The 217,276-nt window shown below is 53.0% G+C and overlaps 15 protein-coding genes across 37 annotated transcripts in view; 11 read left to right on the top strand and 4 right to left on the bottom strand.

The window, feature by feature from the left end:
• NOVA2 (NOVA alternative splicing regulator 2) overlaps positions 1-5,739 on the top strand; it is a gene marked incomplete at its 3' end in the record, with an annotated part of 31,822 nt that extends 26,083 nt beyond the window's left edge. The window contains exons 5-6 of the mRNA XM_082606693.1: positions 4,031-4,238; positions 5,726-5,739. Of these exons, the coding sequence (XP_082462819.1) occupies positions 4,031-4,238; positions 5,726-5,739 (222 nt within the window). The remainder of the gene's footprint in view (positions 1-4,030; positions 4,239-5,725) is intronic.
• A 27,979-nt stretch (positions 5,740-33,718) lies between these two features.
• On the top strand, positions 33,719-34,135 carry NANOS2 (nanos C2HC-type zinc finger 2; the record flags this gene model as incomplete). The annotated part of the gene is made up of 1 exon (XM_082607558.1): positions 33,719-34,135. One exon carries the CDS (start codon positions 33,719-33,721, stop codon positions 34,133-34,135), a length of 417 nt encoding a protein of 138 aa, XP_082463684.1.
• Positions 34,136-41,761: 7,626 nt separating this feature from the next.
• MYPOP (Myb related transcription factor, partner of profilin) lies at positions 41,762-49,499 on the top strand. 2 transcript variants are annotated; one of them, XM_082605703.1, is made up of 3 exons: positions 41,762-41,829; positions 42,588-43,138; positions 48,231-49,499. In XM_082605703.1, exons 2-3 carry the CDS (start codon positions 42,640-42,642, stop codon positions 48,920-48,922), a joined length of 1,191 nt encoding a protein of 396 aa, XP_082461829.1. In that variant the 5' UTR covers positions 41,762-41,829; positions 42,588-42,639; the 3' UTR covers positions 48,923-49,499. The 2 variants fall into 2 exon arrangements, with proteins under 2 accessions (XP_082461829.1, XP_082461828.1); XM_082605702.1 differs by having other exon boundaries at positions 41,768-41,829; positions 42,431-43,138.
• Positions 49,500-52,121: 2,622 nt separating this feature from the next.
• On the top strand, positions 52,122-54,609 carry IRF2BP1 (interferon regulatory factor 2 binding protein 1). The gene has a single exon (XM_082607096.1). It carries the CDS (start codon positions 52,428-52,430, stop codon positions 54,180-54,182), a length of 1,755 nt encoding a protein of 584 aa, XP_082463222.1. The 5' UTR covers positions 52,122-52,427; the 3' UTR covers positions 54,183-54,609.
• Positions 54,610-63,289: 8,680 nt separating this feature from the next.
• Positions 63,290-70,289, bottom strand: FOXA3 (forkhead box A3; the record flags this gene model as incomplete). Its single annotated transcript, XM_082606911.1, has 2 exons — positions 70,152-70,289; positions 63,290-64,273 (listed from the first exon to the last, which is right to left on the bottom strand). Exons 1-2 carry the CDS (start codon positions 70,218-70,220, stop codon positions 63,290-63,292), a joined length of 1,053 nt encoding a protein of 350 aa, XP_082463037.1. The 5' UTR covers positions 70,221-70,289.
• Positions 70,290-71,199: 910 nt separating this feature from the next.
• Positions 71,200-106,787, top strand: SYMPK (symplekin scaffold protein). 3 transcript variants are annotated; one of them, XM_082607794.1, is made up of 27 exons: positions 71,200-71,304; positions 75,582-75,705; positions 75,851-75,916; positions 77,215-77,268; positions 77,363-77,436; positions 79,110-79,236; positions 79,870-80,119; positions 81,816-81,986; positions 83,206-83,445; positions 86,904-87,058; positions 89,188-89,338; positions 90,764-90,968; positions 91,833-91,983; positions 92,940-93,112; positions 94,309-94,390; positions 94,590-94,703; positions 95,733-95,880; positions 96,885-97,045; positions 98,564-98,672; positions 99,004-99,104; positions 99,741-99,831; positions 100,955-101,056; positions 104,383-104,570; positions 105,317-105,493; positions 105,685-105,780; positions 106,038-106,373; positions 106,540-106,787. In XM_082607794.1, the coding sequence occupies exons 2-27, from the start codon at positions 75,601-75,603 to the stop codon at positions 106,675-106,677; spliced, it is 3,765 nt and encodes a 1,254-aa protein (XP_082463920.1). In that variant the 5' UTR covers positions 71,200-71,304; positions 75,582-75,600; the 3' UTR covers positions 106,678-106,787. The 3 variants fall into 3 exon arrangements, with proteins under 3 accessions (XP_082463920.1, XP_082463919.1, XP_082463921.1); XM_082607793.1 differs by having other exon boundaries at positions 92,940-93,175; XM_082607795.1 differs by having other exon boundaries at positions 92,940-93,175; positions 106,228-106,373; positions 106,540-106,778.
• Positions 106,788-107,064: 277 nt separating this feature from the next.
• Positions 107,065-122,092, top strand: RSPH6A (radial spoke head 6 homolog A; the record flags this gene model as incomplete). Its single annotated transcript, XM_082607213.1, has 6 exons — positions 107,065-107,738; positions 110,170-110,404; positions 115,650-116,411; positions 117,758-117,905; positions 118,667-118,784; positions 121,849-122,092. 6 exons carry the CDS (start codon positions 107,065-107,067, stop codon positions 122,090-122,092), a joined length of 2,181 nt encoding a protein of 726 aa, XP_082463339.1.
• Positions 122,093-124,323: 2,231 nt separating this feature from the next.
• On the top strand, positions 124,324-131,434 carry DMWD (DM1 locus, WD repeat containing). Of its 2 annotated transcripts, XM_082605925.1 has the most exons (5): positions 124,324-124,862; positions 126,113-126,295; positions 128,375-129,643; positions 130,433-130,507; positions 130,882-131,434. In XM_082605925.1, exons 1-5 carry the CDS (start codon positions 124,419-124,421, stop codon positions 130,927-130,929), a joined length of 2,019 nt encoding a protein of 672 aa, XP_082462051.1. In that variant the 5' UTR covers positions 124,324-124,418; the 3' UTR covers positions 130,930-131,434. The 2 variants fall into 2 exon arrangements, with proteins under 2 accessions (XP_082462051.1, XP_082462052.1); XM_082605926.1 differs by lacking the exon at positions 130,433-130,507 and having other exon boundaries at positions 124,325-124,862.
• Positions 131,435-131,490: 56 nt separating this feature from the next.
• DMPK (DM1 protein kinase) lies at positions 131,491-143,030 on the top strand. 14 transcript variants are annotated; one of them, XM_082605915.1, is made up of 16 exons: positions 131,491-132,955; positions 134,615-134,673; positions 135,125-135,216; positions 135,485-135,568; positions 135,660-135,755; positions 136,300-136,448; positions 136,604-136,697; positions 136,985-137,191; positions 137,273-137,536; positions 138,249-138,337; positions 139,638-139,746; positions 140,508-140,665; positions 140,756-140,853; positions 141,025-141,071; positions 141,385-141,470; positions 141,814-142,694. In XM_082605915.1, exons 1-16 carry the CDS (start codon positions 132,777-132,779, stop codon positions 141,971-141,973), a joined length of 1,971 nt encoding a protein of 656 aa, XP_082462041.1. In that variant the 5' UTR covers positions 131,491-132,776; the 3' UTR covers positions 141,974-142,694. The 14 variants fall into 14 exon arrangements, with proteins under 14 accessions (XP_082462041.1, XP_082462049.1, XP_082462048.1 ...); XM_082605923.1 differs by lacking the exon at positions 134,615-134,673 and having other exon boundaries at positions 142,569-143,030; XM_082605922.1 differs by lacking the exon at positions 134,615-134,673 and having other exon boundaries at positions 137,273-137,521.
• Positions 143,031-143,562: 532 nt separating this feature from the next.
• SIX5 (SIX homeobox 5) lies at positions 143,563-147,743 on the top strand. Its single transcript, XM_082605924.1, has 3 exons — positions 143,563-144,405; positions 145,391-146,193; positions 146,469-147,743. Exons 1-3 carry the CDS (start codon positions 143,606-143,608, stop codon positions 147,065-147,067), a joined length of 2,202 nt encoding a protein of 733 aa, XP_082462050.1. The 5' UTR covers positions 143,563-143,605; the 3' UTR covers positions 147,068-147,743.
• A 678-nt stretch (positions 147,744-148,421) lies between these two features.
• MEIOSIN (meiosis initiator) lies at positions 148,422-167,131 on the bottom strand (the record flags this gene model as incomplete). The annotated part of the gene is made up of 14 exons (XM_082606947.1): positions 148,422-148,590; positions 149,187-149,276; positions 150,117-150,364; positions 150,441-150,605; positions 151,568-151,641; positions 152,023-152,178; positions 152,666-152,766; positions 153,600-153,708; positions 153,886-153,921; positions 154,741-154,986; positions 155,867-156,001; positions 157,424-157,535; positions 161,749-161,839; positions 167,055-167,131. 14 exons carry the CDS (start codon positions 167,129-167,131, stop codon positions 148,422-148,424), a joined length of 1,809 nt encoding a protein of 602 aa, XP_082463073.1.
• A 3,354-nt stretch (positions 167,132-170,485) lies between these two features.
• FBXO46 (F-box protein 46) lies at positions 170,486-184,810 on the top strand. Of its 5 annotated transcripts, none has more exons than XM_082607487.1 (3): positions 170,486-170,555; positions 171,315-171,410; positions 181,851-184,810. In XM_082607487.1, the coding sequence occupies exon 3, from the start codon at positions 181,929-181,931 to the stop codon at positions 183,744-183,746; it is 1,818 nt and encodes a 605-aa protein (XP_082463613.1). In that variant the 5' UTR covers positions 170,486-170,555; positions 171,315-171,410; positions 181,851-181,928; the 3' UTR covers positions 183,747-184,810. The 5 variants fall into 5 exon arrangements, with proteins under 5 accessions (XP_082463613.1, XP_082463612.1, XP_082463611.1 ...); XM_082607485.1 differs by having other exon boundaries at positions 170,512-170,555; positions 171,271-171,410; XM_082607484.1 differs by having other exon boundaries at positions 170,512-170,555; positions 171,236-171,410.
• A 1,388-nt stretch (positions 184,811-186,198) lies between these two features.
• On the bottom strand, positions 186,199-195,149 carry QPCTL (glutaminyl-peptide cyclotransferase like). Of its 2 annotated transcripts, none has more exons than XM_082607490.1 (7): positions 194,901-195,149; positions 194,260-194,403; positions 193,215-193,496; positions 191,525-191,677; positions 191,325-191,424; positions 190,712-190,828; positions 186,199-188,406 (listed from the first exon to the last, which is right to left on the bottom strand). In XM_082607490.1, exons 1-7 carry the CDS (start codon positions 195,108-195,110, stop codon positions 188,186-188,188), a joined length of 1,227 nt encoding a protein of 408 aa, XP_082463616.1. In that variant the 5' UTR covers positions 195,111-195,149; the 3' UTR covers positions 186,199-188,185. The 2 variants fall into 2 exon arrangements, with proteins under 2 accessions (XP_082463616.1, XP_082463617.1); XM_082607491.1 differs by having other exon boundaries at positions 188,223-189,159.
• A 650-nt stretch (positions 195,150-195,799) lies between these two features.
• SNRPD2 (small nuclear ribonucleoprotein D2 polypeptide) lies at positions 195,800-201,497 on the top strand. The gene is made up of 3 exons (XM_082606933.1): positions 195,800-195,940; positions 197,619-197,798; positions 201,233-201,497. Coding segments are annotated over exons 1-3 (357 nt in total). The 5' UTR covers positions 195,800-195,938; the 3' UTR covers positions 201,408-201,497.
• Positions 201,498-204,949: 3,452 nt separating this feature from the next.
• GIPR (gastric inhibitory polypeptide receptor) lies at positions 204,950-212,067 on the bottom strand (the record flags this gene model as incomplete). Its single annotated transcript, XM_082607212.1, has 12 exons — positions 211,872-212,067; positions 211,435-211,534; positions 210,853-210,960; positions 210,246-210,349; positions 209,429-209,532; positions 209,113-209,257; positions 208,194-208,353; positions 207,926-207,986; positions 207,537-207,606; positions 207,325-207,413; positions 207,094-207,232; positions 204,950-205,291 (listed from the first exon to the last, which is right to left on the bottom strand). The coding sequence occupies exons 1-12, from the start codon at positions 211,941-211,943 to the stop codon at positions 204,950-204,952; spliced, it is 1,494 nt and encodes a 497-aa protein (XP_082463338.1). The 5' UTR covers positions 211,944-212,067.
• Between the last annotated feature and the right edge of the window lie 5,209 nt (positions 212,068-217,276).

Raw genomic sequence — 217,276 nt, 5'->3', positions numbered from 1 at the left:
TGTATATATTGCATTTTGTTGATTTTAATAGAAAACAAAGCGTTATTTTCTCTTTCTTTCCCTCCTTTTTTTCCCCTCCTTTGATAAGGATTCCCCCCCCTTTATAAGTTTTTGCTTCCATATGGGAGGAGGGGAGGGAGCCTCTGGGTCACCTAGAAAGAGGGGCTACCCCAGAACGACACCCCGCCTCTCCTGCTTTCAGCTCCGGATCTGAGGGACCTGATGGGAGCAGAGGTAGGAGTCTGAGTTGAAGTGGGGCATTTGGAGCAGGGACCCCAGAGTTCCCAGATTTTCTCAGCTACTCTCCCCTCACTGAAGTTGCCCCTCCTAGGTGGGACTTTTCACTTTTTTGTTGTCAGGTTGTATGGGGGGAGGGGTGCGGTGCTGCTGGGAATGAGGCCGGCTCTGGGATTGGGCCAGTCCGGTGGGCAAGACTCTGGCGCAAGGCTGGAACAACTTCCTGTGGCATCTCCTATGGTTTTTCCTTGAGTAATGGGCATGAAGGTCCCTGTTGTGCTGTCACTGAGTCAAGTACTTTCTGGGGTGCTTCTGGCACTCCCTAGGATGTCACAGGAAGTAGTTCCCTGGAGGTCACTTCCTGTGATGATAGGAGAGACAGGTACTTCCTGTGATGTCTCAATGAGCCTTCCTGGAAGGTTACTTCATGATATCATGGGGGCGTGTACTTCCTGTGGTGTCTCCAGGTTACTTCCTATGATGTCATCGGGGTGAAGCATGCACTTCCCGTATCAGGCCATGGCCAGTCACTGATCCTCCTTCTCTACCCACACCCCTCTTTGGTGGGTCTTGGCCTGGGGGTCTTCCTAGGAGGAAAATAAAGGGTGGGAGTTGGATCTAGTCCAGAGGACTCTAAGGAAGAAGACCCACTATTGTCAGGGTCATCTCCATGCAAACGCACCAAGTCTGAACTCACCTGGCAGGGAGGGGGTGGGAGATGGAGCTGGTGAAAACTGTTAAAAGACCCTCATTCCCACCCCTGCCTTTTGTGTGCATGCTTGTGTCTGCGTGGCTTTGTTTCATTAAGTCTGGTGAGCCAAATGTATGGTGGCTCTGTCAGGCCACGGTGGCCCAGGTGTATTCAGTGAGCCATGGTAGGGTCCCTTGAGCCGGAATGCTTTGTGTAGTCTAATGCATTAGATTGACTTGTGGTTTCCAGCAAGCTGGAGTACTTTGGTGGTATCTGATGGACCGGAATGTTTTGGTGCTCTCACCAGGCTCTGAGGATCTAGAATGTTCTAATGGAGTTTGCCAAGCCAGGCAGCCCTGAGAGTTGGTTTGAGAGTGGCTCCCTGGGCACTGCGGCTGTGATCAGCTCTAAGGCCTTGTTGGCAGGCTGAGATGTCGGGGCCTGACAACCCCATGGACTTAGGATAGCTGAGACCCACTTCTACCCCCATCCACCTCCACCTCCCCCATGGAGACCACCTCCACTTCCTCGAACCCAAGGCAGGGCCTCCCAGTGCCCTGGTTCCATCATCAGCATCTCTGGGGGAGGGGCACCCCATGCCCACCCTCTCCCCCAATTGTCCCCCTCCTAGGTCTTCCAGACCCTTCTCTTCTCCATGGCTTTGGGGGAATCCAGCCTCCTCATCTGTCTCCCAGCAAAGGAGGGGAGAAAAGCCAGAAACAATTCCCACCCCTAAAGCCTGGGAGACCCCTGCCCCTTGCGAGAGAGCCACCCCCAAATCAAAATGTGAAAATCCCTAGAAAGCAATAGCCTTCAAGGTACCTTGCACTGAATTTCCCACCCCAGCCCTTCCACCTGATGGGAGGCTGTAGCTTGGGCACTAGGGTGACTTTTTCCCTGCCTTCTTCATCTCCAGGGTGGGGCGCAGGCCCCATTTCCCCATCCCTCACCTCCCATCGCTGCTGCCCTCACCCCTAATCTCCAGACTGAACCCAGATGGAGATTTGAGTGCCAAAACAATTCTTGATGTAACTTTGTACATATCTTCTGCAGTTGGGGGCTCTTGGGGTCGGAGGTGGAGGTGGCCCTATGGGCCGCTGCTCCCCTCCACCTCTCAAAAGACCTTACAGTATTTCACAACATCTCCACCCACATGTGGGTATTGCAGTATCTAGCTAGACTATCCCCACCTACAACTCCCCGAGCCGCCATAAGGAGGGGAAGGAGCCAGGGAGAGGTGAAGTAAGGTCTGGGAGTGGGGAGGTGGGATTTGAAAGCACTCATTTGCATACCATTTGCATCCTCAGCTGCCCTCCGGCTTGTCAGATGCTTTCTGTAGACCTATTTCTGGGTCCCAATCAGCGGGGTCCAGTACTCCTCTCACACAGACACGTCTCTGGAGGCTGGGCCTCCTGAAAAGTGTTCCCTTGGGGTATCTGTATGACAGCCCCCTCCCTATTCACATTTTTCGGGGACCCCCTACCCCGCCAGCCAGGGCTATCTGAAAGGTAGTTTGCTAGCTCAGTGAGCTAGTTCACTCACTATGTTGGTGAGTGGAGAGCCACACACCTTTCCCCATTTTACCTTAGGAAACTCTATGGTCTTCCCCATCCCTTGAAAGTCCCTTCTGCAATCTGACCTCAATCTTTTGTGCTGCAGTTTGTCCAGAGGGGACGCAGATGTAGGGTCAGGGATGGGGATCATTGAAAAATCCATCACCTCCTTTTTTCCCCCCCTCTTCCCTGTTAGCCAGTCAGATCTCAGAGACTCTGAGTGGCCTCCCTGCACCCTACTCTTCAGCACCCAGTAGGTGCTTAATAAGTGTTTGCTGCATTGAATTGTCTCCTTGTTCTTTCCCATTTGCCCTCCAGCTCCCACCCACCCCCACCCCGCCCCCTACATTTTCCTCTCTCTCTGGCTCCCTTTGACTTTCACTTTCTCTCCCTGTGGCTTCCCCTGTTACCTGTCCTGTCTATCTTCGTCTATGTCTGTCTTTTCCCTTTCCTCAACTCTCAGTCCTCTCCCTTCTTCTATTGCCCCATTAATTTTTTAAAAAGTGCCAAACTTCCTTGGAACTGAGCCGCTCTGGGGGGAGGGAACCTCCGACAGAGGGGAGGAAATGGGACCATCTTCCTTTGAAGAGGCCCCTAAGAGGCATTGAAAAAGTCTGTGGACACTTAGCTCAATTGCGTCCCCCTTCCTCACCCCTCCCGCCCCCGAGGTTTTCTTAGAATCTTTGTAAGAAAAAAAAAAAGAGAAAAAAACTCTCCTTCAGCTAACCCCTAATCTTTTGGATTCCCCCCAATTTCCACCAGCCGGGGAGAACCCCACTTGCCTCCTTCAGGCAAATCTGTAGAAATTGGGGAGGGGGAGACAAGCTCAGCCCCTCCTCTGCTGTCCTGAGGGACAGTGCCAACTGGATTCGAGAGAAGGACCTCAAAGCACTTATGAGAAGAAGGGGTTCAATGTGCCAAATTCACCTCCTTCATCCCCTGTCCCAGAGGGCTCTGAGCCAACCTGCCCCAGCCACCACCTTCCGCCCTGTCCCAGCCATCTCTACTTGGGCAAGGAGGCTTCACTGCAATAATTATTAAGGGATCAGAAGGCAAAGATTGTGCCATCTTTATCTGCCCTAATGCCTGCCCTGGACTTGTAGGTGGGAAGTATGGGTATCCCAAATGGAGTTTGGTTAAGAGTCGACTTAATAGATGGTTGCGGACCTATACTTGGAAGAATACGGTACCACTCTTCTCTGAGTGGTATACCTTCTCCCCTTCTTAACCCGAAAATCACTCAACATCCCCTTGTTCTGTTTCTCCTGCCTATTCCTCCATCCCCCACCCTCTTTATTTTGTTTCTGATTGGTGGCCTACTGTTTGGAAAGTGAGAGGATTCCCCTGCGTTGAGTATTGCTCTGTCAAGACCAGGATTAGACGTTGTGATAGACGGAGAGGTGGAAAAAGTATTGAGTATAAGAGTGGCGATGATGAGGATGGCATTTGGGGCTTCCAGGCTGCTGATTGGGTGCACACCTATCACCACAGCCAGGCAGGCCTTCGCTGTTGGCCACGCACCTGCCCCCCTGCCGTCTGGAACCCCAAGGCCGGCTGTCGCGAAAGCCTGAACTGGATGTCACGATGGGGAGAACGGGATCGCGATGCCCACGTTGGGGCACTGAGGGCCGGGGGCGCTGGTTTTACGGCTCTCGTGGAGTCGCGACACCCAGCCCGGCTATCGCGATCCCTCTCCACTGCAGTCAGCCGCCTGGACGCCGTAGTGGAGGAGGTTTCTTTCCGTGGCTCCGCTGCAGGTGTGTGTATGGTCTCTGTGCCCTCCGCCCGTTGCGTGGGGGATTGCTGGGTGGCAGGGAGGGAGATGGGGAAAGTCTCGTTGGTGGCGATGGGGGTGGTGAAGGCTGCTGCTTTTTAAACCCTTCTCAGCCAGTCCAGGACGCTCTTGTCTCCCAGAGATAATTGGGGGGGGACCGCCTAATCCCCCTCCCCTCCCCCCTTCTCCTCTCCTCCCCCACCCCCAAAACCACCAACCTCTCATCTTCTAAGTGACTCCATCACCACCGGCCACCGGGACCTGCGGCTTCATTGCTCCAGCCCGCTCCACTCGACCGTCAGACTCGCTCATCGAACTCTTTCTGATTAACCCTTTCTGTGTTCATCCCACGGAAAACTGTGTGTCCGGCGTGGGGGAGGGGGGAGGCGAGGGGCAATAGCTACCTTTCCTCCATCGCCTCCCACCGCCCATGCCTCCCCACCCGCACCCCATCCCATGCCCCACTCCCATCCCTCACCCCGAGGGTCCTCCCCGGCCTGGGGATAGAGACCCTTTATAAATATCTGTGCTGTTTGGCTTTGTCCCTTTCAAAGGCAGGGTCAGGGGTATGGCCTCCTCCGAGTGGAGAGCTCACTCTGGCCCCACTCCTTTCTGTGCCCCCCCCACTCCCCACCCCTTCATTGTAAATAGTCACTTTTGTACTGGTTTGAGCCAGGGGACGTGGGGAGTCATTTTTTTTTTTTTAATTTGTGTTGACATCTCAGGCCACTGGAGGCATGGCCCACATCCCAGTTTGATTTGGGAGAATCCCAAGATGTGTCCCCTCACCTGCCCCCAATGCTGAGGTTTTCAAGATATCAGTATTACTCCTAAAGGGATGGGGTGCACAGATCCCCTGGCAGGGAGGTGGGAGAGGTGTGAAAAGGTGTAGCCTGAAAGGATGACTCAGTTTTTCCCATCTGTGAAATGGGTTCATCCTCCAAGTTCCCTCAGGAGCCTCAGTGAGATAATGGTGGAGTCAGAGGAGTTAGAATCTTTTTCCGCTTTCTCTGTTTGGGACAGATAGGGTAGGAGAAGAATGGGGGTGGGGGGTAGGACTGTCTTTGGAGAGCTGATTGCTAAATCCTTATTAGGACCTCAAGCTAGCTTCTCCCAGTCTTGTTCTCTCTCTTGGAAAATGGAGGGAACTGGAGGACCTCTAAGGCTCCTTGGGTACCCCCAGTCCTTAGATTCAAAGCCTGAAGCCCAGGGCTGGCCCCCTGCCTGCTGCCCCTCTCCCACATTCCACTTCTTGGCCCCAGACCATCTGCCATGTGGCCATGCCTCCAGTGCCTCCATTCAACCCCCTCTAACTGATTCCTTCCATCCTCTGCGACCAGAGACGCCGCCCACCCCCCCCCCACCACCTCCAGAAGCTCCTGGCTGGGGCCCACTGCCCTCTCCTCTCCCCTCCCCCCATTGCCATGCCTGGGCCATGCCCACCCCCCACCTCCCCACCCCACCCCCCAGTGTCCGTCGTGTGACCTAGTGCACCATGTATTAGCTTCCATGGCCCCCACCCCGGCCCCCACCACACCCCTTCCCCCACCCCTTCTCCCTCGGCGACTTCACCTTTTTTTGCCGCGATAAACGCCATCTCAGCATCTGTGTCTAATGTTGTCTTTTTTGCTTGACATCACACACTCCTTCTTAACCCATCCCCTTCCCTCTCCCTCCTCCCCCCACCTCCACCCTCATCCTGAATTCTTTCCCCCTTTCCCCCAGGGCTCTGGGCATCTAGGGGAGGAGGGTGGGGGGACCCCTGAGGATGGGCTGGGGAGGGGGAGGGGCGGATTGTTCTCTCTGGACTGGGTGAGCACCCAGAGCAAGTGTGTCTGAGGGGAGCCAGGGATCCAGGTTGAGCTCCCAGGGCCCTAGTGTCCAATCAGGAGGATTGACAGACACCACCACCGCCACACACACGCGACACCACAATCCCGTGACACACATCCCCACACAGCATTGCAAATGCACAACCCCAAGTAGAGTCAGGAGAGCCCAGGGTTAAGGTTTTGGAGTCAGGTGAGTTTAGATCCCAGTGCTGCTAGGTAACCGTGGGACTTTGCACCTCTGAGCCTCCATTTAACATTTTTTTTAATGTTATTTCTGCAGTTTATGCTAGGATTCAACATATCATTAGCTTTTAAAAAAATTATTGAGCACCTGCTACGAGTAAGGCGCTGTTCTAGGTGCTGGAGAGAAGGCAATTAGCAAAGCAGACTCAAAGGTCTGTGCTTTCATGGAGCAGAGATTCTACTGGAATCTGGAGATTCTTCTTCAGCACAGAACCTGGCACATGGGACTAAAAACAATTCAGAGGTTGCAAACCATTGGCCAGCAGACAGGTCTGCTGCACACATCACCTCGTTTGGCCTGAAGAGCGTTTCGTGTGAATTTGGTGCCAGCATTTAAACCTTGGGAGACTTTGCCTACACATGTGCCCCTTTGGAGAAATCAGATGTGGCCTCTCTGAGTGGCGATTGTCACCTGGCCATAATGGGCTGGAACAGAGCAGTCACCCCATTATCCAGGGAAGGCAGCCTCAATCCCTCCCTGACCTGCACTGCTCATTTGTGTCCCATGCCTGGCCCCTGGATGCATTTGTGTTTGCAACCGCTGTGGTAAATGTTTAATGCTAACATCCTTATATCTTGGAGGTGTCAGAGATGCAGCTGGGCAGGCGATGATGTGCCACGCAGGAGGAAGGATGAAGTTTGAGGTGGAGAGACAAAAAGAGACGGCTGTGTGTGGGGGGGCCAGAGGCTGTGGTTCCGGTGTGACCAGGGCACCTCGCTTCCTCTCTCTGGGTCTCAGTCTCCACATCTGGAAAACGCCCGACCAAGCTATACTTACCTTCTGAAATATTCCAGAAGGATTCCGAAAGCAAATCGCTCCATCAGTACCTGACACGGGGGAGATGCTCAGCAGATGGTGGCCACTGGAGCGTCCCCTCCAGCCGAAAAATAACAATAAAAATGATTCTAAAGAAGGACAGAAACCAAGAGAGGGGATGGGAGGAAAAAGGAGATTGAGGCTAGGACAAAGTAAGAGACAGCGATGGGGATGAAGAGAAGGGAAGACATGGAGAGGAGTCCTCAACTGCTTGGGGTGTGTTTTTTCATTCATTCACTCATTCATTCATTCAACAGACATCTGTTGAGCACCTACTACGTTCTCAGGCCTGGGGACATGGCAACGACCGTGACAAGTCACCGCTCTCAGGCATACAGCCTGAGCACCATAACCCCAACTCTTAGCACATAGTAGATGCTCAAAAGTCTCCCATACCTTATGCCACAGGTACCTCTGGTCCTGGCCTGTGACCTTCCGGGATTACCTGATATTCAGAAATATTACCAAGCCAGGCCCATTTTCAGGAAAAGTAAACGAATTTTCCATCAGGAACCTGGGAACTTTGCAGGGTTTGGGGGATCGGAGTCGAGGAGGTGGAGTTAGGTCTCAATTCAGCTGTGTGACTTGGAGAAACTCTCATGACCTCTCCGGTCCAGGAGATGGAAAGGAAAGGAGATGAAGTCAGGATGCAGGTGAGTAATGGGGCACTCCTAACTTCCCCAAGGCTTCAGATCTTCTCGTCTGGTAAGGGAAGGGGAGAAAGGAAGGAAGGGGGTGGGGGGCCTCGAGAAGAGAGATGAAGAAAGAAGACGGGGGAGTTGCCTGGAGGAGAGAGATGGCCCTAGAGACAGGGCTGGGGTGGGAGGATGGAGGGAGGAGGGGACCTGAGTGGGGATATGGGGGGATCTCAGGGGTGGCTCTGAGAGGCCATGGCGAGGTCATTAAGAGTGAACAGAGAAGGCAGAGGTGGACTGGCAGAGAAGGAAAACAAGCACAAACCGGAAACGGAAATGAGGCAGAAACAGGACAGAGATGGAGATAGGGTTGTCAGATTTAGCAAATAAAAATACGTGTATGTCCAGTGAGATTTAAATTTCAAATTTTAAAAGATTAGTTTTCTTAAGCATAAGTATACCTCATGCCATATTGGGGCCATCCTTCTAGTAAAACATTAGTCGTTGCAGGCTTCCCTGGTGGCGCAGTGGTTGAGAGTCCGCCTGCTGATGCAGGGGACACGGGTTCGTGCCCCGGTCCTGGAAGATCCCACATGCCGCGGAGCGGCTGGGCCCGTGAGCCATGGCCACTGAGCCTGCGCGTCCGGAGCCTGTGCTCCGCAACGGGAGAGGCCACAACAGTGAGAGGCCCGAGTACCGCAAAAAAAAAAAAAAAAAAAAATTGTTGCTTATCTAAAGTTCAAGTGTCACTGGGCATCCTGTATTTTATCTGGCAACCCTAGAGGGCGAAGAGCAAAGAGAGATCTGAGTGGCCACAACGAAGCCAGAGCTAGTCAGAGGAGCCAGGTCATCCAGGTCCACTATCTGGAATCCTAAATCCGGCATGCTTAGCTCACCGCCTCTCTCTGCCCCGGGGTCTCCCCGTCTCTCGGCCTCACTCTCCCCAGCTCTCGCCTCTAAGGCCCCCTCTCTGTGTCAGGAAGCCTCCCTCTCTTCAGACCCTCTCTGATCCCTCCACTCCTTAGTTCCTCAGCCTTCCACTCGCCTCAGGAATCTGCCTCAGACATCAAAAGTGGCTGAGTCACCGTCCTCACCACTTCCCAAGTCATCAAGGGGGCTGGTCTTTGGCGGTAAGGCCTGAGGGACAAGTGACAAGAGAGGTGGGGGCTGCATTCGGGGCCACTACTCCTTCCTCGGGCAGGGCTGTTGAAGTTGGGGCTGCGTCTAGGCTTTGGGAAAAGAGATATTCTGTCAGAAGAATGCTCCATCAGTGGGCGGGGCCTTGGAGATTCTGGCAAGTCAGGGACCTCCCTCTCCAGCATCCCTTCCATCCTCCTGCCTCCAACTGCCGTGCCTTCCGGAGAAGTTTAGTCGCTTAAGGGTCCTCTCTACCACCACTCCCACTCCAGCATTCTGGGGATGTCTCTGTGTCACTTTCTGGCCCCCTGTCCTTGCCTCTGCTTACGCTCCTCTCTGCCTCAGTTTACCTTCAGTATTTCTCTGGGTGTCTGTCTCACTCAGCATATCTTCCTCCTTTCCGTCGTTTTTTGTTTTGTTTTGTTTTTTAATCTCATTCCATCGTATCCCTGCAAGGCCTGTCTCTCTCCTAGTTTCTGCTGGAGGGTGAGGTCTCTGTGTGCCTCTCTGACTTTCCCTGTTTCTGCCCGCGTCTGAATCTCTTTCCCCGTCTCTGTACCCATTAGTATTGCTCAGCAGTAGCAAAAAGAATCCACTTTGGGGACTTCCCTGGCGGTCCAGTGGTTAGGAGTCTGTGCTTCCACTGCAGGAGGCACGGGTTCTAATGCTGGTCGGGGAGCTAAGATCCCGCGAGCTGCACAACGCGGCCAACAAAAACAACAACAAAAAGAATCCACTCGGGCCAGTGTAAGCAGAATGGGACTTTTTAAGGGACCCTGAGCCTGGTAGAAGAAACAGCTTCCAGGGCACTTCCAAATCCAGAAAGGGCCACGCAGGAGCTACTGCTCCCCTCCGCGATCAGGAAGCCGCCACTGGCCCCACAACCGTACCAGCTCGCTGAGATCTGCGCTGGCAGGGCCTCGGCCTCGCGGCTGCCTCTCTCCCCATTTACTTTGGTTGGAAATTCAAGCTTCCCGCGGAGGCATCTGATTGGTGGAACCTAAACCTCCGTCCAGAACCCCCACCACATGGCATTCTGGGAAATGTAGTTTTTAGCTTGCCAGCCTCTTCAGTCCCAGGAAAGTGCGGTAGGAGAGTGGAATAGAGAGACACTAAGTGGAAAAGATGTTGAGGGGACCCATTGACTCCCCATTATTGCACGCAGTCTGTCCATCTCTCTTCCTATGTGCATGTGTTTCTCCCATTCAGTCTTTCTGTTTGTCTCTGTTTGTTGTTTTTGCCTCTTTTTCACCGTCTGGTTTTATTTCAGCCCTTTCTCTGTCTCTTTCTTTCTTTCTTTCTTTTTTTTTTTTTTTTGCGGTACGCGGGCCTCTCACTGTTCGTGGCCTCTCCCGTTGCGGAGCACAGGCTCCGGATGCGCAGGCTCCGGATGCGCAGGCTCCGGATGTGCAGGCTCAGCGACCATGGCTCACGGGCCCAGACGCTCCGCGGCATCCGGGATCTTCCCGGACCGGGGCACGAACCCTCGTCCCCTGCATTGGCAGGCAGACTCTCAACCACTGCGCCACCAGGGAAGCCCCTCTCTGTCTCTTTCTTCATCGCTGGTTTCCCTGCCTCACCCTCACCTCCTTCCCCAGTTCCAGCTCCAGTATTTAAGGGAGTCTCTCTCTTGACCCACATTCCATTGTAAGCTGAAATGGAGGCCCAGAGCTATAGGGAGGGAAGATATGGGTGCCCCTCGGTTCAGCGGTTCAACGGACAAGCCCGGAAGACGACCCAAGCTATGGAATTTCTCAACTGCTCTCCCTGCAGGTGGGAACATCCAGCCCCCACAGGTGGCAGTGTGAACTGAAAAAGTTTGGTGAGTTCCCAGCCAGAGCTAGAGTGGCCACAGGGTTTTGGGAACAGAGCCCAGTCCTCATTCGGCCAGATGTAACTGACAACTCAACCTGCTCTCCCGGAAACTGTGGCGACCTCCACCCTCTCCCCTCTTCACTGTTCTTCTTCTTACCCAATGATCTTAGAACTGCGGGGAAATGGAGCTGCATCCTTCTCAGGAGGTACACAGTCACTTCAAAAACATTTATTAAGCACCTACTATGTTCCAGGCATTGTTCTAGACATTGGGCAACAAAAGACACAACAAATATCTCTATCCTGAGGGGCTTACACCCTACTGGGGGAAATTGACAATAAGCAGGATAAATAAATTATACAATACACTAGATGATAATACATGTCATGAAGAAAAAAGAGACAGAGACAGGAAATAGAAAGTGCTGGAATGGAGGGACACTGCAATTTTCAATACGGTGAATGTAAAGGCTTTATGGAAAACATGACATGTGAGTAAAGACCTGAAGGAGAGGTGGGAGTGGGCATGTAGATATCTGGGGAAAGAGCATTCCAGGCAGAGGGAACGGCAAGTGCAAAGGCCCTGGAGTGGGATGTATCAATACCTGGAATACGTGTGGGATAGCACAGAGGCAAGAGTGGCTGGGACAGAGTGAGCAAGGGGGGGGGGTGGGAGGAAATGACGTCAGAGGGGAGACAAAGGGGGCCATATTATTTAAGGTCTTGGGGGCCACTGTGAGACTTTGACTCCTAGTGAGAAGGAAGCCACAGGAAGGTTCTGACCAGAGGGATGTGAGCTGACTCAGGTTTTAACAGGATCCCTCTGGCCATCATGTGGGAAACAGTCTGTAGGGGATGGGGCTAGGAGAGTGAAATAAACAGGAGGAGCCCAGTGAGAAGGTGACTGCAGTAGTCCAAGTAGAAGATGATGGTGGCTGGACCAGATAGTGGCTCTGGAGATGGAGAGGAATAGTTGGATACTGACAGAATTTGAAAGTAGCACTGGCAACAGTTGCTGGTAGCCTGGATGTGAGAAGTGAGAGAAAAAGAAGTCAGGGATGACTCTAAGTCACATAAAGCTCTTAGGACTGGAGTTTGGTTCCAATTAGGATTAGAAATTAAGAATCAGGCTAAGATTAAGGATCAGTAGCAATCATTATGGGTGGAGTTTGGTTTGAGGTTGAAAACAGGGTTAAGATTCTGGCAAAGATGACAACCAGCCCTGGTGTATGGGTTATGACCATAGTTGGGGTTAGGATTAAGTATGTAGGATAAGGGTAAAGATGAAGTATAGAGTTAAGACACTGCTTATAGCAAGAATCACAGTCAAAGCTAGGATTATGGCTAAGATTAGGGCTTGGTTTGGATCTAGGACTGAACTGGGGTTAAAGAGAAACTCAGAGACAGAGAGAAGTGATCAGAGAGCAGAGAGAATGGGGGGGAGAACTCAGAGAGACTAGGAGACAGAGACCTAGAAAGAGTAGGGGACAAAGATCCAGGGAGAGGGAGGACAGAAACAAAGAAGGGGAAATGGAGATCTAGAGAGATGGGAGACAGAGACCAAGACGGAAGCCTAGAGACTAGAGAGGAGTGGACAGAGAACCAGAGAGAAAGGGACAGAGACCTTGAGAGGGAGTGAGTAGAGAACCAGAGACAGCAGGAGACTGAGATCCAGAGAAAGAAGAGAACAAAGATGGCGGAGGGGGGGCAGAGAATCAGAGGGAGGGGGAGATGGGGGAGAAAATAGATACCCAGAAGGGTAGAGGATAGAGACCCAGAGAGAAAGAACCAAAAACAGAGAAATTCAGGGAGGAGTGGTGAGAGGTGGAGCCCAGAAGTCCTCTCCTCACCCTCACCTAAGCCAGCTTCTCCTCCCTTTTTACTTACTGAGGTGTGACCCTCCCCCTCAACACACACACACACACACACACACACACACACACACACACACACACACTGGGTGGTTCTGAGTAATATCTATATGTAGTTCATTTGTTGATTTTAATAGATGAATTGTCATTTTCTCTTTATTTTCCTTTTTTTCTTTTTAAGTTTTGTATCTTAGAGGCAAGGAAAGGGAGCCTCTCCAATCCTGACCACTCCTTTTTAAAAACAAACAAAAAAACCTTAACCCTTTCCTCTCTTGCTATGGATCTCAGAGATTGGGTAGAATTTTGAGGATGAATGTAGCAGACAAGTGTCCTTTGGTGAGGGGTATCTGCACATCCCCAGATGCCTGCAGCTCTTTTCTCCCCACCGGAAGGTTGATCCCCAAGATGTTTTTGAAAGATCACTTACGGACAAGGAGGTGTGGGTGGGCAGATGTCTGTGAGTCTCATGACCTTCAAGGCCTCTGCCTACACCCCTCCAAGGCCCCGAGATTCATGTGGCTCTAGGAAAGGATGTACCTCGCCCACTCCCCACGGCAGCGCCTTTCCAGGGGCAAATAAAGTCTCCAGGACCGACACTCATCCAAAATAGTGATTACTCAAGGTCTAGGGCATTGAGGGGGCTGCGGGGGGCTTCGGGCACCTAGAACCTAGTGGACAGGGGACGGTGATAGACCGGGCGGGGAGGAGGCATGGTGTTCTGTGGGGCGATTTGGGCTGACCCAGACCTGGAATTGACAGGGAAGCGTGACTTAAGGACTTTATGTCTGGGATTGGAGGAGCGATTGGGGGCGTGGTCAAGGGGCTGTGGGCGTGGTTAGAGAACGCGGGGCTTCGGGACGAGGGAGGTAGCTGACTTTTTTTTTTTTTTTTTTTTTTTTGCGGTACGCGGGCCTCTCACCGCCGTGGCGTCTCCCGTTGCGGAACACAGGCTCCGGACGCACAGGCCCAGCGTCCATGGCTCACGGGCCCAGCCTCTCCGCGGCACGTGGGATCCTCCCGGACCGGGGCACGAACCCCGTGTCCCCTGCATCGGCAGGCGGACCCTCAACCACTGCGCCAGCAGGGAGGCCCGGTAGCTGACTTCTTTAGCCCTGGGATTGGAGGGTTGGGGAGGGGGCGTGATTCCGGACCAGTGCCCAGTTCGTACTAGGGTCGGAGAGTGGATGCGGAGAATTAATCCTGTAACTAGTCCTGGAGTGGAATATCCAGAAAGTATCAATGTGGCACTTCCGACCGCTCAGGAATACACAGGATGGCAAACATAGTAACATCCAATGGACAGGAAATGAAGCTTAGGGAGTATCACCCAGCACACACTGCAGAATGACACACTGAATCAAATAGGCTGCCCTTGATGAACCACAGGCTGGGCCCTATGCCTGACACCTGACAAGCACCATCTCCTTGAATAATCACGTGGCCATGTGAAGCAGAAATTGTGATTATCTCCATTTTACAGAAAAGGAGGCACAGAGACGCTAAGTAACTTGCCCAAAGTCGCCCAGCTAGTGAGACATGAGGTTGGAGTTGAAGCCATGCAACCTCCTTCCCAAGCCAATGCTTTGATATACTAAGACTCAGATACTCCCACGGACCCCAGGAGCAGAGTGAAGGTAACAAGCAACAGATGCACACGATGCACGCCCTGACTGCATGATCCTCCCTCGTGCCCACGTTGCCAACTGTGGGACCCCAACCAAGCCACCCTCGCCCCAAGCCTGGGGTCCTCACCTAACCCAACAGTGACAGCCTCTGCTTTGCCCAGCTTTCCTGGCAGAGCTGGAGTCAAATAACCGACCAGAATTTTTGACTGGGCTTGAGACCCCTGGGAAGACCCTGGTTGGATTTTAGGGCATCCTTGACCCCTGAGATTGAGTTAACTTGGAGGGAGTTCTGGCCCAATGGCTAAAACCAGAGACTCCAGGTTTGTCACCCTTCCTTTGTCACTGACTACCTATGTGGTCATGGGAAAGGCAGTTATCCTCTCTGGTTCTCATTTTCCCATCTGGATAATGAGGATCACCAAGCACCTTCCCAAGACCTTTCTCCCTGGGTTGCTGTGAACACTGAGTTACCTGCTTATAAAGCATTCAGAACAAAGTGTGGCACACACTAAATGCTCTGTAGATGCTAGTTATTGTAACTAGCTGTGAGTCTCCGTTTACCTGTGTGAGGGGGACGGCGTAGACCAAACCACACAGTCTGCACCTGAGTGTTCCGTGAACCCCCTGAAATCGCACACAGAATTGCACGTGTTTCCATACAGCTTTTCTCAGATTCCCCAATGGTGAGAGAAGCACAGAGAAAGACAGAGACAAAGACACGCCCCTTTCTAAGCATGTTGAAAGGGACCTCGGATCACATCACTCTCTGCTTACAACCCCCATCCCCACCCCAGTGGCTTCCCATGTGAAGTCCTTGCTACCCACGTGGTCTGCAAGGTCCCATCCCGCCCGCCAGCCCATCAGCCTGATCTAGAGGGGACCCAGCCTCAGCCTCACTTGCTCTCCTTGACCCCTCCCCCCGTCCCACCACCAGCCCTCTCTCTGCTCATCAAATACACCATATTTTGTGTAGTCTCAGGGACCTATTGTATCTGCTTTTCCCCTTTTTTCTGACTCAAAAGCACGGGCATATTGACACTCCTAACATCTTACCTAAAATAGCCACACACCGCACTTCACCCCACCCCAGAGTCTCTTTAACAAATACTCTGGGGCTTCCCTGGTGGCGCAGTGGTTGAGAGTCCGCCTGCCGATGCAGGGGACACGGGTTCGTGCCCCGGTCTGGGAGGATCCCACATGCCGCGGAGCGGCTGGGCCTGTGAGCCATGGCCGCTGAGCGGGCGCGTCCGGAGCCTGTGCTCCACAGCGGGAGAGGCCACAGCAGTGAGAAGCCCACGTACCACAAAAAAAAAAAAAAAAAAAAAAAAAAAAATACTCTGTTTTACAGTCTTTATAGCACTTAATGTTATTCATTCATTCATTCATTTCAACATGTTTTTATTGAGCGTATGTGCCAGGTGCTGTTCTAGGCACATATGCAGCAGTAAACAAGACAAATCCCCTGCCTTCACCCAGTTGACATTCGGAACCTCCTAACAATTGGTTTATTTGCTGGTCTGTTGTCTTCCTCCCTCCACCTCACCCCCAGCTAAAAGGTTGCTTGGTGAGAAGGAGGGGCATTTCTGTCTCGTCTCTAATGGTAGGCACTTTTTAAAATGTTAAAATGTATCCTAAGCAGGATCTTCACATAATCTTGAAGTGTTATCCCAGCAATCACTTGGTAATTACAAAGGGGAGAGGGAGCGTACACAGCGGTGAGGTCTGGTACACGCCACCTAAACCAAGGGACAGAACTCAGTATTGCCCATGACAGGCCATTCTGATGTCCTGTGCCCCCCATGTGACATCCATCCTAGCACAGAAGGATGGGACAGCACCTATGCACTATGATTGCCCCAGATGCTTGCATCTAATCATGAGGAAATATCAGACAAACCCAAATTGAAGGACATTCTACCAAACACCTGGCCTTCTTGAAAAAAAAAAATCAGTATCACGAAAGAAAAAAAGGTAGGGGATTGTTGTCGATTAAAAGAGACTGAAGAGGGGCTTCCCTGGTGGCGCAGTGGTTAAGAATCCACCTGTCAATGCAGGGGACACGGTTCAAACCCTGGTCCTGGGAGATCCCACATGCTGCAGAGCAACTAAGCCCGTGCGCCACAACTACTGAAGCCTCCGCGCCTAAAGCCCAGGCTCCGCAACAAGAGAAGCCACCGCAATGAGTAGCCCCCGCTTGCCGCAGCTAGAGAAAGCCCGCAAGAAGCAACGAAGACCCAATGCAGCCAAAAATAAATAAATAATTACATAATTAAAAAATTAAAAAAAGACTGAAGAGATATAACTAAATGCAGCACGGATCCTACACTAGATCCTGGATTTAAAGGGGGAAAAAAACACTGCTATATTATTGGAAGGTTGGAATGATTAGGCAATTTTGAACATGTATATTTGATGATAGTAGTCCGTCTATGTGAAGTTCCCTAAACTGGATCATTGTGCTGTGGTTGTTTAAGAGAATGCACCTCTTATTAGGGGGTGTGCACATGCTGAAGCATGTACAGGAGTGTCATGATGTCTGGAACTAACTCTCAAAAAAAAAATCAACCAAAATATATATATATATAATTACATTATATTATATATAATATTATATGTAAAACATATTACATATAAAATTTACACACACACACTTGTGAGAGAGAGGAAGCAATGCGGCAAGTGTTTAAAACTGATGCCTCGAGGAATTCCCTGGCGGTCCAGTGGTTAGGACTCTGCGCTCTCACTGCCGAGGGCCTGGGTTCAATCCCTGGTCCCGGAATTAAGATCCCACAAGCCGCACGGTGCGGCCAAAAAAAAAAAAGTTAAAAAAAAATTGATGCCTCAGTTCATACTGTATGGGGTTTCATTATACTAGGTTGCAACTCTTCTGTGAGTTTGAAAATTTTCAAATTAAAAAGTTGAGGGAGGGAGAATGAATCAAGGACGCTAACTCCGTAAAGGTAGGCTATGGTTGTGCTTCAGGGCATCTGTATGCAAAGTTGTAGGTGGGGGGGTGGATTTTCCTGGGAGGGTGGGGTGCCCATAGCTTTCAGCAGATTCTCGGTGAAGCCTAAGACCCAGGAAGGTACCACAGAAAGCAGACAGGAGACTCTCCATATATGGAGGGTATCTCACTGGGGAGCACAGACTTTTGACACGGTGGTCAAAAGGATCCCCTGAGGGTGTCCACAAATATCTTGGGTGTCCACGAATACTTCAGGGAAGCAGATCTACAGATTGCAAGAAAATTCTGCACTTTCAAATGCTATACCAACTCCTGGTCCATACAAGTACTGTCCCAAGTGTGGGCGTGCAAGATGGCCAAGCAGGAGGCCAGAAGGAAATATTAGAACCTGTTTCTACTGTTGATTTTTATCTGGTTCTTTTTCATTTTAATTGGATTTTTCAGGTGGTGTAGATTTATAATGTACATTAAAACATCAGTACAGGAAGAAATATATATATTATATACATATAAAGTTTGTAAATAAACCTACCTAGTGGTACATTCATGAAAAAAAATTCACTGAATAATTTCACTCTTTGCAGCCAAAAATTAACAAAATAAAAAATGAATAAAAGAATGGCCACGTGTCAACAAGAGTGGGAGCTGTGTGATGAGTAGATGAGGGTGGATGTATTAATCTGCTCAGGTGGCCATAACAAAATACCATAGACTGGGTGGCTTAAAAAACAGAAATAAATTTTCTCACAGTTCTGGAGACTAGAAGTCCAAGATCAGGGTTCCAGCTGATTTAGTTTCTTTCACGTGGCCTTTCCTCTGTGCTGGTGGAAAGAGAGGTCGGTTTAGTGTCTCTTCCTCTTACGTGGACATCGAATCCATCAGATGAGACCCCAATCCTATGAGGTCATTTAACCCTAATCATCTCTGCAAAGGCCCCATCTCCAAATACCACCCCATTGGCGGGCATAGGGGTGGGAGGGGTGGAGCTGGGGTAGACACAATTCAGTCCATAACAGTGTGTGTTTGAAATTTTCCGTAATAAAAAGTTCTTAAGGAGAACTCTCAATGTGCGTCAGAATCACCCAGAGTGCTGGTTAAAAATGCAGATTTTTTTTATAATTCATCTGATGGCCTTTTATTTTTCTATTATTAGAAAAGTGCCATGAGTTCACTGTACACATTTCAATCAAACCGAAATATAGAACGTGGAACATACACGTTCACTAAGAATTCTATTTCTAGACTACCACCATTTGCAGTTACATTAAAGATGGGAATATTTTAAGACTCATCCTCGGAAACATCTGCTTCTCTGGTGTGGGACACAGAAGGCTGTATTTTTAACAAGGTCCCAAGCTCCTTCTTACGGTCCGTGGACCACCATCATCGTACTCCACTCCCAGTCTTGGAGAAACAGTGCCAAGGATTGAGGTCCAGGAATTAGGATGCAACCCAGTCCTGCTGAGAGCAGGAGGTTGGCAGACTCTGGGGGAGGGGGTCCCAGGCTTGCTTCATGGAAACCTCCACTCTGTTATACCAAACACATCTCAGGCCTCCTAACATTTCATCCACAAATATTCCGGGATGTGTCTTTTAAAAATAAGAGTTTTTTTGTTTTTGGGGGTTTTTTTGGCTGCACCATGTGGGATGTGAGATCTTAGTTCCCCAACCAGGGATCAACCAGGGAGCCACCAGGGATCGAACTGGAGTCCCCTGCATTGGAAGCACTGAGTCTTAACCACTGGACTGCCAGGGAAGTCCCATAAAATAATGGCTTTTTAGGGCTTCCCTGGTGGCGTAGTGGTTGGGAGTCTGCCTGCCGATGCAGGGGACACGGGTTCGGGCCCTGGTCTGGGAGGATCCCGCGTGCCGCGGACCGACTGGGCCCATGAGCCACGGCTACTGAGCCTGCGCGTCTGGAGCCTGTGCTCTGCAGCGGGAGAGGCTGCGATTGTGAGAGGCCCACACACTGTGATGAAGAGTGGCCCCCGCCCGCCGTAACTAGAGAAAGCCCTCGCACAGAAATGAAGACCCAACACAGCCAAAAATAAATAAATAAATATTAAAAAGAAGAAAAAAAATGGCTTTTTAAAACAACAAGGTCCTCCTGTATAGCACAGGGAACTATATTCAATGTCCTGTGATAAACCTAATGGAAAAGAAGATGAGAAAGAATGTATAGGGCTTCCCTGGTGGTGCAGTGGTTGAGAGTCCGCCTGCCGATGCAGGTGACACGGGTTCGTGCCCCGGTCTGGGAAGATCCCACATGCCACGGAGTGGCTTGGCCCATGAGCCATGGCCATTGAGCCTGCGTGTCCGGAGCCTGTGCTCCGCAATGGGAGAGGCCACAACAGTGAGAGGCCCACATACCGCAAAAAAAAAAAAAAAAAAATGTATATATATATGTATAACTGAATCACTTTGCTGTACAGTAGAAATTAACACAACACTGTAAATCAACTATACTTCAATAAAATAAATTTTCTTAAAAATTTAAAAATAAAAACAAGGGCTTTTAAAAACATTGCTATAATACAATGATCACACCTGACTTTTTTTTAGAATAATTTCTACTCTCACTTGATAAAACTAATATGATACCTGGTGTGTTTGAACATAGGAGAGGTCTTTTTACTCTTATAGTGAAGAGTTTGGGGTTGACTCCATGGTGGAAAACTAAACCAATCACATAAATGGCAATTATTCAATCTCATGAAAATAAAATGTTATCTCAGAAAAGAAATATAATCATAGCATACGCTAAGGTTCAGCTGAGGACAGGATTTTACTTAGTCGTCATAATATAGACGTGAATATTGATCTCATGGTCAATTGGGAGGTGATTCTGCAGTGAGGAAGGGGAGAGGAAGTGCATTTGTGAAGTGGTGTGTATGAAGAAACCTCAATCTTTACCTTCCATAGTGGAAGTCAATTGATAATGTGAAATAGAAAAATAAGAAGTAGCAATTTATTTATTTATTTTTATTTCATATTGGAATATAGTTGATTTACAGTGTTGTGTTTGTTTCAGGTGTAAAGCAAAGTGATTTAGTTATACATATTCATATGTCTATTCCTTTTCAGATTCTTTTCCCATATAGGTTATTACAGAATATTGAGTATAGTTCCTTGTGCTATAGATTAGATCCTTGTTGATTATCTATTTTATATACAGTAGTGTGTATATGTTAATCCTAACCTCCTAATTTATCCCTGCCCCCGACCTTTTCCCTTTGGTAACCATAAATTTGTTTTCTTAGTCTGTGAGTCAGTTTCTGTTTTGTAAATAAGTTCATTTCTTTAGATTCCACATATAAGTGATATCATATGACATTTGTCTTTCTCTGTCTAATTTCACTTAGTATGATCATCTCTAGGTTCATCCATGTTGCTGCAAATGGCATTTCAGTTTTTTATGGCTGAGTAATATTCCATTGTATATATGTACCACATCTTCTTTTTCCACTCATCTGTTGATGGACGTTTAGGCTCCTTCCATGTCTTGACTATTGTAAATACTGCTGCAATGGACTTCAGGGTGCATGTATCTTTTCGAATTATGGTTTTCTCCAGATAGAGGCCCAGGAGTGGTATTGCTGAATCATAGGGTAGTTCTATTTTTAGTTTTTTAAGGAACCTCCATACTGTTCTCCATAGAAGTAGCAATTTAAACATGTTACCTAGAATCCTGAGGGTAAAATACCCAGAGAAACATGGCTGCTGAGCCTGCGCGTCCGGAGCCTGTGCTCCGCAACGGGAGAGGCCACAGCAGTGAAAGGCCGCGTCCCGCAAAAAAAAAAAAAAAAGTGGATCTGGAGGGACAAACAGGAGCTTCCTACAGCAGGGAACTGAGGGACAGAAACATCAGTATGTCAAATTTCCATACGTAATTAAAAGGGAGAACAGTGATAGCTAGGCTCTTGGTTCCTTGGAACCTCTTCCCAGCTGACCCCCCCATCTCCGCCCAGCCCCTCCTCAGGTGTTCCTCCCCACCATCCCTACTCCACCTTCTAAAATGCTTCCCTCAGGGATGCCTGGAAATAGCAAAGGACCAGAGAATACAAATGACTCATCAACAGAAAAAAAGATAGCTCAGAACACCAGTAGAATCTCTAGGAAAGCTTTTAACCTGGAGAAGTTATGGCCTGGCCATCTTTTTTTTAAATTGAAATATAGTTGACATACAGTATTGTGTTAGTTTCAGGTGTACTACATCATGATGTGACATTTGCATACGTTATGAAATGATCACCATCTAAGTCTAGTAACCATTGGTCCCCATATAAAGTTATTACAATATTATTGACCACGTTCCTTATGCTGTATATTACATCCCCGTGACTTATTTATTATACAACTGGAAGTTTGTACCTCTTAATCTCCTTCACCTGTTTTGCCGCCACTCACCCCCTGGGCTGGCCATCTTCTTAGAGGGAATATGTTCGGATAATTGGAAAGTTTAACGTAATGCATTGGGTAATGGCTGGCTGAACTATTCACAGCACCCGTCCCACTGAGCACAATGGAAATGTTGGAAATTTTTTTTAATCTCAAAAACACTATGGAGAAACAGTTTGACAGTTTCTTATAACACTAAACAGGCCATTACCACATGACCTGGCAACTGCACTATGGGAATTACCCAAAGAAATGAAAATAAATGTTCACACATAAAATTGGTACATGAATATTCACAAGAGCTTTATTCAAAGAGCCAAAAACTGAAAACAATTCAGATGTTTTTCAATAAGTGAATGGTTAAATCGACTATGGTACACCCACACTATGGACCGCAACTCAGCAATAAAAAGAATGAAGTGTTGGCATGTACAACAACTTGGGTGAATTTCCAGAGAATTCTGCTGCATGAAAAAAAGCCAATCCCAAAAGGTTAAGTGCAGTATTATTCTATTTCTGTAACATTCTTGAAATGACAAAAATCATAGAAATGGAGAATAGAATATGTTGCCAGGGTACAAGGAGAGCGTAGGAGCCAGGAAGGAAGTGAGTGTGTCTATAAAAGGGTAACACAAGTGATGCTTGGGGTGATGGAAATGTTCTGTGTCTTGACTGTGGTGGTACGTAAACAAACCTACATGTTACAAAATTGCATACAAGTAAACACATACACACACAAGTTCACAGGGCAAAAGCTAAACAAGATCAATGGATTGTATAAACGTCTACATCCTGGTTGTGGTATTGTATTATTATTTTGTAGGATATTATCATTTAGGGAAACTGCGTTAAGAGTACACAGGATTGGGGCTTCCTTGGTGGCGCAGTGGTTAAAAATCCGCCTGCCAATGCAGGGGACACAGGTTCAAGCCCTGGTCCAGGAAGATCCCACATACTGCAGAGCAACTAAGCCTGTGTGCCACAACTACTGAAGCCCGTGAGCCACAACTACTGAAGCCCACGCACCTAGAGCCCGTGTTCCACAACAAGAGAAGCCACCGCAATGAGAAGCCCGCGGGCACTCCAACAAACAGTAGCCCCTGCTCGCGGAAACTAGAGAAAGCCCGCGCACAACAATGAAGACCCAATGCAGCCAAAAATAAACAAATTTATTTTTTTAAAAAAAGAGTATACAGGATCTCTATTCTTTCTTATGACTGGATGTGACTCTACAGTGGTCTCAAAATGAAAAATTTAATTTTCCAAAAAACATTGATGAGATGAAAACACAGAGGGGATAAAAGCCTGCAGAGTTTCCAATATAAACAGAGAGGCAAGCATATGATGCAGCAATCCCACTCCTGCGCATATATCCAGAGAAAACCGTAATTCAAAAAGATACATGTAGGGCCTCCCTGGTGGCGCAGTGGTTGAGAGTCCGCCTGCCGATGCAGGGGATACGGGTTCGTGCCCCGGTCTGGGAGGATCCCATATGCCGCGGAGCGGCTGGGCCCGTGAGCCATGGCCGCTGGGCCTGCGCATCCGGAGCCTGTGCTCCGCAACGGGAGAGGCCACAACAGTGAGAGGCCCGCATACCGCAAAAAGAAAAAAAAAAAAAAAAAAAAAAAAAAAGATACATGTACCCCAATGTTCATAGCAGCACTATTTACAATAGCCAAGACATGGAAACAACCTAAATGTCCATCAACAGACATTTAGGTTGTTTCCATATCATGGGTATGCAATATCAATATAACATCATGGGACATGTTAACCTTGATCACCTGGTTAAGGTGATGTCTGCCAAGTCACTCCACTCTAAATTTACTATTTTGGGGGACTTCCCTAGTGGCACAGTGGTTAAGACTCCGTGCTCCCAATGCAGGGGGCCCAGGTTCGATCCCTGGTCAGGAAACTAGATCCCACCTGCATGCTGCAAATAAGAGTTCGCATGCCACAACTAAGAGTTCACATGCCACAGCTAAGGAGCCTGCCTGCTGCAACTAAGACCCAGTGCAACCAAATAAATAAATAAAATAAATATTTTAAAAATAATAATAAAAAATAAAGTTACTATTTTTCCTCTTTCCACACTCTATCCTTGTAAGTCTTAAAAAAAACTGAAATAATAATCTGACTTAACAAAAAAATATATATATTTTAATATAAACCTTTACCAAAAATCTAGAATGCTGAAAAGCTGTGTTGCAATCACCACTAGAGTTCCCATATACCTCCTCTCCTCCAGTTTCCCCCATTTCCATCCTGGTCTATTTAATTTTGCTCTGTCTGGAAGTTCTGGGTGGTTGCAGTGAATGAGAAAGCGGTTCAAGACAAGGCTGGAGAAAAACTGGGCAACTACTCCTCAGAGTAAGACAGGTAGTGTTGTATAAGAGAGAGAGCCCTTGGCTGGGACAGGCCCCCATCCCTGCCCTCCCCAATTCTGCTCTAGTTTTGGTCTCATTCATTTATCCCCCCAAATCTCCCTTTGTGCCCAGCCCCTGTATAGGACAGTGTTGGGGACACAGCTGTGATCAAGACACTCCTGGCCCTCCCCTCATGGGGCTTCCAGTCCTGTGGAGAAGACAGACCTGTCCCCAGACAGACACGCCTCAGAGTGGGCAGAGGTGGGATGGGGGAAGTACTGGGGGCTGCAGGAGCCCAGAGGGGTCATCTGACCCAGCGGGGGGTCTCGGAGGGCTTCTTGGGAGAGGGAATGTTGGAGCTGAGATTTGAAGGAGCAGTAGGTGTTACCGGGTAGAAATGTTTCAAGCAGAGAGAGTAGTATATGCAATAGCCCAGAATGGAGAGGAAGCCTAGAGTGTTTTCTAAATCTCACGGGACTTCCCTGGCGGTCCAGTGGTTGACTCCTTGCTTACACTGCAGAGGGTGCTCCTTCGATCCCTCGTCGGGGAACTAAGATCCTGCAGCGCAGCCAAAACAAAAAGAGTTCAGGGCTTCCCTGGTGGCGCAGTGGTTGAGAGTCCGCCTGCCGATTCAAGGGACATGGGTTCGTGCCCCGGTCCGGGAAGATCCCACATGCCGCGGAGCAGCTGGGCCAGTGAGCCATAGCCGCTGAGCCTGCGCGTCCAGAGACTGTGCTCCGCAAAGGGAGAGGCCGCAACAGTGAGAGGCCCGCGTACCGCAAAAAAAAAAAAAAAAAAAAAAGAGCTCAGATATAACCATGGCGAATGAACCTTCCTTGGCTCCCAGTGGCCTTATTAGCACAAAGTCCAAAGTCCTCTGGTTGGTGTTCATGCATTCATTCAACAAACATTTGCCTACTCTGTGCTCTCTGATGGTTGAGTGGGAGTTACCAGGCCTTATACTTGGGGACACATGGCTGACTCCTGAGAAAGCCCAGACCTTGGTACATCAGAATCACAGGTGTGTGTGTGTGTGTGTGTGTGTGTGTGCGCGCGCGCGCGCGCATCCTCCAGGAGGGGATATGTGGGACTGTTCCAGACCAGCGATGATAGACAGACAGACTTGGGCTCTCTTTGGACTCTGCCATCCTGGACACATTGATCTTCCATCTCTGAGCCTCAGTTTCTTCCGCTGCAAAATGGGCTTAATAGTAGAACCACTGCACAGAGTTTTATTCAAATGCACATGTAATCCTAGAGCCCAACCTTCCTCAGAAGCCACTGTTAGATCTTGAATCAAATCATGTCACTCCTGTGCTCAGAACCCTCCCATGGCTCCCACCTCATTCAGAGCACAAGCCCAAGTCCTTGCAGTAGCCCATGGGGTCCTGTATTACCTCTCACCTCCATTATCTCCCACTCTCCCTCTCAATCTACCCAAGCCACGATGTTCATTGAACACAGCAGTCACGCTCTGACCTCAGGGTCTTTGCACTGGCTGTTCCTTCAGTCTGAGACACTCTTCCCCCGTATATCTACAAGGGCTCCCTCTCTTACCACCTTTAAGACTCTTCTCAAATGTCACCTTCTCCAAGAGGGCTTCCCTGACCACTCTTTTTTTTTTTTTTTTAAATTTTTGGCTGCACCACGCAGCATGCAAGATCTTAGTTCCCCAGCCAAGGATGCAATCTGCACCCCCTGCAGTGGAAGCACAGAGTCTTAACCACCGGACTGCCAGGGAAATCCCCCTGATCACTTTTATCTCCCTACCCCCTTTATTTTTTCTCTATAGCACACAGCCTTACCTGAGATATATTTCACTTTTCTCTCTTATTTGTTATCTATATAAAATTTCAGCTCTGTAAAGGCAGGGATTTTTGTATTTTTTGGTCATTGCTGTATCTTTGGCACCTAGAACAGGGCCAGACACATGTTAGGTATTGCATAAATAGTTACTGAATGAATGAGCAAATATTCCTCTACTGGGGCCTGCACAGTCTCCTTCCCCCTGCCTAGCACTCGTCAATGAATCTTTAACGAGGCAATAAAACTAAAAATAATGGCTAAAGCTCACTGTGTACCTGTTCTAATGCCTTCACCTGTGTTCTCAGCTGCCATCTTCAAAACAGCCCCAGAGCAGGGGATCTTCAATGATCTCCCTTTTTGTGAAATGGAGGAAACAGAAGCCCAGAGAGGTGACATCACTTGCTAAAAGCCACATCTCTGTAAGTGGCAGTGCCAAGATTTGACCCAGGCCCTCTGGCCACAGCAGCCACACACTCAACCACGTTATTTTCATTTTCTGCCCCTTGCTTCCACCTTTCTCTGCTGGAACCTCTGTCCCTTTCCATCCCTGGGAGTGTGAGTGTGTCCCTCTTCTCTCTCTGCAGACCTGGATTTGAGTCTAGGCTAACGGGATAACATCGATAAGAGATGTCACCTCCCTGGGCCTCGGTTTCCTGCTCTGTAAAATGGGGATATTATAACACTACTTGACAGGGTTGTTGCAAGGGTTTCATGAGGTCTCACAGGCCAGCACCCAATACATAGAGACCATGAGGACGATGACCATGACCTCCTTGGTCTCCGGGTGTCTCACTTTCCCTTGGTCTTCACCTCCCCTGTCTTGGTCTCTGCACCAGTGTGTCCCTCGGTCCCTTTGGGAGTCTCTCCCCCTCTTTCTCAGGATTTCTCTCCTCCTGACTCCCCCTAGCTCCTCCCCAGCCCTCTCTGGACCCCGCATGAGCTGTTTCTGGCAGACATGAGGGTGAGAGGGAAATTCACAAGTAAACAGAGCAGCTGTGGAGTCTGGGCAGCAGGAAGTGGTGTGGCCTTGCCGTGGGGGTGGAGGTTATGATCAAGTAAACACCAGGCTGATGAATTTCTCATCAATATCATCTTTGACTTTCCTTCAGTACACAGCAGCAACCCTGCAGAAGAAGGCTTGCCTGAGGAGGGGTGCCCTTCAGTTATTGATCCAATAAAACACCACAGGGTTGGGGGTGAGCTTGGGGGTGGGGGGAGGGTAGTCATGGCCCCAGTAACAGAGTCCTAGAAGAAAACAATTGGGGAAAAAATAAATAATAAAGAAAAAATACTGGGAATTCCCTGGCAGTCCAGTGGTTAGGACTCGGTGCTTCCACTGCAGGGGGCACGGGTTCGATCCCTGGTTGGGGAGCTAAGATCCTGCATGCCCCTAGGTGCAGCCAAAAAAAAAAAAAAAAAAAATCACAAACAAGAGAATCTGAGAGTCTCCAAACAATAGGTGCGATTGTTGAGGGGATTCTCACACTTCCAGCAGATGCCACAGCTGCAGCGACCAGCACTGACTGGGTCCCCGGGTCCCACCCTGCTGCACACAGGGGACGCATGCATCTTGAGCTGGCGGTCTCGGCTGTGACTTTATGGAAAGCACTTAGTGCAGAGGCCTCCCACACCCGTGCTGTTTCCTCCCTCCGGGAGCCTCATTCTTCCACATGGGAGAGAGCCGGGTCTCTTCTGCCTTGGAGTATGTCCATCAGTGACCGACAGATCCTCCCTGTGAAAACTGTCACTCTAATCCCCCCCATCCTTCCTGGCTTCTCACCTCATTCTCTCCCTACGCCTAGGAAGTCCCTGGCTCCCTTGCTTTCCGAGCCCTGGGTTCGAGCTCCAGCCTACCACTCACTGTCTGTACAACCTCGGACAAGACCCTCGGCCTTTCTGAGCCTCCCGTTGCTCATCTGTAAAATGGGGCTATTGCTAAACCCTACTTCACAGGGTCTGGGGAGGAAGCAAGGAGAGCCCCTGAGCATGGTGCCGGCCCAAAGGAGATGCTCAGTAAATAAGTGCCCTTAAGATTATTGCCTTAATTGTGTCTCAATTTTCATGACTAACATTGAATAATCATACCCCACAGCCAAATTGTGCTATTTGCAAACACAACTGCAGTCCGTGCCCTGGGGCACGCACCAGTGTCATCCCCTCTTGACAGATGAAAAAGCTGGGGTTAGGAGAGGTTAAATAATAAGCCCACAGCCACTCAGTGAGCAGGTGGTAAAGCCTGGCTTGAACTCGGAGCTTATCACTGAACATTTACCCACAATGCTGCCCACCATCTAAACTGTGGGGGGGAGTTGTGCTCAAGTCAACCCACTGCCCGACCCGATGATCCCAACATAATAACACAAAGGTCTGATTTACCTCTTCAGGGAGATGAACAAGCTGAAAACCTCACAGCCTACCCTATGACCACTGGTGTGTTTTCATTAATAGGTTTCCAGAAGGTACTCAGTGTGCCTGTGAATCCGGGGATCTTGGCAAGGAACCATGACTTTAAGAGACTGAAACTTGGATTCTTCCAAGGATCCTTCCCTGGATCCTTCTTGAGGCCTCATTTCCACATCTGTAAAATAAGAAAGTGAGATGAGCTGGACCAGGTGATCTGGAAGATGCTGTGTATGCATTCATTTATTAGTTCATTCTCTTGATGAGTGTTTATTGAACAGTGTAGGGCAATGGTTAAAGGCAAAGACTGAACTCAGGTAGACCCAGTTTGGAATCCCAGTTCTGCTGCCTGCCAGCTGTGTGACCATTGACAAGTCACCTAACCTCTCTGAACATCAGGGGCTGCCTTTGCAAATCAGGAATAATATTGGTACTTAACTCGAGAAAGCAATGAGGGGAATTCCCTGGTGGTCCAATGGTTAGGACTCTGCACTTTCACTGCAGGGACCAGGGTTCGATCCTTTCTTGGGGAACTAAGATTCCCGCAAGCCGTGCAGCGCGGCCATTAATAAATAAATAAATAAAAGCAATGAGGGTTAAATGACAGGAGACACATAAACGTGGGAACAGCCTTAGACCTGCCCTTACAGCCCAGAGGGAGAAACAGACCCACCCCAAGTCAGTGATGACCCAGAGTGGGCAGGGCTGGGATGGGGTCTCTGAGAGAAGGCTGACCCAGCCTGAGGGTCGGGAGGGCTTCCTGGAGGAGGAGACATTAGAGCTGAGCAGTGAAGAACATTGTAAGCACTCAAGACACAGGAATCACCCATGTGAATGATGTATTAATAGTCTGTGGACATTCTTCCTGCTAACATCTCCTGTTCTGCTCGCCTGGCCCTGTGCTGGCTGATGCTGGGGACACATCAGTGACCGAGACAGCCCTGACCCTGACCTCCTTGGGCTCACAGATTACCAGTGAGGACAGATATCAAACAAGTCATTATCCAAATCATTACTTCAGAAGGAAATTACGGAAAGCTAGAAGATCACACCGCAAGAAGACCTTTCCTCTGACATTCACAAATTCCTCCCTTTGTCATCTCCCAACCTTGAGCCCATCCACAGAGAGAATACATTCACTCTACAAGCATGTATTAAGCTCTTTCTGAAGGCAAGACATAGTGTCCGCCAAAAGGGAGTCCTCAGCAGACTTTGTTCAGACTTTGCTCCCTGACTAGACGGAAACAATGTGAGCTGATGGGCACAGCCTCACTGCCTCTATTCAATCAACAGCAACCAGAGGAGCATCCTAAAACACACTTCTCATTTGTCCCTCCCTCGCTTATACCCTTCAGTGGCTTCCTATTGCTCTGAAGGCAAAGACCAATGGGCTGATCTTGGTCTATATCACGGGTTCTTAACAAGGTGAAACCTGACACCCACTTTATCTAACATCTTAAGATGTCCCTTTAGTATTCTGAAATTAAACTCAGAGGTAATAGAGCCCACCAACACACAAATTTTATTTTCTGAAATTAATATCATGTTCTAACTGAATTACAAAGGAAAAATAAAAAGGCAACAACTTATAATCAACTAATCATCTATTTTGGTGTAGAAATGCTCAGGCATGGCTGCTCTAAAAAGCATCTCATCAGGCAGATACTAGTATCTCTGTGTAGACTCACCAAGAATGAGATAGGAATAAACTGTGTGTTGTTTGGACAATCACCACAATCAGCATTGCCTGGGGTGACGTGGCTTCTAGAAAGAGTGAGCAACTCCAGATCAAGTTCCCAACAAAATCAAGAACAGGCAGGCTGTGATGGACACAGTCTTTGCATTTCAGGAAAGGTCAGTGTATCTTAAAATATTGCAAAAACACTTAGTGTTTATACGTAAAACATAGCTGAGCTCTAGACTCAGACCATCATAAGTGGGTTTTTCTACCCACATGGGTGTCCAGTGGGACACTGGAAAGTTAAGTGTGTCCGGGACAGATCTTGGTCATATGGATGGTTGAGACATCTGGCATCCCTGGTCCCTGTCCGTTACATCTCTTCACGTGTCATCACACCTCCAACCACTGTGGCAAACCCAAAACACCCCCATCATTTCCAAAACATCTCCTGAGGGAGATCACAGTCTGATGGCATACACCCCCTGCACACTGGGCTGGCCTCATCTTGGGACCCTCACTCCGTTCTGGCTACCCCTGTCCCCTAGCTGTCCCCAGACTTCAGGCTTCCATAGTTTGTGTACCTTTTCCTGGAAGATTGTCCTGTGTGGTCTCAGCTTCCAGGCCACCTCTCCCAGACCAGCCTATGTAATCGGGTCTTTATGATCTATTGTTTTCTCATTTGCTGACTGTTTCCCTACTGGACTGGTTGTTCATGAAACAGGTACAAGATAGCTGTGGTCACTCCTGAGTTTCCAGAGCCCAATGCAAGGGGCCTCAATGATTATGTTGAGTGGTCAAGGGGACCAACTGGGGACCACAGGCGGAGGAAGAAATCCTGGAGGTGGCATGGGCAGGAGGCAAGGCTTTTACTGGGTCTGGAAGGTCAGGAAGGATCTGGGACAATGTACCAGGCCAAGGGGGAAGGGTGGGCATTCCAAGGGATTCTGTGCCATGCCGAGGTCCTCTGCTGCTTCTCAGATCACTCCCCAGTGTCTCTGGGGCCAGACCCGGGTGCAAATCCCAATTCTGCCATTTCCCTGCTGTGTGACCTTGAGTACTTTCCTTAACCTCTCTGAGCATAATATCCTTCTTTATAAGATGAAAATGATGGTGCCCACCTCCTTGAATGATTATGGGGTTCAAAGAGATCATTTTTTTTTTTTTTTTTTTTTTGTTTGTTTTTTTTTTTTTTCTTTTTGCGGTATGCGGGCCTCTCACTGTTGTGGCTTCTCCCGTTGCGGAGCACAGGCTCCGGACGCGCAGGCCCAGCGGCCATGGCTCACGGGCCCGGCCGCTCCGCGGCATATGGGATCCTCCCAGACCGGGGCACGAACCCGTATCCCCTGCATCGGCAGGCGGACTCTCAACCAGTGCGCCACCAGGGAGGCCCGAGATCATTTTTTTTTTTAATTTTATTTTATTTTATTTTTTTGCTTTATAACAAATTTAATCAGTTATACATATACATATGTTTCCATATCCCCTCCCTTTTGCGTCTCCCTCCCACCCTCCCTATCCCACCCCTCCAGGCGGTCACAAAGTACCAAGCTGATCTCCCTGTGCTATGCGGCTGCTTCCCACTAGCTATTTACCTCACGTTTGGTAGTGTATATATGTCCATGCCGCTCTTTCACTTTGTCACAGCTTACCCTTCCCCCTCCCCATATCCTCAAGTCCATTCTCTAGTAGGTCTGTGTCTTTATTCCTGTCTTACCCCTATGTTCTTCATGACATTTTTTTTTCTTAAATTCCATATATATGTGTTAGCATACAGTATTTGTCTTTCTCTTTCTGACTTACTTCACTCTGTATGACAGACTCTAGGTCTATCCACCTCATTACAAATAGCTCAATTTCATTTCTTTTTATGGCTGAGTAATATTCCATTGTATATATGTGCCACATCTTCTTTATCCATTCATCCGATGATGGACACTTAGGTTGTTTCCATCTCCGGGCTATTGTAAATAGGGCTGCTATGAACATTTTGGTACATGTCTCTTTTTGAATTATGGTTTTCTCAGGGTATATGCCCAGTAGTGGGATTGCTGGGTCATATGGTAGTTCTATTTGTAGTTTTTTAAGGAACCTCCATACCATTCTCCATAGTGGCTGTACCAATTCACATTCCCACCAGCAGTGCAAGAGTGTTCCCTTTTTTCCACACCCTCTCCAGCATTTATTGTTTCTAGATTTTTTGATGATGGCCATTCTGACTGGTGTGAGATGATATCTCATTGTAGTTTTGATTTGCATTTCTCTAATGAGTAAAGATGTTGAGCATCCTTTCATGTGTTTGTTGGCAGTCTGTATATCTTCTGTGGAGAAATGTCTATTTAGGTCTTCTGCCCATTTTTGGATTGGGTTGTTTGTTTTTTTGTTATTGAGCTGCATGAGCTGCTTATAAATTTTGGAGATTAATCCTTTGTCAGTTGCTTCATTGGCAAATATTTTCTCCCATTCTGAGGGTTGTCTTTTGGTCTTGTTTATGATTTCCTTTGCTGTGCAAAAGCTTTTAAGTTTCATTAGGTCCCATGTGTTTATTTTTGTCTTTATTTCCATTTCTCTAGGAGGTGGGTCAAAAAGGATCTTGCTGTGATTTATGTCATAGAGTGTTCTGCCTATGTTTTCCTCTAAGAGTTTGATAGTGTCTGGCCTTACATTTAGGTCTTTAATCCATTTTGAGCTTATTTTTGTGTATGGTGTTAGGGAATGATCTAATCTCATAGTTTTACATGTCCCTATCCAGTTTTCCCAGCACCACTTATTGAAGAGACTGTCCTTTCTCCACTGTACATTCCTGCCTCCTTTATCAAAGATAAGGTGACCATATGTCCATGGGTTTAACTCTGGGCTTTCTATCCTGTTCCATTGACAAAGAGATCATTTTTAAAGCTCATTCTTTTTTTTTTTTTTTTTTTTTTTTTTTTTTTTGCAGTACGTGGGCCTCTCAACTGTTGTGGCCTCTCCCATTGCAGAGCCCAGGCTCCAGACGCGCAGGCTCAGTGGCCATGGCTCCGCGGCATGTGGGACCTTCCCGGACCGGGGCACGAACCTGTGTCCCCTGCATCGGCAGGCAGACTCTCAACCACTGCGCCACCAGGGAAGCCCCAAAGAGATCATTTTTATAAAACATTGAATACCGTAGTGTGCACTCAATAGATATTTGGTGAATAAGTGGTTCTTAGTCCCAGATGTGATGAAAAATGAGGTTTTAATCCAAAAGAGGTAGGAAAGCATTTGCTTTGGAGTCATATGGCCCTGGGTTAGAGCCTCAGCTCTGCCACTTGCGTGTTATATGACTCTGGGCCACTGAGTTTTCCTCTCTGAGCTTTAGTGACTTGTCTATAAAATGGGATCATAACTGTGTTACCCACATGGAATTGTTGTGAAAATTAGATCAGATCATGAAGGTAACTGTGCAGCACAACGTCTGGCTCATAGTAAGGGGCTGTTGTTCTGACTAGGAATGGCTCTAGAGTGTATGGAGGCAGCAAACTCCCAGCCTTGGAGTAAGGGAGGATGGGGGTTGGGGGAATTTTCAGATATGGAGCTTTATTGAGTGGATAGGGAAACTGAGGCCCAGGGAGAAGGGTCTTTCCAGAGGTCACAGAGCACCTCGCAGGCCCAGCAAGGACCAGCAACAAGGGAAATGACCCCCTTCCAGATCTCCATGGGGAATTAAAGTCAGAAGGGATCAAGGGTAAGGGGTGGGCCCTTTAAATCCTAAGCTCCACCTTTGCTTTGAAGGGTCTTTGGGGCGTATAAAAGGGGGTGCAATTCCTCTCTGCTCCGGAAAACCATCTGCTGCTCCTGTCCCCGGGCCCCCAGCCCACCTCTCTCCAGCTGCCCACCACCTCCACCTGGATGCCATGCAGCTGCCACCCTTCGACATGTGGAAGGACTACTTCAACCTGAGCCAGGTGGTGTTGGCACTGATCCAGAGTCGGGGGCAAGGGCCGGAGGCCCAAGGGACCGGGGAGCCGAGACCTGGGCCCCAGCTGGAGCAGGATCAGGGGCAGGGAGGGCAGGGGGCCAGCGGGGGCCTGGCCACCCTGTGCAACTTTTGCAAGCACAATGGGGAGTCTCGCAACGTGTACTCTTCACACCAGCTGAAGACACCAGAGGGCGTGGTGATGTGTCCCATCCTGCGGCACTATGTGTGTCCCCTGTGCGGGGCCACGGGGGACGAGGCCCACACGCTCAAGTACTGCCCGCTAAACGGAGGCCAGCAGTCTCTCTACCGCCGCAGCGGGCGCAACTCGGCCGGCCGCAAAGTCAAGCGCTGAGCAGCATCAGGTGCCCACCCCCTGCACCCCCCAGCCCTCCTGGTTCAATCCTCCCAAGTCCCTGGACTCCCCCACTTCCGCGGACTCACCCAGCCCTCTGGAATGTCTGACCCCCAGAACTCCATCCCTGCTGAATCCTGAAACAACGGAGGCTATGGGGAGCCAGGCCAGCCCTGCCCTTTGGAACTCTCAGCCCCTGGGGTTCTGTCCTGGCGGTGTCTGTGGATTCTTGGTGCAGCAGGACCCCTGCCCCTTGGACCACACAGCCCTGTGGCTCCTTCTGGGTCACGGTTCATGGATCTTTAGTTCTCCTGGGACACTAGCCCTGCCCCTTTGACTTCTCAGCCCTCAGGGTTCCGTTTTTTGCGGAATTCTTGGACTCTTGGACCTACAGGAGCCCGCTGTGCTCTCTCAGGCCAGCCCTCAGAATTTGGAGAGCTGTGAACAGGCTGGCTTGGACCTTCCAGCCCAAGAACTTCAAGATGGGATTCGGACTTAAACCAGCCTTCTCCGTCTGCTCCAGCCACCAGCAGACCCACCGTTTCATCGTGGACGGCGCCGGATGGGTCTCAGCAGCCCATCCATCAGGAGCTGGGGGAAGGACGGGGCACGCCTGAGGGGCACCATGTCTTCGCAGGCTTATCTGGGGCTGGAGAGCCTTGGGGTGAGTCGATACCCTTGAACTCTCCCTGGTTGTTCACTCCGTTTCACGGCACTGGTGCCCGCCACGGCAAATCACCGATGGCTCCTTTCCCCAGCGAGAGGGCGTCTCTCCGCCATCTCCCAACTGCCCCAAATCACCATAGTTTGTAAAGTTCCTTTTTTTTGTCCTCCTCCAACAGTTAAGTCAACGAAGCTGCCCCAGGAAAGGGGTGTGCATGCCCAGATGGGAATGGCAACCGTCTAGATTTTATTTTAGGGGCAAAGAGAAGCCCCAGTCAGATTTTAAGTTGTTCGGTTTTTGGCTCAGGGCTGGGCCCGGGTGTTGAGCTCTAGTAAATAAAAAGCTTTTCTGGTTGTCTTTGAAATCGCTATGTCTGTTTCCTGCGAGGCTGGGGGAGGGAGCGTGGGGGTATCCGAATTTGGCCTAAAACGTGGGAAGCAGGAGGCAGAGCAGGAAGGAGACCTGGGTCCCTCCCACGAATGTGACCCCCTTACATCCTCTGACACAGGACACCTATGGACTGGTCCCCAAGTCCCAGCCTCCACCTTGACCCCAGATTCCCTTTCCCTGTCCTTCCCAGGGCTCTGTCCAGGGTCCCCTCCCAGCCTGCTAGAGCCCAGGTCTTCCAGGACCGACTTTATGGTTGTCCTTAAACTTTAGGCGCCCAGGGGCTTCCCTGGTGGCGCCGTGGTTGGGAGTCCGCCTGCCGATGCAGGGGACGCGGGTTCGTGCCCCGGTTCGTGAAGATCCCACATGCCGCGGAGCGGCTGGCCCCGTGAGCCATGGCCGCTGAGCCTGCGCGTCCGGAGCCTGCGCTCCACAACGGGAGAGGCCACAACAGTGAGAGGCCCACATACCGTGAAAACAAAAAAAACAAAAAACTTTAGGCTCCCAAACTCCATTGGAGAGGTGACAGAAAGTATGGTCCCCACCTCGGGGAAACGCACATATGCACAGAATATTGCATATAAAATCAGGGCTTCTTTTATTCCATTGTTCCACACCTATTTACTGAGCTCCTACTTTGTGCCAGGCACTGTTTTGGGTTTTGGCAGGTACAGCGATGAGCAAAGCAGACAAGACTCCTGCCCTCGTGGAGCTGACATTCTAGTGGGGATGGGGGTGCGGTGACAATCAAGCGATAAATATATAATATGTCAGGTGGGTGATAAGTGCTGTGAAGGAAAAGGAGTCAGAGTAAAGGGATGGAGAGTGAAGGAGAGGCTGTTTTACGTGGGGGTGTGGTCAGGGGAGGTCTTTCTGTGGAGGTGACACTTGAGCAGAGTCCAAATAAGTTGAGGAAACCAGGAGAAGGGCATTCCAGGCAGAGATGACAGTGAGTTCAAAGGCCCTAAGGTGGGATAGAAGCTGGTGTGTTTGCAGAACAAGCAGGAAGCCGGCTGAGTAAGAGATAAGATCAGAGAGGCCAAAGGGTAGGCAGAGAGTTCAGAATCTTGCAGACCTTGGTGAGAATTTGACCTTCATTGTGCATTTTCAGACTCTGAAATCTGTGAGAGTGAGAGGGCTCCACTCTCATATACAGTAGTCACAGAGAAAAAAACAGAGACTCCCATTAAGGACCTCTGCTCACAGGTCCTTTTCCAAAAACACAGCTCTGCCCTTAACAGAGATCCCCAAGGCCCCCAAACAATAGCCAAAAGGGACGCCCTAAGCCCGGAGCTGTGGTGTGCGCATGCGGCAGGTTGAGCCCTGGAGAAAGTGGGGGCTGCACTGGGCAGGAAGCTGATGGCCTCTCACATGTGATGATGGAGGAGAGCTTAATAGTTTAATAAAGGGATGGACTCTGGTAAAGCGTGTGCAGCAGTTATGGAAAGCAACAAGGGTGGTATACTCAGGACTGGGGTGGGAGGGAGAATTACGACAGGTGACGGGGTGCATTTTACACTAGAGGAGTGAGGGGGAAGATGCTGAGGTCAGTCTGGGATAGGGGATATGAAGTGCCTAGGGACATCCAAGGTGAAAGCGTCCAGGAGGCTGCCGGACACCCGATCTGGGGCTCCGAGGAGAAGACAGAGAATTAGTGATCAAGTTTTGTTTTTTTTTTAAATTATTATTATTATTATTATTATTATTTTTGGCTGTGTTGGGTCTTCGTTTCTGTGCGAGGGCTTTCTCTAGTTGTGGCAAGTGGGGGCTACTCTTCATCGCGGTGCGCGGGCCTCTCACTATTGCAGCCTCTCTTGTTGCGGAGCACAGGCTCCAGACGCACAGGCTCAGTAGTTGTGGCTCACGGGCCTAGTTGCTCTGCGGCATGTGGGATCCCCCCGGACCAGGGCTCAAACCCGTGTCCCCTGCATTAGCAGGCAGACTCTCAACCACTGTGCCACCAGGGAAGCCCCTGTTCTTGTTTTTTAAGGAATTAATTTTTTAGTGAATTTTCATTTATTTAGCAGATAATTAAGTGGCAGCATAGCTCTGACAAGAGCTGAGGACACTAAAGGAGCTGCAGTAATAATGTACCCTGACCTTGATCTCCTCCACCACCTGCAGAGCTCCACACACCTCTGCCGATGGCTCCCTACTTGCAGGCTCCTGCCGAGCTCCAGGCCAGATTTAGACCCAACTCCCCCCTCAGCCCAGACTCATGGAGCCACAGCATCGTGGATGCCTCCCCTGGATGTCCAGTGTATTCATTTCCAAGGGCCACCATAACAAACGACCATAAACTGGGTGGCTTAAACACCAGAAATGCATTCTCTCACTGTTCTGGAGGCTAGAAATCTGAAATCAAGCTGTTGGCAGTGCCACACTCTCTCCAAAGGCTCTAGGGGAGGATCCTTGCCTCTTCCAGCTTCTGGTGGCCCCAGGTGGTCCTTGGCTTGTGGCAGCGTCACTCCCATCTCTGCCTCTGTCTTCACAGAGCTGTCCTCTTCCCTCTGTGTGTCTCTCTCCTCTTCTTATAAGGACACCAGTCCTGTCAGCTGAAGGACCTGCCCTACTCCAGTATGACCTCATCTTAAGTAATTACATCTGCAATGACCCTATTTCCAAATAAGGTCACGTTCTGAAGCAGTAGGGGTTAGGACTTCAATCAATATTATTTTGGGGGAGTTGGGGACACAGTTCAACCCATAACACCCATTGAGAACCTTACACTCACCATGTCCTAACTGACCCCATCTCCCCAACTGGGACCTGAGCAGAGAACTGGGTGTCACCTCCCTTTCCTCCCCAACCTGACTGCACTCTTTCCACTCTGTCACTGCACTCTGTACATTGTTTTTTTTTTTGTTTTTTTTTTTTGCGGTACGCGGGCCTCTCACTGTTGTGGCCTCTCCCATTGCGGAGCGCAGGCTCCGGACGTGCAGGATCAGCGGCCATGGCTCACGGGCCCAGCCGCTCCGCGGCATGTGGAATCTTCCCGGACCGGGGCACGAACCCACGTCCCCTGCATCGGCAGGCGGACTCTCAACCACTGCGCCACCAGGGAAGCCCTGCACTCTGTACATTCTGCCTCTCAAATGTCTTCCAATTCATTTTCACCCTTCCCACCGTCCCTGCCCTGGTCCAGTCTCTCCCACCCTGTCCTTGGTCCACCCCTGACTTCTCCCTTGACTCTGGCTCATAGTCTTGCCCCCTCCCATCCACTCTCCACACAACAGCAGGGGCTCTTTCTAAAGCACACATCACACCCTGCCCATCCTCACTCATTCAAGCTCCTTAACTTGCCCATAAGGCCCGGCATGGGCTGCCTCTGCTTCCTGGACCCTGACCCTTCACGGAGCACATGGTGGGAGGTCAGCTAAACCCAGCCCTGGTGGAAGCCAGCTTGCCACCCACTCTGCACCTGCTCCCACTCAGAAAACTATAAACAGAGAAAAACACACAATCAGGGGGACTCGTCACTCTTTTATATCCAATTACCTCAAGTGATTGGTTCGATTTGTCTACAGTTCCCTGGCCATTCATTCACTGTTTCATGCTTTCTCCTCTCTCTCCTCTATCCTCAGCACCTCCTTCTCACCGTGACCTTGCTTCCGACTCTACTGACACAACAGAAGGAACCAGGAGACAACATTCATGTGCTCCTGACATGCTCTGACACTATATCACCACCTGCCTGCCTCCATGCCCTCCCCGTTTACTGTGGCTGAACAGCCCATGCCCCTTAGACCACCCCCTACTTGTGCCTTGAGTCCCACCCACCGTGCCCACTCAAGGACATGGCTCCAGCAATTCTCCCCTCTCTCCTCTGCAGCATCAATCTCCCCCCTTCTGGATCATCCCTTTGGACACACAGACATACTGTGACATCTCCCATCTGAAATAAACCTCTGGAGATCACGTGGGGAGATACCACCCCATTTCTGTGCTAGAAAGGATCATCTACACTGGCAATCTCTAAAGCCTCTCCTGAACCCACCCAATCAAGCTACTGCCCCCACCGCACCACCAAAACTGCCCCTTCCAGGATCACTGATGAATTCCTTATCACTAGCCCCAGTGGTCAGTTCTCAGTCCTCATTGGACTTGACTTCTAGGCAGCGTTTGGCATTATTAACCCTTCCCTCCTCCTGGATTTGCACTTCTCACTTGGCCTCCAGCACAGCAGACAGCGCTGGTTCTCCTCTCACTCTCTGACTGCGCCTCATCAGTCTCCTTGGCTGATCCCAGCCCTCTACATCGGAGTGTCTAGCCTCAATGCCATGGACTTCTTTTTTTTTTTTTTTTAATGGAGACAATGTTTAAAGTCTTTATTGAATTTGTTACAATACTGCTTCTGTTTTTTCTGTTGTTTCTTTTGTTTGTTTGTTTGTTTTTGCTGCTTTGGGTCTTTGTTGCTGCACACAGGCTTTCTCTAGTTGTGGCGGGCGGGGGCTACTCTTCCTTGCAGTGCACTGGCTTCTCATTGCGGTGGCTTCTCTTGTTGCGGAGCACAGGCTCCAGACGCGCGGGCTTCAGCAGTTGTGGCTCGCGGGCTCTAGAGCGCAGGCTCAGTAGTTGTGGCGCACAGGCTTAGTTGCTCCGCGGCATGTGGGATCTTCCCGGACTGGGGCTCGAACCCTTGTCCTCTGTATTGGCAGGCGGATTCTTAACCACGGCACCACCAGGGAAATCCACTTCTTTTCTATCTACACTTGCTCCCCTGCCAACCTTTCCCAGTCTTAAATGTCATTATTCACTGACAATTACTAAATTCCTATCTTAAGACTGAAACCTCTCCCCTGAAGCCCAGACTCAAATATCCAACTGCCTACCTGATCTTTGTACTTGGGCAAACCTGAACTCCTGATCCTCTTACAGCCCTTTGCCCGTCTTTGCTTCTGGCAGCTCCATTCTTCTGTTACTCAGGCCAAAGTCACTGGAGTCATCTTCAACTCCTCTTTCTCTCACTTCCTCTACCCAATTCCACTTCACCTCACCTCAGCAGCTACCACCCTAGTTGAAGCCACCACCATGACCTCTCACCTGAGCCACTGTGGTCACCTCCTCACTGGGCCCCAGATTCCACTCTCGCTCCCTAAACTCAGTTTCTGCTACTGTTAACACCAGAGTCAGGGACTTCCCTGATGGTGCAGCAGTGAAGAATCCGTCTGCCAACGCAGGAGACATGGGTTTGAGCCCTGGTCCCGGGAAGATCCCACATGCTGTGGAGCAACTAAGCCCGTGTGCCACAACTACTGAGCCTGCGCTCTAGAGCCCACGCACCTAGAGGCCACGCTCCACAACGAGAAGCCACTGCAGTGAGAAGCTCGTGCACCTCAACAAAGAGTAGCCCCCGCTCACCACAACTAGAGAAAACCCGCATGCAGCAAGGAAGACCCAACGCAGCCAAAAATGAATAAATAAATTTACTTTAAAAAATAATAAAATAAAATCACACACACACACACCCCATATTCCCCAACCCTTTTGCCTACTTCCATTTATTTCACGGTACTTATCCCCTTTTCACTTATATATCTTATTAATTTTGCTAAATGTCTCACTCTCCCAACTACAGAGTGAGCTCCATGAGAGTACAGATTTTTGTCTTCTATATTCACTGCACCTAGAATTGCGTAGGCGCTCAATAAATATTTGTTTGAATGATGAATGAAGCACTGTTTGTGGAATGACCTTCAGAACTCCAGCAGGAGGCTAAGCTACAAATTTCTCAGTGTAGACTTAACTCCATCATCCTACCTTCCAGCTAGTACCCGTGTTCTAGATTCACTCCTGCCTCCATGCATTTGCTTAAAGTCATGCCTGTGCTAGGATCACCCCTTACCAGCCAAGAAGCTCTCCCTCTGATCTCCCTCCCCGCGTGCCAGCCGTGACGTGTGTGGACACGGGTCCCGCCAGGTAGGGTTGGAAGGTAGATGAGTTGCTATGGTTACTGCACCCGCCTGGGGCGGAATATCCCCAGGGTGCCTCGCCCCTACGGGTAGTGGTTAGCAGACCCCGAGCAGCCCCGCGCAGGGACGGGTATAAGGGGCTGCAAACCCAGTTTTGTTCCCACCCCACCCACGCAGTTGTCATGGAAACGAACCGCTTCCCTCCAGCACCGTCTCCCTCCCTTTCCTCTAAGAGAGACACAGGCATAGTTAGAGGGCTGGGTGGGCTGGAAGACGGTCCGAAAGGCTAGGAAGCCATTCGGTCCCATCACTCTCCAAGGTCTCTCCCTCATCCTCCAAGGATTGCTACGCCTGCGCAGAGACGGAGTCCGAGTACCAAAGCTAGCGGGGAGGGAAAGGCGCGCATGCGTGCGAGGGTTTTGAGCGTGCGTTCTTGGGGCATTAGGGAGCTAGGGGAAAGAGCGCTGCGCTAACCTTGCGCCTGCGCAACTGCGGCCCGCTTACGGAGGCCGGTAGAGGGCAATTCTGCGCTTGCGCTCTGGCGGGAGGAGTGAAACCCTAGAGGTTCGGGCGTTGGGGGACCGTCTGGCGCTAGGTGCGCCTGCGCTTTGGCTCGCGGGGCGGCCGGGGGCGGGGCCCAAAAGGGGAGGGAGAAAGCCGGCAGGGGGAGGGAAGAGGCCGCAGAAGCCCGAGTCTTGACCGACGGGCAGGCGGGGGCTGCGGCGGCGCCGGTGAGTGACCCGCGGCCCAACTCGGTCCCCACCCTCCGCGACCCTCACTCTTCCCGGAGTCTCCCGTAGCCCCCGTTGGCCCCTCCTAATCCCGGACCCTCATAACCCTCAGGGCTCCCCTTGATTCGTGGCAATCCCCAAAGCCCCCACAATCCCCGCAGACCCTAATGCCTAGTATTTTATTCTCCCAGTTTCTCCACTGTCCTAGGAGCCCCAAATTCACCATTATTTCTGGACTGCGCCTCTAAGGACCACTTCTCTTATTGGTCTTACAGACGTCCCATTGCTCCGGAACCCCCAGAGCGCCCCTCTGCTCCAGATCCCCCCCTTCCTGCTGTATCTCCTCTTCAACATCTCCTTATCCCCATCACCCTCGTGCTTCTTTGACCCCCGAGATACCCCCATTCTCCTTCCATTTCCCATCCTCCTATGCCCCCAATTCTCCTCTAACTCCCGCAGACACCCCCTCTTCCGCTTTTCCTCATTTCCCTCCACTCCTCCATACCCATACCCATACCCAATTAACATCAACTCCATGGCCTGGCACTTTGCGCCGCGCCAGGCACAAGATGAGCGCTCAGCCGGTGTCATCTATTATTAGGCACTCTGACGGACCCCCGCTGCCCGTCGCCTCCGTCCGCCCTTCGCCCCCACCCCTATCCCCGGGGACATAGGAGACGGTATCGAGGCGGCCGGGGTGGGGCGGGCGGCGCGGGGCCGCTGAACCCCTGCCAGCGCCGTGCGCCCTGTACCCGCAGCGCCGGCGCCCCCCATGCGCCAGGCGGCCGGACGGCGGCGTCGGGGGGCGCCATGGCCTCGGCGGCGGCGGGCGAAGCGGAAGAGACCACCCGGCTGCGCAAGCCGCGCTTCTCGTTCGAAGAGAACCAGATCCTGATCCGTGAGGTGCGCGCCCACTACCCGCAGCTCTACGGCGCTCAGAGCCGTCGGGTGAGCGTGGCCGAGCGGCGGCGTGTGTGGGACGGCATCGCCGCCAAGATCAACGGCATCACCAGCTGGAAGCGCACTGGCCAGGAGGTGCAGAAGCGCTGGAACGACTTCAAGCGCCGCACCAAGGAGAAGCTGGCGCGCGTGCCGCACTCCACACAGGGCACCGGGCCTGCCGCCGAGGACGCCTTCTCCGCCGAGGAGGAGACCATTTTTGCCATCCTGGGGCCGGGTGTGGCGGGGCCAGGAGCTGGTGCAGGGGCAGAGCAGCCCTCCGCGGCCGCCTCTTCACAGCCACCGGCCCCAAGCGCCTGCGCCCAGCGCTGTGTGTTGTCTGAGGACCGCAAGGAGGACCGACGGGCAGGTGAGTTCCTTCAGCATCACCTTAGCAAAAGCAAACAGAAATTTTACTTTGTGCCTGGCGCTGTTCCAAGCCCTTTATATGGTTCATCAGATCCTCACTATAGCTGTGGGAAGCGGGGGGGTGCTGTTGTAATCCCCATTTTACACCTGTGGAGACTGAGGCTCAGAAAAGTGTAGTAATGGTCAGAGTCGGGAATGGAACCCAGACCTAGGAGGCTTGGCTCCAGAGTCCACACATGGGATCATCAGCTCACCCATGATTTCATTAAACTGTAGTGTAGAGGGAGTGACTCTGAAGGCAGATAGTCTGGGCTCCAGTTACAACTTTGCCACTCAGCTGTGTCATTTGGGATAAACTACTGCACATCAGTTTCTGCTCTGTAAAATAGGGATAAAAAATTGTCCCCACCTCAAAGCGTTGCTGGGAAGATTAAATGAGTTAATATGTGTAATTTGCTTGGTACATTACCTCCTTGCTAGCTATTGATATAATTACCAGTGCTGTGAAGCACGAACTGTTTCACCATTTTATAAATCAAAGACTCGGGGAGGTTTGGAAATTTTCCCAAGGTCATGCCCTGAGTAGAGGAGGTGGGGAGAGTGGAGTACAAAACTTCCCACTCAGCCTTGACTCTGAATGATTATTTCTTCTACAGCTATTCCCCAGGCAACTGCCCGGAGCTGGACAGTGTTGGGGACAGAGATGTGACTGAGACATCCTCAGGCCTGCCCTTCTGGGGCTCATAGTCCACTGGGGGAGACAGACCCATGCATAGACAGTGATGACTCAGAGCAGGCAGGGCTGGACTGTGAGAGTCCCTAGGGGACATCTGATCCAGACTGGGAAGTCAAGGAGGGCTTCCTGGAGGAGGAACCATCAGAGCCGAGATGCAAAGAGTGAGGATGAAGAAGAGATGGGAAAGTGTTCCTGGAGAACAGCATGTACAGTGGCTTGGAGACCAGAAAGCTTGGCCAGTTTAGGAAACTGAGAGATGCTGCCCAGTTAGGGGAGGGGAGGAAGGGAGAGTGGAAAGATTAAAGAAAGGACATGTTTTGAGATGAGATCAGAGAGGTCAGCAAAGGCCAAACCTTGCAGGGCCTTTAGGCTGAGATAAGGAGTTCAATTTTATCCTAAGTACTATGGGGAGCCATACAAGGGTTTAGAGAAAGAGGGGGCACATGATCCAACAAGGCAGCTCAGGATCATGTAATTTCTGAGAGGTTCATTCACCCACCCAAGGTCACACAGCAAGTAAGTAAGTAGAATAGTTGGAACTTGAATATAGGTTGTGTCCAACTCACTGTCCATGCACTTAACCACTGTCTAGATGGCCTGATATATACCATATATATACATACATATATATGTAAATATGTAAGTAGTTTACATATATATAAACAATTAATATTGACTACGAGTTAATGGGTGTGCCAGAATTGGATCACACGTGGTTTAAAATGAAGGTCAGGACTTTGGATTTTATCTTGAGGGCATTTGGGAGGCATGAAAGTATCTTAAGCCAGAAAGAGACACAATCACTCGGGACCCTTGTAGTCAATATGAATCAAACCTCAGTGTTTCTACCTGTGAAATGGCCCCATTGAACCAGCACGGAGATGGCAAACTTATTACTTCAAAAGCTGTACAACCCCTTATTCATTCATTCAACAGATATTTATTGAGCGCCTATTCTGAGGCAGACACCATGGTAGGTGCTGGGAATACTCTGAAGAAAGACAATTTTCCTTCCCTTATGGAGCTGACATTCTAGTTATGGGAGACAGACGACAAACAAGTAACCCCCCAAAGCAGATTATACAAAGAGGTGATAAGAACTAAAAGAAGTAAAACAAAGCATGTTAAGAGGATAGTGAGTGATGGAAAGGGGGCCTCTGTAGAGAGGGGAAATTTGAGCAGAGGACCTGAATAGAGAGACTGAGCCAAGTAGATATCTGGGGGAAGAGTACTGCAGCTGGCGGAAACAGCAGGTGCAAAGGCCCTGAGGCAGGTATGTGCTTAGAGTGTCTGTGATTAGAATCTCACACAGAGATTACCCACTGTGTAAAACTCTTAAAAGAGGAACTGCTCTGATTGAAGGACAGGAACAGGGCCTGGGGCAGCCTGAGGCAACTTTGTTGACACTGGAAGGAGAGATAAGAACCATTTATCTTGTGACCTAATATTTGAATGAAAGAACAGTAACAACCACATTGAGACTTTATTATGTGCCAGGTACTGGCCTATGCCCTGGCCCATGGTAATTCAATTAATGCCTGTAACGGCCCTCAGGGAGATATTCCTTTACAGGGTTACTTGGTCCTATGTTCACACACATCCATTTACAGGTGGGGAAACCGAGGCCCAAAGGTTGCGAATAACTATGATTTTAACTCTCACAGTGGTCCTTACATGACACCTGTGAGCCCTGTGGGCATGAAGGCTGGGCCGCTTTTCTGTTCTTTTTACTCGGTAGACTAGAAAAGTCATATATTTTTCCAAGTGGCTGGAATTCTCATGCCCTTTATGAAGAAGGCTCACCACCCCACTGTCAAGCCCACAGCCCCAGCCCAAGGAATGGTTAAAAGCATAGGCTCCAGAACCTGCCTGGGTTCAAAGTCCTCTTCTCCCATTCACCAGCTCTGTGACACCTCTTTGGGCCTCAAGTCACCTCATCTGTAAAATGGGCTAATACTGATAGCACCTACCCCAAAGACTGGCTCAGAGGACTGGGTGAAATAACATAGGAGAACTTAGTCACTGCGACCAGGGTCGGCCAGGAAAGTGTCCAACCACCGTTAGCTCTGGTTATTGTCTCTCTGCCAGCCTCTCTTACTTGCCCAGGCCAGCTGGCCCAAAGAGTCTGGAGCCCCAGCCTTCGAGCCTGGGGGTGTGGGGGGGTAGTGATCCTGGTAGAGGGAACAACATGTGCACTGAGGCAAGGAAGAAGAATAGAAAGGGGAAAAAGCTGAGGCCTTGTAGCCCTAGAGAGAGGCCTGGACTGTCCCCCGTGGGTGCTGGGGAGCTGCGGGAGGGTTGTTGCCAGGACCTGGGGCCTGGTGCCCGATCAGTACTGACTCCCAGGAAGCCACAGTTCTTTTCTCATTAAAGACAAAATTTTGTGCTGGACATTGTTCTAGGCGCTGGGTAAACAGCAGTGAACAAAACAAAGCCCTGCCTGATGGAGCTGACATGAGGAGGAGACAGACCACAAACACAGAGCGATCCCATGCCAGGTGGAGATAAGTGCTATAAAAGAAATCAGGTAGGGCTAGGAGAGAGAAAAGGACAGAGCTGCTTCAGATGGAGGGTCAAGGAAGGTCTCTCCAAGGAGGCCATGTTTGAGCAGAAGCCTGAGGAGGTGAGGGAGGGAGCCAAGCAGGTGTCTGGGGAAAGATCTTTCCAGGCTGAAGGAACAGAAGGTGCAAAGGCCCTGATGCAGGAGCGGGCCTAAAGTGTATGAGGACCCAGGACTTCCCAGGTGGTCCAGTGGTTAAGCCTCTGTGCTTCCAACGCAGGGGGCTCGGGTTTGATCCCTGATCGGGGAACTAAGATCCCACATGTCCCCCAGCGTGGCCAAAATTATAAAAAAAAAAAAAAAGTGTATGAGGACCTGCACGGAGGCCAGTTTGGCTGGAGTCAAGTGAAGAAAGAGAGTGAGAGAAGGAGTGGGAGACGAGGTTAGGGAGGCAATGGAGGCACATCGTGGGGACCTTGAAAACTTTGCTCTTACTGTGGGTGAGATAGTAGCCACAGGAGGCTTTTAAGCAGGGAAAGACATCTCACTTGTATTTTTTTAACACCTTTATTAAGGTAGAATTCTCATACCATACAACCCACCCATTTAAAACATACAATTCAGTGGCTTTTAGTATATTCATAGAGCTGCGCAACCATCACTACAATCAATTTTAGAACATTTTCATCACTCCGAAAAGAAACCCTGTACCTCTTAGCCATCAACCCCCCGCCTCGTTCCCGCATCTCTGCCCAGCCCTAGGCAACCACTAATCTACTTTCTGTCTCTGTAAGATTTGCCTATTTTGGACATTTCATGTAAATGGATCATATGACATGTGGTCCTTTGTGAGTAGCTACTTTCCTGTAGCGTAACTGTGGTGTATTTGAGTTGGACCCCTGAGGCTGCTGGTGGAGAATAGACTCTTAAGGGGTGGGGCTGTGGGCTGGGAGCCCAGTGAATAGTCCAGGTTGGGAGATGGTGGTGGTTGGACCACGGTGGGGGCCATGGAGGAGGACAGATGTTGGCTTAGTTTGAAGGCAGAGCCCACGGTATTTGTACAGGAGTGGTGTCTTGGGAGAGAAGAAGAGTGCGTTTTTGTCCCGAGCAGCTAGAAGGATGGAGCTGCCATTATCGGAGATGGGGTGGCTGAGGGAGGAGCAGGTTGGGGGAGGGCCAGGAGCTCAGCTCCGGGCAAGGGGGTTGGAGGCATTATAGGATGGGATTATTGGAGGGGATATGCCAAGTACACAGCCGGAGGGAGAGCTTCAGGCTTGGCCTGGAAATCTGGGCGCCTCTGCACGCAGACTCTTCAAGTCCGTGAGCACGAATGAGATCCCAGGTGAGAAGAGGCGGAGGAAGAAGCCCTGCAGGCTTGGGGTTAAACTGGCACAGACCAGAGTTGAGACTGAAATCCTGACTGGAGAGAGCCCCCTACTCCCCGCCTCCAGAAGTTCCCCCCTCTCCTTCTCCAGCCACCCAACCTCTTTTCCAGGCCCTCCTCCCCTGGGGCCTCCCCAGGATCCAGCAGTGCTGCCTGAGGGGGGGCGGGGAGGGGCGGGTCTGGATGGTTCAGAGCCTTCTAGCATGTTGGCTTTTACACTGAATGAGATAAGAACTGCTTGGTTCGGCAGGGGACCTCCAGGACCCTGTTCCATTAAGGCTGGTATCGGCCACCAGATTATTGTTAAATATATTGTCTCTCTCCCCTGGGTCATGGGGCTTCTGCTCCAAGGCATGACCTGACTTAGGTTTGCAAAGGATGCCTTTGGGTCCAGGGTGGGTGGGAGGTGGGAAAGGGAAATCATGACAGCGTTAGGGGTCCCCCACATCTTACCTACATCTCTCTCTCCACAGATACACCAGCCCACAGCAAGGGGGGCTCTAGCAGCCCGGAGCCTTGGGCCAGACCCTCCTGCAATCCTCAGGAAGGGGGCTGCCAGGCACCCAAGGAGCGTGAGTCCCCGCCCCCTCCGGCCCTGCAGACCATCCAGCTGCCCCGCCTGGCCTTGTCTCCACCCCCCACAGCCCCTCCGCTGCCACCACCCCCCGAGCCACCGCAGCAGGTCCAAGTGGCACCCTCGCCCTCCAGCTCCCCCTCCCCTCCACTGCCTCCACCCTCGGCCCCGGACCCCTCCCTGGACTTCCTGCGGGCCCAGCAGGAGACTGCCAACGCCATCCGGGAGCTGGCCGGCACCCTTCGCCAGGGACTGGCCCAACTGAGCGAGGCCCTCAGCGCCTTGCTGCCCCTTCTGCCTGGAACCCCCGCTGACCCACTGCCCCCGCCCCCGCCTCCACCTCCACCGCCCAGGCCTGTCTTGTCCCCGCCGTCCCCCAAGGTGGAGGTCACCCCAGAGCCTGTGTCCGTGGTGGCTGCTGTCGTGGACGGGGCTGTGGTGGCAGCCAGGGGGGTGATCATTGCCCCTAGGAGCGAGGAGGGGGCCCCCCGGCTGCCCCCCGCCCCACTCCCTCCCCATGACTCGCCGCCACACAAAAGGAGGAAAAGTTTCCCTACACGGAAGAGGCGGGGGCGGTGGAAATCTCCGTGACATCTGCTGTGGGGTTCAGGCTTGTCTGCGCACCTTCTGCCTGCACCTCCTCCCCCCAGCTTAGCCCAGTGGAGGAGGGCAATGCACTTTCCCCATCCCAGCTGCACCCCCGCTCCCTGCTGCGGGGCACGAGCACCCCACTCCCTGTACTAGTTAGTGCCTGATTCTGGGGGGCCTCCTTGATGGGCCCCCCAGCCCTTTTCAGTACAGCGCTGTCTGCCTGGCTGCTTTCCTTAACCCTGACTTCTAAGCCATGGATTTTATGTTATTTATTATTGCCCTTTGTGGGCTGCGGAGGGAACTTGCACATCCCCCCTCCCCTAACAAAACTCCTGGCCTTGACTTGAAGACAACTGACCCACTTCCCCTACCCAGACTTTGGAGGGGGTGGGAGTTTCAAGACAAGTCAGAATATGGATGAAGAGGCTATTGCAGTCTGTACCCTAGGGGCGGGTGGAGTTCTCACTGGTGTAGGTTGAGCCTTCTGCCTCCCGTTGCAGTCTCTGACCTCCAGAGCTCAACCCCCTCCGTGCTCCCCAGTGGTGACAAGATATCAATAAACTTATTTTTAATATAATTACTTGGGGCTCTGTCTGAGACAGGCCTGAAGTTCCAACACCTACACCTGCCTCATCCCTCCATGGGCAGGTGACACCCCCTTGAAGTTTTAGAGGCTGGTGGTTTTCCAGACTTTTTTTTTTTTTTTCTTAAAGCCATCAAGTCCTGTGTTCAAATCTTATTCCTATTTTTTCATCCTTCAGATACTACCCTAAATGTCCTCTCTGGGAGGACATCCTGGATTCCTTCCCCCGGGCTAGGGTGGGTCTGCTTCTTAGATTCTCTCTCAGCATCCTGTGGTCACTAAATGAACACATGCCCTTATCTATTTAAAGCCTGCTTCCCGTATAGTTTCATGAAGGGAGGAGCTGGTTCTCTTTTTTACTCCCAAACTGGCTGCAGAGCCTGGTAGCAAACTAGCTAATAGCCATCACCCTGGACTCAGACCTGGCTCAGCCCTTGGTGCTGCCCTGGCCAGCTGTGTAACTACGGGCCCCACTGTCCTCATCTGTAATACGGGCATAAAGATTTAGATGTTTTTGCTGCCTACAACTACATTCTCTTCATCCTTCAGGTCACAGCTCAAATATCACCTCCTCAGGAAAGCCTTTCCTGATCCCCCCTTTCCCCCAGCAGTTGTGAAAGAAAGGCAGTTAAGTAATCATTTGAGTAAATTTAAATTGAATGTCCCTCCATCACCAGGATGAGCCTTGTCAGGGCAAGGCCTGAACCTATCTTGGTCACTGCTGTGTCCTCAGCATTGCCCAACACAGAAGAAAGGTTGAATCTTTTAAGTAATGGGAGCTTAAAAACAACTTTCATTTATGGTGCTCCTTTTCTGGGCCAGGTGCCATGCTAAGCATTTATTTGCATGTTTGCATTTTAACCTGAAGGTACCCAATGAAAAGCAGATTTTAGGGGGTCTCCATTTTTTCCTGAGAAGTTTAGGGACTTGCCCTAAATTTGTCAGGGGCCAATCCAGTCCACCTGAAGCCAGCCTCTGGCCAGAACTCCTGACTCCAACTAGTGTTTACTAAAGAATGGCCCAAAGACAATTTTAGGCGATATGTGGATGGCCTTTTTAACGGTTCTATGGTTATATGTGTATGTAGTTTTATTTTGTAAAAATGTACCTAGTACATAAAACCCATAATCATGCACATAATACTGCTTAGGATGAGGCGAAAGTAAATAAGTGTTTTATTCGCAGGAGTCAACTTCAAGAAAAATGTTAATAATACAGGTGGTAAACAAAATGGTGAAGCTGAGACTGAAATTTGGGTAACATAAAATCAGACCTGCTATGGTTGCAGCGGGATGAGGGAGAGTGGGGGCAGGCATTCCCTGATTAGTTTGCAAACTACTAATGAATGCAACCCTGGCAAGTCATTCAAATATTTTTGAGCGCTTAACACAGACCCAGGCCTAGAGAGAGGAAGAGGCTGATGTGGGTTAGAAGCTGGAGACCTGTCTCTCCTCCACATGCCCCCTCTCCAAGCCTGCCCTGTAGTGTTCCATCGCCAGGAAGAAGAAAACATGGGGGGTCCCCAAAGCCTGCTTGGGCCTATCAGGTAGTAAGCACCCAAGGTTGGAGAAAGGTGGTCTGGCTCTCGCTCTCCCCAGAAACTATGCTCCCCGAACTGTTGCCATCTCTGGCCTCCTTTCCGCCCCCCAAATTGGTGAGCCCTAGAGGGTGTGAGGGCCCTCTCACCCGGTGCTCGGAAAGATCCCCCAGAAATTGAGGCGGGGGTGGGGGGGGTGTACGGACAGCCAGCGGGAATCGGGAAGGCCTCCCCCAATCTCCTAGACAGCGGAAGTGCGTCAGTTTGTTCGCCCCGCAGAGCATTTTGGGAATTGTAGTGAAGTTGGGGTGGGGGGGCGGAGAAACTGACAGTGTAACCCCTTGGAGACCAGAGCGCGCCCGCAGAGCTGGAACAGAGGGGCGCTCGACCACTCCCTTTAGTAGATAAAGCAACTGAGGCTGAGACCGTCAGTCCTCTCCTTTCTCCGGCTTTTGTTGGCCCCAGTCAGAGGCTTCTATCCAAGATCTTGGCCAAGACGAAGTGCCAAGTGGACGGTCCTGCCCAACACTAAATTGCTAGCTTCCCTTCCCCCCCCCGCCCCGAAAACGTCCAATTAAGGTCCCTCTGCCCTGCCCCAGGAGCTGCTGCCTTCGTAACCGGTCACTGGCCCACCTTTGAAGGGCGGAGAACTGAGTCTCAGAGAAGGCAAGACTTGTCTAAAGCTGCAAAGCAAGTCGGAGCAGAAACTGGCCGCCCGGAAACCTGTCCACCCCCTACACTTTCTGAACCCTTGGTGGCTCTCACCATTCGTATCACATCCCCGCCCCCAACCCTTGTGCTCGAGCTGCTTGGAGCCAGTCAAACTCCCTGCCCTCCGGCGAGGAGAGGTTAAGGTTGCGCAGCGGAGAGGCGGTGAGCCCCTACCCTCCCCGGCAGCCGGCGGTCCCCTTTAAGAAACGGCCCCGGAGGGACTACGTTTCCCAGAAGGCTTTGCCGGCGCGTTATGTAACTTTCCCTGCGTAGCGGCCTCTGGGGCAGAAGGAGGTGGAGGCGGCGGCGGCGGTGGCGGCGGCGGCGGCGGCTGCGGCGGCAGTTGCAGCGGCGGTGGCGGGAGCGGCGGGAGCCCGAGGCGGCGGCGCCCGCGGCCTATCGCGGGGCCCGAGCTGTGCGCCGCGGTCCGGAGCTCGGACCCGGCGGGAGCGCCGACGTGCCTCTGCCTGCCTTTGAGGAGGCGGGAGTGAGGAAAAAGGCTTAGGGCCCAGGGGGCGGGGAAGGGGGGCCGGGCCTGGATCCGCGGGGAGGCCGAGCCAGAGGCCCGACCGTGGCTCGCGCGGTCCCGGGGACACGAATCGAACGTCGGCGGCGCGGATCGAACGTCGGCGGCGGGTGGAACGCGGGGGCCCGGAGGCGCGCGTGCGGGGGCTATGGCGTCCGTGCAGGCTTCCCGCCGCCAGTGGTGCTACCTGTGCGACCTGCCCAAGATGCCGTGGGCCATGGTGTGGGACTTCAGTGAGGCCGTGTGCCGCGGCTGCGTGAACTTCGAGGGCGCGGATCGCATCGAGCTGCTCATCGATGCCGCCCGGCAGCTCAAGCGAAGCCACGTGCTCCCCGAGGGCCGCTCGCCGGGGCCCCCGGCCCTAAAGCACCCGGCCACTAAGGACCTGGCAGCCGCCGCTGCACAAGGGCCTCAGTTGCCGCCTCCACAGGCCCAGCCCCAGCCGTCGGGGACAGGCGGCGCTGTCTCAGGCCAGGACCGCTATGACAGGGCCACATCGTCGGGCCGCCTCCCCTTGCCCTCGCCCGCCCTGGAGTACACCCTGGGGTCCCGCCTGGCCAATGGACTGGGCCGCGAGGAGGCTGTGGCGGAGGGGGCGCGAAGGGCCCTGCTTGGCTCCATGCCCGGCTTGGTGCCCCCTGGGCTGCTGGCAGCTGCGGTGTCTGGCCTGGGAAGCCGAGGTCTGACGCTGGCACCCGGCTTGAGTCCTGCCCGTCCAGCCTTCGGCTCCGATTTCGAGAAGGAGAAGCAGCAGAGGAATGCGGACTGTCTGGCAGAACTGAACGAGGCCATGAGGGGCCGGGCAGAGGAATGGCATGGGCGCCCCAAAGCTGTGCGGGAACAGCTGCTGGCGCTGTCTGCCTGCGCCCCTTTCAATGTCCGCTTCAAGAAGGATCACGGGCTGGTGGGACGGGTGTTCGCCTTCGATGCTACTGCCCGCCCGCCAGGCTACGAGTTCGAGCTGAAGCTCTTCACCGAATACCCCTGTGGTTCTGGCAACGTGTATGCTGGAGTCCTGGCCGTGGCTCGCCAGATGTTTCATGATGCTCTGCGAGAGCCGGGCAAGGCACTGGCCTCATCAGGCTTCAAGTACCTCGAATATGAACGCCGACACGGCTCAGGGGAATGGCGCCAGCTGGGGGAGCTGCTAACCGACGGTGTCCGCACCTTCCGCGAGCCAGCTCCCGCCGAGGCCCTGCCCCAGCAGTATCCAGAGCCAGCCCCTGCAGCTCTTTGTGGCCCACCCCCACGAGCCCCATCCCGGAATCTGGCCCCCACGCCGCGCCGTCGCAAGGCGTCCCCTGAGCCCGAGGGCGAGGCATCTGGGAAGATGACCACTGAGGAGCAGCAGCAGCGGCACTGGGTGGCACCCGGTGGCCCATTCTCCGCTGATACCCCTGGTGTGCCCTCACCCATCGCCGCCCTGAAGAACGTGGCCGAGGCCCTTGGCCACTCCCCCAAGGACCCTGCTGGGGGTGGGGGCCCTGTGCGTGCAGGGGGCGCCAGCCCCGCAGCCTCCTCCGCGGCCCAGCCTCCAGCCCAGCATCGTCTAGTGGCCCGAAACGGTGAGGCAGAAGTTAGCCCCACAGCAGGGGCGGAAGCTGTTAGCGGGGGTGGTAGCGGCACCGGGGCGACCCCTGGGGCCCCCCTGTGCTGTACCCTATGCCGGGAGCGGCTGGAAGACACCCACTTCGTCCAGTGCCCCTCAGTGCCCGGACACAAGTTTTGCTTTCCCTGCTCACGGGAGTTCATCAAGGCGCAGGGTCCTGCTGGGGAGGTGTACTGCCCCAGTGGAGACAAGTGCCCGCTAGTGGGCTCGTCTGTCCCCTGGGCCTTCATGCAAGGCGAGATCGCCACCATCCTTGCCGGAGACATCAAGGTTAAGAAAGAACGGGACCCCTAGGCCACCACTGCCACCAGTCTACTGCCCATCCGCCCCCCCCTTGCCACCCACCGCCGCTGCGGATAAATTATTCCCACCCAGCCCAGTGCCTCCCCCGCCTGTGTACATACCCCCTTCCTTAACCCAGATGGGTCCCCTCCTTATCCCAGATGGGTCCCCTGGGGTAGATGCATTGAGGGTGGGGGGAGAAAACTTGTGGCTTCTGTCCGAGGGGGTGTTTGGGGTCCCTTGACCCCTCCGGTTTCCCTCTCCCCTCCTTGGCTTGGCTTTGCTGCTGCTTGTAGTTGGAGGAGAGGTGTCCCCGCCCCTCCTTGAGAAGGGGCCTCCTGAAATCTCGCTCTTTATAAACGAAGCAAAAGCATTTTATTGCCCCCCTCCCCTACCCCCTCTCCCTCCTTCAATAAACCGAAAGATGGGTTTTTTCCTTCTTGGTCCCTTAGTTGCGTGAGATGCTGCGCCCCCTTTGGGACCGAACTGATCCTGCAGGGGAGAGGACGTTGCCTTGTAGCCTCCAGGTGGCGCCCTTCACTCAGGTGGGCCCCCCGGCTGTTTTTATAAATGCTGGCCAGCTAGTCAAGCGTTCTAGCCATCAGCCCGTTTTCCAGATGACAGAACCAAGGCTCAGAGAGGGGATGGCTCTTGCGGGGGAGCCACAGCCAAGCTCGGGAACTAGCCTTCCCTTCTGGCCCATCCCCTGTATCTCCCCCGAAGGTGGAGGACTCAGTGCCACCGAGGGGGAGGGTCAGGGGGCATCCGGAGGCTTCCCAGAAGGGACGGGCCGCGAGTTCTTGCTCGGCAGGGAGAGAATTAGGCCAGATTGCTAGAGGGGCTGCCTGAGGAAAGAGGAAATTTACCTCATGAGGTACACTAACAGGTTCCCTGGAAACAAGGTGACTGCTGCTCGCCTCTGGTGGTGCCCTGAACTGCGCGCCCATCTCTGGAGACCAGCCTCAACGGCGGCCGCCCTAAGACACCGAGACTGGCCGGGTAAAAGGCGCTCCCCCCGCGGTCGCCTCTGATGTGCGCGGCCTTGTCCCGCACCTGTCCCGGCGGGCTGATTATTAACCAGGACTTCCTGCTCGCTGGCGTCAGGGGGCGGGGCCTGAGCGGGCTGCGGCAAAGCAGGGGTTAAGGGGAGGGGGAGGCCCCAAGATCCAACCCCCACCCCAGCGGCCTCCCCCGCGACCCTGAGGTGGAGATTTCGTGAAGGGGGCAAAGCTGGGCGCAAAGGCCAGCGGATGGACAGAGAGATGGGGAATGACAGTGTGTCCTGCCACAGCACAGCCCTGTCACACGGCTGTGAGACCCTAGGTTGCCCCAGGTCTCAGGAACCCAGATGTTACATCACCTAAATCTGCAAGACCTTAACGTCCTGACCCATCTTGGTTATGCAGGTGTCCCTCCCACACATCTCGCAGACCCCCATGTCCCAACTCCCAAATATTAGGGACTCTGGGGCTTGGTCCTCCACATCTGGAGGACCCTCAGTTCTCAGACTGAGGAGTCCCCTCCCCCAGCCACCGGGTCTCAGGTGTTCTGTCACCCCTGGCACTGCCAGCCTGGGCTCTGGGCAGGGCTGGGAAAACCACCCCTGATTAAATATACCAGGCGATAAGCCAGGAGCAAGGGAGACGCTGGATGGAGCTCCATGCCTGGGCACCCCTCCTGGGCAATCTTGTGGCCTCTCCTGACCCAGCTCTGCGGACCCAAGTACTGGGTAGCTCCCCCTCCCCCATCCTCAGAGCTAGAGGCCTCCAGACACGGGGGCGCTGTGCCCCAGTGGGGGCTAAAGAGCTGTGGAGGACACCTGGTCCTTTAAGAACAGCTGGTGGGTGGGTAGGGGCCAGGGGAGTCACCCCCAGCCTGGCTGGTGTGTATTCTAGATAGAGGTTGGGTTAACTATTAACAGAGCAGGCAGCCTGAACTGTGTGGGTGTAGGGGCCTAGATCAGCCCCCCTCTTCATTCAGTGCCAGGCTGGGGCCAGAGTGGAGGGGTTCTGGATTGATCTGGGAGATCAGTGAGTAGGTGAAGAGGCTTCACAAAAGGAGAGACAGAGACACAGAGAGAGACCCAGGGAAAGATGGAGACGACGGAGGTGGGGAGGGAGATGCAAAGAGACCAGCTCACTGAGCGAGAGAAGACAGAGACCCAGAGAGAGAAAAGGAGCTCGCTCGGAGATGAGGGAGATGAGGTAGAAACAGAGACAAACGTTCAGAAAGGAAAATTAGAGAAATATCCAGATGGGTTAAGAGAGGCCAAGGTACACTGAGGAAATGCCAACAGAGACAGAAGGAGAGAAGAGAGACTGAGATGCGGAGAGAGGGAGGGAAGGAGAGAGGCTGTGAAATCAGGAAAAGGTACAGGTTTGAACTAGAGAGTTAAGACATCTTCAGACTCAAAAGTTCTATGAGACCGAGGGGGAGAACAGTGCTCTGTGAAGAAGGGCAGGGCTGGGTCTGTCTTTGTCACTTGGTCCCCATGACCAGACCTGGCTCACTGCTCACCCTCCAGTTCTCAGCTCAGCTGACCTCTCCTCCAGGAAGCCCTCCTTGACCCTCAGTCTGTGTCAGGTGCCATTTCTGGGCTCCCACTCGCCTATCCCAGCCCTGAACATTCTAAATCATTATTGTCTGGGGACTGGACTGTGAGCCTTATAAGGGCAGGGCCAAGGCTGTCTCAGTCACCACTGTGTCCCCAGCCTTGCCCCGCACTGGCAAGTTTAAAGGATGGATAAATTAATGGACTCCTTTCTTTCAACAAATGTTTATTCAGCATCCACTGTGTGACAAGCCCTGCGGTAGGTGCTGTGGATACAGCAGGGAACGGAATGCAGCCCCTGTTCTCATGGAGCTGACATTCAGATGGGAGATACAGACCCATAAAATGTGACAGCCATGGCGGTAAATCCTAAGAAAAAATAAACCAGGGAAAGGAGATAGAGAATGATGGAGACTGGGCCTCCCTGCTGGCGCAGTGGTTGAGAGTCCGCCTGCCGATGCAGGGGACGCGGGTTCGTGCCCCGGTCCGGGAGGATCCCGCATGCCGTGGAGCGGCTGGGCCCGTGAGCCGTGGCCGCTGCGCCTGTGCGTCTGGAGCCTGTGCTCCGCAAAGGGAGAGGCCACAACAGTGAGAGGCCTGCGTAACAAAAAAAAAAAAAAAAAAAAAAAAAGTATAGCAGGTACAGGAATAAGTGAAGGACATGTTGAGGACACAGTCAGTCAATATAGATGTTGGAAATTCTGGAGGAGATATATCCTGGTTTATCCAATGAAACAATTAACAACAACAAAAAAAGAATGATGGAGACTGGTATTTTAAAGAGGGAGGTACGGGGAATTCCCTGGCGGTCCAGAGGTCAGCACTCCATGCTCTCACTGCCGGGGGCGTGGGTTCGATCCCTGGTCGGGGAACTAAGATCCCATGAGCCACGTGGCCCGGAACAAAAAAAAAAAGAGGGAGGTAAAACTGAGATGAAACTAAAAACTAAGGGAGGTGAGTGAGCGAGCCACGGGCAATCTAGGGAGATAGCAGCACATGCAAAGGCCCTGAGGTGGGAGCCAGCTTGGTTCATTCCAGAAGCAAGGTGACCAGTGCAGCTGTGGCATGAGAGAGAGTCACGTAAGATTGAGGTCAGAAGGATAGTAGGGTAGGGAGCGTTGGGGGCCCTGTCTGCCGTGGTAAGGACTGTGGATTTAGTTTTAATGGGAACAAGTAGAGGGTTTCAAGCACTGAGGGAAGGGATGAAGCAAATGAGACAGAAAAAGCAAGGAATCAGCTGGGATGGACAGCATCCCGTTCATCTCTGTGTCCAGGGCTCAACAGAGGGCCTAGTACAGATGCCCAATGACAGTGTGTGCATGAGTGAATAAGACCCCAATCGACAGAGAAAGAGTCAGAATGACATTAGATGGATGGACAGACTCCCAGGGAGAAGCCAGGTAAGGACCCGGGGACGCCCAGGGACAGCAGACACAGACAGACAGCAGCCCAGCTGAGAAGTCCTATTCCTTCCAGAACCCTCCCCACCCGGAAACCTTCCCTGGAGCTGGAAAAATTCCCCAGGCCCCCCTGCCCGCCTTGCCCTGTGGCGTGCCCACTCACACCTCAGGCAGAGGAAGCTGGCAGGCCTCACAGGAACCTTTCTGTGAGGGGGGAGTAGAGGCGGGCAGGCGGGCGGCAGGGACGAAGGGAGAGGAGTGGCGGGCGGGCAGGCAGCGGGCAGCAGCTACACAAAGGCCCCAGTGTCTGCCCCTCCTGCCCCCGGGTACAGATATAAATAATATGTACATATACCTTTAAATACACACACACACACACACACACACACACGTGGGCTGGGGTAGGAGGCTGGGGGCCACACACTTCCCTAAGGACCCTGATATGGCAGAGGTCTGCTCCTGTGGGGCTTGGGGGCTCAGAGACCCACAGAGATAGTGACCAAGACTGAGAGGCTCGAGCTGAGAGGGACACAGGGACAGAAGGGCGAGAGAGAAACTTACAAAGTGTGAGAGACAAACAGAAAGAGACTGGCCGACTGCGACGCCGAGTTAGAAACCAAGACTGGCTCAAATGGAGACAGATCAGGAAAGCAGAGAAATCAAACTTTGCTGAGAAAAGACAGAAAAAGTCAGAGGTAGAGGGGCAGTGACAGAAGGAAGACAGACACGGGTCATTCCCGAGAAAGGCAGAGCCACAGAGAAACCCAGTTGAGAGGAAGTAGGGACAGAAAGAAGCAGAGAGGCCAGCAGATATCCAGAGAGAGAGAAGCCGGCAGGCAGGCAGGGCCAAGGCTGGGGGCTTGGGAAGGCTGGTGACCGTGGCGGGGGAGGGTCAGGGCACGTCTCCAGTTTAGGGGCACCGCCTGCGCAGCTCTGGTCCAGCCCAGTCCAGGGCAGGCTAAGGGGCAGGGAGTGGAGGTGAGGGAGGTGGCCCTTGGGTTCCGGATCTTGGTGTTTACCTGGGGCAGTCATTGCAAACAGGCGCCCAGCCTGGCCCATGGCAGAGCGAGGGTGGGATGGGATGGGCCCCAGCCCTGGGCACCAGTGGGCCCGACACGCCCACCTGTGGCCTGGGTGGTGAGTAACACACACGGTGACACCTGGGTAGATGGTGACACATGGGGGACAGACACGGTGACACACAGGGACAGATATAGGCAGACCCAGAGTGTCTGAGACATAAACAGACCCACAGAAGCCAGCGACAGAGACACACTGTAATAGACACAGTGACAGAGACGAGGACACAATGATGGGCAAACATAGTGTTAGGCTTAGAGACACAGCAACAGAACACAAGGACAGAGGACACAGTGACAGACACAGAGAAGACAATGATAGAACAGTGACATACATGTACACCCAGTGACACAGCATTGCAACACCTACAGAAACCCAGTGAGAAGACACTGACACAGAGACATACAGGCACACACAACACACTCTCACACACTGATCAGGCAAATCATGGAGTAACACAGAAGCCTGCAAACGCCTTGACACTGACACAGACTCATAAACCTCCCTGGCTGCTGGCTTCTGGGGTGCCCCCTCGGCCTCCAGGAGCAGGGTGTGAGTGGCGGGGACCGTGAAGGGGGGCTTGGGACCCCAGGGCCCTGCTGTGTAGCTGTTGCCCCTCCTATGCTCTAGAATAGTGTCCTGGTTAAGGGCACTGGCTCTGAGCCTGGGTTCAAGTCCTAGCTCCCCACTCACTACCTGTGTGACCTTGGGCAAGTCACTTCATTTCTTCATGCCTCAGTTTCCCCAATAATAAAATGGGTGGTGGGAAGGATTGGGTCTATCGATTCTGTAAGGTGCTTCCATAATGCCAGACACATGGTAAGCCCTAGTAGCTGTTATTATTATTATTATTATTAAATATTATTATTTTCATCATCATCATCTCATGTCTTCTGCCCACAGGGGAGACCCTGCCTTGGCCTCTGTTTCCCCACTCATGGCCCCTCCCTTGGACTACGTCACCTAAAGCCCACAAGCCGTGCCCAGGTCCATCTGTCCCAGCCCAGGCTTCTCTGTGTCCCCGTGGCTAACCCTCCATCCCTGATCCCTAGCGTCCTCATGTCTGTCCATGCGTCCCATGTCTGACTGCGGTACTTTTCCATTGCTGGCCACCAGCCGGCTGTCCCTGGGGTAGGGGTCACACCTGCCCACGCCAGCCGAGCTGGTGGCCACCAGACACCCTGACGGATGGCCCCACCCTCCCCCCAGGACCCTACAACAACACCCGCCCCTCCGGCCACCTGAGGTCCCCACTGGGGCGGCCTGAGGCCTGAGCCTGGGGACAGGAAGCCCCAGGCCTGGCTGCCCTGAAAGCCTCTTTCAGCCTGGGCCTCCTCCCCGCTGCCACCGACTCCTCCTGCGGAATAATATTTGGGCTGTTGGCCGGGGGGCGGGGGCCAGATCCGGAGGCCGCCTGGGAGAAGCCAGAAACCGCAGGGCTTCCTGCCTCGGGCCGGCATGACTCTGGGAGAGACCCCCAGGCCCGAGGGAGGGGGGTGGGCACCCAGGGAGACTGAGGGCCTTTCTCTCGACACCAGTTGTTTTTTCCAGGAACCAGGAGGAATTCCCCAGCCTGCCCAGGACAGCGAGGCTGGTGGGACGGCTGACGGAGCCAGCACGGCAGGGGGCGGGGGGGGGTGTGTGTGACACGCAGCCGGCAGGGCGGGCACGGTGACAGAAATAGAGGGCCTGGCCTGCGAGGTGGCAGGTAGAGGCGGAAACTCAGGGAGCTGGGAGAGAGACAGGAGGAGGAGGAGAGAGGCCAGAGAGCCAAAGGAGTGGGGGGAGGCGGACCCCAAGAGAGGAAGACCCAGAGCCCCCAAGGGAAGGAGGGAGCGATCCAGAGGCCCAGAGAGAGGGAGGACGGAGTCGAAGCAACGGAGAGGATGAAGAGAGAGAGCAAGGCAGAGAATACGAGAGACAGAGGCGCAGAGGCTGAGCGAGCGTTGTCCCATAAACCAAGGGACAGAGATAAAGGCACAGAGAGAGGTAGGGACATAGATGACACTAAGAAACAGAGAAAGATGGACACACAGGAACTGGGAGAAACATCTCTCCCCCTCCCCCGCTCCCTCTCTCTGTCTCTCACACAAACACACACACACACACACACGCGTGTGCGCACATAAAGAGACAGCCTTTGGTCTGTGAATGACTGACTGACTAAATGAATGAGTGGCTAGAGAGCCAACAACCAAGTAAGACACATGCAAACTAAGGAAAACACACCCGCTCCAGCGTGGCGGAATGACCTTGGCCCAGTCCCTTCCCATTCTGGGTCTCTGTTTCCACTCTGTGAAACGAAGGCCATGAGGAACACAGTTGTGTTTCACAGAACCATCCCTTGGAACATCTGAGCCACAGATATCAGACTCAGAGCCCAGGCAGAGACCTGGAGGAATAGAAACACCCAAACCCCAAACCCAGAGGCTCCCAGAAGCCCCCAGCACCCAAAGGAGGACCCAGCTCCTTTCCCACACACCAGCTCCTTTCCCACACACCATGAAAGAGACAGACACACCAGGGCCATTCAACATACGCTCACACACAGCCACAGCAGTCACAGGCACACAGCAAAGACAGGCATAATACACAAACACGGACATACTTAAAAAAAAAAAACAGACACATGCTGATTCCCAGACATACACATGAAACACAAAATGACCCACAACGCCAATGTAGTCACACGTAGACTCTTTAAGGCAGCAGGTAGGTAGACAAATGGACATACAGAAACACACATCCAACAGAGTGAGGCCCAGAGGGTCCCAGGGTGAGGCCCAGAGGGTCCCAGGGATAGGTGTATAAGAGAACCACACACACAAAACAATAAAGGAAACACACACACGAGTCTGATATCCCGAGACAGACAGTAAGCACATACCCAGGGGAGGAACAGACATACAAACTCAGACAGTTGAGGGGTACAAACAATAAAGAACACCCTGCAGTGGACCACAGGGACCTCAGTGGCCGCAGTGATGTCCTATGACCCACAGAGGCACAGGCGCATGCAAGCGCACACATACAAACTAACACACACCCTGTCTCCTTCAATTAGCACCGTTTGTCCCTTCTCCTCCTCCCTAGCTTAACCAAAAATCAAGCAGCCCCTGGGCTCCCTGAACCTCGGGGCTAGAAGCATGTGTCTGGAGAGTGGGGGTAGGGAGATGGCCTTGGTCACTGCACAGACACCTCCTCCTGCTGCCCTGGCCCCACTGCTGCAGGGGCTGCTATCTGTGAGCAAACTGTCCTTGGGGTCAGGGACAGCAAAGAGTCAAAGGTCAGGTCGATGCCTCCCCCAGCCCTTCCCCCAGAGGCAGCCAGCTCTTGGGGTCAGGACGGAGAGGGGACAGGGGACAGCAATTCAGGTGTTCAAGCCTCACAGGGCCCACTCGCCAAGGAAAAGAGACATTCAGTAAGAGGCAGAAATGGTGCCTTTAATGGTCATACACAGCCAGTATCCCGCTTCCCAGGCAAGAACCAGACTTCAGTAGAAATTCCCCACACCCTAACGAGTCCTTTCTGGTTTCTTCTGGACCGGAGGGGGGATGGGCTCCAGAAAAAAACCAAGGAGTATCCTCATCTCCATCCCTCACTCAACTCACACCAGAGACAGTGATGACATGGCCAACACAGGGGCTGCTGGTGGCCATCATGATGCACAGTGGTACACTGGTTATGTCAGCCAGTCAAGATGGTGGCCACCACAGCACCCAGTGGGCCAGCGTCACCATCACATCCAAAGGATCAGCCAAGGGGATGTGCATCACGGCGCCCAAAGGGCCAACCAAGATGTCATCCCAGATGGTGGCCATCAGAATACCCAATAGATCAACCAATAACATCAATCAACATGGCAGTCTTCACAGTACTCAACGGGCCCGCCAAGATGTCAATGGCAGTTATCACAGTAGCCAGTGGATCAACACGATGCCCACAGAGATGGCAGTCACCACAGTGAGTAACAGACCAGCCAAGATGTTAACTGACAGGACAAGCAAAGTGTCCCCAGGAGGATCAGGCCCCAAGAGCCTGATGGTGTGAGCTACAGCCATACCCCACCCACCACTCCCACCACCCTGCTAGGACGCGTTAAGCAGAGAGCGGGAATAGAGACCCTGGTAGTAGATCCCAGGCTCCCCACCCTCCGCCCCGTAGCCCCCAAATCCCACGTCCAGTTTGGGAGGTGCTGGTGTCTGTTCCGACATCAGGTTGTTAATGGAGAAAGGGTGGTTGAAGTTGTAGGGTGCATCCAGCTTCAGCTCCCCTGGGAGCTCCAGGCCAGTGAAATAGGGTGTGGAGGAAGGGGGTGAGCCACAGTCCAGAGTCCCCACATCTTCCCCACCCTGGGCCTCGGGTTCGGGGGCTGGAGGCTGGGCCTGCGGCGGAGAGGCGACTGTGGCAGCGGGGGTGGTGGTCGAGGAGGCTGACCCCGCACTGTTCCTGGAGGCAGAGGTCCCGCCGCCCCCTTTCTTCACCTTCTCCTCCAGCTTGAAGCGCTTCTGGCGGCGCAGGTAGCAGCCATTCTCAAACATGTTACCTGAGCTGGGGTGCAGGGCCCAGTAGGAACCCTTGCCCGGCTTGTCTGGAGAGCGCGCCACCTTGACGAAGCAGTCGTTGAAAGAGAGCGAGTGGCGGATGGAGTTCTGCCAGCGCTGCTGGTTCTCCCGGTAGTAGGGGAAGAGGTCCATGATCCACTGGTAGATCTCGCTCAGGGTCAGCATCTTGCCCGGCGCCTGCTGGATGGCCATGGTGATGAGCGAGATGTAGGAATACGGCGGCTTGGCGTGTGCCAAGGGCCGCCGGTACCCTTTCGGCATCTCCTTCCCAGGCACCAGCCCGGGTCCCGGGCCCCCATACCCCGAGCTGCTGCCATCACCACCGCTGGCACCCAGGCCTGGGAAGGTGGGCCCCAGGGGTGCTGTGGGCGCTGGGGGCGCCAGGGGTCCAGTGGGCAGTGGGGAGGCAGGGAGCCCCCCCGGGGGGTAGGGAGAGCTCAGAGGGTTCAGGGTCATGTAGGAGTTGAGGGGGGCCATGGTGGGTACTGGGGTCACCGGAGAGTAGACCTATCGGGAAAGAAAGAGAAACGGCGAGTGGTGAGTCTCTACTCTGTTGGTAAGCAAAGGGTCACTGGACCCATTGTGTGTCCATCTGTCGGTCTGTCTTGCCTCCTCTGAAGACAGCTGTCTGCTGAAGTCTCTCTCTTTCCCCCCTCCTCGTGCACCTCCCTCCCTGACCCCATCCCCCCACGCTCCCATATACTGAAGCTCACGCTTTAAGTGGTTCTCAAAGTGTGGTCCAGGACACCCTGGGAAGTCTCCAAGACTTTTTTAGGGTATCCATGAGGTCAAAACCATTTTCATATAATGAAAGATATAAGATATGACTAGCCTTTTTCACCCTCTTTCCCTCATGAGCATACAGTAGAGTTTTCCAGAGGCCACATGACAGGTGATATTGCAATAGACCAAATGTGGAAGCAGCTAGGAAAATGCAGCTGTCTTCTACTGAACCAGGCACTAAAGAGATCTGCAAAAATGTAACTGCCATTCCTCTCACTAAATGTCTTGAAATAGTTATTTTAATAAAAATACATTGCTTATACTAACACATTGTTGCTATTTTAAAATGAATTAGGGGCCTCCCTGGTGGCGCAGTGGTTGAGAGTCCGCCTGCCGATGCAGGGGATACGGGTTCGTGCCCCGGTCTGGGAGGATCCCATATGCCGCGGAGCGGCTGGGCCCGTGTGCCATGGCCGCCGAGCCTGCGCATCCGGAGCCTGTGCTCCGCAACGGGAGAGGCCACAACAGTGAGAGGCCCGCGTACGGAAAAAAATAAATAAATAAATAAATAAATAAATAAAACGAATTAATGCCTATTTTTAAAACGCCACAGTTCTAATTTTGAATGCTTTTAACAATCAATATAACCCTGATCAATAAAAACTGTTTGGGGTCCTCAATAATTTTAAGAGTGTGGACTTCCCTGGTGGTGCAGTGGTTAAGAATCTGCCTGCCAATGCAGGGCACATGGGTTCGAGCCCTGGTCTGGGAAGATCCCACGTGCCACAGAGCAGCTAAGCTCATGAGCCACAACTACTGAGCCTGCGCTCTAGAGGCCGCAAGCCACAACTACTGAGCCCATGCGCCGCAACTACTGAAGCCCGTGCGCAACTACTGAAGCCCGTGCTCCACAACAAAAGAAGCCACCGCAATGAGAAGCCCACGCGCCGCAACGAAGAGTAGCCCCTGCTCGCCGCAACTAGAGAAAACCCGCGTGCAGCAACGAAGACCCAACACAGGCAAAATAATAACTTTAAGAGTGTAAAGAGGTCCTGAGACAAAAAAAAAAAAAAAAAAAAAAAAATCAAGAACTGCTGATTTATCTAATAATGGAATATATGTGTACTTTTTTTTTTGATGTGGACCATTTTTAAAGTCTTTATTGAATTTCTTACAATATTGCTTCTGTTTTATGTTTTGGTTTTTTGGTTGCAAGGCATGTGGGATCTCAGCTTCCCCGCCAGGGATCAAACCCTCAACCTCTGCATTGGAAGGCGAACTGGACTGCCAGGGAAGTCCTTATATGTGTACTCTCTGTCCATCTAGCCACCATCTTTTAGGTTATACACTTACAGATTTTATAGGTCAAAAGCATTCGAAAATCAGAACTCACATATTTCTACCTAATATATGTCGTCTGTTTATTATATATCATCAAATCTAAGACATCACTTCATAAGCTGCAGTATTATTTTAAGTATCAATAAGAATGGAGGGCTTCCCTGGTGGCACAGTGGTTGAGAATCTGCATGCCAATGCAGGAGACATGGGTTCGAGCCCTGGTCTGGGAAGATCCCACATTCCGCGGAGCAACTGAGCCCGTGAGCCACAACTACTGAGCCTGCGCATCTGGAGCCTGTGCTCCTCAACAAGAGAGGCCGCGATAGTGAGAGGCCCACACACCGTGATGAAGAGTGGCCCCCGCTCGCCGCAACTAGAGAAAGCCCTCGCACAGAAACGAAGACCCAACGCAGCCAAAAATAAATAAATAAATAAATTAATTAAAAAAAAAAAAGAATGGAAAAAACACTGTCAATTATAATCCCTAGACACCATTGACTGTAAAACCCATTCCATTTTCAGATATGTTCAAATGGGGGGAAAATGTGCCTCTTAGCTCAGTGAAATGCAGTAGACATTGCTATGTCTTTGTAAGTAACTATATAGTCCCTCAATTATTCAAATTTCTTGGCCTACTCTGTGCCGGCACTGCTCCAGGCACTTCACAGCAAAGGTCTGCTTTCATCTTTACAATCACACTATGGGGGAGGCACTATCATGACACCCATTTTACAGCTGAGCAAGCTGAGCATCAGAGAGGTTGTCCAGGGGTCACACAACAAGGAAGGAAAAGAACGGGGATTCTGAATCCAGGCAGTCTGGCTCCAGATCGGTGTTCTGGATCAAGCTATAAAAGCAGTGACCAAGACAGACTGAAATGCCTGCCCTCAGGGAGCTGTCAGTCTAGCAGGAAGTGAACAAGATAAGCAAGGAAAATAGGAAGCATGGTGGATGGTGATTTCTCTTTCTGTGCGCATTTACCCCTTTCATCCCCTGTCTTCCATCCTTTCTCTGTCAATCTTCCATCTGCCTGTCTGCCCCGCTCCCTCCCCCTGAGGGAAGGTGGTCTCATGGCACTGCGGGGGGGGGTGCTGTAGCTCTGGTGGGAGCCACCTCTGCTATGAATCAGTGTGTCCCATCTCATTCCCTTGTCACTTAAATGTCTGCACATCCAAAGGTCCAGAGAGAAAAGGGAGTCAGGGGCAGGTGGCAACCAACCCAGGTCTGCCTTCTAGTAGAGAAACTCTCCCCTCTCTTTCACATGACTGTCCAGGTAGTTCTTTTCTCCTATGTCTCTGAATCTCCCTGTGGCTCTGTGTGTATCTGTGCATCTCCTTCCCTGTCTCAGTACCTCTATACTCCTTCCCTCACCCCCTCCCCACGTCTGTCTTTCTCCCCTCGCCACGTCTGTCTCTCTCCCCTCCCCACGCTCTCTCCCTTTATCTCTCCCTGTCTCTCTCTCCTCGTCTTTCTCTCCCTCATCTCCCCCCCCACCCTCTGCCTTTCTTTCCTTGTGACTCTCCCATACCCCATCTCTCTCTCCCTCTGTCCCCACCTCATCTCTCACATCTTTTTCTCCCTGCCTTGGCACTCTCTCTCTCTGTCTCTCTCTACCCCACTCCTCTCCCACCCTGTTCTTTCTTTCCCCTTCAGCACGTCTTTGCATCTCTCTGCCCCTTGCTTCAGCACCACCATCTCCCCAGAAGTCTCACATTGAAATTGGAGCCACAGCTACTCCCCTCCCCCACGCACTGGTCTCCCCCACCCCCCCACCCCACCCCCCGGGTTGGCTGGTTCTCGCCCCTCCCTAAGAGTAAGGGAAGAGGGTCCTTCAGAGAGAGGGGAGAAGGTGATGGACTCAGGGGGATCCACAGAGAGGTCCTGGATCCCTCTACAACCCCCTACATTTCTCCAACTCAGTCAGACTCTCCTGTATCACAGAGGAAGACAGAGTGGGACCCCAGAGCCCTCCTCTTCTGGCTCCCTATCCACCCGGAAGTCCTCCTTGAGGTCTGACCTCAAGCACTCCAGCTGCCCTAATCCACCCTAGGCTTTCACATGCCTGGGGCTGGGATGAACCCCCAGTGTCCGGGTCTGAACCGGATCTCCCCAGCGAGGGCGGGGCTGAGATTGGGGGGAAGCCATCAGGGGACCTGCACGCCCACCCCAGGAGGCTGGAATTTCTCCCCTTTCATTTCCTTATTGTCTCTGGAGGAGGATGTGACAGGGAGCAGGGGGCCGTGTGAAGCTACAAGCTCCTTTCTAACCCTGGTCCCAGCCTAGGACCTCAAGCGGCTCCCCCCGCACGCCAAGAGGCTTTAGGTTTTCCACCTCTAAAATTGGGGAGCAGTTGAACCAGCTGATCTGTGAGAACCAGAGGCCAGTGGGGATGCCTTAGGGCAATAACTTTCCAGTTTCCTTCCAGACAGGGAGCCAGCCTGGGGAGGTCAACATCACCCCAGCAGGAGGGTGTGGTGGGCAAGAAGCAGTTTGGGGGCCCCTTCAGTTCTCAGTTGCTGAGTGAGTGCAGATGTTTCTCCCCACATTGTTCTGACCCAGGGGGAGGAGGTGGTTTGCTTGATGGGAAAGCTGAGGAGACCCTCACACAGCATGTCCATTTCCAGCCCCCTATATGTCAACTCTTCCAAAATATGCCCCCAAGTGCTGACTATCTCTAGACTGTTCCTCAATTTCAGAGACAATTTCCACACAAATTGTCCCCTACTAAACGTCAGGTTTTGCCCCAAATAATGACTCCTTCAGCCTAGACCCCCGCAATTTACTTCTTAAGATATGCCTCCAAAACACTGATTTGTAGTTGGTACCCTTAAATCAGGTCCCCAGACTCTGAACTATGTCGGGCCTTCAGCCGGGATCCCCCAATACCTGGGAGTCTCCACCACCAACCTGGTCTCTGCCTTGCCCACCATATAACTGACATCTCCAGCTGCCCAGGCTCCACCTCTCAACACTCCCAATCCCTTCCCTGCACCACCCCACGTGCACCTCACACCTCCACAGCCCCAGGACTGGCCCCTCCTGGGCACCTTGCCAAGCCCCGCAGGCCTGGGTATTCAGGAGTCTCACCCTACAGCTTCAAACCCCAGACCCAGGACTCAGGCACTCTGGGGCCCCTGTAAACCCCAGATCTTGGTCTCTTTGGAGAACTCAACCATTCCAGTCCCATACCCCACCTCAAGCCCACAGTCCCCTTCCATCAGAAACCCAGGTATCCAGACCCCCATAACCCTCTGACTAGGACCCTTCCAATTCACAATGCTGACTAGGCAGAGAGCACGCTCAGGAGAAGGAGTCCTTGCAGCAAGAGGAATGGGAGTTAGACCTGGGGAGGGACTTCCCGGCGTCTAGGGTGAGCGAATTAAGATACATCCCTGCCCCCTACTCCAGGGAAATCTTGTCTGAGATGGGACTGGTGAGGACATTAGCAATTAGTGGAGATTGCTGGAAGGTGGAGTGGGGGCGGGGATGGGGGGTGCGAAATCTGAAACCCTCCAGACTCCACAAGGAGAATCCCTGCTGAGGGTCTCTGATAACAATTAAACCACTGAAGTTCAGCTGGGAGGGGTGAGGGTCATTAGTAGGGATGGGGGGCAGGGGTGGAGACCGACCCCTCCACTGCCAATCAGGATCCCGACTCTGACCCCTATCTATCCGAGCCCCAACTCTTAAATCACCTGTTTTTTCACACTCCCCAGACCAAGCTTCATCTCTGAGCACCTTCATCTCTTACACCCGAGCACCAACCCCCATTTCTGACTTAGACGTAGTCGCAGCCCCAATCCTTATCCCAGAACCCCAATTCTTATTTCTACCCCAGACCCCCATCTTTAACACTAATTTCTAACCCTGAGTTCCCAGCTCAGATTTCCCTTAATGGTGACCTCCCTCTCCCATCTCTTAGTCCCTTATATTTTCCCCAGTTTTAAACCCCATTTCCTAATCCCCCAGCTCTGTCCGTATCCCCTAGTTCTGAGTCTTATCTTTGGTCTGTTAATTTTAATTCCTTGTACTTTGGGTCCCTGACACCCAGCCCTCACATTTAAGCTACGACTTGACCCTTGCCTAAATCTTCCTGACTCCCGTTTAAGCCCTCACTCTGACTAGCCTGCCTAAACCGCGCTCCCATGCATTGTCCCCCGTCCCTGACTCCAACACCTGGTCTCCGTGGCTCTAGTTCCTCCGCTCCCCAGTTCTATTTGGGGCCCCCACTTGAGTCCACACCCCGGTCCTTGCCCCCATTTAGGCCCGCACCCTGATTCCTGCCCCCCCCCTTCCCGCTCCGCCATCCCCGAGGACACACCTCGCCCGCCTCCGGGTAGTAGCTCCACTCGGCCAGGTCATGGGCCTCCATCTTCACCGAGCCCAGCATCCCCCGGGCCTGCGCCCCCACCCGCCCCCGCTCCGGCCCGGGGGGGAACCAAGCGCTTCGGATCTCTCAGCCGGCACGGCCTGGGTTCCGACAGGCGCCCGTCCGTCCGACCGCCCAGGGTCCCAGCCTTCCCGGGCGCCGCGGGAGGCGGCCACGCTTTATAGCCGGGACACCCCCCCCGCCCCCCCGCCCTCGCCCTCGCCCTCGCCCGCCCTGGGCTCCCCTCCCGCCTCCCTCCCCGAGGGCGGTGCGCCCGGACTGGGGCGCCCCCTGCGGGATTGCGAGGAGACAGACCTCAGGCGCCGGGAGCCGCAGCCCGGGGCCGCGAGAGCTGGAGATGGCTGACGAGTGAGGAGCTACAGGTGGGAGGCATTGCTGATACTAAAAGCCTCGAGGTTAGAACTCTAGGGCCCTTCCATCCAGGGGTTTCATCATCTCGACAGGAGCAGGCGAACAGCCAGAGCCCAGCAAGACTGCCGCGGAGTAAAGGAGGCTCAGAGCCGAGTGGTCTCCATGGGTCCCGATGTGTTACTATAAGAACCTGTAGGAGCTCCTCGAAACCACATTTCCCATTGGACGGACTGGAAGACTGAAGCTTCTGATAGCTGGAAATGCTCCATACTGTGTAAATGGTCAGGACCAAGGGTTGAGGGGATCGAGGCCTCTGCTCAGACCCCGCTGAGGAAACAGACCACCTTCCAGACCTAAGAGCTTCGCCTCCCGGACTCTCCACTCTCTCTAACACCTGCCGTCCAGGGACCCAGAACTACTGTGAACTCCATTTCCCAGAAGCCTCTATCCCCCTTTCCTTCCGGACCCCGTCAAAGGACTACATTTCCCAGGAGGCATGGCTCCCGAAAGCCGGAAATGAAGGGCAGCCCCGGCGTCGTAGGGGGCGGAGAGCGGAAGGCCGGTCGCGCGGCAGAAGGTAGGGGCGGGGTACGCCACAGGGTGGACTCCGTTTCCCAGCGACGCTCAGTGCACGGCGCATGCGCAGTGTCACGGCGGCGAGCGGAAGATGGCGGTGGCGTCTGTGAAGAGGCGCTGCTGAGGGTGCGCGAGGGGGACGGAGGCCTGAGCCGCGGTGAGAGGGGGGGCGGCGTGGGGGCCCGGGGACGAAGGGAGGAAGGACCTTGAAAGGGCAGGGGCGCTGCCGGGGGGAGTGGAGACGCTGAGAGGGGAAGGGAGCAGTGACGCTCGGGACCCCAGTTTCTTCCCCATTTCTGGACCCTCCCGTGGCTCCCCAGTGCCCTCAGGGCAAAGTTCCATCGTGGCCCCCAAGGCGCGTCCGCCCAGCCGGCCTCGGCTCTGCCTCTTTGGTCGTTCCTCACGTCGCACAGCTGCACTGGCCTTTCGGTTCCTCAGACTCGCCATACGCCTTCCCGCCTCAGGCTTTTTGCACATGCCGTCCCCTCTGTCTGCAACATCCTTTTACTCATTCCGCCTGGCTGACTCCCATTCATTTTTCGGGTCTCGGCACCAACGTCACTTCCTCTGCGAAGCCCTCCTTTCCCGCTCTCCGTCCCGAAATCCGCCTGTTAAAACGCTCTTACAGGTTCCTGTGCCTTTCCTTCATGTCACTTGGCGGGGGGTCTCATTTGTTATTGGACCTTTATTTGTGTGGCTCTTTAGTTCTGTCTGTGACCATGAGCTCCATGGAGGCAGGGAGGTGTGTGTTGGTCACCGTCGTGTTTCCCAGCACAGCGCTGTCACGCCGAAAACTCCCAGTTAATGTTCGTTGAATGATGAAGGATTTTCGCGGGGCCACTCTGTGTATATGCGGGGAGTCGTCATATTCCCAGGTGGGAGTGGGGCGGTGGGACCGGGAGGGAAGGGGAACCAATGATTGTTGGTAATAGCAAAAGACTACAAACACCCCAAATGTTCTTTAGTAGGGAGACTGGCAGAGGAGAAAAACAGATAACAGCCACATAATAAAACATCATGCAGCTGTAAAAAGGAATGAGGGAAGGGGGGCCAAAAAAGAATGAAATATATAGAGAGTGGGCTCCAGCATATATTAAGTGAAAAGCGAAATGAAAGACAGTGTTTATCATACGCTCCCTTTTTTACAGAAGAAAAGGAAATATGTATATACGTTTAAAAAATAAAGAAAGAAACCAAAAAGTGGAAGAGGAAGAACATGGTAAAAAGTTTGGGTGGATCAATGTGAAAGGTTCATCATGAAAAAGTTCCCTGTGTTCTGATGGGAAACAGAAGTATACTGGATTGTTGGGAAGAGACCTAGCAGGGGGAAGCAGTTCCTTTAGAGAGGCAGACCAGCACAGCAGTGAGAAGGCTGGATTCTGCAGCCATACTGCTAGGTCTACATCTTACAGGTTGTGAGCCTTTGATCAAGTGACTTTACCTCCTTGGACTTCAAATTTCCTCATCTGTAAAATGGAAATTAAAAATAGGGCTTCCCTGGTGGCGCAGTGGTTGAGAGTCTGCCTGCCGATGCAGGGGACACGAGTTCGTGTCCCGGTCCGGGAAGATCCCACATGCCGCAGAGTGGCTGGGCTCGTGAGCCATGGCTGCTGAGCCTGTGCGTCCGGAAATAAAAATAGTACTTACCTTGGGGCTTCCCTGGTGGCGCAGTGGTTGAGAGTCCGCCTGCCGATGCAGGGGACACGGGTTCGTGCCCCGGTCCGGGAAGATCCCACATGCCGCGGAGCGGCTGGGCCCGTGAGCCGTGGCCACTGAGCCTGCGCATCCGGAGCCTGTGCTCCGCAAAGGGAGAGGCCACAACAGTGAGAGGCCCGCATAAAGCAAAGAAAAAAAAAAAAATAGTACTTACCTTGGAATCTAGAAAAATGGTACAGATGAACCTGTTTGCAAGGCAGAAATAGAGACACAGATGTAGAGAACAAACTTATGGGCACCAAAGGGGGGAAAGGGGTGGTGGGATGAATTGGGAGATTGGGACTGACATATACACACTAATATGTATAAAATAGATAACTAGTGAGAACCTGCTGTATAGCACAGGGAACTCCGCTTTGCTGTACAGTAGAAACTGATGCAACAATGTAAAGCAGCTATACCCCCATTAAAAACAGAAACAGTACTTACCTCAAAGACTTGGTGTTGTGAGGTTTAAATAAGTTACTGAGTTACTATGTGCGTTAGAGTTGTGCCCAGCACATATTAAATGTTCAGTAAACATTAGCTGTTATGTTTCAAGCCTTCTAGAGCCAAAGGGTAGGGATACTAAGCCCAGTGATTGTTGAAGCCCTTTGGCATTCACTCAGCAGGTTTTTATTGAACACTTAACTAGGTGCCAAGCTCTGTTCCGTGCTGGGGATAGAGAAAGTGAACACACAGACACACATCTCTGCCCTCATGGAGCTTATAAATATATAGTGTGTTGATGATAATAAATGCCCTGGAGAAAAATAAAGCAACACAGATGGGGACGGAGAGGAAATGGAAATTTGAAATGGGATGGATGGTCAGAGAAGACCTCACTGCTGGGATATTTGAGTTGAGACCTGAAGGAAATAAGGAGGGAGGGAGTTGTGCCAGTCTGTGAGGGGAGGGGTATCCCAGGCAGAAAGAAGAGAAGCCCTTGGAGGAGAAGGCTTGGAGGAAGGGGTATGATTGGCATGATGACAAGGAGGCCAGTGTCGCTGGAGCAGGGAGAGCTGAGGGAAGTGAGGGCAGAAGTAGAAGGGACCAGATCACATAAGGTCTTCTAGGCCTTGGTGAGGAGTTGGCTCAGACTGTAAGCAAGATGTGGGGATGACAGGCAGCAGGGAGACTAGGAAGGAGGTTGTTGGATAGTCATTCATTCAGCAGATACCTGTTGAATAAACTATTGTGTGCAGTATATCTCTTTTAAAAGATGCACCTTTTTCACCCTCCTCAAATTATTGTTAACAGTTTATGCAGTAGCCTTCTGAAACTAATCTACTCCTCAAAATAGTTCTGAGAGAGAAACACTGTTACCATCCCAGTTTTACAGAAGAGGCAGCGGAGACCCAGTGGTTTCTTACCTCGGGTCATTCTGTGTATACATACACAAACTTGACGAAAGTCAGTTTAATTCTTCTGTGATGCAACAGGCTGTCACTGTCATCTTTTCATTATGATAATACATTGAGAGCCATCTTTTTTTTTTTTTTTTAACTGTATTCTCCCTTTTCTACTTTTTGGTTTTTCCTTTCAGTTTTTTTTTTCTTTTTTTAACATATACACATATTTTCCTTTCTTTTGTAAAAAGGGAGCATACAGTAAACATTGTCTTCACTTTACTTGCTTTTACTTAAAATGTGCTAGAGCCCACTGTTTATCAATGTATATAGAGATTTTCCTCATTCCTTTTTTTTTTCCTTCCCTCATTCCTTTTTATAGTTACATAGTGTTTTATTATGTGGATGTATCAGTTTTTCGGCCAGTCTCCCTATTTGAGAATATTTGTGTTGATAATAGTCTTTTTTAAAAAAAAATAAATTTATTTATCTATTTTTGGCTGCATTGGGTCTCATTGCTGCACGCGGGCTTTCTCTAGTTGTGGCGAGCCAGGGGTACTCTTTATTGCGGTGCGTGGGCTTCTTATTGCGGTGGCTTTTGTTGTGGAGCAAGGCTCTAGGTGCACGGGCTTCAGTAGTTGTGGCTCACGGGCTCTAGAGCGCAGGCTTAGTAGTAGTTGTGGCGCTCGGGCTTAGTTGCTCCATGACATGTGGGATCTTCCCAGACCAGGGCTCGAACCCACGTCCCCTGCATTGACAGGCAGATTCTTAACCACTACACCATCAGGGAAGCCTGATAATAGTCTTCTGCTATTAGGAATAGTGCTGTAATTGATACCCTTCTTATTTGTTAATTTTGCCAGTGTGGCTTTGGGACAGATGCCCAATAGTCCCCCACCCCCGGCCTTTTAAAGCACAACTCCATAGTAATCCAGAAAATGGCAGAAATATAATTTAATTAGGCCTTCTCTGATGTATTGAGTACTTACGACGTACAGGACTCTGACTGGCGCTCCTCAGAGCTATGTTTTAGAAAGCTTGCTCTGGTGTCCAGTCCAGAGTACAGCCCTGATGGAGAGACAGGAGGCACTGAGACCAGTGCGTGGCTGCTCTGTGTTCATTTGTTCAGTCATTCAGCAGGTGTTTGTGGTCAGCCTGTCATGTGTAAAGTACTGAAGGTGAGGCTCGGTACTCCATGAGGTACTGCCTCTGAGCTGGGAGACATCGGTCTCCCCCAGGTTGCAGCCTCATGGACACGTACAGTCTGATCCAGACTCTGGAAGGGGGAGGGGCTTCAAAAGACCCAACAAAGACCCAACAGGCTAGAAAGGAGGGTTGAACCCTTTGCAGCTAGTGAGGTAAGGTGCAGAGCTTGATCTCTCTTCTCCAGGGAGTACCAGGCAGCAGCCATGGCAGGCAGCAGTGGGGACAGCGTCACTCGCCGGAGCGTGGCATCGCAGTTTTTCACACAAGAGGAGGGGCCAGGCATTGATGGCATGACCACATCAGAGAGAGTGAGTATGGAGAGAGGGGTTTGGAGTGGGAAGGCACAGGCCCTGTCTTTGGGCCATCCACCTCTAGGTGGCAGAACCCAGGGAGCGCCGTCAGGGCTGGGCTGGCAAGGTGAGTACTGTCACATGCCTTTCACCTTCCTTCCAGGTGGTGGATCTCCTCAACCAGGCAGCACTGATCACCAATGATTCAAAGATCACAGTGCTCAAACAGGTGAGGGGAAGTGGGTGATGCTGGGCTAAGCAGGACGAGGGGAGCCAGGATGGGAACCCCTGGAAAAGAAGACACTGGTAATAACACCAGTGTCCACAGTTAAGCACTTGGGATATGCCTGCCATGGTGCTCAGTGCTATTCGGCCACGCTGTCATTTAATTCTCACAAAAACTCTATGAGGCAGGGTTCTTCTCTGTTTTATAGAGAAAGAAACAGAGTCTCAGAGCTTAAATTAGCCCAAGGTCACTCTGCTAGCAGCTGGCTGAACTAGGACTTGAATGCTGGATTCAGACTCCAAATTCTATGCTCTTGATCCTCGTATTTGCTCTCTGCCAGGGTCATGTCCAGTGGGGAAGACATGCAGGTCACCAGACAGTGAGGACCCAGAGTGAGCCGGGATGGGATGGAGGAACCCAGAGGGGTGTGGAACCCAGAGGGAGCTTCTGACCCAGCCTAGTGGTGGGGAGTCAGGGAGAGCTTTTTAGAAGAGGGATGTCTGGGCTGAGACCTGGATGATAAGGAGAGAACCAGGCCAAGTGAGAGAGGGAGAGCGTCTTGACCAGAGGGCATAATAGCTTGTACAGAAGCAAAAGAGGGCATGGGGAATTGGGGAGGCAGGTGGAGTTCAGAGGTTGGGAGGTCAGGTTGCCTGGGTGAGGACCCCAGTTCTACTTGTTCGGCATGTGGCCTTGGGTAGTCGATTCCACCTCAGCAGTAGAGTGGGGTCCTGACGGGGCCTCCCTCGTGGAGTGGTTGGCAGGGCTGTTCAACAGTGCCTTGGGTCATAGGCAGTGAGCTTCTGTGAGAATGTTTTTGGGAAGGGCTTATTCCAAAGAGCCTGGCAGGTACAAGGGCCTCAGAAAATGTGTTCTCATTGTCATAAAATGCCTGATGAATTGTGACAGTTGAGTGGGGAGTAGAAACAGAAGGAGAGTGGAGAGAATTGCTGGGTGAGCCTCAGGAAGGTAGGAGTCCTGCAGCACTTCCCTCTTTTCTTTAGCCTCCATCTGTAACACGTACTCACTATCCACCAGGACCTGCGCCCTGTAGTATCTTCTTATTGAAGCCTCACAACAGCCCTATAAGTTGTTGTTTACGATTCCCATTTTACAGAAGAGCAAACTGAGACTCAGGGGAAGCCACTTGCCCAGGCTATGGTAGGAGTGGCAGAGCCAGGATCTGAACTGAGCTTATCTGCTGCCTACCCCCATGCTGTTTTCTCCTACATGTTCCTATCTGCACTGATTGGACCCTGGTTTATGTGTGTTTCTCCTTCCCATCCCCAATCTCCTTCCAGGTCCAGGAACTGATCATCAACAAAGATCCCACACTACTGGACAACTTCCTGGATGTGAGTGACCGACAGGAGAGAAAGGGTGTGGGTGTAGGGATAAGGGAGTGGATCCTGGTGCAACTCTGACCTACCTTCTTCCTGACTTTGGCAGGAGATCATCGCTTTCCAAGCAGACAAGTCCATTGAAGTGCGCAAGTTTGTCATCGGCTTCATCGAGGAGGCATGGTATGGGGCGGTGCAGGGAGCCCTGGGAGCACCCCTGCTGGAGCCAGCCTCTTTGGTGCCTGGCCCTGCCCTGAGAGTCTTGCCCTCTGCTTCTCAGACCCATTCTCCCTCCCATGCACAGTGATTCCCCAGCAAATATTTAATAAGGTCGAAATCTTGGACTCATCCACAATTCCTCTACTTCTCCCACACTTCACATCTGCATCATCAGTAAGGACTACCAGCTCTACCTTCAAATTGTAAACAGCATCTGACAGATTTTCAGCTACTTCCCTTGGTGTACTAAATACTTCATCTACTTTGTTATTCGATCCTTAAAATAACACTGGATTATTTGTTTGGCACATTTAACTGAAGACAGAACTGTGACTCAGAGAGGTGAAGTGCGTTTCCTAAGGTCACACAGCCAGTATGTGGCCATGCTGGGATTTTAACCCGTGTCCATAACACCACTGCCCAAATTCTCAGTCTCCACCTTTTACTGGGAGAATTTTTTTTTTCAGTTGAGGTATAGTTGATTTATAATATTAGTTTCAGGTATACAACATAGTGATTCAAATTTTTTATATATTATATTCTACTTAAAGTTATTTTAAAATATTGGCTATATTCGCTGTGGTGTACAATATATCCTTGTAGTTTATTTATTTTATGCATAGTAGTTTGTACCTCTTAATCCCCCTACCCCTATCGTGCCCCTCCTCCCTTCCCTCTCCCCATTGGTAACCACTAGTTTTGTCTTTTTTTTTTTTTTTAAGATATAGTTGATTTACAATATTATATTGACTTCAGGTATACAACATAGTGATTCAAAATTTTTATAGATTATTACTGGGACAATTTGTGGTAAGTTTTCTGATTTTGCCAAAAAACTTTTTGTTCGACAGATATGTATCACATAACTGCTATGTGCCAGGCATTTGTGTCAGACTGTAGCTATAACAGTGAATAAAAACAGGTATTGTTCCTGCATGTCATGTAGCTGACAGCTGAGTTTCATATTTTTGACTGATTAGCTTAATAATTAAATTCAGATTGTAACGTGTTATGAAAATACACATTCTGAGCTCTAGGTGTAGCCTTGAATTTATTCATTCACTGAATAAATATTTATTGAAGGCCTTTCATTTTTTCCTTCAACAAAAAATGAGACTCTGCTAGTACTCAGACTAGAAAGGGTCCCCCACTTTCAGAGCCCTCAGACTTAGGTAAACAAATTAGTAAACAAAACCAGTGATTACATAAAGCAGAGTGCTTTAAAGTAATAATGACTGATATCTATTGAATGCTTTCTGTGCTTTTCTAAGAACTTTACATGTGTTGTTGCAGTTTTCACAGCAAGCCTTGAGGTAGGAACTGTTCTAAAAGACACAGTTACTTATCCAGATTTACAGTTGTCTGGCTCTGCTGCCCCTTATGTGAACAGCAGGGCCCTAATAATACAGAACAGTGGGGGTTACAGGACCAACCTAGATAGCGTTTGGGGTCAGCTGTGTCTGAGGGTGCCAGGCATTGTTCTCAGCTTCCAGCTGTGCTGGCAAACAAGACAGGTGCCCACCTCCATTCCAATCTCCTGACACACTGACCCTGATTTCCCTTTCCTTGTGGACCCCAGGCTCCCATCACCTGCCCAAAGACCACCTTGACCTTGCCCTTTTTCCTCCATCCCCTAGCAAGCGAGACATTGAGTTACTGCTGAAACTGATCGCGAATCTCAACATGCTCTTGAGAGATGAGAATGTGAATGTGGTGAAGAAGGCCATCCTCACCATGACCCAGCTCTACAAGGTGGCCCTGCAGGTAAGAGCTCCCTCCCCACCTGGGGCTGTCCCAGCCTGACAGGTCTCATTTACAGACTCATCTGTTAGAGTTCAAAACCAGCATCAGATCAGATTCGTTATGAGCAAGACATGCTGTTGATCTTTAGGAAAAGACAACAAAGGGGTTCTAATGTCTAATGGTCAGGGAGTTGCCATTAACCCATCCTTCCATCCATCTGTCCATTCATTTGTGCATTCAACAAACATTCCCTGAGTACCTCCTTTGTGACCAGGATGGGCCAGCCAGGTCCACACTGTGGTGTGATGTACATTAACATTAATGAAAGGAATGAATCCATTTAATCTCTGCCATCACCTTGTGAGGTTGGCACTGTTGTTCCTCTGGCTTCCTTAAGATCTGAGTCTTCATCACTCTGGGTTGTCACTATCTGTGAACCTCGTGAGGGCAGGACCAGACCTGGCTTGGTCACCACTGGGTCCTGTCCCCAGCATCACCTAGCATGGGGCCAGAGACAGAGTTGTAACTCAGTGAACATTTCCCCAATGAATGTATTCATCATCATTTATGGATCTCTGGGAGTTGGTGGAGTTGGTGATTGATGTCTTTTTCCCCATCTGTCTGTCCGTCCATCCCTCCCTGGCCCACTCGCAGTGGATGGTGAAGACACGGGTGATCAGCGAGCTCCAGGAAGCCTGCTGGGATATGGTGTCTGCCATGGCTGGGGACATCATCCTGCTGTTGGACTCTGACAATGACGGCATCCGTACCCACGCCATCAAGTTTGTGGAGGGCCTCATTGTCACCCTGTCGCCCCGCATGGCTGACTCGGAGGTGCCCCGACGCCAGGAGCACGACATCAGCCTGGACCGCATCCCTCGTGACCATCCCTATATCCAATACAGTGAGTGCCACCTATCAGCTGGTGCCATTTGTCAGTCACTGCACTGTCTCCCTTCCTCCTCCCCCTCCCCCTCCCCCCCCTTTTTTCTTGGTTTTTCATTTCTGGAGTCAGTTTAAAACAGTGCTTAAGAGCCCTGATGCTAGGTTCAAATCTCCGTGTTACCACTTACTCATGTGAGCTTGGGCAAGTTACTCCTCTCTGAACTTTATCTTCTTTTTGTAAAATGGAGGTGGTAGTAGTACCCCTTTCACAGGTTTGTTGGGAGGTTCCGTGACGACGTGAGCACTTAGTAGTAAATACTAGCTAGTTTTACAGTTTTTCTAATTGCAAATTATAGAAGTAGTAGATGCACATTACTGAAATGTCAAGCAATAAATATAGAGGGGTATAAAGGGAAAATACCCCCTCCCCCAGTCCTGCTTACCAGAGATGAATACTGCTAAGAGTATTGTTTTCTTTCAGACCTTTTCTATGCAAAGATATTTATATGTATATATTCATAGTTTCTGTGTCTGTTGGCCCTGTTTTTACAGGAAATAGGGCCATGCTTTATACTTTCAACTGAGAGGCATTTGAGTAGTGGCTTGTGTTTGAATCTCTGCTCTACCATTGAGCAACTGACCTATTCTCTCTGATCCTGTTTCTTCATTGGTAAATTGGGGGTCATTATTATGGCATCTACTTTAGGATGTAGGTATGAGCATTTGGTGAGTTAACATGGCTGGCGTAGTAAGCATTCCACAAATATTAGCTCTTCTTATATGTTGTTTGACAACCTTTTTTTTTAAAATTAATTAATTTGTTATTTTTGGCTGCATTGGGTCTTCATTGCTGCATGCGGGCTTTCTCTAGTTGCGTCGAGTTGGGGCTACTCTTCGTTGCGGTGTGCGGGCTTCTCATTGTGGCAGCTTCCCTTGTTGCAGAGCACGGGCTCTAGGTGCACAGGCTTCAGTAGTTGTGGCACGCGGGCTCAGTAGTTGTGGCTCGCGGACTGTAGAGCACAGGCTCAGTAGTTGTGGTGCACGGGCTTACTTGCTCCGCGACATGTGGGGTCTTCCCAGACCAGGGCTCGAACCCGTGTCCCCTGCATTGGCAGGCGGATTCTTAACCACTGTGCCACCAGGGAAGTCCCTTGACAACCTTTTGAACTCAACAAAATTATCTTGTTACATCTTTTCCTAACAATATTATGTTCAGATGCTACAAAATATTCCACAGTATGGTTACATCACATTCTATTTTTTATTCACTATTTCAGATAATGTGGCATCCAGTATGTTTGTGTAAGAAATGTCAAGATATCTTTCACAGTTGTTAAGAGTTAACTTTTGGTGACTGGATCAAGGAGCGTGGTGATAAAAAGAACTTTGAGTTCTTTGTCTGTGTGTGTATAGACATATACATATTCAAAGTTTTACATCAATGTAGTTCAGTCAGTTTCCTTATAGTTGGATATTTTAAATTATTTCTACTTTTTCACTGTTGCAAGCGCATGCTTTGAGCATCAGCTCTAAATTCTTATACTCATTAATAGTCTTATAGTCAGACTCATCAGCCACTAAATTTTCTGTGTTTTTTCAGCCATTCACAGCCATCCATGTATGAGGATCTTTCTCCTTTTGGTCTCAAAGGCTGCTCTCTTTGGAGGCCAGGGAGAAAGGGCCCTACTAACTGGTTCTCTTCTCTCCCTCATTAGATGTGCTGTGGGAAGAAGGCAAGGCAGCCTTAGAGCAGTTGCTCAAGTTCATGGTGCACCCCGCTATCTCCTCCATCAACCTGACCACAGCCCTGGGCTCCCTCGCCAATATTGCCCGCCAGAGGCCCATGTTCATGTCTGAGGTGATTCAGGCCTATGAAACCCTGCATGGTAAGTTGGTCCCCTCCTTCTCCCCTTCCCCTGTCCACAGACCAGTCTCCTCTTTTCTGAGGAAATGTGAGCTAGGTAGTGGGCCCATAAGGGATTCATCATCAGTCTAGTAGGTTGTGGACACAGGGAAGGATTCTCTAGGTTAGACATGTATATTTTGGTGGTTGTATGTGACAGAAACTTGGTTCAAAGCTGATTTTCATATTGAGGTATGTGTGGGTGAAATGACCTGGTTGGTGTCTGTGAAGTACTTTAAAATACTCCAGCTCTTCCCTTCTCTCCCCCAAAAAGCAGGGAGGATCGATGTGCCAAGATCGGCAAAATATTGATGGGTACATGGTGATTCATTATACTGTTTTCTCTACTTTTGTGCATGTGTGAAAACTGAAAAGTCTGGGGTTGAGGCATGAGTGTGTGCAGATCATGAATCCCTCTCCGTCTCCTGGCTCTTGTGTGTCTCTTTCCTTGGGGTAGCAAAGATGGCCCCCAGTTGTTACAGGCTTTCATTCCATCTTCTTGGCAACCCCATGGGAGAGAGACTGTCTCTTCCCAATCATTCCAGCAAAGGTCCAAGGGCTCGTTGTTTCTGATTGGCCAAGAAGATATTGTGAGCCTATCTCTGAACCAGTCACAATGGCCAAGAGATTGCAGTGTTCTTACTGGCCCTGAGTATCTTGCCCACTTGGACTGAGAATGGAGCCCAGGTGTTTCCCTCAAAGGAAAATGGGAGTGTTGTTGGCTGAGGAAGTGGGAAGGGATGCTGGGCAGGAAAGATTGCAGGCATGCTCTTTCTCTCTGGAACAGGGGAGGCTTACTTGTCAAGGTGATTGTTAGGCATTAGAAAGTCATTCTGGTGTCAGGGACCAACGATGAACTGTTGTGGCAGTTCGGTTGGGACATTCTGGAGGTGATTATAGCCTTCCCCAGAGCAAGCATGTTGGAATTTCCAGACCAGAGATGGAGGGAGATGAGACTATGTTTAATGAAAGGGAGGGTGAGTTTTCTCATTGTTTTAAGGTTGACTAATACTGAAGGAGACCTCTCAAGGGTTTTGAGTATCAGCTTGTACAGGGGGAAAGCCATACATTAGATCTGAGAGCGAAGGAACTTTTCTAGGAGATGTCTGCCACCACTGCCCAAGCTGGGGCTTGGGAAGTGAGGGTGGCAGGGCCCCATGAGCTCTGTCCACAGCACGAAGTTCTTGCTACTTTCCTCACAGCCAACCTGCCCCCAACGCTGGCCAAATCTCAGGTGAGCAGCGTGCGTAAGAACCTCAAGTTGCACCTGTTGAGTGTGCTGAAGCACCCAGCCTCCTTGGAGTTCCAGGCTCAGATCACCACCCTGCTGGTAGACCTGGGCACACCTCAGGCTGAGATCGCCCGCAACATGCCCAGCAGCAAGGATGCCCGCAAGCGGCCCCGAGACGACTCAGATTCCACGCTCAAGAAGATGAAGCTTGGTGAGCTGAGGAGCTGAGTCAGGCCTGGCAGGAGGTGTTGGCAGGGACTGACCACGTTTGAAATGTCTAATTATTTACAGGAAACTGTAAGCTAAATTTACATTATAAATTATGTTGTATGAATATGGTGACATATAATAAGTGATATCAAAGTAAAATTACTGAAGAATATAATACACTTACAAGTAATTATGAGTTACTTAAGTTATACAAGAAGGAATAAAATGAAAGTAGTCTCTCTTTCATCCCTCACCCCAAAAGTAACCACTCCACAAGTATTAACACTCAGATTTTCTTTCAGAAATGCCTTGTATGTGTAGAGTTCTCCTTTCCTGTGTTTCATTTATAAATCGAGTCTCTTTTGGAAGTAATTTTTTTTTTTTTTTTTTTTTTTTTTGGCTGTGCCACAGGGCATGTAGGATCTTCGTTCCGAAACCAGGGATCGAACCCACACGCCCTGCAGTGGAATTGTGGAGTCTTAACCACTGGACCACCAGGGAAGTCCCTGAAGTAATTTTTTAATGGTTGTATTATTTATCAATAGTGTTGACCATGGCAACCTTCCTTACTGTAAAAAAAAAATTTTTTTTTAAGTGCTCGTTTGTTTCTAGAACATTTATGAAAGAATCGAGTTTTGGATTTCCCTGGCAGTCCAGTGGTTGAGACTCCGCGCTTCCACTGCAGGGGGTGTAGGTGTGATCCCTGGTCAGGGAATTGGGATCCCATGGCGCAGCCAAAAAACAAAAGAATCAAGTTTTGTTTTCGTTTTTTTTTTTTTCACTTTGAAAAATAACTTATTTTGATATAAGGAGTGAGGTAAGGATCTATTTTTCTCCCCCTAATTAAGCACACAAAGCAGAGCGTTCTGTACCTTACTTGTTTAGGAATTATCTTGGAGTTTTTTCTATATGTGCACATGGAGATTTGCTGCATCCTTGTAATGGTGGCATAATAGTCTATAGGGTACATGGACCACTTTAACCAGTCCTCCTGTTGGTGGACATTTCATTTGTGTCTATTTTTATAAAGTATGAAGATGGCTGTAGTGCACAGTCTTGCATGCGTGTCAAGTCATGAGACAAGTTCCCAGTAGTGGGATTGATGGGGCAGAGAGCTTATACATTTATTTTTGGCCAACCAATTTTATTTTTCTGTTACTTTAAACTTTTCATTTTTAAATAATTTCGAACTTGCAGATAAGTTACAGGAATAATACCAAACACTCCTGTGTACCCTTCACAAGATGGGGATCACACATTCCATTTAGTTGTCACATCCCTTGAGTCTCTCAAATCATTTCCTCAGCCTTCTTCTGTTTCATGACCTTGACCTTGTGAAGAGTCCAGGGCAGCTGTTTGGTAGAATGTCCCTCCTCTTGGGTTTGTCTGCTCTTGCCTCCTGATAGGATTCAGGTTCTGCACTTTTGGCAAGAACACTGCAGAAGTGATGCCCCGACCTCCTCTGTGTGTTGTGAGGAGGCACATGATGTCAGTTTGTCTCATCGTTGGTGATGGGAATTTGTTCTCTTGGTCAAAGTGATGACTGCCGGGTTTCTCTAGTGTAAAGTACCCTTTTTCCCTTTGTAAATAATAAGCTGAGAAGAGATACTTAAAACTATGTAAAATACTAGTTCTGCTTCAAACTTTGTGTGGTTTTGGCATCCATTAATGATTGTTGCCTGCATCTATTATTACTGTAATGGTTATAAAAAGGTTTCTTTCTACATTTATTACTTGGCATTTTGCTGTAAGGAAGAGCTTTCTTTTCTTCTCCCTACTTTATTATTAGTGTGGACTTCTGGATTCTTATTTATTCTCTGGGTTATAATCCATTATTGTTGTTATTCATTTTGTTACTCAAATTGCCTTATATTTAGTAGCAGGAGCCTTTGAGCTGGCTCCTATGTCCCTTTAATGTGTCCTGTAAGTTTTTTTGAGCATTTCTTATTTTCTGGCATAACAAGGTGTTCTAGACTCATCGTGTACTTTCCTTACCCCAGCCTTCAATCAGCCATTTCTCTAAGGAGCCCTGGTTTCTTTCCTTTTCTTTCTTTCTTTTTTTTTTTTTTTTTTCTGATTTCTTTTAAGTAGGGAATAGTTTCAGAAACCACTTTTTCTGATTTCTTTTGAGTAGGGAATAGTTTCAGAAACCAAGATCTGAGCCATGGATGTGTCCATTACTGCTGGGTGCATTTAAATTCTTTTTTTTTTTGGCCGTACTGTGAGGCATGCGGGATCCCAGTTGCCCGACCAGGGATCGAACCCATGTCCCCTGCAGTGGAAGCTCAGATTCCTAACCACTGGCCTGCCAGGGAAGTCCCTAAATTCTTGATAGCAGTTTTCAAAAAAATCACACCAGCGTATACAACCCCAGCAGTGTGCGAGTGCCAGTTACCCCATTCTTACCAGCCCTGGACATTTGTTAACTCTCTGGGTATAAATGGTATCCTAGGTCTCAGCTTGCTTTTTTGCATGTGTTGGAGTCAGGCTGCATGTTGTTTTACATTTATTAGCTACTTGGATTTCTGTGAAGTGCCTGTTCTATTGTGTTGGTCAGCCTTTTTTAACTGAATTGTATGTGCCCTTGGTTAATGCAGGGTATCAACTCTTTGTTACATGAGTTACAAACTTGAAGAGACTGCATAACATTTCATCATATTTTGCCTTAATCTACTTAAATCATTACTCTATTGAACATTCCAGCTTTTCCACTCTTATAAATACAGCTTCAAGGCACGTGTTTGCACACAAAGCCTTCTTTTCTCTAAGGTTCATGTTAGTTTTTTCCCTTGAGCTAGAACCACTGTGCTTGTAGTCACCCAGCCTGTTATTGATAGAAGTTGTGTGCCATCTCTGTACAGTCAGTGTTGCAGTGAATTCTCTGTACATCTTACCTTATCTATATCTGTAAGTTTTTAGGGTAGATATTTAAAAGTGGAATTGCTGTGTTGAAGAGGTGTGCACATTTAAAATATTGACCTACTATCAAACTGCCCTTCCAAAAGGCGATACCAGTTTACATTTCCACAGTTCACACCCCTATTAACAACTGTCACTACTAACCCTTTTTGTTTTTTGTCAATCATATAGGCAAATTCGCTGTCTTATTAGGATGTTTTTACATTTTTCTGATTCCTGGTGAGGTTGAGCACTGTTTCAAACGTAGGTGTTTTTAAACAGTAAAGCTCTGTGAACTTATTACTTAACCTTTTTGTCTTTTGGAGCTTACTGTGATCAGCCAGGCTGGTATGGCTTATTCCCATTTCTCAGATGAAGAGAACTGAGGCCTAGGGAGAGGCAGGTAGTTCCCCAGGGTCATATGGCACAAAGGTCTTCATCTGCTGCACTGTTCCTATTTGCTGAGGCTGCCTGGGGGCAGGGACCACTGGGGGTGCCTGGGAGGAGGGGAGGGCTGCTGCCCTCTCTAGAGCCATCATCTTGTCTCCTTCTCTATCCCAGAGCCCAACCTGGGGGAAGACGACGAGGACAAGGACTTGGAGCCAGGCCCCTCAGCGACCTCGAAGGCCTCAGCCCAGATCTCAGGCCAGTCAGACACAGATATCACAGCCGAGTTCCTACAGCCTCTGCTGACACCTGACAATGTGGCCAATCTGGTGAGGATGGGTGGGGGCCATTTCCCACCAGGCAGGGAGGAAGGGTGTCTAGTCTTTTCTCTGCCCCTCCGCTCCACACTGCCCTCCTTTTCCAGATGACATCAGACCTGAAACACTTTTCTGTTTTCAGTATTGGGAGGGTGCGGTCCAGTGGGCCTTCCTCACTTTGGATGGACCTCTTCTTGCATGATCTTTACTCCTTCAGGAGGTTACTTGTCACTGCCCCCCCATCCCCCTTTGGGTTTTCTGAGTCTCCATCTAGACCCACGTACTCGCACTCTCTCTCCTCTCCTTTGCAGGGAGGGTCTGTTAACTGGAGAGTGAACCCCATGACTTGTTTGCTAAGTGGTGTAGGATTGGCATCGGTGAGGTGGGATGACCAGTGTTTTCTTTGGATTTTCAAAGATGACCTGCTCCACAGTGAAAGAACCAGTGGTTTGAGTTGATGAGGGGAGCTGGAGTGGTGGGGTGTCTCACATCAGTCCTCCGGCTGTAGCAGCACCGAGACCTTTCTGTTGGGTGCTCATGGAGAATAAATACCTCTTCCCATGCTCAACAGCAGTCACCATCAGCTTTCCCTTCTCTCTGCCTAGAGCCTCCAAGCGGCTTAGTTGTTGGGTGATTGGGGTGGCGAGAAGTTTTCTTTCCAGCTCAGATCTCTTTGGTGAGCTCCGGGCCTGGATATGCGGCCACCTCCTGCATCTTTCTCTCCTTGGGTGTTTCCCAGGCACCTCAGACTTAACATTTCAAAACTAAACTTGTGAAATTTCTCCCGACTCTTCTACAGGCCCGTGGCCCCTCCTGTGTTCTTGGCACACATGCCTCTCGTCCCCACGCCAGAAACTTGGGAGTTAAACTCTTTGCCTCCCCCTCAGCCCGAGTCTTTCCCCTCTTCTCCATTCCCCATGGCCCATGCCCTGTCCAGGCCCTGCCCTTTTCACACAGAGAACTACCTGCTTGTTCCCTGGCTCTGCCTTCCACTCTCCCTGTGGCAGGCAGAGGCATCTTTGTAAAGTACAAGTCATGATGCTCCCCTGCTCAGATCCCTGCCAGGGCTCTTTGTTTCCTTCCAGATAAAACTTAAATTCCACTTGCCTTAGACCCTGTCTGATTTGGCTTCCATTAACTTGTTGTACCTTATCTATCCCTGTCACACTCCGGGAAATTGTCTTTTTCAAATTATCAGCATGAAGTTCATAAGATTCTTTTATTTTTATAATACCTGCTGTCTCTGTAGTAATGTGTCACCTTTTTGTCCCTAATACTGTGTCCTTCCTCTTTTTTTGTTTATTCTTGCTGTAGATTTGGTTGGTTTCAGTCATTTCAAAGGACTGGCTGTTAAGTTTTGTTGATAATCTTTTGTAACCTTTTCTGTTTTATTTCTGCTGTCTTTATTTCTTTCATGTTACTTTCTGTGAATGTTCTTCCCCAAGGTTAAATGCTTGGCTTATTAATTTTCAGTTTTCTTTTCCAGTGTAAGCATTTAAGGATCTGATTTTCCATCTAAGTACCATTGTAGCTGCATCTTACACATTTTGATGTGTAGTTATTTCATTATCTTTCTGTTCTTTTATTATTTAAGAGCATGCATTTAAACTTCCAAGCCTGTAGGGAGTTTGAGATTATCTTTTGTTACCAATTCCTGACAGACATGGATGTGCTCTAGTAGGATACTGATTTTTTTTTTTTAAGTCAATTTCTGGTTCATATTATACTGTGTCACTGAACCTCCTTCCACTCACTGGGCAGGGTACCAGCTCTGCTGCCTCTTAGCCTTCCTATACTTGGAATATATTACCCCACAACCCCTCGCTTGCAAGACTTCACTCTGTGTCAGTCTGATTCTGGCCCTTCTCTCAGTTCTCAGCCTATGTGCCACCGCCCCGGGGAGCCAAAGCCATCCCTGGCACCCTTTACTGTGTCCCGTGGCACCCTTTACTACTTTTCTCTTGCACCACACTGCACCAGTACTCGTTTTCTCTCTGACTTGTACAAGAATCTGCGCTCCATGAGAGCAGGCCCAGGTCTGTCCTAGTCACTGCCATTTCGCCAGCATTGGCCTGGGTGTGGAACGAATGTTTGTTGAGTCAATAAGTAAGGGAAGGTTCCTTTTCCTGGGCATCTCGCAGGTCCTCATCAGCATGGTGTACCTGCCCGAGGCCATGCCCGCCTCCTTCCAAGCCATCTACACCCCAGTGGAGTCAGCAGGTACTGAAGCCCAGATCAAGCACCTGGCTCGGCTCATGGCCACACAGATGACGGCCGCAGGACTGGGGCCAGGTGAGTGTCATATGGAGCTGACTAGGGCCAGGAGTTGGCACTGTGGCCACTGGGTTCTCCTAAGTGGAAGAGCACCTCTTTGTAGTGCTGCAAATGGAAAATCATGCGATCTTAGGTGTAAATAGTTACAGGTCCCATAGATACAGTGACCACTCAATAGTTTTAGGCCCTGGGCTTTGAAATCCAGCAGACCTGGGTTTCAGGTCTGAGTTGAACTAGACTACCTCAGCCACTTAATAGCTGTGTGTCTTTGGTCAAGTTACTTAACCTCTCTGAGCCCCAGGTGGTTTCCCATTCTAACAGTACTATTGAGGTATAAATTATGTACAGTGAAACACACAGCTCTTAAGTATACACTTTAGTGAATTTTCACAAAGTGAACACACCAGTGTAGCCACCACCCAGATGGAGAAGGACTGTTACCAGCACTCGGGAAAATTCTTTCTTGCTCCTTTCCAGTCAACACTCAAAGCATCCCCTGTCCAGAGGCAACCACTGTTCTGACTTCTGTCTCCACAGATTAGTTTTTTCTAGTTTTGAACTTCTTATAAATGGAATCATAGAGTCTGGCTTATTTTGCTCAGCATAAGGTGTTGTTTTGTTTATAAATTTATTTATTTATTTATGGCTGTGTTGGGTCTTTGTTGCTGTGCGGTGGCTTCTCTTTGTTACAGAGCACGGGCTCTAGGCGCACGGGCTTCAGTAGTTGTGGCATGCAGGCTTCAGTAGTTGTGGCTTGTGGACTCTAGAGCGCAGGCTCAATAGTTGTAGTGCACGGACTTAGTTGCTCCGCGGCATGTAGGATCTTCCCGGATGAGGGATCGAACCCGTGTCCCCTGCATTGTCAGGCGGATTCTTAACCACTGCGCCACCAGGGAAGTCCCATCAGCATAAGTTTTTGAGGTTCATCCATGTTGCTGTGTGAACCAAGAGTTTATTTTTTATTGCTCAGTAGTCTTCATTATGTGAATAGGCCACCGTTTGTTTATCCACACTCCTCTGTTGATGGACCTGTGGATCGTTTATAGTTTTTGGCCACTGTGAATAAAGCTGCTGCGAACATTTGTGTACAGGTGTTTTGATGTGCGTGTGCCCGCATTTATCTTGAGTTTATACCAAGGAGTGGAATTGTTGAGTCGTGAGTTTGGGTACGTTCAGTATTATTCGAAACTGCTCATCAGCTTTCCAAAGTGGCAATACCATTTACTACTCCCACCGGCAGTGAGTGGACATTTCTAGTTCGAGTCTCCGTTGTTGTATGGCAAAATGGGGATGAAAAAGTTACCTGCTCCAGAAAGGCATTTTGCAGATTTAAATGAGTTTTGTGTGTACAAGGCTTAGAGTAGAGCCTGTCTCACCGGAGGTCCTTGGGTGGGAGCGGGTGGGTCTGACATGCCAAGAGCCCGTTTGCTGCCTCCCCCTCAGGCGTGGAGCAGACCAAACAGTGCAAGGAGGAGCCCAAGGAGGAGAAGGTGGCGAAGCCGGAGAGTGTCCTTATCAAGCGGCGCCTGTCAGCTCAGGGTCAGGCCATCTCGGTAGTGGGCTCCCTGAGCTCCATGTCCACCCTGGAGGAGGAAGTGCCCCAGGCCAAGAGGAGGCCAGAGCCCATCATCCCCGTCACGCAACCCCGGTGAGTCCCCTTGCAGGTGCTGGTGCAGGACTAGAGGCCTGGTTCTTGGTGTGTGTGTGACAGACAAAGACAGATAAACAGAGATCGATCTGGATGAGGGTCTGTCTGATTCCAGAGTCAATGCCCTAACCACTAAGGCTTAGCTGTTGTTTTCTTTTAGAAAAAACACCCCTTACTTATATCTAAAATTGGGATGGGATGATAGTATCTCTCTCTAAGGATGAGGGAGAATTAAACGAGTTCACAATGATGGTTGGATGATTAAATCAGATAAGTCTTGGGGTGGACAGTGATCATGATGTAAAAAGCACTTAGCATGATTCCTAGCACGTAGGAAGTGCTACTGGTTGTTGCCATCATCGTCCTCATCATTACCTACCTTAAAGACCACAGAATCCAGCCAGTCCCTGCCCTGTCCCCAACCGAGGCTTGCTAACAAGGCCCTGCCTGATCTGCTGCCCCTCCAAGCTCTCCATTCCCCTTCCTCCCTCCTCCAGTCACACCAGCCTCTTGGTATTTCTTGAACAGCCAAGCACGTTCCCACTTGAAGGCCTTTGCACCTCCTGTTCCCTCTGCCTGGAAAGCTCATCCTCCACATATTTGTGGATCTTATTCCCTCGTTTCATTCAGATCTCCAATCACAGGTTGCTTGCTCCTTATAGAGGCCTTCCCTGAGATGCTGTTTACAAAACCAAAATAGCATCCTCTCCTTCCCATTACCCTGCACGCTGCCGTGCCTCAGAGTCACAGGGGAGTTGGAGAGACAGTGAGGGGGGTGTCTCTGTGTGTATGGCCTGGGGTGGGCCTGGGCTCCAGAAAGGATGTTCCGAGTCACTATGTCCCTGTCCCTACTCTCCCATGTAGGCTGGCAGGCGCCGGCGGGCGCAAGAAAATCTTCCGTCTGAGTGATGTGCTGAAGCCCCTGACCGATGCCCAGGTTGAGGCCATGAAGCTGGGCGCTGTGAAGCGGATCCTGCGGGCTGAGAAGGCCGTGGCCTGCAGCGGGGCAGCCCAGGTGTGCCTCTGTACCCCCCAGCCCATCCTTCCAGTCCCTCTCGCCAGGAGTCTACCTCACATCCCAGCAGAGAGACAGGCCCTGGGGTCAACCTCCATGGCTCCAGATGCCAGCTCTGCCGTTCACTGGCCACTTCTCCAAGCCTTACTCTGTTGTCCCATAAAACGAAGAGATTAGCAGCTCCACACAGGTGACAAGGAGGAAGAAATGTGTGGACACGCGTGCACTCTCACTCAGCACAGGGCGGCTGCAAGGAGGAGCCCTGTGAGTGCGGGCTGCCATGATGCTCTTTCTTCCTTGTGGTTGACAGTATTCTTGTTCGTTAGCTTCAGAAACACTTACACACCTGCTTTAAATCCTGATTCTGCCACTTCCTGGGATTGTAACCTCAGTCAAGTGACTTTTTCCCTATTTTTTTGACGTTTATTTTTAATTAACCAAATAGTATATGAACATATTCTCTCTGTTAAAAAAATATTTCCAGGCCACAGAGGGCCTGTAAGTCTCCTTTGACCCGCACTGCATGCCATCCCCTCCACAGAGGCGACCAATGTACAAATGAAGGGAGTCCTTCAAGATCTTTTTCTGTGTACCTAAGTATGTAGATATTACTCCTAGAGATTTAGATATTTATATTTTAGATACATTTTACATATTTAGATATACGTTAGATATTTGTAATTTCATATATTTACAATTTAGACATTACTCCTAGAAATTTTAGCAATTACTTCTAGTTTTATTCCGTGATGATTAATTTTTTTCTCCCTTTTCATTTTTTTTCTTCCATACAAATGAGACCTACCGAGAATAAGGTTCTTCAGCTTTCCTTCCTCACTTAACACTGGGTCTGCGCTGGGGGTCCCTGAGGCTGGGTGGGAGTAGTTGCAGGGCACCATCGTGGGGTGCCTGGGATTGCCCACCCCCGCGCCAACACAGACCCTTGCTCGCGTCAGGTGCGCATAAAGATCCTGGCCAGCCTGGTGACTCAGTTCGACTCGGGCCTGAAGGCCGAGGTCCTGTCCTTCATCCTGGAAGACGTGCGGGCCCGCCTGGACCTGGCCTTTGCCTGGCTCTACCAGGAGTACAACGCCTACCTAGCAGCTGGTGCCACGGGCACCCTGGACAAGTACGAGGACTGCCTCATCCGCCTGCTCTCCGGCCTTCAGGAGAAGCCAGACCAGAAGGATGGGTGAGGGGGATGGCCCTGCACCTTCCTGTCCCCAAGAGTCCCCCCACCTGTGTCCTGCCTTTTCTTTCTAGTTTCTGACCACCTCTGTCTTCATCGGCACCCGAGTCAGTCCTCCACGCGCCCATCCCAAGTCCCCCTTCTCTTCCCACTCTCCCCACGCGCAGACAATGTCACCTCACTGTAGGCTCTGGGTCACGTGCCCTGGGCTTGTTTCCCAGCTCTGCTGCTTGCTCTCTGACCTGTGTCACTCACTTCTGGGCCTCCGTTTTCTCATATAATATAGAATAAATAACAGTGCCTGCTTCAGAGTCTTGTTCTGGAGGTTGACTTCTCGCCATCCCCATCTCTTGCCTGAATCAGTTCTGTGGCTTCCTCCTTGTCCTTGACCTCCAGGTTATCCATTCTCCACACAGCAGCGCAGGTGACATTTTATAATGTAAATAACCATCTTGTTATTCCCCACTAAAAACCTTCAGTTGCGCAGGTGACATTTTATAATGTAAATAACCGTCTTGTTATTCCCCACTAAAAACCTTCAGTTGTCCTCGAGATAAAATGCAACTTTCTTACTATGTTTTATGAGACCTTGTGTAATCCGATCCCTACCAACTTCTTTAGCCTCCTTTCTTACCTCTCTGCTTTTCCCTGCCCCCAAACTTTAACCGCACTGGCCTTCAGTCTTCTGTTCCTCAAACATGATGAGTTCAGGGCTTGGCACTTACTGTTCTCTCTACCTGGAATGCTGTCCCCCTACTCCTTGCATGGCTGGCTCTTTCTCATCTGCCAGCATTGACTAAAGTATCATCTCAAAGCAGCCTTTCGTGGTCACCACGTCTAAAATAGCAATACCCTTTCCCAGCCCCCATCATTCCGTCCCATTGCTGTATTAAACAAGCTAGAAATCCCCATTTGACAAAGGGGAGAAACTGAGTTTCAGAGAGGCAGTCTCTGCCCAAGACACCCACCTGGCAGCGTTTGAACCCTGCTCTGTTGCCTCCAAAGCTTGTACCCAGGGGGTTGAGCGAGCTCTCTGTGAGGAGGGGGCCCTGCCAGCTATGAGCTGCGGTCAGCAGGATGGGGAAACCAGGGGGCCCCTTCTCTGCAGCCGTTCACTGTCCCTCCCTCTCTGGAAGGATCTTCACCAAGGTTGTACTGGAGGCGCCGCTGATCACTGAGAGTGCCTTGGAGGTGATTCGCAAGTACTGTGAGGATGAGGTGAGGACGGGTGGCACATCTCCCTGCGTCCCCAACACTGTGGTGCGGGCAGGAGCCCTGCTTGTTGCAGCCTGTGGCGGGGGGTTCTGTGAGGGACCAGTAGCTTTTGTCTAGGACCAGATCCGACTGGAGCAAGGGAGACACCCCAAAGGCACACTGCGGGTGCCTTCAGCTCTGGTTCCCTTCCTTTCTGCTGCAGAGTCGCACCTACCTGGGCATGTCCACTCTTCGAGACCTGATCTTCAAGCGCCCGTCCCGCCAGTTCCAGTACCTGCATGTTCTGCTAGACCTCAGCTCCCATGAGAAGGACAAGGTGATCCCCCGTTGCCCTTTGCTGGGTTACACTCAGTCCTTCCTCTGTCCCAAGTAACCAGCCCAGTCTTTTCCACATTCCCCTGAAAGTTTCTGGGCCTAATGTCCTTCTTGCAACAATTTTTTGTGGTGGTGGTGGTTTTTCCATTTACGATGGCACGAGGCTGCTTAGAACATACACACATACACACTCACCACCTCCCAGGAAAGGCAGTCCCGTTTTCGCTCTTATTCCACCCGTGTTGGTGCGCCCCTCTTAAGGCCTGGTGGTGTGCTGGGACCTGGGGGAGCGCTGACCAGGGGGGGAGCCATTGTAGCCCACAGTGTGTTCAGTGCCAGGAGTGGAGTAAGGTGTGTGGTGGCGGAACCCTGGAGGCTGAGGAAGGGAGGTGGTCTAAGGAAGGCTTCTGGAGGAGGGGTCGTGTGAGCCAAGACCTGAAATGAGTAGACGGGTGTGCCCTGGACGGAGGGAACAGCGTGTGTGCATGTGTGTGATTGAGAGGGCCCTCGGTCCACCCTGCTCCAGCCTCCTGCCAGCTCCTTTCTGATGTCTTGTGTCCATTCATTCAGCAGACCCTCACTGCACACCCTGGCTCAGCGCTGTGGTGCTTTTGGGGACAAATCACTGCCCCAGACCAGGCCCTGTCCTCATGTCTCCCAGCAGGGAGTGTCTGAGTGAAACAGGATACAGCCAGTGACAGGCATGCCAGGCAGTGGGAACCTTTTGTGCCAGGTCTCAAAGCCAGGGAGAACACTGTTACTTTGAGGAACTGAGGAAAACTCCTTCTGGTTGGAGTATAGCAAGCAAGGCGAGAACGATAAGAGATGGGGCTGGGCAGGTAGATGGTGAGGTGGTGCAGGGCCCTGAGGTGGGCCAGGAAACCTCTCTCCCAAGCCGGTGACGAGCCTTGGGCACAGGTAACTCAGCCCAGCTGGGCCTCTCTCAGACTTCGGCTTGTTTTCACACTGGTGCTGCCAAGCTCAGAACAACTGTCTTCCCCTCCACCATCTTCCCCCACTCTCTCCTCAGGTGCGTTCCCAGGCCTTGCTATTCATCAAGCGCATGTATGAGAAGGAACAGCTACGAGAGTATGTGGAGAAGTTTGCCCTCAACTACCTACAGCTCTTGGTCCACCCCAACCCGCCATCTGTGCTCTTTGGAGCCGACAAGGACACAGGTTTGGTGCAGGCTCTTCAGGGGTGTATTGAGCACCCGCTGTGTCTCGGGCTTTGGGCTGGGTCTTGGGGACAGAGCTGGATCTAAGCTGAGCCCTGCCCAGCCTGCTAGAGAGGACAGCCAGACAGTAATAACCAGAACGAGCAGGCCTCAGGTGGCGAAACTAGGAGTCTGTGGAAGCCCAGAGGGAGCGCCTGACCCAGCGTGAGGGGTCGGGGAAAGCATCCTGAAGGAGGAGACAGGTGGGCTGAAAGCCGAGGACAGGGAGAGCTAGACACTGATGGGGCTCCAGGAAAGGCCAGGCAGGATCATCGCAGGCCAGTTTCCTCAGCAAAGCTCTGGGTCCTCCAGAATTGCAGACAGGGAGACCCGGGCCCCAGGGGAAGGGACCATTAAATTGGAAGGTTCAGGCTGTGGCAGGAAGCACAGGGCCTTCGAGGAGCACAGGAGCCCTGGTGCAGCCTGGGTGCCAGGAAGGCTTCCCAGGAGACGTACTGGCTATGTGAGACCCGGAGGAGGAGGTACAGAAAGAAGAGTTGGCCAGCAGTGTTCTAGGCATCAGAGCAGCACGTGCAAAGGCTCCACAGTGGGGGCCCTGGGGGACTGTCAAAAGTAGGGTGTAACCAGAGCACACAACCCCAGAGGCAAGGCCACCCTGAACAGGATCTGGCAGGTAGAGCAAGGTGAGGAGCTGGGGGTTTATCCTGAGGGCATAGGACAGTGTGGGAGCACTGAGCAGGGGAGGGACAGGGTCAGAACTTGGAAAGATCTCTCTCACCGCCTTGTGGAGTGGTGGTCAGAGGAGGCCAGATGTGAATTGAGTGCAGAGACTTCTGAAAGGGGAGCAGTCCTGGTTCCACCCCATTTCCCAGATGATTGGCTTCCTGCCCAAACAGTTTGCTTCCCAGACCCAGCTCCCTTATGTGCCTGTCCCCCAAGAAGAGCCAGATGCTGGGGGTGGGAGGGGAGTGGGGCCGCCCTGATCTTCACCCCCTGCCCTATTAGAGGTGGCAGCGCCCTGGACTGAGGAGACAGTAAAGCAGTGTTTGTACCTCTACCTGGCCCTCCTGCCTCAGAACCACAAGCTGATCCACGAGCTGGCAGCCGTGTATACTGAGGCCATCGCTGACATCAAGAGGACAGTGCTGAGGGTCATCGAACAGCCGGTGAGGCCCCTGAGCCCACCAGGCTCTGCCCACCCATGGGTGGGGCTCAATCCCCAGCTCCAGCCCTTCCCCTGGTATATTCTCCTTGTGTGTGCTAAGCACTAAGGGTTGTCACCCCAGGCTGAGCAGCTGTGTCACTTGCGGGTGGTCCACACTTCCATCTGCTCCTGAGAAGACAGCAGGGTAGCCCCGCAGTTAAGAGCCTAGAGTTGGATGGACCTAGGCTCACATTCCGCCTCTCACTTTCTCACTGCATAAACTTGCACCCTTCAGTTAAAATGGGAAAGATAATTCAGTCCCCGAAGCTTGTTGGAGGGATTCCGTGACCTCATGCATGTAAACATCTGTGTCACTGTTATCATTTATGAGCTGTCCTTCCCCTGCCTTGCTGATGGGAATCTTTAGTTGTCACTGCCTAAGTCCCTCCTGCTCCTCTCTGGAACCCCAGGGTCACCCACAAGAGAAGCATCTCAGTTACAGACTGGCCCCTAAAATTCAGAATGTCTACCGTTGCGATTTGTAGCTGGGTTTGAAACTACTTTTTCATATCTCTGTCCCTGACGTTTTATTACTGAGAATTTCCAACATAAACAAAATGAGAAAGTGTGGTACATTAATTCCCACATACCCACCCCCCAGATTCAACAGTGTCTTTACCTGTAATGGGGTAATAGGCTCGGTGTGAGGAAGAAGCAGATTCTTCTCCCCATTCTCAATGTGAGCCCACCAGACTCTGAGCTCTTCGAGGGCAAAGACTGGCAGTTCCACTTGGGATTGTAAAGATTTATGGGGCAAAGGAAGGCATGAACCCTTGAAGCCTGGCCCTCCGCTCCCTGTGTTTGGCGTTTGTGGTGGGTTGGGGGAAGCCTGCAGAAGCAGCAGCAGGTCGAGCCCTGATGTGAGCACGCAGCCAAGCCAGGGCCCTGGCAGTCACAGAGGTGGGTGGGCAGGGGTGCCTACAGAAGCCAGAGAAGTCTTCACCGAGGAATTGAAGGACAGGTTGGGCACTAAAGCTCAGGTTGAGTCAGAGATGGCAGAGAGAAGGCACAGTCTGCCTAGAAGGGCAGCATGGGTGAAGGCTCAGGAGCTGCAGGAAGCCTGTGCCTGTGCGAGATTGGGTGGAAGAAACGGAGATGCTTCTGCCCAGCCCTGCCCCCCCTTCCCCCCACTTCTGTGAACTCTGTCACCAATACTTTTTTCCCGTTTTATTGAGATATAATTGACATATAACATCTTAGTTTAAGGTATACAACAGTGATTTTGATATATGTATATATGGTGAAATGATTATTACAATAAGTTTGATTTACATCCATCACCTCACAGAATTAACGATTTTTTTCTAATGAGAACTTTTAAGATATACTCTCTCTCACCACGTCTTACTCCCGAGTCCCAGCCTCCACCCTGCCCCCGACACCTGGGCCTCCCCGAGCTCTCACCCTGGGCCCCTCATCGTCCTCACATCGCCTAGCCCCTTCCCCGGGCCTTCCCTGTCATCCCTCTCTCTACATCTAGATCCGAGGAATGGGCATGAACTCGCCTGAGCTGCTCCTGCTGGTGGAAAACTGTCCCAAGGGGGCAGAGACACTGGTCACACGTTGTCTGCACAGCCTCACGGACAAAGGTGCCCCCTGGGACCCTACCTTTCATCCTTTTCTCCCATTGCCCAGGTCTTCCCCACTTCCCCTTCCCCGGACCTGGGGATCAGAGCTGCTGGGTCCCCAGATGCTTGGCCCTCTTGTGAGTCTCCCCATCCTTGGGCCTCAGTTTCTCCATGTGGAAGAGTGTATTGCTAAATGCACTTGAGGAAGCATGGGGCCAAGGACCTCTGCTCTGAAATGGAGTTGCCCCTCCCTGCCCCTCCCACACACCCACCACCATTTCTCCTCCTCCTCGGAGCTCACCTTCACCCCACCGCCCCCAACACCTGTGCCTCCTGCTGCTTCTACCTGCAGTCCCACCCTCCCCAGAGCTGGTGAAGCGGGTCCGGGATCTCTACCACAAGCGACTGCCCGACGTCCGCTTCCTCATCCCTGTGCTCAATGGGCTGGAAAAGGTATGGAGCTGGATACCTCGATGCCCCCACTGACGAGGACATGGCAGGGCAGGGGCGGGGAGGAGGTAGGCACCCAGGTGCCCATGTCACATGCTTGTAAACACATTCTGGGGCTTGTCTGGGTCAATCTCAACTTTGCAAGCCGCTCCCCTCTCTGAGCCTCAGTTTCTTCCTCTGTCAAGTGAGTGTCACAGTGATCCACCCTCCCCACCCTCCTCGCCCCCCGCCCCATACACAAGATTGTCCTGAGGCCTAAATGTAGCCACAGAAGCAGCACTCTTCCTAGCATAGGAAGCACCTGCCCTTGAGGATGTGCATCCCCTGCCCATGCTCAGTCTTGTTCCTAACAGGCTGTGGGACCTTGGGTGAGCCTCCATCTCCTCCACTTGCAGGAGGAATCACTGAGCTGGCCCAGGGGGCTCAGATGGGGGTTGATGAGGCTGGGGCTGAGTCGGGCCCAGTGAGTTGGGAAAGCTCAGCCTTAAGGGACCAGAGGAGGTGAGAGGAGGAAAGCACTGAAGGGGCTTGGTGAGGCCAGAGCTTGCCCCCCACCTCTCCAGGGTGAGCAGTGGGGAGGCTTGTTTGGAGGGGGTGGGCGGGTGTATCTGACCTGCCTCCCCTGCCTTGCCCTTGTAGAAGGAAGTGATCCAGGCCCTGCCAAAGCTCATCAAACTCAACCCCATAGTGGTGAAGGAGGTCTTCAACCGCCTGCTGGGCACCCAGCACGGTACGTGATGTGCTCTCCTCCCCACCAGCGGCCAGCTCAGCCCTGGCCCTCATATCCCTCCCCCGTGGCACCCTGTGCCCCAGCACCCCCAGGAGACCCCACCTCAGGCGGCAGGAGGAAGGGGTCCCGGAGGTGAGATGTGGAATGCTGGGGGAGGGATGCCATCTTTAGAGAGGAAGGGGTGGGGGCTCATCTTGCTCTCTGGGGCTACCGTCCAGACTTGGGACATCTCAACGTCTATCCCAAAGCTCCCAGGTCACCCTCCTGTGATACATGGATGATGGTTTCAATCCACAGTGGGGACAAAATTGTGGAATTGAGGTCTGACTCTCTATAAGCGTCTTCCCTTCTAGGACCCAACTACTCTTCCTCAAACATGGGCTCCACTCCTGCCCTTCCTTAGCTCTTGCCTGAACCCCTCCAGCTGTGGGTGAGGGGTCTTTGTTTGACCTGGTCAAAAAGAAAGAAAACTTCCAACCTAGAAAGACCACCAAGTGGCATAGGGTAGATTCCTCACCCCTCACCCCAGTGGCTGGAGCTAAGGAGGGTGGAGGCTGTCTGTTCCACATGTAATCTGCTGATTTAAAACATACACACAAGAGTGACTGGGACCCTCAAAACCCCACCAGAAGACTGCCATCTCCCCCAGCCTCCTCCACTGTGGCATTCAGTTCAAGAACTGTTTGCAAGTCTGTTGCCTGCCCCAGCCTTTCCTGTCCAGCGAATTCCCCTCAGTATCTGTGCTGTGCTGGGCACCTGGGATGAGCTCGTCCTAGCTCTGCCCTCATGGGTGCCCAGCCTGGGGCAAGTGTGGGGGAGAGCAGCCGAATCACACTAGACGTTGCCCTAACGAGGGTAGGAGCCCAGTGCTGGGGAGGAGGAGAGCACAGCGAAGGCCTCTGGTGATGCCTCCGGTTGTGAAGGACGGCTTTCCAGCTGCTATCTCCTTCAGGCCCCTCTTGCGTTCTCAGTCTCCTCCTTCCGCTACTTCAGCCCTTTGTACCCCTAATCCCAGAGGGTGCCTGTCTTCATTCGCCGCTCCCCCCAATTTGGGGGACTTGGACCTGTTTCTTAGGCCTCCATACTGTCTCCTCCACCTCCCCGCCACTCCCACCTGCTGCAGGTGAAGGGAACTCAGCCTTGTCCCCCCTGAACCCTGGAGAACTTCTCATCGCATTACACAACATCGACTCCTCGAAGTGTGACATGAAGTCCATCATCAAAGGTGAGGCGTTCCCCCCAAACCCCCTTGAGTGGTCTGGCCACTTCGGACCTGGGGAAGAACCCAGTCGCCCACGTGCCCCTGCTGGAATCTGCCAAGTCGGAGATTATGCCACCTGCAGCCCCATCTCAGAGCTCCGGACACCCACCCTCGTTGCTTTCCCTCCCTCCCCCCTTCTGTCCTTCCTTTCTCCCTCCCCCCACCTAAGGAACTGATGCACCCACTGTGCACTGACACACAGTAGTCCTCAGGATGGGTGGGGAGCCCCCCCCCCCCCAGCACCAGCCTGAGAAACTAACTAAGCAGAGCCCTTGGCCAAGCTGGGCAGATGCACAGCCGGCAGAGCAGACAGAGTGCACCAGGACAGTTGTTGGACCAGGAGTCTAGTCTGGCCTCCAGTTGAGACCGGAGAGTGTGCCTCCAGGGCAGAGGAGTTGGTGGCAACCTGGTGGGCTCACCACAGTTAGCAGTTTCATAATAGCTGCTGTCACTGTTTACCTAGCACTTACTCTGAGCCAGGCTTTCCTCAGCACCTTACAGGCCTGCCTGCCAATCCACACCACTCTTTACCTGGTAAGTACGCTGACTTCAGTTTTGTAGACGAAACGGAAGTTCCAGAGAGGTTAAGTAACTTGCTCAGGGTCACATAGAAGCTAAGTGGTATAGTGCAAAAAAACAGAATCTGAAGTTGGGTGGATCTGAGTTGGAAACCCGGTCCTGCTGGTTCCTCCTGCAGATGGCAACCTGGGTCCCAGGGCTGCCTCCTGTGGGACAATCTCTCTCCCTCAGCTCTCCCCAGTGCTCCCTTCCACTTCCTCCCTGAAAGAGGTTCCTGGTCCAGAAGCCATGCTTTCGCCCAGAGGTGGAAGCGCTTACTGTCCCCTGCTCTTCTCGGAAGACAACTGTCCTTTGCTTCCTCCTCTCTCCTTTAAAAGCGGGGAGGGGTTTTTCCCTTCTTGCCACTTAGTTTCATGTCTAGCCTGAAGTAGCTTCTTCAGTGACTTATTTCCTAGTCTTCCTCAGCAAATTCTCTCCAACTTTTGGGTCAAGAGAGGAGCTTATGAAAATTTTAAACACGCTACAACGGAGAAGGAACTAAGGCCTCTAGTGGAAGCAGTAAAGTGAAAAGTGTCTCAAAGCTGAGACTCCAGGAGTAGTCTTTTTACATGCCCTGGCCCCTTAGATGGTCTCTGGAAAGTTACGAGCCCGTTCCCCAGGACGGTGCCCTCACGTGATTTCGTGTACAATGTGAGGGGTTCGGATTATGCTAGTATGACCTGATTCTGGAACTGCAGAGCTGACCCTGGCTGGGTCTGGGGGCCTGGTCAAGAGATGCGGTCAGGTGGTAACCGTGTAGGCCCCGCCCACCCCTGCCACCTCACTAAAGCCCATTCATGGACCCAGATTTAGTCTCTGATCTTATACATGGGAACCAAGGCCCAGAGAGAAAAGGGGCTTTAGCCCAGGTCACACACGAAGCCAGCGACCAGGCCCTGGAGATGTCAGCAAGTCCTGGCCTTTAGAACCCCACGTGTTTCTTCCTACAAACCCAGGCCCGCACGGAGCCTCTATATTGGTGAGCTCTTGGCAACCCTTCATCTGGTCACCCTGCCGGCTGTTCATCCCCAGCATGCAGTCCAGTCAGTTCCCGAGCACGCTTCTCCGCCCAGGCACCAGTGCTTTTCTCAGTTGCACTAGTAACCCTACTTGACTGCAAGCTCCAGATCCGAAGTCCAGTACAGAGTCTAGTTACGGGGGGCTTCCTGGAGGAGGGGACACCTGAGCTGAGGCCACAGAAGGATGAATAGGGGTGAGGTAACAGGAGAGAAGATGATCCCAGAGAAAGGAAGAACGTTTGCAGAGGCCAAGAGAGATGCTAGCGTGGCCTGGTTCTGGAAGTGCAGAGCGCACCCTGGCTGGATCTGGCGGTTTGGGGGAGGGGGCTTGGTCAAGAGATGAGGTCAGGCTATAACCGTGTAGGCCCTGCCCACACAGGGTCTCTCATAGGCCACAATTCAAGTTTGGACTTGCTCACTTAAGGGCCTGTGGCAGGTACAGGGTCAGGTTGAGCTTTTGAAAGACCCCTCAGGCTGCTGTATGGAGGGTGGATTAGAGGGTGGGTGAGAGGCCCAGGAGGAGGCTGGGGTGTAGCTGAGGGGGAGGAGAAGGAAGAGGGTTGATTTTGGAGGCTTTTAGGCAGAGCAGGCAGAAGCCAGCAGCTACCTAGAAGGGAGGAGGAGGAACAGCCTCGGGTTCTGACAGGTCCTCTTGCATTTTGTTCACCTTCTACTGTCCCTTCTGCTCTTTCAGCCTAGATATCCTCACTACCCTGCCTCCAACCTCCTCCCTACCTGTAATGCCTCCATCCTCCCCCTTTTCCTTATAGGAGCCCCCCACCCCCCATTCTTTATAGGCACCCACCCCTGTTCTCCATTAGCCTCTCAAGTGTTGGGGGTCTCTTCTAGCTCAATAAAAACTTCCTGGTTGACAGACTCACATGGCAAGTGGTGTTTGGGGAAGAAGGGTTTCAGAGGCAGTTCCTGGAGTCTCCCCATTAACACAATGGATCTGAGCACCACTGACTTTGGGGTACCACAACCCACTCCTGGGGGAACAGACCCCAGGGCCTGCCCTGGTCTGCCTGCCTTCGTGGGTGCTTGTGTTGTACCAGCCCTCCTTGGGCCCTTCCTGGCACTGGGTGCTGAGCTGGGGAGCTCATCGTATGCCCAGACATCCTCCTCTCACCCCTCTCTCATTACTCTGTGGACCGTGCCCTCCGCGTAATCCTACACCTGGTAACACCTGAGCACCAGCACAAGCCCTCACGCACTGGGTTGAGAGTGGGCAGTCTCTTGACCAGCCTGCTGGTGGAGACCATCTCTTCTGTCTCCTATGGGATTACTTATGGAAGTTAAAGCTGTTTCCCTCTCCAGTAGGGGTGGAGGTGCCATGCCACACCAATCAAGCCAGAATAGGTCCCCAGGGGTTGGCAATATATCTTTCTCACCTCACCCTTTCTGGGGGTTGTCCCCAAAGAGAGAGGGCCAAAGTCTTCCCACTCTGCCCAGTGGGGCTTCTAGGAGATGGAAGTGTCTTTTCCCTTAGACCCAGCTCCCAGGCTTTCCAAGGACCAGGCCACAGTGTCCCCTTAGAAGAAGACCTTCTGCTGGGTGGGGGAAGTCTGTCTTGCCTGGAGCTTCAGGAAGTCAGGGCTGGGTCTCCCCTCACACGGGCAGATAATGGGGCTGAGGTTCTCTAAGGGGTGGGGCTCCCACTTCCCAGGGGGCAGCTGGGCAAAGGGGACAGGCCCCCTCTCCGCCTCCTCACAGCCACCAACCTGTGCTTTGCGGAGCGGAACGTGTACACGTCGGAGGTGCTGGCCGTGGTGATGCAGCAGCTGATGGAGCAGAGCCCCCTGCCCATGCTGCTCATGAGGACCGTCATCCAGTCCCTGACCATGTACCCCCGCCTGGGGGGCTTCGTCATGAACATCCTTTCCCGCCTCATCATGAAGCAGGTAACCCACCCCTGACTACCCCAGTCTCCCAAGCAGGGGACTGCATCAGGACACACTACAGACAGACGTGAGGCAAAACCCCGGGCTTTTCCAGCCTGCTTGGCCCCTACCCCAAGGGAGCCATGATGCAGAGAGTAAGCTCTACCAAGACAGCCAGCTTCTTTGCCCTGCCCTCTGCTGAGACAATACAACCTTTTAGGGGTCACTGAGTCAAACAGGTATAGGGTGGCAACGTGACGAGTGAGGGCTGTTGGGTGGTAGGAGCAAGCAGAAGGCTTCAGGGGGTGCACGTCCCAGGAGAGGTATGGCCGCCCCTTGTCCCCCACCATTGTGCACCCAGCCAGGATGCGTACCAGGGCTGAAAGATGGTCCCGTTTTTCAGGAGGAGCTAGAAATTGTTTTTAGAAATACCATGATGAAACAAAAAAACAAACCCCATACACAAGCCTTCAGACTGGATTTAGGCCACAGGTTGCTACTTTGCAACATCTGGCTTAGAGGTTAAGTGCAGATTCAGACAGACCTGGGTTCAGATGTTGGTTCTGCCCCTTGGCGCCGTACCTGTGTGACCCTGGACAAGTCCCCGCACCTGGGCCTCGTAGGTTTTGCAGGGCTAATGTCGCCCTCTAGAGGCTGCTGTGAATGAAATGAGGCGGTGCCATCTTGGCAAGGTCTTTCTCCCAGTTTCTGGGGTGGCTGGCTGCCTGCAGGCCCCCTGATGACTGCTCCCTCCCTGCCTGGTCCAGGTGTGGAAGTATCCCAAGGTGTGGGAGGGCTTCATCAAGTGCTGTCAACGCACCAAGCCCCAGAGCTTCCAGGTCATCCTGCAGCTCCCACCCCAGCAGCTGGGTGCCGTCTTTGACAAGTGCCCGGAGCTCAGGGAGCCCCTGCTGGCCCACGTCCGTTCCTTCACCCCCCACCAGGTACCTCAGGGTGTGGGGTGGGTGGCCCCATGGGTCCAGCCCTGGGGGACTGGGTGGGATGGGCAGAGGGGAGCCCTGTACTGCCCTGAAGGTCTGGGCCTCTGGGGGTCAAGGACACCAAGGATCTGGGTGAGGTGGGGTGTCTCTGGGTCAGAGCTGTCCGCAGCACCCCCATCCTGCTCTTCCCCTAGCAAGCACACATCCCCAACTCCATCATGACCATCCTGGAGGCCAGCGGCAAGCAAGAGCCAGAGACTAAGGAAGCACCTGCCGGGCCCCTGGAAGAGGTGAGGGCCTGCAGCCCCCTCCCCAAGCCAGACAGGCCCCGTCCCCTCCTCCTACCCACTCCAGCCATCTCTCTGCCGAGGCTTCTGAAAGGAACTGGGGGTGGAGAGACAGCTGCCCCTTACTCCCTATGCCCAGTCTGCTGTCTTCTTAGGATGGTTTCTGCCTTCTTTCCCACCAACCTCATGAGAGCAGCCTAGGTCCTAGGTCCTAGGTCCCACCTGTCCCTGAGCTTTTGTGTATCCCTCCGCACCCCCAGGATGACTTAGAGCCCCTGGCCCTGGCACCGCCCCCGGCCCCCCGCCCCCCTCAAGACCTCATCGGCCTGCGGCTGGCCCAGGAGAAGGCCTTAAAGCGGCAGCTGGAGGAGGAACAGAAGCTGAAGCCTGGGGGAGTGGGAGCCCCCTCCTCATCCTCCTCGTCGTTGTCCTCTTCCTCGGCCCGGCCAGGCCCTCCCCAGCCGGAGGAAGCCATTGATTTCCGGGAGGAGGGGCCTGAGTGTGAGACCCCGGCCATCTTCATCAGCATGGATGATGACTCGGGGCTGACTGAAGCTGCACTGCTGGACTCTAGTCTTGAGGGACCCCTACCTAAGGTAGGGCTGACAACCTCAGAGCAACAGAGGACGAGAAAGATCAGGGGCCTGGGGTTACGTGTGCCGAGTGCCCAAGGCGGGGAGGGTGCAGAAAGGGTACGGCCTGAAGAAATAGTGGAGGTGGGACCAGGCTGTCTTTGACCGCTCCCCATTTTCCTGTCACCAGGAAGCTGCAGCGGGCGGATTGATTTCAAAGGAAGAGCGGAGCCCCCAGACCCTCACCCCTGCCGGAGAAGACACCGTGAAGACTCCCAGCCCCACTGCTGAGGAAGCCGGGGAACCCGAGACCAAGGGGAACAGCTGACGGGGCTTGGTGGGGAAGGGGAGTGGGACTGGGAGCTCAGGGAGGCCTGGGAGGGGCTTGCCGGCGGTGCTTTGCCTTTAAAAATTAAAAAGATCGCTGGTCTGGGGCAAGGGTGCAGTCTCTTCTCTGCCTCCGTGTCAGCTGTGGAACTGTGCAGAAGCTAGTGGGCGTGCCCGGGAGCTCCCTGGAAAACTGGAAGCCCTTCTGGCGTGCCGTTGCGCCTGCGCGGAAACCGGCTGCTTGGCCCCAGCGTCTCCGCGTGCGCCCTCCCTCGTTAGAAACCGGCACCGCTGGCCTAGCGGCTGCCGAACACACACAAGCCGGGCGACTGGTCTGGCCTGCCTATCTGCAAGCCTTCCTCCTAGGAATCTGCGATCCCTTTGAACTATGGGAGACCTACCCCCCGACCCTGAGCCCCCTCCTCAGCCGACCACCAGCCGTAGGAATTCCCAGGTCTCCGAGCGGCGGCGCAGTCGGGAACACACTAGGCCCCAGCCCACTGTCCCTGAAGAGGTGCAGCAGATACCGCTCGACGCTCAGATCCTGCACGGCAGTCGGGAGACGGTGTCGAGCCAGATCAACCGGGGCTGGTCACAAGGGGCCAGTCTGACCCCAAGTGAGAACTTTATTTTTCAGGCCGAGGAGGCCCAGCGGGGGAGCATTGAATACCCTTCCCTGAATACGGGCTTTCCCTCAGAGGTACAGCCCCAAACTTACCCGAGTGAAGGCAGGCTCCAGGCCAGCCACAACGCCGGCCTAATGCTGCAGCAGCTACAGGAGGGTGAAGGCAACCTATTCCAGCAAGTGGAGTCTGCCTACCAGGAGCCCCGGGCTGACCTCTTGGGCCAGCACACCAGGTACCAGAGAGAAGACCTGCAGTTCAGCCAGGACACCCAGCATGGGCCCTACCTACGGGACGACCCTGCGCTCCAGTTCCCGCCCTCTGAGCTGGGCTTCATGCCCTTCAATATGGAGGTGCCTGAGCCAGAACCTCGAGAGCTGGCCGTGCAGAATGCCAAGGCCTACCTGCTGCAGACCAGCGTCAATGGCGACCTCAGCCTGTGAGAAGGGGGCCCCGGAGTGGGGAGAGGGAGGGGCCCAGGCAAGGAGAAGCCCCAGGCAAGGCCCTGCCTCAGGCCTGGGGTCTCAGACGAGATTGCTCCTCACTGAGAACCAGCGACCACTCTGGGGGCCTCTAACTCAGCTTAGGAGTCGGGGAATAAATACTAACGATAGCTAGCATTTACTTACCAGACTGTGCCAGCGCTTCACACAGAAACATCTGGTTCTCATGGCTGAGATTAGTACATCTTTTGTTCCTATTTTACAAGAGAGGAGACAGACACAGAGGAATTAGGTCCCATATCCAAAGTAACACAGCTAAGATGTGGCAGAGCCAGGATTTCAACACAAGTGATTTGGCTCCACTAAAGTTTCCTGCCTGAGGAAGGCACTTGCCAAGGCCACTTAGCTGCAGTCATAACACACCTCTCAGCCCCCTATCACATCCTCATGAAGCTGACACTCTAGTGGGAGAGTAGACAATAAATATAATAAGGTATAAGGTGGTGATAAGAGCTAAGGAGAGCAATAAGGCAGAGTAAGGGGGATAGGGAGGGGATATTAAATAGTGTGAGGTCAGGGAAGGCCTCTCTGAGGAAGTGGCACTTGATCAGGGACCTGAAGGAGGTAAGGGAGAGCATCTTGCAGGTAATTGGAGGAAGAGTTGTCCAGATACAGAACACAGTGAGCTTCAAGGCTTTGAAGGTTGCCGTGTTTGAGGAACAGCAAGGAGGCTGGCGTGACTGGAACCAAGGGAGGAAGAGAGGAAGTGAGAGAAGAAGAGTTTGAAGTAACAGGTCTTGCTAAAGCACAAAGCTGACTCCCATTCCTCCTCCTCTCCGAGCCTGCTGTGGCTCACCGGTGCCCTCAGGAGAAGGTTCAGGCTCCTCGTAACAGCCTTCAAGGCCCTATATGATTCAGCCCCTTCTCCCTCTCCAAACTTCATCTTTAGTCAGCTCCTACCTCAGATCCTAAAATCTAGTCAAAATTAACCTCCATGTCTTCCCTGACAGTACCCAGCCCTCAGGAGCTTCAAGGTCCCTTATTGTAAAGCCCTGGCCAAAGTCTCACTCCTCTTTACCCTTCCCAATTCAGTGATGGCCCTCCACCACACCCAGGACTGCTGCCAAAGGGTTTGCACACTGAAGAGGGCTAGACATACATGTTTTGAAATCAGGCCAACCTGGTTTTTAATCCTGGCTGTGTTACCACTGTGTGACCTCATGACCTCAACTTTTCTTAAGCCTCAGTTTCCTCATCTGGAGAGTGGGGATCGTAATTGTTCCTCAGATGTATGATTGTGGCGAGAATTCAACGTTGCTCTCAGGTGCCCAGCACAGTGCCTGACTCGGGTGATTGGAAGCCATGATGATACTGTTATCACTCTGGCCTCCTTTCCCGCCACAACCCCTCTTCCTCGCCCTACTCCAGACCTCCTCAGTGTTCCTCCAACATGCCAGGCACACCCTCAGCTCAAGGCCTTTGCACTCCATTCTCAACCATATCATCTGCAAACCATGACAGTTTTGCTTCCTTTCTAATTCTTTTACCTTTTTCATGTCGGATTGCATTGGCTGGGACCTCCAGTGCATTATTATATAGAAGTGGTGAAAGAAGGCATCTTCATTTCCAATCTCATAGGAGAAATATTCAGTCTTTTACCATTACGTTTGGTGTGTGCTGCAGGTTACTTGTGGCTCCCCTTTATAAGATTATAAAATATTACATTCTATTCCTAGTTTGCTAGGTTTTTAAAAATCATGAATGGGTGTTGAATGTTATCAGTTTCTCTGCACCTATTGAGGTGATCTTACGTATCTCCTTTAACATGTTAGTGTGCTGAATTATATTTTTTTCCTGTTTTTCTAATACCAGTTCAGTCTTGCATTCCTGTTATTAGCCAAATTTAATCATGGTGTGTCATCCTTTTGTGGATGTTGGATGCCACTTGCTAATATTTTGCTTAGAATTTCAGCATCTATATTTCTAAATGAGAATGACATGGAATTTCCCTTTCTCCTAGTTTCCTTGAGTTTTGGTATCAAGGTTATGTTAGACTCATAAAATGTCTCAGGGCCTATGCATATGCTGTTCCCTCTGACTGAAATACTCTTCCTTCCAATATTCGCATGGTATGCCCCCTCCCTGGCCTCCCTATTTAAAATTGTAAACCATCTCCTATCCCTGGCATTCCCAGTCCCCATTCCCTGCTTTATTTGTCTCCGTATAAATTACCACCCCCAACACACTATATATTTTGCACATTTGGTTAATATGTCTCCATCACCAGACCATCAGCTCCACCAGGGCAGGGACCTTTTCTCTTCCCTGTGTCCCCAGAGCCAGGCACAGGGCCAGAAACACAGCAGCAAGCTCAGTATGCTGAGTGAGCGATGTCCCCCACGTCCCATTCCCCTCTCCCGGAGGCAGGTATGAGCACCTGGTGAACCTGCTGACCAAGATCCTGAACCAGCGGCCCGAGGACCCCTTGTTCCTCCTGGAGTCGCTGAACCGCACCACTCAGTGGGAGTGGTTCCACCCCAAGTTGGACACGCTTCGGGATGACCCAGAGATGCAGACCACCTACGAGATGGCCGAGAGGCAGAAGGCGCTGTTCGGCCGGAGCGGCGGCGGCGAGGGCGAACAGGAGATGGAGGAGGAGGCGGTGAGTGAACCGGTGGGTGGGGAGGGGCGTGCGGCGGAAGAGCGGTGGTGGCCCGGGTTTAGGCACAGCTCCTGCTAATGCCTGGAGGGGAGGGAGCGCACAGCACCCCCCAGAAACACACACGATTTCAGTCCAGAGTGTGGGGCGGGGACCAGGTCACAGAGGTCCTTGAACGCCAGGCTAAGGGGCTTGGGCTTTCTCCTGAGACCACTGGGGCGCCGTGGGAGGGTTTGAAGCAGAGGAAAGATTGGACAGCTCTGCTTTGTAGAAAGCTGACTCCAGCCACATGGAGGTGGAGGCTGATTTCTCCTACCATCCCTTACTCCTTTCTGCAAATAACTGCTCTGTGGACGTTTTCTGTGAAACCCACTGACTCCTGGAGTCTCTCAACACTGAATTTGCCTCCTATCCCCGGGACTCAGTTTCCCCTTTTGCAAGTTGAGACCCGCTGAGAACTCTTCCACCCATGACTGATGAACATTCTACTATCCTCAGAATATTTAATTCCACGATTCTGTTTCCAGCATTGGACGATGGCTTAAAATTTGGCTGAAATGTTCTTTCACTCGTTTAAGAAACATTTGTTGAGAACTCTGTTTATCATAATTCTGACACCTCCTAGGCACCCCCCACCCCCGGCTAAGAGTTTTAGGAGCATGGGCTCGTTTCCTCCCAGAAACAACCTTGTAAGGCAAGTGCCATTTATTATTCCTATTTGTGGAGGAAGGACTTAGAGGGCTCGAAACTAGAAAAGACAGGACTAGGAAGGCAGGACCATGTCCTCCAAAGCCCGGGCTATCACCTCTGCCATCTCTGCTGATGCTGTTGGTCTGTGCTCACGTTTTATGCTTCTGAAATTCTAGGATTCTGGCGACAGTGGGGTGGGATAGTGAGAGAACTGGAAACGACAATCTGGCCAAGGAATGAGCCCTTCCTTGGGTGAGCAGAGCGCAGGTCGGAATCCAAGTCTTAGACATGAGGAACAGTCTTACCTAAATTTCAGATCAGCAGTCTCTCCTTGGGAGGCCGCACCCCCTTAGAACTGCACCCTTCCTCCCCCACACCTCCAGGTCGCACCCCTATCTAACGCAAGTCCCTGTCGGCCCCGCCTCCTCTAGAGGCTCCACCCGCTTAGAATTCCACAGCCCGTGAGGCTCCGCCCCCTTAAAATTCAATCCTGAGGGAGGCTCCGCCCTCTTCGAACGCTTGGTCCCTAGAGTCCCACCCCCTTAGAACTTGGAGCTGGAGGTTTTTTGGTTTTGGTTTTGGTTTTGGTTTTGGTTTTTTTAGTTTTTTTTTTTTTTGAGCTGGAGTTTTTAATAGGAGGAGGTCTGTAGAAGGGCAAAATTGTGGGCGTTTGTGGCCTGTGCATGCTTCTAGGAAGAGACTCAAATCCATGATTCAGCATTTTGTATTTGTTTTTCTGTCTGACGGGAGGAAGGGCTCTCATTTCTCTCATTTTCTATTTCTTCCAAATGCAAAGAATTTCTGTTTCTTCCATGATCCCCAACAGCATTTATGGAAAAATCCATCCTTTCTCCTGCTTTGAAAATGCCACTTCTACCATTTATTTACACCGATACGGACTCCAGTCTGTTTCTGGAGTCTCTGTTTTCTGCCTTGCTCTGTAGATGGCTTTCTGCTCTGGGACTCTCCTGCTTGTTGTGTACAACCGCTGCATAGCACGTTTGGCTGTTTGGTAGCATAAGACTCCCCATCACTGCACCTCTGTTTTGAAAAGTTCCTGACTATACTCACATTCATAGTTTTAAACTAACTTTAGTATTATTCTTGTACTTGTTTGGCAACACAGATCACTTTAAGACAGGAAATAGTTGTCTCAGAAATGAAGACAAGTGGCTTAGACGAGATAGTTTTTCTCACACCTAATAGGTGCAAGCAGTCTAGGGCTGGTAAGTTGGCTCCCCAGTGAAGGGGCACTGAGGGCTTTCTTCCCTCATCCCTCCCCTCCACTCCACCCAAACCAAGAAAGCCGTTTTCAGCATCATAGAAGCCTGGTTATAAATCCTATTTCTGAGGAATTTCCTGGCAGTTCAGTGGTTAAGACTCCGTTTCCACTGCAGGGGGCTCGGGTTAGATCCCTGGTCAGGGAACTAAGATCCCACATGCCGCGCAGCATGACCAAAACATAAGAAAAATAAATAAATTAAATCCTATCTCTGGCCAAGGCAGTCAGTAAGGCTTACTTTGGGCTACAAGTGCTTGATTAAAATGGCACAAGCAGTTCAGCAAAACATTTCATTACTTCACTTTGCCAAGAGTGAGTAGAGTTGGGGCAGCGTCTCTGTGAGATCCTGAAGACTCCCAGCTCTTTCCTCCCCTCTGTTCTGCCTTCATCACGTTGTTGATGTTTGGTCCTTGAGTTTGTCATTTCATGTTTGAAAAATGACTGCTACAGCCTCGGACATCATATCCACACCAGCGCCCCCAAAAGAGAGGGGAAGCTCTTCACCGTATGTCTCCCCCTTTTTTCCCTTTCCTTCCTTCCTTCTTTCTTTCTCTCTCTCTCTCTCTCTCTCCCTCCCTCCCTTCCTTCCTTCCTTTCTTTCTTTTCTTTCCTTCTTTTTTTGGCTGAGCCATGTGGCTTGCGGGATTGTGGGATATTAGTTCCCCAATCAGGGATTGAACCCAGGCCACAGCAGTGGAAGCCCTGAGTCCTAACCACTGGACTACCAGGGAATTCCCTCCCCCTTTATTTTTTTAAACAAGGGGAGCAAGGGAATTCCCTGGCGGTCCAGTGGTTAGGACTCTGCCCTTTCACTGCTGAAGGTACAGGTTCAATCCCTGCTTGGGGAACTAAGATCCTGCAAGCCATACAGTGTGGCCCCCCCAAATAAGTAAATAAATAAATACATCAATCAGTCAATCAGGGGAGCAAAAGTTTCCCAGGAGCCCCTCAGAAAACCTCTGCTTGTGTCTTATTGGCCAGATTGGGTCACATTATCCCTTGACTGCAAGGGGCGCTGGGAAAGTTACTGTGGAGAAGGCAAGCAGTGGAGAAGGGGGTTGAGGATGGTGCCATCTGCCGTTGAACCCAAGGGCAGGAATGTAGCTGGGCCCCAGGCCAAGCTGGTATTCAGGGATCTCAGTGCCCATATCTCCCCTCTACTCTCTCTCCCCTCCCTCCTCACACGGCAGCATACAGCTGCCCCACACTTCCTGAATTTTTTTTTTTAATTCATCTAGTTGCCACTAGGAAATCTTTTCTCCCAGATCATAGATAGGATCTTCCTGGAAACTGGGAGAAAGAAAGAGGAAGGAAGATTCTGACCACAGTTAATAGAGGAATTAAGGAGTAGGGACTAAGAATATGACCTCTGGAGCCAGACCAACCCGGGTTTAAACCCAGCCATCCCAAAGAAGTAATTTCTAGGCAGGGAGACGCCAGATGTACTTTCTCTCCACCCAGTTACAAATTGCAGAGGCAGAGAAGAAGAGCCTGATGTGCCATTTTGGAGCAGTTGTCCTCACTTGCTCCAATCACCAGTGGCCAGAAGGCAGGGTGATATCATTTAATCACGGTTGGTGTGGCCGCTCCATTGCCAAGTGGGTGGAAGACATTACCAGAAAGAGGGTGATGGCCATTGGCTCATGGGCCAGGCACACACCCCAAAGAGAGTTTTCTATGCTCATTCCCTTATCTTCCCTACTGGCAGCACAGTGAGTCTTGGGATTAAGTTTTGACCCTGTCCCCGAGTTGCTGGTGTCAATATCAATTAGGCAGACAAGGTTTATTTATTTATTTGGTTGCATGGGGTCTTAGTTGTGGCAGGCAGGCTCCTTAACTGCAGCTCCAGGAATCCTTAGTTGCGGCTCGCCGGCTCCTTTAATTGTGGCATGTGGGCTCCTTAGTTGTGGCACGTGAACCCTTGGTCGTGGCGTGCATGTGGGATCTAGTTCCCTGACCAGGGATCAAACTCGGGCCCCCTGCATTGGGAGCGCAGAGTCTTAACCACTGTGCCATCAAGGAAGTCCCCTAGGCAGACAAGTTTTGCACTGCGTTTAAGATTGAGGGCAGGGAATTCCCTGGTGGTCCAGTGGTTAGGACTTCACACTTCCACTGCACGGGGCGTGGGTTCAATCCCTGGTCAGGAACCTAAGATCCCACAAGCTGGACTGCCTGGCAAAAAGAAAAAAAAAAAAAGATTGAGGGCAACTGCCAGAATCCCTTTCAATATAACAATTCTCCTCCTATAGAGTATTAGTCAGGGTGTGCCATTTCAAGCTGAGATAACAAACAGCGTGGGCTTCCCTGGTGGTGCAGTTGTTAAGAATCTGCCTGCCAATGCAGGGGACAAAGGTTTGGATCCTGGTCTGGGAAGATCCCACATCCCGCGAAGCAACTAAGCCCGTGTGCCACAGCTACTGAGCCTGTGCTCTAGAGCCCGCAAGCCACAACTACTGAAGCCCATGATCCGCAACAAGAGAAGCCACCGCAATGAGAAGACCACGCACTACAAGGAAAAGTAGCCCCCGCTCGCTGCAACCAGAGAAAAGCCCGCATGCATCAACGAAGACCCAATGCAGCCAAAAAATAAAATAAACATTTAAAAAAAACCAAACAAACAGCCAAACAATCTCAGTGACTTAACACCACACAGTTTATTTCTCACTCACACTACCTGCCCATCCAGGCTTGGCAAGGGGGCTTGGCTTATCAGACACTTGAGCTGGAGGATGATGGAAGTGCCACTGTAACACAGGCTTCCACAGTTGCAGAGCAGGAAAAAGAAGGCAGAGCAAAACCCACATTGTTTCTTACAGCTCCTGCCTGGGTATGACCCGTGTCCCTTTCACTGCCATTTCAAGTGGTCAGAACAAGTGACATGGCCACTCCTGAATGCAGTGGGGTGGGGGTGGGAACGTATCCTCCTCCTGTGGACAAGAACTTCAGGCATTTGTGAACAACGAAGCAGTCTGGCAGGCAAAGGAAGAGGATACAATAATTGTTCCTTTTAACACTGTGTTGTTCACAAATGGAGCTTGTAAGAAAATGGGAATGCAGTATATACCTTTGGGAAAAACCTCAGGATGCTTGTCCTCAAATCTTTTACATCAACTGTACAATTTAGGCATCATCGTTCCTTGGCACACTTAGCCCTACATCTCAGTGGCATGAGCAACTGGGTTACAGAGTCGTTTCACTCTGTAGACTCTAGAAAAGTCAGGCTGGGGAGCAGGGCTTCAGCCTGGTTCCCTCTGCCTTCCGCCCCGCCCTCTGCAGGCCAGGATGGCCGTGCCCAACATCATGGAGAAGGCTTTCTACTTCGAACAGGCCGGCGTGGGCCTGAGCTCAGACGAGAGCTTCCGCATCTTCATGGCCCTGAAGCAGCTGGTGGAGCAGCAGCCCATCCACACCTGCCGCTTCTGGGGCAAGATCCTGGGGCTCAGTCGCAGCTACCTGGTGGCTGAGGTGGAATTCCTGGAGGGCGAGGAGGAGGTGGAGGAGGAGGTGGAGGAGATGATGGAGGGCGGTGAGGTCATGGAGGCGCACAGCGAGGAGGAGGGCGACGAGGGCGAGGAGAAGGTCACCGACGTCATCCCCAAGCCCACGTGGAAGCCGCCGCCCGTCGTCCCCAAGGAAGCGAGCCGAAACGGCGCCAACAAGTACGTGTATTTCGTGTGCAACGAGCCGGGCCGGCCGTGGGTGAGGCTGCCCCACGTCACGCCGATCCAGATCGTGCAGGCCCGCAAGATCAAGAAGTTCTTCACTGGCTTCCTGGATGCGCCGGTCATCAGCTACCCACCCTTCCCGGGCAACGAGGCCAACTACCTGCGGGCCCAGATCGCCCGCATCTCAGCTGCCACACACATCAGCCCCCTCGGCTTCTACCAGTTCGGCGAGGAGGAGGGCGACGAGGAGGAGGAGGGCGGTGCCCGGCGTGACTCTTACGAGGAGAACCCCGACTTTGAGGGCATCCCGGTCCTCGAGTTGGTGGACTCCATGGCCAACTGGGTGCATCATACGCAGCACATCCTGCCACAGGTGAGGGCCGGACTCCAGCCTCCCCGCGAGTCGTAGCACCAGGTGTGACTCCAAAATAGGACAGCAAGCACCTGCTCGGCAGCTAGGCATCATGCTCAGTAGTATTCATTCATCCATTCCTTCATTCATTCAACAGATATTGGTTGACAGTCCCCTGTCAGAAACCTTTGGGGCCAGATGCACCTTGGAATTCTGAATTTTTCAGATTTTAAAAAGGTGACAGGAATTCCCTGGTGGTCCAGTGGTTAGGACTCAGTGCTTTCACTTCTGGAGGGGGGTGCCCGGGTTTGATCCCTGGTCGGGGAACTGAGATCCCACAAGACTCCTGGTGCGGCCAAAAAAACAGTAGTTACAAAAATAAGAGTACTTTAAAAACATAAATAAAAATAAAGGTGACACACACACTAAAAAAGTGACACAATGCACATACTACATATTATGCAACATCTCAAGCAGGGGCTGGGGCTGCAGCCTGTATTCAAAGGCATCATTATTTCTGCAGCAGAACTGAAGAGCTTCTGATCACTCAGGTCAGGGTTTCTGCCAAATGACTTATGAAAAAACTTTTGGTTTTCAAAAAAGCTTTTCAGATTTTGGAATTGTGGATAAGAGATGGTGGACCTGCATTTATTGAATGCCTAGTGTGTCTGAACTTTACATACATTTATTTATTCTCTCAAGGCAGCACCTGCTGTGTGCTAGGAACTTTTTATTCATTCATTTATTCAATAAACATTGACTCCACAATGTTTTATTGAATCCAAATAACTGCTTCTGAGATCGGTACAATGGTCATTCGCATTTCATAGTTGCTGAAACTGAAGTCTGCTACATGCTCTGCACTTAGGTTCACTCACTCATTCAACAAACATTTATTGCTCTTCAGTACCTCCTGCAACCCAGCAACAATCCAATGAGAGAGGCACCCATGACACCCCCATTTCGCAGATGAGCAAACAGAGGATCATATGGGCTGCCAAATGTCAACTCCACAAGGGCAGACATGGGGGGGTTTCTTTTCTCAAGGACACATATGCAGCGCTGAGAGCAGTGCCTGTATCTGGTAGGTGCTCCTTAAATATACAGTAAATGAATGGATGAATGGATGCACAAATGGAGGCCACAGAACCTGAGAGAGGCAGGAGTCCCCATCTCACTGCTGCAGCTCTCAGCCCATTCTCCCCTCACCTCCTACCTGTGCAACTAACCTTGTCCTTCTACCCACTTCTGGGTCCCTGAGAACAGGACCCGTCCCCAGTGTCCTTGCCTGGTCCTTCACCTCCTCCCAGAGTACAGGCCGGGCTCTGTGCCCTGGGGGTACCACCTGACCTCCTCCCCACCTCCAGGGCCGCTGCACTTGGGTGAACCCTTTGCAGAAGACAGAGGAGGAGGAGGAGGAGCTGGGGGAGGAGGAAGAGAAGGCAGATGAGTGGATAGAGGAGGCGGAGCAGGAGGTCGGGCCCCCGCTGCTGATGCCACTCTCAGAAGATGCAGGTAAAAGCCCTCACTTCACACACAGCTCTGGTGGAGACTGGGAGAAAAGGAGGGGCAGCGAGACTGGTGGTGGGGGGCACCTCTGTGAGCTTTGGTTGTGTTCTCATCTATAAAATGGGCATCCCATGGAGTTGTAGGAATGTGTCCATCTTGTGAACCTTGTCTGGCACATGGCAATGGTCCAGATGGTAAGATACGGTCTTTCGAGTCCCATATGGGTTTGGGGAGGGGGAGAGATAGCTAGGGAGTCCTTCCCAGAAGAGGCAGGACTTGAGCTGGATTTTGGAAGACTAGACAAGAATTTCCTGAGGTGGGGATCTCAGGCATCTGAAGGAAGAAAGGAGAGGCTGAGAGTGGGCGAGCGAACAGAGTCTGTATGTGGACCCCGATTTCCATGATCCTGGAGCCTGTGCCCTGTCCTCTGATCCCTGGTCCAAACTGATGGCCAGCCTCGAAGGAGAATCACAGTAGCTCCCCTGTCGGGGCCTCAGGGCTCACTGCCACCCTACAAAGGAGGTGAGATAAGTGCCTCCTTTCCCGGGTGCGGTCACTGAGGCTCAGACAGGTGTAGTGGCTTCCTAGGGCCACACAGTGAGAGAGTGGTCAGAGCCAGGGTTCAAACACTGAAGCCAATGCTGTTAGCCCCACAGGCCCTTCCTTGTCCTCCCTCTTTGCTCCCCGTCTTCCTCCTCTCTACCTTCCCTCCAGGGGGCTGTGCAGCCTAGCCTCTGACCTCCCTGGTGCGCTCTGCTCCCCCACAGAAATCATGCACATGTCACCGTGGACCGCCCGCCCGTCCTGCAGCTTCAGCCCCCAGTACTCCGTGGCTGTCATGCGCTCCAATCTCTGGCCAGGGGCCTATGCCTACGCCAGTGGCAAGTAGGTCTTCTCCTAGTGCCTCCCAGCAGAGGGCGCCGCTACAACTTCATCAGAGCCAGGCCGGGTGGGGCAACTCACCAGGGTGGGCAGAGATTGGGACAGCTCCCTTCAGGAAGCCCCCAGGGGCTAACCTCCTCACTCAGCTCCCAGGGGTCCCACTAGGGCTAAAACGAGAAATCCCATACCGAGTGTGTGAGCCCCTGGGATGAAACAATGGAAGGTCAGGAAGGGGAAGGAATTAACTCAGGGATCACACTGCCTGTGCAGTATTCAAACGTGGATACCTTGGCCCCTTGGCCCAGGCTTCCCTGCTGTCTGAGGCATGGAGCCAGACAGGACTCAGATGTCCCCTTTGGGGTGGCCTCGATGGGCAGAGTCTCATCTCTGGGGAAGCTAACTCCTTCCCTGGGCCTCCTCCACAGTTCTTCCAATCTGAAGGATCTTCTCTCTAAGGGCACAAATCTTCCCCACCAGGATCCCCCACCAGCTGTTCCCAAAAGATTGGCAGGTGGAAGTCACTCCCACATCCTCCCACCTCGGCTACACACTCGAGACAAGTCCCTCAGCTTCTCACCAGGCACCATCCCAGCTTTTCCGCTCAGCCACTAGAGAGCGCAGCCTGCAGCCACGGGGCGTGCACTTACCGGCTCTGTCCAGCAGATGGCATGACGGTTTTTCACAGCTTTTCCTTTTCCATACCAGTGAACAGCCTGCACTGTGTTCGATACTATGCTTCACAGTCAAGGTGGGATTTTACATATTCTTGATAATTTAACCACATTCTTGACCATTTCTTTTTCGCCTCCAGAAGCATGGAAGAGGTATGCTTGCTTTGGCCAGCGCCCTTCTTCTGGCCACACCCTAACTTGCCAGCATCCCTCTGAAAGCAAAGGATCCAAACTTGGAGCTGCACTCACCCACCCATCCTCCAACCCCCACTTACCCAACCACCCATCCACCCTCCCATCCACCACCCAACCATGCATCCATCTCGCCACTTTTTTTCTTTATAAAAGATTCTTGAATGTCACCGTTTACCAGCTGTACGCTGGGCCCCAAGTACTTTGTTGAAAAAGCAGATATGCATCCTACTCTGGGAGCAGGCAGAGGAAGCATAGGTGTTAGATGTACATCGAGCTTCACCCTCCCTCACCCCCTTACCCCCATGAAATATCCTGTTACAAACTAAGAGAAGTACCACTAGGGAGATTGGAGGGACCAATGACAGCTCATACCTGTCATGTCTTGAGGGGATCAAGGAAGGATTCAAGGCTGAGAAAAACAGCCTTGATCGGAAATCTTTGGGGGAAAAAAAGAAGTAACTAGGGGCAAAGCAGGCAGAAGGACATTCTAGACCAGAGCTTCCCAAACTGTGAGTGGGTAGGACTCACCAGGGGCTCTGGTTAAAGCTCAGGTTCTGGTCGCCTGGGTCTGGATTGGAGCACAAGACTCTGCCTTCCTAGAAAGCACAGCCTCCTGGGTGAGGCTGCTGGTTCCTGGACCCCAGGAACCAGGGCTGGCAGAGGTCAGGGTCTTCCAAGGAAGGCAGTGTATTTGAAGGCTCCGAGGAAGACCCGGAGGAAAATGATTCTCGAGGGAACAGCAAGGCTATGAAAATAAGGTCAAATCCAAACTGCTCCCCGTGGCAAACTCTCCGCCTCTCTCCCTGTCTCTTAGTCCGCTCCCTTTCCTCCCATCTACTCCTCTTTCCTTCTCCCATTAAAATTCTGGGGAGAGGTGAATTGGTGGGCCTGGGATGCAACCAATTATGCTCTGGTTTATTGTCAGTCTCCTGTCTCTAGAATGTAGGCACCACAGCAGGGATTCTTGTCTAATTTGTTCACTGCTAGGTTCCCATATCTAGACCAGTGCTGGTCAATATAAACAAAATATGAGCCACATATGTCATTTTAAATTTTCTTGTAACCACATTCAAGAAATAAAAATAAACAGACGGGCTTCCCTGGTAGCACAGTGGTTGAGAGTCTGCCTGCCAATGCAGGGGACGCAGGTTCGTGCCCTGGTCCGGGAAGATCCCACATGCCGCGGAGCGGCTGGGCCCGTGAGCCATGGCCACTGGGCCTGCGCGTCCGGAGCCTGTGCTCCGCAACGGGTGAGGTCACAACAGTGAGAGGCCCGCGTACCACAAAATAAATAAATAAATAAAAAATAAACAGGCAAAATTCATTTTAATAATGTATTTAACCCCAAATATCCTAAACATTCTCATTACAACATGAAATCAATAATGTAAAAATTATTAATGAGCTAGTTTACACTCTTTTTTTCATACTAAGTCTTCAGAATCTGGGGTGAAGTTTACACTCACAATACATCTCAATTCGGGTACTAAATTTTCATCAGAAATACTTGACCTGTATTCAGATTTCACAGCACTTAGAGTTGAAAAAGTAGATTCGTGTACCCAGGTTGTCCCAGACATACTTAGATGTCTTCCAATAAATGAAGTATCAGTTTTATTGTTTAAGTTAATTAAAATTAATTAAAATTAAATAAAATCCACTCCAACAACAGTAGGACACACATTCTTTTCAAGTGTGTACGGAACATTCTCCAGGATAGACCAAATGCTAGCCATAAAACAAGTCTCAATAAATTTAAAAGGATTGATCATATAAAATTTCTTCTCTTACCACACTGGAATGAAATTAGAAATCAGTAAAAGAAGGAAATGTGGGGAATTCACAGGTATGTAGAAATTAAACCACAGAGTCCTAAATAATCAATGGGTCAAAGAAGAGTCCACACGTGAAATTTGAAAATCAGATAAAATTAGAAATTCAGTTCTTCAGTCTCACCACATTTCAGGTGCTCAACAGCTACATGTGCTGTTAGACAGTGCGGCTCTAGACAAGACCTGACACTTAGTAGGTGCTAAGTGAACACTGAAAGAACAAATGAACAGAGAAACCTGGTGGGCACATTCCACTCTACCACACATAACTTTGCAGGCATGCCATGCCTAGGCTGGGTCCCACCTTTAACAAAAGTCCAGGCTGGGGTCTTTGAGGGAGGATTTCCCAGCATCTCTCTGCCCCTCCAGGAAGTTTGAGAACATCTACATCGGCTGGGGCCACAAGTACAGTCCTGAGAATTTCAGCCCGTCCCTGCCAGCCCCAGTTCAGCAGGAGTACCCCAGCGGCCCGGAGATCATGGAGATGAGCGACCCCACAGTGGAGGAGGAGCAGGCCCTCAAGGCTGCCCAGGAGCAGGCCCTGGCGGCCTCGGAGGAAGAGGAAGAGGAAGAGGAGGAGGAGGAAGAGGAGGAGGAGGACCAGGATGACTGAGGCCCCATAGCCCCCTTCCCCAAGCAGGTAGATAGCAAGTTTTCCCTCATACATGATTTTAGCTTGGTTTTTTTTCACTGTTGGTTTGCTTTCTGCCCCTAGAGGGCAGGGGTAGAAGAGGTAGGCAGCTGCTCTAAATAAAATTTACTCAGGGCATTCCAGCCGAGTCACTCATTCATTTGTTCACCGCATTTGTTGACATGGCCTCCAAGTCAGGACTGTGGCACTTTGCTAGGAACACAGACATTGCCCGGCATAGTCTCTCCCATCTGTTCATTTATTCATTCATCTGGCCATCAAACAACTTTTTTTTTTTAATTTTATTTATTTATGTATTTATTTACTTATTTTTGGCTGCGTTGGGTCTTCGTTGCTGCGCGTGGGCTTTCTCTAGTTTCAGTGAGCGGGGGCTACTCTTTGTTGCGCTGCATGGGCTTCTCACTGCGGTGGCTTCTCTTGTGGAGCACGGGCTCTAGGCACGCGGGCTCAGTAGTTGTGGCTCACGGGCTCAGTAGTTGTGGTGAACAGGCTTAGCTGCTCCGCAGCATGTGGGATCTTCCTGGACCAGGGCTCAAACCCATGTCCCCTGCATTGGCAGGCGGATTCCTAACCATTGTGCCACTGGGGAAGCCCCAAACAACTATTGAAGTGCCCCGGGTCAACCCAACCCTGTGCTGGGAACACAGCGTCGACCCAGTGGCCCCAGATCTGCTTTCCAGGGGCTCACACTCTACAGGAGAGACAGACACATTCCCTAGGCAATGACAACCCAGATAGGGGAGCCCAGAGGACTGACAGAGCTCCTGAGCTGGCTCACAAATGGTCAAAAACAGAGTGGTAGGGCATTCCAAGCAGAGGAAACAGGGCATTCAAAGACCCAAGGGCAAGAGAGAGTGTGTTGTGTTGGGGTAGATTCTCAAACCTCATTTTTGGGACATGGTGTGAGGAGTCAGTGGTGAGAAATGAGGCTGGAAAGAGAGGTTGGCAGGAACAGATTACCCAGGGCTGAACTTTGTCCTGAGAGCCCTAGGGAGGCCACAGATGGGCTTTGAACAGGGCAGGGTCCTGATCATTATCATGCTTTAGAAAGACCTCTCTAGATGCCAAGTGGAGGGCAGATAGAGCGGTGAGACAGGAGTCTGGGAGAGCAGAGACAAGGCTGATACAGGGAGGGCCCAAGCAGGAGAGGAGGAGTTTAGAGCAGGGCTGCGCAGAGGAATGGATTGGAACGGAGGAATTCAGGTGACAGAATGCAAAAGACTTGGAGACTGGAATCAGGGAGTGAAGGGAAATGGCAGAAGTCTAGGGAGACACTGAGTTCTGCAGCCTGGTGACTGGAGGGGATGTCAGTGCCAGCCCTAAAATGGGGACACAGGAGAGGAGCAGGATTTGGAGTAAGATGTCAGTTTCATTGCAGGACTTGTTGAGTGTGAGATGCTTCTGGGACATTCCGGTGAGAAATCTGGGAGGCGATTGAATAAGTGGGTCTAGGAAGATCTGTGATGGGGGCAGGGTGGTGTCAGAAGAAGTGAGGGGCACTGGCTATCAGAGGGCTGATGGGATCAGGAAGAGATTTTGGGTTACTAGTGGATTATTGGGACACTGGGGACATTGCAGGGATCAATAAAATTTTGGTGGGTGTCGGAGGACCAAGTGAGATTATTGAAGATTGTGGAGTTATGGAGATACATAGGAGGTTGGTGGGAAATGTGGAGATGTTTGGTGTTAGTGTTAATCAGTAGTGGGTTAGATGAAGTCCTTGGAGTTTTATGGAGGCAATGGAGATCAGTGGGATTTGCGGGATCATCAAAGGTGGGGAGGAATGGTTGGAGATGCTGTGGCCAGTCAGGGACTTTAAGATGTAAGTGGGAAACACCGGAGGGTGTATGTTGGGAGTCTTCGGGAGACTCCAGGGTCACCTGGAGTCATCTGTGACATCATGGGAAGGACAAGGTTCGGATGAGGCCTTCTCTTGAGGGTACTCCCGTTGCTAGGCAAACGGTTCCCAGAGCGCCGTTGCTAGGGACCTGCGCTCTTTTGGTGGCCGCGCCCCTTTCCTTACGGGCCCCGCCCCCACAGCCAACCACGTCGGCCACAGGCACGAAGGCCGCTCCCACCTTGTAGCCCCGCCTTCAGTCCAGAACCGTTACCGGAGCGACGGCTGGAGCTCGTCCCGCCTCCCTACCCTGTTGCCAATCGAAGAGGCGTTGCCCGGGCGACGACACCACCTCTTCCGGTGCGGATCCCCGGCTTCCGGCAGGGGGCCTGGCGGCAGGCGGCTGTCCGGCACTAGCGGGGCCCTGGGCTGGGGTGGGGGTCGCCCAAGATGGCGGCGGGCGGCGCGGAGGGCGGCTCGGGCCCCGGCGCTGCCATGGGAGATTGTGCGGAGATCAAGTCGCAGTTCCGCACCCGCGAGGGCTTCTACAAGCTGCTCCCCGGCGACGGCGCCGCTCGCAGGTCGGGTCCGGCTTCCTCCCAGACCCCGGCGCCGCCCCAGCCGCCGCAGCAGCCCCTGCCCGGCCCTGCCTCCACCTCCGGCCCCGGTGCTGCGGGCGCCGCGCCGTCCCCTCCGCCCGCAGGCCCAGGGCCCGGGCCCGCGCTGCCTGCGGTGCGCCTCAGCCTCGTGCGCCTCGGGGAGCCCGACGGCGCCGGTGCCGGGGAGCCTCCCGCCACGCCCGCAGGGCTGGGCGCTGGGGGAGACCGCGTCTGCTTCAACTTGGGCCGCGAGCTCTATTTCTACCCGGGCTGCTGTCGCCGCGGGAGCCAACGGGTGAGCGGCCCGCATCGTGGGGCCCTGGGTGCTGGCTGAGAGGATGGGGATCCTTGAGGTGATTCACAAGTGACAGGAGAGTCCCTGAATGCTAGGGGGCCCTGAGATAGGCATCCTACATGTGACGGACATCTTAAGGGGAAAGGATTCTTGGAGGTAATACGGGATTCTAAAAGGTGATGGGAGGCTCCCTGGGTGCTGGCCATCCTGGAGGTGATGGGAAACCTCGAGATCACGTGAGATCCCGAGGTTATGCGAGGGGGTCCTAGGTTGGTGACTATTCTGGAGGTGATGGGGAATCCGAGATGGTATGGGGTGCCCCAAGGTGCTGGCTGGCAGGCATTTTGCAGGTGATGGGAAATGCAGGCTCCGAAGTGATGGAGAGCCCAGGGGTATTGCTGTCTGGGGGTGTTGGGGGGACTTGGGGAGCCCAGAGGTGAGGAGGATTCTGGAAGTGATGGGGGCTTAGAGGTAATAGGGATCCTGAAGGTGAATGGGATCCTAGAGATACTTGGGGTTCTGGAGGTAATGAGGGTGCTGGAGGAAATGAGAATCTCGGAGCTGATGGGAGATCTGGAGATAATGAGATCCCAGAGGGAACATCCTCAGGTGTGATGGGTGTCTCTAAAGTGATGTCAGTCCCAGAGGACATGAGACCCTTGGAGTTTATGGTGGTCCCCAGAAGTGATGGGGATCCTGAGAGCCCAGCGATGATGAAGGCACCTAAAATTTGGGGGCCCATGAGGTTTAATGGGTCCCTGAACTGTGATGGGGATGCTGAGATTTAAGGACTCCAAAGTGAGGAGAATCCTGGGACATTGGACTTTAGAATTCTGGGGATTGGGTGATCCTGAGTTTTGAGGGTCTTGGAATATAGTGGTGCTAAGACCCAGGGGAGTTGCTGAAATTATAGAAAGGAATTGGAGCTCAGGGATTACAGGGGCCCTGAAACTGACACTGTGGCCAAGGGTGTCCCAGAAGTTGGGGGTGTCCAACTTTGGGGAGAACGCACTGTGGTCTCATGTGGTGGCAGGGGGCGAAGCTTCCTGCCTGGTTTTTTCCTCTGTTTGTGATTTGGGTCCTCCTTCCTGTCTGTGGTTGCCCCTTCCCTCCCCTCTCACCCCTCCACCTACCCACTCCCCTCAGGGATTTAACCCTGCTTCCTCTTTGTGGTTTTCCCCCAACCTCAACACCCTCTTCCTTCCTCTCAGTGGTAGAAGCCATTAACTCGTTTTCTCCCACCACCCAAGTCCATTGACCTCAACAAGCCAATTGACAAGCGGATCTATAAGGGCACCCAGCCCACTTGCCACGACTTCAACCAGTTCACTGCTGCCACAGAGACCATCTCCCTGCTGGTGGGATTCTCAGCCGGTCAAGTGCAGTACCTAGATCTCATCAAGAAGGACACCAGCAAGCTATTCAATGAGGAGGTGATTGTGGGCCCCCAGGGCCCAGAACTGCTCCTGTTCCCACCCACCCATACACTGTTTGCCATGAGACTGCAGCTGCCTGGGAAGCAGTGTAGGCCTGAGGGGGCAGGATGAGGGAGAGATGGGGGATGGACTGACAGACGTGGAGGATGGGGTGCCAGCAGCTGCTGTGATGATAGCTAATAATGATGGTTGCACCTCCTGTGCCCAGGCCCTATGCTGTGTTAGCCCTGTGCTGAACACACTACTCCTGGAGTTTTCATCAACCAATGGGTTAGGATTGTGATACCCATTTCGCAGATTAGAGAACTGAAGCTACTTACTGGTCGGGATTTGTTGGAAGCCACAGCCCTTGCTTTTCAAATTCTGGGCCCTGTGGGCTTTGGATTCAAATCTTTGCTGCACCATCTGCTCACTGTGTGGCTTTGGGAAGGTGACTATTCCTCCCTTAGCCTCAGTTTTTCTCCTCTGCAAAATGGGATTCCCATCCCTACCTCATGGGACTGTTGTAAAATCCGACATGGAGGTTGCTCAGTCCTGGGTGGACCTGGCAGAAGGGGAAATGCCAGTGAAAGACCTTATCTGTGTCCAGAACTACTCTTGTCCTCTATCTCTTTCTCTCTGTTCTGAGAAGGTATTTCAAATGTACAGAGTGCATGAATGGCAGAGGGGAGTGAGTGGAACACGGAATGGATTAAAGTGGACTAGGTCATCCATTCACAAAATATTCGTTGAGCATTCGTTCTTTGCCAGGCATTGTTCTAAGCACTGGGAATACTACATCTCGGTGAACAAAACAGAGGGCCCTGCCTTTGTGGAGCTTATATCTAGCTGGAGGAGACAGATAGTTATCAAATCACTAAGTAGGCTGTGTGTCAGAGTATCGTGGAGAAAAATCCAGCAGGGAAGACGAATGGGGAGTGCTCGGTGAGGTTAGGATAGGTCTCACTGGAAGGTGACACGGAAATAAAGTCCTAAAGGAGGCAAGACAAATTATTGGAGAAAAGGACATTCTGAGTAGAGGGAACAGCTAGGACAAATGCCGGAAGCAGGACAGCAAAAAGGCTGTGTGGCCAGAGCAGTGTTGGGGTGAGGGTAGTAGATGAGCTCCGAGAAACAACTCGGAGGGGCCAGGAGATGTAGGGTCTGGCAGGTCATGGAAAAGACCTTGGCTTTTAGAACCTCTCGCCACTGGGGTTCATCCGAGCCACAGAACACAGAAACAATTTAATTTAATTTCTAAATTCTCCAGAGAATGGAGGATGGGAAGCAACTTGGGTACCTGGGAAAGAAGTTAATTTGTTACACAGTGGATGCCAAAGGGCTTTAGAGCTTGGCTCTCCCCGGAGTCCTGCTTGAGAAAGGCTGCCGTGGTGTTCAGAATGGGAGAGACAGTGCCGGGTGCTGACTTAGGTTTTAACAGCATCTCTTTGGCAACTGTGCAGAGAAGAGACCCAGGTGGTGGAGGCCAGTCAGTTAGGCCGTTGCAGGCCTGACGGCAGCTGAGACCAGGATGGTTGGAGTTGGGGGTGGTGAGAAGGGATCAGGTTCTGGGCACATTTTGCAGATCAAGCCCACAGGATTTCTTGCAGGTTTGGAGGTGAGTTGTGAGGACAAAAAGGAGCAAAGATGCACGGCTGACAGGATGGGGTTGTCATTCAGGTGTCCAGGAACTACTTTCCAGGTGCCTCCTGCGGGCACAGCTCCGTGCTCTGGGGCTAGAACAATGAACTAAATAAACAAAGATACCTTCCTTGGGGGAGCTGATACTCCGTGACTCAGTATCTTGCCTTAAGCATGACATGGTAAAGATGGCGGAGGGGGTTAGACAGGAGAGTTCTCTGGAAGGCAGCACTGCCCTCCTGCTGAACAAGGGACATCGAGGCTCCACGGAGCTCCCCTCACGCAGCCCTTCTCCCCCTGCTTTCTCCTAACCTGGTGTCTGTCCGTTTCCCTCAGTCCCTCCTCTCCGAGGAGGCCCGGGCCACTTATGATGACCTTCTCCGGGGAACCAGGCTGGGGAGGAGGTGGGCCACTGGAGGATGGCCTTCTCCCAACCCCCGCTCTCTCCCCTGGCAGCGGCTTATCGACAAGACCAAGGTGACATATCTGAAGTGGCTGCCTGAGTCAGAGAGCCTGTTCCTGGCATCACACGCCAGTGGCCACCTGTACCTGTACAACGTCAGCCACCCGTGCGCCTCGGCCCCGCCGCAGTACAGCCTGCTGAAGCAGGGCGAGGGCTTCGCCGTCTACGCCGCCAAGAGCAAGGCGCCCCGCAACCCGCTGGCCAAGTGGGCGGTGGGCGAGGGGCCCCTCAACGAGTTCGCCTTCTCGCCCGACGGCCGGCACCTGGCCTGCGTCAGCCAGGACGGCTGCCTGCGCGTCTTCCACTTCGACTCCATGCTGCTGCGGGGGCTCATGAAGAGCTACTTTGGGGGCCTGCTCTGTGTGTGCTGGAGCCCCGACGGGCGCTACGTCGTGACGGGTGGTGAAGATGACCTGGTCACTGTGTGGTCCTTCACCGAGGGCCGCGTGGTGGCCCGAGGCCACGGCCACAAGTCCTGGGTCAACGCCGTGGCCTTCGACCCCTACACCACGAGGGCCGAGGAGGCGGCGGCTGCCGGTGGCGACGGGGAGCGGAGTGGCGAGGAGGAGGAGGAGCCGGAGGCCGCGGGCACGGGCTCGGGCGGGGGCGCTCCCCTCTCCCCGCTGCCCAAGGCCGGCTCCATCACCTACCGCTTCGGCTCGGCCGGCCAGGACACGCAGTTCTGCCTGTGGGACCTCACCGAAGACGTGCTCTACCCTCACCCTCCCCTGGCCCGCACCCGCACCCTCCCCGGCACGCCTGGCACCACGCCGCCTGCCACCGGCAGCTCGCGAGGTGGTGAGCCAGGCCCCGGGCCCCTGCCCCGCTCGCTGTCCCGGTCCAACAGCCTCCCACACCCAGCGGGCAGCGGCAAAGCGGGCGGCCCGGGTGCGGCAGCGGAGCCGGGGACGCCCTTCAGCATCGGCCGCTTTGCCACGCTCACGCTGCAGGAGCGGCGGGACCGGGGGGCCGAGAAAGAGCACAAGCGCTACCACAGCCTGGGCAACATCAGCCGGGGTGGCAGTGGGGGCGGGGGCGGCGGGGACAAGCCCAGCGGCCCCGCCCCCCGAAGCCGGCTGGACCCCGCCAAGGTGCTGGGCACCGCGCTGTGCCCGCGCATCCACGAGGTGCCGCTGCTCGAGCCGCTTGTGTGCAAGAAGATCGCCCAGGAGCGGCTCACGGTCCTCCTCTTCCTGGAGGACTGCATCATCACCGCCTGCCAGGAGGGCCTCATCTGCACCTGGGCCCGGCCGGGCAAGGTGGTGAGTCACCCCACACCAGCCCACCTGGGACCCAGGCAGAGGCGGGCATTGGCAGAGAGGTTTGGTAGCATCACAGCCTCGAGCTGTGTGGGATGAGGGGAAGCCATGGAAATCTGTGTCCCAGAACAAGCCTTCTCAGATCTTGGAGTGACTTCTAGAACGCTTGACAAGCAACGGTAAGCAGAGAGAGGGTCAGGCATAAGAGACATCTGGGTGTGGTGGAGAACATGGCCAGTTATCAGAGGGGCAGCCGGTGGGCCCAGCATGGCTAGGTCTTACAGAATGGTGAAATTTTATTAATACTGCAGCTCGAGCTCTATGGGCAAGGTTGAGCCTGTGCACCCAGCTTCCAGCCTGAGTGTCAGACTCTTGGGATCCGAGCCCACTGCTGGAGGCGTGGGCTGTGGAATCCCAGGCTCAGGGTCCAGTCCAGCACTTCTGCTCCCTGTGTGACCTCGAGCAAGTCACTGCCTCTTTATGACCTTTCTCACCTCTTAGGACAGGGAAGCTTGAAGATGGGTAGGCCATGGGGTTCAGAAAGGTGCTAGTAAGGTGAAGTGTGGGCCTGGTGCCTTATAACTTGGGACCTGTGTTCTCAGATGTCTCCTAAGGGTTTGGGCTCTGGGTCCCAGGATGCCAGATCTGAGGGCTGTGCCTGGTTCCCTGGAAGAGCAGTTTTGGAATTGTAGGGTCCTGAATCCCTAGAACTTAAAGTACAGTCTCAGAGGCAGGGGCATTGGGATTTGGGGAATCTGGTAAGTCCTGAAAGAGATCCCTCTATCTCCCTAGTTCACAGACGAGGAGACCGAGACCCAGACAGGGGAAGGAAGTTGGCCCAGGTCACCCAGCAAGTCAGTGGTAGAGGTAGGACTGTCCCTAAGTTCGTTCTTCCCTCCCAGAATCTTAGAACCCCCTCCGCAGTCAGAAGGGGACCCCAGTTTCCCCCTCTTCTCCCTACCTCCACCCCTACCCCATCCTCTTTGCTCAGGATCACCTGAGGACTTTAATTATTGTATAAAAGTGCCACCTGCTGGGACAGGGAAGCTAGCCGAGATGTAAGTTCCTGAGCCTAGAGCAGCGGCCTCTGGGTGGTCTGGGGTGGGTTGAAGGGCAAGGCCAGGGTGGCAGCAGCCTGGGGGACTCCAGGCTGGCTCCCCCCCCACCCCCCACCCCGTGGGACTGGTGAGAGCCCCAGGCGGTCTCTAACCCCCTCCTGTCTCCGCTCTCATCTTCCCCAGGGCATCTCCTCCCAACCAGGCAACTCCCCGAGCGGCACAGTGGTGTGAAGCCATGGATGTCGGGGTCCCCCACCCCATGCCCCCAGCTCCTAGCATAACCATCCCCGCTGACCTCATGGATCAACGTATTAACAAGACTAACCATGACGGAAGGACTGCTCCGGTCCCTCTCCCTGCACAAATTTGGGGCAGAGGGTCCCTCAGACTGGCCCAGACACTGGGGGGATGTAGTGGCCCGTGTGGCCTCAGCCTTGTCCCCACCCACTGCCAAGTACAATGACCCCTTCCTCTGAAACATCAGTGTTAGCCTCATCCCTGTCCCCAGCATGTGACTGGTCACTCCTGGGGGAGAAACTCCCCACCCACAAGAGCCCCAGCTCTGCAGTGCGCCTCTTGGTCCTGTGTGCAGGGCAGGGGGTGGCCCACCCCTCCCCTGGCCCCCGCCCTGCCCTTGCTGTTACTTGTGCTTTTGAAGAATGTTAAATTATGGAAGCCCCTGGGGTCCTCGCTGTCCCCCAGGACCTCTTATTTATACTAAAGTTCCCTGTTTTCACAGCGTCTCTGTTCCCTTCCGCGGAGGTATGGAGGAAGTGTGTGGGTGCTTTCGATGCAGCCCTAGAATGAGTCCACTTTATCCAGAGGAAGAGCTAGGCCCTGCCTCCCCCTGACCCCCTTCTGAGGGCAGGAAGAACTGAAAACCAGAGGAGGGATGTGCCCGAGGCACACAGCTGGTGGATCTGCCGCTGGCCAGCCCCGGGCAGGGCCCTTCAGACAGAGGAGAGTATCCCTCGCCCCACTCCAAACTCTCGGAGGGAAGAGAGCCACCAGGACCCCCTCTTCAGAGTCTTCAGTGGGAGTTTTAAAAGTTGTTTCAAAGTGTCCAGATATTACAGGTCCCCCCCAGGCAGCTCCCGAGATGCCCAGAGTGAGCTGCCACAGCACAGGCCCTGGCCTTCTGCTGCCGCAGGCCTGGCTTGGCCGGGCCCAGGCATCCAGGGCCAATGAGAGACCATGGTTTCCTCTGGGAGAACTGTCCACCCTGGAAAGAACACTGAAAATCCCTCCTGGCTGGCTGGCTGGAGCCACAGGGAGTGATGTCTTCCCACTCCACCCTCCACCCCCCGAAATGTTTCTGTTTCTAATCCTAGCCTGGGCAGGAATGTGGCTGCACTGCCAGGGTCCAAGGAGCTATTTTGGGGGCTCCTTTGCCTCCCCCAGGCTTTGGCCAGTGGGTCACCCCTGATCCTGGCTCCTGAGGGCCTCCCTTCCCAATTCTCTCACCACCCCTTCCCCATCTCCTGCCAAAAAAAAGTCAGTGTAAAGCAGAGGGCCTGAGGGCTAAATTTAAACCATCCCAAAGTCTGAATCCTTGGCTGAGTCACCCGCAAAGCTGCCCTGGCCTCCCACCCCCCTTCCCAGGCCTCACCCCTTCCCCCCCCAACCCCGCTCCCAACTCGAGAGCTTGGGAGGGGTGTTACCAAATCACTCTGAACCTCAATTGGTCCCCTCTGGGGAATGGGAGGGCTCATCTTTGGCATCTGTCATACCTGTAGCGTTCCTCTGTGCCTTGCCTTTTCAGTGGGGGGGGGGGTAGTTTGAGGGTAGAGATTCTCCACCACCCCTCATCTCACACTGAAGCGTTCCGAGGGGCCCTGGAAGGAGCAAGTTGGGGGGGCCTGGCTTGTGAGGGGTTAAGGCTGGGAGGCTGGAGGGGGCCGGACCGAGGGGTGGGGAGAAGGGGAGGAGGCCTTAGCAGCCAGCAGAGAGAAGTGGCCAGAGAGGCCCAGGGGACAGCCAGGGACAGGCAGACATGCAGCCAGGGCCCCAGGGCCTGGACAGGGCCCTCCAGGCCCCGTGACGGGAGGACTCCGAGCCCCTGGCCCGGGGAGGGGGCCATGGTGCTGCCTGCCCGACATGTCAGCCGAGGTGCGGCTGAGGCGGCTTCAGCAGCTGGTGCTGGACCCCAGCTTCCTGGGGCTGGAGCCCCTGCTCGACCTTCTCCTGGGCGTCCACCAGGAGCTGGGCGCCTCCGACCTGGCCCAGGACAAGTATGTGGCCGACTTCTTGGAGTGGGGTGAGTGCCTACCTACCTGCATGGCACCCCACAGATTTGGGGGTGGGGTCAGGGCAGAGGGAGGAGGTGGGTCTGGGCTGGGTGTTGGGGGCAGGACGGACATGGGGAAAACCTCCCATTCAGGGGCCCAGAACTTGGGGCTGGGTCTTGGGGCGACATATTCCTACCCCTGTGCCACCCTGGCAGGGCAGAGTGAGATGAGCAGAGGCCAGGGCAGCCATGACTCAGAATCATGACTTGGGAGCCATGGTAAGCCGGGTTGGGCACAGCCTCTCAGGGTCCCCCTGCACCCATTTCCCGAGTCTAGGCCTAGGGACATGCTGGGGAGCCCTGTCTCCTAGGACCCCTCCCCACCAAAATGGGCCCTGTGGCCCTCCACCCTGGTTCCCCAGAGCGCAGGGGCAAGCGGAAGGGACAGTACAGGGCAGCTGCCAGGGGTGCGGCCGACAGGCAGGTGTTCGGCGCCAGCCTCTCCAGCTGCTCCAACAGGTGCCCAGGCGCTGGGAGGGCACGGTGACTCAGGCAGGCCCAGGGAGAACCAGCTCTGCACACAGGCCCCACCGAGCACCCCGTCCACCGCCTGGTTGGAGGAGGAAGAATTAGGATTCTTCTGAGTGGGCCCACTTTCTCTGTAGGTTCCTTCTCCACCTAAAGTCCCTTTTGGCCAAGTCTTCCCCTGGAGACAGGTCCAGAGGGAAGATGCTTCGTCTTCAGCCTCAGCCTCCTGCCTTGCCTGCGCCACTCCCTCCTGGCCCAGGCTCAGGCTCACTTGGGTTTCTGTCTCTCTAACATCTGCCATCTGTCCCTCCACTGGTCTGTCCCTCAGTGGCTTGCTCTTGGTCCTTAGGCTCTGTGTGTCCCTGTCCCCCTCCCTGTTTCCTGTCTCTCTGCCTTCTCCCGCTCCCTCTTTTCTTGTGTCCATCTCTTTCTGACCCAGGCCCTGCTTCTCTCTCCCCATTTTGCAGATGCGAAGGTGGAGGCCAAGGGCTAGACCACTTGGCCTCTGGGAGAACCTTCTCCCCACATCCCCCCGGCCCTCAGTAACTCTCTCAGCTCCTCTTTTGCAGAGGATGAACTGAGACCTGAGGTGGGGGCAGCTCTCCTGTAAGGAGCACTCCTTTTGTGGCCCGAGCAGCATCCTGCGGCCCCTCCCCTGCCAGGCCGCTGGGGCGGGGGAGGGGGCCTGGGTTCCCGCTGCCTTAAAAGGGCTCAGTGTCTTGGCTCTCTCCTCCCTCCCCCATCCTGGGCCCTGGCTGCTACTTCCCTGCTGGCCCACTCTTCCTGAACCCCGAACCCTCTCCATAACCCACTGGATCTTCCCTCATTCCTAGTTGCACCCATTGCTCTCTCCCTCCTGCCTCAGAAGCTCCCAGCTTCTTCCACCTCCGGGAGTCCAGGCTTCCCTCTCCCCCTGCCTCCACTCTCTGCCTTCCCCCTCCCAAACTGCTCTCTGTAACATTGCCAGCTGTAGGACCTTGGGCAGAGGACTTCACCTGTCTGAGCCTTGGTTCTTCATCTGTAGATAAGGGCTAATAGTAAAACCTCCTCCTGGAGTTGAGAGCTAGAGATAACACACTTGACTGTGCCTGCAGCCCTGGAGCCGGAATGCGGATCCACGCTGGCTTTGTCTCCCTCTCCCGTTCCTTCTCCTGGCCCCAGCCCTAAACTCAGGGTTTCCCAGAGTGTGGCACAAGAACCACCAGTATCTGAGCCTAGGATTAAACTGCAGGCTCTGGGGCATGACCCAAAACAGGCTGAACGAGAGCCCTGGGGGTGGGCGGGGTCACCGGGAGTAGGGGCCCGGAAGCCCAGGGAGCTCCAAGAACTGGGCCTATTTCTTCTTCCTCTGTTCTTCAGGGCCTCCCTTCGGCAGAACTTGTTACCTCACCCTGTCCATCCTGCGCCCCCTAGAGCCCTCTGGCCCAGTGTCCTGTCCCAGAAGGGGGTTCCCAGGCATCCCACTTTTCCCTGTACAAGAGCAGTTTTGGGTCCCCAAAGCCTCACATAATGTTTATGTGAAGTCTTTAAGGAGGCAGACTAAGTGCTAAGGGAGGGGCAGGGGCAGGGGACACTCAGCGACAGAGGGTGGGACTGTCTCTCCTCGTCTCCAGTGTCAGTCCCTGTGATTCTGGGTTCTCATTCCCCCCCGCTTCGCCCCCTCCCCCCCAGTGGAGCCCATCGCGGAGAGGCTTAAGGAGGCCCAACTGCAGAGGGATGACTTCGAGATTCTGAAGGTGATCGGACGCGGGGCGTTCAGCGAGGTGAGCCTGGAGCAGCGGAGGCAGCGCAGCGGGGTTAGAGACCTGACTTTTCCTGCAGCGGGCGCAATGTTGGAGTTCCGGAAGCGGGGCCTTAGAAATTGATGAATGACTGAGTTTAGAACCTAAGGCGGGGCTTGAGGCCTGTGGGCGTGGCTTTGCCGAGTGGGGGCGGGGCCAAGTCTGGCCCGGGTTAAGAGTGGAATCCAATCTGGGGGAGCCCTGGTGTTTCCCCGCCACCTCCGCTCCATTACCCTGTTTGGGCTTTCAGGTGGCGGTGGTGAAGATGAAGCAGACGGGCCAGGTGTACGCCATGAAGATCATGAATAAGTGGGACATGCTGAAGAGAGGCGAGGTGACGGCCGGGCTGGGTGTGCAGGGTGTTGAGGATACCCCCTTCCGTCCTCCCACCCCCGTCCGCTTCAGCTCCTCCGGGTGCCCCGCAGGTGTCGTGCTTCCGCGAAGAGAGGGATGTGTTGGTGAACGGGGACCAGCGCTGGATCACACGGCTGCACTTCGCCTTCCAGGACGAGAACTACCTGGTGAGCCCCAGGCCAGGCGACTAGAGGGGCGGACCCCCACCCCTGAGGCTGTCAATTATCGAGGTGTGGGCAGGCAGACGAAGTTCTAGGGTCGGGGAGTTGCCTCGAAATGTATGCAGCAGTCCCTGGGTGTGGTAGGAGCTGGCCTTCCTTTCCCGGGATGGGAGATGTCCCTTACCGCCTTTTTCCCCAGGTTGATTCCAGGGGGCACTACCTGGAATGAGATAGTCTCTAGAGTCTTATGTGGGAGCCACTGGGCAGGGGGTATCTGGGCTCCATACCCTGGACAATCGGGAGGTCTCTGGGTTCTCTTTTTCCTGACTCTCTTGGTCGGGGGTGGGGGAAGTGAATCTCTGTCCAGTGACATCGTGGGGGAACGAGGATTGGGGGTGGGCGTGTCTCTCATTTGGCCTGGGAGATCTCTTGGGGCTGGGGCTGCGGAGTCTCTGCCCAGGGATGGGGTGTCTCTGGGAGTCTTTGTCCCGGGCTATCGGCCGTGGGCGCCCAGGCAGGGTACCGACCCCCGTGACACGCCCCCTCCCAGTACCTGGTCATGGAGTACTACGTGGGCGGGGACCTGCTAACGCTGCTGAGCAAGTTTGGGGAGCGGATCCCGGCCGAGATGGCGCGCTTCTACCTGGCCGAGATTGTCATGGCCATAGACTCGGTGCACCGGCTGGGCTACGTGCACAGGTGGGCGCTGCAGGGGCTGAGAGCCGCGGGAATTGGAGAGCGTGGTCCTTAAGAGGGTGGGGCCCAGGCGGTGCTGCCTAGTGGGGTGGAGACTGGTGAGATGGCAGGAGAGAGGCTCACTTATCCCTCTCCCTTCCCTTCTTCCCTCCGCGCAGGGACATCAAACCGGACAACATCCTGCTGGACCGCTGCGGCCACATCCGCTTGGCAGACTTTGGCTCCTGCCTCAAGTTGCGGGCGGATGGAACGGTAAGCGGTGCGCCGCCCTTGGGCAACTCGGACTACCAGTGACGGGTCGGGAGCAGGAACCGGAGGTGCAGCGTGGGGGCGGGGCTGAGGCGTGCGGGCAGAGTCAGGGTGAGGGCAGGACTAGATTTGGAGGGGAAAGAAGGAGGCGACCCAGGCCCTAGCCTGCCTGTGGCTCAGGCTTAGAACAGGCAAAAGGAGGAACTAAGCTCTAGGGTAGTGGTTAAGAGGGGGCGGAGCCAGAGCTAGAAGGGGCGGGGTCAAGCCTAGCTCGGATCCTGTTGGCTCAGGTGCGGTCACTGGTGGCTGTGGGCACTCCGGACTACTTGTCTCCTGAGATCCTGCAGGCCGTGGGCAGTGGGCCTGGGACTGGCAGCTATGGGCCCGAGTGTGACTGGTGGGCGCTGGGCGTGCTCGCCTATGAAATGTTCTACGGGCAGACGCCCTTCTACGCCGACTCCACAGCTGAGACCTACGGCAAGATCGTGCACTACAAGGTGAGCACAGCTCGGGGAGCCCCTGACCTCTCCGCACATGCTCCCAGGTAACATCCCCTCTTTTCCCCTCCTTCCGAGCAGGAGCACCTGTCTCTACCGCTGGCAGACGCAGGAGTCCCTGATGAGGCTCGCGATCTCATCCAGCAGCTGCTGTGTCCCCCTGAGACGCGCCTGGGCCGGAATGGAGCAGGCGATTTCCGGAAGCATCCTTTCTTCTTTGGCCTTGACTGGGACAGCCTCCGAGACAGCGTGCCCCCCTTTACGCCGGATTTTGAGGGTGCCACGGACACGTGCAACTTCGATGTGGTGGAAGACGGGCTCACTGCCATGGTGAGCGGGGGCGGGGTAGGTACCTGCGATCGATCCCTGGTCTGCAGAGGGTACCCCCGCATCCGACTGCCGTAACACTGAGGTTAGGAGAGTACCCTCCTCCTGGGGTCCTGAAATCATTCCTTCCCCAGAAACACCTGCTCTGTGTGGCCCCAGGGCTGGGAACCCAGCAGTGACCTAGACTCACAGTCCAGTGGAGGACACGGACTTGTCCCCAGACAATGATGCCCCAGAGAAATCAGGGCTGAGATGGGGGCGGGGGGTGCAGGGGGGCGGGCCTCCTGACCCAGCATGAAAGGTCCTGGAGGGCTTCCTGGAGGAGGGGGCTATCTGAGCTGAGACCTGGAAGGATGAGAGGTGAGAAAGCACCATAGAGGAATCTCCCTTGCTTAGGCCATCTCTCAGCTGTTGTATGAGCTAACCCGTGCTTGTTCAGCCTGACTGCCTTTGTGCTGGGCACAGCGGGGGACACACATGGACCAAGTCAGCCCTGGTCCTTGCTCTCATCTACTTACAGTCTGGAGAAGTGTATAATTATACTGTGGCAAGTGCCTGAGGGAAGCAGCAGGATGTAATAAAAGAAAATGACGCAGGGTCCACTTTAGATAGACCCCAGGCTGGGGTGGGGGGGGTGGGAGGGCACTTAAGCCAAGACTGGGAAGGGGTGAGTGAGGGGGCCATCCCTGACAGCCGCTGGTCACCTCACATCTGTGTTTCTCTCCTATAGGAGACGCTGTCGGATATGCAGGAAGGCACGCCACTGGGGGTCCACCTGCCTTTCGTGGGCTACTCCTCCTATTCCTGTATGGCCCCTGGGTAAGTGCTGCCCCTGTGCAGCTTGAGAGGAGTGGACGGGGGTGGGGTGGGGGTGGGGGGGTCCTGCCTCCAGAGGCCTCAGGAGGCTGCTTGGGGTTATCACATCCTGGCCCGTTGGTGCCCAGGAGAATTGCAGGGTCAGTCTCAGAACCTTATTGTCTTGGGACTAAGGGCTTTTAGGAGCCCAGAATTGTAGGACGTTAAATTCTCAGACCATAAGTACTTTGAAATTTAGATTCAAATGTAAAACCTCAGAGTCACAGGCTCGGCCTTCTGGAATCTTCTGACCTTCCACTTTTAGATTTCTAGTATACAGCCATGGGACCTCAAAATCTTAGAGAATAAGAAGTTTAGAATTGTTAAGTCAATCTTAAAAGAACACGGACTCACTGAATTACATAACCACAAAGCCTTCTTAAAACATTGATTCTGAAAACAATACATTGCTTATCACAAGTATATTAGAAAATAGGGATGAGAAAAAGGAAGGGCGCCAGCAGCAACGGTCCCTGGCTCACAGCACACGTACTTAACAGCTGTAGGAACATGCTGTATTCTAATCTGTTTTGTTATTGGACAATGTACCGCAAGTGCCATTTCTTGAACAAACTATAACACAATCCTGACCCACTGGGGAGTGTTCTCCTTACTGGGCGGGTCAGGACTCAGCTAACCCGCCTCTCTGTCATGACCCAGGCTGGAGGAACAGCGCAGGTTGGTCTTGGCGCTTGTTGAGCATCTTTGGGTCCTTGAGACATATTTCTACAAGAGGGACTGCTGGGTTGGAGGGGACATCACTTTTACTGCCATTTCATATTCCTTGGGAGGGTCTGTCTTCCTCCCAGCACCTGGGTCTGAGGGTGGGTGGTGGGTGGCTGCTGTCTAGAGTCAGTCTTGGGGTCCAACACCCAGTCTGAAGACCACCTCTTTGGAGGTGGCCAGAGCTGGGAGTGTCTCCCTCACTTCCTGAGGCCCTTAGGAGAGGGGTCTGTAAAGCGCACATGGAGACGGAGATGGGCAGATCCTAGAACATGGGTTTCCTGACCCCAGGTTCCCGAGGAAGGTGCAGAGAGGCCAGCTTCCAGGGGCCTGAGGCCATGCCAGGGGCAGGCCTTTTCCTAACAAGAGGAGGACCTGTGCCACCAGCCTGGCAATTTGTTCCCTTCACTCTGCCCCTCCCCCTCCTCAAGCCTGGAGCCTTCAGGTCTGGCTGCCCCAGGGCACAGGCTAGGGAGTCCTGGCTGTAAACGCAGGGGATCGAGGCCGGCTCTTCCTCCCCTCGCCCTCTTCCTCTCCCCAGGGATGATGAGATCCCGGGCTCCACGCCCATGGAACTGGAGGCCGAGGCGTTGCCTGAGCCATTGCAAGAGCCCAGCCTGGAACCCACGGTGCCCCCACCAGAGGAAACGGTGAGTCTTTAGGAGTCTTTAGAGGAGAGGGTCAGTGAGGGACGAATCGAGAGAAAAGGGGAGGCCTTCGGGGATAGTGTGCGCCCTGGAGTGCTAGGCCCTCTGGGAGCTTCCTCGACAGAAAAGAGATGGAAAACAAAGTAGAGACAAGGTTACTTCAGTCAGAAATGATCCCCACAGAGAAATTAAAACAGGTCAGTGAGTGTGCATGGAGGGGAACTCTCTGGGGAGGGGAAGCCCTGGAGAAGGAGGAGGACCACCCATTGGTCAGCAAAGAGAAGGGTAAGGGCTCTGAGGTGAGAACCAGCTGGTTTGCTCTGAAACATGAAAGGAGGGTAGTAAGGCTGCGTTGTTCCAGGAGGAAGGAGGGTGAGGAGTGAGGAGAGGGGAGGCTGAAGAGGCCAGCAGACGCACACCAGACAGGGCCTTTAGTTTTCGTGTGGTGGGCCTCCTCCTGAGGGCACTGAGGGGCCGGAGAGATTCTCCAGGGGAGGGACATGGTCAAGCTGCGTAGTGTTATAGGAACAGCCCTTTGGTGTGGAAGGTGGATGGGAGGAGACCAGATTAAAGGCTGGAGACGAGGGCTGGGCTGGGTTAGGGAAGGAGGGGGCTTGGATCACTGCAGGAGCTGTGGGGATTCCAGAAAGATCTCGGGGGTGCAGGAATAGAGGTCAAAGGAGGATCCCAGGCCTGGAACCTATGCCTAAGTCTCGAATGCTCCAGGAGCCACAGGCAGCCCTAAGCCCGGTTCCCATACCCAGGCTGAAGCAGCAGTTCCGGAGGCCATTCCGGAGGCGGTGGCAGAGGCCGAGGTGACGCTGCGGGAACTCCAGGAGGCCCTGGAGGAGGAGGTGCTCACCCGACAGAGCCTGAGCCAGGAGCTGGAGGCCATCCGAACGGCCAACCAGAACTTCGCCAGGTCGGGGTCGGGAGTCGGGGACAGTCACTACCTTTAGCAGCCTCTCCAGCCGAAATCCCGAAGGGCTCATGGTCCTTACCTCCCCTGCAGCCAACTCCGCGAGGCCCAGGCCCGTAACCGAGACCTGGAGGCGCACGTCCGGCAGCTGCAGGAGCGGATGGAGTTGCTTCAGGCCGGGGGAGCCGCAGGCGAGTCACTCCTCCACCACCTTTCCTGAGGCGCCGGCGGGGGGGCGGGGAGGTGGGCCCGCGGCGTGTGTATACACCTGGGGGAGGGTGAGGGGCCCAGGCTGGGGCACGCCGCGCCACCGCCCTTCTCCGTCCCTCCACGCGCCCTACGCCTCTCTCTTCTCCTTCCAGCTGTCACGGGGGTCCCCAGTCCCCGGGCCACGGATCCACCTTCCCATGTAAGACCCCTCTTTTTCCCCTGCGTCAAGCCTGCTGCCCCCTTTGCAGACTCTGTCCGCATCTCCCCGTACCCCTGTCCAGACTTAGAGGCTCACCCCTACCTCTTTGAGGTTCCAGTCAGCAGACACCCTCCATTCATGCCCAAATCTACCAGATCTCCCTCGGTTCAGGCCTCTCACCAAATCCCATCCAGGATCTCCCTAGGTGACCTCCCCGACCTCGACTCCCCTCGCTGTCTCTTGCACCCCGCCGAGGGCGGCCGTGCCGAGCTGGGCTCGGATTGGGTCACCTGTCCCTTCTCTCTCCAGCTAGATGGCCCCCCGGCCGTGGCTCTGGGCCAGTGCCCGCTGGTGGGGCCAGGCCCCATGCACCGCCGCCACCTGCTGCTCCCTGCCAGGGTACGTCCGGCTGCTCACGCCCGCCCGCCGCGCGCCCCCGCCCAGCTCCACGTACCCCAAGCCGCCTCTGCTTAGCTGCGCCTCTGCGGGGTGGGGCCCGCGGCGGGGAGGGAGGATACGCGGGCAGCCAATCAACACAGGCCTCTAAGAGGCAGCCAGTGAGGAGTTGGGACAAGACTTAGGCTTGCGAGCCGACCAATCACAGCTACCCGCGCTGTCCTCACAGCGGGGCGGGGCGGGTGCAGGGAGTGTGTGGACCCTCTTATGGGCGTAGGCGGGGCTGGTCCCAGGAGCCAATCAGAGGCCCGCGTCGCCAGTGCTGACCCCCGCCCTCTCCCCGCAGGTCCCTAGGCCTGGCCTATCGGAGGCGCGTTCCTTGCTCCTGTTCACCTCTGCTCTGGCTGGGGCCGCCGCCCTGGGCTGCATTGGGTTGGTGGCCTGCGCCGGCTATCTTGCCGCAGTCTGACCCCGCCCGGGAGCCGCCTTCGCCGCCTGAACCCTAGAACCCGAGCCTGTCCTCCACTCGGGCTCCGCTGGAGGGTTTGGTGACCCAGGCACGGCCCAGAAGCCACTCCCACCGCCCCCCAGTTCACAGCACTCCGAGCGTGGGTTTCCGCCCCAGCTCCAGCCCTGTGATCCGGGCCCGCCCCCTGGCGGCCGGGGAGGGAGGAGCCGGGGCCGCGGCTCCAGGGAGGCTTGTAGCCGGGAATGCTGCTGCTGCTGCTGCTGCTGCTGGGGGGATCGCGGACCTCTTCCTTTCTCCGGCCTAGCTGAGGCTCCCGACGTGGATGAGCAAGCTGCGACCTAGAGAAGGCAGCAGGGCCAGGGCTCGGCATCTGTTTTCCACCCTCCAGGCACCCCCACCCACATCGGCTTGCAAACCACAAATCCTCCTTGTGCATGACGCCCTGCCCTCCCGGGAAGACCCTCTTTCCGCGTTGAACGTCTAGCGCGAGCTCCGCCTTTGCCTTTTGACAGCCCCACTGTTTTCGGGGACTGTCGCGCCCTCCTCACGTGCGCTGCTCTCGGAGCCACAGCCGGCTCCGCCCGCCTCGGCAGTATGGGTATTTATTGACCTTTCCTCCGACCCGCTGACAGGCTCCAGGACCCCAGCACCCTAATCCACGTTTTGGATGCACTGAGACCCCGACATTCCTCGGTATTTATTGTCTTTCCCCACCTAGGACCCCACCCCCGATCCTCGCGAATAAAAGGCCCTCTCGTCTGCCCAAAATTCTGAAATTCCTTCGTGTCCGCTGTTTGCTTTGAGGGCAGGAGGCTTTTCAGTGGGCCAATAGGAAGGCGAGTGGAGGTGGCCAATAGCCTGGCAGCAAGCTCGCGGGAGGCGAAGCAGACGTATCAGGGGTGGGGGTGGGCTGCGGGGGCGTGGCCTCGACATCCGGCCAATAGGAGAAGAAGAGCGGGCCACCAGGAGGCACCGCCTCTTGTCCAGCTGTGGCCCAGCTGTGCCATCAGACCGCGGTGAAGGGGGGTGCTGGGCTGGCAGCTAGCGCAGCCATCCTCCTACCACTGCGCCTGCGCGGGCCACGCGCATCCGTTCCAGGGACTGACTTACGCTCAAGAAAAGTTGCTGCAAACTTTCTAGCCCGTTTCCCCCGCCCCTTCTCCCAGCCAGACCCGCCCCCCTGCGGAGCCGGGAATTCCGAGGGGCGGAGCGCGGGCCGAGATGGGGAGTAAGGGGGGCCTTCGGAGGACCCTGGAGACGGAGGCGTGCAGAAGCTCAGTCTCGGGGCGGAGGCGGCTTCGCGCCCTTAGCCCTCCCGGACGGCCTGTTGCCTTCTCCGTTGTCCCGATGGGGAAACTGAGGCCCTGAACCAGAGGCACACGCGGGGGGGAGGCAAAAAGCGCGGCCTGAGGCGAAGGGAAAACAAAGGGAGAATCACGGACAGACGGGGAGGGGGACAGGCACACACACAGACACTGGGACAGAGACCCTAATAGAGAACTGGGCCTGGCATCGGCGGTGAGGGGGGAGACGCGGGGTCGGCGGGAGAAGATCGGGAAGCGCGAAGTTGCGGGGGGGGGTGTGGGGAGGGGAGCCGGGCGGGGGAGGGGGCTGGGGAAAGCCCGAGGGAGGAGGAGAAGGAGGGAGGAACTTCCCAAAGTTGCAAAACATGGCTACCTTGCCTGCGGAGCCGAGCGCGGGGCCGGCGGCTGGGGGGGAGGCGGTGGCGGCGGCGGCGACCGAAGAGGAGGAGGAGGAAGCGCGCCAGCTTCTGCAGACTTTGCAGGCGGCCGAGGGTGAGGCAGCGGCGGCGGCCGGGGCCGGGGCGGGCGAAGCGGCGGTGAAAGTGGAGGGCCCGGGATCCCCGGGCGTCCCCGGGTCGCCCCCCGAGGCCGCTGCCGAACCGCCCACGGGCCTCCGCTTCTCGCCGGAACAGGTGGCGTGCGTGTGCGAGGCGCTGCTACAGGCGGGCCACGCCGGCCGCTTGAGCCGTTTCCTGGGCGCACTGCCCCCGGCCGAGCGCCTACGTGGCAGCGATCCGGTGCTGCGCGCTCGGGCCCTGGTGGCCTTCCAGCGGGGCGAGTACGCCGAGCTCTACCGGCTGCTCGAGAGCCGCCCCTTCCCCGCCGCCCACCACGCGTTTCTGCAGGACCTCTACCTGCGCGCGCGCTACCACGAGGCCGAACGGGCCCGCGGCCGCGCGCTGGGCGCGGTGGACAAGTACCGTCTGCGCAAGAAGTTCCCGCTGCCCAAGACCATCTGGGACGGCGAAGAGACCGTCTACTGCTTCAAGGAGCGGTCCCGTGCCGCGCTCAAGGCCTGCTATCGCGGCAACCGCTACCCCACGCCGGACGAGAAGCGCCGCCTGGCCACGCTCACCGGCCTCTCGCTCACGCAGGTTAGCAACTGGTTCAAGAACCGACGACAGCGCGACCGGACCGGGGGCGGCGGCGGCGCGCCCTGCAAGAGGTGAGGGGACCCGGGCGGCGCCAGTCCCGCTTTCCCGGAGACGTGCCATCCACCAGCCCCCCCCCCCCAATGCCTGTTGTCCTCGGACACCCCTCGCTCACACCCTCAGGCGCCAGCCGAGCGCGGGGAATCCGTGTGCATGGAACGGGCACGCGCCCCGGCCCTCTCCCAGACACCCGGACACCAATGCTCCTCTCGCGGAGGCCGGGAGACCGCCTCTCTCTGCTCCACTCAAGGCTCCGTCCCAGATCCCATCCGTGTCCGCGGCTAGACTCGGGGCGGCAGTGAGAAAATGAGGGTTTGCGGGAAAGGAGGAGGGGCCTTTGTCCTCCCCACCGGGCGTAGGGGCTTGTTCAGTCCCCCTTCGCGGCCAGGCCCTCCCTGGCCGTTGCTCGGTCTCACCTCCCCCCTTCCCGCCCCCCCTCAGGGCCCAAACAGCGTGGTCCGTCTTCTGTCTTTGTTGTGAAACGTGAACCTTCCCCAGCTCCGGTTTCCCTGTAACCCAAGCCCTTCTCCTCCCACCCTGCGCGTCGGCCTCCAACTCCTCCGACGCCCGGGGAGGAGGGGGGTCGGGGGAGGGCACCGGGAACTGAGCGGGCGACTACCTCCTTACTCTCTCCAAAGCCACTCGGCTGCTTTCAGGCCGACTCCGGAGACTTCAGGCAGCCTGGTTGCTCAGCCTCCGGGGCCCTGAGGCCGAGGAGTTGGGAGAGGAGGGCCTCCTCCCCTCCAAAGCGGCCAGCTTGAGCCTTTAGTCAGTGGTATTGCAGAGGCTCCTCCCTGGGGCCCTTGGGTGGTCTCAGAGAGGAGGTTTCCTAACCCCTTGAAATGGTGCACAGGAACTTGGGCTGGGGAAAGGTGGGGAGGCAGTGGGCGGCTTGTGCTTCCTCCGAGCACTTTGCAGCCGGCTCCGTGCAGGAATCGGGCTGGCCAGCGGGGAAACACAGCATTCGGGACGTCAACTCACAATCCTTTCTCCGGCCAGCGAATCTGATGGGAACCCCACTACGGAGGACGAGTCCAGCCGCAGCCCTGAGGACCTGGAGAGGGGGGCGGCTCCAGTGGCGGCCGAGGCCCCAGCCCAGGGCTCCATATTCCTGGCCGGGGCCGCCCCTCCCGCGCCGTGCCCCGCCTCCTCCTCCATCCTGGTGAACGGGAGCTTCCTGGCCGCCGGCAGCTCTCCAGCGGTTCTCCTCAATGGGAGCCCCGTCATCATCAACAGCCTGGCCCTGGGCGAGGCCTCCAGCCTGGGCCCCCTGCTGCTCGGCGGGGGCGGGGGCGCCCCTGCACCGCAGCCCAGCCCCCAGGGGGCCAGCGAGGGCAAGACCTCCCTGGTCCTGGACCCTCAGACTGGGGAGGTTCGCCTGGAGGAGGCTCAGCCTGAAGCCCCTGAGACCAAGGGGGCCCAGGTGGCTGCTTCAGGGCCGCCTGGAGAGGAGGTCCCGGGGCCTCTGCCCCAAGTGGTGCCTGGCCCCCCACCGGCTGCCACCTTTCCTCTGCCCCCAGGACCAGTGACTTCCGTGGCTGCTCCACAAGTGGTGCCACTTTCCCCACCCCCTGGCTACCCTGCCGGCCTGGGCCCCACCTCCCCACTGTTGAACCTGCCCCAGGTGGTGCCCACCTCCCAGGTGGTGACCTTGCCTCAGGCTGTGGGGCCACTGCAGCTGTTGGCAGCTGGGCCAGGCAGCCCCGTGAAGGTGGCAGCTGCCCCGGGCCCTGCCAACGTGCACCTGATAAACTCTGGGGTGGGCGTGACTGCCCTGCAGCTGCCTTCGGCCACTGCCCCAGGTACCCCTTTCTGGTGGCTGGGCGGGGGGTACAGTTACCTCGGGGAGGGATGGCGCTGTCAGTGGGCTTCCTGGGGCAGCGGTGGGGAGTGGGGAGCTCATCCCCGGCGGGTCCCAGACCCTCCAGTGCCAGGCAGTACCCTGAGGCTCGAGCCACGCAGACTTGGCCTCACCCTGACCCGGAAGGGGCTCCTTTTGCCTCCGGCTGATCTCCCTGCCTGCCCTCCAGCGGCGTACTCTTCACCTCTGCGCCTGGCCCCTCTCCTCTCCCCACAGGAAACTTCCTGCTGGCCAACCCCGTGTCTGGCAGCCCCATCGTGACAGGTGTGGCCGTGCAGCAGGGCAAGATCATCCTCACCGCCACCTTCCCCACCAGCATGCTGGTCTCCCAGGTCCTGTCGCCGGCCCCCAGCCTGGCCCTGCCCCTGAAGCCAGACGCGGCCATCTCAGTCCCCGAAGGAGCCCTCCCGGTGGCCCCCAGCCCCGCTCTGCCGGAAGCCCACGCCTTAGGCGCACTGTCTGCGCAGCCGCCCCCCGCCCCGGCCGCCGCCAGCCTGCCCTTCTCCCCAGACTCCTCCGGCCTCATGCCCGGCTTCCAGGCGCCCCCGCCCGAGGGGCTCCTGCTGTCGCCCGCGGCGGTGCCCATCTGGCCAGCCGGGCTGGAACTGAGCGCCGGCACTGAGGGGCTGCTAGAGGCAGAGAAGGGGCTGGGGACGCAGGCCCCCCACACGGTGCTGAGGCTGCCGGACCCCGACCCAGAGGGGCTGCTCCTGGGGGCCACGGCGGGGGGCGAGGTTGACGAGGGGCTGGAAGTGGAGACCAAGGTCCTGACCCAGTTACAGTCGGTGCCTGTGGAAGAGCCCTTGGAACTGTGACCCGCCGGGCCCCGTGGCCTCCCCTGACAATGGTGCTCGAGGACGGCAGGGAGGAGGGAGCCTCTCAAACACGAAGACGGCTGCCATCCACACACACTACACCCTCCCCGCGGCTGCTCAACCCCTCCACGCCCTGGAGGCCCACTCCTGTCCGGGCACCGTCCTCTGCCGGGACGCCTCCTCTGTTACAGCCCTCTCCTTGCTCTGCCTACATGGGGAGGTTTGGGGCTCCTGACTCAGGGGCTCTGCCCCCCTCGACCTGGTACTAGCTGTGAGCTGAAAGCCCTGCCGAATGGCTGGATTTCCAACCCCCTTGAGCCCTCTCCCTATCACTCCCTGAAACACTATTAATAGCTCCACTGACATCCAGTGTTCCCAGAACTGCTTGGAATCCGAGGGTGGAGGACGGGCAGTCCTGTGCCCAGAGACTGACAGGCCCTCCCCGCCGGGCCCTTCCTGCCCACGAGGGACGCGGGTGTGCGGTCTGTGGGCCAGGGTCCTCCGTTAGCTCCTCCTGGACTAGAGCCCTCAGTAGCACGTCCAGCCCCAGACCAAAGATCCCTTGACCCTCGGGCCAACCCTGACCCCTGTGTCTAGTTTGTATCCTAAATCTTTATTTTTCTAGGACATGTTATGCCTTCATTTCAATTAAAATAAAGTTAACAGACAACTAGAACCTCGGGGGGTGTGGGTTATCTTCCAACGACTTGCCCAAGGAAAAGCTGAACCACAAAAAGCTCACCTTGAGAGTCTGGCTTTCTGACCAGATGTTCTCTGAGGGGAAACAGGGCTGGAGATCAGATTTGTGGTGTTGCTTGGGAAGACGCCTGCCGGGAGCAGGGCTGAGAAAGCAGGAGACCAGGGGCCCGGCCCTGTCTCTTGCTGGTAACAGTGTCCACTTTATTTAGTTGAAAACAATAAATAATTTATAAATAGAACAGGGCCGGAGGCATAGAGTGAGGTACAACTGGGTGAAAGCATTTGATTCTGGGCTGGGCAAACGACAGGCAGAGGGCAACTTCACCTCCTCGCATTTCATTGTGGGGGGGGCGGGGCGGGGGGGTGCTTCCTCCCCACCTGCGGCTCCTCTGATAGGCCAGGCCAGGCTTGAAAGGGGCTGTGAGACGCCTGCAGACCCCGGGCAGGAGAAGTTCAGGCTGCCCCGTACAAGGCAAACGCACAAAGCACCGGGGTCAATAAATAGCCGCCTCCCAACCTGGGGGTACCCGACCGAGGGGATCTGCACTAGCGGCGGTGACGCCCAGGACGAGACAACCTCTTCACCACCGGCGCCTGGTTTCAGACCACGGTTGCAGGAGCTGCGAGGCAGGTGGCGGAGGGGGCCAGGCTGTCCTCACGCGCGGTGAGGGGGGGGCGGGAAGGCACGGTTTGCGGAGCGGCGGGCCTTCTCAGCCAGCAGCTGGTAGAAGGGCTTGGGGGTCTCCCAGTCCTCGTCCTCGCTGCTGGAGCTGTTCTTCTTCACCTTCCGGTTGTGCCGGCGGCTGAACCTGCGCGCTTTGGTGCTGAGGGAGAGATGGCAGGATGGGCGGGGTTCCTCGGTCACCTCCCGGCCATCTCTGTCCCACCCCTAGTGCTCTGGCCCCAGCAGTGACCAGGGCCTGGGCTGAGGGGGCGGCCAGGGCTTTATTTGGCCCCAGCGGGGGAGCCACTGGCTCCCGTGAGGACCTGTCACCATCTGCACACGTGCACGTGTGTTTCCGGGGCTAGTTGCAAGCTGGGCAGGTGGAGAGGAGAGGGTTTCAGGAGGGAGGGGGCATCAAGAGGGGAAGAGAAGGAGAAGACCAAGCGACAGGGAAGTTAAGACCCAGTTTTCTGCTCTGAGAAGCTCCCTGTGGCAGAGAGGGCAAAGGAAATTTAGGGCAGTGGGGTCCAAATCCAGAATTCAGCTGTTTGCCCTTCGAAGCTACAGGCAGGGGTAGAGAGCCGCTCTGCTTCTGTCACCCCAACTCTAAGAGCTCGTGACACCCAGATCTCCTGCCCGAGGAAACTCCCAACCTGTTTCCAACATCACAGAGCTCAAGGCTCTGAAAATCAGAGCAGGATGAGGAGCAGGGGCCTCGCCTCCACCACGCACACCTTCTGGGCAGGGGCTTCTCACCAATATGGTCTCCGCTCCTTCAGGGTCATCATCCGCCAGAGTTGGGCCAGCTGCTTGGTGGCAGACGTGGACGCGGTCCCAGGGTAGGCTCTGGGGCGGAGGGAGGAGGAGGTGAGGAGAGGTCTGCAACCTCGCCTGGCTTGGGCGCAGGCCAATGGTGTGACCATACAAGGGTCCCTGGCCCTCTCAGAGCCGCAGCTTTCCAAATCTGAGAACTCGGATCTTTCCGTGTTGCCCTGAAAGATGCCCCCTTTCGCGCCCCCTGGAGCAGAGGTGGCAAGGAAGGGAGCTGGACTAAATGGTGGTTGGAAAGGGGCCACCCCGTGTCCTGGGGCCTGCATCCGCCGCTCCAATACCGGCACCACCTCTTCTCCACGGAGCTGCAGGCTGGCAAGATCGGTTCAGGGCTAGGCGCCTGATAGATCGTATCAAGTCGGCCCCAAGAACTTTTGCTTGAAATCTTAGAAACGAGGAGCTCTCTTCCCACAGGGTTGCTGGGGCGGGAGACAGGACACGAGCCTGAAGCTCCTCCGGGAGAGCCTGCCCCAGCCCAGCCCAGCGTGATGGAGCACAAAGCCAGCCCAGAGCGCCGAGTGGAGGGGGACAAGGATCCCGGGCAGCGTCCTTTGAGCCCAAGGACCAACCGCGTTCGAAGGTGGCTCCTCTTTTTTCAGGTTATATAAATTTAATTAATTATATTAATTAGTTCATTATATTAATTAATTCAAGCCAGTTAGTTTCCTTTTTTTCCTAAGTCTGAGCTGAGTTTCACTGCTTACAGTGCACAGGCCCTGACCAGTGCCACGGGGCCAGGGGGAGGCCGGGAGAGCGTGGCTGAGGAATGGGTCGGCAGCAGTGGGTGGCGTGCTCTGCGGATGGATGGATAGTGAGGTAGGGCCCCAATCAGGGCCGAAGAGGACGCCCTCCCACCTGATGTACTGCTTCCGGTTCATCCTGCAGAACATGATGAAGCCGTTGATACACTTCTTCTTCACCTGGGTGGGGCAGGGGGCTTGCTTGCTCTCCTTGGGCTTCACAAGGCCCCTGCCCGCCCTGGTCTTCCTCCCGGCTGCAGGCAGGGCTGCGGGCAGGGCTGCGGCCCGCTGGGTGGGGGTCCACGTATAGTTCTCATCCTCATCGCTGGAGGACTGCAGGCCCTCGAGCTTGGCCTGAGCATCCTGGGTGGGAGACAGAGAGGTGAGGGCGGGCAGGAGACGCGGACTGACCAGGCGGATGGCTTTCTGTCTCCCTCACCTCCTGCTGCCTCCACGCCGAGTCTGTGTCCGTGTCCTCCGAGCTGGAGCTGCACGGCACCTTGCTGTTCTCACTCAGCGACAGGTAGCAGTGGTCCAGCGAGACCAAGGACTGGCACCGGCTGTGGGAGTCGGGAAGGTCTTCGGGGGCCTCAGGGGGTGTGTCCTGGGGGGTGAAGGAGAAAGATGGGAGGAGACGGAGGGGGACAGTGCTGTCCCTTCATGGCCCCCACTCACTGCTTTCCTAGGAGGTCACACGAGCATCATCACAAACAGCTCAGGCTCAAAAGAGCCTCGTCCAGACACCTCCTCAGAAATTCAAGCAAAGTTTCCCCAGTTCCCACAGCGGGTCAGAGAGGAGGTGGATGGGGGTCTTCTGCCTCCTATTCTGGGGCACTCTCTCTCAGTCCCATCAGTTTACCACCTTGCGAAGTAGCCATGACGCCCCGGGTAGGTCTTAACTCCTCTGAGCCTCAGTTTCATGCACAGTCGGTGTCACTACACATCCTCTGCGAGGCCGAGAGGCGCTTGGTGCAGTGGCTGCCTTCCAAGAGCTCCGCTAAAGGCGCCTAGTTTTGTTTCTACAGCAGATTTAGCTGTTCATTGTGGCAGGGGGCCACCTTCCCACACACTGGGGACCGGAGCTGGGGCTGCCCCTCTGGCAGTCAGACGTTGAACTGCTGGAGCAGACGGTGCCACGGAAATCAGCCCAGGGGCCTGGGAAAGAGGCTCTTTCCAACTGAGGATCCTGGGGGTCACCTGCTGTTTTCAATGTTCTCATCTGTCAAATGGGGTCACAAGAGGGCCTGACTCATAGAGCAGTCGTAAAATTATGTGCGGTCTTTTCTGGGCACCTGGCAGCTTTTAGCTTTTATCCTTTGTGTCTGGTTCATTCTAAGGGCCCAGTACAGAGCAGGGCGCCTGGTGGCCCGCAGGAAGTGTTCAAAGGACGGGCAGGCAGGTGAGGGCACAGATGGTGGATGAGTCTCTGGAAGGATGAGGAGAAGCATGATGGATGGACAGGTGAGTGGGGGAGGAGCTGAAAGGTCGAGGGGACGGATGAGTGGATCAAGCAGGTGGAGAGAAGGATGGACGTGTGTGTGGACATGTGCGTGGGCAGACGCCTACCTTCTTCTGTGGTCCCTCAAGCGTGCAGGCAGAAGGTGAAGACGCAGGATCTAAGAATACTTCTTCAAAGAGAGCTGTCGGGGGCGGGGAGGGAGACCGGAGGGGAGGCTGGCACAGAAACACCTCTCTCAGGGCACCGTGCCTCCGTCCCGCCATCCCTGCTAGCCGGAGTGCCCTTCTCTGGCTTTGGCTTTGGGATCTTCTGCCCCAAGTCCAAGTCCAGCTCACAGGCCAGCCCCCGTGGGGAACCACCAACCTGGGCAGAGCGAGTGGGTCCCTATTCCAGGCTCCTGGAGCCCTCCACGCGCCACGCTGGCCTGGGGCTGCTCCCCACCAGGCTGTGGGCTCCTCGAGGGCTGGGATGGGATTCATCCTCGGTGGGATTCATCCCTGCTTGTCCAGCACAGGGCTGCACACCTATGAACCAAGCATCAGGTCCAGCCCTGGGTGCTCACCTGGGGTCAGGTACTCGGTGTCATCCTCCGGGATCTGTTCTGGCAGCAGTTTCCCCGGGGAGCTGAAGAGGGAGGGGCTGAGCCCTAGGATCTTGCTCGGGTGGCCTGTCTCCTTCCAGTTTTCAATCTGGGGAGGCCCCAAGGCGAGTGGGCTCCCTGAAAAGGAAATATCAGGCTCGAGGGTGTGTCAGAGGTTGCCCTCTCCCCCAGCACAGCAGCTGGCTTTGAGCAGCTGGTGCCAGACACTGGGGAAAGGTGACTGTGTCAATTCCTTGTTGTGAGTGCTTGGAAGAGGAAATCAAGAGGCACGATGCCTGGCATCTTGTTAGGGATGGCCAGGAAAAAATATCAGTATCATGATGTGCCAGATCCAATAGACTGACTTTAGCTATCTGGAGCTCTGTGTTAAGAAAGGTTCTGAGACAGTGTCTGGGATCAACAGAAAGAGTAGTGATTGATCAGCAACATCTGCCATGGCAACCGATGGCTCAGGGACAGTGGGCGGGCTGTGTGTTGCCATCCCTGTGCTTAGCGGACATCCATCCCTTTCCCGCTCTCCCCCCTTCCACAGACATCCTCAGAAGGAAGGTACCAAGAAGACCCCACACCAGGCTACAAGGAGGAAAGACAGAGCTTCAGTCACCATGGACGCTGCCCTTTGGGGTCCAGGCAGGAAGCCAAGGGTCAGCATCTGGTGACTCCTTGTCCACCTCCTCGCTGTAATCGTACAACACCAGCTTCTGCCTGCAAGAGGAGGAATTGAAGAGGCAGACCTGGAGCCCCGGGCTGGAAACACCGTGGGCCCAGGGGCGAGCCCTTTCCCCTTTCGGTGTCTCAGTGTCGCCCACTGTGGACTAAGACAGGGATCTCTCCGTGCCGGCCGCTGGGGGGTGCCCGCCCTCAAGGAGCTTCAGGGCTTATAAGGAGAGGCCAGCTGTAATCAGAGCTGACTAAACGGGGGCAGAGCTGTGATGGGGCTTTGAGGAGGACACAGACGGCGGGCAGGGCAGGAGGGAGGACCGAGCTGAGCTAAGCTTGAAAGACGGGTAGTTTTCCAGGTGGATGAAGGGATCAACTTCCAGGAAGAGGGAACAGAGGGTGAGAAGCCCGGAGGGGACACGGGCACGGCTCCCGCAGGGAGTGGCGGATACTTGGTGGTGTTAAGCGTAAGGTTCGCAGTTGAGGAGCAGGAAAGGGGGCTGGCAAGGTGAGCTGGGACCAGAGAGGGTCTCAAATGCTAATTAAGATATCTGGGCTCTATCCAACAGGAGGGAATAGCTTAAAGCCGAAAACTGACACGATCAAGGTCTTGTGTGTTAGAAAAGCCATGCGGGTGACTAGTGGGGACAGGTTAGAGGGCGGGACGGGAGGCAGGGAGGGGCTGCGGCCCTGGTCAACGCCTAGGAAGCAAGGCTCTCCCTCGAGCTCACGATGCCTGACGCAAAGCTAGGCCCTCAGAGGTGCTCACTCCACAGACACCAGTCGAGGGTGGTGATTGACCCCATTTCTCACCAAGCCTTAGCCAACCCCACCAAACGCCTCAGCCTCCTCCACTCACATCCCTGGGCTTCCCTTACCTGGGACAGGGCCGTGTCCTGTTGAGAAAATGGATCCTCTCAACCCCTTGCTGGGCCTCGAAGGCAGGGTAAGGCCCCGCATCCTGGGCACTGTTTTTGCAACAGCAGCCTACGGGGGGTGGGGCAAGTCAGGATGGTCACTCCTGTGACTGGCCCAAATCCTGGGACTCACAGAGGCAGGGATGGAGAGGTGCTGGGGTATGCCACAGCCTCTCCCTCCCCCCATCCCAGCCAAAACCTCAGGCTCTGGGGCCTCTGTGTGAGGTTTGGGGGCTCCCTGAATCACCCGCAGGTTTCTGGAATCCCACATCCCTATCAGAAGCTCTAAGGAAGATAAAATCCTTAAGCAGAATGATGATGATGATGAAGATGACGAGAGCAAACAAGTATATAGTGCTTACCAAGGCAGCACGGTTTTAATCTTAAGTTTTACATACTACTCGGTAGCCCTTTACCAAAGGGTATGGTTTTTATAATGCCCATTTACAGTTAAGTAAACTGAGGCATTGAGATATCAAGTAACTGGCCCAAGGTCACAAGATTAGCTCAAGATCTGGGACACCCTCCCTCCCCAGGTGGGTCAGGCGCCTCCTTGGGGCTCCCACAGCCTCCTGGGCGACCCCAGGAAGTGAGAGGGTGGGATTTCTTCACTGGACTGTCACCGGCACCGCGCACGTGGCCTGGCCCAGAGGAGATGCTCTGGGAGGAAAGGCTGAAGGAACAGACAGAGGAATAGGATGACCTGAGGCCTCGCCTTCCAGTCGCGCCCGTATCTCCTCGGGGTGTCACACCTTTGCAAGCTGGCAAAGGGATGGGGACTCACAAGAGCGTTTGTCTGGATGCTTCAAGTGAAGGAAGGCTCACGAGGTGGCCCTGCTCTTGCCCCCAGTTCTGTGACCCTGTCCCCTGCTTACACCCCCCAACAGAGCCTGAAGGGAAAAGGAAACTTGGAAAGAGGCTGCGAGACAGCAGCGTCTCTCGTGTCCATTGTAGACTCCCTGGCGACTAGGACAGCGCCTGGACTAGGACAGTGCCTGGGCTAGGACAGTGCCTGGGCTAGGACAGTGCCTGGGGTGTCGAGGGTGCCTGACAGGTGGTATATAAACGAGTGGCTAAGTTAGTGGAGAGGAAAGACACCAACTTGAGATGTCACAGTGGACGCTGTTCTCAGCTATATGCAGCAGTGTCAGCCAGGATCGTCCTCCCTTTCTGTCACCTTGAGATGGGGATGACGCAGCCTTGGGGTGGCTGCAGGAGTCGAGGCATCTTGGAGGGGTGATGGTTCCCACCATGTTTCCTCCTCTCTGGTCTGGGGATGGGGTCACCTGCTTCTCAGGCTTGTCCAGGGCCAGACAGCGACGAGGGTTCTGGGCCTGGGTCTGGCATTCTGGGAGAGCAGAGAGATGGCGTCAGACAGGGCTGGGGGCCTGACTGTCACCAGATGGTGGCTGAGGTGGGGGTCTTTGCTCTGGGCCCAATAACCTGCTTCAAGGCTTTGCCTGGCCTGGTCACTCGGTCCTTCCCGGAGAGGCCCAGATCCTCAGTTAAAGATCACCTAGTCAGATACCCCCTTCCCCAGCCCACACGTTAGAATCACCTTGTGAGTTCTGAAAATACTGAAGCTCAGGTTCCACCCAGATCACTGAAGCCCGACTTTCTGGGTGTGAGGCACAGGCAATAGGCATTTTTAAAAGCACCCCAGTGATTCAGATGTGCAGCCAGAGCTGGAAATCATTGATTAGGTCCAACTCCCTTTTTAAGGACATGGAAACGGAGGTTCGAAAAGGGGAAGGGACAGGTAGTGTTAGTAACAAGGCTGAGGTGGGACCTGGGACACTTGCCTCCCGCACTGGGGTCCTTCTGTCACCCCACACTCCCTGCTGCCCTGGCCCGGGGATGGATGACTGGGCAGAGGGATGATAAACGCTGACAGCAGCTTCCATTCCTGGGCGCTGGCCATGTGCCCCGTCACTTAAGCACTGCTTGAGCGGGGTGCGCCTGGCTCCTAATCTGAGGACCACCCTGTGGGAGGCCCTCCTATTTCCAGACCAGGAAGCTGAGGCTCAGGAGAAGAGTGACCCACCCCCAGGCCTCAGAACTAGGAAGAGGAGGCACCACAGCTGAACCCAGGCACATCTGAATCCAGAGCCTTGCCAAGGGCTCAGGATTGCCGACTGGGCCTCCCAGGAGTGGGGACGGTCCTGGAGAAGGAGTCCCGCTGCCATCTGACCCCTGCACCCTCTTCTGTCTCCACTGACGGCTTGTACCTGATGCTCGGGCCGGCTTCTTCTTCCGAGGTTTCCGGCAGCCTCCCCAAAGATGGGACTCATGAGAGTGTGGGTTGCTGGACGGGGTGGAGTGTCTCCAATTTGCTGGGCCTGCGGCCAGCTTCCAACCCAGCCCTGCACAGGATGGAGAATGAGGCAGGTCAGATGCCCTCACCCTCATCCATCCTGAATGCTGCCTCTGGACAGCACTTCATGATGGACAGGGAGCTGGGAGGCTGCCACGGTCCCCAGGCTGACTTTACAAATGGGGAAACTGAGGTCCTGGGAGGAGATGGGACCTGGCTGAGGTTGCGCAGCCAGGCAGCAGAAGTACAGGCGAGAACTCAGGTGTCCTCAGGGCCATTCCGGGCCTCAGCTGAGAGGGAAGACAGACCCAACGCTTCCCAGATGCTTCCCGGTCTTCCGCCTCCTAAATCAGTTCTTCCTCCAGCCTCCTCAAGATGGTAGGGGCTCCAGCACCCACCCTGGGTGGCCCAGGGCCTCTCCCCCAGGCCTCTCAACTCGTCCTCATTAACGTCTCCCAAGGACTTCCCTGGCGGTCCAGTGGTTAAGTTTAAGACTCTGCGCTCCCAAGGCAGGAGGTATGGGTTCGACCCCTGGTCGGGGAACTAAGATCCCGCATGCCGTGTGGCATGGCAGCCAAAAAAGAAAACTCCCAAATTTACCTGCTTCTGTCTACACCCTCAGCTACGGTGCTACATTGGCCTCATCGTCTCCCGTCCAGATCACCCCTAAAAGTATCTTCACTCATCTCCCCCACTCCGGCTTCTTACTTAATAGCAAGTCCCACACTAGATGTCAGGCACCTCTTCTTCAAAGAAACTCTGACCATGGCTTTCCTCTGGCTTAAAGGCCTTCAGTCATTCTCATCTTCTTCATCTCCCTCCTCCTCCAGGTGCTCGAGGCCCTTCAGAATCTCGTCCCTGCCTCATCTTCTACCCTTCTTGCCCGTGTATTCCTCACACCAGTAACCATAGCAGCCGGCACACACAGCATGGGATGACTGGCTTGTTCCAGGTGCCGTGTTACAGCACGCTTTACATGTATTAACTCGTTCAATCCTCACAACAAACACAGAAAGGGGGTATGGGTCCATTTTGCAGATGAGGAAACTGAGGCACAGAGCAGTGTAGGTCACAGGACTGTGCCTGAGTTGGGACCTGGCTCAGGAGTCTGCGCACATCATCTGGGTGCTACACGGCCCCTCCAGTCATACCCAACTGCTTGCCTGTCCCCAGACATCCCACATGTGTCTTCTCGTGCCTTCAGACTCTTGTTCACCTTGTTTCTTCTGCCTGGCCTGGTTCCCCCTTCCCTGTCCTCGAAGGCCCAGCTCCGAGGCCCCTCCCACCACAGTCTTCCCCGACACCCTCCTCTGGGGTCACAGCACTTTGGACATCCCTCTGACTTGTCCCGTGAGATAGGCTGTGAGATCCAGGAAGGACTGGACCCGTCTAAGTCATTCAGCGTCCCTGACGTCCAGGACAATGTTTGGCACGTAGCAGGCGCTGGGAAACGTCGGCTGAACTTACTTACCCCCCAGTCCAGCGTTCCCATCGGTGGTGTGGAATTCGAGCAAGGCCTTGGCCGCATCGATGCTTCTCTGGAGATAGTGAATGTAGTGCAGGACGTGCAGCAGAATCTCCTTCTGCCCCCGAAAGAAAGACAGGGTTGAGCGGGGGCCTGAGATGATGTGAAGATGCTGGGGACCGGGGACCCTGCCCCAACCATCCCCCCACTGGCAGAGAGACTCCTCTTCTGCTCTTTAGTCCTCACTGTGGCCCAGTGAGCAGCGGTTACAGCTAAGGAAACAGAGGCCCAGAGCGCTAAAGGGACTTGCTGGGTTACAGAGAGGAAGTGGCAGAGCTGGGATCTGAACCCAGGCCTGCCTGCCCCCTGGTCCAGTTTTGGGGGCACACACTGCTCAGCTTCCCACCCCTGGCCCTTGGCACATGCAAAGCCCTCCTCTTCTCCCCACAGACTCCCTCCCTGGCTTCTCCTCCTTTGAGCCTCAGCACAGTGTTCTCCCCTTCTGGAAGCTTTCCTGCCCTCCTGATCCCTCACCCAGGCTGGGTCAGATGTCCCTCCTCCGCATTCTTGTAAAACCCTGGGCCTGTGTCCACCAAGGCACTTGCCACAGTGTTTTATAATTATCTGTTTATGTATCATTCTCTCCCATTGACCTTGAACTAGCTGAGGGTAGAGACTGTAGCTAATTGATTTCTGTATCCCAAGAACACAAAATCGAGAGGTGACTTAGTCAGTTATCACTGAAGGAATGACTCTTCCCCACAGCATCAGCGGGCATCCCCCAACCAGCCACCAAATACCGGCTGAGCCGGTATTAGAGACACTAGGCTAAAAAAGATACTACCCCCTAAGAGCCATGTGGAGGGGTGAACTAGACATACTTTTGTTTGCCTTCATGGAACTTACAATCCAGAGAGGGCAGCAGACCTTAATAAACTCATAATTCATACAAAATTATCAAGTGTGTGATAAGCATTATGAGTAAAAGAGCATAACAGGTGACTCTGAAATTAGACTTGGGTGTCCAGAAAGGCCTCTCTGAAGTGGCAGCATTTAAACTGAAGACTGAAAGGAGTTAGCCTGGTGAAGGAAGAACACCCATAAATATTTTTTGGATTGAACTGGATCCCCAGAATAACAACAAAACCGTTAGCAGGAATCTTCCAACCCCAAATCAGCAAACATGGTGTGGGGGGTGGGGGATACATTGGGAGACTGACTGACATATCCACACTACTATATATAAAGTAGATAACTAATAAGGACCAACTGTATAGCACAGGGGACTCTACTCAATACTCTGTAATGGCCTTTATGGGAAAAGAATCTAAAAAAGAGTGGATATATGTATAGGTATAACTGATTCACTTTGCTGTACAGCAGAAACTAACGCAACATTGTAAATCAACTATACGCCAATAAAAATTAATTTTAAAAAAGGCTGGTATCATGAGGTGACTTATGTGAAATTGTTCCATAAAATATAATACAGTCACTGAACTTATTTAACCTGATCCAGGGAAGGAAGCTATAATGTAACTAAGGAATAATGTGACACAGCCAAGAGATTATTGGTTTGGGGCCTGGCTCCAACCTGCCACTTACTGGCTGTGCACTGGGAGCGGGTCATTTTACTTCTCTGGGCCTCGGTTTTCTCATCTGTGCAATGGTAATGAGGATATTCATTCAGCCTCAGAGGATTATCATTAGGACAAAATAAATTAGCGTGTATGAAATCGCCCAGCACAGAGCCTGATAAATCAGTGGTCCAATAAATGCTTAGTTGATATCTGGATGAGAACGAACACCTTCATCGGCCTCTCAAGGGATTAAATAGAAACCTTTGGGGGCCTCCCTAGTAGCACAGTGGTTGAGAATCCGCCTGCCAATGCAGGGGACACGGGTTCAATCCCTGGTCCGGGAAGATCCCACATGCCGCGGAGCAACTAAGCCCGTGAGCCACAGCTACTGAGCCTGCGCTCTAGAGCCCGCGCACCGCAACGAGAGTAGCCCCCTCTCGCCGCAACTAGAGAAAGCCCACGTGCAGCAACAAAGGCCCAATGCAGCCAAAAATAAAATTTTAAAAAATGAAATAAGATAAAGGGAATCAGAGAAATGGAAACAATCACAGTAATGTGCAGAGGGCTGTGATGGTCAGAGGGATAGGAAGCCACGGACCACATGGGGCAGGGGCACTTAATCAGCCAGGATGGTGAGGAAGGATACCACGGACCTAAGCTGCAGCCTAAATCTCAAACATGGGCGAAACAACGCATAATAGCTCCCACAGTTTATTCAGCAGTGGACTGAGCACGTCACACAGCCCTTGGACGAGCTGTGATGATGCATGTCAGGCAGACTGGTCTGGTGGGAGGCTGGGGACTGACTCGGACACTGGTTGTACATGGAGCAGGGGGCCCAGGACTGAATTTAAGGGAGGATGAAGATGGGGAAGACGTGGGATTATTTAGACAGCAGAGAATCAATGGTAAAGAACGTGGGCTGAGGCCTGGGGAGGATTCCACGAAGAGATGTGGTCATCTAGTCAAAGATGAAATGCTGCCCGTGCCCTGCCTCAACTGTCATTCCTCCAGGGCAGGGGCTGTGTCCCAGTCATCTCTGCCTCGCCCGACAAGAACTTATAGTGCCTACGCACACCAGGTACTCAAATGTTGGAGGACAGAGGGCAAAATCCCTCAGATATTGTTTGAGCACTGTGGTGCTCCGCGTAATGCCTCCCCCAAAGGCGTCCATGTCCTAGTCCCCGGGACCTGTGAATATGTTGCCATGTATGACAAAGGGGTCTTGGCAGATGTGATGAAGTTAAGGACCTTGAGATGGGGAGATTATTCTGGATTATCTGAGTGGGCCCCGTGTAATCACAAGCATCCTTATGAGCAGGAGGTGGGAGGGTCCAAGGCAGAGAAGGTGAAATGATGACGAAAGCAGAGGTAGAGGAGAGACTAGAAGATGCTACGCTGCTGGCTTGGAAGGGGCTGTGAGCCAAGGACCACAGGCGGCCTCTAGAAGTTGGCAAAGGGAGAGGAAATGGAGGCTTCCCTGGAGCCTCCTGCTGACACCATGACTTTAGTCCAGTGGGACTGATTTTGGATTTCTGACCTCCAGCACTCTGAGAGAACAAAGTTGTGTTGTTTTAAGCCACTAAGTTTGTGGTAATCTATTAGAGCAGCCACAGGAAACTGATACAAGCACCTACAATTGAGAGGGATTTAGGAGAGACAAGCAGCGTGACCTGGTGATGGATGGGCTGTGGCTGGCAGGGAGGAGGACAGGGTCAGGGTCAGGCAAATCTCTCCCCAAACACCCGCTGCCCTGAACCTCTCTGAAGGCAAGTATAACATTCTAGATCGGATCAGTTATTGTGTGTTCAAACCTTCCTCTTTTTTTTCTTCCTGGCCGTGCCACACAGCTTGCAGGGTCCCAGTTCCCTGAACCAGGGATCGAACCTGGGCCCCAGCAGTGGAAGCACCGAGTCCTAACCACTGGACTACCAGGGAAGTCCCTAAATCTTTGTCTTATTGACCAGATTCTAAGTTCTCAGAGGAGGAGGGCTGGGTTTCAAATTTCTTTGCTTCCCCTTGTTGCCGGCAGAACAGCTTCTGACATCTGACAATCTTTCCACAAATGGCTGATGAATGAATGAATGAGGGACTGAATGAGAGAAACTATAGCAAGGAAACATCACACCAAACCTTTCAGATCTCTGAGTCTCATATTAAGTTGTTCGTCCTGGGAGCAAGTGTTAGCTCAGCACTGTAAACATTTATTGAGTAGCCACTGGGGAGGCACCGAGAAGCTTTATCCCTACCTCATGGAGATGATCCCCACAAAGTCACAGAAGAAGGCACCCAGAAAGGGAACCGGCATTTATTCAGGCCCTGTCACGGCTATCATGTCACTTTGGTCTCACAATATCACTGAGTAGGAGGAGTTATTTTTTTCTTGTTTTATAGCTGGGAAACCTGAGGCTTGAGAGGCTGATAACCTGAGCGAGCTGCCCAGAGTTCTGCAGGTGTGGGGCTGGAGGGCTCAAATGCAGGCTGTGTGACCCCCAGAGGGATGACCTTGACCCAGCACCTTGCCTATTTTCCCCCTCCCAATTCCCCCTGCCTCCTTTGCAGGAAAGAATCCCCCAGGCTTCTAGTCATGGGATCACAGACTCCCAGAAATTCCCAGTCAGGACCATTGCCATGTCAGTGCTGTCACTGGGTGGGTCTGTCTAGGTTTCCTAGGACAAGGGAGGTCAATTCGATTGCTGATATGTTCAGACCTGCCTCCCAGATCCACCTCATCTCCTTCAGCCCCCTTACCTTGGTGAGCTTCTTGGTACCGGTCCTCAGGGCCACAGGCAGCATCAATGCCAGCTCTTGCAGTTTGTTGGTGTGGTTTTTCTTCTGCCTCCTGTTTTGGGGCAAGAGATGGTTTGGGTTAGGACATCCGAAATGGAATTTGGCATCTGACCCCCCAGACCACTTGTCTCAGTGTTCCCCATCTCAGAAAAGCTCCCTGCCCCAGGCACCCAAGACAGAATCCTGGGCATTGTCTGGACCGCTCACTCTCCCCCATCCCCTGGTCCAATCAGTCACCAAATCTTGCCCATTCCTCCTCTAATGCCTTCTCTCCGTCCCCTCGCTCCTGCCCTAGTCCATGTGCTGACATAGTTCTCCCAGCCTTCCATCTGGCTTCCTCCAAGCCATACTCTCTATGAGAGTATGGTTTCTGAAACACAAACCTGCCTATGGTTTTCTCATCTGTGCAGAAGGAATGAGGATATTCTTTCAGAGGCAGAGGGCTACCAATAGGACTGAACACATTAGTTACTTAATAAGCACTTCAAAACTCTCAATGCCATCCCATTCTTAAGGATCAAGTTTAAACCCTTACTTAACATGGCTTATAATGCCCCCCATGGCCTGGCCCGCCTGACCCTTCTGGTCTCATCTCTTACTTCCTTTCGTTCTCTCTCATCAATGGACCCCAACTCCACAGGACAGGTGAGGTATCTCTGCTCAGGTCCCCCTGCCCCTGTGCTCGTGCATTTCTCTGGTCCCTGCAGTTGGGTGAGAGCTGAGTGGGGGGCACCGCTGTATCTCCAGCACCTAGAACAGGGTTTGGCACACTGCGGGAAGTCATCGCCTATTTGCTAAATGATTGAATAAATAAGGGCATGAAAGAAGTTGACTCCTGAGCAGATGCAGAACTTCTAGGATCTAATCCCTGAATTCATAAGTCATAATATATCCATGTACACACACCTGTACCCCTCTCTCCTGACGGATGGAGACACAAAGACGTTGGAGTCTCTCTCCCAGATTACACACCGCTGCCACTCCTCCTGCTACTTCTCTGGGAAGGCCCAAACACCTCGTCTCCACCAATCCTTATCTCACCTTCCTTCAGGGCCTGATTCAATTGCCACCCGAGGACTCTGAATGTCCACAACACTTTGTGTCACCTGCAGCGCCACCCAGCCCAAAACACTTCCTTGATTACAGATGTATCTTTGGTTCCTACTCAGACCCACGAACTGACACCCACTCTTTGCCAGGCCCTGTGCTGGACACTGTGGAAAGGGAGAGGAATCACTGTCCTGCCCCCGAGGACATGGGGGAGCAGTGTGGGAGACACTTATCTCCCTAACCAAACTCTGAAGTCCTGAAAGAATCGTTCTCACTCATTCATTCAGCAGTTACCTATTAAGCCCCTACTGTGTGCCAGGAAGTGTGATCAGTGACAGGGACAAAAGACTATAAAACAACTACAGCCCCTTCTAGAGCCTACAGTGCAGTCGGGGATAAAGTCATTCATCAAATTGTCATACAAATAAACATAAAATGGCAACTAGGACCAGAACCAGCTGTATAATTTGCTGGGGGTGGGGGCATTGCAAATGAAACTGTGGGTCCCCTTGTTCAGAAATTAAGAATTCTGAAAAAAAAAAAAGAATTCTGGGAATTCCCTGGTGGTCCAGTGGTTAGGACGCTGCACTTTCACTGCTGAGGACCCAGCTTCAATCCCTGGCCCGGGAACTAAAATCCCGCAAGCTGCACGGCCTGGCCAAAAAAAAAAAGTTAAGAATTTCAAGATGGTGAGAGCAGAGCATTAAACCAAGCACTGGGCTCTTCTAAGCTCAGGGCTCTGTGACTGCATGAATCACATGTCCCTCCTGGGGACAAAGGAGAGGTGCTGCTCAGTGTTATGGAAACTTGTGAAAGGTGGTTTTGATCTAAGCTATGAGGTTTTTCCAGAGGAAGTAAACCTGGCCAGAAGCTGCTCTGAAGGCTGAGTGGAGCTGCATCAGTGGAGGGGGAGAGGGAACGTTTCAGATAGAGGGAGCATGGAGAAGTCAGAGGAAATAAAGCTGAAGTGTCTGGAGCACAGAAAGCAAGGAGTCCTGTGGGGTGAGATGAGGCTGGAGGACGAGGTAGGGGCTAGATGACGCAGGGTCTTATGGGTCTCGCAGGCTCACAGTATGAAGTTTTGCCTTTATCTGAAGCCCAACGAGAAGCATTAACGTGTTTCCTGCAGGGGATGGCATTTCTAGTGCACCCTCCCAGAACCACCACGAGTACAGGAGACTAAACGTATTAGTCAGCTGAACGAAGGAATGAAAGAAAAACAAAACCACCAATTGGTCTCTAGTTCTTTCCTGATAGAAACCATAATTTCGAGGGGCAAGGGTGGGTGCTGGGTTTCTATCCGTGGAGAAACAGTGGGTAGGCTGACCTCTAACGTCTTGCCTGGCGCTTATATTTATTTTCTGCATGCGACTTGCCTGCTGTTCTAGAGGACTCCCTAGAAGCTCCAAAGAGAAGCAGCACAGAAAGCCAGGAAGAAAAAGTATCCAGGTCTATTTAAGTTCAAGGTGCTATTTGACCATGTCTGAGAAAAAGGGTTTCATATCAACTAGTCCCTGGGTGTTTCCTCTGGGTTTTGCAAAGCACTGAGAGAGCCTTCTGCACAAACACAGGAGTTCCAGGAAAAAAAAAATTGGAGGGAGAAAAAGGGTGACTAGGAAATGCAAAATCTTGGCCGCTCTTGGGCAGCGGTCCTGAAGAGGTGTGACCTGGGGCTCTGCTCACAGGGGCCTCCGGGAACGGGGCACTCGCTCTCAAGGCTGCTCCTTTCCTGGCTGGATGGTTTTGGTTTCAGCCAAGTTCTTTCCTCAGTCTGTTTAATTTTCACCCACTAATCCCAGCTCTGCCCTTTGATTCTGTGGGGAACAGGTCAGCTCCAGCCACATGGGTCTTTTTCTGCTTCTCTCAACTGCCAAGTTTATTTCTGCCTTAGGGCCTTTACCATTGCCTCCACCTGGAATGTTCTTTGCCCCGATTTTTACATGGCTGATTTCTTGCCATTCGGCGCTTAGCTTAAATGTAATCTCCCTAGAGGCCTTTCCTGACTACCTGATCTAAATAAGCACATTCTTTGTCACATCCCCATATCCTTTATCAGCATCTGAAATCTTTCTCTTTCTTTCTTCCTTCCCTTCCTTCTTTCCTTCCTTCCTCTCCTTCTCTCTCTCTCTCTTTCTTTCTTATAAATATAAACATAAAGAGAGGGATTTTTGTCTCTTTTATTTATTGCTATATCCCGGACTGACTTATCCATCAGGTAGCGTAAGCACAGTGCCTAGGGCTGGTGCTACTTTTAGGGGTTTATGAGAATGTTTTAATTTCTTTTAAAACCAGGAGAGAAATAAATGAATATAATTCAACTTGGATTATATTCATATTTATACCAGTGCTGTCATAAACTATAATTTTTAATGTGTTTTTAAAAATATTTTATTTATTTATTTATTTGGTTGCTCTGGGTCTTTTGCGGCACGTGGGCTCCTTAGTTGCAGCTTGCCAGCTCCTTAGTTGTGGCATGCAAACTCTTAGTTGCGGCCTGTGGGATCTAGTTCCCTGACCAGGGATTGAACCCAGGCCCTGGTGCATTGGGAGCACGGAGTCTTAACCACTGTGCCACCAGGGAAGTCCCTTAATGTGTTATTAATGCAGGAGCTGGAAGGAGCCTTAATCAAGAGCCAGTCCAAATTTCTCACATTAACTATGGGAAAACCAAGGCCCAGACCATAATTTGCTTTAACATGTGCAGGAACTTAAGAGTAAGAGCTGTCCCAAAGTGGGACCAAGCAGGGGGCAGTCCCAAGAAGCAGCATAATAGTTGGTTACAAGGTTCAGCTTTTGAAGCAAACAGATTTGGTTGAAATCCCAGCTCTGCCACTTGCTGTGTGACTTTGGGCAAGTGCTTTCATCTCTCTGAGCCTGTTTATAATTCATTTACAAAATGGAGGTGGCTGGAAAGTGTGATCTTGTCCAGAAGGTGTTTAGCACTAGGGAGTGCTCACGAAATGTTAGTTCAAGACCGAAGGTAGACAGTCATTTGTTGGAACGATTTAGGGATAAGGGATGTTGGAGAATGGGGTGGGGGTATTGTACTGGATGACTACTGTTGATAAAACTGTTGTTTTTGGTTGACCGACATCCAGTTCCTCCCTTTTCTGGTAATAGCTTCTTTTGGGGAATGATCCCTCCCCCACTCTCAGCCCATATGGTTCAGAGAAGCTGACCCCAACCTCCCCTTCCACTAGGGAGCACTGAAGCAAGGTCTAGCCAAGAAGTCAAGTGATTGGTTCAGGATTGCGGTTGTAACCCAGGCTTGGCCAATCAGAGTCAACGGATCCTGGAAAGAGACTCTCTGCTAGGCTTGTCTAGTTGGCAGGATATGGACCTGGAGTGGCTGGGAGCCGTCTTGCCCTCACAAATGGAGAGCCAACACAGACAAGAGCAGAACAAAGAGAGGCAGATTCCTGGCCATATCATTTAACTCCTCAACTAGAACCAGCCAAGCCTGATGCCCCGGAATTTTTTGTTTAAAGGATCCAATAAATCCCCTTTTATGCATAAGCCAGTTTTAGCTAGGTTTCTGTTAACTGCAACTAAGAGTCTTTATTAATACAAAGACCCTACATCTAGAAAGGGGGGAAAGAGAATGCATTGTTGGTGACCTCTGGAATTCCAGGAGGAAAAGGCAAGCGCGAGAGGCATTCTTCATTGTCTTCATTTGCCCCTTCTGAGCACAGTACCTAAGTAGAGAACCTGAACAAAGCAGACACTTATTTTTGGAGTTAATAAATGAAGACATAGGTGGGCGGAAAGTCACTGGGGAAGACAGTGGGGAATAAGATGAACTCTGGCTCTCTTCTTTATCCAGACTTTGGAGGAAGGGAGAAATCTGATCCAACCCTCAATCTGCTAGGAAAATCCCCTCTATAAGATTCCTGACACTTGGTAGGTGCTTGATGGCAAAATGAATATGTGAATAAAAGAAAGGAAGGAACGGCATTTAAGAAAATCAGAATGTCAAAACCTGCAAGGGCTTAGAGATGATCTTTGCCAACTGCCTCAGAGTTCTCTCATCTTGAAATGGCGGTAATATTCGCACCTACTTCCTCGTGGAGTTGTTGTAAGGATTAAAGGATTTTATACAAACAAAAGGCTTAGCAAAAAGTCTGGCAAACTAGTAAATGCTCAGTAAACACTACTGTTACTATTATTCAACCAGAGTGGCTGGAGCTGTAAGGGAGGTGGGCCAGGGGAACACTTACCTGTCCCTGTCCCTGAGACCCAGGGAGTTGGTCCTGGGCTGTTCAGGGGAACACAAGTGCTTGCTGGAATCCCACATCTGCAAAGAGGGGAAAAGAAAGAATTATTAGTGACCTCTGGGATTCCAGGAGGAATGCACAGCTTGACAGGCAGCCTCATTTCCCCCATGATACTCCTTTGAGCACTCAGAGATCCCAAAATAAGTCCCCAGTCCCCATAAACACAGGTCAAGAGACCAAATTAAAATGCCCAAACTCTAAACTGAAGTCCATGAATCTCAAATTGCAAATTGGGGCCCGTAAATCATGATCCAGACCTAAAACTAAAAGATGCAGATTCCCAAACTTTGACTTCAGCACTTCAGTCTTAACAGTGAAATGTCAGACCCTGCAATGGGAACCACATCTGAAAACTGTGGCTTGAGATCTCTAAACTGTGATATTAAGATACTAAAACTATGTCTTTAAGCTCCCAAAGTGAGGACCTAGACCTTCCCAAACCTAAACGTCCTAAACTCTAATACTGAGATGCTCTAGACCCCCAGACTGTTAATTTCTGATCTCCAAATATGAACCCAATCCTAGTATTAAGAACACAGACCAGAGCTTCCCTGGTGGCTCAGTGGTTAAGAATCCGCCTGCCAATGCAGGGGACACGGGTTCGAGCCCTGGTCCGGGAAGATCCCACATGCCATGGAGCAACTAAGCCCCGTGCACCACAACTACTGAGCCTGCGCTCTGGAGCCCGTGAGCCACAACTACTGAGCCCGAGTGCCACAGCTACTGAAGCCCGCACGCCTAGAGCCCGTGCTCCGCAACAAGAGAAGCCACCGCAATGAGAAGCCCGCGCACCGCGACGAAGAGTAGCCCCCACTCGCCACAACTAGAGAAAGCCCGCACGCACAGCAACAAAGACCCAACGCAGCCAAAAATAAAAATAAATTAATTAATTAAAAAAAGAAAAAAACACAGACCACAAACTTTAATATTGAGAACCCAAACCCTAAAGTAAGAAATCCAATCTCCCCAAAGCAAACCTCAGCCCCCAAAATTGACCTCAGATCCTAAAATAAAGATGTCTAGATCCCCAAACTGTCACTTCAGACCCTCAAATTGTGACCCCCAACCCTAAACTGAGATCTCACCTGTGAGTTCCACTCTGAAACCCAAACTCTAAAATTGAAGCCTCATACTCAGTGTGGGGGACTGCAGGCCCTAACAATTCTCAAAGTTCCAAACTGTGACTCCAGACCCTAAATCTCATACCTCATGCTCTACATTGAGATTCTAGACCCTAAATCTACACTGAAGCTTCAATCCTCCCAAATTAGACCCTGGACCCCCAAAATGCTATTCTAGACTTCCAGACCCCCAGACTAGGATCTCTGATTCCAACAGGAAAGCTTCCAGCCACAAAACCCAAGACCTTCAGATTTCCAAAACGAGTTCTCTCCAGACACAAATCCCGAGACCCCAGATCCTAACTTGTGACCCCCAAATCCCCAACACTATTCAGAGACTTCGTATCTCAAACTTGAGCGTGGATCCCCAAACCTAGGCCCAGCCTCAAACCCAAACTCCGGCTCTGCTGCTCGGGTCCAGCCTCCCCCAGGGCCCAGGCACCCAAGGCACAACCGCCCTCCCATCTGCCTGAAACTCCCAGAGGGAGGCCACGACCACGAAGTGGACCCCAGGCTCCCCTCTCGCCGGCTAGTCACCCGACCGGTTCCCCTTGGCCTCCAGCACCCGCCTCAGGACGTGCACAATGGCGTGAGCCGCCCCCTTCTGGTTTTGCGCCAGCCCCACACTTGGGAGCCCGATCAGACAGCGTCTCGTGCCGGTCCCGGTAGGCTGGCCGCGTGCGCCAACCTCAGGCCGGCCTCAGCCACCACGTTCCCAGCCCAGGCGTGAGGTGGATGCGAATCCCCTTTGGCGCGAGGCTCCTGCGCGAGGCCTGAGGAGGAGAGCAAGAGCGAACTCTCGAGGCCAGGCCACGCCCTCACCAGTTCCCGCCAAGATGTGCTGGGTGCGAGACTAGAGAGGGGAAACGGCAGGGTTCGAGTGGCCGTGCGCACGCGCGCCTGGGGAAGGCCCTGTCTTCCAGCACAGAGCTAGCCTGGCCTCGCGCCTCCTGACACAGTCTTTGCCGGCGCGCCAAAAGTGCCGACCAATCAGCGCTCGCTCAGCTGCCCGCCTTTTCGGCGGGTGCCGCCCCTCAGGCCACCGCCCCTCAGGCCCCGCCCCCAGACCACTTCTGAGGTCCTGAGCCAGTGGAGCCTAATGAGGAGGCGGGGTCTCCCTAACTGCCAGCTCTCCGGAAGCGAGGGAGATGTGACCAGTCTCCCTTCCCAACCTCTGGTGTCCCGTTGCCAACTTTTCCCTTTAGCGCATGTCTAATGAGGGCCTATGCCAAGCGCTATGCTAGAAGTTGGGAATTTAGCCAAAGTCTTCCCAGTGCAGTTGGGAAGGCTCACAGACCGTGAGAATCTAGTGAGGCAGAGGGCTGCATTAAAGAGAGATAAATTGAGAAAAGATTCAGAGGAGGGCCATTGGAATCGAGCCTTAATAGCAGTTCCCCTCATGAAGTTGTTACGTTCCTTAATATAGCAAACTTTCCATTTTAGAAAGTTCACTCTCATGGACCGTGGAGGATGGACAGGAAAATATAGCTTAAGGGGAGACGATCTAGCAACCTAGTGGAGAGCAGAGGTCCTGGGGTCCAACACATTTCAGTTCAAATCACTTTCTTGCTGTGTTGCCCTGGAGAAGAATCTCAATCTCTTTCTGCCTTAGTTTTTATAAATTTGGGATAATTCTTGGGTTCTGTGCAGAGTGTCTGGCATATAATTAACATACAATAGATATTTACTCAACATTTATTTACACTCTTCTGTGTGCTTGAACAAGATACAAAAAGGTACCTGTCTTCGTGAATCTTCTATGATATGTACACATTTCTAGTGCATGGAGCTATCCTCCCTCCTAAAGCTTAAGGCTAATTTCCTTATTTGTAAATTAGGAGGTGGTGGTAAGAAAACCAGGGGGAAGAATGGATGGGAAAGTGTTTGAGAAAGTACAAGGCACTGTTAATTATTATGTTAATCAGTTTAAGTAAATCGGTAAACTTGCTCTTCCCACCTCTCCACCCCTCACAAAAACTACCCCTTTGCAGTTTTCTCAATCCCTTTTCCAAGGACCCCGGGCCAAAATGGAGGAGGTTGCACTCCAACTCCCAGTGCGCCTGACGGGGGCGCTCTGTGCGCCTGCGCTGTCAGGCCCCCTCTCTACCTCCTGGGAGTTAGAGTCGCTCTTTTCCTCAGCCCGCCCAGTTTGCTTCCTTCCCCACCTCCAAGCTTGACCGTGCTGCCTTCTGGGAGTTGTAGTCCGTGGCCGCCCGGACTCCAATTCCCAGCGGGCTTCGGGGCGGGAACCCGGAAGGGGAGGCTGGAGAGGAGCGAGTGGGGGAAACCCGCGTAGCCGAGGGAGCTGCAGCGCGGGGAGATGGTGAGAACCCCGAGAGGGGGCCGGGGGCGCTTGAGAACCCGGGCGGGGGTTCGGGACCCTGTGGCGAGAGGGAAGAGGCAGGGGCTAAGAAGGGGCTGGGTGAGGGGAGATCGCTTGGGGGAGGGGATTGGGAGAAATGGGAGCCGGAGGGAATAGTAGAAGAATGGGGGCTGGGGATGGGTCTTGAAGGTGGGGAGAGAGTCGAGCTTTGGGATTGATTGTGAGGGAGCTCAGAGCTGGGGAAATGAGTCCCGAGTTGGAGAAGGGGCTGGGCGTCCTGGCAGAGGCCCTGAAGGGGGCAATTTCGAGGGGTTTAGCGTAGGGGATGTGGAAAGGCATGGGAGTCAGTGCTAGATGAATGAAGGGGTCTGGAGGCTCCGAGGGAAAGGCCAGCTGTGGATGCGGTGGGTTGGAGCCTCTGGATCGGATTGGGGACAGGAGGGCAAGCTGAGATGGTGGAAGAGAGAAATCAGTGATAGAGTGGTGTGTAGGTTAGGATACAGAACTGTGGGTGGAGTGCGGAGCATGAGATGAGGGGCCTGCCTGTAGCGATAGTTTGCTTAGTCCAGCCAGAGACTCCCGATAAACTGGACAGTCACAGAACTGTAGGATAATATGAATATGGCCAGCAGGGGCCATAAAGACGACCTTTTGCACTCTCGTTTCTCCAATGGGATTAGAAAAGTGTAGCGGATTATGTGTCTGGACATTCCAGCATTCAGATCTTTTCTTCTGCTACTCCTTTGTGACCTGGGCAAGTGTCCCCTCTCTGAAACTCAGTGCCCTTATCTATTGTGGGAACAACATGCCCCTGAGAAGAGAGGAGGCTTCCTAAGATCGTCATCCCGGCTCGGGGTAAGTCCTTAGTCTGAGAGCTGTTGGTGGGAAGTTCCCCACCCCAGGAATGTGACTGGGTCACAGGTGCTAATGGATTCCCTCCTTTTTAGTCCAGCCCCAGGGGCGTTTTCTCAAAACCTGGCACTGAGCTGGGCACACCCCAGCTCAGAAACATGCGGGGGCGGGGGGGGGGGCGTTCTCCACAGTCAATTCCAGCTAATAGTTATTGTTTAGGAAGTGCCTGGCCCTGTTCTTAGCTACTTGTATGTATTAAGTCCTTTAATTCTGACAACACCCCTAAGTTGTAGGTTCTGTTATTTTCTCCATTCTACAGAAAGGAAGCAGAGGCACAGAGAGGTTCAGCAACTTTCCCAAGGTCATCCAGCATTAAACGACAGACTCAGGATTCCAACCTAGACATCCTGGCTCAGAATCTGTGCTCTCCCCACTGTAATTTAGTCCCCTCTCCTTGTACTGAAGTACAATGTCATGAGCAGGGCAGAGACTTGAGAACTGAAGCAGTCCTCAGTTTGAATTTTAGTTCTGCCATTTACTTGCTGTGTGACCTTGGGCAAGTCTTTTGGCCTCTCCTCAATTATAAAATGGGATCAGAACCCCTAGGAAGGTTAGAGGGTTCGGGCAGGTAAGCACGTGAAGTGCTTGGAGTAACTGCTTTATACACCTGAGTTGTCGGGTTTTTTTGAATGGGAATGGGAAACGCAGACCTGAGAGAGGGCAGTAGAGAAGGACCAGTGAGGGAGACATCATCAGCCAGGCTGCCTTTCCTTTCTCTCCCAGGTTCCTCCCATATCCTGACTCTTGTAGTTACCCACCCTCTACCCCTGGGCACCCAAGCCCAAGGGTGACTCCCCGAGGGGGTGCTCAGAAACTCAATATGTCCCCATTTCCATTCCTAGCCCCGGCCAAATATAAATATTTCACTTGCCAATGCCCAGCCTGGCCCAACTCCAGGTATTTCTGTGAATATGAAATATTTCTAACAACTGTGTGCTTTTTTCTCCCAACTTTTTCGTCATTAGGACCTCACTGGGCAGTTTGGCAACTTTGTCAGTCATTTTGAAACAGTTTGGTTCATTTGTCTTGAGGCTTCCAGAGTTTATCCCATAAATTGTCTGACCCTGATAGGAAAGCTTATGGTTAATAGCATCAGCATCAGATGGGACCACGTTCCTGGCCCCCACCTCTGCTGCTGTGTGTCCTTGGCCAAGTTGCTTTCCCCCTCTGGGCCTGTTTTCTCATATGTAAAATGGGGCCACATTCCAGCCATGAGGCTCTTGTAAGCAGTTGATGAGGTCACATGTATAAAATGCCTAGTGCATATTAAGCTCTTAATAAGTGTGAAGTATTTTGATTAATTTTATTCTTTCAAGAAAAATTTATTGAACATGTGCTCCAGAACCAGCACACCCAGATTTGAATCCTGGCTCCATCACCCCCCAGCTGTGTGACTTTGGACAAGTCACTTAACCCCTCTGGACCTCAGTTTCCTCTTCTGGAAAATGGGGGTTCATCCTTTGAGTAGTCCACCATGTTGATAGAGCACATACTATGTGCCAGGGCCTGTACCAGGTACATTTTTGTCTCCAGGTCTCCTGTTAGTTTGGGGAAAAGTTGCCAACCTCTTACTCTTCCCTGTACCAGTTTGTCACATCTGGGTGCCCCGGGGTGATGTGACACCGTTTTCCCCCTTTATTTGTTTCTCTTAGAAAATGTGTCTCCTTTCCAAGTTATTTTGCCTTTTCTTCAAATCTTAAGTGTGTTTTCAGCCTGTGCTTATCTGAAGCTTACTCATACAAAATGATATTTTTTTTATCATTGCGAATGGTATATATCTAGCGGCTCTGGTAAAGCTGCGTTACTCTTAAAAGCACAGGTTTTCTCAAAGACTTGGCTTGTCACCTGCTCCTGACCCCTCAATTAAGATCATAACCCCCGCTTTACACTCCTCATCCCTCTCACTTGGTATGTTTGTTTCCCTGTAGCACCTTGAAAATTACTGTTTATTCCTTGTCCCCTCTCTCCAATCCATGAGGACAAGGATTTCTGTCTCCTGCGCCCTGCATGTCCCCGATGCCTGGAACAGTGTCTGGCACCCAGTAGCTGCTCTGTAAATTCTGTTTAATTACTAGGTGAGACCCAATACCCAACAGTAAGAAAGGCATGGCCATATTTTGATTATTGTGGGGGACTAGGATCGGTTTCATTTCAGAATGTGAAATAAAGAGAGATGTCTCTGGCTCCATCAGTGATAACTCTTCAGCAGTCTCACTTTTTTTTTTTTTGGCTGCACTGCACAGCTTGTGGGATCTTAGTTCCCTGACCAGGGATTGAACCTGTGCCCCGTGCAGTGGAAGTGGGGAGTCCTAACCACTGGACTGCCAGGGAATTCTCTGTCTCACCTTTTCTTAATAATCCTGGTGCCTTCGTATTGAACCTCTCCTTGGTGCCTCGCTGGCAGTGAGCGCTCTACTGGGTTGATCTTAGTGAATCAGCAGCCAACCCATGGGTGGGTACTGTGATTATCTGTATTTTTCAGTGGGGGAAACCAAGGCACAGAGGGATAAAAACCCTGCCTACGGTCACACCCCTAGAAGTGGGAAAGCTGGGGTGCTCGGAGGCCCTGTCTGGATTCTGTCTGCACCCTGGATCTCTAGATCCTGAGGATTTGGATGATTCCTACCATCAGCTGTTAGTCAGAAAGGGAAACTTGAGAGGGGGAGAGAGACCAGCAGACCTTGAGTCCAAAAAGCCAATAAAGGGACATGGATGGATCAGGATTGTGGACAAAGTAGTGGTGGGGGTGACGGGATAGAGACAGTGGAGGATAGAAAGAGCAGGACCAGGAGCAGAGCCCCGGGGTCCTGCCACTGATGCCTGTTTGGCAGTGGGCAAGTGCATTCCCTGGGCACCACTCTGTGCCCAGTCCTGTGCTGGCACGACCCTGACCTCCCGGACCATGGGATGGAGGTACCCCAAGGTGGGGGGAGGTGGGTATCCCCTGACTCAGCGTGGGGGAGTCAGGCGTCTACTTTTATCCTTTCCTTCCTTCTTTGGCTTATTCTGTGGTTGCTACCGTTTCTAGCTTCTCAAGTTGCAGGCTCAGCTTGTTAATTGTCAGCCTTTCTCCTTTCTCTGTGCGTTGACAGAAGCAGGTTCTCCCTCCACCTGCTGCACAGCTGTCCTCCTTGGAGCTCCCTTTACCTTCATCTGGGGATTCCTTCCTTTTGCCTTTTTCTGGGCTAGATCTTATTTCTTTGATCTGATAGCTTCCTTTTTCTTGGTTTATTCCTTCCTGTGGTGAAGCAAATCCTCCAGTAGCTTTCTGAGAAACGGTTCCTGGGCATGTTTTGTTTGTTTGTTTGTTCATTTTGTTTTGCCAACTTGCACCTCTCATGGAAGAATTTTAAACAGGGGAGTGCTGTGGTCTGATTTGTGTGTGGAAAGCTCTCTCTGGCTACCATGGAAAGGATGGAGCCGGAAATGTTAAACCAGGCCAGGGAGCCACGTGCGGAGGCTGGAGCAGCTGTACCTTTGAGGAGAGGTCCCAGCCTTCCAGAAATCCAGAGGATGAAGGGGAGAGAGGCCTTCACCCAGGTCATTGTCATTCAGCAAGGGCAGGTGACAGGTGCTGCCAGAGGAGGCCTGAGGAGGAAGAGATCCTGTGTAGCTTAGGATGGCACCAGCACAGCTCCTGGAGGAGGTGGGATCCTACCTTGGTCCTGGGAGCAGGATTTCCACCGGTGGACTCGGCTGGACCAGCTAGTTTTTCACAAGAGGTCCCCAGTAGCAACTGTGCAGAAGGCAGACAGTATGGCAGTGTTAGGGGTTTGTTCAAACAAATGTGCACTGCACACCTGTGATGTGCTTGGGCGTTGCTTCTCACACTTAATTGTGCTTGCAGTCCCCCAGAGAGCTTGTTGAAGTGCACATTCTGATTCAGTGGGTGTAGAGCAGAGCCCAAGATTGCATTTCTAACACACTCCCAGCGGCTGCCGCTCTGGGGACCACGCTAATAGTAGCCAACCGCTCGGCGCTGTTCTAAAAGCTGGCGACACAGCAGTGGAAAAAAAAACTAGGCAAAAATATCAGCCTTGGGGGAGCTTTCATTTTAGTGAGAGGAGCGGACAATAAACTTTATAAAGTTTATAGTGTATTAGATAGTAACACATGCTAAGGAGAAAAGTAAATCAGGGAAGGAGAGTGTGTATGTCTGTCTCTGGGAGCGGACAGTAAACTTTATAAAGTTTATAGTGTATTAGATAGTAACACATGCTAAGGAGAAAAGTAAATCAGGGAAGGAGAGTGTGTATGTCTGTCTCTGGGAGCGGACAATAAACTTTATAAAGTTTATAGTGTATTAGATAGTAACACATGCTAAGGAGAAAAGTAAATCAGGGAAGGAGAGTGTATGTCTGTCTCTGGCAGGGGCTGCAGTTTTCAATCAAGGAGGGTCTCGTGAACAATAAGGTCCTACTGTATAGCACAGGGAACTCTATTCAATATCCTGTGATCAACCATAATGGAAAAAGACTATGAAAAAAGAATATGTATATATGTATAACTGGATCACTTTGCTGTACAGTAGGAATTAACACAACATTGTAAATCAACTATACTTCAATAAAATAAGTTAAAAAAAAAAAAAAAAAGGAAGGTCCCCTGAAGGTGATCTGAGGAGGGGGTGAGCCCTGTGAATACCTGGGGAAGAGTATTCTAGGCATAGGGAACAGAGAGTGCAAAGGCCTTGTGGACTGAACAAGATGATCCAGGAAAAGTGCTCCGTATACTCAGTGAATGACCTGCTTTTGCACTGTGGAGTCAGCCAGACTCTTGGAGTCAAAGCTCAGCCACAGAGCTGCGTCCGACAGCAATTACTTAGCCCTTCTATGCCTCCACTGGCTAATCCCTGAAACGAGATGAAAAATAGTAAGATGATGTGAGAATTAAACGAGTTAATATTTGTAAAGTACTCACAGCAAAGCCTGGCTCACGGTGAGTGCTCCAGTGTTAACTGCTGTTGTGATCATCATTTGCTCTGTAATATATTCATGTTGGCCATGAATTGTTTATTTGGATGTCTGCCCCCTTTCCCATGAGCTCTTTCTGGTGAACTCAGTGTCATCTCTGTATCCCCAGCATCCAACCCAGGGCCAGCACACAGGAGGACCTCTGAATGTCAGATGAGGGATATAAAACTGGATTCTCTAATTGTCGGGGGCATTCCAGCAAGGGTGTTGGTTGTGTGGTTCAGGTCCTTACTGACTTTATCTTTTCAACCAATGTCTTATGGAGAGATATATTAAGGTGTCCCATTACATTTGTGGATTTGCCAAACTGTTTGTCATTCTGCTGTTTTTTGCTTTGTATATTTTGAAGCCATAGTATTAGGAGCACGTATGTTGAGAACTTTTGTGTATAATGGGTCAGTTTGTTTTGTCACCATCTTTGTCCCTAATAATACCTTTTGCTCTTGTCAGTTGTTACTATTTTTTTTAAACAGCAATGTCACTCCTCTCCTTGACTCTTGGTTCATATTTGCCTGGTCAGTCTTTTCCCATCTTTTTATTTTCAGTCTTTCTGGCTTCTGATGTTTTACAATAAATGGATCTTCACAGAGCATTCTCTAAAAGCTGTCTTAGCTTAGGGCTTTGTGCTGGGCTCAGTGTGTGGAAGTTAGAAAATTCTGCCCCAGTGACCTCGGACACAGATAGAATACTTGGGTGTGAAACAGAATTTACACTGTCAGGCTTCATGGAGTTTACGACATGGAGCCTCTGGAAAAGGAGCTTTGATCCATTCAGTCCCATGCTGGGCAGTGTTGCTGGGGTCACCATGATGAGCATGATACCTCTGACTCTTCCTCCCTCCTCTCCTCCCGGGGGTTCACTCTCCAGTGGAGGAGACAGATCCATCTCTAGACAGTGATGACTCAAGAGTGGGCAGGGCCGGGACTTGGGAACCCGGAGGTCTCCCTCTGGGCAGTTGGGAGGTTTCCAGGAAGGGAGCTCAGGGAAGGCCTCTCTGTTAAAGATACAGGCCCATTAAAGTTACATTTGAGCAAAGACCCAAATGATAGAAGGGATTGAACCATGTGGAGATCTGGGAGCAAAGAGTTCCAGTCAGAGGAGACAGCAGATGCAAAGACCATGGAAGGAAAGAGCTTGGTGACTCTGAGAAATAGACAGCAAGGAGGCCAGTGTGGGAGCCCAGAGGTGGAGCCTGACCCAGCCTGGGAGGTTAGCTTCCTGCAGCAGGGGATGGCTGAGCTGAGACCCCAGAGAATATATAATTAAACAATAGAGCGCAGCAATCTAGAATCAGATTCCCTGGGTTCATATCCCTACTCGCAGTCACACCAGTTATGTGTGACCTTGGGCTAGTCAGGCAACCTGTCCTGCCTCAATTTCTTCATCTATACAATGGAGATAACAACTCCTATCGAGGATCAGACAGGGCCCCAGTATCCTAACTACTCTGTGTGCCAGATCAGGTGCTTACCCGGGTCCACTGGGGGTGTGGAAGAGTGGGGAAGGACGAGGCTGGACCAGTGGGGTATCTGGGCTTTTTCCCAAGGGCACTGGGGAGTTATGGTAGGTTCTGAGAAGGGTAGGTACAAGGTCAGGTTTATACTTTTAGAAGACCCTTCTGGCTCTGATGTGTGGGATGGTTAGTAGCAGGCAGGGTGGTGGGGATGGACAGATGCCTGCAGTGGGGCCACCTTTGAGTGTCTCTTGAGTCCGCCTGGCACTGAAAGGTTCTAGGCCAGTGCTGTTCAAGAGAAATATAAAGTGAGCCTTACGTGCAATTTAAAATCTTCTAGTAGCCACATTTAAAAAGTCAAAAGAAGGAGGTGAAGTTAATTTTAACTATTTTAACTCAATTATATCCTAAATAGTATCATTTTAACAGGTAATCAATATTAAAAAACCATTATTGAGGTGTTTCATAGTCTTTTATTGTACTAACTCAGAGTCAGATTTGCGGCGCCTGGTTGGAAGGGCTGGCCGGAGAGGTCCTTTTGGCCACACGGCCTGAGCCTTGAATGCCAGGCCCAGAGGCTTAGACTCAGTGCCGCGGGAGCCATCGCAGGGTTCTGCCCATTTGTTTTTCAGGGTTAGGTGATCCCGCTGCCCAGTTTCCCCCTCAGGAAATCTCGCCCCCCAGGGCTCCCTACCAAAGCTAGGCACTTTTCGATCTTTCTGCCCCCTTCCTTCCGCCCTGGAGTCTCAATCCCTAAACTGCTTGGCCCTTTAAATCTCAACTGTCAATCAAGGCTCCTGTTGAGAGGAAACGTCGTAATAAACCTCTCCTTGAATGCCGTGGCCTCGTTCCTGGCCTTGTCCCTCCGTTTAGCAGGAAGTTGGGAGTTGTTCCACGCTCTCTTGCACTCCGCTGTTTCCACACCCCCCTTCGTCACCTCTCGCCTACTCCTCCCTCTTCGAAGTTGGGCCCCTTCGCCAAGGCCTTCCTTATATGGGCATGGCCCCGAACGGCCGCCGCTCATTGGCTGGGGGCCTCACGCGCGCGTCTGTCAACAAAGGGGCGGAGGGAAACTAGTCGGGCGCCCGCCCGCGCGACAGCCGGAGGGAAGGAGCGAGGGGGCGGGCCCTCTTCCCACTCGTGCGCACGCGTGTGTGCAGCCACTTTCTCCCGCCGTAGGGGGCGGGGCTCGCCGGTGGGGGCGCTTTGGGGGCGGGGCTCGGTTTCGAGGGTAGCCCCAGGGGTTGGCGGATTCCGGGGAGGCTATATTTGGGGGCTTGGGGACATTCTTGCGTGCGTGTGGGGATACTTTGGGGTTCCCTTGAGTTTAGGGGGCACCTTGGGGTTTTGGTTTCCGTTCTGTTGTATTGTGGAAGGTTCGGTTGTGTTGTAGGGGATCTCCCGTGTGGATTGGGGTGTTTGGTGGGTATAGGATTTGGGGAGCCACGGAGAGACCGAGAAGCAAAGAAAAGAGTCCAAGAGTACCAATTCTGGACCCAGAATGCGTGGGCTTTCGGCTCTCCCGACTTTCTAGCTGATTGTCTGCGGACACGGGATTTAACCTTTCTGTGCCTCATCTGGAAACAGGGACTGATAACAGCTACCTGCTTCCTAGGAACGGGGGAGGATTAGCAGGAGTTGTTAGAACAGTACCCAGTAAGCTACCAGCGAGCATGCCATGAGCTCATGTCTGCTTATTAACATTTTGTAAGGTTTCTTTGGGAGTATTTTGGAGGTTCTTTTGGCTTTTGAGAAATATCTGGTTTGGGATTGGTTTTATGTGTTACGGAGCTTTTATGCTTTAGTGAGTTGTTTTGCGGTTGGGGGGCTTCTGTGGAATTAGGGAATACATGTGGAGGTTTAGAAAGAGTTTGAGGTGAGTATAGGATTTCAAGAAACTGGTCTTTTGGGTCACCTGTGAGGTTGGGAAATTGCTGTGTGTGTTTGAGTTCTTGGTTAGGCATGGGATCTGTGAGGGGTTCGTTGAGATTGAGGCTTTCTGTGCTGGAGGGGATATTTTTAGGTTTGGAAGTTTAAAGCAGGATTTGAGAGGGTCTGGATATTTTGTCAGGATACATTTGCATCTATAGAGAATGAATGGCCTTTGATGTGGTAGCTTCTATTCCTGGACATTTTAGATGTGTTGGTGGTTGGTAAACTTAGCCTTCTGTAGGTTTTAGGGGCTGTGTGGCATTTTTTTTAGTTGTTTTTTTAAGCAAGAAACTGGCATTTCAGCAGGGGCTGTAAGTATTGGGGTAGGTTGGATTGGGGATTATGGGGGGCAAGGATTTTTAGGATTAGGACTTTCTGGGGTCTGTGGATGTTTGGAGGCTGTCTAGATCTTGAATGGTGTGTACAGGGCTATGAAGTAAATGGTGATTTAGTGGTGTCTGTGGTATTGCCTGAATTTAGAGGGACCATATATACTGCAGAGGTCAGCAAACTTTTTCCATAAAGGGCCAGATAATGAGTATTTTAGGCTTTGCAGGCCATATGTTCTCTGTTGCTACTACTCAACTCTGCCATGATAGCACGAAAGCAGTCATAAACAAATGAACATGCTTCAATAAAACTTTATTTGCAGAGGCAGGCAGTGGGCCAGATTTGGCCTGTGGCTCAAAATAGTCTGACCAGGAGTCAGCAAACTACTTTTACCAGTCTGTAAGCATGTGGAAGTTTTGATGTTTGAAGGGTATTTTGTTGTTTTTTGTTTGTTTGTTTTGTTTTTTTAATTTATTTTTATTTTTGGCTGTGTTGGGTCTTCGTTGCTGCACGCAGGCTTTCTCTAGTTGCGGCGAGCGGGGGCTACTCTTCGTTGCAGTGCGCAGGCTTCTCATTGTGGTGGCTTCTCTTGTTGCGGAGCACAGGCTCTAGGCGCGCGGGGTCAGTAGTTGTGGCATGCAGGCTCAGTAGTTGTGGTGCACGGGCTTAGCTGTTCCACGGCATGTGGGATCTTCCCAGACCAGGGATCGAACCTGTGTCCCCTGCATTGGCAGGCAGATTCTTAACCACTGGGCCACCAGGGAGGCCCTGAAGGGTATTTTGGTTTCAAGATGTCTGGAGGGAAATGGGCCAGGGAAGGATTGAGACTGAGGGATTGAGACTGTTGGTCCTGCAGTGGAACGTGGTCGTGTCAGAGTCATTAGCAAAATTGCTTCCAGATTAGGTCACACACACAAAGTCATTGCAAAATAAAACGGTCACTATTACAAGCCCTAAGTCTGGAAAACAAGTTTGAGGGCCTGGTGTTAACGCTATGTAAGCCTTCCCCACTCTGAGCCTCAAACTCAGCAAGTTGTGAGCAACTTGAGGAAACTTGACTAGAAAGGCCTTCTCATCCCAGGGGTCTGCGTTTGTGCTTAAGGGGATTACCTGCACAGTCTTGGTGCAAGTGTGTGCATTTTTCTGGGTGAGGATACACAGCTTTAAGGGATCCTTCAAGAGCCTCACGACCCGAGCAAAGCGAGGAGCTGAATTCTTAAGGACCTCTCTGTCTCCGACCTCTGATTTTCTCCCCCTGCCCAGCCTACCTTGTTGCTTCCTCTGGGCTCAAGCTGCAGTAGCTGTGGGCAGGGCTGGGAATTCTTGTCTTTTCAGGAACCTGTTACTAGGTGAGCAAATAGAAAAAGGAGGAGCTGTCTGTCAGTTGGTACTTTCATTTCTGTTTAAGAAGTTATGGCAGCAGGAGGCCTCTGGATCGTGAGTGAAACCAGTCAGGCTGTGAGACAGCGGAGGGTTGGAGCAAACTGCCAGCTCCGGTCACACTCTGAGTTTTACAGGAGCAGGTCCTAACCCCTCTGCAGCCTTCCATTTGCTCACCTGTGCCAGGGGGGCGGGAACAGGATCTCAGTGGTCTAGTTTGGTCTGTCCCCTCAGGTCAGGAGATGTTGAGGTCAGTGGGGTACTGGGAGGGCAGGCCGTTCCCCAGCTCCCCAGCCTCCTCTTCCCTGTCTCCAGGTGGCCTGTGGAGCCCCCCACCGCCATTCAGGTCCTGAGATGTGGTGAACCCCCGCCTGTCTGCCACCATTCCCCAGAATGGACCGAGGGGGCCTCCTTCCCTTCCAGCTGTGGTGCCCCCGGCCCTTTGGCACCTACTCCCAGAACCAGCCGCGCCCACCTTCCGCAGCCCTCAAGCCGTCAGCCTGCCCTGAGCCAGGTGGGGGGGCGGAGCCAGACCATGGCCCTGCCCACTCAGAAAACACACCCCCAGCCTTGGCCACGGAGGCTCCTGCCTCCCAGCCTGCCCCGCTCCTTTCAGCAGCCGCTGCCGGCGACGAGGGTCGAGTCCTGCTGGACACGTGGTATGTTATCAAGCCCGGGAATACAAAGGAGAAGGTGGCCTTCTTTGTGGCCCACCAGTGCGGTGGAGGCAACCGGGCCAGCTCCATGAAGGTCAAGGGGCACTGGGGCAGTGACAGCTCCAAGGCCAAGCGGAGGAGGCGCTGTCTTGAGCCTACGAAGGCTCCTCCGGACCCAGGGGGACAAGACGGGCCCCCTGCTGCTGAGGGGGTCCCAGCCTCAGCCGGTGAGGATGTGGACCTGCTCTCTGTGGCCGAGATGGTGGCCCTGGTGGAACAGCGGGCCGCCCTGGCCCTGCAGAGCTACCCGCGCCCGAGCACCCCAGCGCCTGTGGTCTACGTGTCGGCCGAGCAGGGTGGGCCTGCCAAGGGGCTGGGGTCCGAACGGCGGTCCGGTGGCGGGGACTGCAGCCGTGTGGCGGAGGCCGTGGCCCACTTCGAGGCTCAGCGGGACAACCCTCCAGCCAAAGGCCTCCGCAAGGAGGAGCGGCCCGGGCCAGGCCCCGGGGAGGTGCGCATCGCTTTCCGGATCTCCAATGGCCGAGAGCCCCGTGCACCGGATGGCAGCTTGCCCAACGGGAGCGGGGGCCGGCCGGGTTGTGCCTACCCTGGCAGCCCGGGTCCTGGGGCCCGCGCCAAGGACAAGATCACCTGCGACCTGTACCAGCTCATCAGCCCCTCTCGGGATGCCCTCCCCAGCAATGTGGAGTTTCTGCTGGCTAGGGCGGATGAAGCCAGCGAGGGTGAGACCCCAGCCCCTGCCAGGCCCGAGGACACTCCCCCGGCCCCCCCTCCACCCCCTGCCCGGGACTGTGGCGCGTCAGGCTTCCATGTGGATGTGGTGGTGACGGGGGTGGTGGATGAGTGCATCTTCTTCGGCAAGGATGGCACCAAAAACGTGAAGGAGGAGACGGTGTGCCTGACCGTCAGCCCCGAGGAGCCACCCCCGCCTGGCCAGCTCTTCTTCCTCCAGCCCCGGGGACCGGATGGGCCCCCCGAGCCACCGCCAACTGACTCGCCTGCCACTGCACCCGGCCCGGACGATGCTGAGGGGACGGTGGACACCTCCCTGTGCCGCCTGTACCGGCACGTGTCGCATGACTTCCTGGAAATCCGCTTCAAGATCCAGCGGTTGCTGGAGCCGCGACAATACATGCTGCTGCTGCCTGAGCACGTGCTGGTCAAGATCTTCAGCTTCCTGCCCACGCGCGCCCTGGCGGCCCTCAAGTGCACCTGCCACCACTTCAAGGGCATCATTGAGGCGTTCGGCGTGCGGGCCACAGACTCGCGCTGGAGCCGCGACCCGCTCTACCGCGATGACCCTTGCAAGCAGTGCCGCAAGCGATACGAGAAGGGCGATGTGTCGCTCTGCCGCTGGCACCCCAAGCCCTACCACCACGACCTGCCTTATGGACGTTCCTACTGGATGTGCTGCCGCCGAGCCGATCGCGAGACGCCCGGCTGCCGCCTGGGTCTGCACGATAACAACTGGGTGTTGCCCTGCAATGGGCCAGGCGGTGGGGGCGGCCGGGCTGGCCGGGAGGAGGGGAGGTGAAGCCGGGGGAGGGGGGGGGAAGAGCCCACCATGCCCACCCCCACCCCCTCCCCCTGGGAGCCGAGGGTCAGGACTGGGTCACCAGCCCATACCCTCAGCCCAGGTAGCGTTGATCCCCCTCCAGGACTGCGATGGTGTTCCGGGGGATGACCCAAGAAAGCACTCTGATTGACCCCTACTGGTTTTCTACTCTTCAGACCCTCAAGTAGGGTGTTTTTTTTATCAGCATCTCAATTTCTTCTCCATTCAGCCCCAGCGCCCTCCCTGCCACTCTTCATACCCCAGGGACCTACAAGCAGGGAGCAGACGGCAGCTAATTTTGGTACTACTTAAGGGTTCCCCCATCCTGGCCCCCTTCCGTTCCTTCCCCTCAGTTCTTTCTCTCTGGAGCTGTTTTTTTTTTTTTTTTTCCCCAAGCGGCTGCAGCACCCAGGGTTGGTACCCTTCCTAACCTACTACACCAGGGCTCACCTCCTCTTTAGGAATTGGGGCCATCAGATCAAAGATCACATTTGGCAGTTTTCATGGCAGCCTGCCATTTCTAGACGTTTTCCCCATTAAAACAATAAAAATCAGTCTTCTCCTTAACCTCAAGCTACCAGTTTCTCTACTTCCCCTAAAGGGGAAGAGGAGAAAAAAGTTGAAGTGTAAAAATTCTCCTCCTCCCAATATTTAAGCTATTGCCATGACTCTCCCCCCCTCCCCCCTGCAAAAAAGCTGTGAAGCCCTTTGCCTCGCTCTGGACAGCGTGGGGGGCCGGTGGGCAGGGACTGTGGGTTTGAATTTCTGGGTTGTTTTTCCTTCCACTCTGGGTACTTGTTCAGGTGTTGGGGTCTCTTCACCCCCCATCCACATGTGTTTCTTTAGAAGCCTTTGGTCAACCAAGACCTTGACCTTCAGGCAGTTTGATCTGGGGTATTTTTGTTTGTTCTGTTTGAGATGTGTTTCTGTTGTTCTGTTTTGTTTTGGTTTTGGTTTTTCATCCTTGTGGTTCTGGAAAGCTTCTAATGTGTGGCATCTGACCAATTTTGAATTGGTCCTTTCTATAAAATCAGTATTTATAAGGCTGGGCCCAGACTGGTTTGTGTGTTGTTCAGGGAAGGGGTTTGGGAGAGAAGGGAGTCATGGGCCAGTGCATGGTGAAATGGAAAAAGTTGAGAGAAGAATCCTTAGCCGAGTCCCTTAGCCTGAGATTATTTTTGACTCTTCAGCTGTGTCATTTTGGATTCGAAAACCTCAAAATAGTAGACGCTCAAACAAGATAGTTTTTATTTCTTTGGAAACCCAGCGTTTGGCAGATATGGTGGACCTGAAGTCATCGGGAACCCAGGCTCCTTCTAGCCCACTATTCCATTATTCTTTGGCTGTGGCCCTCATCCTCATGGTCCAAGATGGCTGCTGGAACTCCACCCATCACCATTTTGCAGGAAAGGAAGTCCCTTGCCTCCCAGAAGTACCACAGTGTACTTCTGTGCACATCTTACTGGTCAGAACTTTAGCCACGTGGAAGGGCTGCAGAGGAGACTGGGAAATGCAATCCTTTAGGTTGGATGCATTATGCCCAACAAAAAACTCTTGCTAAAGATCCCTGTGATTAAAGCTTTAAAATATTCAGATAATTATTTACTAAAAGAAGAAGGAAAAATGGATATTGAGCGGTGGCTAACAGTCTCTGACATTCTTATCAAGGAATCAAAGTTTCCAGAGACTACGCTATATCATAGCAGTTATTTAATACTTAGATTTTAGAATCAAAGAAACCTGGGTTTGAATCTTGGCTTGGTTTTGTGGGATTTTTGGTTTCCTATAGCGGGAAGGCCAGATTATTTGGACTCTCCTGCTGAAAACCAGAAGTAAAAAAAATCTGAAAAGCATCAAATATCCAATAAAATACAGTTAAGGATATACGAAGCCAAAAATTTAAGGGAAAGGCCCATGGGGCCCTGAAGCCACTTTTGCTCTGAGGGTATTTGCTGATGTGAACAAACTTGGATTTCCTATTTGTAGCCTTATTGGGACAAGCAGGCAGAAATCAAGGTCAAAGCCTGTCCAAGGTGAATCTAATAGGAGGTGGGATCCCACCGAACTACAAGCTCAGGTAAGGCTGACCCAGAACACTGCAGAGAAGATGTTTTAAATGCTGAGGCAGGGACTTTCCTGGTGGTGCAGTGGTTAAGAATCCTTTGCCTGCCAATGCAGGGGACATGGGTTCAAGCCCTGATCTGGGAAGATCCCACATGCCACGGGGCAACTAAGCCTGTGCCAGCTACTGAGCCTGCGCTCTAGAGCCCGCGTGCCACAACTACTGAAGCCTGCGTGCCTAGAGCCCATGCTCTGCGATGAGAGAAGCCACCGCAGTGAGAAGCCCGCGCACCGCAATGAAGAGTAGCCCTCGCTTGCTGCAACTAGAGAAAGCCCGCACGCAGTAACAAAGACCCAACGCAGCCAAAAATAAAATAAATCAAATAAATAAATTAAAAAAAAATTTATTGAACTAAAGCTAGGTCTGAAGTAGCAGAGACCAAAAAAAGAAAGAAAACAGGAAGGAAGGTTATGGATGATAGAGTGAGGAAGTCTTAACACATTTAACTGGTGTTCTAGAATCAGAAGAGAGAGTGGTGCAATGATAATATTTAAGGACACGATAATTGCAAATTCCAGACTGGTAAAAAGACTGGTATGCCCAGTGAGTCATAGGCAGGATAAATAAAAAGAAATGAATACCTAGACACATGCAGTGAAAGTGTCCAGCTGTGATCTTCAGCAATTGATTTCTCTGAAGCTCAGTTTCTTAATCTGAAGAATAAGAATACTGACAGTTCCTCAAAAGACTGACATGTGAGCTGTTGCATCTGGAATGTTCAACAGTTGTGCTCACCAAAGACACCTCATGGCCTCTTCATAGGGTGAAGCTGGGGGAGCCTAAGTTTGGGAGACAGATGGGAGCTGGGGGAAACATCACCTTGCCAAGCATCAGCAGCCTCATCTGTAAAATGGGGCTCACGATCCTTACCCTGGATTCAAGTGGAAAATGTGCCCAGGCCCCTTGCCCAGAACCTGGCGTGTAGTACACTCAGCAAGATGACCTGCAGGGAGGCAAGGGGCCAAGGACGTCACTGAACACACTGCTTCCCCTAACATGGAGGTGATGGTTTCACCTACTTCTGGGATGGCTGTGAGGCTAAGGGGACCTGCTGCACTTTTAAGTGCTTGGCACCATGCCTGCCACACAAGAAATGAACAAACAGGAACTAACTTTGTGATTTGAGACCCTCCTGCCACCCTAGCTGTTGATATCTGTCAATTTCCTTTCTGAACGCAACTTCTGCCAATTCCACCTCTAAGAGGCTGTTAGTCCCCACCCCACAAACCTCACTCAGGCTTGCAGCGAGTTAAAAGCCTCAGGAGGAGCTACTTTTGACCAACAATCTGTTGGTCCAGCACAGGTGATTTTTGGAAGGGAGGTAGGACATGGGGATAGGAGCACAGCTGTGGGTGAGAATCTGGGCTCTGTCAATAACTGGTTCGTAATTCTCAGCTCTGGCCACCTCATTTGCAAAATGAGAACCGAAATTGTCCCTCAGCCCGTGAGTTCTCTCGAGTCCTTGCTAACCTTGAGTTGGCTTGCGAGGCTGACGTTCACCTTCACTCTTTAACCCTGCATCCTGGCCTGGCATCCCTGTGTCCTACCAGGTCTCCATCGAAGTCAAGAAATCAGCAGGTACAGAGCCCAACACGGGACTTCCTGTCTAGGTGCCCTTTAGGTTTGCTAAGGAGCTGTGAATGAACCAAACTTGTATCCTTAAGGACAGCATGTCCCAAAGTTTGCTGATCATGAGACTTCCTCAGGTGCTTGTTACAGAGTCCCAGCCCCTCCCTGAAGTTGATTCAGTAGGTGGGACCTGGGAGTCTGCATTTTATTTGTTTATTTATTTATTTATTTATTTGCCTCACTGCGCAGCTTGCGGGGTCTTAGTTCCCTGACCAGGGGTTGAACCCGGGCTCCGGCAGTGAGAGTGCCGAGGCCTAACCACTGGACCGCCAGGGAATTCCCCGCATTTTTAAATAAGCACCCCAGTTAAGTCTGAAAATTAGGGCTGGGAAATAATTTCTTGGGTCATCACTAGAGTTTGCAGTTACACACACCATCTCCCACTCCTGTACCCACAGCCAAAAGGGAAAGGATGGTTTGGTGTAACTAGTTTACAGTGAGTCTAGATCTGTCTGACCCATTTCTACCATAAGTATACTCAAACTATCAAAACCCAGTGTTTCCCGAAGTACCTTCTGAGGTACCATGGTTCTGTGAGGTGCTTCCCAATAAAGGGGTTCCGTGGTGAAATACTTTGGGGAACATTGCATTCTCTTTCTTGAAAATTCACATTGCGCAAACGAAGAAACTCATTTAATGTTGTCTCACCCCACTTCGGTCCCCCTTTTCATGCAACACCTATGTATGCTAGTTCTACAGGATATATTTTGCAGAAACACTGGTTTATTGGCCATTGGATCTGGCAGAATCTGGAGTTCCCAAGTATTGGCTTCCACCTCCTCTGTTCCCTGCTTACGAGCACATCTTCTGTGGGCTCCCCACGGCACATCCACGTGGGAGTTGGGTTTGGACTGATGCGGTAGCAAGGCTGCCATTCTGGAGAAGGAACTGCCACAAAAACATAAGCCACAGAGAATTCATTTGGTCAGGGGTATTGCTGGTCCACATGCCATTTGCTGACTAAAATGGAGGACGGCATTTGGCCCCTGCAGACCTGCAGCCCAAGTGTTTCCCTCAGGGCAGCGGCCAAGCTCTTATTCCTTTGGCTCTCACACCACAGTGGTCTGTCTCTTCCATGTCTTTGAAGAGTGGCAGCTTGAGATAAAGAAAGAGGGTCTTGGGCCTCCCTGGTGGCGCAGTGGTTGAGAGTCCGCCTGCCGATGCAGGGGATACGGGTTCGTGCCCCGGTCTGGGAGGATCCCATATGCCGCGGAGCGGCTGGGCCCGTGAGCCATGGCCGCTGGGCCTGCGCATCCGGAGCCTGTGCTCCGCAACGGGAGAGGCCACAGCAGTGAGAGGCCCGCATACCGCAAAAAGAAAAAAAAAAAAAAAAAAAAAGAAAGAGGGTCTTCCGGTCAGAGCACAAGCAGAACCAAAGGTGTTAAAAAAGGACAAGCCCGCACACCACAGGCAGGCCTGGCCTGAGCTCCTCGGCTCCAGGTGCCCTCGTCACAGCTGCTGCTGGGTGCTTCTCCCTCAGAGTCTGCCGGGCAGGCTAGAGCCCCAGGTATTCAGCCAGGAACACGGCCAGGATGCGGCTCAGGTTGTGTACCGTGGGTGGGTGCAGGTTGGCCTCAGAGTCATCGGACGTGTGCCAGACAGAGGGGAAGGGTGTGGAGATGAGGTGGAGCACAGGGACCCCTGCAGGACAGAGAGGAGGCTCAGGCTTGTGTGTGGCCCCCAACTGACCCAGGAGCCCAGGCCCACGTCTGGGGAACCTCGCCTTGTCCCCCCGAGCAGAAGATACTCTGTTGTGGCACTTGAAGAATTCTGAACAATGATTTTCAGCGTGTGAAGGTACATGTTCGTTTTAAAAATACATCCAGTATATTTTTTCCATAACGCAAATTAGAAAAACTCAAAACTTAACGGATTATGGAAAGACAGAAGAAGGGAATGAGGTCTTTGACCTTCCTCGCCGGGTATACATTATTAGGCTCTTTTTCTCTTCTTTACTGATAGTTAACGTTTATGTTCTATTCCAGGCCCGAGTCTAAGGCCATAAACACACACAATTTTATCCTTACAATAATCATGTAAGGTGTACTATAATACTCCTGTTTTACAGATGTGGACACTGAGGCACAGAGGCAGGCAGAGTGATTTGCCTAAGGTCTCGCCTCTGGTAAAGAGCACAGTCAGAATCTGAACCCAGGCCACGTGTCTCCAGAGTGTGTGCTCCTAACCCTTGCACTGCATTGGGTTCCTGTCCTCGGAGTGTTTCACTCTTTGTTTGTCCAGATTTGGTAAATATCTGTCCCCCTGCTAGACAGGAGCCAGGTGGATTATGGCCCGTCACCATATCCCTGACAGCTAGCTCAGTACCTGCCTTGGGAAGTATTCAGTGAATGAATCAATAAAGACATTGTAACAAATGCATATTTGTTGAATGAGTAAATTATAGAATAAAAATTTAAAAAGCAGTTTTTAGCACTTACTGTATATGCCAAGCACCGTGTAAGAAGGCATTTTATATATCTGATCTCATCTAATCCTCCCAACCCTGTGATTAAGAATATATAACATAAATTTGGTGTAGCCACTATGGAAAACAATATGAAGTTTCCTCAAAAAATTAAAAATAAAACTGCCATATGAAAAAAAAAGAATACATACATACGTATGTGTTTGTATGTATCTATCTCTTCCTTTTCCAGAAGAAACGGGGCCACAGAGAGGCTCAGTAATTTGCCTTAGGTCACCAATGGTAAGTTGCAGATCCTAGAACCCAGACCTGTCCAATTCTAAAACCTATGTTTTGAACCCCTCTACCAGATGTCGTCAACCCTGGCTATGCATCAGAATCACCTGGGAGTTTTGTAAAAATAATGTAGAGGCCCCAGATTGTGGTTCAGTAGGCCTGAAATGTGACTGGGCATTTTTCGAAGCTCAGGTGATTATGCTGGGTGGCCAAGGGCTTGAGAGGCAAGAACTAGAAGAAACTGCAATCACTGAGGCACAACCAGTAATAGCTAACATTTCTTGAACACTCGCTAGTGCCAGGCACTGGTCCAAGGTCTTTACATTCAATCCCCTCAACAACTCTGAGATGGGGGCTGTTATCAACCCCATCCTTACAGATGAGGAAATCAAGGCACAAAGAGGTTAAGCAGTTTGCCACCAGGGGCCACGGCCGGGTCGTATCTGTGGCTCCCTGGGACCCCTGCCCACCACTCCTCCCCACAGCAAGTACCTCGGCGGAGGAAGGGGATGTGGTCGTCTTCCACAGAGCCAGGGGGCTCCCCGGGCTGGAAGTACATCACTTCCCAAGGATGAGACTGCAGTAGGTTCAGACGGTGCAGGCGCTTCTCTGGAGGCGGTGGGGATTAGAGAGCAAGGGTCAGCCCCTCAACGGTCAAAGGTTCCCCTGCTCACAAATCAGAGGAGGGCAGGGGGTCTGGGGGTGAAGCACTGGTCATCCCAACAAGGATGAATGTTAGTTACCCCTTATGCAGGCCGACTGTGTTCCCAGTCTCAATTAATCCCTCTGAGTCTAAGGAGGTAGATACCCCTATTATAACCATCATGCCCATTTTACAGATAGGAAGTTGAGGCTCAGAGAGAGGAAGCCACTTGCCCAAGCTCACACAGCTGGTAAGAAAGAGAGCCAGAATTTGAACCCGGGGCTATCTGACCCCAGAGCCCCCGTTTGTAATCACTTCATTTGACTGCTGGGGGGTCTTTTTGTGTTTCTGCCCTAGTGCTTTAAAGAGAGACTAGGGAGGTAGAGGGAAGGCTGGATGACCCCTTAGAGGACAGGTGCCTGGCCTCCCTCCAGCCTCCGAGGTGGGTGCCTGCCTCCTTACCAATACTCCTCAGCCGATGGAACCAGCGGGCCGTGCGAGGAAAGTGACTGTAGAAGGTCGGGTTGGGGGCTCCCAGGAGATCAAGAAGCATAAAGAGATCCTAGGGAGAGAGACCAGGACTGGAGAGGCCAGGCGGGATGCTGCCAGCCTCGTGTCACCCGCTTCCCACCACACAGGAACCCAGTGGGGCCTGGTCTTACAATAGCCTGGATCCTGGTGAAGCCGGGGCCATGGGGTGCAGACTCCATGAGCTGGGCCAGGTGCCGGGAGCCGTAAAGCGAGTCCTTGGGTCCCCACTCCTTCAGTGCCTCTTCACCATCCAAGAAGAGCAGCTGCAAGGTCACTGGGGCTGCCTGTGAGAGCCAGTGGTCAGGGCCAGCGCAGTGCCAGCCCTCAGCCTCAGTGCACACACATTTCCTGCCTGCTTGCACAGCTGATGAGGGCAAACTAAGTCTCCTCACTCGAAGAGCATGGTGGCCAAGAGTACAGACTCGGAGCCAGACTGCCTGCGTTCAAACCCTGGCTGGGCTGCTCAGTAGCCAAGCAGTCGTGGGTAAGTTACTAAGTTCTCAAAGCACCGGCTTCCTTATGTAGAAATGGGGTTAATACCAGTCTTCATCATAGGGTAGGATTTGAACCCAGGTCCTAGGACAGCGCCTGGCACACAGTAACTAAACTAGGGTTAGCTCTGATTGTAATTGTTATTCCTCAAGTTCATGTAGCAAAAGAGACGGACCCACAAATAAATAATTATACAAACGATGAAATGCCGTCGGGCAAATGCTTCCAAGAACAACAGCGTCCTGATCTGGCCTAGGGAACATGCCAGGTCTGTTGGAAAGGGATGTTTGCACTGAGGCTGAGTAGGAGCTGGCCTGGCAAAACGGAGCAGAGGGAAGAGTGTTCTCCGGTGAGGAAGAAACATGAATCAGGACTGGGGCCAAAGAAGGGGCCAAAGAGGTTTGAGTAGAGGCCCAAGGGGTCAGCAAGGGCCAGGGAGCTTGGGCTTTGTTACAGGGGCACTGGCGTTTGAGCCATGGAAGGGATCTGAGCAGGGGAGGAGCGTGAGGAGATCTGTGTTTCTGTTCATTCATTCCATACATTTAAAAAAAAATTTTTTCCCACAGGGTTGATGTTTTTATCTTTTTGTTGTTGTTGTTTTAGCATGTGGGCTCTTAGCTCCCCGACCAGGGATCAAACCCATGCCCCTGCATTGGAAGCGCAGAGTCCTAACCACTGGACCACCAGGGAAGTCCCTCCATACATTTTTATTGACATCCTACTTTATGCCAGGCAATATTCTCAGCCCAGAGGATACAGCAGGAAATAAACACAGCCAAGGGCCTGGCTATCTGGAGCTTATTCTAGTTGGGGAGACATAAATAAATCAACATAAAGCCCCATGAGGCATGGGAGTGTGACAGGGAGCTATTTTAGGGTGGCTGGGAAGGTCTCTTTGAGGAGGTGACATCAAAGTGGACATCTGAATGAAGGGTGGCAGCCAGCCAGGAATATATCTGAGAAAATCACATTCTAGGCAGAGCAAAGAGCAAGTGCAAATGCCTGGGGTGGGAGTGAATTGTGTGGCTTGAGGTACACGGAGGAGGTGGGAGGCTAGAGTGGAGTGAGCGAGGGGTGAGAGGTGGTAGGGGAGACCAGAGAGGTGAGAGGGCACACCTCATGGGCTAAGAGAAGGGCTCTGGCTTACTTGTGGAACAAGGTGAGAGCTGTGAGGGAGAAGGGACAGGATCTGACATTCAAGAAATGGAAAGACCCTGTGGCTGTGTTGTGGAGTGGGGGAAGACAAGACCAAGCACGGGATGGTGTTGGTATGGGCCAAGGTAGAGGCAGTCCCCACCCACCCACCCCCACCCTACCCTGGCTCCTCACCTGCTCCTTGGCTCTAGCCAGCTCCAGGTCCAGGGCCTGGGCCAGCTCCAGTAGGAGGGCGCAAGGCACAGCCGAATCCGTGGCCCCCACAAAGGGGGCTGACCCAGATGAGAAGAGCTTTGAGTCGTAATGGCAGGCAAGGGTGAGGTGACGGGCAGCCCTTGGGTCCAGCGTGGCCACCACGTTGCTGAAGTGCAGTGGCCCCAGGGGTGTCGAGGCTGTGAAGGGGTCCAGTTCTACATGCCAGCCTGCCATCAGGGTCCGCAGTGTGGCCTCCAGGAACTAGTGGCAAGAGAGAGGTGGGAGAGTGGGTGGGGACTGGGGAGAAGGTCGGAAGAAGGGCCATGTGACCTGAACCATGCCGAGCAGTCAGATTGACTCACAAATCTCGCTTTGGTTTAATCGTTCCCTTGATACACTTCTGCTGAGTACCTACTAAGTGCCAGGCATGAAGTGACCCTGTCTCTTGATGCCAAGACTAATCACAGCTCACCCTTCCATAGCACTCACTCTGTGCCAAGCCCTTGTTCTAGGAACCCTGTGGAGTGGGGACTGTCAATGGTTCCATTTTGCAGATGAGGAAACTGAGGCACAGAGAAGTTAAGAAACTAGTTCAAGGTCACACTCCAAGTGGCTGATGTGGATTTGAACTCAGGCAGTGTTCAAATGACTCTCAATACTTTCTGAGAGGCAATGTAGAGATGTTACCACACCGGCTCTGGAGCCAACCCATTTGGGTTGAAACCCTAGGTATATCATTCATTAGCTGTGGGATTTGGGCAAAATGCCTAACTATTCTGCGCCTCAGTTTCCCCATCTACACAATGAAGGTCAGATTGGTGCCCACCTTATCCGGCTGTTGTTGATGCTTAGCGTATAGTAAGATTTTGGTGGGGGCAGTAAAGAGGGCAGTGGTCTGGTGGTTAGCAGGATAGGACTCTAGAGTCAGATTACGCCCAGCCAGAGCCCTAGCTCTGCCACTTGGGCAGAATACCTATTTCCTTGGTGGGCTGCGGGGTCAGGGGTTGGAGGTGGGGCCCCTTACCTTTCTGACTTGGAGATTGCCAGGGCTGCCGGGGGTCCGCACAACCAGCAGGGGGCGCAGATAATTGTTCCAGAGACGGTGAGGGTCCAGTTGCCCCACCACCCTCCGCACCCCGGCTTCGGGGAGACTTCCGATCGACGGGCCCTTGGGAAGGGGGTGGGGAAGAGAAGAACAGAGCGTGAAAGCAACACTCATTCCAACCCTACCCTGGGGGCTGTCGTCCCTAAGAAGCCCCAGTTCCTCTTCCTAATCGCAGCCTCCAGCATCGGAGGTTTCTAGGATAAATCCTAGACTCGGGAAAGACACCCAAGCCCATCCGGCCCAGCCCACCCCCATCTTGATGGGGGAAATCGAGGCCCAGCTAGAGTAAGGGACTCTTCCAAATAAATGACTTTAGGATTAGAACCCAGAACTCCCAGTGTTACTCCTCCAGACCCTTCCTCTTACGGGGTAACCGCTATTACAGAACAAGCCCGAAGCCTTATTCCGTTGGAAAGAGGCATGCGCTCTAAAGACGGAGACTGCGGCACCTGCGGCTAGGGCAATACGATAAAGATAAAGTCACGTCAACCTGAAACCTCGGAGAAGGGGATGCGGGGAATCAGGGCTCCCGCAGTGCCCGCGTCCCCTCCCGGCCTCACCCGCAGCTCCCGGCCTAGCGGCAGCTCCTCAGTCTGGCGGTGCCAGCCGCTCCAACTGGTGTATAACACCGAGGCCACCGCCAGCGCCAGCAGCAGCAGAGGCAACAGCTGCGCCCGAGGTAGCAGGCGGCGCTTGGGCGGTGAGGGTGGCTCCAAAAGGCCGCGTTCCCCGAGCCGTAGCCGGGGCCGCCCGCGGCCCCCGGAACGCATGGCAGCTTTGCCCTGAAACCGGTCTGGGACAGCGGATAGAGTTTAGGCCCAGCCAAGTCCCACCCCGTGGAATCACCGGACCAATGAGCAACAAGAGCGGCTGCACCATCCCACACTTCCGCGGGCAGTAAAGCCAATGGGACTTTCGTTCTGAGGACACGCCTCCCTGTCTCCCCGGAGCTTTGGGGGTTGGTTCCCCTGAGGGTTGCACAACCCAAAAGGGAGCGCGAAAGAGGTAGGAACCGCCTCAGCGGAGGAGGGGAAGCCAATATGAAGCGTTTGATCATGGAAAACATTCGACCTGCCGGGCGCAGGTCCACGCCCCTCCCGGATGTAGGCAAAGGATTGGTTACCCCTAGTCAAAAGATCAATAGACACTTGAACGGTCCCCGAAGGAAAAGGGGAGGTGTCCATCCCGGAAGCGAGGAGCGGATTGGCTTCGCGGAGGCCGCTCCCCCAAAGGCAGGGCGGGCGGGCATGTGGAAATAGCTTGTCCTTTCCTTCCTTCAACCTGTGCGGTTGATTCAAAATGGTTTGAATCAGCCCCGCTTTCTTTTCCTCTCCACTGTCGTGAACATCCGCCCCGTACTGTCCTGAATGGCCTGGAATCACCATGTGAAGCTTTTATCCCACAGCTGCGAAGGGCTGGTGGAAATCGCTACGGCAACTGGCCACGCCCCCATGCGCTCGTTGGGTTTGCGCAGGCGCCCACGGAAGTGGGCCGCAGGAAGCGGAAGTCCCGCCTCTGTGTCGCGCTCTCTGAGGAAGGCTGAAGCAACGCGGAGGAGACGGTAGCGACTCGAGAGTGCGGCCACCACCATCGCCAACATGTGAGGCCGGGCTAGGCTTAGGTGGCGGGAGTGAGGTTGAGGGTGTAAGTTTGGCCACTTACCGGTGGAAGGGGATGGGCAGAGCCGGGGGCGGAGGCAAACATTTTAGGGGTAAAGTGGCGTACTTTTCTACTGATGGGTTTGAGAACGGACGTGGGGCCTTTGACGGATTCTCACTTCGGGAGGAGGGACAGCTTTATCTGATAATGGGCTGGGCTTTCCCAAATAATGAATCTTACTGAAATGAATTTTAAGGGGAAGCGCTTTTACGAATAAAGAACCTGGAAGAGGGGAGTACGGACTTGTAGGAAAAACGATGTTAGATAAGGGGCTTGTACGGATAATTTGAGCTGGAGACGGTTGGCTTTCTAACTACATTCTCGATTTTTACGGATAACGAGTTACGGGAATGATTTTCCTTACGTATTCATTCAACAATTATTTATTGAGTGCTCCTATATCAGGCTGCTTTAGACACATAGGCTCTATGAGTAAATTACCCCACTCCCCCAAGGAAGAAAATCCCCTTCTGCATCTTATGGGATGGGAAGAGGCAGGCAGTAAACGTAATGGTAATAAACAGGTAAAGTATGTGGTGTGTTAGGTGACCGGGACTATGAATAAAGAAACGGTAGAGCAGGGTGAAACAATGTGGAACGCCACTTTTGAGAGACAGGACACATAAAGGAGGCAACACTTGAGCAAAAACCTGAAGAAAGTGAGAGAGTGAACCACAGAGATATCTGGGGAGGTATCCAGGCAGAGGGAAAAGCAAATGCAGGGACCCAAGAAGAAAGTTTGCCTAATATCTATTTTTTTAATATAAATTTATTTATTTTTATTTATTTATTTTTGGCTGCGTTGGGTCTTCGTTGCTGCGCGCGGGTTTTTCTCTAGTTGTGGCGAGCGAGGGCTGCTCTTCGTTGTGGTGTGTGGGCTTCTCATTGCGGTGGCTTCTCTTGTTGCGGAGCACGGGCTCTAGGCGCGCGAGCTTCAGTAGTTGTGGCTCGTGGGCTCTAGAGCTCAGGCTCAGTAGTTGTGGCGCATGGGCTTAGTTCCACTGCATGTGGGATCTTCCCAGACCAGGGCTCGAACCCGTGTCCCCTGCATTGGCAGGCAATTCTTAACCACTGCGCCACCAGGGAAAGCCCATGAGAGGGTTTTGAAGAGTGAGGTGATATATGACTTGAGTCTTGGCACCATCCCCGAGACTGCTTTGTGGAGAGCAAACTGTTGGGGAGCGTGGATGGAGGCAGCGAGACCAGTAGGAGAGAGATGATGGAGGTTTAAGCCATGGTAAGAAATGGACAGATTCCGATATATTTTAGCGGCAGATGACAGGATTTGCTGACAGATTGAATATAGGACGTGGGAGAAGAAAAGAAGAGTCAAGTTGACATTAAGAGTTTTTGCTTAAAGAACTAGAAGAATGGAGTTGCCATTGATGGAGATGAGGAAGGCTGTGGATAGTATAGTAGAAGTTGGGGGTATTGGGGGATCTGGAGTTCAGCCTAGGACGTGAAGGGTGGAAATGTCTATTAAGCATCCAAGTGGTGATGCTGAGAGAGGACCGAGCAGGAGGGTGGGTATGTGAGGGAGACACCGAGCCAGAGGCCATGACCACCCAGGCTCCGGCTCTGGGCCCTCTCACCTATGGGTTCCATACTTGCCCACTTAGGAGCCTCCTCAACAAGCCCAAGAGTGAGATGACCCCGGAGGAGCTGCAGAAGCGGGAGGAGGAGGAGTTTAACACAGGGCCACTCTCCGTGCTCACCCAGTCGGTCAAGAACAACACCCAAGTGCTTATCAACTGCCGCAACAACAAGAAGCTCCTGGGCCGTGTGAAGGCCTTTGACAGGTAAGCGCCTGGGTCTGGGGAGGTGTTCTTTCCAGGTCTGGAGAAGCAGTCCCAGCTCCAGTCCGAAGCCCAGGGCAGAAGCATCTCAGGACCTCAAGATGTGGTGGTCTCTCGTCCCTCCAGCTGTGAAGCACAGTGGTTATGGTCATGTACTTGGGAGCCAGTCTTCCTGGATTCGTGTCCCAGCTCTGCCTCTTAACAGCCATGTGACCTTTGGCAAGTGACTTTATCTCGTCCGTACAGTGGCAGTAATCATGGTGGTTGCAAAGATTCAATCACTTAATATATGTGAAGCGTAATAAGTCATTAGAAGTCGAGCGTTTGGCACACAGCTCTTAATCAGTTTCTTTGCAGTTATTGCATAATGAGAGCGTCCACCTGGGTCAGGTACTGTTTTAGGCTCCAGAGATACAGCAATGATGGAAACAAACATGGTTCCTATACTCAGGGAGCTTATGCTGTAGGCAGGGAAGCTGACAGCAAACACATAAATAATGTCATAAAGACAAGTGCTGATAAGTTCTGTGCAGAAAAGTAAAGCCAGGTAAGAGTGTGAAGTGCCGGGAAGCGGGTGCTGTCTCAGGTAGATAATGCGGGAGGCCTCAAAGGAAGAGGCAGCGGTGGACAGATACGAATAAAATGAAGGTGCAAGCGAGGGTCTGAGTGTTTCAGCCATAGGGAGCAGCAAATGATTTTTCTTCTCTGGGCCTCAGTTTCCTTATCTGTGAAATATGCATCATAATAATACCCCTCAGAACAGTTGGGAGGCTTAAATGATACTATGTATGAAGAGCACGTGGCTCAGTACCTAACACATCATAAATGCTCAGTAAACATACGACCTGCAGCCTTTAGTTAGCATTTGGGAAGTGCTTTCCTCACAGTGGTGTGATGAAACTTACTCCTGGACTGCTTTTGCCACTAGCTTTTATGTGACCATGAACAAGTCTTTCGCTCAGCCTTAGTTTCCCCTTGAGTAAAATGAGACTGAGAACAACAGGAAGTGCCGGGTACAGGAGGCAGATAGGTCTGGATTCGAACACAGGCTCTGCCACTTCCAGACTCTGTGACCTTGGGTGAGTCACTTCATCCCACTATGCTCAGTTTCCTGCTCTAGAAGCTGGAGAGAACTAGTAAGCCAGTCAGTGATTACCTCCTGGGGGTGAGATGCAGGGAGGATTGACGGGTTAATGCTTAGAAAGTGCTTAAAGGGGCCTGGTGAGTGCCTGAATGGTAAGTGCTCAATAGCTGGTGGATATATATATATATATATATGATTTTTTTTTAAGTTGACTCTTTCCTTTTCCCCTAGCTTCCTCCTCTGCCCCCATATCATCCTCTCATCCCTCTCCCCACCCAGCCTACCACCCTAGTATGTGTCCTGCCATGTTTGATTCACCCAGAGACTCCCTTGTGGTGGTAGTTAACAGCTTTATAGAGGCATAATTGATCTGTCATAATATTGTTTTTAAGATAGAATCATCCGTGTGCTCTGTTGCATCTTGTTTTTTCACACAGATCAGTGGTCTGAGGACATCACTGCAAGTTAGCTAAGGATTCTTAACCACTTTATTTACTTAATTATGTTACTTTCTTGAGCGAGCAATGGATGCAAAATTTGAAAAATACAAAAGGCACCCAGTGAAGAGCAGGTCTTCCCTCTCCATGCCCCGGTTGCCCTCCCCAGGGACCCCATCATGGCTAATTTCTCAGGTCTCCTCCAGGAGGATTACTTGCACAGAACATCATACATGTAGATACAGGAGGGTGCTTTTTATTTATTTCTAAGTCACTACTAATGGCATGCCACACCGTTTTAGACCTTGGTTTTTTCACTTAACAATATACCTTGGAAATGTTCCCATATTGGTATGCTACTTCCTTTTTTTAATTTACTTTCTCTGAATTGGTAATATATTCACATGATTTCCAAAACAGTAATAACAGTCCAATGAAAAGTTTCCATCTGGTTTGTCTCCAGTCTACGTAGGTCACCCCACTGCCACCAGTCTTTAGGTGTATTTCAAGGATTTAGTATTGCACAACCAGGTGGTGGAATGTATGTTTTTCCTACCCACTTTTTTCCTACAGAAGATTGCTTTCCATGCATCCTGTTCCCTCCCTTGCCTTTTTCACTCAGCAGTATCTCCTGGAGGTTACTGCACAGCAAGGCACAGAGCTTCCTCACGTGCTCCTCACGATCTTCCTCAACTCTCTTGTTTTTTTTACAAATTTACTTATTTTATTTATTTATTATTTTTGGCTGCGTTGGGTCTTCGTTGCTACTCTACGTTGCGCTGCATGGGCTTCTCACTGCAGTGCCTTCTCTTGTTGCGGAGCATGGGCTCTAGGCGCGGAGGCTTCAGTAGTTGTGGCACCCAGGCTTAGTTGCTTCACGACATGTGGGATCTTGCTGGACCATGGCTCGAACCCGTGTCCCCTGCATCGGCAGGCGGATTCTTAACCACTGCGCCACCAGGGAAGCCCCCTCGTCTTTCTTATGCTTGGTAGTATTTCCCTGTATCCTCCTATCCCTTTACCTTGCTTTAATTTTTCTTCATAGCACTTGCTACCACCTGACAGTAGATTACAGGTGTCCTTGTTTAGTGTTCTCCCCTCACTAGACTGCAGACCCCATGAGGGCAGGGATATTATCTCTTTTATTCATTGCTGTATTCATTGCAAGCGTTTGTTGACTGAGCTAATCCATACTGTCGTCACACGTGCCTACCCAGCACCCCGAGGACAGGGACAAAAAGCAGGACTGGAGTGGAGGCGTCACATACCGGCCTCAGGCCCCAGGGACCTCTGGTTCTCCAAAGAGAAGTTGTACCTTTGCTTATGCCACCAGAAGTACTCGGAGTTAAAAAGCACAAACAGGGGCTTCCCTGGTGGCGTAGTGGTTGAGAGTCCGCCTGCCGATGCAGGGGACACGGGTTCGTGCCCCGGTCCGGGAAGATCCCACATGCTGCAGAGCAGCTGGGCCCGTGAGCCATGGCCGCTGAGCCTGCGCATCCGGAGCTTGTGCTCCGCGATGGGAGAGGCCACAACAGTGAGAGGCCTGCGTACTGCAAAAAAAACAAAAACAAAACACAAGCAGCACCATTTCATTTGCCTTTATCCTGTGCCAGGCCCTGTTCTAAGTACTTAACAGTAATACTGTATTGATTCATTTAATCTTCACAACAGCCCTAGGAGGTAGGCACCATGAATGTCTCCATTATAGAGAGGAGGAAACTGAGGCACAGAGGAGTGAAGTCCTTTGCCCAAGCTTCAGGCTGAGGACTTGCAGAGGTGGCCTTGGAGCCCCGGCCATGCTGGTCCCGGGCCTGCACCTTCCCCCAGGCCACGCTGATGGAGGAAGAGGCAGTGCTGCACAGAGGAGGGGGTCAGGAGGCTCCCTCTCATTCCTGATGCCTCCCTCTGCCCACCAGGCACTGCAACATGGTGCTGGAGAACGTGAAGGAGATGTGGACTGAAGTCCCCAAGAGTGGCAAGGGCAAGAAGAAGTCCAAGCCAGTCAACAAGGACCGCTACATCTCAAAAATGTTCCTGCGCGGGGACTCGGTCATTGTGGTCCTGCGGAACCCGCTTATCGCCGGCAAGTAGGGGCCTCCTCCCTGCCGTCAGAACTTGCCCCCTCGTTTTGCGAAGACCTGCCCTTTGTGCTGGGAATAAAGTCGTGTGTTTTTTCTAGTGGCCTCTGTCTGTTCACAGGGCCTAGAGAGTGGGGCAGACCCAGGAGGGGGGCAGCCAGGCATGGGGCCAAGCACGGGGATTGGGACCTCTCTGAGCAGGTGAAGAGGCCTGGTCTGTGCCCCTTCCAGGCCTGACTTTCCCCTTCTGTGAAGTGAATTGGTTGGGCAGAGGGAGCTTTTGCTGCCTTTTGTGCTTTAATTTGTTCTAGCTTCTCTTCATTTTCTCTTTCTTTTCCTTCTCCCCACCTCTCAGTAAGTCGGTCTCACTCAAAATTTCTTTCAGTCTTTTTTATTTTTCCATTTGTTCAGTCAGACAGTCCCCCAAGTGCCTCCTCTGTGCCCAGTCCTATGTTGCAATGCTGGGGCACAGCCATGCCCAGAAGAGCCCCCAAGCTGCCCTCACTGACAGGAGAAAGAACTGCAGTTAAAGCAGTTAGTACTCAATACCAACAGCATTTGTAGCTGACACCTGACCTGTGCGGTTGCCAGGCCCTACGCTCTGTGCTGTTCAGACTTCCTAACGACTCTGAGCAGGCACTGTGATTCATTACTTCCAATTCCAGAGGCGGGGACTGGGGCACAAAGAGGTGATGGCGCCTCCCCGGGGGTATCCAGCCAGGAAGTGGTGATGCCGCCATTCAAACCCACCCTGCTCCTGAGCCTGTGGCCTAACTCCTGAACTCTGCTGCCCTCAAATCACAGCTTAACTACCCTTGAGAGAAATCCTCTGACAAATGTAGGGAGATAGAGGTGGGAAAGGAGGACCTTACTTATTGTGGGTGGATTAAGAGAAATCCCTGTCTTGCTCTGACGCACACACATCATGCTCCCCTCCCCGCCCCCCAGCTCTCTCTCTGTTCTGTCTCTGCATCTCTATCTGTGTTCTCCAGATAGGGCCAAGTGCCAGCCTGGTGCAGTTCGCAAATCTGAGGTCAGGGTCGAATGAGTTGTCTGACACACTGAGCTGTGGAAGGCGCAGCCATGATCCCATTAGCGACAGAGCTGAGGACCCTGCAGCAGGAGAAGGCCTGACACATGCAAGGCAATGGCTGTGAGGTTATAAAGGCTCATGTTTACTGAGTGGTTCACATCTAATTTGAACAACCATCTGGGGGGGTAGATGCTAGAGGCACCCCATTTTACAGGTGAGACAGCTGAGGCCCAGAGAAGGTAAGCGACTTGCCCAGGATCGCTCAGGAAACAATGGAGCCAAGTTAAAACCCAGGGAGCCAGGCCCTCATGATTGTCGGGGAGCAGGATGGAGCCATAACAGTGTGGGGGATGATGCTGCCGCAGGAAACTTACCCCCAGGATTTGGTTCTTGTGCAGGAGCTGGGACAGCACAAGCCCCAGGGTCACAGTTCGAATCCCTGCCCCACATCCCTCCTGTTCTCCTCAGGAAATAGGAATTCCTTTCCCTGCCTTGCAGGCTGGCAGCAAAGATTCTAGCCTAGGACACCCCTGCCTGGCATCAATCTGAATTTCCTCATCTCTTTACCCAACCCACTGCCCAAATGGTCTCTAATCCCCTCTTCCGTTAATGGTGAGTGAAAGTGAAAACAGGTTGCAGGAAAAGCGCTAGGCAAACGGGCCAAGTGTGCTCCATGCACCAGGCAGTACCCTAAGAGTTACTCATTGGAATCTCAGGCAACCCTAGGATGTTGGTACCATCATTATCCCCATTCCCATTTTCCAGAAGTGAAACTTAGGCACAGAGAGGTTAGGAATTTTCCCCAAGTCACACAGCTAATCAGTAGCCAAAAACTAAGATTTGAACTAGGCTGGTTCCTGCAGCTTTATTATTCCTACACTACCTTTCTGGAGAAGCAGCTCTCAGAAAATGTTTGGCACACACACAATTTTTAATCGTACACATTGTAAATAGTTTAAGTAACAGGAGATGACATGAACGTTCCCAGCTGGGAACGTTCTCTTAGGCATGGAGGACGGTGGCAGCATGGTGTCCATGGTGTCTTGGCAACACGTGGCTGAAGTTGAGCAGTACTGCTCTCCAGAGGGTGCAAGGCCACCACCGGCATCCGGCCACACAGCCCGCCTCTGTCATTTCCCTTATGGCCTGGCCAAGAAGATTTTCGCACTCCCCATCCCCACAAAAAACAACTGTTTCTCATGCTTTATTTACAAGGGCCCCCACCTTCCCAGAACCCACAAGAGGGGCCCAGCAGGACCACATGCTTGAAAGGACTCTGAGTTCAGCGACTATGGGCCATATCTGTCCAGGGAGCTGGGGACCCCAAGGAAAAGAATGGACAACACCCAGGTACTAACTGAATCTAAGTGTGTGTCTATGTGGGGGAGGGATTTAGGAGTGAGGGTCTTGCATGTGTACAGGTGGTCCAGCCACAGTGAGACTGCTGGCTTTCCTCCTAATTCTAGTTCCCAGGAGCCACCAAGAAGGGTATGCATGTGTGTCCACACTCTCCAGCTAGCAGTGATCTTGGCCTCCCTGGATGTAGGTTTCAGCTCTGACACCTGCCCTGAATTGCCCGTGTTGATATCTACACACAGAATCCTCCTCTCTGGACCCCAGTGCCACTCACATTTCTGTCTCTCTGACCTCTCCTGTGAGCTCCAGACCCTTATTGCCAGCTTAACATGTCCAAAGAGCACTCTTGGTTCTCCCCACCCTGAACCCCATCTCCCTCTTCCTCTCTCCAGCCCCAAACGAGAAGTCTTCCCTGGCTTCTCTCCTTCCTTGGCAAATCCTCAGTTCTACCTTTAAAACAGCTCTAGAATCTTAACTGTTTCACACCCTTTGTGGCCACCACCCTGGTCCAGCCAACATCACCTCCCACCTGCATCAGCCTCCTCCCTGGGCTCCCAGCTGCCACCCTTGCCCCTAATAATCTGTTGCCCCAGAAGGCAGACAGATCTGGTTAAAAAACTTAGCCCACTCCATTAGAAGCCGCTCCAAAGAATCTTCAGTGCACCTGAAATAAAATTCCCACTCTTCCGCCCCCGCCCACTTCTCTCTCCATCTGTTGGCTCTGACTCACCCCACTCCAGACACGCAGGCCGCCTCTGTTCCTCAGACACCGCCAAGCTCCTTCCCGCCCCAGGGCCTTTGCAGATGCGTTTCCTTCTGCCTAGAATCTCGCCGCCAATTCTTTCCAAAGGTGTCTCCTTCACCTCTTTCAGGCATGGCTTAAATGTCACTTCCTCAGAGATGCCCCAGATCACACTAGGCCCCCTTCTAACTTTTCTTTATAAGCCGTTCCACAGCGTATATGTAACTTGGTTTATCCTCACGGTCTGTTTCCCCCACGCAGTTGTGATCTCTAGGAGAACAGGGACCTTATCTTCTGTTTCCTTCCCCTCCGCCCCCCCGCCCCCGCGCCGCCCCATTTCCCCAGCGCTCTCCACACCAGGCCTGGTACACAGCAAGCGCTCAATAAATACGTGCTAACTGAATGGACCCAAGAATCCCGCTGCCTAGCAGTAACTTTCTAAGACATGGCTGGCCTCACCCCCAGGACCTGGGAGTGTCCTCGAGCACAGAGTGCGGCCGGCGGCGACCTGGCCGGGGCCGGAACCCGAGGGCAGGGTCTGGAAGGCGCGCTCGGGGGGTTGGCACGGTTCTTCGCCGAGTCTGTGGCGCAGGCGGCAGCGGTGCCAGCCCCGCTGGATCTCCGACTGCACCTGCAACAGGACAGCGATCAGAGGCGGCGCGGGGCGCGCCATTCCCTGCGCGGCCGGCAGAGGGCGTGGGCGGCGGGCCGGGGCTCTCCCTACCTCCTTGTTGATGAAGCAGTAGAGGACGCTGACCAGAAAGCCCTGCCAGAGGAGGTGCGGGGTTAAATTGGGGGCAGGGGCAGGGTTATAAACACCCCTGAATGAGCTCTGACCCCTTCCAGGCCCCAAACCACCTCGCCTGCCGCCACCCTGGTCCTACACTATTGCAGTCACCTTCTCCCTGGCTCCCGAATCCCGCCTTGCCCTTGCCACTTTGCTGAGCAATCAGGGCTGGAGGTTAAGAACAAGTGACCCCGGAGGTAGCCTGCTTGGATGTGATCACCGCTTCCCCACTTTCTTCCCCACTTGGGTAAGCTGCTTAACCCCTCTGTGACTCAGTTTCTTCATCTGGAAAATGGAGTAATAATACAGTGGTGGTCGTGAGAATTGAGGTATTATTAATATGCAAGAAGCTCTAGTGCGTGACACATAGTTAAACCTTTTTCTGAATTTTATCATAACTTACTACATGATTTTATTTATTTATTTATTTATTTAGCCACACTATGCGGCTTGTGGGATCTTAGTTCCCCAACCAGGGATCGAACCCAGGCCCTCGTCAGTGAAGGCACGGAGTCCTAACCACTGGACCGCCAGGGAATTCCCTATTTATAAACTTTAATAAAGAATTAGTTTTATATTTATATAAATTTATACATATTTTACATATAAATTTAAATAAATATAAAGTATGTTTATAATTAAGAAAGTAATTGATATATTAATGAAAGACAATTATTTTATGTGTAATTATTAAGATATTTCTTATCACTTTCCACTATCCTTTTCATATCTAACTCTGATCACGTCCCTCTGCTCTTCTGGCTCCCACCTCATTCAGAGGAAAAGCCAAAGTCCTCGCTTGGCTCAAGGATCTGCCCAGGTATCTCACCTCTGTCCTATCCCCCGCTTGCTCTCGCTGGCTCCCCCTGCTGAGGCATGCTGACCTTCTTCCATCATGACGGGTACTCTCTCCCACCTCAGAGATCTTGCACTTCGCATTTCTCTTTCTGGAACATTTTTCCCAAATATCTTCCTGGCTTGTTCCCTCATCTTTGGGTCTCTGCTCCAGTGTCTTTTCAGCGAGGCCTTCCCTGATCCCCTGTCTATAATCCCATCCTTCTTTGTTGGCTCCTCATCTCTGTTTTCTTGCTTTCTTTCCCCCCTCCTTTAGGCACGTCTCACCATCTGACATTCTGTATATTTTACTTATATAGCATCTTTAGCATCTGTCTCTCCCACTAGAGGGCAGGCACCATTTGGTTCTTGGCTGTATCCCCATAGTAAGCCTGGAAGAGTGCTTGGTACATAGTAAGTGTTCAATAAAGTTTTGCTGAATGTAATGAATGAACAGCCTTATGAAGTGAGACAAGTATTGTCCCCACTTTAGAGATGAGAAAACTGAGGCCCAACAAGGTAAAAAGCAGGGTGGAGGCTAGGGTAGGGCAAGCATGGGCAGGCTGGGCCTTCAACTTCAGGGAGCACTTCCTTAAAATTTGCGCTTTAGGTACTTCAGATGCCTCACCCTTGCCCTGGCCCTGAGGTGAAGGCCACAGAGCTGGGAGTGACAACCCAAATTTGGCCCCAGCCCTGGCTGGCCTCAAAGCCCTCTATCTTAACCAGGAGGCAGTACTGCTGGGGCTGCCTGGTCTCCTGTCTCCTCTCTGCTTCTTCCCCAGCCCGGGGACGGCACTAGCTCAGTATTTTGTGTAGAATGAATGAACAAAATCCCATCTGCACACCCCATTCTGTGGCTGCGCCAGAGGATGATTGTAACCCTCATGCCCCTCTGAGTAGGAGGACACCAAGTCAAAGGGTGTAGCTCCTGCACCCTGCTTAAGCACCTGGAAAGAACTGAGGAAGATCTCAAAGCTGAGCTTGGCCAAGCGCAGGGCACCCCGGGCCTGTTCCTCAGTCACGGGAGCAAACACCACCTCGTGGACGCCCAGCAGGGGCACCAGCGTCAGCGTGGAGCGAGCCAGCCTGGGGGTAGAGGGTGGCAGTGGTCCCGCGGCCCCGGGTCCACCATCTTGCACCCAGCCACCTTCCCCTCCGTCCCCACCGCCCTCCTTCACCTCAGTCGGTAGTCTGGGCAGCGCATCTGTTGCGTCCTCAGCTTTGACGCGAGGATGCCAAGGATGCGGATAAAGATGAGAAAATTAATCTGCGGGGGGAGAGAGAGAGAGACTGAGCCAGTTCCCCCCTCTCAGCCCTACCCCCCACCGCCCCGGCTTCCCAGGATAGGAAATCCCTGAGACCAGCCTGAAAGAGGTGGGGCCGGCCGTACCAAGATGGTTAGCAGGATAGGGGTCCTTATAATCCACCAAATGCCCTTGATATCGTTCCGCTCCCAGCACCTAGAGGAGGGGGAACAGAGCTAAGGGACAGAAAACCTTAGGCTCGCCGAATTAAGCACTTAAACTCCGCAGGCCCCGCCCACCTTCCTTAACGCCACACCCACATTTCCTTAAAGCCCCGCCCGCTACTATTTAGGCCCAGCCCTCATCCCTCCCCTTCTCGTAGTCCTGGAACCCAACTTTATAAGCGACCTGTTCCTCTAGAACCCACCCAGGTCCCTAGGTGCAATTAGAAACTCCCCACGTTTCCATCGCACCCCTCCCGCGTCCCTCAAAGCTCCGCCCACCTCCCAAGCCCCGCCCCAGACCCGCGACTCACTGCGTGTTCTCGTACAGGTACCTGACGATCACCCAAGGAATGACGAAAAGCGCGGGGGCCCCTGTGCAGACCCAACCCCCGCCCCCCACCCCGCCGCAGCTGTCAGAGCGCGCACGGGCCCGCCAGGCCCAAGACCCGAGGAATTCCCCCGCCGGGAAGGGGAGGCAGAAGCCTAGAGAGGAGAGGAGACCCCCTGAGGTAGACTAGCAGGGTAGCTGGGGGGAGGGGAGGCGCGCTGGGCTGGGCAGGGGACAGGGTCGGGGCTCACCCCAGCCGAGGAGCATGTAGCAGCGGAAGTGGCCCTCCTCGGAGCCTCCCACAAGCACCAGGAGGCTGTGCAGGTAGATGCCCTCCACCAGCAGCCACGTGTAGTTGGCACCCACGCAGTATTGGGTCAAGATCTGGGCCGTGCGACAGGCAGCTAGGGCCTAGGGGGTGGCCAGACAAGAGGAGGGGGCAGTCAGGGCCCCCTCCACCCCCATCTCTTGTCGTCTCTTGACATCAAATATTCTTCTCTCATTCTATATCACCAAAGGATGATATAGAATTGGTTTCTCTCGCCCTATTCTCTTTCCCTGTATGAACTCTCCCACTCTAACCTCTTTAACAAGTGGTATCTTACATCTTGCTATCAGAGTTCCCCCCAGATCCCCCCCAAATATGGCCTCTCCCACCCCATCTCCTTCTAAGAATTCCACTCAACTACTCCACCTCTCAAAAGGTTTCTCTCATGTCCCACCAGCATATGGACTCTCCCACCCCTTGGCGTTTTAACAATTGGTATGGCCCAACTTAATAGGTTTTCTCCCCGCTGTCCCTAGACTTTAGTCTCTCCCACCTTGTCTCCCAGGAACAAATTGGTATTTACCAAATCCCCCCACTAGTTAGTTTCTCCCATCCTGCCACCGTCTCACCTCTAGCAAGGGATTCTCTCATTGGTGCGAAAGTCCAAGGATGGGTGAGATACTGAGAGAACGAGAATGGAAAATTCCAATAGAGGAGGTGATGGGGTGAGAGAGTTCAATGATGGGGGAGGCCGAGTTGGGAGGGTCCCTCTCCAATTGTGTTGGAAAGGTCAAGAGAGATTAACTGTCGATAGGGTAGGAGGTAGTAAATGGAATGGGAACCCTCTGGCCTCACCAGAGGAGAGAGAATCCCAATTTGAGAAAGAGAGAGATGGTGCTCACCCGGTTCCACAGGATAGGAGCCTGATCCCCAGGGTAGAGGCCAGGTGGAGGAAGCAGACGGTCTCGGGTGAGGATGGCTGCTGCCCGCAGCATGAAAGACGTGAACAGGTTGATGTGGATGTAGTTACGAGTGCAGCGCAGCCGCCTGGGGGATTTGGAAGGCAGTCTGGGGACCTGTCCTTGGCCACACAGAGTCCCTTAAACTACCCCCCAGCCCTTCCCACAGAACCACCATTGAATGATTGTTGCCGGTGGAGCCTGACTACCCCATCTTACTGGAAAAACTGAAGCCCAGTCTCAGGGCCGGGGGTCCCACCTGAAGAAACTCAAGATGAGCAAGGCGAGCAGCAGTGTGGCAAGGGACAGGGAGTAGCCCACGGTGTACACAACCTGCAGCCGCTCCAAGCTCAGCCTTTGGTCCTGGGGGTGGGGCAAGAGGATACAGAAATAGAGCTCAGTTCTTCCCCTAGGTCCATAAAGGTGCTGGAGAGATATCTTCTCTTTGTTCCTACCCCACACCCCAGTGTTCTTTTGGGGATCCACCTACCATTGTCTGAGTGGGGCACTCCGCCCCTCAACTCCAAGTCTGGGCATGTGACCAGCCAATCAAAGCATTCTATCTAACACTACACACCACACACACACACACACACACACACACACACACACACACACACACACACACAATGATTAGTCGAGGGCAGTTATATGACCCAAATCAGGCCAATGACAGTCAGTCCCGGGACATAAAGTTAGAGCTATTGAGAAAAAAGCTCAGTCTTCCTACATTGTTGCTTGGTAGGTGGAACGTGAGCCTGGTGCCAGTGGGAGCCACCTTTTCCACCTCACAGAAAAGAGGACACCATCATACAGAAAAACAGAGGAACAATATGGTGAGATTCCCAACCACATCATTTTAGCACCCAGATCCAGCTGTGCCTGAAGCTGTAGCCTTATACTTTTCAATCACAAAAGCCAATATATTTCTTTTTCTTTCTCCTTCAAACAAGGAGCTGAATTTCTATCACTTGGAACCCAGAGTCCTGAACAGTACAAGGGGTTTGAGGCTCTGTCTGAGGCTGCTTTCTGCCTATGTCTGGACATCCTACCCTGAATCCCTCACCTCTTCTTACCTGAAAAACCCCATTCTTCTCTGGGTTCTCACACTGAGAATGGTCTCTCCAAGGTCCCCATTGGCCATCACTGCCACAATGGCGGAGGACAAAGCCTGCAGCCACTGTGGGGAAACAAGGGAGGGGATCAGAGGCACAGAGATGGAGGCAGAAAGACAAATTGTGAGACGAAGGCAGAGAGAGATCCAGTGATATGATGATGTTAAACCCTTATGTAGCATTTTACACGTATCAATTAATTTAATATTCATCACAAGCCTGTGAACTTGGTACTATCATAAACATCATTTTACAAACGAGGAAAGTGAGGCGTAAAGAAATTAAATAAACTACCCTAGGTCACACAGCTAGTTAGGCAAGGAAGACCAAGATATGCAGAAACAGACTCATGAAAAGGAGAGAAAATAAGGACCTGGTGGTCCTCAGAGAGATACAGAGACAGAGAAGGGGCATTATGTGGTGACCCAGCCAGGGGTGGACAGACAGAAGGAGACACCCAGCCAGGCAAAGAGGAGCAGGATTGCTGCGGGGCAGTGGTGTCTCGGGCCAGGGTTAGAAGAGAGCTGTTTGTGTCAGGGGAGGGCCCGGTGTCCACGAGGCAGCTCACCGTGGCGGTTCCAGGGCAGGTACCAGGGGCAGGACGCACGGGCAGTGGCATTGGGTGCAGTGTGGTCCCAGCAGACGTACATATCAAAGGACCCGTTACAGGCGAGGCCTGGGGTGGGCGTGGGGGCCAGATGTCGGGTGGACCGTCTGTACCTCTCTCCCAATGCTTCTCCGCCTTCCACACACAAGCCCTGCCCCAGCCCCGCCCACCTAGAGTGGTCGGGTCCCTGCTCCGTCACAGCTCCTCCCACCAGACCCCAAGGCCCCGCCCACCTTCCGAGCCCTGCTCTGGGCTCCTCCCACCAAGCAAGTTCCCGCCGCAGATGCTTCCCACTCTGCAAGGCCCTTCCTAGGCTCCACCCCAAACTCCCTCTTCGAGGTCCACTTTAGGTCCCACCCACCTAGTGTAGGCCCCGCCCAAGACCCCTCCCCTTTCAAGGTTCATCTCAGGCCTCTCCCACGCCACTCACATTTAGCATAGACTTCTCTCTCAGGCCCCGCGGGTCAGTCCTAGGCCGGCCTCAAGCCCACCCCTCTCAGCCCCAGCCCTTCTCTTGCCCCCAGATCTCCACCCCTGTCACACCTGCTGGGGGCGCTGCAGCCTCCAGTGTCGCCTGGCACTCCCTGCGGTACCGTTCCCAACGCTGGTACAGCTCTCCCGCCGTCTGCCCCTCAGAGCCTGCCTACAAAAAGAAAGAAGGGAGGACCCCCCAATCCCGCCCCGCGCTGACCCCTGCTCCCAGGCAGCGTGGTTCCTGAGGGCCAGAAACACCCTAGAGGGACATGGAGGGGCTGTCCTATTTTGCTCAGGAGTCTTGGGTGGCTTAGAAACCTCTTCTAAGTCTTGAGGGGTGCCTAGAAACCACCAGGGGAGTTGCTGTGGGGAACTGAAAACCTTCAGGAAATTTACGGGAAGGAGGCGGGGAGGTCTTAAAACAATCTTCCCAGTGGGATAAGCCTTAAAAGCCGGCCCCAGACATCCCTCCAAGCCTTGAGCTCCTTGGCTCCTCGGGTTCTCACCTCCGCCCTCCGGAGCAGCGGCTCCCACGGCGAGAGCAGCAGTAGCAGCCACCAGGGTGGACAGTTCGACATCGTGTGGGAGGCAGGGCATGGGGGGCGAAGGGTCCGGTCACGCAAGGGCAGCCGGCTCTGGGGGTCCCAGGGCAGAATCAGGAGCCGCCGCCCTTCTCCCCCAGCCCCAGCGCCACCCCGAAGAGGGACTCAGGTACCCGGAGGCAGCGCCCCTCTCCCCCAAGAGTGGTGATTTGGGGCGGTGGGGGGAGTGGTGAGGAGTGGGCGGAGACCGAGATCCAACACCTGATTCCCGGGCCTGCCCCCGGCTGTTTCTGGGGCAGCGGCGGTAAAAGGGGGGTGTTTGCTGAGAGTGCGGTTGCCTTAGAGCCGCGCTGGGCAAAAGCGCCAGTGTCACCCGGAGTATAGACCTAGAGACTCCGGGGAACCTGGGGACCGCCTTGGAGAGGAGGGCACGGAGCTTGAAACGACTCTTGAAGTTCCCACTCTCCTAAAGCGTTTTCAAATCGCGGATAGGAACCCGACCGTATCAAACTTTCCCTACTGTGGATAAAACCCAGAGTCAGCGGGACAATCCTCTCCTAGGGACCAGGGAGGCATCGGACCCTCTTGGGTCTGCAGGGGTCCAGATGCCTGGAAATCGGTCTAACACCCAACACCCCACACCCGGCACCATGTAGGGAAAGGGGAAAGCAAGGAGGATCTCGGTTGGAGCCCCAGAAAGACACAGAGGCATGAGACAAATATAGAGACTGAGAGACGCAGAGACAGACAGGATGAGACACACAGTAAGAGACCAGAAACCAAAAGGAGAAGACAGAGACAAAAATGTGGGCTAGGAGACAAAGAGGAGATAGAGACGCGGAGAGAGATACAGAGAATGAGAGAAAGAGGCAGAGATACAGAGCTATCTAGAGGCTAAACAGAGATTGTGAGACGTGGAGACAGAGATGCTGAGAGACAGACAGAAGGAGGATATAGACTGTGGGCACAGAGAGGCGGAGGGACAAAGGCACAGGCTAAGAAATGCAGAAAGAGGGGCCCAGAGACTTGAGGGGGACATGTGGCAGGGGGAACAGACTGGGATGGGGGGAGCCCTCACCTGTCCCCAGCCCTCCTCTCGATCACTTGCTTCTGACGCTGCTACCTCCACTGCTTCGCCTGGGCTCTGGAAGAGGTGACAGCCTGGGGTGGTGGGAGGGGGCGGGGCCAGGGCGGGCCAAGGAACAGGAAGGGGGAGCTCCCAGGCAGAGACCCAGCACAGGGGGCCAGTTGCGTGTGAGTGTCACAGCCACTCAGGGTCACATGGGAGAACAGTCACTGTCATCATCCTGAGGACCCCCCTCCCAGGGTGCACAGCCTCTCACATTGTCCCACCCGTCCCACTCAGCCACTGCACACGGAGTCGCAGTCACACACAGTGTCACACACAATCCCATACACCCAGCCGCAGGGAGGCGTGACACAGAATCTCACATACTGTTCCTCAGAGAACATGTTCTCTGTGTTCATTCACAGTCCTACAATCCAGCGTCACACCCGGAGACCCAAAGTCTCTCCCCGACAGGCTGACGGTCATTCGCAGTGACACAGCCACACGCCTGGGGCGTGGACTCCTCCGCTCACACGGAAACACAATCACAGCTTCCCCCAGTCCCAATGATACAGTGTCCATCACACACACATTCACACCATCACTAGGTCCCATCACAGACACTGTCTCCCCCCACTGGCCTGTGTGCCCCATGAGGACAGGGCCAGGGCATCTCAGTCACCACTGGGTCCCCAGCATCCCTCAGCACAGGTTGGGGCATAGAGCAGAGGCTCAAAGAATGATCGTCGACAAACTAAAGGCAGACAGTTATGTGGCTCCTCACGCAGTCATGCAGTCCTTTAAGGACGCGACCTGGAGGTAACACACAATGTTACACAACTCCACCCATCAACACGCTCACACACTTCACATAATCACCTACAGAGTCCACAGTCATATTCCAACAACACACATTCCCCAAGTGTCACTAAGGCACACTCTCATGAGCTCCTGGTGTCACATTGTCACGCTGTCATCCTCAGTCACACCCAGTGCTAAGGTCATACAAACATACAACTCTCCATCACAGCCTCACCCGCACTCACAAGTCACATACAGTCACACACAGTCACACAGTTTTCCACAGGATCACACATCATCATCCCATGATCACACACGAACCCATAGCCTCACGTGATCTCCTGGTCACAGTCACCACTGAATCACAGGCCCCCTCACAATCTCCACTTTCAGTCTCTTCCTTTGCTCTGAAATGCGGAGAATATTTGGCTTAGAAACTGCGTCCCGGCTCTCAGCACTCTCTTCCCCCTTTAATACAAATCACCAATTCCTGCACGTTAATCATACTAGTAACATACCTGAGGGCACACTCCCTGGCGAGCTGTGAGATAAATGGGACAGAGGTGAGTGTGCCCATTTTGCAGAGGAGAAACTGAGGCCCAGAGGCCCCGGGAGGGGCAGGGAGTAAGGGTGGCGTGAGATCCAGCACCAGAGGCTAAAAGGAGACCAGGCTGGGGGAGGGGGGTTGACATGGGGTGGGTCCTGGCTGTCTGACCTCCAGCTGGCCTCCCTGCTCTCTGCCCCACATTCCTGGCGCCCTCTGGGTCCTGGGAAAGGCTCGGTTCTTGAAGTGGAGAGGGGAGGGGTCTGAGATTGCCCGGCACCTCGGGAAGAGGCTGGGGTTGGGAGGGAGTCTCTTCTTGGCCTCAAGAGGGCCTGGGGGTCACTTGCTAGGGACGGGAAGGTGGGGGGAGGCTGGAAAGTGGGAGGAGAGAGGCTGGGGGTGGGAGGGGGAAGCAGGGGAGAGGAACTGAGGTGGTGAGAGAGACAGGAAAAGAAACCAAGGACCAAGAAAAACCAGAGACAGGCAGAGAAAGGCAGAGACAGGAAGAGGCAGAGATGACAGAGACCAAGAGAGACAGATAGTGAGAAAGAAATAGAAAAGGACAGAAAAGTAGAGAGAAATACCAAGAGAGAAAGTGAGAGGAAACAGAACCAAACAGGGGAGAGAAAGCAGGGTCCAAGGGAGGGAGAAATACAGAGAGAGAATAGATACAGATTGGCAGATGGAGATGGGGAGGGGTGGAGGGAGAGAGAGCCTGAAAGACGGGGGCCCTGAGGAGAGATAACCAAGGCAGGAGCCGGGAGGTGAGCAGCCTACTGGCGCTCAGAGCCCCTCGCCCCTCCCTCGTCAAGTCCCTCTGGGAAAACACAGGGCAGAACAGGGCACTGGGTGGGGGGTGGGCGTGAAGGACAGGAGGGATGATGCCTGGGTCACCGACTGGACCCCTGCCCATCTCAGCCCTCCTGAGGGCTTTTACAGTCTCCCAGGGTCTGGGGAGGAGGCACCAGGGCCACAGGGGTGGCCACAGGGGTGGCCACAGGGGCCCTCCCCCATCCCCACGCTCAGCGCTTCTGGAAACTGCAGGCAGAGAAGCAGCCCTGCCCTCTCCCCCTGTTCTTCTCCTCTCTCTGTCATCCATCTCTCTCCACGCCATCTTCTCTCTCCTCGGTCTGAATCTCTCCTTTCTCCTTTCCTCCAAGCCCGCACTCAGTTTGTCTGTCTTCCACTCTTGTTGGCTAGACTGTCTTTTCTCTTCCCTCCAGGTTTCCTTTCGCCCCCTCCTCATTTCTCTTGCTCACTCCATTCTCCAGGTCAGTCTCTTCTTGCCTGTCTTGAAGCTTTCTCCTTTCTCGTTCCTCTTTTCCTATCTCCTCTCAGGGTGTCTGTTTTTCTCTCTCCATGTCCCCTGGTCCCGGGTCTCCAGACTGTTGTTCCCTCCACCCCAGGCCTGACCAGGCAGTGCTCCCCCCACCTCAGGATGCAGTGGTGGGGAGGAAGCTGGGGGACCTGTGCCTCCCCCCGTGGGGCTGTCTGGCCAAGAAGAGCCTGTGGGGAGCAGGCAGGGGCCTGGAGTGCTGGCAGATGGTGCAGGAGAAATGAGGCAGAGAGAGATGGGGAGAGGAGGGCCCCATAGGAACTGAGGCCAGAAATGGGAGGCCAAGATGGCCCCCTGGGGACTGCAGAGAGACAAGGTCTGAAAGACAGAAACCCAGAGAGAGAGAGACACACACACACACACAGGATCCAGAGAAAGACAGGAACCCAGAGACAGAGATCCAGAGATGGGGGCCTAGAGAGACCAACACAAAAAACATGGGACTCAAGAGAGAGACAGAGGCAAAGAAGGACATGAGACCCAGAAAGACAGAGACAAGACCCAAAGAGAGACCGAGACATAGAGACATAATACCAAGAGAGATACAGAGATGTGGAGAAACCTAGGGATGGGAACCCAAAGAGAGAGAGAGAGAGTAAAAGGACAGAGAAAGAGACTCAGAGAGAGGAGACCTGAGAGACAGAGACCCAGAGACAGGTATCAGAGCGATAATCAGAGACAGAGATGAAGAAACGGTCCAGAGAGACAGAGAGACTTGGAACACAGACAAATGAGGACGGGGATAAACTCTCAAAGACACAATCGGATAGAGATGAGGCCTGGTTCCCCTCACCCTCTTCCAGGAGCGGGGGTGATTCCCCTGACCCTGCCTCTCCCTCCTCACTGCCCCCCGCCCTCCTGCAGCACGTCCCCAGTCTCCATAGCAACCTTCCCAGATCCTGAGGGCAAATATTGTCCTGGGCAGAAGCAGCGGGGCTGTGTTGACATAATCTCTTGCTGGTGGGCTGAGGGCTCCAGGGAACCAAGAGGCCAGGATGGGAGGGCAGGAGAGCAGAGGGGCTCTCCGCTGGGGCCCCAAAGACAGCTCCCACCTGCCACCACCTCCAGATCAAGGTGCAGTGCTCCCTGCCCTGGGAGGAGCCTCTGAGACATTCAAACCTGGAGCCCTGGCTGCCCCCTGGTGGTGGTGGGCCATCCCTCAAGCCCATTTTCTAGCATCACGGAGAGCAGGCTGGCATTTTCCTCCTCGTTTGTACTTATTTTATTTTGTTTTATATTATATTATTTAATTTTATTATTTAATTTTATTTTTTGGCTGCACCACGCGACTTGTGGGATCTTAGCTCTCCGACCAGGGATCGAACCCGTGCCCTCAGCAGTGAAAGCGTGGAGTCCTAACCACTGGACCGCCAGAGAAGTCCCCTTTCCTGGTTTTTAGAATCCTCCCTCTCCTCCCAGCCCCTACTCTGATCCAGGACCCTTCTCTCCCTGTTCTGCTGCCCCAGGCGTGTCCCTCTCCTTTCCATCCATCCCCCAACCTCCCCAGAGCAGCCAGGCAGTGAGAGTGGTCCTGCTAAAGCACAAACCTGTCCCTGTCCCTCTCCTGCTCAGAACCTGCCATGGCTCCCCAGTACCTTCAAGAGAAAGCTCAGGCTCCT

This window comes from Mesoplodon mirus (assembly GCF_964341445.2).
Source record: "Mesoplodon mirus genome assembly, chromosome: 19".
In the NCBI taxonomy this organism is placed as follows: domain Eukaryota; kingdom Metazoa; phylum Chordata; class Mammalia; order Artiodactyla; family Ziphiidae; genus Mesoplodon; species Mesoplodon mirus.
The sequence above is the reverse complement of the archived record's forward strand: the minus strand, read 5'-3'. Positions and strand labels throughout refer to the sequence as shown.

Excerpts from the sequence above, each read along its gene's own strand:
- MYPOP (XM_082605703.1), top strand. The coding sequence starts at position 42,640 with ATGGCCTCGGCGGCGGCGGGCGAAGCGGAAGAGACCACCCGGCTGCGC. Across the intron at positions 43,139-48,230 it reads CAAGGAGGACCGACGGGCAG|ATACACCAGCCCACAGCAAG; the intron begins GTGAGTTCCTTC and ends CTCTCTCCACAG.
- IRF2BP1 (XM_082607096.1), top strand. The coding sequence starts at position 52,428 with ATGGCGTCCGTGCAGGCTTCCCGCCGCCAGTGGTGCTACCTGTGCGAC.
- SYMPK (XM_082607793.1), top strand. The coding sequence starts at position 75,601 with ATGGCAGGCAGCAGTGGGGACAGCGTCACTCGCCGGAGCGTGGCATCG. Across the intron at positions 101,057-104,382 it reads CATGAAGTCCATCATCAAAG|CCACCAACCTGTGCTTTGCG; the intron begins GTGAGGCGTTCC and ends GCCTCCTCACAG. Across the intron at positions 105,781-106,037 it reads CTGCCGGGCCCCTGGAAGAG|GATGACTTAGAGCCCCTGGC; the intron begins GTGAGGGCCTGC and ends CCGCACCCCCAG.
- DMWD (XM_082605925.1), top strand. The coding sequence starts at position 124,419 with ATGGCGGCGGGCGGCGCGGAGGGCGGCTCGGGCCCCGGCGCTGCCATG. Across the intron at positions 126,296-128,374 it reads GCAAGCTATTCAATGAGGAG|CGGCTTATCGACAAGACCAA; the intron begins GTGATTGTGGGC and ends CTCCCCTGGCAG. Across the intron at positions 129,644-130,432 it reads GGGCCCGGCCGGGCAAGGTG|TTCACAGACGAGGAGACCGA; the intron begins GTGAGTCACCCC and ends CTATCTCCCTAG.
- DMPK (XM_082605910.1), top strand. The coding sequence starts at position 132,796 with ATGTCAGCCGAGGTGCGGCTGAGGCGGCTTCAGCAGCTGGTGCTGGAC. Across the intron at positions 135,217-135,484 it reads GACGCGGGGCGTTCAGCGAG|GTGGCGGTGGTGAAGATGAA; the intron begins GTGAGCCTGGAG and ends TTGGGCTTTCAG. Across the intron at positions 141,471-142,568 it reads ACCTGCTGCTCCCTGCCAGG|GCTCCAGGACCCCAGCACCC; the intron begins GTACGTCCGGCT and ends ACCCGCTGACAG.
- SIX5 (XM_082605924.1), top strand. The coding sequence starts at position 143,606 with ATGGCTACCTTGCCTGCGGAGCCGAGCGCGGGGCCGGCGGCTGGGGGG. Across the intron at positions 144,406-145,390 it reads GGCGGCGCGCCCTGCAAGAG|CGAATCTGATGGGAACCCCA; the intron begins GTGAGGGGACCC and ends TTCTCCGGCCAG. Across the intron at positions 146,194-146,468 it reads GCCTTCGGCCACTGCCCCAG|GAAACTTCCTGCTGGCCAAC; the intron begins GTACCCCTTTCT and ends CTCTCCCCACAG.
- FBXO46 (XM_082607487.1), top strand. The coding sequence starts at position 181,929 with ATGGACCGAGGGGGCCTCCTTCCCTTCCAGCTGTGGTGCCCCCGGCCC.
- QPCTL (XM_082607490.1), bottom strand. The coding sequence starts at position 195,110 with ATGCGTTCCGGGGGCCGCGGGCGGCCCCGGCTACGGCTCGGGGAACGC. Across the intron at positions 191,425-191,524 it reads TCACCAGGATCCAGGCTATT|GATCTCTTTATGCTTCTTGA; the intron begins GTAAGACCAGGC and ends CTCTCTCCCTAG. Across the intron at positions 188,407-190,711 it reads CATCCCCTTCCTCCGCCGAG|TTCCTTCTCCAGAATGGCAG; the intron begins GTACTTGCTGTG and ends TTTTTGTGGCAG.
- SNRPD2 (XM_082606933.1), top strand. Across the intron at positions 197,799-201,232 it reads CGTGTGAAGGCCTTTGACAG|GCACTGCAACATGGTGCTGG; the intron begins GTAAGCGCCTGG and ends TCTGCCCACCAG.